Raw genomic sequence first — 288,358 nt, forward strand, 5'->3', positions numbered from 1 at the left:
TACAAAAGATTTTTTTTGGTAAATAATACTTTTTAAGAAGAAGCAGGTATAATATATTATAAAAATAAATGACATGATGTTTCAACTTTCACAGATTTAAGTCAATTAAATGTTATTATAAACTCTAAAGTCAGTATACTGTAAATCCCCAAAGAACTTAAGGTTCTTTGAAGTTTACTTATTTTTTTCTTTTTTATTTAGATTTTTATTTATTTATTAATTTTTAGAGACAGAAGGGAGAGAGAGAGAGAGAGAGAGAGAAGGGGGGGGAGAAGCAAAAAACATAAACTCCCATATGTGCCTTGACCAGGCAAGCCCAGGGTGTTGAACCAGCAACCTCAGTGTTCTAGTTGATGCTTTGTTCACTGCGCCACCACATGTCAGGCCAAGGTCCTTTCAAGTTTAAATAGTAATAACTAAAATTTCATGTTAATGAAGAACAATATAAGAAAACACATGTGTGCTTATTATTTTATATTTATATAAAGGAAATTCTCTTTGAGAACATACTTTATGTCTTTGTGAATAAGTTATAAAATTAATCAGACAACAGAATTCATCTTTTCTACATGTATAATCTTGTATCTCTGACTATGTCACTTATTCTTTCTGAGTTTCATTGTCTTCATTAGCAGTTACAGCAGATAGATACTATTATTTTATAAATTATGTTGCAAGCCTGACCTGTGGTGGCGCAGTGGATAAAGCATCAACCTGGAAACACTGAGCTTTCCGGTTCAAAACCCTGGGCTTGCCCGGTCAAGGCACATATGGGAGTTGATGCTTCCTGCTCCTCCCCCCTTCTCTCTCTCTCTCTCTCTCTGTCTCTCTGTCTCTCTCTCTCTCACACCTCTCTGTAATGAATAAATAAAATCTAAAAAAAATTATGTTGCAAACTATGAAATTTAAGTGTAGAAAAATTACCATATTTCCCAATGTATAAGACACACCTTAAAGTGTATTATATAATGTTATTTAACTCAAGTTTTATTTATCATAAACAATGAGTGCAAAGACAACAAACATGAAAAGAAGAAAATGCAAGTAAAAAAATCTACAGCCACTGTATAAGACACACTCAGTTTTTAGACCCCAGATTTTTTGAAATAGTTGTGTCTTATACATGGAGAAATATGGTAAGTGACTCATCAAGGAAAAAAACAACAACAACAAAAACTACCAACAAAACCTTAGACTTAGATTATAGCCAATGACCTGATTTACTATGACACACTGTCTTTTATAAAAATTAAGATTTATCTTCCTTTTGTAATTGAAGTAAATTGAGACAGAGTGGTTAGGGTACTTAAGCAGGATTACAAAGTTGATAAATGTTAAAGCTGAGACTTGAATATAGAGCTCCAGTTCTGATTCTAGTTTATACTTCTGTACTAAACAGTCTACCAAAGTGAATGCCTCATGGAGTTCAGCAGTGCTAAGAAAAAGAGTTTACAGAAAATGCTTGGTGTGTACATGTGTTTGGGTGTGTGTTGCATATATGCACACAATGCATATATACATAGCAATATATGTGATATTTATATATCTATGTTTATATATGGTTTTCAGTGGGAACATCCCCCCTAAATTTGTGATACACGTACATGCTGCGTGTTACACACACTATTGAGCTCCTCGCTCTTTCCCTTTGGAGGAACTGCCAGTTGAGGCACTGCATATCTGTTTTCTTAATAGTTGAAATTATTCTGTTCTTTCTTGTGTGCCATAAGTTATTTAACTAGCTATAAATAAAACTTATAGATTCAAATTTTAGCTATTATAAATAAAACTTAATTGAATATACATTTTTGAGTGTATATATACAATTATACATGTATAAAATACAGATCTATAGGTATAATTGCAGAGTCAAAAAACATGTACATTTTAAATTTTAATAGATATTCTTAAAATTGCTGTTTACCAAGTTGGCACTAATTTTCTGTTCATGTGAGAAAGACTATTTATTTTCTATACTGTACACTCTTACAGTGGTATCCAATTATTTTATTGCTCAAGAGCAAAACATGGTCTGACAGTTTTAATTTTTATCCATTTATGAGTGATTTTAAGCATGATAATTTTCTAAGGGCCATATGTTTTTCTGGGTATTGTCAGTTCATCCCTCTAGTCATTTTTTTTAATTGGGCCATAAGTTTATTTCTTATTGACTTAAAAGAACTTTTTTAATTTCTGAAAGTAAACTGTGGCCTTTAATAAGAATTACCAAAATTTTCTCAATTTGTCTTTTCATCTTTTTGTTTAGAGTGTTTTGGGCAAAGAAGATTATTTAGCCTGATCGGTGGTGGCACATTAGATAAAGCATGGACTTGAAACACTGAGGTCTTTGGTTCAAAATCCCAGGCTTGCTAGGTCAGGGCACAATTCTGTTTCTCCTTCCCCTTCTCTCTCTCTCTCTCTAAAATAAATAAATAAAATCTTTCTTAGAAAAGATTATATTTTATATATTTGATTTATCATTTTTAAAGGCTTTTGAGCTTTAAAATATACTTAGATACATTTTTAATGTTTTATTTTTTTTAAGTAGAAGAGAATGAATAAGAGAACTTTTAGTTTTCTTCTAATACTTTTATTTTTTAATGTTAAAACTTTTAAATTTTTCTGGAACTTATTTTGGAGTACATGTAAGGTAAAAATTCAACACAATATTTTTCCAGATGATTACCCCTTTTTTTCTTTTTTTAATGTTATTGATTTTTAGAGAGAGATAGAGATTAATCTCCTGTTTTATTCATTCATGCCATTATTGCCTAACTGTATGTGCCCTAATGTGGGATTGAATTCACAACTTCAGTATGTCCGGTGATGCTCCAACCAACTGAGATACCCTTCCAGGGTACATTACTTTTTCTAACACTATGGAATAACCTTTAATAATTTCCCACAGATTTGAAACAGGGACTTTGAAATCCAGAGTTTTTTGGCCCTGGCCAGGTAGTTCAGTGGATAGAGCTTTGTCTTGGCACACAAGTTACATGTTCAATCCCAGGTAAAGGCACATAGAGAAGCAATCAATGAGTGCACAACTAAATGAAATAACTCACTGGAACAATCAGTTGAGGCTTTGCTCTCACTCTTTCTCTGTTCCCTCTCATTCCCTCCCTCTCTCTCTCTCTCAAATCAATGGGAAAATTTAAAAAAAATCCAGTTTTTGTTTTTACTGTTTTACAGTAGTTGATAAGGTACTTAATAGTTGTCTTCCCTTTGTTATCCAAGTGTAACACCTATCAGGGAGACTCTGTAATACTTCATAAGCACTGAGTTACCTTGGAAGTGGTAGCACTGGTTTGACCATATATAATTGTTTAGTTAAATGCTTATTTTAGTGCAACTCCCATGAGTAATAGTAAGTTAATGATTAGTGGTAAAAAGATAGGCTATAAAAGAAATCAAATCAGCAGGAGGGAACACCTGTCCATAAAAAAATTATAAGAAAAAATCGACAGTAGCACGCTTAGGAAGACACAATCAACATATTAGCTGATATTTGAAAATCCATATGTTTATTTAAATATAGACTATCTTAGAATTGTTGGAGGTGAGTTGAGCATCTTAGGTATACTGTATAACCGCACTGGATATGCAATGATATTTATTTTTCACACTTATTTTTAATTATTCATTTAATTAAAAAACTGTCACATTCTTTTCACATCTCGAGTCTCTGTAGTTGAAAGAGAAATGAAATATGCATTTTCTGGCCAAAAGCCTCATCAGAAACTAGTTAATATTATAATACGTGATTTCTGCCTGTACACTTTCATCAACAAGCTAATCTTCTTATAAATAAAAATGATCAGATGAACTTTAGGACTTTACCCAGGTAATTCAGATAGTGCTAAAGAAAGTATTCATTCATGGGCAAATTATCAGCTGCCCAAAATATATGATAGTGTAAACCTCAAAGTTATTCCTCTTTTAAGGCAAAAAGCATGGCCTTTGAAGATAGAAATATCTGGCTCTTTCACTCATTGTGTACATTGAATCTTATTTTCTTCACCTACCTCTAGAATAACCATTCATTTTATGTGTTTTTTTAAGGTAAAATAAAATAATTAGAAAAATTAATGCTTTATATAAAGGTTTAGTAAATGTGAACTTTTTTTCATTTTCTCTCTTTCACTGGAAACTATTTTCATGTTATAATACTAGATGTTTTAATTTACTTCAACACTTTGTTGCAATAGTTCTCTCACTGCATTATTATTTTAAAGTATTTTTATTCTTTGAAGACATCTCTTGTGGAAACTAGTTTTTAAATGTAGATCTCTTTTTCTTTAAGAGCAAGGTAATTTTATAATGTGACCTGAAATAACCAAAATATTTAAAGTAATTGATTGTATTTCTATCAAGGTTAATTTTTATGATAAAAAGCAACATAGAGTCAAATAACATTCTATATTTTCAATGTTTAAATAACTTGATTTCTGATCATTTTTCTTTATGTTTGAATACCATTATGTTTATGTCACATGACTTTCAGTCATTTGCCTTAACAGATTTATCTTCTTATGGCAGTTTTTCTTAAAATTACATTGTTATTAGTGGTCTTGAAAGAAAAAATGCGGGCTTATAACATTTCAAAAACAATTCTCTTGAGTTTGTCAGAACTGACTTAAGTGTTGCTGTTGTTGCAATAATAAAACAGATTTTCTCCTACAAAGTAGTATGTACTCTCCACATTTATTACTCAAAGTGATGAACAAATACTAAAAATGAATTTAATCTGATTTAATCACAAATTCTTATTTCTTAGTCAATGTAGAAAATACATTTATATGTTATTTAACGTAACATGTGTAGAAAGATAATATAATTTAAATTTATACCTCCCTATATCCACTTTATTTATGGCTTCTTTTCTTGAATGATTTTGTGTTCTGAGAACTAACTTTTAAAGCAAGAAAATAATATTTAAATAAATGAATATAATATTTATTTTGCATAATGGAGTTACACTTTAAGGACAAAAGGTAGTTGTGGCTTGACGTATGATGGTCCCGTGGATAAAGTATAAACCTGGAATGCTGAGGTTGCCGGTTCAAAACCTCAGGCTTGCCTGGTCAAAGCACATACTGAAAGCAGGTATGAGTTGATGCTTCCTGCTCCTCCCCCCCCCTCTCTCTTTTCACTTAAAATCAATAAACAAAATATTTAAATTAAAAAGGTAGTTCTGTATAGTTAGAATTCCTTCATTATTTGGTTTTCATCAACAGACTGATCTGATTATAAATCTACTAGTCATAATCTGCATATTTCATCCTTAATCCTGATCACACTTTACCCACACCAGTGGCCTCTATTATTGTTAACATTCCTTACCAGAGTGGTATATTTGTTACAATCAATGAATATACATTAACATATAATTATCACTCAAAGTTCATAGTTTACATTAGTGTTTACTCTTGGTGTTACAAACTCAGTGGGTTTGGACAAATGTTTAATGAAATATGTTCACCATTATAGTATCATACAAAGTAGTTTAACTGTCCTACAAATATTCTGTGCTTTGCCTATTCTGGATATAAGTTTTAAAAATTATTAATAAATACCAAAGATCATGATTGCTGGATCTGATGAAAAAAGCTTGTTTAATTTTAAATTTATTTTTGTTTTTTTGTTTTTTTTCATTTTTCCGAAGCTGGAAATGGGGAGGCAGTCAGACAGACTTCTGCATGCGCCCGAACGGGATCCACCCGGCATGCCCACCAGGGGGCGATGTTCTGCCCCTCTGGGTGTCACTCTGTTGCATCCAGAGCCATTCTAGCACCTGAGGCAGAGGCCACAGAGCCATCCCCAGCACCCGGGCAATCTTTGCTCCAGTGGAGCCTCGGCTGCAGGAGGGGAAGAGAGAGACAGAGAGGAAGGAGAGGGGGAGGGGTGAAGAAGCAGATGGGCGCTTCTCCTGTGTGCCCTGGCCGGGAATCGAACTAGGGACTCCTGCACGCCAGGCCGATGCTCTACCACTGAGCCAACTGGCCAGGACCTGCTTGTTTAATTTTAGAACTTCCAAACTTTTTTTCAAAACACCTATTCCATGTACATTCCCTATGGCAATGAATGACAGCTCCTGGTGCTGCTACACATCCTCACCAGCAGTTGATGGCAGTGTTTTGGATTTTGGCTATTTTAAGTAAGTGTGTAGTGCTGACTTATTGTTGTGTGTTTTTCTGTTTAGGTTGTTTTGGCTTTGGGAAAAAAAACCTCAATACTCTATGTGCTTTATAAAACTTTAGTTCTTATGAGAACTGTACTTTTATTTATTTTATCACTTTATTCTTAATTATTTGATTTCTGTGTTAAAATTATGTCTATGATATATTCCCAGAAATAATTATCTTCTTTAGAGCATGCTGAATGAAATCAACAAGTTAATGGCATAAAAATTATACAGCCATTCATTAGTTCTCAATTTTCTAAGTGAGGTGAAACAATAGGCATTTAATCAAAATCAGATGCTTACTTTTTATGCATATAATAGTATTTTTAGAAGAAAGTTACTGTAGGTATTTAAACACAATTTCAGTTAATTGTCTTGCAATTTGAATATAATAAAGAACTTTAAGCTTCAAATGTATAGAGTATTACTCCTTAATGCTTTTGAAGGAAGTTTGAGTTAGTTGTTTGAAGATTTCTCTAGTTTAAATAATCTTTTGGGGAGATCATCTCATTAGGTAAGAAAGACCCATTTAAGGCCTTGGCCAGTTAGCTCAGAGGTAGAGCGTTGCCCTGGCGTGCGGGAGTCCTGGGTTCGATTCCTGGCCAGGGCACACAGGAGAAGCACCCATCTGCTTCTCCACCCCTCCCCCTCTCCTTCCTCTCTGTCTCTCTCTTCCCCTCCCGCAGCCAAGGCTCCATCAGAGCAGTTTGCCCGGGCGCTGGGGGTGGCTCTGTGGCCTCTGCCTCAGGCGCTAGAATGGCTCTGATTGCGGCAGAGCAATGCCTCAGATGGGCAGAGCATTGCCCCCTGGTGGGCATGCTGGGTGGATCCCGGTCAGGCGCATACGGGAGTCTGTCTGACTGCCTCCCCATTTCCAACTTCAGAAAAATACAAAAAAAAAAAAAAAAAAAAAAGAAAGAAAGACCCATTTAGATATGATATGGGTCTCTTCCTTTCTTTGCCTTTTCTCACCATTTTATTTTTTCTTATTTAGCAATACTGAAACAAAAGTATTTTAATGTTTAGAATGTAACAGAAAATGTATAAGAAATAATTGTTTCTTTCATTATATACCTTGATTTTCCAATCGCCTTAAGACAGTGGTTCTCAAACCTTTTGAAGTTGGGGTGCATTTAAAATCCTACAAATAACTGTAGGTGCATTATATACATATATCTGAGAAATATGTTATAATAATGAAGTCAAATATTAAAGAAAAAATATAAAGTCCAAGCATGTTTTTGTGGTAATTAAACAAAATAACTATGACAAAATTAAATTTATTCTGACATTAAAAAACATTTTTATGTTACATTTTTTGAGTTATGCTTTTTATTTTATTTTTTTATTTTTTTACAGAGACAGAGAGTGAGAGTCAGAGAGAGGGATAGAGACAGACAGACTGGAAGGGAGAGAGATGAGGAACATCAATCATTAGTTTTTTGTTGTGACACCTTAGTTGTTCATTGATTGCTTCTCATATGTGCCTCGATCGTGGGTCTTCAGCAGACCAAGTAACCCCTTGCTTGAGCCAGCAACCTTGGGTTTAAGCTGGTGAGCTTTGCTCAAACCAGATGAGCCCATGCTCTAGCTGGCAACCTCTGGGTCTTGAACCTGGGTCTTCTGCATCCCAGTTGGACACTCTATCGACTGTGCCACTGCCTGGTCAGGCAAATTATGTTTTTTAGAATTCATAAAAATGAAAGGTTAAAAATTTAAAAAATGACAGCCTGACCTGTGGTGGCACAGTGGATTAGGCGTCAACCTGGAAACACTGAGGTTGCCGGTTCAAAACCCTGGCTTGCCTGGTCAAGGCACATATGGGAGTTGATGCTTCCTGCTCCTCCCCCTTCTCTCTCTCTCTCTCTCTCTTTCCCCCCTCTAAAATAAATAAATAAATAAATAAAAATTAAAAAAAAAATTAAAAATGACAAAAAGTTATCTTTTTATATAGAGAGATACATTTGTAGTAAGATTTAGTAAATTCGGCAGGTCCTGGTGCAAATGTGTTAAGTTTTCTCATTCATACATATCATCTTAATTTTATACCAAACAGAGGATAGAAGAAACTTGCCTCCAGTCTTTCTGGGGAACATGCGGTTAGTGTAAACAATCCAGCACCACAGCTTAACAGCCTTTTGCAACCTAATCAGGCAAGTGAGATGAGTGTTGGGCAGACTGTCAGCTTACAGCCAATTCCCCACACGTCTGTGCTCCCAAAATCTAAATTCCAAAAACCTGTTGGTTTTTTGGTCCCCAACAGGCACATATTTCTCTGGAATACCATAGGGCGCACCTGGAAATCTTCAAGGGTACACCAGTGCTCTCTGGAACACACTTTGAGCACCACTGCCTTAAAATAACATTTGTATATCAAGAAAGTAGGATGAGTGATTGTGTTAATAAACTATCTGATAATACTAACTAAAAAGCATTAAAAAAGTTTTGATTTTATACTTTATTTTTTTATATATCTAAAGAATAGATTTAATTAAAATTTTACATTAATGTATTAAAAATTGCACTTCATTGATATTATGCTTGACCTGTTGAATGAGTAATTTAATCATTCGTTTAAAAATGTTCATGCAATTTGTTCTGTTATTGAGGAGAACCTTGAGGAATAGGCAGATACAATGGCTTGTGCTAACATAGAGATTTTAATTTATTAAAATTAGAATACAAAGTAGTCATTACAGAGAAGTGTCACTAGTGCTATGATGAAGTCTCTTTATATTTTAGTTAATATATTTCTCAATTTAAAATTAATTTAGTATTTTAATAAATATAATTTTTATCAATATATTTATTTTTAAAGATGTGTGACTTCAGCATACTTTCTTTGAGTGTTTATAATGTACAAAATACTATAGAAACAAACATTAGATTAAATTAGACCAGTGTTTTTCAACCAGTGTGCTGCAGCACACTAGTGTGCCATGAGACATGGTCAGGTGTGCTGTGGGGAAATTAAACATGTGTCCCCAAACTATGGCCCGCGTGCTGGATATGGCCAGTGGAGGCTATTTATCCGCCCCGCTGCCAGCCGCCTCTATCCGAACATAAACATTCCCCTCACAATCCCTCCAGCTATCAGCAACAGGAAGAGTGGAGGCACAGGGAACGCTCACTGAACAATCACCTTCTAGGATTCATCCCGATCACTAGCAATGAACCAATAGTAGGTCGCCTCTCATCCACACCCAGGAAGATCCCTGCTCAGGCTGCCACACACTTGTCATTGTGTGGCCACGGTGAGTAGTTGAAGCTGCTACTCCTCCCCATGGTCCTGATTTCTAATCCTGGTCAGGACTGGAGGTAAATGTTGCCACCACTAGAAGAAGCCTCAGCCTCAGCTGGTTATGTCTATCCTGATGGTGTATATAGATATTTGACCTTTGTCTTTTTAAAAGAGGCCCCCATAGAGGGTGATATACAATGCATCACAATGAATCACAATGTTATCTAACTTTATTTATTTGTTTATTTATTTATTTATTTTGATTTTTCTGAAGCTGGAAACGGGGAGGCAGTCAGACTCCCACATGCGCCTGACCGGGATCCACCCCACACACCCACCAGGGGGCGATGCTCTGCCCATCCAGGGCGTTGCTCTGTCATGACCAGAGCCACTCTAGCACCTGGGGCAGAGGCCAAGGAGCCATCCCCAGTGCCCAGGCCATCTTTTGCTCCAATGGAGCCTTGGAAGCGGGAGGGGAAGAGAGAGACAGAGAGGAAGGAGAGGGGCATGGGTGGAGAAGCAGATGGTTGCTTCTCCTGTGTGCCCTGGCCGGGAATCAATCCCAGGACTTCCGCACTCCAGGCCGATGCTCTACCACTGAGCCAACCAACCAGGGCCTTGTTATCTAACTTTAAAGCTAAAGTTTGCTGATCTTCCTTTGGACAGTTTTTGGTTATCTGTTGCAAGGAATTCCCCATTCTGGCCAACAAAGCAATTTTGATATTGCTCCCATTTTCAACCACATATCTATGTGAGCTGAGCTTCTCAAGCTTGACTGTGATAAAAACTAAAAACAGAGAGAGACTGAGAACTGTTGAGGAAGAGTGTGTGTCTTTATACCATTCCTGCCAGGATATCCCTTTTGTGTTCATCGAAACAGGCCCAGATTTCACACTAAGTGAGTATAAATACATTTAGAAACTATATTATTAACTATATGTATAATATGTACTGTGTTAGAGTGTCATTTTGGTAGGTGGTGTGCCCCAGGATTTTGTAAATGTAAAAAATGTGCTGCAGCTCAAGAAAGGTTGAAAATCACTGGATTAGACCACATAAAGATTAGATTAGATTAGACTACATTAGTATATAGTTCTTATTCTCAAATTAATTTGTAGTTTAGCTTGAGAGACAAACTTGTAAATTACTAAATATATTCTAAAATATTTTTAAGTTTAAAGAAATAAAATAAGTTGTTTTTTTAGAGATTAAAGAAAATATCACTGGATATGGTGGGTGACACTTTTAGGGGAAAAGAATGAAAGCAGATGAGATGGAGAAGCTGATTTAAGAAACATATCAATGGTGTGCAGTAAACGGTATATGGAACTGTTAATCCCTCCAAATTTCTGAAACCTTGTTACTGAATGTAGTACTTACTATGTGTAAGCCTACTCAGAAACACATGGATATTTGTGTTCACTGATTCTGCTCCAGCTTCTGATGACCTTGATTAAAAGTCAAAGCCATTCAAGGTAACTTATTTCCACTGTGGTTAATTGTCTCTGACTTTATAGTAATTAAAGCAACTGAGACAAATAGAAATGGTCACTGGAAATGCTCTGAAAACAGCCTATCTTGTTTAATTAATAATGATTTTATTGGTGCCTTATATAGATTACCAAATTAAAATATTATCAATATAAATTAATGTAAAATAAATATTGATCATCATGTAACATTTCTATTGGTGTTTCTGAAGACCCTGTGAATTTGGAATAAATCTTGGTTATCATAAAGATTCAATCATTTTGCATGGCTAATATTTTGAGGAGATTCTAGTAACATCTTATCTTCTTAATTGTAATCATGTAAACAAGCCTCTTGTGGTTTTAATGACCTTACTATTTTTTGGCAGTTAGAATTAAATAATTAATTCTTAATTAGGCCTTTGTTTACATGTTAGCTGCTCCTTCCGCCCGCCCAAGCCCTTTTGTTTTCATGAATGTAGTAAGAAGTTGCTGATGTGGTTGGTATCTCTTTGTCAAGCAGGAGGAGATAACTTCATGTTTCAGAGGAGAACTTGTAAGGTTGTTTTTGAAGTAGCACTCAAGAGTCTGAAGCAAAATAACATTATCTGTGACAAAAGAATCACAAACTTTTTTCGTAGTTCCCTGGAAACACACGTCCTCCATCTTCCCCTTTAAAACTCTTCCACTTGGTCAGAAACTTTGACTTGAGTCTGCTGTCTCCCTAGGCTGCTGCTTTGTGAGTAAAATGACACTTTTCATCCAACACATGTGTCTTCGTATTGGCTTTCTGGCAGTGAACAACTGAACTCGGGTTTTTTGGTAACAATCAACATATATGGATATTTTCTAAGATTATTAACAGAATTCTTGTATGACTCTTTAATCAAGTGCAAGACTTTGAATCTTAGTATCAATGGAAAGTTCAGAAAATGTGTGGAAAACAAAAGGTTGCTAAGCATTGCTGGGACACAACCATAATAACATCTAGAAATGCTGTGCTTAGGGATGCTGTCAGCACTGTTAGAACCATGTCTCTGCTGCTGCCCAGGGAATCATCTCTGGAAGTTTATGTAGCTGCTAAAAGTAAGGAAGGAGACTTTTCCCATTCATCCTGAGGAATAGTCCTGATTTCCCATGTATTTCAATAGGAAGGGTTTTGAAAAATAATTACTATTATTTTCTTTTAACCAATCTCTATTTAAGGGGAAAAAAGAGACTATATTGAATGATTTTCAGTATTTCCTGATGCTGATGCTTTGCTAAAATGGTAACATTAGTAGTAATATTATATAAGAGGCATTTTGCACAACTTAAAATTAATCAATATTGTCATTTTTAAACATCTTCTTCAATATTTGGTTTTATATACTTTTTATACATTGACATTTGGCAACCTGTTTTTTTTTTTATTTCAGTGTTGATTACTTTGTGCATATAAACTCTGATTCAGTGGGTTTTAATTGTGACTTTAAATAATCCAGAATAAATTCATATATTCACAACTATTTTATTATTCCTTCAAGCTGGTGTTTACTTATCATAAAATAGAGTAACTTCATTTTTTGCTATTCTGGCTCATATTCAATAACTTACCAGATAGCCAACAGTTATTTATTCAGAATCTTCTGTTTTCAGAGTGGAGTTTTTAAAAAGCAAATTGTTCCGTGGTATATGGGGAAAAACATGATGTAGAAAGCTTTTAAAATTATAATCAGAGTAGAATTAAACACAAATTTTGCTGTGTAATTTTGGTGTGAGTATTACTCTCAGTCTTAATGATACCATCTTTAATATCAGAATTATAAATTCTACTTAGCAGGATTTGGTGAAGATTGAAGATTACAGATACATTTAGCACGTAATATTAATGGCTAAGTCCTACACACTTGAAACCACTAGGGAACAAAATAATATTTAATTATTTTAAATGTTTTTTTTTAATGGTTATAGAAATTCTAATAAGAGCCAAACTCTTAAGAGGTTAGATAATCAAAATACTCCATTCAAAAACTGAAACATTAAACATGGTGGGTAGATTCTTTTGGATGGCAACTGTAGAAATAATGTCACTAAATGATCTCAAATCATTTTAGGAGAAAAGGACTCTTCATATTTTTCATGATAGTTAAGAATATTGAGCTTGATTTTAAAAGGTATAAGAGCAAAAAGTATGTCTTACTGACTTTTATTTTTTAAGTGAGCTGTGAGGAGGCAGAGACAGACTCCTGCATGCTCCCCAACAGAGATCCACCCAGCAAGCCCCCTACAGGACCATGTTCTGCCTGGCTGGGCTGCAGCTCCATTTCTCAGGAACCAAGCTATTTTAGTGCTTGAGGCCGAGGCTATGGAGCCATTGTCAGCACCCAGGGCCACCTTTGCTTGAAGCATTTGAGCCATGGCTGCAGGAGGGAGAGAGAAACAGAAAGGGGGAAAAGGGTGGAGAAGCAGATGGCCGCTTCTTCTGTGTGCCTTGACTGGGAATTGAACCACAGACTTCCACGCACCAGACCGACTCTCTACCACTGAGCCAACTGAACAAGCCTGTCTTATTGGCTTTCAAAATTACTTTGGAGATCTATTCTTTCTCAACATACTGTCCCTCAGAGAATTCATCCTTCAATTGTCTTTATACTAAAACCTACAAAATTTATTGTTTTAGTTTATCTCCTTAAAATCTTATCTAGAATATAGAGGTGTTATTCAAAATATGTATTTTAAAATATTTTGATACAAAGAAATATTTAATTTATAGATTAGTTAAGTATTTTTTTTTCCTAAGGGAAGTTTTCCCCCCCAAAATATTCTATACCTTTTGTATAGAAAATCATTGAGAAAGAGAAAAGTATTTTTACATTTTGGTAATGTGCAATTTCTAAAAGAAGTCTAAGATAAATTTTAAGTTAAAGAGAATGCATTATCTTTTATGACCCTTAATTATAACTGAAAATAAACTTACTGTTTTTAATGCCAACTTTTTAATACAAATGATATATTAAGTGTGAATGATTCCATCTTCTTAAGGGTTTTTATTTAGCATTAAGTTTCGGTTAGGAACAGCCATATTTATGTTCAATGCATGCTCACTATGACAAGTTGTATCTTTGAGATGTGAATATTATGAAGATTAATATTATCAAATGCTTCTTTTATGATTTAATTATTGTTCTAAGTTAAACAAATAATTTCAAAATAAGAGAGCTAATATTTCCCCCAATTTCTCCTGGCTACTAATATCCTTGACTATTTTATAAATTAACCCAAATGCTCAATATTAGCTTTTCTCATATTCAAGATACATGACTTCTATGTAATATTTTAGGAGTCTTTCTCATCTCATAAACTCAACATATACATTCTAATGAATTTGTTTTCCAGCATCATTTTCCCATATTCTCCCAAAATACCTGTTTTAAAAGGAATGAATAAAGGTACATAAGAAGATAAGGATAATGGATAACATTTAGAGCCTTTTCATTCATTTTGAACACACATGTACACACATAGAGAAATCTGGGGTTATGTAAAGAAATTACTGCCGTTCAACCTTGTCTATCCTTCACTTTTGAGATCAAATAGCAAGAAATGCACTGGGAGGTAAAACTCAGGTATGTTCTTGTCAGGCTTTACTCTTGCAGGAAGTTGTTAAATATAATATCTTTTCAGCTGACTCTTTAGGACATGCAACAGAGAATGGCATATTAGGTACCAGAGGGGAATGTAACCAAAGTCCTCTACAATTAATTTTCTTCAAGTGGTCAATTTAGAGAGATGGTAGCACTCTAGTGAATGTATATGATGCCTCCATTCTGATATAGAGAACAATCTGTTTTAATAATAATAATATATTCCTGTTGATGTGTATTAATGTCAGCTTTCTGATTTTGATGTTTTCTGTTTCCAGTGAACTAAAACATTAATCCCAAGTTAAAGTTTGAATTTTTATATAGAATAAAATTTATTTCTGAGATTTTGTACATCTGCACATTAGAAAACACAATTCTTTTACTAAAATTCAATGAGCATCAGATTAAAGAAAATTTTACAACTTTAATCACACCTAAGAATATTATTATTATTTTTGTGATAGAGAGAGAGACAGAGAGAGTGACAAATAGGAACAGACAGACAGAAAGGAAGAGAGATGAGAAGCATCAATTTTCCATTGTGTCATCTTACTCATTCATTGATTGCTTTCTCATATGTGCCTTAACTGGGGGGCTACAACAGAGCGAGTGACCCCTTGCTCAAGTAAACGACTTTGGGTTTCAAGCCAGCTACCATTGGACTCAAGCCAAAGACCCTGGGGTCATGACTATGACCCCAAGCTCAGGCGAGAAACTCTGCTCTCAAGCTGATGAGCCCATGCTCAAGCCAGCAACCTTGGGGTTTTGAATCTAGGTCATCTGTGTCCCTGTCCAATGCTCTACCCACTGCACCACCACACGGTCAGGCAGGATATTATTTTTTCCACTATTTTATTTGAAAGTATGGGCAAAATTCAAGAAAACACCCAAGTGCAGTGGTTGCAGTAACATGGCTCTACAGACAAAGATAAAAATGCCACTCAAACCACCAAACTTAATTATAAGTTACTGACAGGTAACCTTGAGTATTTTAGATTATGATTGCTCAGAATATATTTTTATCTGGTTATGCCCAGAAGTGGAGCTAGGAATACAAAGGTAGTTGAAGGTTTCATTATATGTAAAAAGGTATAAGTGAATCAAATACAAAAACAGAAACATTTGGCGATCTAAAATCTATATTTGGATTAACCCATATAAACAAAAATTTAGTTTTAAAATGCTATGTTTTTTATTAATTATGGATTAAGATTATGTACATTAAAATTCCCTTTGGCATTTTTTTTTGGTGGAGGGCTTATACTAAGGGGCAGTAGGTAGGACAAATCATTGAAACTCATTACCATAGATTCTATGAAAACATAATGTGATGTTGATTACTATCCTGAGTTCTATACACAAAGGCACATTAAATACATATATAATTACTTCAATGCAATAAATTCGAGTAAATTTTTGAACAACTGATTTGATTTTAACCTATGCACACTAATAATAGCATAAATTACTGTGACATTCATTTGGCAGAAGCTACTAGAGATTGTCGAACAATATTTCTGGTCACTCTTAAATATTCAGGGAATTTTGTCATTAATTTTTGTATTATGATCACTCTTGGTTTCTTTAAAATTTATTTCACTGTCCTCTCATTAATTTTAAATGTAACATTTTATGATGTATAGATTTATATATGCTCTCTTAATTTCTTGTAATCACTGCGGAAATTATGTATACAAATTAATAGGCTATTGGCTAATGCATTCAGTGATACTGTTTTCACTGTTTACAGACCACTAACTAGAATGATATCATATTTTAATGTAGTTTGAAACATTAAAATATTTTAAGTAAGAAAATTGAGAATCCAACAAATATTTATAAGACTAATTAGAGAAAGAAAACATAAGAAAATATTTAATGTACTACAGCTAGTGTTCGACTTACGACCAGGATTGGTTCCGACAGACTGGTTGTAACACAATTTGGTCATAAAGTGAATAGGCTATATGTACAGTACTGTGAAGTGATGTTATAAAAATCTTTAAGTCATATTTTATCATAATTTTCTTTCGTTATATATCATAATTTTCTTTGTTCATTTTATGCCATTTATCATCTCTACACCATTTCGTTTCTATTTTTACATTCGTCAAGTTTAAGTAAAACACTGCATAACCAGTACAACTGGTTTAATATTTGCAAAACATGCAAAATTATAAAATACAGATGCATACAAAAATACAAAATAGAGATCTGAAAAATACCATTGGAAACACTTTCCCAATTGCAAAACATATCAAAATATATAAACATTTACTAAATATTTTATTGGACACTGGTGCTTGGCTGCAAATTGTTGATATTGTCATTTGAGGCAGCAGTTGGGATTACTAGAGTAGGTTTTTTCATAAACATGTGCGATCACTTTCACTTTCTTTCTTCTTTTGTACTTGTTCATTGATTGCTTTCTCATATGTGCCTTGACCAGGGGGTTACAGCAGAGCGAGTAGCCCCTTGCTCAAGCCAGTGACCTTGGGCTCAAACCAGCCACCATGGGGTCATGTCTATGATCCCATGCTCAAGCCAGCGCCCTTGCACTCAAGCTGGTGAACCCATGCTCAAGTTGGATGAGCCCGCGCTCATTTTTGTGTTGAGATCGATGGCCTTTCTTTTCTTCTTGGCAGGCTGAGACGTAGACAAAGACAATTTACTCTTGGTAGACATTTTGAGAGGGGTTTGATGAAAAATATCCAAGACACAAAACACAAATTGCTGTACCGAGTCTGGGATAACAGTTGAAATGGTGCATGTGGAGATGGTAGTGCTGCTAGAAGCTGTTCTGCACTGTCGTACACCCAGCTGGGCAACGCTTGTGCTGCCAGACGCGGAGCAGTCGTGGCTAGTGATTGTAGTCATAAAGTTGAATGGTCATAAGTTGCATAGGTCGTAAGTCGATCAATATCTGTATCTGGAATTTTATAGATAACAGAAACTTATAACAGGCATGATAAAACAAAAGATGTGGGAAAGTTCAAAAAAGTATTAATAGTGATGAGAAATAGAACATCAAACCTGAGCTCTGAATGGTATGAGTTAAATATAAACACTATGTTGTATGAATATAACTTTTGTAAATATAGTGAAGTGTGTTAATCTCCAAAAAACTTTTCTAATGCAGAATATTTTTTGTTACATGTATTGGGGTGACATTGGTTAATAAAATTATGCAGGTTTCAAGTATACAATTCTATGTTACATTTTCTATGTATTGTGTGGTATGTTTATTACCCAAAATCAAATATTTATTACGTAAAGTAAAATCTTTTGCCACCATATATTTGGCTCCTCTTACCTTTTACTGTGTCCTCACCTGCTTCTCAATGGTAGTCACCATACTGTTGTCTTTGTCTACTAGGTTTTGTTTGTCATGTTTGTTCATTTGCTGCTTTCAGTTTCATATCACACATATGAGTGTAATCATGTGGTTCTTAAAGTTTTGTATGTGCCTTATTTAGTTTAGCATTATGTTCTCTAGATCTATCTATGTTGTCGCTCCCTCTTGGCTGAGGTTAATGAGTGGAACCAGAACTAAGGTGGGAGGATGCATGGCATGAAGGGAACCAGAGTCTGCAAAACAAAAGCTCACAGCACCAGATGTGTATATAAAATGGAAAAGATGAAAATTTCAAATCATGTTAATATGTAAAAGATGACTAAAACTTGACAGTGGTTTACAGTTCCAGTTCAGTGAAATGAGAAACTGGAAATAGTGTTTGCTTTTAAGCATAAAAAATGGAAAAAAACTGGGCAAACTGGTAATTTATTGCTTTATTTTGAACCAATCAGAAAAAATAAAATTGCATAGATTACAACTAATCTGAATTTTAAGTTTTTTTAATTTTTATTAATTTTAATTTATATTATTAACATGGATTCAAGTGTCCCATTCAATATAACACCCTCACCCCCCACCCCTGTGTCCCCCATTACACCACCTTTGTTCCCCACCTTCTAATTCCCTTTCCCCTTCCTTGTGGGATTTCCTGTCCTGTTATCTGTATCTACATGTTATGTATATATAGTTTCACTAATGCCTTCACCTTCTCTGGTCCCATCCTCTCATCCCCCTTTCCTTTGACAGATGTCCCTATGCTCCCTGTGACCCTGACTCTGCCTCTATTCCATTCCTCAGTTCACTTTGTTCATTAGATTCTACATATATGTGAGATCATATGATATTTTTCTTTCTCTGCCTAATGTCACTTAGCATAATAGTCTCCAGGTCCATCCATGCCATCACAAAAGGTAAGATTTCCTTCTTTTTGATGGCCGTTTAGTATTCCATTGTGTATATGTACCACTTCTTTTTAATCCATTTGTCCACTAACAGACACTTGGGCTGTTTCCAGATCTTGGCTATTGTGAACAATGCTGCAATAAACATGGGGGTGAATATCTTTTTTTGAATCAATGATTTGGTATTCTGAGGACATATTCCTAAAAGTGGAATAACTGGGTCAAAAGGCAGTTCCACTTTTAATTTTTTGAGGAAATGCCCTATTTTCCACAATGGCTGTACAAGTCTGCATTTGCACCAGCAGTGCAGGAGGGTCCCTTTAATCCGCACTCTCTCCAGCACTTATTATGTGTTCATTTGTTAATGAGTGTCATTCTGACAAGAATGAAGTGATATCTCATTGTGGTTTTAAGTTGCATTTCTCTGATGATTAGTGAAGTTGAACATTTTTTCATATGCCTATTGTCATCTGTGTGTCCTCTTTATAGAAGTGTCTATTCAGTTGTTTTGCTCATTTTTTAATTAGATCGTATACCTTCCTGGTGTTTTTTTTATAAGTTCTTTATAAATTTTGATGAATAAGCCCTTATCGGAAGTATTGGCGAATATGTTCTCCCATTGTGTGGGTTGTCTTTTTATTTTTTTTATGATGTCCTTTGCTGTGCAAAAGCTTTTTAGTTTGATATAGTCCCATTTGTTTATTTTTTCTTTATTTCACATGTCCATGGAGAGAAATCAGCAAAAATATGGCTACGAGAAATATTGGAGTTTATTGCTGACATTTTCTTCCAAGATGTTTCTGGTTTCATGACTTACACATAAGTCTTTTATCCATTTTGACTTTATTTTCATGGATGGTGTAAGATGGTGGACTAGTTTTATTTTTTTGCATGTTCCTGTCCAATTATCTCAACACCATTTATTAAAGTCACTCTTTACTCCAATGTATGTTCTTACCTCCTTTGTCAAATATCAGTTGTCCATAAAAGTGTGGGTTGATTTCTGGGTTCTCTGTTCTGTTCCATTGAGCTATATGTCTGTTCTTATGCCAGTACCAGGCTGTTTTGAGTACAATGGCCTTGTAGTATAACTTGATATCAGGAAGTGTGATACCTCCCACTTTATTCTTCATTATCAAGATTGCTGAGGCTATTTGTGTGTTTTTTTTTTGGTCCCATATATATATTTTTGAAATATTTGTTCTATATCTTTTAATTATGCTGTTGGTATTTTAATTGAAATTGCATTGAAGTTATAGATTGTTTGTGTAGTATAGATATTTAATGATGTTTATTCTTCCTATATGCTTCCACTTTTTGTATCTTTCTTGATTTCTTTTTTCTATGTCTTATAATTTTCTGAGTACAAGTCTTTTACCTTCTTGGTTAAATTTCTCTAGGTACCTTAATTTTAAGGTTGCTCTATGTTTTTGACTTAATATACATAAATTTTTATAAATAGTCATCATTTTATATATTCAATTTTTTTTTTGAGAGAGAGAGAGGCCAGGAAAGAGACAGGAACATCAAGCTGCTCCTATATGTACCCTAACCAGGTTATCAAATGGGCAACTTCGGCATGAAGGAACAGAACCCCTAAGCTACCTGGCCATGGCTTAACTTTATTGATTTTGAGAGAAAGTGAGGAGGGGAGAAATAGGGGAGGGGAAAGGGGAACATTTGTTGTTACACTTAGTTGTACATTTTTTTGTTGCTTCCCGTGGGATCAAACCTGTAACATTTTTGTTTTGGGAAGATGTGCTTAAATGACTGAGTTAAGTGGCCAGGACCTGTTTATATCTTATCATTGCTGAATAAGATGCCATTTTGAATATATGTATGATGTTAATTGGCACCTGAGTTGTTTCTAGTTTGGGAAAATTATAAATAAAGTTGCTATAAACACTGAAATAGAAAATTTATAATCATGCTGTCTGTACTTGCCAGGATTTTTATTGGAACAATATTGAATATATAGGTCTAATTGTAAATAATTGATGTGTATAGTATTAAATTACTTGATCTATGAATATGATTTATCTCCATTTATTTAGATCTTTAATTTATTTTTATTGTTTTGTAGCATTCCAGACATTTTACTAAATATATCCCACTGCTCCACACACATACCTATTTACAAATACACATTTCCTAGCTTATAAAGTATATAGAGTATACATAATAGGAATATATGTATTTCTATTATGTCTAAACATATGGCTATATATTATACATGTATTCAAAGAATATCACTTTTATTTATTTAAAATAATCATTATCTAATAATTTGCATTTTCACTTTTATGTACATTTCCATGTTAATACATATATTTCCAAAGGGCTCACGTTTTAAATATCTCCTTTTTTTTAAATACATTTTTATTAATGTTAATGGGATGTCATTAATAAATCAGGGTACATATATTAAAAAAAAAAACATGTCTAGGTTATCTTGTCATTAAATTATGTTGCATATCCCTCGCCCAGAATCAGATTGTCCTCCGTCACCCTCTATCTAGTTTTCTTTGTGCCCCCTAACCCTCTCCCTCCTTCTCTCCCGCGTCCTCCCTCCCCCCACCCCTGGTAAACACCACACTCTTGTCCATGTCTCTTAGTCTTGTTTTTATGTTCCAACAATGTATGGAATCATGTAGTTCTTCTTTTTTTCTGATTTACTTATTTCACTCCATATAATGTTATCAAGTTCCCACCATTTTGCTATAAATGATCTGATGTCATCATTTCTTATGGCTGAGTAATATTCCATGGTGTATATGTGCCACATATTCTTTATCCAGTCTGCTATTGAAGGGCTTTTTGGTTGTTTCCATGTCTTGGCTACTGTGAACAGTGCTGCAATGAATATGGGGCTACATGTGTCTTTCATATCAATGTTTCTGAGGTTTTGGGGTATATACCCAGTAGAGGGATTGCTGGGTCATAAGGTAGTTCTATTTTCAGTTTTTTGAGGACCACCATACTTTCCTCCATAATGGTTGTACTACTTTACAGTCCCACCCTCAATGGATGAGAGTTCCCTTTTCTCCGCAGCCTCTCCAACATTTGCTATTACCCGTCTTGTTGATAATAGCTAATCTAACAGGGGTGAGGTGGTATCTCATTGTAGTTTTGATTTGCATTTCTCTAATAACTAATGAAGATGAGCATCTTTTCATATATCTGTTGGCCATTTGTATTTCTTCCTGGGAGAAGTGTCTGTTCATGTCCTCTTCCCATTTTTTTATTGGATTGTTTGTTTGTTGTTGAGTTTTATGAGTTCTTTGTAAATTTTGGATATTAGGCCCTTATCTGAGCTGTTGTTTGAAAATAACATTTCCTATTTAGTTGGCTGTCTGTTTATTTTGTCAGTTTCTCTTGCTGAGCAAAACCTTTTTATTCTGATGTAGTCCCATTCATTTATCTTTGCCTTCACTTCTCTTGCCATTGGAGTCAAGTTCATAAAATGTTCTTTAAAACCCAGGTCCATGAGTTTAGTACCTATGTCTTCTTCTATGTACTTTATTGTTTCAGGTCTTATATTTAGGTCTTTGATCCATTTTGAATTAATTTTAGTACACGGGGACAAGCTGTAGTCAAGTTTCATTCTTTTGCATGTGGCTTTCCAGTTTTCCCAACACCATTTGTTGAAGAGGCTTTCTTTTCTCCATTGTGTGTTGTTGGCCCCTTTATCAAAGATTATTTGACCATATATATGTGGTTTTGTTTCTGGGCTTTCTATTCTGTTCCATTGGTCTGAGTGTCTATTTTTCTGCCTATACCATGCTGTTTTGATTATCGTGGCCCTATAATATAGTTTAAAGTCAGGTATTGTAATGCCCCAGCTTCTTTCTTTTTCCTTAGGATTGCTTTGGCTATTCGGGGTTTTTTATAGTTCCATATAAATCTGATGATTTTTTGTTCCATTTCTTTAAAAAATGTCATAGGAATTTTGATGGGAATTGCATTAAATTTATATATTTCTTTAGGTAATATGGCCATTTTAATTATATTTATTCTTCCTATCCAAGAACAAGGAATACTTTTGCATCTCATTATGTCTTTTTCTATTTCTCTTAACAATGCCTTGTAGTTTTCATTATGTAGGTCCTTTACATTCTTTGTTATGTTTATTCCTAGGTATTTTATTTTTTTTGCTGCAATCGTGAAGGGGATTATTTTTTTGAGTTCGTTTTCTAATATTTCATTGTTGGCATATAGAAAAGCTATTGACTTCTGTATGTTAATTTTGTATCCTGCGACCTTACTGTATTGGTTTACTGTTTCTAGTAATCTTTTTGTGGAGTCCTTTGGGTTTTCGATGTACAGGATCATATCATCAGCAAAAAGTGATACCTTTACTTCTTCATTTCCGATATAAATGCCTTTTATTTCTTTGTCTTGTCTGATTGCTCTGGCCAGAACATCTAGCACCACGTTAAATAAGAGTGGAGAGAGTGGACAACACTGTCTTGTTCCTGATTTAAGGGGGAAAGCCTTCAGTTTAGTGCCATTTAATATACTGTTATCTGATGGTTTATCATATTTGGCCTTTATCATGTTGAGATATTTTCCTTCTATACCCATTTTGTTGAGAGTCTTAAACATAAAACTGTGTTGTATTTTATCAAAAGCTTTTTCTGCATCTATTGATAAGATCATGTGGTTTTTGTTCTTTGTTTTGTTGATATGGTGTATTACGTTAACCGTTTTACGTATGTTGAACCATCCTTGAGATTCTGGGATGAATCCCACTTGATCATGATGTATTATTTTTTTAATATGTTGTTGTATTCGATTTGCCAGTATTTTGTTTAGTATTTTAGCATCTGTATTCATTAGAGATATTCGTCTCTAATTTAGTTTTTTTGTGCTGTCCTTGCCTGGTTTCGGTATGAGGGTTATGTTGGCCCCATAAAATGTGTTTGGAAGTATTGCTTCTTCTTCAATTTTTTGGAAGACTTTGAGTAGAATAGGAACCAAGTCTTCTTTGAATGTTTGATAGAATTCACTAGTATAACCATCTGGGCCTGAACTTTTATTTTTGGGGAGGTTTTTAATAGTTTTTTCTATTTCCTCCCTGCTAATTGGTCTGTTTCAGCTTTCTGCTTCTTCATGACTCAGTCTAGGAAGGTTGTATTGTTCTCGGAATTTATCCATTTCTTCTAGATTGCTGAATTTGGTGGCATATAGTTTTTCATAGTATTCTACAATAATTCTTTGTATATCTATGATGTCTGTGGTGATCTCTCCTCTTTCATTTTGGATTTTATTTATTTGAGTCCTGTGCCTTTTTTCCTTGGTGAGTCTTGCCAAGGGTTTGTCAATTTTGTTGATCTTTTCAAAGAACCAGCTCCTTGTTTTATTGATTTTTTCTATAGTTTTTCTGTTCTCTCTTTTGTTTATTTCTGCTCTGATTTTTATTATCTCCTTTCTTCTGCTGGTTTTGGGTTTTCTTTGTTCTTCTTTTTCTAGTTCCTTAAGGTGTGAAGTTAAGTGGTTTACTTGGGTTCTCTCTTGTTTGTTCTTATAGGCTTGAAGTGATATGAACTTTCCTCTTATTTCTGCTTTTGCTGCATCCCAGAGATTCTGATATGTCGTATTGTCATTTTCATTTGTCTGTATATATCTTTTGATCTCTGTGCTTATTTCTTCTTTGACCCATTCATTTTTTAGAAGTATGTTGTTTAGTTTCCACATTTTTGTGGGTTTTTCCCCCTTTTTTTTGCAGTTGAATTCTAGTTTCAAGGCTTTATGATCATAGAATATGCTTGGTACAATTTCAATTTTTCTAAATTTGCTGATATTGTCTTTGTGGCCCAACATATGGTCAATTCTTGAGAATGTTCCATGTACACTAGAGAAAAATGTATACTCTGTCGCTTTGGGATGAAGTGTCCTGTAGATGTCTATGATATCCAGGTGTTCTAGTGTTTTGTTTAAGGCCACTATATCTTTATTGATTCTCTGTTTGGATGACCGATCTAGAGCCGTCAGCGGTGTATTGAGGTCTCCAAGTATGATTGTATTTTTGTCAGTTTTTGTTTTAAGGTCAGTAAGTAGCTCTCTTATATATTTTGGTGCTCCTTGGTTTGGTGCATATATATTAAGGATTGTTATGTCTTCTTGATTCAGTGTCCCTTTAATCATTATGAAATGACCATTTTTGTCTCTGAGTACTTTTTCTGTCTTGTAGTCAGCATTATTAGATATGAGTATTGCTACACCTGCTTTTTTTGGGTGTTGTTTGCTTGGAGTAATTTTTTCCAGCCTTTCACTTTGAATTTGTTTTTATTCTTGTTGCTTAGATGTGTTTCCTGTAGGCAGCATACAGTTAGATTTTCTTTTTTAATCTATTCTGCTACTCTATATCTTTTTATTGGTAAGTTTATAGATCTTTAATTTAAAAAATATATATTTAGTAAATTTAGACAGAGAATGAAAGGAAAGGAGAGACACAGGTCTTTGATTTCTTTTACCAACATTTTATTTTTTTCAGATGTTCTGCATATACTTTTTAGATTTATACCCAAGTACTCATTTTTAATGCTACTATAGAGTATCTATATTTGTATCTATAAATATATATGTTAGATAAATATATTTATATATTTTAGTTTCAATTTTTTAATATTTATATCGGAACATGACTGACTTTGCATGTTGACCTTATATCCTGTGACTTTGTTACATTCACATCTTGGTTTTAAGGGATTTGGATAGGTTTAATGACATTTTTTACATATATAATTTTGTACTCTCAGTATCAAGAGTAAATCACTCATATTCTCTTAATTTTTATGACATTGGACTTAGTTCTGCTCACTGAGACCATTCTACAATGATTCTAATCATATTTCCAGGCCCTGGCCAGTGGCTCAGCGGTAGAGCGTCGGCCTGGCGTGCGGGGGACCCAGGTTCGATTCCTGGCCAGGGCACATAGAAGAAGCGCCCATTTGCTTCTCCACCCCCCTCCTTCCTCTCTGTCTCTCTCTTCTCCTCCCTCAGCCAAGGTTCCATTGGAGCAAAGATGGCCCGGGTACTGGGGATGGCTCCCTGGCCTCTGCCCCAGGCGCTAGAGTGGCTCTGGTTGCAGCAGAGTGATGCCCCAGAGGGGCAGAGCATCGCCCCCTGTTGGGCAGAGTGTTGCCCCTGGTGGGCGTGCTGGGTGGATCCCGGTCGGGCGCATGCGAGAGTCTGTCTGACTGTCTCTTCCCATTTCCAGCTTCAGAAAAAAAAAATAAAATAAAATAAAAAGAAATTATTCATATTTCCATATCATTGCTCTTTATCCACTGCATGTTCTTCTTTGTATCTTCCCAGAGTCATTCAGTAATCCAAGCACATACTTCTTTTATTGTTTCTCTTTAATCTCAAAAACACTAGCTACTTTTTGTGGACAATTTTTAATATATATATATTTCTTTAAAAAGAGTGTTGCCAGATTTTGTGCAAAACTCAGATACTAACCTTTTTTGTGTCAAATTGTACTTTCTTCATGATAGAAGAGCTGCAATAACGATAATAGATTATTTATCTAATATAATTCTCACAATCACTTTTTGGATAAGTATTTTAATTTTTACAGTTTAGATAAAGAGTCATAAACTTAAAGAAATTAACAAACTTGTCTTCAGTTTCTCAGGAATATATAATACAAGTGGAAATTTTCTGAGGTCTTTTATATTGAAAAATTCGCATGTAAATTTTCTAGTTTAAACCCATAATATGTTTCATACTCTAATTTTTTCTGTATAAAATTGTAAATATTTATAATAATATTAATACTTTTAATAAAAATAGATTAAAACGTTTTCATTTTCATTTTGGATTACTTACTTATATATCTCTACTTTTACATTATATTTTTATAAACTTTATAGATTCTTCAACCTTTTAAACAATTTTTATTGAATTTATTGCCGTGACTTCACATAATAAAACTATACAAGCTTCACTGCACAATTCTAAAATACTTTATCTGTATATTGGACTGTGTGTTATTCAACCTCAAGTCCAGTTTCCCTCCATCACTATCTATCCCACTTCTATCCTCCCCTTTTCTTTTCCCTCCTGCAATCCCCATATTGTTGTTTGTGTTTATAAGTTTTTTTCATTGCTTAAACCCTTTGCCTTTTCACCCAGCCCCCATATCCTTGGCTCCTCTGACAATTTTCAGACTGTTCTCCATATCAGTGATTCTGTTTCTATTTTGCCAACTTATTTTGGTAATTGAATTCCAAATTTAAATGAAAATATATGGTGCTTGTCTTTCTCTGACTGGCTTATTTCACTGAACATAATAATCTCCAGGTCTATCCATGCTGTTGCAAAAGGTAATATTTTATTTTTTATAGCTGAGTAGTATTTCATGGTGTAAATGTATCACAGCTTTTAATTCCACTCATCTTCTAATAGGAAGTTGGTGTGTTTCATTACTTGGCTATTGTAAATAATGTTGTAATGAATTTAGGGGAAAACAATATGGAATTATCTCAAAAATTCAAAAATGGAACTACTTAAGACCCAGCAATTCCACTTCTGGGAAAATATCCAAAGAAACCTGAAACTCTAGTTCTTCAACTATAAGATTAATGATGAGATTCAGAAGATAACTTTTAGTTAATCATTATTCTTTATGATTGATTATCTTTTAAGTATTAGTTTCTGTACATCTTTTCCAAATTACAGCTAACAGACATGTTGCTACTTTCCAGTGAGAATTTAAATGTCACACAATGAGATAAAACAGTTATTTTTAAAAATCTAAATAATGAACAAAATTAAAGTTTCAAAAGGGAAAAGAACAATAAAAGTACATACTCTTATGTTCTTATACTAAATCATAGCTTACAGATATTAATGACTGTGTGAGAATACAATTATTAATTAACTTAGATTGCCAGAGAGCAATATTTACCCAAACTATTTTCAGGGTGAAAGCTTTTTACAATAGCATGTTGAACATGTTTATTAAGACTGATAAGCTATTTGAGAGTACAATAAAACTTTATGAGTGGGTCAATATATACCTGGACAACTTTCTTTGATCATTACTTTTTTGGCCTTACCCAGCTCTGGTAGAAAACAGCAAGCAGAACAGGCTATGAAATAAGGTAAGTTTATGGATAATATTTCTTTGTTACTTTCATGTTTCCAAGTAATTAACATATTCCCTTAAATTTATGTTAGTACTATTTCTGTCTGTCTACACTTGTTTAGAGTATCAAAATAACAAAATTTAAATAACCCCTTCTGTTCAAAGAGAAGAAAACATTTCCATTTTTTAAGATCCAAGAATATTTTCTTTGCCCAGATTTTCATTCTAGCTTTTTTAAGACTTAATTGGCATCATAACAGGTTTGGTTTAATTACTTTATATAAAAAAGCATAAAGATCAAAATATTTTGTAATATAGAAACATACTCTAATTAGGTATGATTAAATATATTTCATCTAAGAAAATATATATAGGCAGAGTAGACTGTTACATTCATAAAACATTTAATCTTTCTTAGCAGATATTTTAAAGATCATTCATCAAACTACTATTTAATAATGTATTGCTGATTTTGAAAATAATATACAAAGAACATCATTATATAATTTCCCTAAAAATATGTTGCTCAAAATTACTGGATTCAAAATATTGTCACTGTAATCACAATCTAGAACATATGAACTGATTATTTATGACTAGTCACATGAGTATTTTAATTTTAATACATTAATTTTGTTCTCATTTTCTAGATACAAGAGCATTGTTTCATGACAATATGTACTTTTTAGACTTCTCTTAACAACAACAACAACAACAAAAACAGTCATTTTTATAGGCTTCTTGATACCAAAGTAAGATATTACTTTGAGTGAGACTTAAATTTAATTAAAGTTTAATATTAAATGCAACTGTCATCTCTTATATAACATTGAGTAACTAAGCTTCATTTTCTAAACAGCTTTATATATCACCTTGTAAGTTTAGGTTACATTTAGGTTGTCTGAATGTTACCAATGCAATAGGCAGCTTACATATCTCTTAATTACAATATGTTAATCATTAAGCATTCATAATAAGATATATTTTAAAAATGGAGATTGTACTTAGCGTCAGGCTTTGATCTGCTTTCATGATTCTTGCTTTCTAAATATAACAGTTTGGCTCTGGCCAGTGATTCAGTGGCTAGACTGTTGACCTAGCATATGGAAACCCTGGGTTCGATTACCAGTCAAGTCACACAGGAGAAATGACCATTTACTTCTCCTCTCCTTCTTCTTCCCTTTCTCTCTCTCTTTCCCTCCCACAGTCAGTGGCTCCATTTGCTTGAGCATGGCCCTGGGCACTGAGGATAGCTCTGTTGGAGTGCATCAGCTAAAAATAGCTCAGTACTTGAGCTTAGGCTCCAGATGGGGTTGCCAGGTGAATTCCAGTCCTGGTGGATGCGGGAGTCTTCCTCACTATCTTCGGTCCTCTCACATAAAAAAAATACAACAGCCAATAGAGGAAATTAACATATGCATAAATAATTAAAATAGAGTTTCTATGTGATATGGTAAATTGGAAAAGATATACATTTACTCTGCCTACAAGAATAGAAAAAATTGAACACAAGAAAATCACAATTGAACTCGGCAGAAATTGGAACTAACCTCAAAGAGCAGATATAGAAAGACTGATGAAAGATTAAATAGCATGAACTTAGAAGACATGGTATCTAAAAATGATGTTGCACTTGTGCTGGTAGGATGAGGGTGTAATTCTGAAATTAATTTGGTTATAGAATCAATAAGACTTGTGGAATGATTGAATGTGCTAGAATGATATGGAAGAGGGAAAAGAAGTTTTTAGGTGAGACAATTTGGTATATGAATTAACATAGTTTGTACAGGAAGAAGGACTAATGTGAGAGTTCCTCCAAGAAATAACTGATGATAAAACCAGCAATTTATTAAAGTGTTTTCCATAGATATTATAAATTATCATCTGAGTATATGCCATTGAATTAAGATTTATATTAAGATTATAGAACACAGAAAAGCCTTAAAAACTTGAGACTAGAAAAGATGAGAGATGTATGGTCAAACTAAATTAAACAAATAAGCTTTAAGATAATTACTAGAGGCCTGGCTAGATAGCTCAATTGGTTATTAGAGCATTGTCCTGACACACAAAGTTCCCAGGTCAGAGTACATAGAAAAACAGATCTCTCTCTCTGCCTCTCCTTTCCTCTCTCAAAAAAAGAAAAGAAAAGAAAAAATGTTGTGGTGCAGTGGATAAAGCGTCGACCTGGAAACGCTGAGGTAGCCAGTTCAAAACCCTGGGCTTGCCTGGTCAAAGCACATATGGGAGTTGATGCTTCTAGCTCCTCCCCCTTCTCTCTGCCTTACTTGTGGTGGTGCAGTGGATAAAGCATCGACCTGGATGCTGAGGTCACTGGTTCAATACCCTGCACTTGCCTGGTCTAAGGCACATATAGGAGTTGAAGCTTCCTGCTCCTTCCCCCTTTCTCTCTCTCTCTCTCTCTCTCTCTCTCTCTTTCTCCTCTCTAAGATGAATAAATAAAAAAAATTAAAAAAAAAAAAAGAAAGGGCCCTGGCTGGTTGGATGTATGGTAGAACATCAGCCTGATATGTGGAAGTCCTGGGTTTGATTCCTGGTCAGGTACACAGGAGAAACACCCATCTGCTTCTCCACCCTTTTCCTTTTTTCTCTCTATCTCTCTCTTTCCCTTCCACAGCAAAGGCTCCATTGGAGCAAAGTTGGCCCGGGCACTGAGGATGGTTCCATGACCTCCACTTCAGGTGCTAGAATGGCTCTGGTTGCAACAGAACAACGCCCCACATAGGCAGAGCATTGCCCCCCTGGTGGGCATGCCAGGTGGATCACGGTCAGGCACATGCGGGAATCTGTCTTTCTGCCTGCCTCTCTACTTTTCACTTCAGAAAAATAAAATAAAGAAAATGGTAATTACTAGAGAAGAGTACTCTCTGCATACTAACTCAAATGCATAATGATATCTTAAAGTAAATATATATTTTGTATAATATATTTTATTTGTTATTTGAGAAAATAACTTGAAGGTCATATAGTTTGAATCCTTTTGTAAAAACAGCAACCCTCAAATATATACTGCATATATAAAATATGTATATTTTTCTATTTCTTATTTATATATATATTTTATATTTATACTTTTATTTATGTTTTATATATTTTTCTCATATATTTATACTTATGATCATTCTTTGATATGTTTAAGAGAAAACTGAATTTGAAAGACAATAGCTAAAGCAGGAAAAACTAGAATTTTTACTTTGAAGTTCTTAAGAAAAAGGTGACTAACACTGTTTCCTTTATAGACTGTACCTTTGTGAGAATTAAAAAACATAGTGCAAATGTGAGGTTTCTTGACTTGAAAAATGCTTTAAAATGAGAAAGCAAGATATACTTACTTGGAGATTTTTTTTCTTTTGTTTTCATTTTAGTGTATTACTATAATGCTCATTTTGAATTCACTCTTTTTACTTCAAGCTGAATGTCTCATTTACATATTTTCTGATGTATATTATTTTAGATTATAAATTTATGGAGCTGTTTCCAGTTCTGCATATGCTGTGCTTAGCTCAAAAAAGTTTATATAATTTTAAGATAACAATGGTTGTTTTTTTGTAGTTATATATTTTACATTTTAAACATGTTATCTCTTCCTTTTTTTAGATGGCAAGGAAGAAGTTTAGTGGATTAGAAATCTCTCTGATTGTGCTCTTTGTTATAGTTACAATAATAGCTATTGCTGTAGTTGCTGTTTTAGCAACCAACACATCTGCTGTTGAAGGTAAGTATTGTTAAAAACATTTGCGCAATACGAAGTTAAGATAAAGTTTACTGCCTAATAGTCATAGATTTGGAAAAATAATTCATGTGAGATAAACATTGTAAAAAAAAGATCTTCTGTAAGTTGCTTATTTACTATAACATTTTTATCCACTATATTCCAGTTATTTCAATGAAAATCCACTTTAAGTAAGGAATTTTTGTGCCTTCACATTAATGGCTTTCCCCACATTGAGTTGCTTTAGAAATAGCAATGAGACAAAGGAATCAAGGTGTTAATGGAAGGTGACATAACAGCGAGGCTCTTCCAAACAGTGGGAAGACCTGGGTTTATACTCTGGCTTTCATACACTTCAAAGGAATAGAGGTGGAATACTTTGGGAAACAACCTCTTTGTCTTAAGTTCCATTTTGGAAAGAATGGGGTGAGAGTGGTTGTATAAAAAAAGGAGGAAAGGGGAAGCAAAGCTTGAAGTGTATATCTTCTTTGTAAATTATCTAAGAGTTGCATAGTACTCTAGTCCACCTAACCTACTTTCTCTTTTCAGCATTCTATCTTGACCAAATTAAAACTAGAAAGGATGTTAACAAATTATCTTCAAGATAACCATAGTTATCATTTTCTACTGCAGCTATTTTGTTTTACCTTCTTTCAGTAAACCAAAAATTTACTACATTGTGAAGCAATCTGGGGTTTTGTTTTGTTTTGTTTTAGTGAGAGAGTGAGACATAGACAGAGACAGACAGGAAGAGAGAGATATGAGAATCATTAATTTATAGTTATGGCACTCTTAATTGTTCAATGATTGTTTCTCACATGTGCTTTGTCCAGTGGGCTCCAGCCAAACCAATGACTCCATGTTCAAACCATTGACTTTGGGCTCAAGTCAGCAACAATGGGGTCATGTGCATAATCCCATGCTTTATAGCCAGTGACCCCGCACCCAAGTCAGCAGGCTCAGAGTTTAAATCTGGGTCCTCAGCATCCCAGGTTGATGGTCTATCCACTGCGCCACCACCTGGTCAGTTGTGAAGCAATCAATTTTATCTTACCCATAGCTGATGGCTAGAAAGTTCCTATTTTTAAACAGAGTTGGAATTTATTCTTTTTGAAATTTCCTCCTTTTTTTCTATTTACTTCAATGTATCTTTATTCTTCTATTTTCCCTTTTCTTTTTTAATTCTTGTCTCCTTCTATACATTCTTTTCTCATCCATGTTGTTTCATTCTTTCATCTATACAATCCAAATTGTAAACGTGGTGAGAATGTACATTTTGTTTCCTTTTGAATCTATTTCAAGACCCTCTGTGAATACATTTTGTTTTTCTGAAAAACCAGCCAAACAGGGATCCACATAGTCAATTTTTAAATGGCCTTTGGATCTTTTTATTTAGAGAATGAGGACCTGACTTGTGGGTTCTATTTTAATGAAAAGTTTATTTTTGTTATGTATGAATTTATGTATTCTTTCAATGTAAAGCATGCATTACATAAAATATATGAAAAAATAACTTTAGTACTACATTTTATTTTATTGACCTTTGTCTTTCCCAGAAAGTAGTGATTCTACTTCAACTCCAACAACCACTCATGCAACGACTCTGAATCCTAGTTCAGGAAAATGTCCCAGTGAGCTTAATGAGCCCATCAATGAGAGAATAAACTGCATTCCAGATCAATATCCAACACAGGTTTGCAACAAGACTTAACTCTTTTTTTATGAATAGATATATAACAATGATAATATTAAGATTATTACTCAATGTTGGATCAATTTCATATTTTAAAGATGTAGCTATCTATTAGGTTGCATTTATGTTTTTATTATAATTCTGTATAAATAGATGAGAGATTACAACTGATTGAACTTGCTTTTCTGTATATTTATTTCAAATGAAAAGTTAACGTTTCCTGTGCTTAAGCTATTGTTAATTTTATAAACCTTTCTAAAATTCTAATTTCTTTAATCAACTTATTAAAAATATACTTTGACAATATACATTTGAGAGAATATCTACTCTCTATTAGTATATTTTCAACAATGGCATTAAGAAATGTCAGTAGAAAATAAAGTAACACTGATTTTTTGAATATTATTAAATTTTATCATTTGGTAATTTGGAAGAAGAAGCTGAAATGGAGAATATTAAAAGTAACTGAATGGATTCATATAAATTTAAATAGATTCTTCTTTGATATTGATAACTTTCATGGGAATAAAGAAAAATAAGTGTGTGTATGTATTCACATTTTTCAATATATATATGTTATATTAAAATATCTATTTAATGTAAATATTATATACCTTATAACATATAACATTATACATTATATATTAAAATTTTAGCATATTTGTAAAATACTGTATATCTTATTCTATAATAGCAAATATATTACATATAATATGCATGTATATAATCTGTTATGAAAAACATATATTTATAACATGCATATATGAATCTTATATAATTTTCTGATTGATTTGCCATGTAAACTTCAAAATAGATAAAAAAAAAATTTAAGACAACATTAGGTATAGTGAATTTTATTGCTTATGACCTGATAAAAAAGCTAAATAATAGTGTTTACTGTGACACACTGAGCAAATTGGGCAGATATTCCCTTAAGCTAATATTCTCCTTAAGAAATGACTGAAGCTTAGCATAATATTTTGTTAAGAAAAATATGGGTTGCTAGAATCTTAAAGAGAAGCAACAACATAAAATGCCAATTGTTTAAGGTTTTGGTGCCTATTATTTAGCCTTAATTTTTTTTTTAATTTACTGATTTTAGTGAGAAAGAAAAGGAAAGAGAGACAGGAATTTTGATCTGTTCCTGTATGTTCCCTGACCACAGATTAAACTCGCAACCTCTGTGCTTTGGGATGATTGTCTAAATCACTGAGCTATATGGCCAGGGCTATTTAGCCTTTGATGTCAGCCTGTTAACAAGTGTTTTCAGTGTGAAACAAATTAAACTTAGTAATTTAACAAATTTTAACTACTATATTTTGTATTTGTCATTTATGAAAAGAGGGTGAGCTTAAAACAACATTTAAAGAAACAGCCATAATTCTACCCAGATTGTACTAGTTAATTTAAGCAGTTTGGTAAACTTAAGCATGAGACATTTAGGTTCCTACAATTCTGGATACTAAAAGTCAAGGTGCCATCATGATTGATTTCTGGTGAGATGTTTCTTCCTGGCTTTTAGACAGCTGTCATCTTTTTTTTTTTTTTTTAATGGGGCAACATCAATAAATCAGGATACATATATTCAAAGATAACAAGTCCAGGTTATCTTGTCTTTCAATTTGTTGCATAGCCATCACCCAAAGTCATATTGTCCTCTGTCACCTTCTATCTAGTTTTCTCTGTGCCCCTCCTCCTCCCCCTTTCCCTCTCCCTTTCCCCCCTCCCCCCCGTAACCACCACACTCTTATCACTGTCTCCTAGTTTCACTTTTATGTCCCACCTACGTATGGAATAATGCAGTTCCTGTTTTTTTCTGATTTACTTATTTCACTTCGTATAATGTTATCAAGATCCCACCATTTTGCTGTAAATGATCCTATGTCATCATTTCTTATGGCTGAGTGGTATTCCATAGTGTATATGTGCCACATCTTCTTTATCCAGTCATCTATTGACGGGCTTTTTGGTTGTTTCCATGTCCTGGCCACTGTGAACAATGCTGCAATGAACATGGGGCTGCATGTGTCTTTATGTATCAATGTTTCTGAGTTTTTGGGGTATATACCCAGTAGAGGGATTGCTGGGTCATAAGGTAGTTCTATTTTGAGTTTTTTGAGGAAACACCATACTTTCTTCCATAATGGTTGTACTACTTTACATTCCCACCAACAGTGGATGAGGGTTTCTTTTTCTCCACAGCTTCTCCAATATTTGCTATTAGCTGTCTTGTTAATAATAGCTAATCTAACAGGTGTGAGGTGGTATCTCATTGCAGTTTTGATTTGCATTTCTCTAATAGCTAAAGAAGATGAGCATCTTTTCATATATCTGTTGGCCTTTTGTACTTCCTCCTGTGAGAAGTGTTTGTTCATGTCCTCTTCCCATTTTTTTATTGGATTGTTTGTTTGTTTGTTGTTGAGTTTTATGAGTTCTTTGTATATTTTGGATATTAGGCCCTTATCTGAGCTGTTGTTTGAAAATATCATTTCCCATTTAGTTGGCTTTCTGTTTATTTTGTTATCAGTTTCTCTTGCTGAGCAAAAACTTCTTAGTCTGATGTAGTCCCATTCATTAATTTTTGCCTTCACTTCTCTTGCCTGTGGAGTCAAATTCATAAAATGCTCTTTAAAACCCAGGTCCATGAGTTTAGTACCTATGTCTTCTTGTATGTACTTTATTGTTTCAGGTCTTATGTTTAGATCTTTGATCCATTGTGAGTTAATTTTAGTACAGGGGGACAAACTGTAGTCGAGTTTCATTCTTTTGCATGTGGCTTTCCAGTTTTCCCAGCACCATTTATTGAAGAGGCTTTCTTTTCTCCATTGCATGTTCTTGGCCCCTTTCTCAAAAATTATTTTACTATATATATGTGGTTTTATTTCTGGACTTTCTATTCTGTTCCATTGGTCTGAGTGTCTACTTTTCTGCCAATACCATGCTGTTTTGATTGTCGTGGCCCTATAATAGAATTTGAAGTCAGGTATTGTAATGCCCCCAGCTTTATTCTTTTTCTTTAGGATTGCTTTGGCTATTCGGGGTTTTTTATAGTTCCATATAAATCTGATGATTTTTTGCTCTATTTCTTTAAAAATGTCATTGGAATTTTGATGGGAATTGCATTAAATTTGTATATTGCTTTGGGTAATATGGACATCTTGATTATATTTATTCTTCCTAACAAAGAACAAGGAATATTCTTCCATCTCATTTTATCTTTTTTGATTTCTCTTAACAATGGTTTATAGTTTTCATTATATAAGTCCTTTACATTCTTTTTTATGTTTATTCCTAAGTATTTTTTTGTTGTTGTTGCAATTGTGAAGGGGATTATTCTTTTGAGTTCGTTCTCAGTTGTTTCATTGTTGGCATATAGAAAGGCTATTAACTTCTGTATGTTAATTTTGTATCCTGCGACCTTACTGTATTAGCTTATTGTTCCTAGTAGTCTTTTTGTGGATTCTTTGGGGTTTTCAATGTATAGGATCATATCATCAGCAAAAAGTGATACCTTTACTTCTTCTTTTCCGATAAGGATGCCTTTTATTTCTTTGTCTTGTCTGATTGCCCTGGCTAGAACCTCTAGTACCACATTAAATAAGAGTGGAGAGAGTAGACAACCCTGTCTTGTTCCTGATTTAAGGGGGAAAGCCTTCAGTTTAGTGCCATTTAATATGATGTTAGCTGATGGTTTATCATATATGGCCTTTATCATGTTGAGATATTTTCCTTCTATACCCATTTTGTTGAGAGTCTTAAACATAAAATTGTGTTGTATTTTATCGAAAGGCTTTTCTGCGTCTATTGATAAGATCATGTGGTTTTTGTTCTTTGTTTTGTTGATATGGTGTATTACGTTAACCGTTTTACGTATGTTGAACCATCCTTGAGATTCTGGGATGAATCCCACTTGATCGTGATGTATTATTTTTTTAATATGTTGTTGTATTCTATTTGCTAGTATTTTGTTTAGTATTTTAGGATCTGTATTCATTAGAGATATTGGTCTGTAGTTTTCTTTTTTTGTGCCATCCTTGCCTGGTTTTGGTATGAGGGTTATGTTGGCCTCATAAAATGTGTTTGGAAGTATTGCTTCTTCTTCAATTTTTTGGAAGACTTTGAGTAGAATAGGAACCAAATCTTCTTTGGATGTTTGATAAAATTCACTGCTATAGCCGTCAGGGCCTGGACTTTTATTTTTGGGGAAGTTTTTAATGGTTTTTTCTATTTTTTCTCTACTAATAGGTCTGTTTAGGCTTTCTGCTTCTTCTTGACTCAGTCTAGGAAGGTTGTATTGTTCTAGGAATTAATCCATTTCTTCTAGATTGTTGAATTTAGTAGCATATAGTTTTTCATAGTATTCTACAATAATTCTTTGTATATCTATGGTGTCTGTGGTGATTTCTCCTCTTTCATTTTGGATTTTGTTTATATGAGTTCTTTCTCTTTTTTCCTTGGTAAGTCTTGCCAAGGGTTTGTCAATTTTGTTGATCTTTTCAAAGAACCAGCTCTTTGTTCTATTAATTTTTTCTATAGTTTTACTGTTCTCTATTTAATTTATTTCTGCTCTGATTTTTATTATCTCCTTTTTTTCGGCTGGTTTTGGGTTGTCTTTGTTCTTCTTTTTCTAGTTCCTTAAGGTGTGAAGTTAAGTGGTTTACTTCGGCTCTCTCTTGTTTGTTCATATATGCCTGAAGTGATATGAACTTCCCTCTTATCACTGCTTTTGCTGCATCCCATAGATTCTGATATATCATATTGTCATTTTTATTAGTCTGTATATATCTTTTGATCTCTGCACTTATTTCTTCTTTGACCCATTCATTTTTTAGAAGTATGTTGTTTAGTTTCCACATTTTTGTGGGATTTTTTTCCTCTTTTTTGCAGTTGAATTCTAGTTTCAAGGCTTTATGATCAGAAAATATGCTTGGTACAACTTCGATTTTTCTGAATTTGCTGATGTTGTTTTTGTGGCCCAACATATGGTCAATTCTTGAGAATGATCCATGTACACTGGAGAAAAATGTATACCCAGTCACTTTGGGATAAAATGTCCTGTAGATGTCTGTCATATCCAGGTGCTCTAGTGTTTTGTTTAAGACCACTATATCTTTGTTGATTCTCTGTTTGGATGACTGATCTAGAGCCGTCAGCGGTGTATTGAGGTCTCCAAGTATGATTGTATTTTTGTCAGTTTTTGTTTTAAGGTCAATAAGTAGCTGTCTTATATATTTTGGTGCTCCTTGATTTGGTGCATATATATTAAGGATTGTTATGTCTTCTTGATTCAGTGTCCCCTTAATCATTATGAAATGGCCATTTTGTGTCTGAGTACTTTTGTTGTCTTGTAGTCAGCATTATCAGATATGAGTATTGCTACATCTGCTTTTTTTTTGGTTGTTATTTGCTTGGAGTATTGTTTTCCAGCCTTTCACTTTGAATTTGTTTTTATCCTTGTTACTTAGATGAGTTTCTTGTAGGCAGCATACAGTTGGATTTTTTTTTAATTCATTCTGCTACTCTGTGCCTTTTTATTGGTGAGTTTAATTCGTTTACATTTAGTGTAATTATTGACACTTATGAGTTCCCTATTGCCATTTTATACATTGCTTTCTGTTAGTTTTGTGTCTTGTTTGATCCTTCTCTTTCGTTTTTCTATCTTTTGTTTTTATTTGGTTGTATTCCATACATCTTTCCTCTGTTGCTATCTTTTTTATCTCATGTGCTTCTGTGGTGGTTTTTTCAATGGTGGTTACCTTTAAGTAATGAAAAGAGTTCCTACCCTGTTCATTGTAGCACACTATTTTGTGAGTACTTTTGCACTCCATCGTCCTTTGCTACTGTTAATCTCCAACCTCTCCCCCCTTTCTTTTTGTTGTTGTTACAGTTTAATTTGGTTTTATTGTTTTCTTCTTGGAGCTTTTACTTGTGGCCTTGTTTTTTTTTTTTTTTTTTGTTCTTTGTATCTGATTGGAGAACCCCCTTTAGTAATTCCTGGAGTGGGGGTTTTCTGATGATAAATTCCCTCATCTTTTCTGTATCTGTGAATGTTTTTATTTCTCCTTCATATTTGAAGGATAACTTTAGATGGGTATAGTATTCGTGGCTGAAAGTTCCTCTCTTTCAGGACTTTAAATATTGGGGTCCACTCTCTTCTAGCTTGTAGAGTTTCTGCTGAGAAATCTGATGATAATCTAATGGGCCTTCCTTTATATGTTGTATTCTTCTTTTCCCTGGCTGCCTTGAGAATTTTTTCTTTGCCATTGGTTTGTGCCAATTTCATTATGCCTTGGAGTAGGTTTGTTGAGGTTAAGAAAACTCGGAGTTCTGTTTGCTTCTCGAATTTGAGGCTTAGTTCTTTCCACAGGCTTGGGAAGTTCCAATCTATTATTTGTTTGAGTATGTTCTCCATTCCATTTTCTCTCTCTTCTCCCTCTGATATACCTATTATTCTTCTGTTATTCTTTATAATGGAGTTGGATAATTCTTGTAGGACTATCTCATTTTTTTTAAATTTTTGAGTCTCTTTCTTCTCTCTGTTGTACCTCAAGTTGCTTGTCTTTTATTTCACTAATCCTCTCTATTATCTGGCCTGTCCTATTAGCTAAGCTTGTTACCTCGTTTTTCAGCTCGTGAATTGAGTTTTTCATCTCTGTTTGATTTGTTTTTAGTTTCAATTTCCTTGGACATATATTCTTTGTGTTCATTGAGTTGTTTTCTGAGCTCTGTGCATTGCCTTTCTGTGTTTTCTTGTATATCTCTGAGTATTTTTAGGATTTCTGTCTTAAATTCTCTGTCGTTTAACTCCAAGTTTTCCAATATATTAAATTTTTTCTCCATAGATTTTTCCTCATCTATCTGTGTTACCTCTCTTTCTTTTGTATCCATGATATTCAATTTTATCTTCCTTAATGGCATCTTAGGGTGGTTTTGTTGATAGTATTAATGATATTTAATAAAGAATAAAAAGTTAAAAAAATAAAAAATCAAAAAAAGGTTTTTTTTTTTTTTTGTATTTTTCTGAAGCTGGAAATGGGGAGACAGTCAGACAGACTCCCGCATGCGCCTGACCGGGATTCACCCAGCACACCCACCAAGGGCGATGCTCTGCCCACCAGGGGGTGATGCTCTGCCCCTCTGAGGCATCGCTCTCCTGCGAGCAGAGCCACTCTAGCGCCTGGGGCAGAGGCCAAGGAGCCATCCCCAGCGCCTGGGCCATCTTTGCTGCAATGGAGCCTTGGCTGTGGGAGGGGAAGAGAGAGACAGAGAGGAAGGAGGGGGGCGGGGTGGAGAAGCAAATGGGCACTTCTCATATGTGCCCTGGCCAGGAATCGAACCCAGGTCCCGTGCACGCCAGGCCGATGCTTTACCACTGAGCCAACCGGCCAGGGCCAAAAGTTTTTTTTTTTTAATTAATAATGAAATAAAGAAAAATAAAATAGTAAAAAATTTTTTTTTAAAAAAAGGAAATTATTCCTCCCCTCCTTTTTTCCTCTCCTCTCCTCTCCCCTCTTTCTTGAGAAAATCTTGTGGTGAACTGTGAATTATATTGTATTTAATAGAACAAACAATGCGTGTAATGGAGGGCCTGAATTGGGGAAAAGTAATAAAGGGGCAAAATAATAATAAAAAAATAAAATTAAATTAAATTAAAAAAGGGGGGTATATACCCATAAAAAGCAAGTATTGAAAAAATTTGGATCAAGAATAAAATGATTTGCATTTAGGTGTTGGTTGACTAAGAGTTATGATGAGAGGAATAAGAGGGAAACAGGAAAATGGGGGGACAAATTAAAAACTTACTATTGTATTTAGTGGAACAAGAGCTTGATAAAATGGAGAGCCAGGGATGGGAGCACTGCTAGTGAGTTAAAAAGGTGAAGTAAAAAACCCCCAAAATGCCACAAACATAAGTTTGAGTCCCAGATAAGATAATTTGTTTGTTATTGAGGTTTGAATGAGAGGAGACGTAAAGGAGAAAGGAAGAAACTAATATAGAGGGAGAAAAGAAAGAGAGAGAAAGAAAAAGAAGAGGGAACCACAGAAAGATGAAAAAAGAAAAAAGAGGAGAGAGAGATAGAGAGAGTTAAGGGTTTTGGAGTGCAACCCTCATAGAGAAAAAGGAAGAGGAAAGAAAAGATAATGGGAGATGTAACACTTATGGGTAGTGTAGTTCAAGGAGAGGAGAGAGTAAAACCGGTTAGAGAGTTAAACGACCAAATTGGAGGAGGAAAAAAAAAATCAAGGATGAATTAAGAGAAACAAACGAACAAATATAATAAAATGGGATAGGTTATAAAGTCTGCAGATTATTCTTGATTTTGAGAGGTTATCTTCTTGCTTTTCCTTTTCTCTCCCTCTTCCTGGTTGGTGACTCTGTACCCCGGGTTCTGCCCCTTTGGCATGCTCAGGTAGAGGTTTGCAGTTGATAAGTCTCTATGGCAATGTTATGTATTGTGCTTTAATCACGTTGGCAGTTGAGGCTCATTAGCATCTATAGGCTCCAACAGTGAGAGAGTCCGTGTTCCTGGAGCCTCTGTCCTAGTCTTTCCTTCCTCAATTAGTAGCCTGATAATCCAGCTATGGGGTTGCTGCTGCCTCTGCCTGGATAGTAAGAGGCTCAAAGAGCTGGCCACTCCCCGCTCTATTCACACTCAGCACAGGGCTCTGGGTAAGGCTCAGTCAATCAGAGCTGCTAGCATAATCAGCCGGGGCTTCCGCCCACTCAAAGACCTCTGGCTCTGCCACTCTGTCCGGTAACACGGGCGGACACCCACTCCCGGGGTGCTTGGAGGAAACTATCATTCACTATCTGCACGTGCAGATCAGGATGTCAGGCCAGAAGTCTCGCCCTCTGAGTGAAACCCCCCGCCCGTACTGAAAAGTTTCAGCATTGGAATTGGCTCTTGCTCCGTCCCTGTGTGCAGCTTTTTCAAGGCACTGGGGTGGCCTGAGATTCCGCTTTAGGCCCACACAAAGGCCCCTGACTCAGCCCCTCTGTAGGATAACACGGGCAGGCACTGCCGAGCCACTTGGAGGAATCTCTCGCTCACTATCTGCGTGCGCAGGCCAGGATGTCAGACCTGAAGTCTCGCCCTCTGAGTGAAACCCCCTGCCCGCACTGAAAAGTTCCAGCATTGGAATTGGCTCTTGCTCCGTCTCTGCGTGCGGCTTTTTCAAGGCGCTGGGGCGGCCTGAGATTCTGCTTTAGGCCCACACAAAGGCCTCTGACTCTGCCTCTCTGTGGTACAACACGGGTACACACTCCCGGGGCTTTGGAAGGAATCTCTCGCCCACTATCTGTGCGCGCCCACCAGGAGATTGGGTAAAATGGCTGTCCCGCTTATCTTTCTTTGTCTGGGTTTGGCGCGAGTGTTAGCTGTATTGCCCGGGTTGTCATAGGAACAGTTTTCCTTGCTTGGATCTCCGTTCCACAGCCTGGTTCGGCCGTTTGTGCCACGGCCTGGATCTATTCACCCCCTTTGCCTGCCTTAGTTTCTATATTCTCAGTTTCCAGTGAAAGCCGCCCTGTTTAGGTTAGTGAGGAAGGCGGAGCATTTCCTACTCCCTATTTCCTTCAGGGTTTGGTTATATATTTAGCCAATTTTTCGCTGGACCATACCTTTGGGTGTATTGCGAAATATCTGGAGGCTCCAAGGATAGGTTTTTCTGTTTCTGGTTGAAGATCTTGTTGAGTTTTGGGGGGAGATTTATCGGTATCGCTTCCTACCCCGCCATTACTCTGACATCATCTCTGACAGCTGTCATCCTTTGTCTTCACGTGGATCTGTCTTCTATTATTGGAGACAGAAAAAGATGAAAAGAGAGCTTGAGTGTCTCTTCCTTTTCTCCAGGCTTATCAGATGAAAGCTTCATGTTAATGATCTCATTTAGCATTAATTACCTCCTTGAAGATTTATCTCCAAACACAGTCATTTGGAATGTTAGGACTCCTTACAGAGGAAGTATGGGAGGGTTTTATTTAGTTCATAACACAGAGTCAACTCACCATATACGATTACATATAATTCTATATATGTACCTATCTACACATAAAATAAAAATAACAACATAAATTTATTTTATTTTTCCTTACTAAATTTTATACCTATTTGTAAATATTTATTTATTTATTTATTTATTTATTTTTATTTTTATTTTTTGGTAGAAACAGAGAGTGTCAGAGAGAGGGACAGATAGGGACAGGCAGACAGGAAAGGAGAAAGATGAGAAATATCAATTCTTCGTTGCGGGTCTTAGTTGTTCATTGATTGATTTCTCATATGTGCCTGGACTAGGGCAGTCTACAGCAGACTGAGTGACCCCTTCCTCAAGCCAGTGACCTTGGGCTCAAGCTGGTGAGTTTTGCTCAAACCAGATGAGCCTGCACTCAAGCTGGTACCCTCGGGATCTTGAACCTGGGTCCTCCACATCCCAGCCCGATGCTCTATCCACTGCACCACCACCCAGTCAGGCATATTGGTGAATATTTAATGTGTTAATATTTTGATTTTTCAAATTAAGCAAAAAGGAAAGAGAAGTTAGACTAAGAATTAAAAGTAATTGGAGAAAATGCCTGAAATTCTTAGAAATAGAATGATTAAAAATAAATAACAAGTATCAAAATCTATACAAAAATCCTCAAAATTATTTATATATTAAAAGCAATGAAGAGGACATGCATTTTAAAATTAGTACATAATATATATGTGTGTTGAGTGATGTCTTGCAAATTTTTACATTTATTTGAAGCCTCATATATGACCTTATTTGGAAATTGGGTCTTTGCATATTGAGGTAGTTAAATAAGGTCATAGTGGATAAGGGTGGGCCTTAAATCTAATGACTAGTGTCCTTATAAGAGAGACGTGACACAAAGAGAATCACAAGGATGAAGGCCACATGAAGATGGAAGTACAGATTGGAATAATGTATCTTTAAAACAAAGAATGCCAGTGGTTGCCAGGAGCCTCCAGAAGCTAGGAATACACAAATATTCATTTTGGCCTCTGAGGAAGCCTGGTTCTTTCTGCTAACACCAGCATTGGCATTTCTAGACTCCAGAACTCTGAGAGAATAAATTTCTGTTAACTCAAACCACTTTTTTTATGGATGTCACAACAGTTGAAAGAAACTCACATAGTACAATGGGAGGAACTTCATGTAACTTCATTTGACAAGATACACATATTTTTTTATTTTAGAAAAATATTACTATAATTTGCTTATTTATTTTCTCTCCTGTTCAAAATTTAGCACCTTCCCAAATCAATGTATATATGTACTATTTGTACCATTTAAAAATATTTTTTATAAAAACTACTTTATGTGACAATTTTTATATAATTATCTCTTTGTATTGCTATGAGTGTTTCTGCATTAGATAACACTTGGGAACAGTTTTTTTTTTCATTTTCTGTTGCATGAGGTTTTAGAACTGATTTTATATATGTCTGCATCACTGATTCAAAATCTGAAATAGATTTTTCAGTGTATGCTCTACTATTTATGCAATTTTAATTTTTTTTGTTACAGTTAATGGCATGTATTGCTTTTTAAATTCGAGTTAAAGGTCAATGACTCTTGGATTGAACATAACCACAAGGCAATTGATGTTTTACAAACATCACTTTTACATAATTGTAGTTTTTTTTAAATGTAAAAAATTATTATCTGACAAAAAAACCCCCTTATTTTGTTATAAGATTGAATTATGGCTTCTTTGAGTAGGCATAAATGTAAGAATAATCATGACACCTTCTGTTATATATGTGGCTGTTACACACTTCAGCATCAATGGCACAATATTTCATCATTTGTGACACGTGCATATATTGCCTATTTTCAAGTTCCACTTAGTGGTCAAAACAATAATTGGGCTCCTCATATGGTGTGTCATAATTGTGAGCAAAGGCTTCATGACTGGACAAAAGGAAAACTCAAAAAATTCCATTTTGGTATTCTCATGGTTTAGCATGAACCTAAGGACCACAGCAGTGACTGTTATTTCTGTCTGATCCATACAAAGGGCATCTGCAAGAAAAAATGGCATATGATCGCATATCCTAACATTCCTTCAGCAATATGACCTATCTCACACTCTGAGACATTCCTGGTTCCAGTTTTCAATGGTTTTATTTCTTCCAAGGATGAAGAAAGTGAACATGGTGATCATGTGTATTTTGATAAGATGCATGAGGAAATGGTTGTGGAATCTGAAGGGTCTTCTTCTGATGCCAAGTAGTCATAACCCCTCAGCAGTTTAGCCAACTCTAATTAAATGACTTAGTAAAAAATTTGGGCCTATCAAAGAAAGCAGCTGATTTATTAGTCTCAAGTTTTCAAGAAAAGAATGTACTTCACCGGTCAGCTAAAGTATCCCATTTCAGGAAGCATGAACAAATTTTTGTGGACTTTTCTTCTGAAGACAAACACTTTGTTTACTGTTATGATATCAGTAGTCTTCTCAGCCAGCTAGGTGTTACCACTTATATTCCAACAGAATGGCAGCTATTTCTTGACAGCTCTAAACGGAGTCTAAAATGTGTTCTCCTACACAACAGTAATGTTTATGCAGCAGTTCCAATTGGTTATCAACTCATCTGTGAAAAGATTATGATATAAAAATTGTCCTCGACTTTCTGAAGTATGAGGAGGCTAACTGGATCATTTGTGTGGATCCTAAAATAGTAAATTTCCTGCTAGGACAACAGAGAGTTTTCACAAAGTATCCTTGCTTTCTGTGTTTGTGGGACAGCTGAGCTCAGGAGAAACACTGGACACAGAAGGAGTGGCTGAAACATGAAGCTCTGGAAGTAGGGATGCAAAATATTGTGAATGAACCTGTAGTTAATCGAGACAGGATCATTTTTCCCCCACTTCACATCAAACTTGGCTTAATGAAGCAGTTTGTTCAGGCTTTGAATAGAGAAAGGGAATGCTTTCAACATATTATTTCTGCTTTTCCTGCCTTGTCTTTTGAGAAGATAAAAGCAGGTGTATTTGATGGACCTCAAATTCGAAATCCCATATGTGACAAAGAATTTACCAGGAAGATGAATAAGGAGGAGAAAGCAACATGGCAGTCTTTTGTGGCAGTTACAAAGAACTTCCTTGGCAACAAAAAAACAGAAAACTATGAACTTCTGGTTCAAAGGATGCTGTTGGTTTTCTGTGACATTGAATATAACATGAGAATTAAGATTCACTTCCTAAACAGTCACCTTGATAAGTTTCCCGAAAATCTTGGAGCTGTTAGTGATGAGCAGACTACTGCTAGAGCATCTAATGAGATTTTCCTCAACAAGTACACAAACGCAAGAGCTACAAACGCAAATTTTTGCCTGAATAGAATTTAAATAAGTTTTGCACAAATTATAAGATTAAAACAAGTGTTTTATGTATTCTATTTTAAAATTGAAGACAAATTCTGATGCAATCATATCTTTTAGTGTATTAACCGCATTATATAAATTACTATATTTTCACAAAGATAATGCCCAAGAAGACATTCTACTTCATTATGTTAAACTAAACATTGAAAATTTTACAATAAGATGAAAACCTAAAATCTTGAATTGCAAAAAAAACTGTAGCTTACAGAGAAAAACTAATGTGCAATTTGAGATCAGCACACTTGAATTAGGTAAGAATAAGTGTTTTTTTTTTTTTTTTTGGATGCAACAAAAATTTTGTTCCACAGTGATAGAGATAAAATCGCTTCATCCAAAGTCATACATACTTTAGTTTCACAAGTAACTCTTAGAAATTGTCAGGTTTTGTTATATTCCCACTTGCAATGTAAATGTTTGTGTTTGTGGTGTGTGCACCTGTATGTGCACATGGTGCCAGTTTAACTTGACAGCAAATGATAAAGATAATGTTTACATGTATGGCCTCAGATACTAAGTGTGGAGGATTTTTTAAGACAAATAGCCAAGAAAATAGAAACTATAGACGTTCATAGGTTGAAACATGTCACACTACTAAGTAGATTTTAATTAAATTAATGCTAACCCATCACAAGTGGCTTAACTTTTTTGTAACCATTGTATAATTTTTCTTCCACTCCACACATTTTTCAGTGTAGATCATAAAATTACTGACGATACACTATTTTCCTTTATACATAAACTATAATGGCTGCAATCTGGTGCTTAAACTAGTTTAAATAGTTTATGTAAATATTGAACTACCAATTCACTGGAAGTAAATACCTTACACATATTATGTAGGGTTGAGGTCAGGCCATATCTTTGTCTTCATAATCTCACTTTCACCTTGATACATAATTGGTATACAGTGAATATTTTAACTCTTTTCATTAACTGAATGAAAACTAACTAGATTATATTATAATTACCTAGGGGGCAGGTACCTTGAAAATACACAAGTTTACAATGAATGTGCACTGGTATGTAAATTTGAACAACTTGAAGCATTGATTTCTGAAACAATGTAATTAATTTGATACACAAAAAAAATTTCAAGTGAAAAGAACGAAAGAATAAGTGATATCCTAATGTACATACATGAATCAAAAAACTTCTTTTTAAAACATTCATTCAAGCATTTAATTGTATGGATATTTAAAAAATAAGACTGACACAAATGATAATAGTACTAATCATATGATTCCTCTTTTGAATGTTTTATCAGGCCATTTGTGCATTGCGAGGTTGCTGCTGGAAACCATGGAATAACTCTGTTATTCCTTGGTGTTTCTTCGCAAATAACCATGGCTATACTGCTGAGGAAATTAAAACAACAAATACTGGTGAGAATTGTTCTGTCATGGTAACCTAATGTAATCTATTTGCAGTGGAATAAATAATATGTTTAAATTTTTTCTTTAGAAAATATCTTTTTTTTTTTTAATTTTTTTTTAAATTTTATTTATTCATTTTAGAGAGGAGAGAGATAGGGAGAGAGAGAGACAGAGAGGCGGGGGGAGAGAGACAGGGGGGAGGAGCTGGAAGCATCAACTCCCATATGTGCCTTGACCAGGCAAGCCCAGGGTTTCGAACCGGCGACCTCAGCATTTCCAGGTCGACGCTTTATCCACTGTGCCACCACAGGTCAGGCTAGAAAATATCTTAAATAGAATAAAATGGAAAGTATGAATACAGGAACGTTTAAACTGATTGGATATAGGATTTTCCTCATGATTGTACCTTCCATATTGAAAAAGATCAATATTTGTGTTTTTTAAAAATTAATTTTACTAGGGTGACATCAATAAATCAGGGTACATATGTTCAAAGAAAACATGTCCAGGTTATCTTGTCAATCAATTATGTTGCATATCCATCACCCAAAGTCAGATTGTCCTCTGTCACCTTCTATCTAGTTTTCTTTGTGCCCCTCCACCTCCCCCTTTTCCTCTCCCTCCTCCCCCTCCCATAACCACCACACTCTATATCAATGTCTCTTAGTCTCATTTTTATGTCCCACCTACGTATGGAATAATACAGTTCTTGATTTTTTCTGATTTACTTATTTTACCAGGTATACTGTTTGTTAGCAAGATCCCACCATTTTGTTGTAAATGATCCGATGTCATCATTTCTTATGGCTGAGTAGTATTCCATAGTGTATATGTGCCACATATTCTTTATCCAGTCTTCTATTGAAGGGCTTTTTGGTTGTTTCCATGTCTTGGCCACTGTGAACAATGCTGCAATGAACATGGGGCTGTATGTGTTTTTACGTATCAATGTTTCTGAGTTTTTGGGGTATATACCCAGTAGAGGGATTGCTGGGTCATACGGTAGTTCTATTTTCAGTTTTTTGAGGAACCACCATACTTTTTTCCAAAATGGTTGTACTACTTTACATTCCCACCAACAGTGAATGAGGGTTCCTTTTTCTCCACAGCCTCTCCAACATTTGCTATTACCTGTCTTGTTGAAAATAGCTACTCTAACAGATGTGAGGTGGTATCTCATTGCAGTTTTGATTTACATTTCTCTAATAACTAATGAAAATGAACATCTTTTCATATATATGTAGACCATTTGTATTTCTTCCTGGAGAAGTGTCTGTTCATGTCCTCTTCCCATATTTTTATTGGATTGTTTGTTTGTTTGTTGTTGAGTTTTATGAGTTCTTTGTATATTTTGGATATTAGGCCCTTATCTGACCTATGTTTGAAAATATCATTTTCCATTTAGTTGGCTGTCTGTTTATTTTGTTGTCAGTTTCTCTTGCTGAGCAAAAACTTCTTAGTCTGATGTAGTCCCATTCATTAATTTTTGCCTTCACTTCCCTTGCCTTTGGAGTCAAATTCATAAAATGCTCTTTAAAACCAAGGTCCATGAGTTTAGAACCTATGCCTTCTTCTATGTACTTTATTGTTTCAGGTCTTATATTTAGGTGTTTGATCCATTTTGGACTAATTTTAGTACAAGGGGGACAAACTGTATTCATTCTTTTGCATGTGGTTTTCCAGTTTTCCCAGCACCATTTATTGAAGAGGCTTTCTTTTCTCCATTGTGTGTTTTTGGCCCTTTTATCAAAAATTATTTGACTATATATATGTGGTTTTATTTCTGGACTTTCTATTCTGTTCCATTGGCCTGAGTGTCTATTTTTCTGCCAATACCATGCTGTTTTGATTGTCGTGGCTCTATAATATAGTTTGAAGTCAGGTATTGTAATGCCCCCAGTTCGTTTTTTTTCTTTAGGATTGCTTTGGCTATTCGGGGTTTTTTATAGTTCCATATAAATCTGATGATTTTTTTCTCCATTTCTTTAAAAAAATGCATTGGAATTTTGATGGGAATTGCATTAAATTTGTATATTGCTTTGGGTAATATGGACATCTTGAATATATTTATTCTTCGTAGCCAAGAACAAGGAATATTCTTCCATCTCATTGTATCTTTTTTGATTTCCCTTAACAATGGTTTGTAGTTTTCATTATATAAGTCCTTTACATTCTTTTTTATGTTTATTGCTAGGTATTTTATTTTTTTTGTTGTAATCGTGAAGGGGATTATTTTTTTGAGTTCGTTCTCAAATGTTTCATTGTTGGCATATAGAAAAGCTATTGACTTTTGTATGCTAATTTTGTATACTGTGACCTTACTGTATTGGCTTATTTTTTTTAGTAGTCTTTTTGTAGATTCTTTGGTGTTTTCGATGTATAGAATAATATTATGTGCAAAAAGTGATACCTTTAGTTTTTTTCCAATATGGATGCCTTTTATTTCTTTGCCTTGTTTGATTGCTCTAGCTAGAACCTCTAGTACTACATTAAATAAGAGTGGAGAGAGTGGACAACCCTGTCTTGGTCCTGATTTAAGGGGGAAAGCCTTCAGTTTTGTGCCATTTAATATACTGTTAACTAATGGTTTATCATATATGGCCTTTATCATGTTGAGATAATTTCCTTCTATACCCATTTTGTTGAGAGTCTTAAACATAAAATTGTGTTGTATTTTATCAAAAGCCTTTTCTGCATCTATTGATAAGATCATGTGGTTTTTGTTCTTTGTTTTGTTGATATGGTGTATTATGTTATCCGTTTTACGTATGTTGAACCATCCTTGAGATTCTGGGATGAATCGCACTTGATCATGATGTATTATTTTTTTAAAATGTTGTTGTATTCTATTTGCTAGTATTTTGTTTAGTATTTTAGCATCTGTATTCATTAGAGATATTGGTCTCTAGTTTAGTTTTTTTGTGCTGTCTTTGCCCAGTTTCGGTATGAGGGTTATGTTGGCCTCATAAAATGTGTTTGAAAGTATTGCTTCTTCTTCAATTTTTTGGAGGACTTTGAGTAGAATAGGAACGAAGTCTTCTTTGAATGTTTGATAGAGTTCACTAGTATAACCATCTGGGCCTGGACTTTTATTTTTGGGGAGGTTTTTAATAGTTTTTTCTATTTCCTCCCTGCTGATTGTCTGTTTCAGCTTCCTGCTTCTTCATGACTCTGTCTAGGAAGGTTGTATTGTTCTAGGAATTTATCCATTTCTTCTAGATTGTTGAATTTAATGGCCTACAGTTTTTCATAGTATTCTACAATAATTCTTTGTATATCTATGATGTCCTTGGTGATTTCTCCTCTTTCATTTTGGATTTTGTTTATATGAGTTCTTTCTCTTTTTTCCTTGGTAAGTCTTGCCAAGGGTTTGTCAATTTTCTTGATCTTTTCAAATAACCAGCTCCTTGTTCTATTAATTTTTTCTATAGTTTTTCTGTTCTCTATTTTGTTTATTTCTGCTCTGATTTTTATTATCTCCTTTTTTTGGCTGGTTTTGGGTTGTCTTTGTTCTTCTCTTTCCAGTTCCTTAAAGTGTGAAGTTAAGTGGTTCAATTGGGCTGTCTCTTGTTTGTTCATATAGGCTTGAAGTGATATAAACTTCCCTCTTATTACTGCTTTTGCTGCATCCCAGAGATTCTGATATGTTGTATTGTCATTTTCATTTGTCTATATATATCTTTTGATCTCTGTGCTCATTTCTTCTTTGACCCATTCATTTTTTAAAAGTATGTTGTTTAATTTCCACATTTTTGTGGGGTTTTTTTTCCTCTTTTTTGCAGTTAATTCTAGTTTCAAGGCTTTATGATCAGAGAATATGCTTGGCACAATTTCAATTTTTCTGAATTTGCTGATGTTGTTTTTGTGGCTCAACAAATGGTCAATTCTTAAGAATGATCGATGTACACTGGAGAAAAATGTATACTCTGTCACTTTGGGATGAAATGTCCTGTAGATGTCTATCATATCCAGGTGCTTTAGTGTTTTTTTTTAACGCCAATATATCTTTATTGAATCTCTGTTTGGATTACTGATCTAGAGCCGTCAGCAGTGTATTGAGATCTCCAAGTATCATTGTATTTTTGTCAGTTTTTGTTTTAAGGTCACTAAGTAGCTGTTTTATATATTTTGATGCACCTTGGTTTGGGGCATATATATTAAGAATTGTTATGTCTTCTTGATTCAACGTACCCTTAGCCATTATGAAATGACCACTTTTGTCTCTGAATAGTTTTGCTGTCTTGTAGTCAGCATTATCAAATATGAGTATTGCTACTCCTGTTTTTTTTGGATGTTATTTGCTTGGAGTATTATTTTCCAGCCTTTCACTTTGAATTTGTTTTTATCCTTTTTCCTTAGATGAGTTTCTTGTAGGCAGCATACAGTTGGATTTTCTTTTTTAATCCATTCTGCTACTCTGTGTCTTTTTATTGGTGAGTTTAATCCATTTACATTTAATGTAATTATTGACACTTGTGAGTTCTCTATTGCCATTTTATACATTGCTTTCTGTTAGTTTTGTGTCTTGTTTGATTCTTCTCTTTTGTTTTTCTATCTTTTCTTTTTTTTTTTTTTTGATTGTATTCCGTACATCTTTCCTCTGTTGCTACATTTTTTAAAATCATGTTCTTCTGTGGTGGTTTTCTCAATGGTGGTTACCATTAAGTAATAAAAAGGTTCCTACCCTGTTCATTGTAGTGCACTATCTTGTGAGTACTTTTGCACTCACTTGTCCTTTGCTACTGTTAGTCTCTGTTCTCTTGCCTACCATTTTTTTTGTTGTTGTCACAGTGTAAATTTGGTTTTATTGTGTTCTTGGTGGAGCTTTTACTTGTGGTTTTGTTTTGTTTGGTTCTTTGTATATGGTTGGAAAACCCACTTTAGTAATTCCTGGAGTGGGGTTTTTCTGATGATAAATTCCCTCTTCTTTTCTATATCTGTGCATGTTTTTATTTCTCCTTCATATTTGAAGTATAGCTTTGATGTGTATGGCATTCATGGCTGAAAGTTCCTCTCTTTCAGGACTTTAATTATTGGGATTGACTTTCTTCTAGCTTGTACAGTTTCTGTTGAGAAATCCGATAATAAGTTAATGGGCCTTCCTTTATATGTTGTATTCTTCTTTTCCCTGGCTGCCTTGAGAATTTTTTCTTTGCCGTTGGTTTGTGCCAATTTCATTATGATGTGCCTTGGAGTAGGTTTGTTGGGGTTAAGAAAAATTGGAGTTCTGTTTGCTTCTTGAATTTGAGGCTTTAGTTCTTTTCACAGGCTTGGGAAATTCTCATCTATTATTTTTTTGAATATGTTCTCCATTCCTTTTTCTCTCTCTTCTCCCTCTAATATACCTATTATTCTTATGTTATTCTTTTTGATGGAGTCAAACAATTCCTGTAGGGCTTTCTCATTTTTTTAAAAAAATTTTTGAGTCTCTTTCTTCTCTCTGTTGCGCCTCAAGTTGCTTGTCTTCTATTTCACTAATCCTACCTTTTATCTGGCCTGTTCTATTAGCTAAGCTTGTTACCTCATTTTTCAGCTCGTGAATTGAATTTCTCATCTCTGTTTGATTTGTTTTTAAAGTTTCAATTTCCTTGGGAATATATTCTTTGTGTTCATTGAGTTGTTTTCTGAGCTCTGTGCATTGCCTTTCTGTGTTTTCTTGTATATCTCTGAGTATTTTTAGGATTTCTATTTTAAATTTTCTGTCATTTAGCTCCAAGATTTCCAATATATTAATTTTTTTCTCCATAGATTTTTTTCTCATCTATCTGTGCTACCTCTCTGTCTTTTGTATCTATGATATTTGATTTCTTTTTTCTTAATGGCATCTGAGGGTGGTTTTGTTGATAGTATTTATGAGAATTAATAAAGAATAAAAAATTAAAAAATAAAAAAGAGTAAATGAAAGAAAATTAATATCCCCCCCTTTTTTTTCCACTCCTCTCTTCTTCCTTCCTTCTTGAGAATATCTTCAGGTGAACTTTGAATTATATTGTGCTAAATAGAACAAAAACTACCTATAGTGGAAGGCCTGAGTTGGGGAGAAGTGATAAAGGGGCATAAAAGGGGGTATGGACCCACAAAATGCAAAAAAGGAAAAAAAATGGTCAAGAATAAAATGATTTGCTTTTAAGTGATGGTTGACTAAGAGATACGATGAGAGAAATAAGAGGGAAACAGGAAAAAGGGGAAAAAATTTAAAAATACTATTGTATTTAGTGGAGAAAGAACTAGATAAAATGGAGAGCCATGGTTGGGAACACTGCTAGTAAGTTAAAAAAGCGAAGTAAAAAAACCCCAAATAGTCAAAAAGAAAAATTTGTGTCCCAGATAAAGTAATTTGTTCATGATTAAGGATTGAGGAGAGGAAACATAAAGGAGAAAAGAAGAAACTAATATAGAGGGAAAAAAAAGAAAGAGGAAAACACAAAAAGAATAAAAGATAATAAAAGCAGAGAGAAAGAGAGAGAGTTAAGGGTTTTGGAGTGCAACCCTCATAGAGAGAAAGGATGAAGAAAGAAAAGGTAATGGGAGATGTAGCACTTATGGGTAGTGTAGTTCAAGGAGAGGAGAGAGGAAGACCAGCAGAGAATTAAATGACTAAATTGGAAAAGGAAGAAAATAATCAAGACAAGAAGATAAGAAAAATAAATGAATAAATATAATAAAATGGGATAGGTTATAATGTCTGTGGATTATTTTTGATTTTGAGAGGTTATCTTCTTGCTTTTTCTTTTCTCTTCCTCTTCCTGTTCAGTGTCTCTATACCCCGGTTCTGCCCCTGTGGCATGCTTAGGTAGAGGTTTGCAGTTGATAAGTCTCTATGGTGATGTCATATATTGGGCTTCAGTCTCATTGGCAGTCGAGGCTCATTAGCATTTGCAGGCTCCACCAGTGAGAGTCCATGTTCCCGGAGCCTCTCTCCTAGTCTTTCCTTCCTGAATTAGTAGCCTGATGATCCAGCTATGGGGTTGCTGCTGCCTCTGCCTGGAGAGTAAGAAGCTCAAAGAGCTGGCAAATCCCCACTCTATTCCCACTCAGCACAGGGCTCTGCATAAGGCTCAATCAGTCAGAGATCCTAGCATAATCAGGCGGGGCTTAGGCCCACACAAAGACCTCTGACTCTGCCCCTTGTCTGGGAACTCGGGCACCCATTCCTGGGGAATCTCTTGCCCACTATCTGCGCTAGCCAACCACGATATCCAGCCAGCCGCCTCTCATTCCTGATGAGGTGCCCAGTCCGCACGGAAAAGTTAAAGCATAGGGTATTTTGCTCCCACTCACTCCCTGTGTGCTGCTTTTTGGGCCGCAGGAGAGACCTCAAGACTCTGGTTTCGGCCCACAGAAAGGCCTCTGACTCTGCCCCTCTGTCCGGGAACATAGGCGCCCACTCCCAGGGGAATCTCTCGCCCACTATCTGCGCTTGCCGACCAGGATATCAGGCCAGCTGCCTCTCACTCCGAATGCGGTGCCCCGCCCACACGGAAAAGTTTGAGCGTAGGGAATTTCACTCCCACTCACTTCCCATGCGCTGCTTTTCGAGGCGCACGGGCGACCCGGAGACTCTGGTTTTGGCTCACAGAAAGGCCTCTGACCCTGCCCCTCTGTCCGGTAACACAGGCGCCCACTCCTAGGGCTCTAGGAGAAATCTTTTGCCCACTATCTGTGCACACCAACCAGGAGATCAGGCGGATGGCTGCCCCAAGTGCCTTTCTTTGTCCGGCTTTGGCACGATCATTAGCTTGTGTTGACTGGGTTGCCACAAGCACAGTTTTTCCTCGGCTAGGATGTCCGTGCCACAGCCTGGTTCGGACATTTGTGCCACAGTCTGGTTCTATTCACACCCTATGTCCGCCTTAGTTTCTATACTCTCAGTTCCCAGTGAAAGCAGTCCTTATTTAGGTTAGTGAGGAAGGCGGAGTGTTTCTTCCTCCTTATTTCCTTCAGGGTTGATTATATATTTAGTCAATTTTTCACTCAATCATACCTTTTCATTTAGTGTGGAACTTCTGGAGGCTCCAAGGATAGATTTTTCTGTCTCTGGTTGAAGATCTTGTTGAATTTTTGGGGAGATTTATCGGTATCACTCCTTACAGCACCATTTCTCTGACATCATCTCCAATATTTGTGTTAAAATCAATAATATTATAAATTAAAAACAAATTAATAATTATTCATTTTTATAAATATAAGCATAACTCATGCTAACTTTTTTTCTTTAAGGATTTGAAACCAAGTTAAAGAGAATTGCATCACCTACATTATTTGGAAAGGACATTAACAGTGTTCTTCTCACAGCTCAAAGTCAGACACCCAATCGTTTCCGGTTCAAGGTTTGTTTTTTGAGATTTCTAGAAGAAAGTTGATAATAAAAGGCAGGTTATCAGAATACCCTTCACCCTACCAAGACATTTGCTTCCCTAAAAAATGTTTATACCAAAACAAAGGACTAATCGGATTTCTCTGAGTTTGTTTGCTAAAATGTAACATAAACTGTTCCTCAGACACTCATTTTGGGAGAATATGTAGTCAATGTTAAATATTTCATGAAGTATCTTAAAAATAAATCTCAATAAATTTTAGTAGTTTTTGTTATTTCAACTACAAACTGTGACTCAGGATTAGTTTAAAATACAGTTTGGGAAAGGAGTTAATTGGGCTGTATAGATGTGATGTACACTCACTAGTTCTTCATGCTGGTATTACTGTATTTTTTATTTTAAAGAAACTAATGTTTGTGATTTCATTTAGCAAGTAGTTTACAAGTACACAATTTTTTTTAATTTGGAAATGAAAAAGCACCATGTCCTTTGTATATTATTTGTTTAGCAACAATTTCAGAGAAATTAATATATTTAAAAACAAAATTTAAAATCCTTATGGAATTCTTAATGAGTGAACACTGACAAGCAACAAGAATTTTTTTTTTATAAATAAATTTTTATTTTAATGGGGTGACATCAATAAACCAGGGTACATACATTCAAAGAAAACATTTCCAGGTTTTCTTGTCATTTAGTTCTGTTGCATACCCATCACCTGAAGAGAGATCGTCCTCCGCCACCCTCCATCCAGTTCTCTCTGTAATTCACAAAACTCTAGTATTCAGAAATCAATGTTTTGTAATACTATCATTAATTTTTTTATACAGTCAATAAAAATCTGTTGGTCAAATAAGTTTGTAAATATGATATATATGTTTGCTCGCTTATAGTTTGCATTGGGATTGAGGAACAGGCTGTAAGCAGGCCAAGTTGTTGTAGTCTAAGGCTTAGTTTTAAGACTAAGCTTTTCCCCACACCCTTGTCTGTTGCATGATGTGGGGTGGTGCACTCTCATGAGGAATCCCATTATGCCTCAGATAAGTGACTTTGTATCAGAGACTTCCTTGTTTGTATATTGGATTAAAGGTTTTGATTTCTATACTAAAAAGTGGGGCAGACCAGGAACTTGCTCTCTCTTGGTTCCTGCTATCACTATTGCACCATCCTCCCGCTCTGCCATTTCTTTACCATCTGCCCGAATCTAATGGGAACCTGCATATGAATGGCCATGATGGTGGCTCCTGGCCTTACAAAATCTTTATTTTATATACAGAACTTTTAAACCAAATAATTCTATTTATTTCTTAACAATTTATACAATTTTGTTTACAGCTCTTCAGCAATATTAAAATTAAGTTTATGACTAATTTAGTAGCTATCTATGAAATTGTTAAATTTATTACTTTCAATTTTGAACTTGAATTTAATAATAATTCAGAATTAGAAAATAATTAAATAACAGTTTTGAATCAAATAATGTTAATTTGTTTAAATCCTTGTAGATTACTGATCCAAATAATATAAGATATGAAGTTCCTCACCAGATTGTGAAAGAATTTAATGGACCTACAGCTTCTGATACATTGTATGATGTGCAGGTTTCAGAAAATCCATTTAGCATCAAAGTTAGAAGAAAAAGCAATAATAATGTTTTGTAAGTAGTTACTTTATTTGACATTTATGTTTAAATAATTGTTTAATTTGTTCTATTTTAGAATAAGAAAAATCTTAAATTTAAGTCATTTTCAGAAAGAATAGCTATACTTTCAAAAGAAGGTGGGTGTATATCTTTGAAAAAATGTAATGCACAGGGGTTTTATTTCCTGTGATGAAAGGTGCAAGAATGAGTCAACCAGAGCAGAAGTTGGAGAACATTGATGGTACAATGTTAGCCTCCTAGCCTATATTCCCATATCTAGAACCTTATTGTGTCTTTTCACTATTATTTATCATATTCTGTTGCCAGTATGTACGATCAAGTAGTTACTGCTCAGAAAAACTAATTTTCATAGTAATGTTAAAGGATTTTTCTTAATAATCTATATTAAATAAAACATAGCACTGAATGCCTTAATTATGACTGTATTGTGAAAAATCAAGTAACAGGAATTTAATAATTTTCAAGATAAATACTTCTGCATGACCAAGAAAGGTTAAAAAAGAGTCAAGATTAAATCTCTGCAATTATTTTTCTTAAATATATTTTAGTAATTTGTAATTATGTTAAATTGTAAAAATATTAAGTGTTTGCTTAATATATCACATGTCTCATAGTATGTATATATATATATATATATATATATATATATTTGATAGGCATAAAACATGCAATTTTTTTTCTTTTTGAAAGAATAATTTGAACTTAATTTTATATATGTTAGAGGTGGGAAGTCAGTACAGTCTTATATTTTAATTGCTTTCTCTGGAAAAATCCAGAACAGAGTGTGAAACCTGTCTCTGCTGCCTACCAGTTTGTCACTTTAGAAAACATGAATTCATTTACCCAATTTATGTCATTTTTAAAATGGGATTGATAAAAGTATTTATATTTTAGGATTGTGATGAAGATTAAAGAAGACAATGCATGTGAAGGAATATATTGGTGACAAAGAAGCAAATTTTGTTGATAAGATTAACAAGTTCTGTTTATGATGTAATACATGTATTTTTAAGAAGTGGCTAAAGAACGACATTTAAAATGAAGTACAATATTATAGAAAATAATATAGACCCATATCTAGTAGAATATTTTTTATATTTCTAAATCACTTATTTTTTTCTTTAATTATACAGGTTTGACACCAGCATTGGTCCCTTGGTATACTCTGACCAGTATTTACAGATCTCAACTAGACTTCCCAGTGAATATATTTATGGTTTTGGAGAACATATTCATAAGAGATTTCGTCATGATTTATATTGGAAAACATGGCCAATTTTTACCCGGGATCAACTTCCTGGTGATGTAAGGAACTATCTTTCTTGCTATAAACAACATTATATTGGAACAGATAATTTTCTTAACCTATTTCAAATCCTCCAGTATTACCTAATCCAGAACCTTATTTATTGTGAGGGTAAAGATTGATAGCAAAGCTCTAAATTATTTCAATAAATGATCATCAGATTATATGCATATTTAAATAGATATTTCCAGTATATTAATATTTTATTTTGAATTTATTTTTAACTGAATTTATTAAGGTGGCATTGGTTAACATAATAATATAGGTTTCAGGTGCCTAATTTTACAATACCATATTGTGTGCTTATCACCACCCCCACCAAGTCTAGACTTCATCCATCACCATTTATCCTATCTATTCCCTCTTCCACCTTCCCACCCCATCACTCTTGTACTTAAAGTTATCTATGGCTAATCATTGCACTAGAATAATTCCAGAGTCTCACCACGTTATACATGGGTTTGTTTGATGTAATGTTTGCTTATTTTTTGGACATCATATTGAGCATCTATGCCTATTTCTTCCTCTCAGGAACATAAGAAAATCTTCTAAAAAATTCATATGTTTGCACAGGGGTTTGGTTCTCTTTGTAAATACTGAAACCTGATGTTCTTTATCATATACATAATGTCATTGAGATCTCATTTGAAGTTTCACTATGTAAGAATTTCTCCCAAACAGTTTTATGCAGAATTAATGATTACTTCATAACCCTTTATTAATATTTTAGTATGATAGCAATTACAGTATATTATTTATGTTTATCTTTGTATATAATTCTAAGATATGAAATTCTTCAGGACAAAGACCATATCACTTAATTTTTAAAAAATTTATTATTGTTTTGAGTCAAATTTTAGCACCTTTTTAAATGCCAATGCTAATAACTTACTTCTAAAAATGAATAAGTAAATTATTTTAAATATTCTCATTTGGTACAGAATCACTAATACATTTTACCAATTTTTGTTTATAGTATCTCCATCTGTAATAAACACCCAATAAGCACCAGGTTGATGACCTCATAGCTATTTTAAATACATTCTTCCCTTTCTTTTGAACTTTTATAACTAATCAGTCAAGAAGTCTTATTTCTTTCACCTTATAATTGTTTTCCCAATTTGACTCATGCATTTTACCTACTCATAGGCTCTCAATAAACATACTTCAACAGTTCTGTGAGGGTGAACATAATCTGAGCATTTGCTGCAATGCCTTGGGTATAAAAAGACATAATGGATAAAAATGTCAGTACTCTATTATGAATAGTTTCTCAAACCTAACTTAATCGTTATAAAACACAAAAAGGTTAAATAATCTATTAGTAGTACAGTGTCTATATTATGCTATATATTTTTTATTTGTTGATTATTTTTTTAGAATGATAGAGGAAGGGAGAGAGAAACATTAATTTGTTGTTTTATTTGTTAATGCATTCCTTGGTTGATTGTTGTATGTGCACTAAATGGGAATCAAATTTGCAACTATGGTATATCAGAATGACACTAACTAACTAATCACTTGGGCAGGGCATTAGGTTATATATTTGATATCATAATATATTAATAATTAAAATCAGTCAGATGTTTTTGTGTTTCATATGGTGCATACACTGTAGCAGAAGAAATTAGCATAGAGATATGAAGAATAAATTACAAAAACAAATAGAATTTGTATTTGCCATTTTAAATATATAATCTTATTATATTAAATATCTATATGTAAATTCTTAATTTTTCAATTTTTGTCTTATAGAATAATAATAATTTATATGGTCATCAAACATTCTTTATGTCCATTGAAAATACTACTGGAATGTCATTTGGAGTTTTCTTAATGAACAGCAATGCAATGGGTAAGAGTAATTTACCTGAATATATATATATATATATATATATATATATATATATATATGTGTATATATATATATACATATATATATATATATATGTACTTTTTTTTTGTACTTTTGTATTTTTTCCGAATTTAGAAGCAGGGAGGCAGTCAGACAGACTCTTGCATGCACTGGACCGGGATCCACCTGGCATGACCACCACTAGGGGCAATGCTCTGTCCCACCTGGGGCATTGTCCCTTGTGGCTGGAGCCATTCTAGTGCCTGAGGTAGAGGCCACAAAATCGTCCTCAGTGCCTGGGCCAACTTTGCTCCAATGGAACCTTGGCTGCAGGAGGAGAAGAGAGAGATAGAAAGAAAGGAGAGGAAGAAGGGTAGAGAAGTAGATGATGAATTGGTGATAACAAAAAGCCACACAAATTAATATCTGAGTAAGAACAGTAATATATAGTTATCCAGACAAATGTTCTGTTTTACATATAGAAAAATCAAATTTTACAAGTTTTTTTAGAAATTAATGTGATAATATGATTTTTCAGAGAATCTTTAATTGATATAACTACTTGAAATGCAATTTCAGAAAGAATTTTGTTGTTGTTGTTGTAAAAGGACTGGCCATCTTTTCTTTGCTATACAATTTCTAGGGGACTTTGGCCAGAATCTTTACAAGAGACTATCTCAGATAGCTTATCATAAACCTTCCAACATGGTGGCGTTCTAATTTTTCCCTCTATTCATCCTATTCTTCATATTTTATTTCTTAATAATTATTTTAAAATGGTATAAAATTTGTGGTTAACAAAAAATGACTTGAACTAGATACTATAATTATTTTATCACTATTTACCGTTTTACTATTTAGATATATTTTCTCAATTTTTATTTTGTAGAGGTTTTCATCCAGCCTACTCCTATTGTAACTTACAGAATTACTGGTGGCATTTTGGACTTTTACGTCTTTCTAGGTGATACACCAGAACAAGTAGTTCAACAGTATTTAGAGGTATGTTTTAGGTCTGTATTATAAAATTCTTTTTTACAATGTATATATTTTTTCATACATGTCCACATATTTAAATGACTTTAGGTATCTAGAAACTGATAGTTAAATATATTTTTAAGTCTTACCATTTTACAGATATGAATAAGTGGTTTTTTGTTGTTGTTTTCTATAGGGTGAAGCCTATGTATCCTTAAATACCTATATTTCTCATATTAAATTCTTACTTCTAGGCAGTTAAGTTTAGGAATTGAATTTCTTTGTGAGGAAGTATTTTCAGTCCTCAAGTTCATGGTGGCTGTGCAGCTTGTGCACACTTGTGATGAAACCCTAGAGACAGCCAGGTCAGGAGGAAGGCTAATGCAGCTTGCTGTTAATTCATAGCACACAGACTCGAGGAAAATGACTCTCACGTTCACGTTTAGAAGGAAAGATTTTGAAATACTGTCTTAAGTCTTATGTCTTAAGGTTACTCTCTCAGCAACTCTCACTTAAACCTAGTAAACAGTATCCTAGTGTACCTGAACCTAAGAGAGACGTCAGGGAGGTGAGAAATTAGGGCTTACTTCAAGCTTAATTTTGAAAGTTTTTTCTTTGTAACTTTTCTCCTGTGGCATATAGAATTCTTAGTGTTTACATAGAAAAAATAAATCATTTTTATTAGTACATGATTTAAGAATCATGCCTATCTTGAAAGTCTTGTCCTATTGATTAGGTTTTAAATAGAATTCTCATTTCCTAAGATAACTTTAATGAGAAAGTAATTATTATAAAAAAATTTAGTAAGAATCCAAAAACCTAAATTAAGAGTAGCTAAGATTATGAACAATTGAATAATTTATAATGCTTAACAGTTCCCAAATTTTTGTTTATAAATGTGAATTTTAGAAAACAACAAAAAGGTTACAGTCTCTGTTATATGAAATCATAATTGTAGTGCTAGGCTGGCCTATATATAGACATTGTATATGGTTAGCACACTATCAAAAAAGAAGAAAAAGAAAGCATATTTTTAAAGGAATTTGACATTTTATTTTTGAAATATTGGTTGGGATAGCTGTTTATTACATGTTGAGTAAAGCAGTAGTTGAGTCTGAGTCATGTTTGACATGTGAATGAAGCATGCAATTAGTAGTTCACTTGCTTACATCATTTTATAGGTAGAGTTGCAGAGAATTGAATTTAAGTGGTAATATAAAAGACTGGTATAGAATGTAGCATTGTTAATCACTGCTGCATTTAAATAAGACTCAAATTATGTGGAGAGCAGACAAAAGAAATTTTGTGTTTTTTTTGAGGAAAAACAGTTCTCTTTGTATAAACTAACTTATTAGTGGGTTCAATATCTTTAAGTTTAAAACAATTCATTTAAATATCAAGATAGTTTTATATTTTTAAAAATATATATACATATAACACAAAAAATGAATAATATTCAAATAACATATAATAAATATTTCATAAGTTATGTCATATATGTAATACACAAACTGAGGAAAAAATTCAATCACATGTGAACATCTTAAATAAATTTTGTGAAACATTAAGATGTTCATTAATATACTAATTTTTCCAGTTTTATTTAATAAATTATTTTAAAAATAAATTTAAGTCTTAAATGAAATAGAATACAATTACCCAATATGAATAAAAAAAATCCATAGTAGTAATTAGACATACATGATGATGTTATAGAATACACACACAGACACACATATAAACAACCTAAAACAAAGAACATCTATCACATAAAATAAAATTATTTGTCTTAATGAAACCTAATACTCAATTTTTAGTAAAAGAAATAATATCAGTTACACCTATATTTCCATGTGCAGTCATGTCCTCTGTTGTCATGAGCACGGATACTCTGTTGTGAACATATGCTGATCCTGCTTGGGCCACTGAGGCATTGGGAGAAGAGGCTTCATTTAGCTCCAGGGGGAGAAAGAAGCTAAGACCTAAATGTAAATGAGACAAATACCTTATAAAATAATTGAGGACCTTTTATAACATATGTTTTATTACCATTTTTGAAAACTAAGAGAAAAATAGGTGTCAAAATGTAAGGTAATAGCAAGAGTATACATTTAAACATTTTTTTTCTTAAACAACCATTCATTCATTCATTCATTCATTTTGTTACTAAAGAAAGAAGTGTGGTCAATTTTTTTTCTTATTTTTTGATGTTATTCATTTAATTTTTTTTAATTTTCCATGCTTAGCAAAATATATCTTTACAAATGCTACTTTCTTAAGTTGTAACTTTCTAATTTTTCAACACAAAATAAATAAAAAAGTTATGAAACCAATTTTTAAGTGTTTTAGAACAAAATTCTAACAGAACATCTAGGGCTCATTTAAAAATGCAAGTCATTGAATATTTGTTTTAAATATGTAGTTAAACTTAAATAAATCCTAGAGACATAATAAAGTAAGAAGTATGTTAATATTAGGTTCTAAAGCTCTTATTAAAACTAATTAAGTGTTCATTTACTTTAAGCTTATTGGAAGACCAGCAATGCCAGTATATTGGAGTCTTGGATTCCAACTAAGTCGCTGGAATTATAAATCGCTTGATGTAGTGAAAGAAGTGGTAAAAAGAAATCGGGAAGCTGGCATACCATTCGTAAGTGGGATAAATGTTGGGACTGTATACCAAGTTAAATACTGTCACATAATAATAAATGTAGAAAATTTTCAGCATTATTATATATTATGCTGCTTTTTAATGATTATATACATTTTATGACCATACATAATGCCCAAATCTATGTGAAATTTTGAGAACTTATTATGAGTTATACTATTAGAGAACACTTGTTTAACTGTGAACAAAATCATATTTTGTTTTTGAAGCTTAAATATTTTAAATTTCAAAGTAGTCTTTATTTTTTATAACATATATTTTAATATATTAAAAACAATGCATTTTATGTATAGTGTAAGTTTTTGTATTTTATACAGTTAATCACATTATATCATAATACAAGGGGTCTTTGGGATATGACACAGTTCCATTCCTACAACAGTGTTGTAACCCAAATTTTGGCATAAGTTGAAACACACCCTAAGGCCCCAGTCTATCAGCTCAGCAAAAGAGCATTGGCCCAGCATGTGGAAGTCCTGGGTTCGATTCCTGGCCAGGGCACATAGGAGAAGTGCCCATCTGCTTCTCCACCTTTCCCCCTCTCCTTTCTCTCTATCTCTCTCTTCTCCTCCTGCAGCCAAGGCTCCATTGGAGCAAAGTTGGCCCAGGCACTGAGGATGGCTCCTGGGCCTCAACCTCAGGTGCTAGAATGGCTCTAGCCACAGCCAAGCAAAGCCCCAGATGGGCAGTGCATAGCCCCCTTGTGGGCATGCTGGGTGGATCTTGGTCCAGCCCATGAAGTCTGTCTGTCTGCCTCCCCATTTCTCACTTCAGAAAAACACACACAAAAACCCCCAAAACCCTAGAGTAAGTCAATTACTGATCCTAACACAGTCATAAAACCATAATCTAGAATATAAATATACAACTAAGCCACATAAAAAGAAAATTACATAAATATAATGTACTGTACACTCTACTGTAGTAACAGAAAAAATGACCAAAAAGTAAGTATAAAAAAATTCCTTACCTTTATTCCTGTGGTTGGCTTGCATACTGGAAAGGACATTGTAAGATGGGAGAGAGTGACCTATTGGGAGGAGGAAGCTGGAGAGGCAGGAGAACCTACAGAAGGTGCTGGAGATACTGTATTATAGGGGCTGATTCTTTTAAATGCTAAGCATTACTGTGTACTTTTCTCCAAGCACAACCAAACTAGTACACCCACATAGTCTGTAAGTATGATGCTAATGGTGTAAACCAAAACACTCATGTCTCAATTTTTTAAAATTTTTGTGGGAGTGAGCATCAAAAACTTGAAACATTATATGTTGAGACTGTCAAGCCAAGGACCCCCTGTACATCACCAATTATCATCACTAAGTCAAATGTAAATAATCATAAAGCTTTAGTACTTTAGAATTAGAAAAGTTAGTTTTATAAAATATATCATTTCCTCTTTCGTGAAATAAAAGGAAATCTAAGTTTATTTATTTTTCAGTAATTATATTTATACTACAAATTTATTGGATTTAAAGGTTGAAATGATTACAGAGTTATTTCAGTACTACTTATTGATACATACTTTGTTACTTTTTAGGATACACAGGTCAATGACATTGACTACATGGAGAACAAGAAAGACTTTACTTATGATAAAGTTGCATTCAGAGGGCTCCCAGAATTTGTTAAAGATTTACATGATCATGGACAGAAATATGTCATCATCTTGGTAATGACTAATTATATATTATCACAATTTTACTATTTATACTTTTGTCAGTTATAGATTTTCTATAGTTTATTTTCTCTATTATTGTGTTTGTGCCACTGAGTCAGCTCTGACTACCAACAACCCTATGAATGAGTGATGTCTGCAAGTCTTTTCTTCAACAGTCTTGCTCAGCTCATGTAGACTCAAGCTTACAGCTTCTTTCATGAAGTCAATTCATCTCATATTTGGTCTTCCTCTTTTACTTCTGCTTTCTATATCCCCGGCATTATTGTCTTTCCCAAAGATCCCTGACTGGCAGTAGGACAGCATCAATTTTGTCATTTTTGCCAACAACAATGTTTTAAGCTAAATTAGCTCTAAGATCCTCTTGTTTGTATGTCTGGTGATTCAGGGGATGCACTGAGCAACCCTTCAATACCTTATTTCAAATGAATCATTTTTTTCTATTAGTCTTTTTTCACTGTCCAACTTTTACATACATACATAGTGTTTAGGAAAATGAAGGTATAGATTTGATTAGCCTTGGTCTATAATGACATGTGTTTGCTCTTAGTGATCTTTCCTAATTCTTCTGCTATTAGGATCCTGGAATTGCCATAAGTAAACGTGCCAATGGAGCACCATATGAGACCTATGAGAGGGGGAATGCCCAGCATGTGTGGGTAAATGAGTCAGATGGGATTACAACAATTATTGGAGAGGTAAACTATAATAATTATTAAAACTGTGTTGCTCAGATTTTCTATTGTGTATTGTCAAAAATTTTGTATTGTCTATTGTGTATTGTCAAAATTTTGTGTGTGTGCATGTGTGTATATTCATTTTCAAATCTGGACTTGATATTTTAACTTTAGAAAAATTTTCGACAGAAGAAATATCTCACTACTTTTTAAAAAAAAATTTGTTAGGAGACAGATCATGTTTAGTGCTATAAATAATGGAAACTAAAGATAGCATAATATGATAAAAAATTAGATTAGTACAAAATCTTGATAATTTTATGTAAAATATGCATATATAAATTGAGTATTTATATGTTGTGTATTAAATCTTATAGTTCATATTTAATCCTCACAATAAAATAAAATAGTTTTGATTAAAATAGAAAATTTGAATTAATGAAAACATGTTTATCATAGCATTATTTAAAATACTGAAGAATATACTGGTCATCACTTTTTATGCCAAGGAGTATCTTAACCATCACTTTTTATCTCATTTATCACAGTTAAAATTTTTGTTAAAAATCTTTTTTAATTAATTATGAGTTCCACCAGAAAACAAAATTGAATTTCTTCCCTATAAATTAGTGCATATATAAATTGAGTACTTATATGCTATGTGTTTTATGTTTTACATTTAATCCTTACAATGAAATAATGAGGTAGCCATGATTAAACATATTAATTTATAGGTAAAAAAGTGAATATGAGAAAGGTAAATTTCCTACTTATAATGTTTACTAACAAGTCACAGACTATATTTTGTAAGATCTGCTTTGTTGGAAATGGGCAGATCAGAAATGGGCATATATGTTCTATATCATAATTTGGATGTAGAACAATATTATCTAACTCAATTTATTTGGAGTTGAATTCATCTTGCCTAATGTCACTATTTTAAGTAATATGTAAAATAATTTAAATAAACATTGATCATAAAGAGGCAGCATAATGTGTATGTTGTTTAATAGAATGGACTGTGATAAGAGAGTGTCTGTTTTGAATTTTTTCTGGGCCACTTCTTAGTGGAATGACCTCGATCAACTTATTTAACTTCTCTGTTCATCACTTCTTTCATCTATAAAATGGTACTATTAATTATAGTACCTACCTCATCTGTAAAATGATGATAGAAATAGTAGTTATCTCTTAAAGTTCTAGTGAAGAATAAAAAGGTTAACAGTAATAAAAAATGGTTGAAACATTGTCTAGCACATAAATGCCATGTAGGCATTTGTTAAATTAAACACACATATTATGAGTTTTTCACTTGAATTTTTTGAATGTGGTTGTCTCTGATAGTGAACTAATAATACACTTTCTTTTATCAGACAATAAATATAGCATATGTTTTCTTGTTTTATAACCTAACATACTAGGATAATAAGAATTAAATTAAGTTGTGGGAAAAATAACAGCCTCATTACATGTCTTCTATTTTTCCTACTAAAATACTTCATATTCTCACTCTTTAACTAGTCTCTCTTAAATGTATTTTAAAGTAGGCATGAGATTCTTGTAAATATAGATAATGCTTAGATCACATATACCTAAAAAGTACATTATAAATTTAAAGTTCTTTTTTACTTAATTAGAGTTCATATATATATGAATGATCTATTCTTCTAGGTATGGCCAGGGTTATCAGTGTACCCTGATTTCACTAATCCAAACTGCATAGAGTGGTGGGCAAATGAATGCAAAATTTTTCATCAAGAAGTGGAATATGATGGACTTTGGATTGTAAGTAACTATTGTAAACTAGCAATTTTGGAAAATAAAAGTAGAATTATTTTTTTCCATTCAATAGTTATTAAATTGACAAGATATGTTTTGTATTGTGCAAAATTAAAAGCTCTTATAATATTTTTCTTAATGTGTTCATTATTCACTTAATCATTATTTTAGTTATTCCCTTATTTATTTATTTAAACAATTGTTTAGTTAACAAGTCTTTATTTTTCACCATCAATATACCAGGAAGGTTGTGAGGAATACAAAAATTGCAAAATTATGCTTTCTGCTGACAACATGGAATTGAGTAAAAGGTTAAGCCTAATCTTTAGAATTTCAATAAAGGAAATAGAATGAAATGAAAAAACTTTAGTTAAGTGACAAAAAAATCAGTGAACTCATGATGATAATACTTAGTTGCTGGTAGTGTAACTGAAAAATGAAATGCAGATTCAGTTTTGAGCTGCAACGAAAGTCAAAATCATGACAAGTTATGGTGCAAAAGGAAAGAGGTTTATGCAGGTGTTGAGATCTGGGAGAATGGTGGACTTTTATCTCAAAGACTATATATCTTCTTTTTGCTCAAGCCCATGGTTCTTATAGAGATAGGGAGGAGAGGGCTTTTATCCCTATCCAATAATCTTGTTAACTTTTGGAGTGCTGGGGCCCAATTCATTTATATTTCTAGCTTTTGGTGGTACTTGGTGTAAGAACCCCTTCAAAATCTTAGTCGATGGCGGAGCCTCGACCTGTTCTCCTTTATTGTCTATGATAACCATAGAAATAGTAAAAAGTACACTCTGTTCTTGAGTTTTGTGTTCAATTCTAACTCTAATTTTGATTGTATTAATTAATTTAAATAAAATATTTTGTTATTCCTTTTTTATTCTCTTGCTTAAGAAACAATTTAAGTTTATTAGACTGGAGTTAGGAGTACAAATTTCACTTTACAAATAGTGAAAGAAGCTGGTTGTACTGTAGAAAGAGAGTATACTCTATTTTCTACATTATCTCAAGAGAGAAATAAATAACCCATCTTAAAAAAGATGCAGGGGATGGGAAGAGGAAAAGCATGTGAGAAAGGAAGAGTTATTCTGATGTTAGTATAGAAGCATTTTGATTAATGTTTAAAAAACACGCACACACACAATACAGCATGATAATGATTTTTCAAATGTCACTGAATTCACTGACTTAATTATACTTTGATTTAACAGTGCAAAGCTCTTACTGTAATAATTGCTACATGTTACTGCTAAGTTCTTTCTTTAATCTTTTCATTTTCTTTAGATAACTTTTTTTCTGATAAAATGAATATACAGTAAAAATAATGTCATTTAAATAAATTTTAATTTTTTGTCAAATGTAAGAACAGTTTGATAATTTAGTAGATATCTATTTTAGAGCCCATGTTAATAATTTTTTAATTTTAAGTTTAAATATTACAATTATTTTGAAAAATTATGAGAAATAGATTGTCATAAAAAAATTAAATGTAATTTTAGTAAAATAACCCTAATATGTACATTATAATAACCACATAACTCTCTTTATTTTTGCCTATTAAATATATTTTGGAAATAAAAACAATTACTTTTAAAATCTATATAACAATAATAATTTATTATTTGAGCATCCTTAATTTCTCATATTATTTCCATCTGACAATGATGTGAACATGAGAAGAAAAGAGTAATAAAGAGAACAAACTTCTGAGAAAAACAAAATTAATAAAAGACTTGACTGAGTATAATGCCTTTATAAGAGCCAAGACAACATAAATGTGAGAGATATGGCTCAAAAATGAACAAGGTGGGGCAAAAATAGGTTACAGTTGTGTGTATGTGAAACACAGAGTTTATTCTTGTATTACTGTTATTAATTATTGTATTATTTTCAATACAAACAACTGTAAACCTACTTTTGCCCAACTCTGTTTGAAAGTCCTTCACAATTAACAGAGAAGGAAAAATTAGTATGTGTTTCTTGTGCATGTGTGGTGTGGTGTATGACTTTATATCTCTTGTATTTTTTAGTCCAAAGACTTGACTTCACTGGTGTGGTTATAAATCTAGTAAGTGTCAGGATAAGTTTGGAGCCTAGTTTACATAGCACTAGTGTCACTAAACATAACACCTCACACCTCTGTCTTCAAGAGATGTTTAGGTCACTGCTTCTCTTAATGTGGTCTCCAAGACCTACGGTTCCCAGATACTCTTCTGGGGATTCAGTAAAGTCATAACTATTTTTATTGTGATACTAAAATATTATTTGTCTTATTTCAATTTTCTCTTATGGGAATGTCTGAGTTGTGAGCTAGACAAAGAGGGTCATGCCTGGTTAATACTAATGTACATGTTTGAAACTAGATAAATGGCAGGTGAAATGAATAAACTATGATGAATAAATGAATATGCTAAAAATATGTATAATGATAAACTCAGTGTGAAAAGAATGATACAACTATTTAGAAAAGACAGCGGCTTAGTATTTGTAATTAATGTTTTAAATGTATAGTTAAAAATAAGTAAATGAAATACATTTTGCCTATATATAATATCTCAATCTGAGATACCTCTGATATCTGTTAACTATATGCATGTAAAAGCAAGTAATATCATTTTCTCAGTATAATGACTTGTTCATACACAGAATAGAATCATGTAGCAAGTTTATTTTTAGATTGGTATCTCATATTTGTCTTCTAAGAGTAATTCAATATCATGTTCGCTATAGATATGAAAAATTGCAAAAAACTAGAAAATTTATGTTTATACTATATGATTTATAATTAATCAATTCTGTTCTTCATTTTATACTTATTCAGGACATGAATGAAGTTTCCAGTTTTGTTCAAGGTTCAACAAAAGGATGCCATAACAACAAACTGAATTATCCACCTTTTACACCAGGTAAATTTTATTTGGTTACCTACTTACCATTAACTATTGAATGGTAAATTTTAGCCTATATTTCAAAATTTCAAGGGTTGATATTGTGTTGAATCCTGAAATCAATAGTTTTGTTTGTTTTATTTTTGGCCAAAATATTTATGATTGAGAAATAAAGAATGATTTTAAAATTTGCAATAGCACATTGATTTATTTTTATTTACCAGTGGTTAAATAGATAAAAAGAAACAATTTTGCTTGACATCATAATTTAGGTACCACACTTTTTTTTATAAGTGCTTTACTGTAAGTCTGTGCAGTTATTATTATGTTCCTTATGTGAGTAATTACATCTCACATATATTAAAAACATGTTTTATTCTGTTTGTTTGTTTTTTTGTGACAGAGACAGAGAGACAGATAGGAACAGAAAGACAGGAAGGGAGAGAGATAAGAAGCATCAATTCTTTGTTGTGGCACCTTAGTTGTTCATTGATTGCTTTCTCATATGTGCCTTGACCAGGGGGCTACAGCAGTGTGAGTGACCCCTTGCTCAAGCCAGCGACTTTGGGTTCAAGCTGGTGAGCTCTGCTCAAACCAGATAAGTCCACACTCAAGCAGGCTACCACAGATTTTGAACCTGGGTCCTCTGTGTCCCAGTCTGACACTCTATCCATTGTGCCACTGACTGATCAGGCTAAAAAAACATGTGTTTATTTATTTTTTACAGAGATAGAGAGAGAGTCAGAGAGAGGGATAGATAGGGACAGACAGACAGGAATGAAGAGAGATGAGAAGCATCAATCATCAGTTTTTCGTTGTGGCACTTTTTTAGTTGTTCATTGATTGCTTTCTCATATGTGCCTTGACTGTGAAGCTACAGCAGAGCTAGTGACACCTTGCTCAAGCCAGCGACCTTGGGTCCAAGCTGGTGAGCTATGCTCAAACCAGATGAGCCTGTGCTCAAGTTGGCGACCTCAGGGTCTCGAACCTGAGTCCTTCTACATCCCAGTCCGATGCTTTATCCACTGTGCCACTGCCTGGTCAGGCAAAAAACATATATTTTAAATCATTAAATGTGGGTAAAATAAATAATCAAAGAAAAAGATATGCTCTTAGAGGAATGAATTGCTACATAGCCATCTGAAGAAATATAACAATAATTATTGCAACATCATAAATGCCTAAAAAATAAACAGTATAAAATTGAAAAACAAAGACTTAAATTGTTTGTAATTGTGAACAGACTTACATGTATAGAATTAAATCATATTTAAGTAAATTATTTTACTATAAAGTTTAAAAATGAATCTATAGTTATTTGATATATAATAGATGTGTTAATTTTCATATATGTTAAATATTATTTTTTCTTTTGATTTATTTAGTAATGAAATTAATAAATAAAAAAAGCAGAGTATTCAATACTGAAAGTGCAAGTCTAATGGTTAATCACCAGGAGTGGCATGTGCAGACTTAGTTGGAACTTAGCTTAAATTCTCATCTTTTTTTAAAAACTGAGAATGGTATTACATAACATTATTTAAGGATTATAAAATTCAAAATAGAAAAAATATGTTATTATTAAGATTAAAATGGCAAAGAATTAAAAAAATGCTTCTTACATCTTTTCCCCAAGATATACTTGACAAACTCATGTATTCCAAAACAATTTGCATGGATGCTGTGCAGAGCTGGGGGAAACAGTATGATGTTCACAGTCTCTATGGGTACAGCATGGCTATAGCTACAGAGAAGTAAGTGCATTTTCATTCAGAAAGTTTGTTCATATTTACTGTTTGGAATATTGATAATTACTAACAGAGGAAAAAATAGCAAGACTAAGGAAGATAATATTTCTTGACCAGGCTGTGCCACAGTGGTTAGAGCATCAGACTGGAACGCGGAGGACCCAGGTGCGAAACCCCAAGGTCCCTGGCTTGAGAGGGGGGTCATTCGGCTTCAGCACAGGCTCACCAGCTTGATGAAGGGGTTGCTGGCTTTAGCATGGGATCATAAACATGACCCCATGGTTGCTGGCTTGAGCTCAAGGTTGCTGGTTTGATCAAGGAGTCACATGCTCTGCTGTAGCCTCCCCACCCCACCCCATCAACGTACATGTGAGAAAGCAGTCAAGTGTCAAGCACTAAGGTGCTGCAACAAAGAATTGATGCCTCTCATCGCTCTCCCTTCCTGTCTGTCTGTCTCTATCTGTCCTTCTCTCTGACTATCTCTTTCTCTTTCAAAAAAATAAAAGATAATAATTTCATGATTAAAATTAGTATATTAAAAGCATAATTTATTGTATTATTATTCATGAATTTGGAACTTATTATCAAGAATAACATGGTGTGTGTATTTAACTAAACTTTTTTTTAATATATAGGTTTAAATTATCTTTCAAATTTTTTATTGAGTTTGCTATCTCTGAATATATTTATGTTCTAAACATAAACTTCACAACTGACCTGGAAGAATGGTCTTTGTAGATCAAATTTTTAACTATTTTATAAAAACAGAGTATCAATTAAACTGTAATGTTTGGTGTAATATCTCCTAAAGCTACTTTGTAATGCAATGTGTTACTTGTGTATAAAAAATAACATGATATAAAATAAAGGAAGGGGACAATCTTTAGTATATTGCCTACTATTTTCAAATCATTATATAAAGACATATAATATGTCAATAAAATTCAGATCCAATAATCAATAAATTTTTAATTTTTATATTATAAACAACTACAGTTTAGTTTTAATTTATACTCTATCTGGTCCAAAATCATTCCATGATATCAACATTTTTATATACTGTCTTCACAGTGTTTTATTACTTCATTTTTTAAACTCAGGAGAACACTATATATCACATTATATAAACAAGTAATTTGTAGAAAAACAACAACACTAAACTTCAATATTATAGAGTAATAATACAAATGAATCACCTGAGAAAACTATTATGTTTTTACTAAGATAGTCTGGCTAGTTTTATACACTGAATTAAAATTTTATATCTATCTTTTATCAATTTCCATTTATGAAAAAAATTATCAATAATACTTAGGTACCAATTGAGATAAGATGAATAATCCCAGCAGTTATGGATGCTGAACTTTTAGAAACAAACGAAATAAAACACTTCTATATGAGTACATTTTATCCCAATGCTTTTGCTGATATTTCAAAATGCAAACACTAATATGTAATTAGAATCATTGAACTTTAACCCAATACAAAAATGTGTATTGAGTTAAAGTCCATACTTCTACATTTTATTTTATTTATTTTTAAATTATTGCCTGGTTAATTCCTTTATTTTTAATTCTTATTTATTTTTGAAGCTATTTTAATTGAATTTATACAAGGCACCAATTACACATTGTATAGATTTCAGGCATACAATTCTCTAATACATCATCTGTATATTTTCTGTGTGTTTACCATCACACATCAAGTCTACCTTCCATCACTATTTATCTCCTTTTTACTCTTTTTCTTCACTCTTTTTTCCTCTTGTAATCATCGTACTGTGTCTATAAATTTTTGTGTCTCTGTCTCTGAGCTTTTGATGTCTACATTTTTTATTAAAATTTTTCAATAATTTTAAGCCATGTATTTCAAAAAACAACTGTTGAGTACATACAAGACGCACATGTTTATTCAATTTGGTAAAGGAAGTTATTCAAAATTTGAATCATTTCTAACAGATTTACTTTTTCAGTTTTTGATCAGAATGTATTTAAATATGATAGCTAAATATAAAATTGGTATAATACATTGATAAAATAGTTGCAAATATTATAGCTTAGCTAGCTCCAGGAATGCATTTGAAATTAAAATTTTAGAATTTCTAAATATCAGTAATATTTTAAAGTATATCTTATATATTAATTTGACTATTTTTAGAGCTGTACAAAAAGTTTTTCCCGATAAGAGAAGCTTTATTCTTACTCGATCAACTTTTGCTGGATCTGGACACTATGCAGCACATTGGTTAGGAGACAATACTGCTTCATGGGAACAAATGGAATGGTCTATCACAGGAATGCTGGAGTTCAGTTTGTTTGGAATGCCTTTGGTAAGCAGTTTCATATAATGTTATTCATAAAAGTTGTAAATTACACTTAATTTTGTAATATAGTTATCTTAATGATTTTAGTAAAATGATTAAAAGTATGTCACAGAAAATTCAAACTTGCCCCGTCCAGCTGGTTCAATAGAAAGAGCATCTGCCTAGCATATGAATGTCCCAGTTTCAATTTACAGTCAGGGCACACAAGAGAAGTTACCATCTGCTTTTCTCCCCCACCCTCTTCTTCTTTTCTCCTCCTTCCTCTCCCACAGCCAGTAGCTTGACTGGTTGGAGTGCAGACCAGGCACTGAGGATGACCTGATTGGTCCAAGAGCATCAGCCTCAGATGCTAAAAGTAGCTCGTTTAATTTGAGAATTGGTCCCAGATGAGGTTTGCTTGGTAAATCCCAGTTGAAGTGCATGTGGGAGTCTATTTTACTATCTTCTATTCTGTCACTTAAAAAAATGTTTATTCTTAGAGAATTTATGAGAAAAATAAGAATATGATCAATATCTTTACTATACAAGAAAATGGAATTAATAAAATTATTTTACTTTTTGTGAGAGAGAGACAGAGACAGAGAGGGGACAGATAGGAAAGACAGACAGGGAGAGAGATGAGAAGCATCAATTCAGCATTTTAATTTTTCATTCATTGCTTTGTCATATGTGCCTTGTCCGAGGGGGGCTACAACAGAGTGATTGCCCCCTTGCTCAAGCCAGCGACCTTGGGCTTCAAGCCAGAAACCTTAGGGCTCAAGCCAGCAACCATATGGACATGTTTATGATCCCACGCTCAAGCCAGCAATCCTGCACTCAAGCCAGATGAGCCTGCAGTCAAGCCGGATGAGCCTGTGCTCAAGCCCACAACCTTGGGATTTTAAACCTGGATCATCTGCATCCTAGTTCAACACTCTACCACTGCACTAATCAAATCAAAATAGTTCATTAAACAAATAGTAATAAAAATATAGCACAAAAATAGATTATATAATAAATATAAAGTACCAGATAAGATGGTTGAAAAAAATTGATTTTGATAATAAAAGTAAATGCAAAAGGCTAAATATTTTAGAACACTTGATTTTTAGTTTAGATTTAAAAAGAAAGCATTTTTCTCTATTAAAAAATAAGTTTTAAAAACTATTTAAAACTTTTATGTTAACTATTTAACTATTTTATGTTAAAAACAGAGAAAAATGTGCAATAAGCAATTTTAAACATAAGACATTGTATAAATCTCTTATATTAAGTAAAAAGGAGTGTGCAAAATTTATATTAAACACTAAAAAAATCCACTACACAAAGAAAAAAAATAGTAAATTATATGACTCATTTTTTTCTTTATACACACTGAACCAAATAAAAATCTAAAACTAACGAAACAATAAAATGCTAACACAGACAGATTCTAGAATCTGAAAATTTAAATAACATTATCAAATGATTCTTGAGTCAAAAAATAAACTGAAGAAAAATGGAAGGAATCCTTAAAAATTGAATGCTATCAATGTTTCATATCATAATGGTAGAAATTCTGCTAAGTTCATATTTAGAGTAAAAACTTAGATAATTAAATGTTTAGATTCAAAACAAGAAAATAATGAATATTAGTGAATGAAGTATATGAGTTAAAATAATAAAAAGGCACAACAAACTAAGCCTAAAGAAAGATGTAGGTAAGTAAAAATACAAAAAGTAATTATTGTAATGAAAGTAAAATTTGTAAAGAAAAAAATAACACATAAAATTACAAAGATAATTCAGAAAATTTAAATAAAATATAACAATTTATAGTAAGTCTTGTCCAAAACAAAAGAAAATATTAACCAGTGTTATAATGTATTTTAAGATAAGATGTTATGATAACCAGGAATGATAAATGATAACCAGAAATAAATGTAAAAACTGAATGTAGAACATTTTAAAGAAAATTTTAAGTAAATAAGATATACCATTTTTATGGAAAATAAGGTTCAATATCTTTGAAATATGTATTCTCCCCAAACTATTCTCCAAATTCAGTGATATTCCAGTTTAAATCATAAAGAAAATTCTGGGAATGTGAATGATTATTCTAAACAGTATGTGGAAGATAATCAATTTAAAGAAGGAAGAAAGAGCATAAAGATTTGCCTTATAAAATAAACAATATAAAGTAATTATACTTGACACTGGATATACAAATAGATTAATATGAAAAGAATACACAGGCCTATGCATTAATAAAAATGTGTTAAATGATAACATTATCACTGTAGATCAGTGAGTAAAATACCAACTATTTATGAATACTAATTATTTAAGAAATATTAATTACCTGCTGGGTACTCATATACAAGTGCATACCTCTTTTTCAAGGACCCTCCAGAAAAAACTATTAACTTTAATTTAGTATTTATCTTTTGTAAATACTTCTTTATATTTTTTAACTAGTAGATATGTGTCTATAAATATATATAGTATTGTTTTTTCATGTTTATTAACTTTATGCAAAGGGTATGTTGTATGCATTTTATTTTTCCTAAAGCTTTATGTTATGTGGCTCTCTACTAGTTCTCTATTGTATGTTTCATGACTATAAAATACAAATCTATGAAATTTATATATAGATTTCTTTGAGAATATGTAAAAAAACTTATTCTTTTATCATTATGTGCCTCAATATATGATTATTTTCTTGTTTATTGAAATGTATATTGTTGAATCAAAACCAGTTATAACCACTTGTATAGAGAGTGACAACACATGACATTTTCATTGGTAAGAATTGGCAAGCTTTGGGATAAAAAATGAAATGCAATTGTATATGAATACACATCAGGTAATATTTTTACTATTTCAGTCCTATAGTAATATTTTGTAAATGGACTCAAACAAGTAATTGGGGCATTTTGAAAGAGCAACATATTTTAATGTCATTTCCCTTCATGCACTGAATTAACAATGATTAGGTCAAAGAAGAAAATAAATAGAAAAGGCTAATAAAATGTATAAAGAGACAATGAAGTAAATAAAATTTAAACTAAAGAAGCCAAAATTAAAATGAAAAAGAGAGACAATAGGAAAAAAAGGAGTAAAATAATGCAATTAGAAGCAAGAATGTAACAAGAATGCAAAATAAAAAAGGTAGATTAAGGAAGAGTATTTGAACACAGTAAAACAAAAAAAATATATGTTATGGAAATTAATACATTGAAATAAAAAATGGAATGTTCTGGGAAAATTTGAGAATTATTAAATTGTAAATAATAGGTATATTTGTTATTTAGGTTGGAGCAGATATTTGTGGATTTGTGGTTGATACCACAGAAGAACTTTGCAGAAGATGGATGCAACTTGGGGCATTCTATCCATTTTCCAGAAACCATAATGCTGAGGGATATATGGTAAATATCTATTATTTTTCTTGTTTTGAATTAAAACATAATGCTGTATTTTAGCCAAGTGCTTAAATTTATATTGTAAAAGATATGGTCTGAAAGTTTGTAGCATAATCAGTGAACAAGAGTGGGAAGTCTTCTTCCCAATGCTTATAAACATTTTATATATGAAAAGTAGTCAGGTAGGCCTGGATGGTTGGCTCAGTGGTAGAGCACCAGCCTGGCATGAGAAAGTGCTAGGTTCGATTTTCCATCAGGGCACAAAGGAGAAACAATTATCTGCTTCTCCACCCCTTCCCCTCCCTCCTCTTTCTCTCTTACTTTCCTGCAGCCATGGCTCAAATTATTTGGGCAAGTTGGCCCCAGGTGCTGAGAATGGCTCCATACCCTCACATCAGGCACTAAAATAGTTCAGTTTTTGAGCAAAGGAGCAGCAGCCCCAGATTGGCAGAGCATCACACAGTAGGGAGCTTGCTGGGTAGATCCTCATCAGGGCATATGTGGGAGTCTATCTCTCTGCCTCCCTGCCTCTCTTAATTATAAAAAATAGTCAAATAAGGAAATCATGAAGCATAATGTAGTCACTGCATAAATATTTTATTTAAACATAAAACATAAATAAGTGTGTTAAATCACAATATTTTAAATTAAAGCTAAAGATATTTCAGTCTGGATTCTTGGATCCTAACAAGTTTCAGGTAACTTTTCTTTCATAATATATAATATACTATTAAGGATATCCAATTTTGCTTCATTGAAGAAACAAACAAAAATAAAGCTATTTGCAAAGAAATTTGAGTCCTGAGTCTTTCTATAATAAGCAAAACTGGAATGATATGTTGGGAATAAGTAAAACTAACACTTTTAAAAAACATGCTCTTGAACTGCTGGAACCAGAAGCAGAGGACATAGTGAACTCTTGCCAGCCCTGAGAATTCACTGTGGGCTCCTATGAATTTATTTTTCAGAGAGAATGGGGAAATTAGAGTAAACTATGAAGTCAATTAAGTGTACAATGATTAAGAAATTATTCACTGTTCACATACTGGTTACAAATAGACCTTTAATTCTATTTGAGAAGAGGGACAACCATTTAGAATTTAGCCTGGAAGGAGGCATAGGAAAATGGAAGTAAAATGTATAAATTAGAGATTAGCCACTTTCTAATCTATCTAAATTGTGCTTTCAAGAAATTTGAATTTATGGGAGATCCTGATATAAATTATAAATTGTACAGATTTTGTTTATTTATGTTCTCCAAAAAGCAGATGACAAAGCAGAATTAGACATGTTAGAGATATATTGGTGAAATACTTGTTTAGAATAAAGGGAAGAGGTTAGGAGAAAGCAGAGAGAGCCATCACTTCACAATTACGTCTGAGCCTAATGAGAGGAAGGCAAGAAAGTAAGTTTGATAGGAAGAATCACATGTTGGATCATAGAGTCCCTAATTCGAAGGACATTTCATTTAGCCCAGTGTTGAGTGCTCAAAGCAAAGTTGAACATTGGAAGTCATGTGTCTCCCAGAAATGCGCCTGAACAGCAGGAGATATAAGCATATTTACTGCCCTCATCGTATCTTAGGTGAGAGTCAGCTGATCTAGTTTAGGCTCAGCATAGAGTCTGACCTTCAAGTTGCAAGTCTGCAAGCTGGCCAGTCATCTCTGTTTCTTGAATTCCTTGGCCAGCAAACTACTGGGCTTATTTTCCTAATGGCAATGGTAAGGCACAAAGCAGAAAGTCCTCAGACAAGCACATTTTAAGCCCTATCTTGAATGTATCACATGGGCCAGAGTTTCACAGGGCTGAGCATGAAGTTAAGCAGTGGAGAAGTGTATATTCCATCTTTAGTGGTAAAACTACAGTTACATAGTAAAACTGTGGGTAAAAGAAGCATAGAAATTTGAGCCAACAAGTTAATCTACCAGAAGTAATATCAGTGAAAAATTTCTTGTATAATATTTTTCAATCTTCTCTGTATTTAAATGAGAAAATGTACTTTAAAATAAAGTTTCATTTAAAAATATCCAAAAGAAAACTAGAATTGTTTATATACTCTAATGATGATGCTCATGTATAATTTCAGTGTTTCATAAACAAGCTAAAATATATACAATTTGCTTTTAAAAATAGATTAAATGTTTCTATTTTAATTTTATGTGTATTTTAGCTTTCTTCCTCTTATTATTTTTGACAGAGACAGAGAGTCAGAGAGAGAGAGAGAGAGAGAGAGAGATAGGGATAGACAGAAAGGGAGAGAGATGAGAAGCATCAATTTTTCATTGTGGCACCTTAATTGTACATTGATTACTTTCTCACATGTGCCTTGACCGGGGGGCTACAGCAAAAGGAGTAACCCCTTGCTCAAGCCAATGACCTTGGGCTTTAAGCCAGCGACCTTTGGGCTCAAGTCAGCGACCATGAGATCATGTCTATAATCCTATGCTCAAACCAGCAACCCCATGCTCAAGTTGGAGAGCCTACACTAAAGCCAGGTGAGCCCACGCTCAAGCCGGCAACCTTGGGATTTTGAACCTGGGTCCTCTACGTCCGATGCAATATTCACTGCACCACTGCCAACTTTCTTATTTCAATACCTCTTTTTTATCTTATAGGATCAAGATCCAGCATTTTTTGGACAAAATTCTCTTTTGGTTAATTCATCAAGGCACTATTTAAACATTCGCTATACTTTATTACCCTTCCTCTATACTCTGTTTTATAAAGCCCACAAGTATGGAGAAACAGTGGCAAGACCATTTCTTCATGAGTGAGTACTATGTTCAAGAACTCTAATATCTTTAAAATTACATTTGCAAATATATTAAAAGGTGAATGAAGATAAATCAAGATGTGAAGTAGATATATGCTCCTTGTTTTTACATTCATAAAAAATGATATGATGAACTGTGGAATGACAGTAATAAATATAATTAATTCAGTGATTTGGATAAGACTAATTGAGAAATGTGAGTCTTGAATAGAACTTAAAAGGTGAAAGGTATAAAGAATGTATTAGGGAAATTATATCAGTAAACTAGAATAAATGTACAATTATTAAACACATAATCATGTATAGATTGTGAAATTAATCTAAATATAGATCAAATGTGATATAGTGAAAAAAAAAACAATTAACTGTGTTATCTTAGTATTTCTTTACCAAGGCAGGACCTTTCATCAAAAAATGACTAAAAACCTTTTTAAATCCAAGTCAAAATGAGAATTTATAATGAGGAAACTTTCAAGAGAAGAAAGTAGAACTGGAAAGACTTTTGGTACTTTATGAACCCATCTTACCAAAGAAAATGAACTAAACAGAATAGTTGTTCATTACATATAAAATGTAACCTTATCCTATATGATAAGTTTTTTGAATCCCAGATGAACTATTTTCCTTTTCTTCCCTTCCCAGCATCAGATGGACTATATATAAAGACCTAAGAAATACAGATTTAAAATGACATATCAAATCAGTAAAATTAAAGCTAATAATCATTCCCAAAGAAAAACTAAAAAGATAAACCAAACAAAGAATTTGGATAAACTTATTTTTATCATTATATTTTAAACATTGTCCTTGTTCTTAGGTTTTATGAGGATACAAACAGCTGGTTTGAGGATACTCAGTTCTTATGGGGCCCCTCATTACTTATTACCCCAGTCTTGAAACAGGTAGGTTTGAAAACTTCATAAATTTATTGCTTAAAAGAAAGTTTGTACAACCAAATCTACACTAAATTAAAAAAAAATCTTTATAATAGACGTTAAGAAACAATTTCAATCTGATAAATGTCAAATTGAATTCTAAAATGTGGAAGAGGTTGTGAAAAACTATAAAATATTAAGTAGATTTATGCTTTTGGAATATAAAATGTGTAACAGAAATAGAAAATAGCAAAAAAAAGTTGTTCTGAAAAAAGAAAGTTTTATTTATGGAATCGAAATAGAATTTTATAGTACTAATAGTAAACTCTTGTTTAAGTAAACATAGACTTTGAAATTTCTCTAAGTTGGAGATTAAAGGGAACATGAATACCAGCTGATTATATGAAAATGTTGCAAGAATAGTGAAGTGAGTTTTTTGTTTTTCACCTATTATGTGAATGCCATTATGTCCATGGAAATATATGGAAAAGAATTTGTTCACAATCAAAATTACCAGTATATTGTAATGATACAAGTTTATATATACATTATTTTAGTTGTCACATAAATTACTTCTACCTTTGCTTTTAACATATTTTATATTATAATATTTTCTAAAACTAGTCATACAGATTTTTGATTATTATTTATAAAAAATATTAGTATAACAATACAGAGGAAGCTTTTTACTTTTACTATGAATAGCCAACTTAATATTGGATAGAATTCATTTCTGGGAATTTTTAAGTAAAAAAATAGTTACAAATATAGATAAAAATTATTTTGAATTATTATAGGGCACAGATACAGTGAGTGCATACATTCCTGATGCTACTTGGTATGATTATGAAACGGTAAGTAACCTTATTATTATAATAGGCTAATAAATATTGTATTGTAAAGCATCGTTAAATAAAAACTTAACTCCAAACACATACCATTTCTATGTATATAGTATTTCTGTTATTATGAAAAATTAATGATTTCAAATTTGAATAATGTAAAATAATTGTGCATCTTCTTTCACGTAAGAAAGTATATGCTTTGTTGTACATGATTAATGTGAAATTATATTTTCTTACAAAAATAGTAATATTCATTGGTGATTTTTTAAAACTTTTCTTATTTTATATATTTATTATATTGCCAGAAAAATAAGTGTTGAGCTAACCTTAAACACTTATTTTTATGCAGTACCTTTTAGTATCTGGAAAATATTTTTATTTTAACTTTAAAAAGGTAGCTTTACAGTATTCATATATATATATATATATTACACTGGGGAACAAAATTTTTGTTGCATCCGCAAAAACACCTGTTCTTACGTAATTCGAGTGTGCTGATCTCAAATCTGACATTAGTTTTTCTCTGTAAGCTACAGTTTTTTTTGCAATTCAAGATTTTAGGTTTTCATCTAATTGTAAAATTTTCAACATTTAGTTTAACATAATGAAGTAGAATGTCTTCATGGGCATCATCTTTGTAAAAATATAATAATTTATATACTGCAGTAAATACACTAATACACTAAAAGATATGATTGCATCAGAATGTGTCTACAATTTCAAAATACAGTGTGTCCGTAAAGTCATGGTTCACTTTTGACCGATCGCAGGAAAGCAACAAAAGACGATAGAAATGTGAAATCTGCACCAAATAAAGGGAAAACTCTCCCAGTTTCATACCTATTCAGTGCAGTTTGATGTGGGCTCATGCACAGATTTTTTTAGGACTCCTCAGGTAGCTATCTCGTATAGCCTCTACAGATTCGTCACTGACTGACGGCCTACCAGAATGGGGTTTCTCCACCAAACTGCCGGTTTCCCACCAAGTAATTGTTATTCCTATGTGGTGGCACTTTGTTATAAATGCGCCAATATTCACGTTGCATTTTGATCATGGATTCGAATTTAGTGAGCCACAGAACACACTGAACTTTCCTCTGTACCGTCCACATCTCTACTGGCATGGTTGTGGGCTGCTCTGCTGTATACACGGTGTTACATCATCATCTGTGCATGCACACATGCTGCCACATCATCCTACAGAAACTGAGAGGGTTTTCCTTTTATTTGGTGCAGATTTCACATTTCTATCGTCTTTTGTTGCTTTCCTGTGACTGGTCAAAAGTGCACCATGACTTTACGGACACACTGTAGATCACATAAAACACTTATTTTAATCATAACATTTCTGTAAAACATTTAAATTCTATTCAGGCAAAAATTTGCGTTTGTAGCTCTTGCGTTTGTGTACTTGTTGAGGACAATCTAGTTTGATGCTCAAGCAATAGTCTGCTCATCACTAACAGCTCCAAGATTTTTGGGAAACCTATCAAGGTGACTGTTCAGGAAGTAAATCTTAATGCTCATGTTACATCCAATGTTGCAGAAAGCCAACAGCATCCTTTGAACCAGAAGTTTATAGTTTTCTGCTTTTTTGTTGCCAAGGAAGTTCTTTGTAACTGCCACAAAGGACTGCCATGCTGCTTCCTCCTCCTTATTCATCTTCCTGTCAAATTCTTCATCACATATGAGGGTTCGAATTTGAAGTCCATTGACTACACCTGCTTTTATCTTCACACACACAAGGCAGGAAAAGCAGAAATAATATGTTGAAAGCATTCACATTCTCTACTCAAAGCCTGAACAAACTGCTTCATTAAACCAAGTTTGATGTGAAGTGGGGGAAAAAATGATCCTGTCTTGATTAACTACAGGTTCATTCACAATATTTTGCATCCCTACTTCCAGAGCTTCATGTTTCAGCCACTCCTTCTGTGTCAAGTGTTTCTCCTGAGCTCAGCTGTCTCACAAGCACAGAAAGCAAGGATACTTTGTGAAAACTCTCTGTTGTCCTAGCAGAAAATTTACCATTTTAAGATCCACACAAATGATCCAGTTATGCTCGTCATACTTCAGAAGGCCGAGGACAAATTTTATGTCATACTTACTAACTCATTCAGTTCTGGTTGGCTAAACGGCTGAGGGGTTAATGACTGCTTGGCATCAGAAGAAGACCCTTCAGATTCTACAACCATTTCCTCATGCATCTTATCAAAATGCACTTGATCACCATGTTCACTTTCTTCATCCTTAGAAGAAATAAAACCAGTGAAAACTGGAACCAGGAGTGTCTCAGAGTGTGGGATAGGTCGTATTGCTGAAGGAATATTAGGATATGCGATCATATGCCATTTTTTCTTGCCAATGCCCTTTGTATGGATCAGACAGAAATAACAGTCACTGCTGTGGTTCTTAGGTTCATGCCAAACCATGGGAATACCAAAAGGCATTTCTTTGCATTTTCCTTTTGTCCAGTCACAAAGCATTTCCTCACAATTATGACACAAAATATGAGGAGCCCAATTCTTGTCTTGATCACCAAGGGGAACTTGAAAATAGGCACTATATTCATGTGTCACAAATAATGAAATATTGCGCCTTTGATGTTGAAGTGTGTAACAGCCACATATATAAAAGAAGGTGTCAGGACTGTTCTTTCATTTACACTTACTCATAGAAGCCATGATTCAATCTTAAAACAAAATAAGAGGGTGTTTTTATCAGAGAATAATTTTTACATTTAAAAACAACTACAATTATGTAAAAGTGATGTTTGTAAAACATTAATTGCCTTGTGGTTATATTCAATCCAAGAGTCGTTGCCCTTTAACTCCTATTTAAAAACCAATGCATGCCATTAACTGTAACAAAAAGAAATTAAAATTGCATGAAAACTAGAGCATGCACCAAAAAATGGATTTCAGATTTAAAATAAGTGATGCATAAGTATATAGAAACAGTTCTAAAACCTCATGCAACAGAAAATGAAAAAAAAATTGTTCCCCAGTGTTATTTTTAATCAATCAAGACATTTTGAAAATATTTCTTTTAAAGGCATTACTTTGCATAATTCTTATATTTGCTAAGCAGACCCCTTTTTATAAAAACAATAATTTAAAAATAATTATTTTTAGAAAGTTGACTTTGAAACAAAGAATAAAAATAGAACAAATTAAGAATATTGTTAATTATTGTAGAAGGAAAATGGATTTACTTATGTTGATTTTCTTTGAGAAAATGAACTAATTTTTCCCTAGTTGTTTAGTAAATTGAAAAAAATTGAGTGTTTTAGTTAAAAAACAGTATTTATTTGTATGATATGAATTACTCATAATAAAAATGATTTCTATATGTCAATTTTGATGCTTGTATAATGAGGTATAAAGTCTTTAGTCATAATAAAAAATCTATTTAACTTTCAAATATTAGGGTGCAAAAAAACCATGGAGAAAACAACGTGTTAATATGTACCTTCCAGGAGACAGAATAGGATTGCATCTTAGAGGAGGTTATATTTTCCCCATTCAACAACCTGCTGTAACTACAACTGCAAGGTAAAATTAAGAATTATAAACTAAAATCTGAAATATTATTTGGTTTAATAGTTCACATTTTTTAAGAATCAAAAATTAATGTTTAGTTATTCTCCAGAACATATTTGACATATGGAGGGATTACTTAAACATAACTATTATGGTTACAAAAAGAAGAATCAAATATATATATATATATATATATATATATATATATATATATATATTAGTGCAAATATCTTGACAAAAATATACATAATTATATTTTATTTTATTTTAAAAAAGTACTGACATTTTTATAAGATATGAATAATTAAAATTAATATTTGATTCAGAATAAATATGTAAAGTATTAAAGTAAATTCTATACTTGAGAAAATTGTCAGTTATTAAATATTTGGATATTCAATACCTGAATGTCACCATGTTTTTCTTTCTGCTAAAAGTGTTTTAAGTTGATAAATTAAGTAGATAGTTCTGTTTAGGTAAAAAAAAAAAAAGATAGAAACGAAAATACTTAGTGAGAATTAATTTCATAAATAATTAGAAAAATGGAAGAAACTTGAACATTCTGGTGCTTAATTTTGTAGCATTCATTCTGGGTACAAAGGCACAAAAGACATCATATTGAATTTACATATTTCCTATGTGAAACCTCAACACATAATCACTAGCTCTTCCTTACCCTTATGTATTTTCTTCATAATGTTAGAATACTTAAAATGATATTACTTTTTTAATATGTTGTGTGTTTACTCTTCTAGACTATAAACTTCATAAACACAAGAACTTGACTTTTGACTGCTTTAATACGCAGACCAATAACAGTGCCTGGTCAATAATAAGCTATTTTCTCTAATTAATTTGTTAAGGAACAAATTAAACGTGAATGAATGTGTGTCAGTAATTTAAATATTTTGCCATTCTAGAATTGATTACTTTAATACTGTGTTTCATGACTGTTCTCATAAAAATTGTTTATACTTTAGAGCTGTCTTAAACAAGAGAAGCATACACTTTGGTGAGTGCATACTAGAAGGAATACTGGTATATTCTGGCATAGAGCAGTTGCCTAGACTGTAAGCCTCACAGTTACTCTTTTAGGTTTAAAAACCTAAAGTAGCCTGACCAGGTGGAGCCACAGTGGATAGAGCGTTGGACTAGGATGCAGAGGACCCAGCTTTGAAACCCCAAGGTCACCATCTTGAGCACAGGCTCATCTGGTTTGAGCAAGGCTCACCAGTTTGAACCCAAGGTCGCTGGCTTGAGCAAGGGGTTACTCACTCTGTTGTAGCCCCCTGGTCAAGGCACATACTAGAAAGCAATCAATGAACAACTGAGGTGCCCCAATCAAGAATTGATGCTTCTCATCTCTCTCCCTTCCTGTCTGTCTGTCCTTATCTATCTGTCTGTCCTATCTATCCCTCTCTCTGTCTCTGTAAAAAACAAACAAAAAAACAAACAAACAAAACTCTAAAGTAAGCCTGGCCAGGTGGTGGTGTAGTGGATAGAGTGTTGGCTGGGACTCAGAAGACCCAGGTTTGCAACCCTGAGGTCGCAGGCTTGAGTGTGAGCTTATTCAGCTTGAGCACAGGCTCACCAACTTGAGCTAAGGGTAACTGGCTTGAGTGTAGGATCATAAACATCACCCCGTGTTTGCTGGTTTGAGCCCTAGGATGCTGGTTTGAGCAAGGGGTCACTGGCTCAGCTAGAGCCCCCCCATCAAGATACATATGAGAAAGCAATCAATGAACAACTAAGATGCCTCAGTAAAGAATTGATGCCTCTCATCTCTCTCAGATCCTATCTGTCTCTGTCTTTCTAGCTTAAAAAACCCTAAAAACCATAAAGTAATATATAACTACAAAAAAGATTTGTCATCACATGTCTCATTTCTTATAATTAGCTTCATTTCTAAGATTATTAAAAATCTCATTAAGCATTTTAAAATGTTATATAAGACTATCATTTTATATGTAAGATGTACCCTTGATACATTGCAATTTAACATTAATTGAAATGTGAGAAATACACAATGTATTGTGCATTCGTAAAATTTTACCATTTTAATTGAAATATGCTGTTTAAAACCTTCTGGTGTCTTAGTCTCGAAGAACTCCATTTTATTTATTTATTTATTATTTACAGAGACAGAGAGAGGGATAGACAGGGTCAGACAGACAGGAACGGAGAGATTAAGAAGCATCAATTATTAGTTTTTCATTGTGCATCATGACACCTTAGTTGTTCACTGATTGCTTTATCATATGTGCCTTGACCGTGGGCCTTCAGCAGACCGAGTAACCCCTTGCTTGAACCAGTGACCTTGGGTCCAAGTTGTTGAATTTTGCTCAAGCCAAATGAGTCTGCGCTCAAGCTGGCGACCTCAGGGTCTCGATCCTGAGTCCTCAGCATTCCAGTCTGACACTCTATCCACTGTGCCACTGCCTGGTCAGACAAGAAATTCATTTATTATATTTATTCCTTTCATTTGCTTTCTAAGCATATAAATCATTTTTATCATTGAAAAATTAATGTTTTACTACTATGTTTTTATATGAATGCAAACTTCTTACAAAACCATGTTTGAAATGAACTTCTTTATACGAACTTTTACTATTATAAATTTATTTTTAATCATATATGCACACAAACTTACTTAACAGCCGAAAGAACCCTTTAGGACTTATAGTTGCATTAAATGAAGATAATACAGCAAAAGGAGACTTTTTCTGGGATGATGGAGAAACTAAAGGTAAGTCTCAGAAGGATATGCTTTTAGATATTTATTCTGATGATGAAAAATTATGACTTTATTGATGGAAATTTGCAGCTTTTAAAAAGTGTCACAAGTTTTAATTTTTATTTCTTGTTTTTTAAATCTATTATAAGGTCTTATATTACTTTATGAGGTTTAATAGTGTTCTTTAAATTATATTTTTAATTAAAAATCTATTTTTTATTGATTCATTATAAAAGTCTTTGAAAACAGTAGATAGATCATTAGGTTGTTATTTATAATTAAAAGTTAAATTCACACATGTACAAATTGCATTATCTTTTAAAATTTCTTACATGATTGTTGTGGTTAAAATAACATTTTTTACTGTAAAAATAAAAGAAAACTAACATCTAAACCTTTAGTTAATGTCAATTATTTGATAAGAATGTTACCATATAAATGGTTTACTATTCATTTCAATTATTGTCTTATTTTTATTTCATAAAGTAAAACTTGAGAATACAGTAAACCAAGAGAACACTGAAAGCCAATATTGCAAATATTTTTTTATGCTGATAGTAAATTTATCTGTTTGGATATAATTTATTACAACTATCATCATATGTGTTAAGTATGTGTATCCAATTTCTCTCTCTTTTTTTTTTTTTCTTTTCCAAGTGAGAGGAGGAGATAGAGAGACAGATTCCTGCATAGGCCCCAACCTGAATCCACCTGAAAACCCCTGTCTGAAGCCTGTGCTCTGCCCATCTGGGGCCATGCTTGCAACCAAACTATTTTCAGTGCCTGAGCCAGAGGCTCCACAGAGCCATCTTAGGTGTCTGGGCTAATGAGCTTGAATTGATTGAGCCATGACTGTGGGAGGAGAAAAGAGAGATAAAGAGGGGAAGGGAAGGAGAGAAGTAGATTATTGATTTTTTTGTGTTCCTTGACTAGGAATTGAACTGAGGACATCCCAAAGGTCAAGGCTCTACCACTGACCCAAATGGCCAAAGTTCCAATTTCTTTTATTAGATGATTCTTAAATTCTTTAAATTTAATTAATTGGGGTATCATTGCAGGTTTCAAATATACAACTCAAAAAAAGACAGCATCTGCACACTGCATCACTCACCCACTGTCCCAAAAAGTCATTTTCTCTTCCCATTTAACCCTCCTTTGCTCACCTCCTCATAACACCCACCCTCTTTTCTCTCTGGCTATCGTCACACTGTTGTATGTGTCTGTGTGTTACATATAACACCCACACCCACACACACATATCTTCATTTTTGCTTAATCCTTTCACATTCTTTTATCCAATTCCCCAAACTCCTTCTCCTCCAACTGTCAGCCTGTTCCATGTATCCATGTCTTTGTTTCTATTTTGTCACTTTATTTTGACCATTATATTACACATACAAGTAAGATCATATGACATTCTATTTCTCTCACTGGCTTATTTTACTAAGTAGGTGTTTAAAAGCATAATATTATCTATTACATATATATCTAATATTAATATATATTATTACTATATCTAATTATTACTATATCTAAATATTAATATATATAATTATTAATATGTATCCATATTAAAGACTATTTTATGCCTTAAAACATTCAAATATTTCTAAATTAATTCCAAGAAGTAGTCTATTTATTGGTGTGCTCTCTTTAAATTTGAAAATATAGAATCTATTTTGTTTTATCAAATTTCACCAATATAGATTAATATATATTACCACCATATATCTGCTCCACCTACAGCTTGCTCTTGTCAGTTAATGGTAATTTCATCAGTACAAAATGCTGAAAACCTTAGAATGACTTCTCTTTTAAAACATAAGAATTTTTCTTGCTGCTATTTTTTTAATTTATGATTTTAACTTATTGCGTTTACATAGATTCAAGTGTCCCACCGAATATATCTACTCCCACCCCCAATTTCCCTTTGCTCCCCCTTTGCCCCCTCCCAAAGCCTTTCCACCTTCCCTCCAGGATTTGCTGTCCTGTTCTCTATAATGCTGTGTTATGTATATATAATTTCACCAATCTCTTTCCCTTTTCTGATCCCATGTTCGCTTCCACTTTCCCTCTGAATTCTTTCCCTCTGGTCCCTTTGATCCTGCCTCTGCCTCTGTTCCATTCCTCAGTTCACACTGTTCATTGGATTCCTCAAATGAGTAAGGTCATATGAAAACTTTCTCTGCCTGGCTTATTTCACTTAGAATGTTAGTTTCCAGTTCTATTCATGTTGTCACAAAAGGTAAGATTTCCTTCTTCCTCACAGCCATGTAGTATTTCATTGTGTATATGTACAACAGCTTTTTAATCCACTCATCCACTGATGAATACTTGGGCTGTTTCCAGATCTTGGCTATTGTGAACAATGCTGTAATAAACATGGGGGAATATTTCTTCTTCTGAATCAGTGATTTGGTATTCTTAAGATATATTCCTAAAAGTGGGATAGCTGGGTCAAAAGGCAGTTCCATTTTTTATTTTTTGAGGAATTTCCAAACTGTTTTCTACAGTGGCTGCACCAGTCTGCATTCCCACCAGCAGTGCAGAAGGGTTCCCTTTTCTCCACATTCTCGCCAGCACTTATTCTGTGTTGTTTTGTTGATGAGCGCCATTCTGATGGCTGTGAGGTGATATCTCATTGTGGTTTTAATTTGCATTTCTCTAATGACTAGTGATGTTGAGCATTTTTTCATATACCTATTGGCCGTCTGTATGTCCTCTTTGGAGAAGTGTGTATTTAGTTCTTTTGCCCATTTTTTGCTTGGATTGCTTGTCTTCCTGGTGTTGAGTTTTACAAGTTCTTTATAAATTTTGGTTATTAACCCCTAATCAGATGTATTGTTGAATATGTTCTCCCATTGTGTGAGTTGTCTTTTTATTTTGTTAATGGTGTGTTTTGCTATGAAAAGGCTTTTTAGTTTTATATAGTCCCACTTGTTCATCTTTTCCTTTACTTCACTTGCCCATGGAGATAAATCAGCAAAAATATTGCAGTGAGAGATACCGAAGAGTTTATTGCCTATGTTTTCTTTCAAGATGTTTATGGTTTCAGAACACATTTAAATCTTTTATCCATTTTGAGTTTACTTTTGTGAATGGTGTAAGTTGGTGATCTGGTTTCCTTTTTTTGCAATTATCTGTTTAATTTTCCTAACACCATTTTTAAAAGAGACTGTCTTTACTCCATTGTATGCTCCTACCTTCTTTGTTAAATATCAATTGTCCATATAAGTGTAGGTTTATTTCTAGGTTCTCTGTTCTGTTCCATTGATCTGTATGCCTGTTTTTATGCCAGGACCAGGTTTTTTTTAGTACGATAGCCTTGTAGTATAACTTGATATAAGGAAGTGTGATACCCCCCACTTTATTCTTCTTTTTCAGTATTGCTGAGGTTATTCGTGTTCTTTTTTGATTCCATGTAAATTTTTGGAACATTTGTTCTGTATCTTTAAAGTATGTCATTGGTATTTTAATAGGAATTGCATTGAATTTATATATTGTTTTGGGTAATATAGACATTTTAATGATGTTTATTCTTTTAAAGATTTAAAGATTTATTTATTCATTTGAGAAGAAGAGGAGAGAGAGATAGAGAGAGAGAGAGAGAGAGAGAGAGAGAGAGAAAGGAGGTGGAGCAGGAAGCATCAACTCCCATATGTGCCTAGACCGGGCTAGCCCAGGGCTTCAAACCACTGACCTCAGCATTCCAGGTTGACACTTTATGCACTGCACCACCACTGGTCAGGCTACCCTATGTCTTTTGATAGGAGAATTTAATCCAATTACATTTAAGGTTATTATTTTAAGGTTATTATTGATATGTAGTTATTTATTGCCATTTTATTCTTTAAATCTACATTTCTCTTTTACTAGATTTTTTTCCTGCTTTGTTCTGTTTACAGCAGGCCCCTTAACTTTCTTGTTTGGTTGTAGTGAATTCCTTGAGGGTTTTTTTTTTTTTTTTTGGTCTGGAAAACTTTTTATTTCTTCTTCTATTTTAAATGATAGCCTTGCTGGATAGAGAAGTCTTGGTTGTAGACTGGTTTTTTTGGTATTACTTTGAATATTTCTTTCCTCTAATGTTTCTGTTGAGAAGTCAGATGTCATCCTTATGGGGGCTCCTCTGTAGGTAATTGACTGCTTTTCTCTTACAGCTTTTAGTATTCTTTCTTTAACTCTTAATTTTTGTATTTTAATTATGATGTGTCTCGGAGTAGGCCTCTTAGGTTCATCTTTAATGAGATTCTCTGTGCTTCTGGAACCTGTGTGACTTTTTCCTTCAGCAATTTAGGGAAGTTTTCAGCTATGATTTCTTCACTCAGATTCTCTATCCCTTGATTTTTCTCTTCCCCTTCAGGAATCCCTATGATGCAGATGTTGCTTCTCTTCATGTTGTCACAGAGCTCTCTTAGAGTTTCCTCAGACTTTTTAAGCCTCTTCTTGCTGCAGTGCTTCTGTGCTTTCATTTATGTTGTCCTCTAATTCACTGATTTGGTCCTTGGCTTCATCTATCCTGCTTTAAATTCCTTCTAGTGTGGTCTTCATTTCTAATATTGTATTTGTCATTTCTGACTGGTTTCTTTTTATTATTTAAATGTCCTGTTTGATATTTGCTATCTCTTTATTTAGATGCTTGTTATATCCATCCATTGTTGCTCTAAGATCTTTAAGCATCCTAACAATCATTATTTGAAACTCTGCATCCAGTAGTTTGGTTATTTCCATCTCATTCAGATCTTTTTCTGGGGATTTTTCTTGTTGATTTATTTGGATTTCATTCCTCTGTCTTCCCATTTTGTCTGTGAATAAGAAGGGTGTGGCCAAAAAAGACCAATAGGTGTGGCCTCCGTGTTTCCTAGGTGTGGTCTGTCTGCGGGACTGCCATCCCCTCTGCCACTGCCACTGGTGTTCATGCATGGGTGTTGCAGGTGCTGGCCTGCTGCTGTGGTGGCTGTAGCTTCCTCCTCGCTACCACAAGCAGGACTGCATTCACGTGCCCAGGCTGCTAGCCCTGGCTGGCCCTCATCCTTTGCATCACCCCTACTGGCAGGACTGTGCTGCCGCCTCTGGGCTGCAAGCCTTGACCAGCTCCCTGTCTCTGCCCCACTCCCATGGGTGGGGCTGCGCTCGCAAGCACAGCCACAAGCTGCAAGCCTCAGCTGGTTCCCTGGCTTGTGCTTTGCCCCCATGGCCGAGACTACAGGCAGTACTGCTCTCGCTAGTCAGACCTCTTTCATGCACTCTGTCTGCAGTCGCAACAGCTCCTGGCTTCTGTCTCTATGGGTGGAAATGCGCTCACCCCCAGGCTGCAGCTGCCACTGGTCCCTGGCTTCCCTGGCTTCCACCTCAGCTTACGGAATCATGTTCCACTTCCCACTGCTGCCCACCCTCTGAGGAGCACTCAGCAGTGTGTGGGTGGCAATGTAGCTCAGACCTCAGCACTCAATACTGTATCCTTGATGGTTCCCTGCTTCTAAGTGATTCTTTGCTCTGAATGTAGCAGGGGAGCTTCTGTTTGGCTGGTGTCCTGTTTCCCTTTGCTGGTATTGCTGGTTTCAGAAAAATTATTCACTTTAGCTTTGGGGAGTGACTCAACCCAGGGGTTAGGGTGGCTGTCCCTCAAAATGTTTCTCACTGTGCCTCCTAGATTACACTCTTTTCTTGCTACTTTGGTCCTCTCAGCTCTCTCTGTCCCCCAGTGCCCTGGGTGAGTAGCTGTGAAAGAGGTTTTCTGCATGATCCCTTTGAGAAGAATCCTGGGTCTGAGAAATCTCTCTCTTACTCACAAACAGTATCCTGGCTTGTTTTGCAGCTAAATACTGTTAGTACGTCTCTTCTAGGCTCTGGGGCTGCAGCCTGGGGCTTTGGTCCTGGGTCCCAGGACCCTCCACTCTTGGGAAGCTTCCCTCCTACCATGTGCTGCCGCTTGCTCCCAGGAGCTGGACAGCACTCTGCATTTTCACATTTTCTACCAGTCTCAGGGTGGCTTCTTCAATGATCTGTGGTTATAGATTTATCTTAATTTAGCCCAAACTTGGTTTTTCCAGATGATGGTTCTTAAAATTAAGTTGTAATCCACTTTGGTTCTGGGAGGTGAAAGTTAGAATGTCTGCCTACTCCATTGTTATCTTGCCACCCTCCCTCTTGCTGCTATCTTTTCTGGATCCTTTCATCAGCTCCACCACTAACATCACTATCTTTCATTTTAATTACTATATTAGCTATTTAAATGTCCTATAGGTCTATAGTTCATGTCAAACCATTTTACATTTTGTTTACAATACAGCAGCTAGAGTCAATCTTTCAAAAGGTGATTCAAATGATCCTACCTCTACTAAAAACAATCTAATGATTCTCTATTGTACTGTCAGGAGCCACAATTTTTTTTTTGTATTTTTCTGAAGCTGGAAACAAGGAGAGACAGTCAGACAGACTCCCACATGTGCCCGACTGGGATCCACCTGGCACGCCCACCATGGGGCGATGCTCTGCCCACCAGGGAGCGATGAGGAGCCACAATTTTTATCAAGACCTAAAGCACTCACCATTACCTGTAATTTTGTGTGAACTCACACACACACACATACACAAAGAGTTTCCCCCTACAGATCTGCATTTCTCATTCTTGTCCAACACAGCAGGCTTCTTACTCTCTCTCAAATACCTTAGAGCTTAAGAATATTAGAGTGAGATCTCCCATGAGAATACATTCTAAACATTTACTAAATAGAAATGTCATAGAATTCGACTCCAATGAACTAAATTATTTATAATTATCAATAACAAAAATGTTGAGATAATACCTCTGTTGGTAGCATGTGATACTTGATTTTAAGACCATTTTTATTTCTTTAATGATAGCAATTTCTCAAATATGTTTCCTTTTTCTACTGGTAAAACTTGATATTGATAATTTACTTTTAAGTAAGAAGATGTTTAAAAATAAGAAGCTATGATTTAACCAGTCAAATACTATGGTATTTATATAGTTCTGTGTTTTGAAAAGATAAAATTACAAGTTTATGAATAATTAACATGTAAGTTAACATGTAAGCAAAAAAAAATGACCTTCAATTCAGGCTCTGATTCGAATTTTATTTCTTAGGATTAAAATTATAAGTAAGTCAATGTTATTGAAAGTATCATATATAATCCTAGGATTATGTTATATTTTTATTCTATTTCTGATATTATTTTGGTCATAATTTTAAGTTTTTCTGTTAAATATGTTGATAAAATTTTTGTTGAAAATATGGTACACAAAATTATTGCCTTATTTTTTTCTTAATAAAGATTATCTCAATCTTTATCATGTCCTTCGATACCCTCTTTCATACTTAGTCTTTCTCCAAAAGATGAAAAATAACTAAAAGATACAAAATTGTGTCATATTTTTCTACAAAAAAGTAAATGTTGCATAATTTACTAGAAAGAGATAAAATATTGGTTAAAATAATTAGTGTACAGTGATGTTTATTTTACTATAAGTTTTGGTTTTTTTGAATTTTAATTTTTTAGCAATCTTTGAAAAATTAAACTAAACAAATATGCATTTATTACCTTTGCTCAATGGGAAAATATACTACCAATATTATTTAGAGATAATTAATATAACTTAATTTAAAAGGATAATGTTTAATTTGCTTTATTAATAATGTTTTTTACATTTCTTTAGTGTTTATAACTGTAAATATAGAGCAGACAGTTTAATAATACATTTTTATCTGCTAATTTTATTTTTTTACATTACAGACACTATCCAAAATGGCAACTACATTTTATACACATTTTCTGTTTTTGAGGTAAGCATTATTCTTGGATACATAGTTAAATATATACCTTGTTAAGATGCCTGAGTTATGTCTTTATTATGAATTTTTTTTGAAATGTTTACATTTACTTCCAGATTTCATTAGGATAAAATTAAATAAAATATTAAATTGTTAAATTCTAAATAAACTGTTAGCTTAAATTTTTATATTTAAATGTAATAAATGAGTTAATGATGAAAAATTGATGCATAGAAGTTTTCAGACTTCTTAAAGTATTATATCTGGTTCAAATAACATGCCTGAAGAAGCTAATGAACAAAATAAACTAACACAAAATAGAGATAATTTCATAGATAGGAAGCAGGCTGACAGCTATCAGGGCTGGGATGCTGAGTGAAAGGGGTGGGGGAATTGAACAAAACAAAAAGAGAGGAAAAAAAGAAAAATAATTTTAACTTATCTGCATAAGTTTTAATATATTAGTCACAGCAGTAATTGTCATGAGTTTGAGATGAGGATGAAAAATCTATGGACAAGGTTAAATTTTGAATAACTAATAACAATGTTTTTTATAGATATTAAGCTCTTTATATGTTAATTTTTATGAAGCCAAGTTAGTCTACATTAAGAGTATTTTAGGTAATTTTTGATAATAAATGTTATGGCATGTGTACAAAAAATTGAAAAGAGTTGCTAATTTATAAATGTTACATGGATGTGAAGAGCTAGTGGGAATAAAAGGATAAATGGTTTGCTCTTTTCCTATTTTAAAGCTGCATTTTTCTTTCATTTTGGTGTCCAAAGATCTTCTATTTAATATATAACATTGTGTATTTTTTTCAGAACCAATTAGATATCATATGCACACATTCATCATACCAAGAAGGAACTGCTTTAGCATTTGAGACTATTAAAATCTTTGGGCTCACAGACACTGTTACAGAAGTTAGAGTGATGGAAAATAATCAGCCAGTGCAAACTCACTACAATTTTACTTATAATGCTTCCGTCAAGGTAAATTTAATCATTTTAAATATTTTATACTCTCACATTTAATATTATATAACCATCCAGTTCTTGATTTTGTGGTTATTTTTCTTCATGATAAAACTTCTCTTTCTTTTTCCTCTTTTTGTGTTGCTGGTATTCCATTTTGTCATTCCAATTTATATTCAGATATTAATATTAAGGATGCTCCTTACTACTTCTATTTAATTTTATCTTGATAGCACTTGTATATACCTTCCTAGTGTTTTCTTATACCATTATCCTATTCTGAATTCTAACTTACAACATTCTAAATAAGTTAGCTTCTCATTTAAGACTCTTTAAGATATTGATTTAGGCCATATCTTTAGTTATTCTACCCGCTCCTTCTTTTATGAACTTCCATTATCCTCAATATACCATGTACATTTTTCTTCAAAGTTTTGTTTACACCTCCCTTTCTACTACAAGACCTGTCTTATAATTTTGTTTCTTTGAATAGGTATATGAAAGAGAATAAAGGAGTTGCAAATGGGGCTTGAATTCCAGGGCTGTGGCCTCTTCATTTAAACATATTAAATAAATCTTACATTATCTTAGTCTCCTCACTTTTAAAATATAATATTTAAATCAGAATTTTGCTTAGGTAATAAATCCATGTACTTAAAATGTTAAACATAATAATTTAAAACACAAAAGTGATGTTTACTGGTTTTTAATTTTTGACCATTTATATATTACTAAATTATCAGTATTATAAGCATAAATAAATTCTAAATTATTTTAGAAATAGAATTATTTAGAGTATTTTTAGTCTAACTCCTAAGATTTCTGGCCAAGATTTTTTCATTTAGAAATTTTTATAAGAATATGTATTAGTTATTTATTCTTTATTTAGTAAGTATACTATAATTTTTATAGTACTAGGACTACAGAAATTAATCAATATAAAAATAATGAAGATTTTCTGAGAACTTTATGGCTCTAACCATATGTATACAGAACATATAATGCAAAAATAATTTTATTTGGTTTTTGTGATTTCAGTTTATATCAGTGTCTATTTTTATGTTTATGTAAAGGTTCAAACAGACAATAATAGATATAACTTTTTAATAATTTGCTCTTTCTGCTACACTTAGATTGATTTTTACAAGAATTTTCATTCCTGAATGTAGAGTTATGAAAATAATTTGATATAAGAAACTAAGCTATACAGGCCTGACCTGTGGTGGTGCAGTGGATAAAGCATCGACCTGGAACGCTGAGGTCACCAGTTTGAAACCCCCAAGCTTGCCTGGTCAAGGCACATATGGGAGTTGATGCTTCCTCCCCCACATTCTTTCTCTCTCTCTCTCTCTCTCTCTGAAATGAATAAAATAAATTTTAAAAAACCACACACAAAAAACATATCTAAGCCATGCAGATGAAACTCTGGGATAAACATTGCTCAAATTATTCTCAAGTTATATAACCAATAACAAGCATAACTGTAATATTCTAATGTAAATAATTGTATATTAGAATATATATTTCAAATGTATATCCATATACACATGTATATACAACTATTCCTTTTTTTTGTTAATGCCATATTATCAACCATATAACTTATTTCTGAAACATTTTAAACAACGGTTACAATTAGAGACAGACTTAAAAATATAAGTATTTTTTTTCCTCTGACACTGTGAACCTCCCTAACAACCCAAGTGATCAACTTTTTCTTCCCTTTTCTTTCCTTGAGGGATCTAACATTTATTTCATTCCTAGTATGTCTTTGACATTATGCTGGGTGCTTTAAATTTTACATAGTCATTCTGTATAGCAATCCCTTTTAGTAGGGGTAGAGATGCCAATTTGAAGGGAGAAGAAGTTGAGGATAGACAATTTACCCTAAGATACATGAACATTAAATAACAGAATTGAGAATTCAACTCATGCCCAGATTTAAAGGTAATGCTTTACTACAGTTCTCATAGATTTCCTGTTTTGAGGTTCTAGTCATTCCAGTGGCATGAGATATTTTCTCCTTTCAATTTTATTAGTTAAGTATCATATTAAAAAATTTATAATTTATGAAGAATTGCTGTGATTGTTGCATTTTATAAAAAAAAGTTAAGTATTTTAAATTGTCCAATGGTCAGAAATATTCTTTAATGTTTCTTTGTCTTCAAAGAGTCTCCTAATTTACAATCTCAAGTGTAACCTTGGCAAAAACTTTACCATTCAGTGGAATCAAGTTTTTTCAGAAAATGAAAGGTTTAACTGTTATCCAGATGCAGAATCTGCAACCAAGAAAAGCTGTGAAGAACGAGGCTGTTCATGGCAACCGGTAATAAGAATTTTAATTACGATTTATGGTCTGATTTTCATAAGCATTTCACTATAATGTTTACATATTCTAATTTTAATTCTATAGCATATAAAATAAATATACCTATATAAGCATTTGGAATTTGAAATTAGGACTTCTAATAAAAAAATTATCTTCATTTTAATTGATTCTCCAGCCCTAGTTTAGTAAATGCCAGATTAAATGGAAGTGTAAATTGCTTTTAGAGACTTTGGATAATATAACTTTATTTAATAAAATAGTAGTGTACTTGTAGGCTATACCTGACTAACTTAACTAAGCAAGATATTATGCTAGTAGAGGACAGTCTTTCACAAGTATTGTCTCAAGTTACTAAACCATTTAAAATTGATGGGGGGCTATGTCTATCTCACTACATGATAATTTATGTGCAATAATTTTGGTCATACTTTCAACAGGACGATGATAGCTATTGATAGCAGAAGTTTTTACACAAAACAATATAGGCATAGTCAGTCCCCTCTTGTTATGTCTATGTTTCAAATTCTATGCTTTTGGTACATCATTTGGTTTTCTCAGCAGGAACATTTATTTAGTGTAGTGGGCTTGTTTATAAGAACCAGTCATGAAATAAGGAACAATATAGTTTCTTTATAAGTGGTAGAAAAGCATTTTAAGTATATGTCCATCATGGGGTTGTTGTAGAGCCATTTTATCTACAAAAAGCAATGTGGTCAATTTGAAGAATAAATACATGGATGGGATAAAAAGTTATGAGTAATTTACTTAACTTTTGCAAAGACTACACAATTATTTTATTTTCTGTGTTGAAAATAGACATTACAATGTTTATAATTTCTGTCAATAAACATATGCTCCATTTTTAGATTCTAGGATCCAAAGCACCTGAGTGTTTCTTTCCTAGAAATGACAATTCTTATTTAGTCAAGTCAACTGAGTATTCATCAATGGGTATAACAGCTGACCTCCAGCTGAATACTACAAATGTTCGAATAAAACAACCTTCTCAACCCATCTTAACTCTTCGTGTGGAGGTGAAATACCACAAAAATGACATGCTGCAGTTTAAGGTATGTTTAATATACATAATACCAATGCACAAGTCGTCTCTCAAGATGAGAAATTTTGAATACAGTAGATACTTGAGTTTTTAATGTAATATTAAGAACTACTAGTTGGATTGATGACATTTTTTCCCAAAAAGCTCATAGCTAAGAGCACAATAAATGAAATTTCTTCTTTTTCCTGACTTTGTGAATAAAACATATAGTAGAAATTCTGAAAAAAAATTATTGTTAAATGGATAAATTTGTTAAAATACACAAATATTTAAATTGTTAAATAAATTAGTTAGAATTCACAATGTTGGTAATACATTAAAATAAACAAAAAAAGAAATAAAATAGGATGTTTATTATTTTCATGATTTTTGCATAATGATATCAAGGTATATGAGACATAATTTTATTCAATAGTTATTACACTCACTAATGTTTTTTCTTAAGATCTCCACCAAATTCTATTAAAAATTATTACAAATGATAGCTTCAACAAAAGACTGGACATAAAATGTTTTACTCTATAATATCATTCACTATTTGAATAATATCTTTCATCATCTAGAAGCTGAAATAGTGGCAAATCCCATAGTGAAATCAAATGAGAACAATCAAGTAAACAATAAAAAAATTTAATAATTATAGAAGTGAGTTGATTGCTTATAAAGAATTAACTATTTAAAAGTATTGATGAATATTAAATAAGTAATAAGATATCTTAAATAAGACAAAATGTTTTGAAAGTTAACTTATTTTAGAGCTTTTACTGTTTTTAAATAATATGTATAGACATCTCAGTGGACTATTTTTTGAGACTAAATGAAAAAACCTTTATATTTATCTAAAAAAATAAACCATATAAAACAATAGTTAAGAATTATCTAAAAATAGATTAACTATATACGGCTAAAACACTACAATTGTAGTTTGAATTGCCTAACAGTTCTCATAAAAGAAATAGTATAAAAATATGTATGCATATATAACATTAAATGATATACATGTATATATAAATAAATATACATAATTTAATATAATATATAATGAAATCAAATTTAAGCCCCCCAAACTAGCTGCATATTTTTTTTGTAGCTGGCTAGTGAAGGTCTTTCAAACTGATAAAAGAGATAAATCCCATAAATAAAAATATATTTATTTTATATGTAAAAATTACACATTTCAACATTAAATAGTATAAACAATTAGAAGACAAACAAAAAATTGATAAATATCTGACACCTCTATAATAAAAGGCGAGCTCTTTCAACACATACAAACAAGAAAAATATTAAGATTTTAACAACAAATAGCAGAAGAAATAATTGGAAATAAAAATGCTAAAATGAACTGATTTTAAAAAGTTTTTTATTTACTGATTTATCAAGATAGAAAGGGAGAGAGAGAGAGAGAGACAGACAGACAGAAACATCAATTTGTTCCTGAATGTGTCCTGACCACGGATGGAACCGGTAACCTCTGTGTTCCTGTGCATTGCTCTAATCTACCAAACTAATGGTCCAGGGCTAAAATACACTTATTAAAATAAAAAGGACAAAAGATTAATTCAAAGAATGAGAAAATTAACTATTAAATAATAATATAGGAAACAGTTGATCTTAATCATTAAGAGTTACAGAACAATTTCTCTTCATTAAAATAAAACAGTATTAGAGCACATATTTTGGTGAGAATCTTTATTAGTACACTAATTCTAAAAAAAAGTTTATAAGTACATATCAAAGACTCTACAAATGTTAGTATACTTGGACCTAATATTTCACTTCTAAGAAATGTAGTGAGAAATAAAGAAATGAATAAACAGAAGTTAACATTAATATGTAGGACCATACATATGACAAAAATATTGAAACAGCTGTGTCTAGAGGGAAGTGGTAAATAATTTTGTATCTCCATATAAGAAACCATTTAGCTCAAAAGTGGATTTTAAAGGTTTCTCATATAAAAAAGTGAATCACAAAATATTTTAAAACGTAAACTGCTATAGGTAATAATCTTATCTCATTACCTATGTATGTATGTATATATATATATGTATATATGTATGTATATGTACCATGGATACAGAATTAAATATTATATAAACAAGAATTCTAAATATTCTTGTTTGAATTGTTATTTAATATGTACAATATTTCACCAAACTAGAGCAAACCATTTCAATTTTTATTATGTTTTTACCATAGATTTATGATCCACAAAATAAGAGATATGAAGTTCCAGTACCATTAAACATTCCAAGTACACCGACAAGTACTTATGAAAATAGACTTTATGATGTTGAAATTAAAGAAAACCCTTTTGGCATCCAAGTTCGCCGGAGAAGTACAAGAAGAGTTATGTAAGTGGGTGAATCATTTTATATGAACCATATTTTGATTTTAGCCCAGGAAGGAAAAAGTAAGATAATTATTTTCACACCCTTCACTGTGCTAGAGTATCATTACACTATTTATATGTAGTTGATGTTGTCATATATAACTTGACCTATTTTAACGTTTTAACTTAAACAATTAGCACATCATAAGACTATTGTTAAGAATTATATAATATTTTACTTAAACTTTAGATGGGATTGATTTTATATTAAATATAAAATATACTCTTTTTTGTGGCAGAGACAGAGAGAGGGACAGATAGGGATAGACAGATAAGAAAAATCAATTCTTCATTGTGACTCCTTAGTTGCTCATTGATTGATCTCTCATATGTGCCCTGACCAGGGTGCTACAGCAGACCCAGTGACCCCTTGCTCGAGTCAGCGACCTCGGACTCAAGCTGGTGAGCCTTGCTCAAACCAGATGAGCCCACGCTCAAGCTGATGAGCTTGGGGTCTCGAACCTGGTTCCTTCACATCCCAGCCCAATGCTATATCCACTGCGCCACCGCCTGGTCAGGCAAAATTTATTTTTCTAATCAAGTTGAGAAACCAAACTGAGACTTCTCTTGAAAGCATGATAACTGTTCACAAAATAAGTAATTGGAAATATGTTACGTAATTACTTTATTAGAACTGTTGAAATCAGAGTTTATTGGCCCTGGAATCTGAGCGAATACTATTTCTGCCAGGCATTGATTAAAGGAAATTAAGATACATGCATCTAGATATTTTTATGTCACAATAAATAAATTTAAGGAAAAAGTTATCTTTATTTTTGTGAAATTCTTTATAAACTATAATATATTAAAAGATAATTTTATGTAATTTAAAATTGCTATGTTATCCTTTAGAAGATGTTGTTCAGATGTTTTCAGGTATTATCAGAATGGATATAAATAATGAAGAAAAGTATATTAGGATATTTTTGTTACAAAGGATAACTAGCCAAGTCACTTTGTAAAAAATTCTTGGTGCAAAGGTATATGTACTGTTATTTGAGAATCATTATTCTTTAGTAAATACTTTTTTCAAAATATTATAAAAATGTAAATATGTCCCAAATTCTTTGTAATACTTGTGTTTTCTTATATTGCCAACTCTAGTTTTCTTCCTCCATCTTGTTCTTGCAAATGATTCAAAAAACAATATATTCTTTGCAACATATTTATTCTGGAATCTTTAGTAAATATTTATTTTTATAAATTCAAAAAAGAAAAATTTTGTGAATATTAATAGGAATGACTTTAAATTAAAATATCTATTATGCCTTATAATTTATTTTAATATTGATTTATTTGTATTCTCTATTTTAAAAAAAACACACTTACTACGATTATAACACTTCCTGGGAACAGGAAGATGGATGACTATCAATATTACTTCCAGATTATATATTATTTATAACTTCATATTAATTTTATTTTATTTTATTTTATTTTTAATTTTATTTTTAAAAGCAATATAATCTAAAGATAAACATATATAGCCATATTAATCTTATGATTCACTCTATTCATAATTATATTAGAATAATTATCTCTTTCTATTTGGTATCTGATTACAATAAGTTAGATAGAGAAAATATTATTAATTTTCAGCTCACACAAGTAAAAATCTTTATTGTTATTTGTGGCAGTATTTTGTAAATGTTTACAGAAATAGAAATATTTTTTTGTTTTGTTTTGTTTTGCTTTCAGTTGGGATTCTCAGTTACCTGGATTTGCTTTTAATGACCAGTTCATTCAAATATCTACTCGTCTGCCATCACACTATGTATATGGTTTTGGGGAAGTGGAACACAAAGCTTTTAAGCATGATCTAAACTGGCACACCTGGGGAATGTTCACAAGAGACCAACCCCCAGGTGTAAGTACCAATTTTTAGCTATCTCATGACACAGCTAAGACCTTGATTAGGATACCAGTCACTTCTATGTAAACTTGTACTTCAGTATTGAAACAATGAAGAAAGGGGCTGGAGTGATTTTTTGAAAAATAAACAGAAAGTCACCATTCATTTTACTGACAAAAATAGAGGGTTGAATGGATGATATTGAGTACAGTGGGAAGTGAGGCAGTGACCCAATTCCTGACTCTCTCACCTGCACTGAAAGAGCATTTCAGAGTCAGTATTGCCTACCAAACCCATGTTTACTCTAACTTTTTAAAAAATAACTGACTAGGTTTTTCTGTAATTGTTTTTTAATTCTTCTGTAATGATTTGATGCAATTTTTTTTATTATGACACCTAGCTGTAGTTGTGTATTTTTATTAGGCTGTAATGCTAGTTATATCATTAGACATGTTTTTATAAGCTCATGTCACTTTCTCCAATGTTTTAACTTATTAATTAAATATACTTTATATATATTTAATGTGCTACAAAACTAAAATTAAGTATAATTATTCTAGATAAATATTAAAAATACATTTTTATAAATATACCAACTTATTTTCATTTGTTACATGTAATGCATACTTAAAGGATATATCAAAAGTGAAATTATAAAATGTGTATACTATTGCAACCATATTTTATTAAGAGCTCAGTTTTGTTTTATTTTTTGAATCACGATAGTACAAACTTATGTTATTAAGATAGCTTTTCATTTATACCAAGTTAAAAAATATATAGTTTACCAAAATTTACTTCTTTAAAAACTTTCAGCATTAACATTGAAATTATTAGGACTATGTAACTTTTATTCTCAATATAAAAAGTTTTTCTTTCCCATGCAAATCAATTCCTGGGATTCCATGTGGGCCAAACATGTCAAGTTCTTTGGGGGTCATCTTACAAATTTTGGCAGGTCATTTCATGAACCAGAGTATAGGTTTTTCATATTCTAAAAAAAAAAAAATCTAGCTAAAAAATAAATGCTTTATAAATACAAAATATTACATACATTATTTTAAATATAAAATGTGTAAATTTAGATATTTATAATATTAATTACTTAAGATGTTGAATACTTTAATCACTTGACTCATTTTTAGGAAATTAAATGACAGAAACAAGTACAAATTTATAAAATAAATTAACAGATATAATCTGTAGAAAGAAACCAATTACTTTAATAACAATGGTTTTCTCATCAGTTATGGGGCAGCATTTGTGGATGTTACATATTTGTACATTTATATACATACTCTAAAGCCATAACAGTTCTAATAATGAAAAAATTTTAATTTCTAAGAGAAATGCATTAAATTTAATTTATGTGTGCAAGGAAAGAAAATTACATTCTTAGGCTCGATTTTATGATGAATTTAAATATTATATTAATAACATTCACGTGGTAATATTTTCTAAATATATGTTATATTTAATTTTTTATTTTAGTATAAACTTAATTCCTATGGCTTTCATCCCTATTACATGGCCCTGGAAGATGAGGACAATGCTCATGGAGTTCTCTTACTTACCAGCAATGCAATGGGTAAAACAATTCTATTTTAATTTCTCATTATTTTATGTGACTTTTTAATAAAAATGTTATACTTAGAAAAATATGTAATTATATTTTGAATTTCCAGATGTTACATTTCAGCCAACTCCTGCTCTAACTTACCGCATAATTGGAGGAATCTTAGACTTTTATATGTTTTTGGGCCCAACTCCAGAATTTGCGACACAGCAATACCATGAAGTATGATTGAATTTGTTTTTTAGAAAAAACATAAAGTTCTCTTCATAATACAAGTAATTCTCTGAGTTCACTAATAATTTTTGTTTTCAAAGGTTATTGGCCGACCTGTCATGCCTCCTTACTGGGCTTTGGGATTCCAGTTATGTCGTTATGGGTACAGAAATACTTCAGAAGTTCAGCAAGTGTATGATGATATGGTGGCTGCTCAGATCCCCTATGTATGTATATAAACTTTTAAGACAGTATTAAATATGTCATCTATAAAATCAGAATAAAATATATACTTAAACACATATACTTTTAAATTATTTTAAGTATTTGGCAATAATCAAGGCTTAGTTTTTATTAATACCTAATGGATTAGATATGAAAATTTTTAAGTGACTTATTAGATTAATAAAGGACAAATAATAATAATATTATTATTTTTTAAAATTTCTCTCTAATTCCATGCCCTGGAGTTGTACTAACAAGTCAATGTGAAGTTGCATTTCTCACATAAACTTTGGATTGCATAGTCAGACGCATTCCCCATATTTTGAATATGGGCTTAAGTGTCCACAGAATTATTGCATCAACTAATGTGACAAATTACAAGGAAGAAATTGCAAGTGAAACAGAGTGATTTTTTCCCTTGGAATGGATGATACTTGTAATACTAGAATACCAAAAGAAAGGGCTGACAGAATATCATCTTCCTTTAATGTTTTGGAAAAATAAATATTCCTAAGTATCCAGAAATAATCAGTTCTTGTGATTTTTATTTTTTGTTGATATTAAGGAATCCCAGGGAGCCACCCAATAACACATAAGCATGTAAATTGAGGGTGGTTGGGTGTATAAAAACTCATTCTAAGAAAAATGAGAAGGAACTACTTATAAGATATCGGTATATATGTAGAATTCAACATATGGTCCTGAATATAATATTATGGGTGTATGAACTATATAGTGGATGATATAGAAATATGCAAGTGGAAAAGAGAACCTTTCCAATTTTTGATAAAAATTGAAGACCATTATATTATCCACATATTTTATAACACCTAGAAAAATATTGAGCTAATTTGAATTAACATAAAATTATTAACAAATTTGTTATTTAGGCTTAAATTTCTTATGATAACACTCAAACATTAATTAGTTTAAATATATTTGTAAATAACTATTAGTAAACAATGTTTCACTTACTTTTGCTTGGACTGCTATTTCAAAAGTGACCTTGATGATAAAAGATGAAAAATATTATAATAATTAATGAATTTACTAATACTTCTTTTTCCTTCTGACAGTATTAGTATTTGAAATTATTCTATATTTGCTTTAAGTTTCCAGAAATAGAGCAACATGCTTTTAGAGCCTCATAACCCTTATACTCTTGTGTCTTTTTTCTGAGAAATACATAGTGAGATACTGATTTTAAATAATTTTAACTAAATTATTAAATGAACTATAAACAAAACAATATTTTTACCAACTTATTCTTAGAATATTTTGAATCTTCATATACTACTTTTTATTAATTCTCTTCAGGATCAAGTAAAGAGGCATTGAAACGTTCATAATACTAATACTCTCATAAGTATTATGATAAAATATGATACACTCACTCCTGTGATTCTTACCCCACTGTCATAATTCTCATATATTTTAGGATGTTCAATACACAGATATTGATTACATGGAAAGGCAACTAGACTTCACAATTGGGGAAAGATTCCAGGACCTTCCTCAGTTTGTTGACAAAATAAGAAATGAAGGAATGAGATACATTATTATTCTGGTCAGTATTTATATTTTACATTTTATTTGAGTATTATTGTCTTGGTTTTATTAAGATTTCTCTCCCAGATTGAGAAATACAAGGGGGTGTTTCAAAATTAAAATATATAACTTTGGGTTCTACTCTTAAATCTAAAACATTCTTGCATTACTACTTTGTTTTATTTACATGGGCTGTCACCAGGGTACTTTTACACTGTATATATCTTTAAAGATCTAAGACTAAAGCTAGAGTCAAAAACACATTGGTTTTCAGTAATTACGCATGCTGTAAAGTGACCTCATTTATAGAAGCTATCTCAAGGTGATGATATATATTCTATTTCTATACAATTTCCAAATCATTCTCTAGGACTGTTGCTTATATTTCCCATGTTTAAAAATTTGCCCTCAACTTACTGATTTAGTGAGTAGAATGTTTTATCAATATCTCATAAGAAGCAAGCTACACAACCAGAAATCACACTAGAAATATAAAAGCAAAATAAAAAAAACTGTTGTATTCTTGCTTGAAACCAAAGCTAGTATATTTTCAATGTTCTAATTTTTTTTATTCTAAAAAATTTAGAAGAAAATGTAGCTAGAACAGTAAAGTTTATACCATCAGTCCATTTCTCAGTCCATGTGTCCGAGAGCACAATGTACTGACAAAGCAGTAATGGAAAATTACAGTGTTTCATAACTACTCCATAGGCTATAGTTTTATTCCATAGTAACCTGGTTTGTGTTTCATTTCATTTTAGGATCCAGCAATTTCAGGAAATGAAACTAAGCCTTATCCTGCATTTGACAGAGGACAGGAGAAAGATGTTTTTGTCAAATGGCCTAATACTAATGATATTTGTTGGGCAAAGGTACTGACTTGACCTTAAAATGAGATATGTATAAAATGCTATTTCATTCAAAGTTTTTATTGAATTAAAAAACTGTTAAAATATATTAAGAGAAAGATATATAAGGGATGTAATGATTTAATAAGTAATAAAAATAATAATTAGTGACAGAAAAAGAATTGATATAAGTTGTATGTCTAAATACTATTTGTTTCTTCTTTAATTTGTCTTTTGTTGTGTTTGTTGGTACCTTGTGTTTTATTGTAAAACTACCATTGATAACATGGTGACTCATTATTCTATATTGAAAGAGTCATTTAAATGGATGTGCTCCTCTTAAAAACCTATTAACAAAATAAAAAATGTTTTTAAGAGTTACACTTAGACTGATGTGGAGCAGTGGATAGAGCATTGGACTGGGACGCAGAGGACCCAGGTTTGAAACCTGTAGGTCTCCGGCTTGAGTGCTGGCTCATCCGCTCATCCGGTTTGAGCACAGCTCACCAGCTTGAGCCCAAGGTCGCTGGCTTGAGCAAGGGGTCACTCAGTCTGCTGTAGCCCCCGGTCAAGGAACATACGAGAAAGCAATCAATGAGCAACTAACTTGCCACTACAAAGAATTGATATTTTTCATCTCTTTCTTTTTGTCTGTCCCTCTCTCTGTCTCTCTATCATAAAAAAGGACTATACTTATATTCTTGACTTGAGTATGGTATATAACTCATTGTGTTACTTCATTAACACATTTTGGAAAATATTCTGATTTGGTTTATATATAAAAGAGAAAAAAAATTCACTAGTCTGTATTGAATGACAGAAAAATAATTTAATGCACTGTGGGATTTGTATTGGCTATTGGATCAGAAATAGGTCATTAGTGATAAAAGTGGTAAATTCAAAATGACCCATAGATTAGTTTATAGTATTGTATTAATATTAACTTTTTGGTTTTGATAATTATACAGGAATTATAAATTTTGTTTGTTAACATTAGGAAAGCAAGGTGAAAGGAATAGAAAAAAGTCTAGATATATTTTTTGCAGCATTTTTTAAGTCTGAAATAATTTTTAGAAATAAAACAAAAAAAACCTCATGATAAACTTAGTGGAAAAACTTATTTTAAGAAACATGTATAATTCCATTCCTCAGTTCACATTGAAGGAGCTATTGGGAAGGGGGCCAAGGGAGATGTTGAGGGGAATACGGGGGAGGGGGAATGCAATCGGGGCAACACTAGAATCGGTGTAAACACAATAAATTAAATAAAATAATAAAAGAAACATGTAAGTATAGAGTATGACATATCGACCATATAAAGGAATTTTTTTTCCTATTTTCCTATACATTTTCTTAGATTTCTAACCTTGGAACCTTTCCCACAGTACTCACTGTCAAAAATAAATATTTTGTAGGTAACTGGTCTTTGGGGAATTAGTTACATTTTTTATATTAGAATTCCTAATTTCTAAAACATAGAAGTAAATTTACAGATTTCAGTTTGATTGAATTTGGGCCAGATTTTATATGTTTTTGTTTGAGGTGGAGAAAAACATTGGTAAAGGGATCAGGGATCGAAGTGGTTGTTTAAGAGGAGAGAAGAAGAGAAAAGGATTTTACTACCTGCGAAAACAAGAAGATACTTGCCTCAGCAAGGCATCATCCACTGAGATCTTCAATTTATTTCAAATGAACATATATTTATGGTTTTTATATTTTAATCCTGAAATAATTCTAGAAACAGTCTTAATATACTACATTAAATTAAAGGGTTTTTTTGTTTTATTTTTTTAATTAATTTTTATTAATGGTAATGGGATGACATTAATATATCAGGGTACATATATTTAAAGAAAACATGTGTAGGTTATTTTGTCATTAAATTATGTTGCATAACCCTCGCCCAAAGTCAGATTGTCCTCCGCCACCCTCCATCTAGTTCTCTGTGCCCCTCCCCCTCCCCCTAACTCTCTTCCTCCCTCCCTCCCATGTCTTCCCTCCCCTCACCCCTGGTAACCACCACACTCTTGTCCATGTCTCTTAGTCTCATTTTTATATTCCACCAATGTATGGAATCATGTAGTTCTTCTTTTTTTCTGATTTACTTATTTCACTCCGTATAATGTTATCAAGATCCCACCATTTTGCTGTAAATGATCTGATGTCATCATTTCTTATGGCTGAGTAGTATTCCATAGTGTATATGTGCCACATCTTCTTTATCCAGTCTTCTATTGAAGGGCTTTTTGGTTGTTTCCATGTCTTGGCCACTGTGAACAGTGCTGCAATGAACATGGGGCTACATGTGTCTTTACGTATCAATGTTTCTGAGGTTTTGGGGTATATACCCAGTAGAGGGATTGCTGGGTCATAAGGTAGTTCTATTTGCAGTTTTTTGAGGAACCACCATACTTTCCTCCATAATGGTTGTACTACTTTACAGTCCCACCAACAGTGGATGAAAGTTCCCTTTTCTCCGCAGCCTCTCCAACATTTGCTATTACCCGTCTTGTTGATAATAGCTAATCTAACAGGGGTGAGGTGGTATCTCATTGTAGTTTTGATTTGCATTTCTCTAATAACTAATGAAGCTGAGCATCTTTTCATATATCTGTTCGCCATTTGTATTTCTTCCTGGGAGAAGTGTCTGTTCATGTCCTTTTCCCATTTTTTTATTGGATTGTTTGTTTGTTTGTTGTTGAGTTTTATGAGTTCTTTGTAAATTTTGGATATTAGGCCCTTATCTGAGCTGTTGTTTGAAAATATCATTTCCCATTTAGTTGGCTGTCTGTTTATTTTTATATCAGTTTCTCTTGCTGAGCAAAAACTTTTAATTCTGATGTAGTCCCATTCATTTATCTTTGCCTTCACTTCTCTTGCCATTGGAGTCAAGTTCATAAAATGTTCTTTAAAACCCAGGTCCATGAGTTTAGTACCTATGTCTTCTTCTATGTACCTTATTGTTTCAGGTCTTATATTTAGGTCTTTGATCCATTTTGAATTAATTTTAGTACACGAGGACAGGCTGTAGTCGAGTTTCATTCTTTTGCATGTGGCTTTCCAGTTTTCCCAACACCATTTGTTGAAGAGGCTTTCTTTTCTCCATTGTGTGTTGTTGGCCCCTTTATCAAAGATTATTTGACCATATATATGTGGTTTTATTTCTGGGCTTTCTATTCTGTTCCATTGGTCTGAGTGTCTATTTTTCTGCCAATACCATGCTGTTTTGATTATCGTGGCCCTATAATATAGTTTAAAGTCAGGTATTGTAATGCCCCCAGCTTCATTCTTTTTCCTTAGGATTGTTTTGGCTATTCGGGGTTTCTTATAGTTCCATATAAATCTGATGATTTTTTGTTCCATTTCTTTAAAAATTCTCATAGGAATTTTGATGGGAATTGCATTAAATTTATATATTGCTTTGGGTAATATGGCCATTTTGATTATATTTATTCTTCCTATCCAAGAACAAGGAATATTTTTCCATCTCATTGTGTCTTTTTCTATTTCTCTTAATAATGCCTTGTAGTTTTTGTTATATAGGTCATTTACATTCTTTGTTATCTTTATTCCTAGGTATTTTATTTTTTTGTTGCAATCGTGAAGGGGATTATTTTTTTGAGTTCGTTTTCTAATATTTCATTGTTGGCATATAGAAAGGCTATGGACTTTTGTATGTTAATTTTGTATCCTGCGACCTTACTGTATTGGTTTATTGTTTCTAATAATCTTTTTGTGGAGTCCTTCAGGTTTTCGATGTATAGGATCATATCATCAGCAAAAAGTGATACCTTTACTTCTTCTTTTCCGATATAAATGCCTTTTATTTCTTTGTCTTGTCTGATTGCTCTGGCCAGAACTTCTACCACCACGTTAAATAAGAGTGGAGAGAGTGGACAACCCTGTCTTCTTCCTGATTTAAGGTAGAAAGTCCTCAGTTTTATGCCGTTTAATATGATGTTGGCTGATGGTTTATCATATGTGGCCTTTATCATGTTGAGATATTTTCCTTCTATACCCATTTTGTTGAGAGTCTTAAACATAAAATTGTGTTGTATTTTATCAAAAGCCTTTTCTGCATCTATTGATAAGATCATGTGGTTTTTGTTCTTTGTTTTGTTGATATGGTGTATTACGTTAACCGTTTTACGTATGTTGAACCATCCTTGAGATTCTGGGATGAATCCCACTTGATCATGATGTATTATTTTTTTAATATGTTGTTGTATTCGGTTTGCCAGTATTTTGTTTAGTATTTTAGCATCTGTATTCATTAGAGATATTGGTCTGTAGTTTTCTTTCATTGTGCCATCCTTGCCAGGTTTTGGTATGAGGGTTATGTTGGCCTCATAAAATGTGTTTGGAAGTATTGCTTCTTCTTCAATTTTTTGGAAGACTTTGAGTAGAATACGAACCAAGTCTTCTTTGAATGTTTGATAAAATTCACTAGTATAACTGTCTGGGCCTGGACTTTTATTTTTGTGGAGGTTTTTAATAGTTTTTTCTATTTCCTCCCTGCTGATTGGTCTGTTTAGGCTTTCTGCTTCTTCATGACTCAGTCTAGGAAGTTTGTATTGTTCTAGGAATTTATCCATTTCTTCTAGATTGTTGTATTTGGTGGCATATAATTTTTCATAGTATTCTACAATAATTCTTTGTATATCTATGATGTCTGTGGTGATCTCTCCTCTTTCATTTTGGATTTTATTTATTTGAGTCCTGTGCCTTTTTCCTTGGTGAGTCTTGCCAAGGGTTTGTCAATTTTGTTGATCTTTTCAAAGAACCAGCTCCTTGTTTTATTGATTTTTTCTATAGTTTTTCTGTTCTCTATTTCATTTATTTCTGCTCTGATTTTTATTATCTCCTTTCTTCGGCTTGTTTTGGGTTGTCTTTGTTCTTCTTTTTCTAGTTCCTTAAGGTGGGAAGTTAAGTGGTTCACTTGGGCTCTCTCTTGTTTGTTCATATAGGCCTGAAGTGATATGAACTTTCCTCTTATTACTGCTTTTGCTGCATCCCAGAGATTCTGATATGTCGTATTTTCATTTTCATTTGTCTGTATATATCTTTTGATCTCTGCGCTTATTTCTTCTTTGACCCATTCATTTTTTTAGAAGTATGTTGTTTAGTTTCCACATTTTTGTAGGTTTTTCCCCCTCTTTTTTGCAGTTGAATTCTAGTTTCAAGGCTTTATGATCATAGAATATGCTTGGTACAATTTCAATTTTTCTAAATTTGCTGATATTGTCTTTGTGGCCCAACATATGGTCAATTCTTGAGAATGTTCCATGTACACTGGAGAAAAATGTATACTCTGTTGCTTTGTGATGAAGTGTCCTGTAGATGTCTATCATATCCAGGTGTTCTAGTATTTTGTTTAAGGCCACTATATCTTTATTGATTCTCTGTTTGGATGACCGATCTAGAGCCGTCAGCGGTGTATTGAGGTCTCCAAGTATGATTGTATTTTTGTTAGTTTTTGTTTTAAGGTCAATAAGTAGCTGTCTTATATATTTTGGTGCTCCTTGGTTTGGTACATATATATTAAGGATTGTTATGTCTTCTTAATTCAACTTCCCCTTAATCATTATGAAATGACCATTTTTGTCTCTGAGTACTTTTTCTGCCTTGTAGTCAGCATTATTAGATATGAATATTGCTACACCTGCTTTTTTTGGGGGTGTTGTTTGCTTGGAGTATTGTTTTCCAGCCTTTCACTTTGAATTTGTTTTTATCCTTGTTGCTTAGATGTGTTTCTTGTAGGCAGCATATAGTTGGATTTTCTTTTTTAATCCATTCTGCTACTCTGTGTCTTTTTATTGGTAAGTTTAATCCATTTACATTTAGTGTAATTATTGACACTTGTGGGTTCCCTACTGCCATTTTATAAATTGCTTTCTGTTAGTTTTGTATCTTGTTTGATTCTTCTCTTTTGTTTTTGTATCATTTGTTTTTGTTTGTTTGTGTTCCATACTTCTTTCCTCTGTTGCTACCTTTTTTAAGTCAAGTGTTTTTGTGGTGTTTTTTTCAAGGGTGGTTACCATTAAGTAATGAAAAGGGTACCTACCATATTCATTGTAGTACCCTATCTTATGAGTATTTCTGCACTTCATCGTCCTTTGCTACTATTAATCTCCATCCTCTCCCCCCTTTTTTCCTTTGTTGTCACAGTTTAAGTTTGGTTTTATTGTGTTCTTGGTGGAGCTCTTACTTGTGGTGTTGTTTTCTTTTGTTCTTTGAATCTGGTTGGAAAACCCCCTTTAGTATTTCCTGGAGTGGGGGCTTTCTGCTGATAAATTCTCTCATCTTTTCTGTATTTGTGAATGTTTTTATATCTCCTTCGTACTTGAAGGATAGCTTTGATGGGTATAGTATTCTTGGCTGAAAGTTCCTCTCTTTCAGGGCTTTAAATATTGGGGTCCACTCTCTTCTAGCTTGTAGAGTTTCTGCTGAGAAATCTGATGATAATCTAATAGGCCTTCCTTTATATGTTGTACTCTTCTTTTCCCTGGCTGCCTTGAGAATTTTTTCTTTGTCATTGGTTTGTGTCATCTTCATTATGATGTGCCTTGGAGTGGGTTTGTTGGGGTTAAGAAAACTTGGTGTTTTGTTTGCTTCTTGAATTTGAGGCTTTAGTTCTTTCCACAGGCTTTGGAAGTTCTCGTCTATTATTTGTTTGAGTATATTGTCCATTCCATTTTCTTTCTCTTCTCCCTCTGATAAACCTATTATTCTTATGTTATTCTTTCTGATGGAGTCAGACAATTCCTGTAGGGCTTTCTCGTTTTTTATTATTTTTGAGTCTCTTTCTTCTTCTCTCTGTTGTGCCTCAAGTTGTTTGTCTTCTATTTCACTAATCCTATCTTCTATCTGGGCTGTTCTGTTAGCTAAGCTTGTTACCTCGTTTTTCAGCTCGTGAATTGAGTTTTCCATTTCTGTTTGATTTTTTTTTTATAGTTTCAATTTCCCTGGTAATATATTCTTTGTGTTCGTTGAGTTGTTTTCTGATCTCCCTAAATTGCCTTTCTGTGTTTTCTTGTATATCTCTGAGTATTTTTAAGATTTCTATTTTAAATTCTCTGTCATTTAGCTCCAAGGCTTCCAATATGTTAAGTCTTTTCTCCATAGATTTTTCCACATCTATTTGTGTTACCTCTCTTTCTTTTGTATCCATAATATTCGATTTCCTCTTTCTTATTGGCATCTGAGGGTGGTCTTGTTGATAGCACTAATTAGAATTAATAAAGAGTAAAAAGTAAAAAAAAAAAAAAAAAAAAAAGCTAAAACACCCCACAAAAAAAAAGTAATAATTTATTATTTCCCCCTTTTTTCTTTCTTCTCTTTCCCTCCTCTCCCCTCCTCAGGGAAATATCGTGATGACCTGTGAATTATATTATGCTAAATGGAACAAAAACTGCCTATAATGGAGGGCCTGATTTTGGGTGAAGAGTTCAAGGGGCAAAAAAAGGGAGTAGGGACCTACTAAATGCAAAAAAAAAGGAAGAAAATCTTAGACAAGCATAAGATGATTTGCTTGTAAGTGATGGTCGACTAAGAGATATAATGAGAGGGATAAGAGGGAACCAGAAAAAAGGAGAAAAAAAATAATAAAGAAGAAAAAAAATAATAAGTAAAAATCTGTTTTATTAAGTGGAGCGAAGACTAAATACAATGGAGACCTTGGGTTGGGAGGAATGCTAGTGAGTTAAAAAGCAACGTAAAAAGTACCCAAAATGCCACAAAAATAAACAAACAAACAAAAAAACAAAAACAAAAGTGAAAAAGAAAAATAAAACCAAAAAAAACCCTTGAGTCCCAAATTAACTAATTTGTTCGTGATTGAGGATTAAATGGGAGGAAAAGTAAAATGAGAAAAGAAAAAACGAATAGAAAGGAAAAAATAAGAAAAAGAGAAAAACAAAGGAAGGAAAGAAAAGGAAGAGAAAAAAACAAAATAAAGCAAAACAAAAAAAAACAAAAGAGGAGAGAGTGAGAGTTAAGTGTTTTGGAGTATAACCTTAAAGGATGGTGAGGATGAAGATAAGAAATAAAATGTAACACTCATGGGTAGTGTAGTTCAAGAAAAGGGAAGCATAAGATGGGCAGATAATAAAAGGACCGAGGTGGAGGAAATAGAAATAATAATAATAAAGGCAATAAGATAGAAGAAACAAACAACAACAACAAAAAATTAGTGGAACAAGTTGTAAAGTCTGTGGATTTTTCTTGATTTTGAGAGGTTAACGTCTTCCTTTTTCTTTTCTCTCCCTCTTCCTGGTTGGTGACTCTGTACCCCAGGCTCTGCCCCTGTGTCACACTTAGGTAGGGATTTGCAGTTGATGGGATTCTATGGCAATGTCATATAATTGACTTTAGTCTTGCTGGTAGTCAAGGCTTGTTGGCGTTTGCAGGGTCCAATGATGAGAGAGTTTGCTTTCCTGGAATCTCTCTCCTAGTCCCCCCTTCCTGAGTTAGCAGCCTGGTGATCCATCTATAAGGCTGCTACTGCTTCTGCCTGGGGAGTAAGAGGCTCAAAGAGCTAGGAAATCCCCACTTTATCCCCTCTCAGTGCAAGGCTTTGGGAAAGGCTCTGGCAATCAGAGCCTCCAGTGTAATCAGGCGGGGGTGGGAGTCAATTGTTGTCAAGGTGACTGTTCAGCGCCTAGCATTCAGTTGGACCACTCAACCCAGGCTTTCCACACTTTGTAGCCTGTTTTGGCTGGGAAGAAGAGGCACTAGTCTCTGCTTGCAACTAGTGTAGTATAGGTCTTATTATTTGCCAAGTCCCTCTTGTTAGTGTTTATCCCTGAATATGGAGGCTCTATCAATCAGAAGTTGCCCCCGCCCCTTTAGCAAGAGGCACTAAAAATATCACGCCTCTTGTCTTGGATCGCTGAACTGAGAGAGATCTTATCAATTAGAGCCTGTGGGTGCGCAGATTTCATGGGTTAAGCTAATTTCAGTGATTGGGTCCGCAGCTGTGCTCCTGAAGGTATTTCAGGCTGCCTGCGTGCCCCTCCCCCAACGCTTGATTGTTAGCTTGAATGGCTGGGTGAGGTGCCCTGCCCACGGAGAGAATCTCCCAAGTATGGAAGACCGCCCTGGCGCCTCTCCCGCTTGCCCCGCGGCTGGGGCGCACTGGGCGCAGGATAATGGGGCACCCTGGGTGTGCGGGCCAGTAGGGCACGCGCGCGAATGGGGTGCTCCAGGGACCGGTGGCTGGGGACTCTCACTCCCAGTGCGCAGGCCGCTGGGAACATTAGCGGTGCTCGCTCTGCAACCGGACCGGGCATGCGCCAGCAGCTGCTCGCCGCTCCCGAGTGTGGGCCGACTCACCACAGGCACACTCCCTCCGTGGCTTGAATGAACATCCCTGCGGTAGTTAGCTTCCTCCACATCCTTGTCTCTCAGGTTCAAGTGATAACAGTCCTTTCGCTTTCAGTTTTTGTGGAACTCCGGAATGGTCCGAGGATAAATTTTTCTGTTTCTAGTTGATAAATTTGTTGTGATTTTGGGGAGATCTGTCGGACGCACTGCTCACGGCGCCATTTCCGTGACGTCACTCCAATTAAAGTTAATATATAGTTTTCTTATAATTTATTGACCAAACCTTTGGTTACATGAATTGTTTTTAAATTATTTTTATTTTTTAATTTTAGCAAGAGAGGAAGGGAGAGAGAGAGACAGGAACATCAATCCATTCCTGTATGTGCCCTGACCAGCGATCGAACTGGCTACCTTTGCACTTCTGGTCAATGCTCCAACCAACGGAGTTATCTGGTCAGCGTACATCAATTGTTTTTAAAATCATTACTTACTACAAAGGCTGGTTTACTTTTTATTTGCCATGTTAAAGAGAAGATTAATATAAAAAATGGGAATAGTTTGTATAAAGCACATACACCAAAACAAAAACTGAAAAAAATAACCCAAGGAATTACTGATCTGAGATTTTGGGACTATAATATGACTCTAAACTTGTATTACAATTTATTTACAGCTCAATCATATCATACTTAAGTTATTTTAAACTTTTCTCATTTTTTTTCTTTGTAGGTTTGGCCAGATTTACCTAATATAATAATAGATGAAAATCTGACTGAAGATGAAGCTGTTAATGTTAGTTTTATATTCATTAACTTTTATTCAAAAAATTCAGCACATGAATTTAATAATCACTTTGGTCAATCATCCAATTTGAATACTTTTCTTAAACAAGTAGTGGGCTTATTTTCTAATTCTATATCAGATTATATTTAAATCAAATTTATTTCCTTTTTTTTCAATACCAACATGTGTAAGTCACTCTATTAAGCAGTTTTACATATCTTGTTTAATGCAAGCAATAATTCTTTTTTTTTAATTTTTTTAGGTGAGATTAGGAGAGATAGTGAGGCAGATATCTGCATGTGCTCCAACCAGGAACCACCCATAAATCCCATCTGAGGCTTATGCTTGAGTACAGAGCTATTTTTAGCACCTGAGGCAGATGCGCTCCAACAGAGCTATTCAAAAAACCCTGAGCCATGCTTGAACCAATCATGTCACTGTCCGTGGTAGAAGAAGAGAAAAATAAGGAGGAGAGATAAGGAGGGAGAAACAGACAATTGCTTCTGTGTGCCCTGACTGGGAATTGAACCCAGGATGTCCCTATGCCGGACCAATGCTCTATCTTCTGAACCACTGGCCAGAGCTGTAATAACTCTTAATTTTTTTTTGTTGTAGTAACACATAACATGACATCTACCCTCTGAAATTTCTAAGTTTACAATACAGCATATTTGACCCTAGGGACACTGTTATATAGCAGATCACCAGAATTCATCTTGCATACTTGAGACTTTATGCCTATTTAATAACAACTCCTAATTATCCCTAGTCCCCAGGTTCTGGCAACCACTATTCCACTCTCTCATTTTGTGGGTTTGACTGTTTTAGATACCTCATAAAAGTGGAGTTATGAAATACTTAGTGTTTTGTGACTGCTTTATTTTACTTAACATAATATCCTCAAGGTGCTTCCATTTAGCCCCGTAACACAGAATTTCCTTTTGTAAGACTAAATAGTATTCCATTGTATACTATACCACGTTTTCTTTATCAATTCATCTATTGATGGACTTTTGGGCTATTTTAAAAACTTCTCTATTGTAAACAGTGCAGCAATAAATATGGGAATTCAGATATCTCTCTGAAATTCTGATTTTCAGGGTTTTGTGGGTATTTTTTTAGGATAAATGCCCCAAAATGGGATTGCTGTATCATATGCTAGTTCTATTTTTTAATTTTGAGAAATCTTCATACACTGTGATTTTGACTTGTAAAGGAGTTGACAAGAAAAGAAATTAATTACCTACCAAGGAACTCCTATAAGACTGTCAGTTGATTTCTCAACAGAAACTTTGCAAGCAAGAGGGATTGGCATAAAATATTCAAAGTGATGAAAAGCAAGGATCTACAACCAAGATTATTCTACCCAGAAAAATTATCATTTAAAATTGAAAGACAGATAAAAAGCTTCCCAGACAATAAAAAAAAACAAAACTAAGTGGATAAGAAAACAAAGTCCTTATATATGCTGTCTACCAGGGACTCATTTCAGAATGAAAGGCTAAAAATAAAGAGAATGGAAAAAGGTATTTCATGAAAAAGGAAACAAACAAAGAAAAAGTTGAGGTAATAGTACTTATACCAGTTAAAATAGACTTTAAAACAAAAGCTAAAAAAGGCCCTGGCCGGTTGGCTCAGTGGTAGAGCATCGGCCTGGCGTGCAGAAGTCCTGGGTTCGATTCCCGGCCAGGGTACACAGGAGAGGCGCCCATCTGCTTCTCCACCCCTCCCCCTCTCCTTCCTCTCTGTCTCTCTCTTCCCCTCCCACAGCGAGGCTCCATTGGAACAAAGATGGCCCGGGCGCTGGGGATGGCTCCTTGGCCTCTGCCCCAGGCGCTAGCGTGGCTCTGGTTGCAACAGAGCAACGCCCTGGAGGGGCAGAGCATTGCCTCCTGGTGGGCAGAGCATCGCCCCCTGGTGGGCGTGCCAGGTAGATCCCGGTAGGGCGCATGCGGGAGTCTGTCTGACTGTCTTTCCCGTTTCCAGATTCAGAAAAAAAAAAAAAAAGCTAAAAAATGATGCAAAGAAGAACTCAGCAATTCCACTTCTGGATATTTATCCAAAGAAATCCAAAAGAGTAGTTTGAAAAGCCATAGCATTGATATGTTCACTGCAGCATTATTTGCAATAGCCTAGATATGGAAGCAAACTATGTGTTCATCAATGGATAAATGGACACAGAAGGAAGAGTTTAGATATACACTGGAATTAGCTCAGCTATAAGAAAGAATAAAACATCATCTAGAACATGGGTGGACCTCAAGGGTACTGTGCTGAGTGAAATAAGTTTGACAGAAAAAAACAAGTACCATATGATTTCACATACATGTGGAATCTAAATAAATAAACAAACAAAACAAAACAAAACTAATGTTGAATCACTTGTATCTCGCGAAAATACTGGATCTAACTAATGATTTGTATTAAATAAATAAAACAGCCAATTAAAAAAATAAAATTAACAGGAAAGTAAATAGATTATGAAAAGGCCTGAACAATGGAAGTTATAAAACAAAATAATGGTGTTACAGTTCTTACTATTTTTCATTGTAATCTATAAGAGATCCTTAGTATAAAAAATATTCATTGAATATAACACCCCTGTGGCTTTTTTATTAGTATAATTTTGTGCAAAATTATTGTCTCTTTTAAATTTAACAACACCCACGGTATATCTATTTTGTGAATACCTGTATTTTTACTCTTCATTTTTCCTAAGCACAGTGCCCTCCTATATACAGTCATGGTGAAGACTGTTCTCGCAGTTACTACAGTAACTGTGACAAGTCTGTGTGATGATAAAGCATTCAGGTGAAGTTATGTTTTTCAGGTAATTCTCTGCTAACACAGACTTTGATCTTGGAATTTACATGGATAGGCTAGTAAGTAGGAAATTTTCTTAGTAGAAAAAGGAGAAAGTCACCTATTTTCTGCTGAGTGGGAGGGGAAGGAAGAAGAAGGAAGAGGGAGGAGGGTGGAAAGAAGGGGAGGGTCTTAAAGAGAAACAAAATACAGGGTGACAGAAGATGATTTGACTTTGGGTGATGGATATACAGCATAATCGACTGTCCAAATGATGTGGAGATCTTTTCTCTAAATCTATGTGACCCTGTTAAATTTAATTGTCTAAATAAATTAATTAACTAAAAAATGTGAAAGAGAAAAACAGTTGAGGTGGTGGAATAAAGATATATGTTCTGGAAGAAAAATAAGCTAAGTTAAAAACAATTATTAGAGAATCAGGTTTAACCAAGGATTTTTCCTCACCATGGTCCACAATGGTAAAGTTACACTATAGGGCTATAAAGATAAAGTATAAAAACTTCACTATCCCTCTAAGAAGCACTGAAAATTTATATTTGTGTGTTTTGAACTGTTTCTTTACAATCTATATAGGAACTCAAGGCTCTTCTCATCTGTCTTTATGTATGTCTCTCTTCCTACTCCCCATTGTGGCTCTGGTGCTGGGAGGGAAATCATACGCATTTGTGTAATTCAAGTTGATAGCAGGTTACCTTTATTATCACTTGTCCACAAATTCTGGATATGACATAAAAGTCTGACTTAGACACACATTATTTTATAATTGTGGGTCTGAATTCCATTTTTACAGGTTTCCAGAGCACATGTAGCCTTTCCAGATTTTTTCAGGAATTCTACAGCAGAGTGGTGGGAAAGAGAAATTATAGATTTCTACAACAACCAGATGAAGTTTGATGGCTTGTGGATTGTACGTAAATGTTGAGTAATTTATATTATAAATTCTCAATTATGTATTGATTATGCGTTTATAATAGATTTTAATAATGTCAATAAAGTATTCTTTGTAAAAATTAGTTCATTTACTTTATGCATAAACCTTTCTCATGCAAGGGACTGCTAAGATACAGTTTTATCAATTCAATTTATGGACATGAATGATATTTTATGAATGTTCAAGTTAAATAGTTTTAACTGAAAAACGAATATAGCTTCTTTCTCTAATTATTTATAAGTATTTGTAAATATTCATTTTATTTTTATCCAGTGTAGGTATAAATCTCACACTCAACTGCCTATGGTTTAAGAAATCATGATCTCTTAAAAATTAGACAGAATTATCTTTCAATCACTTAATTTTAGGTGAAACTTTAAAATGTTGTTAGTAAGATTTTTAATAATATAATTTTAAGATCTCACTAGAGATTACCACAAGAAAATATTTAATACAGGAAATTTTATATAATACTTCTTAAGATTTTTGAAAGTGATATTTCTTTGTTAATTTTTAATAAGTATTCATTAATTTGCTATTTTTTATTGAAGAAACCTTTAAAATGGTGCTGTTATATTTCATGTATAATGATACGCAATATAAGTGATTCTATTAAAATATCTCCAAGAATTTTACTTTAATCTAGAAAATGAAACCTTTCTTTCAGGTAGAGTAATCACTTTTAAATGGTATCTAATTTATATATTTAGATGATGGTTCCTTTATATGTGGGCTTAGAATCATAAAATGTGTGCTCAAATACTCTTTAAAGTTTTTTGTATTTGTAAACTATGTCTTATGATTTTACATACAAGGAATAGTTTTTTTATTTTTTTAAACAATTACAAAAATCTTAAGAAAAATAATTGATACAAGCCTGGCTCAGAGACATGTGTGTTCAAGATGAGACATAGGAGACTATACATTATTATAATTTAATTTTAGTCTAGAAAACAGAAACTACTTTTATGTGTATATCATATCTTCAGATAAAAATTAGACATTTTATGTTTGTCAAAAGTAAGTAATGAATTGTACAAAAGTTAAGACACACTGAGCTAAACTCTTTAGTGCATTGTGAAGTCATATATCTTTGCTTTTTAAAATAGTGAGTAAATGTTATTATTCAAATATGCTGCTTTAATTTATTAGCTCTCTGAATAAGTAATTTTGAGAATGCATGTTCTAAATTTCTTTTCTGTTTACATTTCTTCTTCTTTTTGTATAAGGATATGAATGAGCCATCAAATTTTGTAAATGGAACAACTACAAATCAATGCAGAAATAAAGAGCTAAATTATCCACCTTATTTGCCAGGTACAATATAAATATAGTTGCTTTCTGTTTATAATGTTATCATATTTCCTTACTTAGTTTATATATCTTATGATCTAGAGAACAAGATTCACATTTTGAGTTCTAACTACTGATCTACACACTGTACCACATGCTTCAAGTATTTGTCAATATTATTTAACATTATTTTGAGAAGAAAAATCAAGAAACATGTTTTACCTATATAAACACATTTCTAATTTTTTTTAAATGGGTACTTTGATTTTCTTAAGAATTTCAGAGATTTGAAAATTCTCAACACTTTTTACAATAAAAAAGTAGAAAGGCTTTATAGAGATTAAAAATAAAATTACTTAGAAAAATAAGATAGAATACTAACACTTTTTTGGTTGTCCCTGATCTGACAGGGAAATGTTAAATCCTTTATTCACTCTTATATAGGCAATAAACTTCATAAACTGTTAACATAAAATGATGGTAAATCTTGGAAAAAATGCATCTTAAACTGAGAAAGAGTGGATCAAAAGATAGTGTTGGTATAGTATTTTCTGACTTCTAATACCAGGGATTTATTTTAACAAATTAATTTTTTTCATACAGTTAGTATTTCTCATCTAAATAAAGGAAATATAATAGACATTAAACAGTACATTTATTTTACTGTTTTTTTATTTATGTTAATTACTAGTAACTTTTTTAACTCACTGTAGCAAAAATGTTTATATATTATTCAATCACAATGGTAACTACAATAAATTACAATTATACACTGTTATTTATATTTGTGATACATTGGCAAAGTATAAAAATGGCAAAAAAATTTTAAAACACCTGATGTGGCAGTGACACAGTAGATAGAGCGTTGGTCTGGGATGCTGAAGACACATGTTCGATACCTCAAGGATGCTGGCTTGCGTGAGGGCTCATCTGCTTTGAGAACAGGTTCACCAGCTTGAGCACAGGGTGGTTGCCAGCTTGAGCGTGGGATCATAGACATAACCCCATGGTTGCTAACTTGAGCCCAAAGGTCACTGGCTTGAGCCCTAGGTCGCTGGCTTGAGCAAGGGGTCACTAGCTTAGCTGTCTCCTGCTCTTTCAAGGCAATATGAGAGAGCAATCAATGAAGAACTAAGGTGTTGCAACTATGAGTTTATGATTCTCATCTCTCTCCTTTCCTTTCTGTCTGTCCCTGTCTATCCCCCCTTCTCATGTGTGTGCACCAAAATAAATAAGTAAATAAATAAATAATAAATAAAATTTTAAAGTAAAAATTAATGTTTTTACCAAAAGAATATATAGTTGCATTTTACACATTTGAATACAGTGCACTTCATAATCTATTAACTTTTTTTTTATTCTCCCTAGATCTCACCAAAAGAACTGATGGATTACACTTCAGAACTATGTGTATGGAAACCCAGCAGATCCTTAGTGATGGATCATCAGTTTTACATTACAATGTTCACAATCTATATGGATGGTCACAAATGAAACCCACTTATGAGTAAGCAGTGTTCATAATTATCTTTTTTTTACTCTTTACTATATAGTAGATATTAGATTTAATGCTACCTACCTACCTTGAGAGTCCTTTGCTGACCTTATTTGGGTATATTTCTTCTCAATGTTCTCTTTAACTTACTTGATCCTTCATGACACAACAATTGTTTTTTCTTTCTCTCTCACTCATCTGTATCATCACTTTAAATTTTTATTGCATTTTCAAAAGAATTTTAAAACTATTTTATTTTGTTTCCCCACCATTTTTATAGTAGTACAATGCCTAACAAATAGTAGGTAATCGTTAAATAGTTTTTGAATGAATAAATGAGTAATAATATATAATATCACTAATTATATCACTATTTATATAGTATCACTAATATTATCACTATTAATATCACTAATTAAGGCATTAAAGATTGGAAAAATTTATTTAAATGCATTATTAGCAAACTAAAGTGTGTATGATCTTGAGCGTCTCAAAATTTCATGTCCATATTAAATAAATTTTATGTGAGACCAAAAATAATGGAACACAAGCCATTCTTTAAGTATTCAGTTTTTGATTTTTTTTAGCACTGTCCATGAAACTTTCTACAATGATAAAAATTTTCTCTTATTTTGGGTTGCCTAATATGGTTGTTACTAACTATATATGGTTCTTCATTGAGTGAAATGCTTATCCTATTTCTAACATCAAATTATTTTTCAATCAAGAATAGGTTAATTATTTAAGATCTATTACCTGAATAAAGGACCACATATTTGTTAATCAAACCCAAAAGTAAAGACACTAAGATGTACAAAGGTAATGTCATTCATTTTAAAAAATTTTTTATTTAGAAATTAAATTGTACGAGGCAACATTGGTCCATAAGTTTCAGGTGTACATCTTCATAGCATATGAACTATTCCTTGCATTGTGTGCTCATCACCCAAAGTCAAAGCATTTTCCATCACTGCATATTTAGCCTTCTTTAATTCCTTCCCCCTTACTCCCACCCTCTGGAAACCATTTCACTTTTGTCTTTGTCTATGAGTCTCAATTTTATATTTCACCTATATGTGAAATCATATAGTGTTTAGCTTTTTATGATTAACTTATTTCACTTAGCATAAAATGGAATACTACTCAGCCATAAAAAGTCATGAAATATTGCCATTTACAACATGAGTAAACCTTGGGAAATGTCATTCTTCAGAGTAAACAAACTGGTCTTCAACAATACCTTTCATTAGGAAAAATATTTATTTCAAGTAACCTTACTGTAATATAAAAATGCACAATTATCCTCAGCTAACCTTACTTTACTATAAAATTATGCATGTTAAAAAGAATAAGAATATTGAGAATTGATTCATCATTTTGCTGGCAAAACATCTATTTTAAGATGAAAAAATATAGTTTAAAAGAAATTGAAAGAAAATGTTTTTCTTCAGATAGCAGGAAACAGAATTTACATAGCACATTACAGAATCTATCATGGTTCCTGACACACTGTGGAGGGCTTAGCAAATTTAAATTAATTATTATCTCATTACAACTACCAAAATTATGTTGATAATTTCAAGAAAAATGTAGAAATATTTAAAAGATTGTGTGTTTAAAATTCAGTTATTTAAAAATTATATAATTAGCCTATATTTTTATCATCAACTATAACTTGAGTGACTTTAGAGATTACTACATATTATTTATTAGAGAAGACATAGAAAAATCAATATCTTTGACTCCCTTTGGAAATTAATGTGTTAAAATATATAATTCTTTAAATAAATGCCCAACATTTTGATTGGTACTTAAAAAGTTAATAGCTATAAATTATTTTCTCAGATATTCTTATCTTTTGTGACTTGAAAAATTATATTGCTTTTCTATGTTTAATGTATCTACTTGGGAAATAAAAGAATGTCTTTTTGAAATGGGAGTATTGTGCACTGTTGGAAGTGACTTCTTGCAATTTTTTTTTTAATGAAAAATAAGACTGGTATAGATAACACATAATGATACAGCTCACCCTTCCTTTAATTTGGAAATTTTCTTGGTTATAACTGTAACTTTTAAAATGCTAAGCTTTTACTTAAAGAAGCAGAGAATACATAAATTTAGGACATTACTTCTGATGAATATGGCTGAGTTCAACAATGATATAGCAGGTACATATGTTTAAAAAGATTTTTAAGGTTTAATCCAGAAAACTATTTTCATGAGTTAATTTTTCACATTATCTTTTCACTAAAGAAAAAATTATAAATTGAATTTATAGTGGTGGTATTGGTTAATAAGATCACATAGGTGATCAAGTGTACATTTCTTTAACACATAATCTTTATATTGCATTGTGTACCCACCATCCAAAGACAAATCATCTTACATCACCATATATATGACCCCTTTTATCTTTTAGTACCTTCCCATCCTTTCCCTCTGGTAAACAACACACTATTGTTTGTGTTTATAATTTGTTTTATATCTCACATATGAGTAAAATCATATGGTTTTTAAACTTTTCTGACTTATTTTGCTTAGTTTAATATTCTCAAGGTGTATCCATGTTGTCACAAATGGAAATATTATATATTTTCTTATGGTTGAATAGTATTTCATTGTACATATATACTACAACTTCTTTATGTGATCATCTACTGAAGAACATTGGTTATTTCTATGTCTTGGCCACTGTGAATAATGCTGTAAGAAACATAGGAGAGTATACATCTTTGAAGATAAATGTTTTCAAGTTTTTTGAGTAGTTACCCAAAAGAGGGATTGCAGGGTCATATGGTAACTCTATTCTTAATTTTTTGAGGAAATGCCATACTGTTTTCCATAGTGGTTATACCAATTTATATTGCCACCAGCAGCTTATTTCACAACTTCTCCAATACTTGTAATTACCTGTCATGTTGATTACAGCCAATCAAACAGGTATGAATTGTTATCTCATCATAGTTTTGATTTGCATTTTCTTAATAGCTAGTGAAGTTGAGCATCTTTCATAAATATGTTGGCCATTGGTATGTTTTCTTAGAAGAAATGTTTGTTCAGGTCTTCTGCCCATTTTTTTTAATAGAAATGTTTGTTTGTTTGATATTGTGTTGTATAAGTTCTTTATATTGTATTGTTATTAACCTCTCGTCAGAGTATTGTTGGCAAATATAATCTCCTGATTGATTGTCTTTTGGTTTTGTTGTTGGCTTTCTTTGCTGTGCAGCAGCTTTTTATTTTGATATTATCTCATTCATTTATTTTTCCCTTCACTTCCCTTGCCTTTGGGGTCAAATTTATAATATGTTTTCTATGGCCAAGGACCATAAATTTATACCTATGTTTTCTACTATGTAATTTATTCTTTCAGATTTTGTATTTAGATCTTTGATCCTTTTTTTTTTTTTTTTTTTGCATTTTTCTGAAGCTGGAAACAGGGAGAGACAGTCAGACAGACTCCCACATGTGCCCGACCGGGATCCACCCAGCACGCCCACCATGGGGCGACGCTCTGCCCACCAGGGGGCGATGCTCTGCCCATCCTGGGCGTCGCCATGTTGCGACCAGAGCTACTCTAGCACCTGAGGCAGAGGCCACAGAGCCATCCCCAGTGCGCGGGCCATCTTTGCTCCAATGGAGCCTTGGCTGTGGGAGGGGAAGAGAGAGACAGAGAGAAAGGAGGGGTGGGGGTGGAGAAGCAAATGGGCGCTTCTCTTGTGTGCCCTGGCTGGGAATAGAACCCGGGTCCTCCGCACGCTAGGCCGACGCTCTACCGCTGAGCCAACAGGCCAGGGCCTGATCCATTTTTTTTTTAATTTATTTTTATTTTTATTTTTTTGTATTTTTTTCTGAAGCTGGAAACGGGGAGAGACAGACAGACTCCCACATGCGCCCGGCACGCCCACCAGGGGCGAAGCTCTGCCCACCAGGGTGTGATGCTCTGCCCCTCCGGGGCGTTGCTCTGCCACCCAGAGCCACTCTAGCGCCTGGGGCAGAGGCCAAGGAGCCATCCCCAGCGCCCGGGCCATCTTTGCTCCAATGGAGCCTTGGCTGCGGGAGGGGAAGAGAGAGACAGAGAGAAAGGAGGGGTGGGGGTGGAGAAGCAAATGGGTGCTTCTCCTATGTGCCCTGGCCGGGAATCGAACCGGGGTCCCCCGCACGCCAGGCCGACGCTCTACCACTGAGCCAACCAGCCAGGGCTAGATCTTTGATCCATTTTGAAATAATTTTTGTATATGGCAAAAACAGCACTCTGTTTTCCTTTTTTGCATGTGGCTTTTCAACTTTCCCAACACCATTTACTGAGGAAGCTCTCTTTTCTCCATTGGTTCCTTTGCCAAAAGTTAATTGCCCATATACATGTAATTTTATTTCTTTAATTATTTATTATACTATATACTCAGAAACAGTAGAAATATTTAAAATAGAAGAACTTTTCACACAAAGCAAAAACTGAAACCAATATTACATTTTGTCATCTAATGTTAGTTTATTTTAGCTGTTAATTGTGTAAGTTATTATTATTATTTGTATTTGTTTTGAAGTGGGAAGCAAGGAGGCAGAGAGACAGACTCCCACAGGTGCCTGACCAGGATCTACCTGGCATGCCCACTAGGGGGTGATGCTCTGCCATTGCAACGGGAGCTATTCTAGTGCCTGAGGCAGAGACCATGGAGTCATTCTCAGCGCCTAGGTCAACTTTGCTCCAATGGAGCCTTGGCTGCAGGAGGGGAAGTGAGAGAGAGAGAGAAATAAAGGAGAGGGTGAGGGGTGGAGAAGCAGATGGGTACTTTTCCTGTGTGCCCTGACAGGGAATCAAACCCGGGACTTCCACACTCTGGGCCAATTCTCTACCACTGAGCCAGCCGGCCAGGGACATAAATGATTACTATTAAAGCATATTAATATATAATACAGAAGGTTTGTATTTCTAAAAATAATTCAATACACTATCTTTATAAAGAGATTTTAAAAATAAATTTTGAGAAAAATATTTTTATAATAACATTTTCTTTCTCTATAAATACTGACCAATAGTTTAAATAACTTAACATCATCTAATAAGAGATATAAGGACATGAAGAGGTTGAGCAAAAAAAGAGAGGGGGAAAAAAACCCAGAAAAAATATGCATGGGTACAGAAACAGTGTGGCACTTGCCTGAGTGGGGGTGGGAGGGAGCAGTGGAAGAGTTTATAAGCAGTACAAATGGTGTTGAGTGGAGACTTAAGTAGGGCAAGGGGTGTGAAAATACAGTGTATAGAAAATGTGTTGTAAAATGATGCTTCTGAAACTGTATAATTATATTAACCAGTTCACTCCAATAAATTCAATTGAAAAACATGTATTATAGGAAAAGTTTTAAATAATTATATAAAGTAAAATAAAAATAAAAAATAGACATAAATCATATCACATTATTGATTAGAATATTCTATGAAAATGGAAAGGGACCATCCATGAATTGTAATTGAAGAATTTTCAAAGGGTAAAAGACAAAATAAACAAATAATAAACAAAACCAAAAAAAAATGATAAGTATCTGGCATATAGTTATCAGTTGATGTCATCAGTCATTAAAAAGAATAAATTGATTTAATTTGAGATTATCTTTAGTAAACATTACTGAAATAAAGATATTGTTAAAAACTTTTAATGTTTTAATAATATTAATATTTAATAACTTTTTATAACATGCATTTATAGTTTTAAAACCTACTGTTTTTTCTTAAAAGAACTTTATTCCAAGAATTTAAGATATTTTTATATTGTTCTAATATTTTTTAAAAAGAGCTCATGTAAATTATTGTCAGCACCCCATAAACATACTTCTTCCACAGAATATTAAAATCCTCTATATAAGTTAAATTTCCCAGTCAACTTGCAACAGAGGAAAAATGGTCTTATAGTTAAATGTGTTTCTTAAAATTCAACTTAGTTCATTGTGTCTTAACTATTGGTGATGTTGGATGTGTTAAAAACATTTAGAAAATATGTATATTAATGGAATTTTAAATTATATTTTTAGTGGCAACAAATTATTTCTCAAATAAGAAATATTCTCTGAAGGATTACAGAAGATATTCTTTAATTATTTGGAAAATAATTTACACATAATTCTTCTCAATCAGAAATCTGACAAGGCATTAGTTCAGTTATACATTTAAACCCTCAGCAAAGATTTTTGCAAAAGACATATAAAAGAAATATCTTTTAATAATATATATTTCTTGCATGTGAACACAAGAACTTGTGACAACCTTATTCTGTTAAATATTTTTAAAATAGTTAAATATAGTTCTTTTTGCAAATTATTTAACCTTAGGATATACATTTTAATGTACATTTTAAATGTTATCAATTATTTTATTCTTTATTTATATATATTTATTTTTTGGTAAATATCAGTAAATATGTGTGATGTATATCAAATATATTAATTTTCTTAAATAGGCTAGTTATATTTGTTATAGAAAATAAAGCAATGAAGATGTTTTTCTTATGTGACTTTTCTAAAAAGAGACATAGACAAGTAGAAAATTTTAAATTAGTTTATGCAATATTGTTTAAATATTGTTTCTGTTATCAACAGGTGGTTCAATATATTATTTTATGTCTGTATAAAATATTTTAGTTTTCTATAACTTTGATTTAAGCTATTCTTTAATTTAAAAAAAATTGAGTTACTATTATGTGCTCAGTACTGTATTAGGTCTAAGGGGTTCAGAAAAGATTAACAAAAATATCTTGACTTCCAGAATCTCAAGAATTCATTGAAGAACCTTTATATATAAACAAATCAGTGGTCCATGTACAACAAAGAAATATTTCGATATTGTTGATAGCATGTTAGTGAGTTGTAAAGTTTGTGTATTTAAGTATTTAAAATATATTTCTTGAGAAACTTCTGTAGTACTTATGCATATGTATTCAATAATTTAAGTATTAGAAAAATAAACATTTTATTTCCAATTAATATAATAGTAAAATATTTTTTCTATTTTACTCTTATAATGTAATATCAAGGAGGAAGAGTTGCTGAAAATAAAAAATAATGCATTATTCTTGACACCAGAATGTACAATATTAAAAGTAAAGTCATTCTCCAAAAGAGTGAAGAAGGAAGAACACACAAAAAAATAATGTCTTAATTTGTCAAATCTATTCTGTCAATCTGGCTTTGAAAATATATCATTCTTGAAATAAAACAATTACTTTTATTTTTAAGGCCAAATAAAGTTTTGTTGTCTTAAAACTAACCTCTAAAACAAGGAGTATAATAAAATGAGTTCATTCCAAACACTTGTGAAATAATTAGTTGATTTGATACTACCAATACTTGACTTAACTTGTATTCCTTGAACAAATAAATGTAAGTCAATTTTGTATGTCAGTCAGGTAAATGCTGGAAGGGAAGAAAGGTATCCTCCACACCTGTGAGGATTTTATATGACAATGAGAGAAGACTCACAAAGAAAGAGCTAGCTGTAATAAGAGATGACATAGATAGCATAAATTGACTCTTTTTTAAAAAAAATAAGTAATTATCAGTAGAAATATATAAAGAAAATATCTAATGTAAAGACTTACAGATCCTTCTTCACTTATATTAGTGCATTGCAGAAGGCAACTGGCAAGAGAGGAATTGTTATTTCCCGTTCCACATATCCTACTGCCGGACGGTGGGGGGGACACTGGCTTGGAGATAACTATGCACAATGGGACAATTTGGACAAATCGATCATTGGTATGTAAGAAGCACCATCTTTACTTTATCGTTACTCTTTTCAGTTTTATATTAGGTATTCACTTTTTTATGTTTGTTCATATACTTTATAAGTCCCTCTTGGACAAGTTATTGGCATTATATTTTATAACTGATACCACCATGGTAAGGCAGGGGTTAAAAATCAGGATCTGGAATGCTATATAGAAACTAATGATTTCCAACTAGTTTATTTTGAGAAAATAATTTCATCAGTTTTTGGTTTCAGTTCTGTTTGGAAAGGACAAGAACTGGGAAAGACAAGTTAAGGAGAAATGAGTAGAAATTTTAGATTACAGGGGATAAGAATCACTCATAGGTGCTAAGGAATGAAACATTTCAAAGCAAATGTAGAAAGAGTTTTCTGTCAATGGTTGGATAAATAGTAAATAAGACATTATCATTTTAAAGGAGAAATCGATATTTTTCTGTTTGAGATCTATCTAGTCTTATAAATGCTTTACTATTCATATTAGGACTCAAAGAAAACAGTTCTTTGAATGAAGAGCTGGGAAATCACATGCATTCTGTTTTATTGAAGTGATCATTCCTCAGAGGATTTATTTTAATAAAAATAATTCAATTTGTTTTAAATGATGAGACCTATCATGAAATAATTACAAAAAAAAGCCTTTTATTATACAACATGAAACTACTACTACTTTCTTCTCATACTATCATTTGTTTGGAAAACTTTGTGTTCTAAATATGTTATCTTGGAAATGTCAGGGAAGGATATTATATCTTATTTTATATATTTCTTACTTTTATATAAAGTTGAAAAGTATGAAAATTAAAAAATAAATGCTAACGCTTGTTAAAAATCTGAAAGAAAGTTTCACTGAGTTTAAGGTTGATATTAGAAATGAAACATCTTTATAAATAAGAAACATCAAAATACTATGTGAAATAGCTTTCTAAGGTCTTTTTTTTCCCTAATTGTTTTTAGGTATGATGGAATTTAGTCTCTTTGGAATATCATATGTAAGTCACACTATTTCTGTTTCCTGTTATATTTATAACATCAATATTAAGAAACAAAATGTATTAAATATAAAATGTATTTTAGACTGGAGCAGATATCTGTGGCTTCTTCAATGATTCAGAATATCAGCTCTGTGCCCGCTGGATGCAGGTTGGAGCATTTTATCCATACTCAAGAAATCACAATATTAAAGGTACAAGGGTATGTAAATATTGTATTTACTCTCTTTCCCTTCTCCCCACTAAACATATGAGGTTTTTTTCTTGTTTTTTTTATTGATTATAATTTATTATGTTTACATAGTTACATGTGTTCCTCCGAATATATCTCCCTCACTCCCCCTCCGTGTTCTCCTTGATACCCCCTTTGCCACCTCCCCCTCCACCTTCCCCCTTCCCTCCATGATTTAGTGTCCTGCCCTCTATCTCTCTGTTATATGTATATACTTTCACTAATGTCTTTCCTTTCTTTGATCTCCTCTTCTTATGCCCTTTCCCTCTGACCTATTTCCCTCTGGACTCTTTGATCTCTTCTCTGCCGCTCTTCCGTTCCTCAGTTCACACTGTTCATTGGATTCCTCATATGACTGAGATCATATGATATTTTTCTTTCTCTGCCTGGCTTATTTCACTTAGCATAGTAAATTCCAGGTACACCCATGTTGTTGCAAAGGGTAAGATTTTCTTCTTTTTTTATGATCGCATAGTATTCCACTGTGTATATGTACCATGGCTTTTTATTTTATTTTATTTTATTTTTTTGTACCATGGCTTTTTAATCCACTAGTCTATTGATGGACACTTGAGCTGTTTCCAGATCTTAGCTATAGTGAACAATGCTGGGGGTGCATTTCTCTTTTGAATCAGTGATTTGTTATTCTTAGGATATATTCCTAAAAGTGGGATAGCTGGGTCAAAAGGCAGTTCCATTTTTAATATTTTGAAGAATCTCCACACTGTTTTCCACAGTGGCTGCACCAGTCTGCATTCCCACCAGCAGTGCAAGAGGGTTCCCTTTTCTCCACATCCTGGCCAGCACTTATTCTGTGTTGTTTTGTTAATGAGCACCATTCTGAGAGTTGTGAGGTGGTATCATCTCATTGTGGTTTTAATTTGCATATCTCTAATGATTAGTGATGTTAATTTTTTCTTTATATGCCTATTGGCCATCTGTATGTCCTCTTTGAAAAAGTGTTTATTCAGTTCTTTTGTCCAATTTTTGATTGGATTGCTTACTTTCCTGGTGTTGAGTTTTAGAGTTCTTTATACATTTTAGTTATTCATCAGTCATCACACATGTTGGCAAATATGTTCTCTCATTATGTGGGTGTCTTTTTATTTTGTTCATTGTGTCTTTTGCTGTGCAAAAGCTTTTTAGATTGATGTAGTCCATTTGTTAAACCTGTCCTTTATTTCACTTGCCCATGGAGATAAATCAGCAAATATATTGCTGTGAGAGATGTCAGAGAGTTTACTGCTTATGTTTTCTTCCAAGATAAGCTTGAATTACATTCAAGTCTTTTTATCTATATTTTTTGAATGGTTTAAGTTGGTGATCTAGTTCCATTTTTTTGCATGTACTTGTCCAATTTTTCCAGCATCATTTGTTAAAGAGACTGTCTTTACTCCATTGTATGCTCTTATCTCCTTTGTCAAATATCAATTGGAGATAATGATGTGGGTGTATTTCTGGGTTCCCTGTTCTGTTCCATTGAACTCTATTCCTGTTCTTATGGCAGTTTTGAGTACAATGGCCTTGTAGTATAACATGATATCAGGAAGTGTGATACTCCCAGCTTTACTTTTCTTTTTCCAAATTGCAAAGGCTATTCATTTTCTTTTTTGGTTCTATATAAATTTTTGGAATATGTATTAAATGTCTAAAGTATGCCATTGGTGTTTTAATAGGAATAGCATTCATTTTATAGATTGCATTGGGTAGTATAGACATTTTTATGATGTTTATTCTTCCTATCCATGAACATGGTATATACTTCCACTTATTTGTATCTTTCTTGATTTATTTATCAATGTTTTATAATTTTAGAGTACCAGTCTTTAACCTTCTTGATTAAATTTACTCCTAGGTACTTTATTTTTTATGTTGCGATATTGAATGGGATTGTTTCCTTTATTACTCTTTCAGACAGTTCATTGTTGGTGATATAAATGCCACTAATTTCTGAATATTGATTTTATATCCTGCCACCTTGCTGAATTTATTTATCATTTCCAGTAGTTTTTTAACTGAGACTTTAAGGTTCTCTATGTACAGTATCAAGTCATCAGAAAATAATGATAGTATTATTTCTTGTTTTCCAAATTGGATGCCTTTTATTTCTTCTTCTTGCGTGATTGCTATAGCTAGGACTTCCAGAGCTACATTGAATAAGAGTGGTGAAAGGGGGCACTCCTGTCTTGTTCCTGATCTTAAAGGAATTGCTTTTCATTTTTGCCCATTGAGTATGTTGTTGGCTATGGGTTGGTCATAGATGGCCTTTATCATGTTGAGGTATGTTCCTTGTAGAGTTTTGATCATAAATGAGTGCTGGATTTTATCAAATGCTTTTTCTGCATCTGTTGATATAATCATGTGATTTTTATCCTTCCTTTTGTTTATGTGTTGAATCATGTTGACTGATTTGCAAATATTGTACCAGTCTTGCCTCACCAGAATAAATCCCACTTGATTATGATGTATGATTTATTTTTTCATGTATTGCTGGATCCAGTTTGCTAGTATTTTGTTGAGAATTTTAGCATGTAAGTTCATCAGGGATATTGGCCTATAGTTTTTTCTTTGTAGTGTCTGGTGTAGTTTTGGAATTAATATTATGCTTGTCTCATAAAAGGAGTTTGGAAGTTTTTTCTCCTCTTGTAATTTTTGAAATAGCTTGAGACGGATAGGAGTTGGTTCATCTTTGAATACTTGGTAAAATTCTTTTGTGAAACCATTAGACCCAGGAATTTTGTTTCTTGGGAGATATTTGATAACTGTTTCAATTTCATTTGTTGTAATTGGTCTGTTTATGTTTTCTGATTTTTTCAGATTGATTTCAGAATGATTATATGTTACAACAAATTTATTCCTTTTATTTAGTTTGTCTAACTTTTTGGCATACAGATCTTCATAATATTTTCTTACAATTCTTTGAATTTCTATTGTGTCAGTTGTTACTTTTCCACTCTCATTTCTAATTTTATTTATTTGAGACCTCTCTCTGTCTTTGTGTGTGTGTGCGTGTAAGAGAGAGAGAGAGAGAGAGAGAGAGAGAGAGTCTGGTTAAAGGTTCATCGATCTTGTTTACCTTTTCAAAGAACCAGCTCTTGGTTTCATTGATCTTCTGTATTCTTTTTTTAGCCTCTATGTCATTTATTTCTGTTCTGATCTTTATTATTTCCTTCCTTCTACTAGCTTTGGGCTTTACTTGCTGTTCTATTTCTAGTTCTTTTGGATGCAGGGTTATGTTGTTAATTTGAACTTTTTCTTGCTTCTTAAGGTATGCCTGTAATGCTATGAACTTCCTTCTCATGACTGCTTTTGCTGTGTCCCACAAATTTTGAGTTGTTTTATGTTTATTTTCACTTGTTACAAGAAAGTTTTTGATTTCTTTCTTGATCTCATTGTTAACCTATTCATTATTTAAGAGCATGCTGTTTAGTTTCCAAGTGTTTGAACGATTTTCAGTTTTTCTATTGTCATTGATTTCAGTTTCTTCTTGTTGTGATCAGAGAAGATGCTTGATATGATTTCCATTTTTTAAATTTATTGAGGCTTGTTTTGTGTCCTAACATGTGGTCTATCCTAGATAATGTACCATGAACACTTTAAAATATTTTATATTCTGCAGCTTTGGGGTGAAAGGTTCTGAAGATACCTAATAAATCCAGTTGATCTATTGTGTCATTTAAGGCCATTATTTCTTTGTTAATTTTCTGTCTGGAGGACCTATTCCTTGATGTTAGTGGGGTATTAAAATCTTCTTGTATTATAGTATTGCTTTTGATCTCGCCTTTATGTCCATTGAAATCTGCTTTATATATTTAGGTGATCCTATATTATGCACATAGACATTTAAAATGGTTATAAATTTCTGTTGTAAGGCTCATTTTATCATTATGTAGTGACCATTTTTATCTCTTACTATATAGTCTTTGTTTAAAAGTTTGTTTGGTCTGATATTAGTATTGCTACCCTGGCTTTTTTTCCTTTCCATTTGCATAAAATATATTTTCCATCCCTTTACTCTCAGTCTATGTGTATCTTTTGTCCTGAGGTATGTCTCTTGTAGACAGTATGTGTACGGGTCCTGCTTTCTTATCCATGCAGCCACCCTATGTCTTTTGATTGGAGCATTTAATCCATTTATATTTAAGATTATTATTGATACATAGTTGTTTATTGCCACTTTATTTCTTAAATCTATAATTCTCATTTTCTTGATTTCTTTTTTCCTTTGCTGTTTTTACAGCAAGCCCCTTAACATTTCTTGCAGCACTGGTTTGGTTTTAATGAATACCTTAAGTGGTTTTGTTGTTATTGTTTGATCTGGAAAGCATTTTATTTCTCTTTCAATTTTAAACAATAATCTTGCTGGATAAGTAAGTCTTCATTGTAGGCTCTTGTTTTGCTTTACTTTGAATATTTCTTTCCATTCCCTTCTGGCCTCAAGTGTTTCTGTTGAAAATTTGGATGTGATTCTTATTGGGGCTCCTCTATAAGTAATTGACTTCTTTTCTCTTGCAGCTTTTAGTATTTTTTCTTTATTTCTTAACTTTGGTATTTTAATTATGATGTGTCTTGCTGTAGGCCTCATTGGGTTCTTTTTTACCAGGATTCTCTGTGCTACTTGAACTTGTGTGACTTTTTCCTTCGTCAATTTAAGAAATTTTTCAGCTATGATTTTTTCAAATATGTTCCCTATCCTTTTATCTTTCTCTTCTCCTTCAGGAATTCTTATGATGTGGATGTTATTTCTCTTCATATTGTCACAGAGTACTCTTATAGTTTCCTCACTTTTTGAGCCTCTTTTATTTTTGCTGCTCTCTTTCTGTGTTTTCATTTATCTTGTCCCAAAAGTCTCTGATTTAATTCTCTGCTTCATCCAGCCTGCTGTTGATTTCTTCTAGTGAAGTGTTCATTTTTGTAATTATAATTGTCATTTCTGATTGATTGTTATGATTTTAATATCCTTTTTCATGCTTGCTATTTCTTTATTTAGGTGCTCATTATGTCCATCTATTGTAGTACTAAAATCCTTAAGCATCTTAACAATCATTATTTTAAACTCTGCATCTGGTAATTTGGTTGCTTCCATCTCAATCAGTTTTTTTAGGGGGTATTTCTCATGTTGATTCATTTATATTGCATTCTCTGTATTCCTACTTTTTCTGTATGTGGTTTGTAAGCTTGTTATGTTAGGGCAGTTGAGGTTGTTAGAGGAAGTCAACCCCTCCTTCAGGGCTTAGTTTCTCAACATCTGCTGGTTGCTCAGATTTAATTCTCCCTAACATGGTAAGCCACATAAAAGTTTTCATTTTTCTACTTTTTTTTTTGAACCCAGCAAGGAACTATGGGGATGGTGGGCATATCTTGCTCTTTGGCCCCAGTTAAAACTCTATCCAGGACTTTTTTTTCTGTATAGTAAGTCCACAGGAATGTAGTGAGTGTGAATTCTTAGAATAAGAATGTATGGTCTGCCCACGTATTCCCTGGGGGCGGAATGTGTTCTACATATCAGAAAGGGGAGGTTTAGCTCAGGTCTCCCAGGAAACCCTAGTCACTGCGCCTCCCCTTTATTTCTTCCTTCCCAAATGGCTTTTTTGCAATGATTGGAGCTCCAAGAGCTTTCTGGATGTGGGTCAATTGGCCCTAACACTAGGCTTGTGCTGGTTGGGGGGGAGTGCCCTCCTGCCTATGGCCACCTCAATATTGGAGAAGGACTCAGTACAGGTATTTTCTCACTGTCACCATTTATGTACCTGTGCCTCGATCCCCCCACTCTTCTCACTCAAGATTAGTCCTCTCAGCTGTCTTTATCCCCAGAGCTCCGGGTAAGTGGCTGTGAGCAAAATTTTCTGTGTTGGCCTTCTAAGGCAGCTGCAATTCCTTTGCAAGCTGTTCTCCAAAAACAAGAATTCTGCTCTTTTCCCCATCCAATGCTGTCGAGTTATCTCTTTTAGTTTCTGGGTCTCTAAGCTAGGTCTCTGGTCCAGGGACTTAGGCACCCCCACCTCTCAGGTTCTCTCTTCACACAGTGAGAGTCCCTTTGGACCCTCAGCCATGCCTCACTCCTGGGAGTGGGGAAGCCCCCACCATGTCCCTACACTTCCTACCAGTCTCAGTGTGGTTTCTTCTGTGCTCCTTGGTTTTCAAGTTCTGTTCTTTTAGTCTAAAGTTGGGTTTTCACAGTGATTGCTCTTAAGTTAATTTTTATTACAGTTTGGTTGTGGGAGGTGGCAGTTTGTATGTCTGCCTACTCTGCTGCCATATTAGAATCTAAACATACAATTTGTTTAGTAAAATTTACTCTACCTTGATGATTTTCAGATGAATGGCTGAACATCTGTAATTTACTGAAGACCTTTAAGCCCATCATTCTGAGAATTGTCTGACTTGGGATACTTTTTATACTTTTGGGTTCAAGACTTGGTTAACTGGCATACTTTCTTCTTTTCTATATAATTTTGGAGTAGCCAGGGGAAAAAATTGCCTGTGGATTTTTTCCAATTCTAAATAAAACAATAAGGAAATCAGCTTCAAACTAAATAATTAGAAGAGAAGGCCATCTGAAATACTAATATGATACATGAAATGGGAAAATTTAAAAGGCATATGCTAAAACAATGAGTGGAGAAACTGAAAAAGAAAAAGGAAAAGGAAATAATGAGAACCTGTTTCATCATAAATTTGTTAGGAGGAACTTTTAGAAGAGAGGGGAGACAATACTTAAGTATGAATAATTACAGGCAATGTTTAACTAAGAATTACATTTTGTTATATTAACTTTCAGTGAAGAATTACATAGCAAAGGTAAATTATCAAAAGCACCTTCTGGAAGGGTTGTAAACACAGCTGGTCTTTAAAGGATAAATTCTAACCATAGTAACTGAATGGTAGAGTTCAATAGGTGATTGAAATCTTTATATTACTCTTGGGATATTATAGTCATAATAGAAGGGAGAATTTCTTTTTAGAAAATGAAAATAAAAGTATGTGTAAGGTAGAAAGGTGGTATAGGACCATATTTTGGAAAAATCTGAAAGTTGAACAATAAAGATGTAACTTGATGGAATAGGCATATTTAACTGAAAAACTTGTTATCAATAATGCAATTGATAAAGATGCACTATTAATAGAGTGGTATATGAATCAATAAAAATATAAACATGGATTAATTCAACTAGTATTCATTGAGAATCTACTTATCAGTTAATATTTATAAAACCCTTGCCTTATATATTCACATAATGTAGGAAGAATAGCAATAATAATTGATTATTTACATATTTACATTTACACTTATTTTTATATGTTACATATTTATATATTTATATAAAATGTAGAGTACAGACAAATAATTATAAAGAAAAAATGAAATAAGCTAAAGTGGTAGAGATTTATGGCAATTTTGTTTTAGAAGGAATAACCAGGGAAGTCCTTTTGGATAAAGTGATATTAGCATTAAAGCAGAGACTTAAATGGGGAAGAGCAATCAACATAAATATATCAGGGAAGAAAATTTTACTTCAGTTAAAATAAATAAAAAAAACCCAAGATGAGAATGTGGCTGAAGATTTTGAGAAGATGATATAGAGGTGGGATATAAGACTAAAGAAGTATGTTTCAGTAAACATCTAAAAAACAGAAGCCTCAAATTAAGTTTAATCATGAGGTAATATAATTGAATTTAGGAATGTATGTTTTACAATTATATGTTTATGAATCACTATGTTAAAAATGAAATTATAGGAGGGACCTGAAGATGGCAGTGGAGTAGGCAGATGCACAGACACCCAGCTCACACCACTGAACTGGATTACAAACTAATTTAGGAACAATCAGTGTGAAAAACCAAATCTGGACTATAAGAACAGCTCTCAAAAACCAAGGAGCAAAGAAGAAGCCACAACAAACCTGGTAGGGAGCGCCTGAATCTCCCCTGCTTATAGAAACAGGAGGGGGTGAGGCTAAGAGCCCAGACAGGATCACACTCCAAGAAAAAGAGCAGAAAATACTGTTCACAGCCACTTGCCTGGTGACCAGGGAATGAGGGGTGTTGAAAGGGCAGGCTTTTCTTCCAAAAAGAAAGGGGAGAGAGAGAGAGACAGACAGACTGTGAGGGGCAGAGGAATGCAGGGGATGACCTGAGAAGCTGACTCATCCAGTGCTAGAAGTGGCCATAGCTGGGGGAGGGGTTGATCCTTCCACAAAACAAAAGACTGAAGTGCTTCTGGGTCACAGATCTCCAGACATCTCTCCAGCTCCAATCAGCACAAGACAAAGCTGAAAACAAAAAGTGGGGAGGAGGGGCAGTAACTCAGGTCTCCATGGAGATCTGAAATACACCTCCCCTACTGAATCTGAGAAAACATGCTGCCCCCAGAAAGAGTAACTGGCAGAAGAAGCCTTCAGTGTCTCAGAATACAGTCACCGCATCCCTGAATACAGGTTCAAAAAAAAAAAAAAAACCTGCTGAGATGAGTAAACAAGACTATCACCTGTTAAGAAAACAAACAAATCAAGCTTCAAAGCAGCCCAAATCCGAAAGTGGATTACAAATAATAGCTGATGCCAACCCAAGAAGACCTAGAAATAACACAATTGAAAACTGGAGGCAGACAACACCAAGCCTAGACTCATCCAGCCCTACAAACAAAACACCCAAACACACAGACATAATGTGAAGACAGAGAAGTGCAATCGAAATGAAACCACAAGAGAAACATCCAGAAAATGAACTGAGTGATATGAAAATAACCCAACTTCCAGATGCGGAGATAAAAATAATGATTGTAAGGATGCTTAGGGATCTTACAACAACAATGGATGGTCATTACAAACACCTAAATAAAGAAATAGCAAGTATAAAAAAGGATATTGAAATATTAAAAAATAATCAGTCAGATGTGACAAATACAATATCAGAAATGAAGACAATAATGGAAGGAATTAAAAACAGGATGGATGAGCTGAGGATCAAATAAGGGAGTTGGAGGACAAGTGGAATGAAGGCATGAAAGCAGAGAAGAAAAAAGAAAAGAGACTCATAAAGTCTGAGGAAAAGCTTAGAGAGCTCTGTGACAACATGAAGAGAAATAACATTTGCATCATAGGGGTTCCTGAAGAAGAGAAAGAACAAGGAATAGAGACTTTGTTCAATCATATCATAGCTGACAACTTCCCTAAATTAATGGGAAAAACTCTCAAAAGTTCAAGAAGCACAGAGAACTCCATTAAAGACAAACTCAAAGAAACATACACCAAGACACATTAAAATATCAAAGCTAAGTGATAAAGAGAAAATATTGAAAGCTTCTAGAGAAAAAAAAGGCTATCACTTACAAAGGAGCCCCCATAATGATGGCATCAGACTTCTCAACAGAAACACTTGAGGCCAGAAGGGAATGGCAAGAAATATTCAAAGTAATGAAGAACAAGAACCTACAATCAAGACTACTTTATTCAGCAAAGCTATCATTTGAAACTGAAGTAAAAATAAAAAGCTTCTCAGACAAAAAAAAACAAAAAAAAAACAAAACAAAACAACAACAAAAAAAAAACTCAAGGAATTTATTACAACCAAACCAATGCTGCAGGAAATGTTAAGGGGCCTGTTGTAAACAGATCAAAGTAGGAAAAGAATATAGCAAAAGAGAAATACAGCTTTAAAAAATAAAATGGCAATAAACAGCTATATATCAATAATAACCTTAAAAGTAAATGGATTAAATCATCCAATCAAAAGACATAGGGTAGCTTCATGGATGAGAAAACAGGACCTGTACATATGCTGTCTATAAGAGACTCACCTTAAAACAAAAGATTAACATAGATAGACGTAAAAGGATGGAAAAAAAAATTTTATGCTAATGAAAATGAAAAGAAAGCTGGGGTAGCAATACTTATATCAGACAAAAATGGACTTTATAACAAAAGATATAGTAAGAGATAAAGAAGGCCACTATATAATGATAAAGGGAGCAATCCAACAGGAAGATATAACTATTTTAAATATCTATGCACCTAATATAGGAGCACCTAAATATATAAAGCAGGTTTTGATGGATATAAAGGGCAAGATCAACAGCAATACTATAATATTAGGGGATTTCAATACCCCACTAACATCAATGATAGATCCCTAAGAAAGAAAAGTAACAAAGAAGCAGCAGACTTAAAGGACATACTAGATCAACTGGATTGAATAGATATCTTCAGAACCTTTCACCCTAAGCAGCAGAATATACATTCTTTTCAAGTGCTGATGGTACATTCTCTAGGATAAACCATATGTTAGGGCATAAAAGTGGTCTCAACAAATTTAAGAAGATTGAAATTGTATCAAGCACTCTCTCTGATCACAATGGCATAACACTAGAAATCAACCTTAACAGAAAAACTCATGAATTCTCAAACACATGGAAACTAAATAGCAGGTTGTTAAATAACAAATGGATTAAGAATAATATCAAAGAAGATATAAAAGATTCATAGAAACGAATGATAATGAGCATACAACAACTCAAAATTTATGGGACACAGCTAAAGCAGTACTGAGAGGGAAGTTCATGGCATTACAGGCATACTTTAAGAAGCTAGAAAAAGCTCAAATAAACAACTTAACCCTGTGTCTAAAAGAACTAGAAAAAGAACAGCAAGTAAAGCCCAAATGTTGTACAAGGAAGGAACTAATAAAAATCAGAGCTGAAATAAATGACATAGAAGCTAAACAAACAAAAAAAAAACAATACAGAAGTTCAAAAAAACTAGGAGCAAATTCTTTGAACAGGTAAACAACATTGCTGTACCTTTAACTAGACTCAGCAAGAAAAAGAGAGAGGACTCAAATAAATAAAATTAGAAATGAGAGTGGAGAAATAACAACTGACACAACAAAAATACAAAATATTGTAAGAAAATAATGTGAAAAACTGTATTTCAAAAAACTAGGCAACCTAGATGAAATGGACAAATTCCTTGAAACATGCAATCTTCCAAAAATCAATCTATAAGAATCAGAAAACCTAAACAGACTAATTACTACAAATGAGATCGAAAAAGTTATCAAAAACCTCCCAACAAAGAAAAGTCCGGGGCCTGATGGCTTCACAAGTGAATTCTACCAAATATTCAAAGAAGAACTAACTCCTATTCTTCTCAAACTATTTCAAAAAATTCAAGAGGAAGAAAGACTTCCAAGCTCCTTTTATGAGATGAGCATTATACTGGTTTCAAAACCAGGCAAAGCCAATACAAAGAAGAAATATTATAGGCCAATATCCCTGATGAATATAGATGCTAAAATTCTCAACAAAATATTAGCAAACCGGATCCAGCAATATATGAAAAAAAATCATACACCATGATCACGTGGGATTTATTCTAGGAGGCAAGGCTGGTACAATATTTGCCAATCAATCAATGTGATTCATCACATAAACAAAAGGAAGGAGAAAACCACATGATTATTTCAATAGAGGCAGAAAAAGCATTTGATAAATCCAGCACCCATTCATGATCAAAACTCTCAACAATGTGGGAACACAGGGAACATACCTCAACATGATAAAAGTCATCTATGACAAACCTACAGCCAACATAATACTCAATGGGCAAAAATTAAAAGCAATACCCTTAAGATCAGGAACAAGACAGGAGTGCCCCCTTTCACCACTCTTATTCAACATAGTCCTGGAAGTCCTAGCCACAGCAATCAGACAAGAAGAGGAAATAAAAGGCATTCAAGTTGGAAAATAAGAAATAAAGCTATCATTATTTGCAAATGATATGATATTGTATATAGAAAACCCTAAAGTCTCAGTCAAAAAGCTACTGGACCTGATAAATGAATTCAGAAATGTGGCAGGATATAAAATTAATACTCAGAAATCAGAGGCATTTTTATACATCAACAATGAACAGTCAGAAAGAGAAATTATGGAAAAAATCCCCTTCACTATTACAACCAAAAAAATAAAGTACCTAGGAGTAAATTTAACCAAGGAGACTAAAGACTTGTACTCGGAAAATTATAAAACATTAATAAAAGAAATCAAGGAAGATACAACATGGGAAGTATATACCATGCTTATGGTTAGGAAGAATAAACATCATTAAAATGTCTATATTACCCAAAACAATTTATAAATTCAATGCAATACCAATTAAAATACCAATGACATACTTTAAAGATATAAATCACATATTCCAAAAATTTATGTGGGACCAAAAAAGAATAGCCTCAGGAATCTTAATAAAGAAGAATAAAGTGGGAGGTGTCACTTATTCTTGATATCACTTCCTGATATCAAGTTATACTACAAGGCCATTGTACTCAAAACAGCCTGGTACTGTCATAAGAACAGGCATATAGATCAATGGAACAGAACAGAGAACCCAGAAATAATCGCACAGCTCTATAAACAACTGATATTTGACAAAGGAGGTAAGAAAATACAATGGAGTAAAGACAGCCACTTTAATAAATGGTGTTGGGAAAATTGGGCAGCTACCTGCAAAAAAATGAAACTAGACCACCAACTTACACCATTCACAAAAAGAAACTCAAAATGGATAAAAGACTTAAATGTAACCATGAAACTATATGCATCTTAGAAGAAAACATAGGCAGTAAGCTCTTCGACATCTCTTGCAGCAATATATTTGCTGATTTATCTCCACAGGCAAGTGAAATAAATGACAGGATAAACAAATGGGACTATATCAAACTAAAAAGCTTTTGCACAGCAAAAGACAACAAGAACAGAATAAAAAGACAAACTACACAATGGGAGAATATATATGACAATACGTCTGATAAGGGGTTAAAAACCAAAATTTTTAAAGAATTTGTAAATCTCAACACCAGAAAGACAAACAATCCAATCAAAAATCGGTGAAAGAAATGAATAGACACTTCTCCAAAGAGGACACACAGGTGGCCAATAGGCATATGAAAAAATGCTCAACATCACTCATCATTAGAGAAATGTAAATTAAAACCATAGTGAGATATCGCCTCACACCAGTCAGAATGGTGCTCATCAACAAAACAACACAGAATAAGTGCTGGCGAGGATGTGGAGAAAAGGGAACCCTCCTGCACTGCTGGTGGGAATACAGATGGGTGTAACCTCTGGGGAAAACAGTATGGCGATTTCTCAAAAAATTAAAAATCAAACTGCCTTTTGACCCAGCTAACCCACTTTTAGGAATATACCCTGAGAATATTATAGAACTGTTCCAAAAGGAGAAATGCACCCCCATGTTTATGGCAGCATTATTCACAATAGCAAAGTTCTGGAAACAGCCCAAGTGTCCATCAGAGGATGAGTGGATTAAAAAGCTTTGGTATATATATATATATATATATATATATATATATATATATATATATATATACACACTATGGAATACTACTCAGCCATAAGAAATGATGACATTGGATCATTTACAATAACATGGATGGAACTTGATAACATTATATGGAATGAAATAAGTAAATTTGAAAAAACTAAGAACTATATGAATCCATACATAGATCGGACATAAAAATGAGACTCAGAGACATGGACAAGAATGTGATAGTAATGGGGGTGGTGTGGGGAAGTGGAGAGGGGGTTGAAGGAGAGAGAAGGGGTGGGGAGGGGCACAAAGAAAACCTGATAGAATGCGACAGAAGACAACTTTGGGTGAGGGGTATGCAACATAATCAAATGTCAAAATAATCTGGAGATGTTTTCTCTGAACACATGTACCTTGATTTATTAATGTCACTGCAATAAAATTAATAAATACAAGATTAAAAGAAGTGTATTATATTGATAAAGTCAATAAACAAATACAATCTCTATCTCTTCTTACTTGATTTGGAAACTACTTCCAATAGGATCAGATAAAGCTTAGTAGTTCTTGAAATGTTTATTTTTTAAGTATGTGCTAATTCCAAAACCACTTATAACAGTAATAATACTCAGTCATCATTCAAGCATTGTTACTTCTGAAATCAAGAAAAGTTCAATCTTCATAGATATGATGCAACTATTAAGGATTACATTCCTGTTAGTAACAACCAAACACATTGAAAATGTTGCCTTTGGAGTTATGTGGCAGTCTTGTTTTTTTCCATGGAAAAGATAAAATATAAAATACTATTAACTTTAACTGTGTATTATTTGTAACCAGTTAGTGCAATACATTTTTTACAGACTTTAAATCCTTTCAGTCTCAATGTTAGTTTTTTTCACCTGGAATGTGTATTCTAGAAAAGACTTAAGCATTTTTTTCTCTTGTCCAACATTAATTAGGTCTTCTCTTCCTCATACATAGTTTTTTAGTATCATTATTTATATCTCAGAACACACAATGTTCATGCCTCTATTTCAAACCATTTTTTTCTAACATTTCACTTCTTTCTTAAACGTTTTACTCAGACACTATGTATTATCATAGATGACAATGAATTTGTCATCTATTCAAATGTTAATTGTTCTTTACATATGGTAACTTAAACTAAGTCAAGCCAGGGACTTAATCTACATTTTTATCATTTAAATATTAATATTGTGTTCCATGTATGAGACAGAAACATTATTGCATGAGTTTCTGTGACGATAGTATATAGCACATGATAATGAATTAATACTATTCTCTAATTATTCTCTAAAGTATTTGAGAATTATGATCTAAACAAAGACAACAGTTTATGACTATTTCAATTTGGTTTATTTCAGAGACAAGATCCTGCTTCCTGGAATCAAACATTTTCTGAAATGTCAAAAAACATTCTAAATATAAGATATACTTTATTGCCCTACTTCTATACACAGATGCATGAAATTCATGCTCATGGTGGCACTGTTATCCGACCTCTGTTGCATGAGTAAGTGTGAAATTTCCTACTACAGGGAGATGACTTTCATTTAATTTACTTGATGATAAGTTTTAGTACAATATTATTTAAATTGGAAATTTTTTCATTGTTATTTGAACATGCATTTTGGGTTAACAAACATTTTCATAAAGAAATATTCTATTAGATGGACAAGTCTATACTGTTAAAGTAAAACAAAGTAATTAGTTACTAAAAAGTAATTATTTTTCTTAGGAATCACTTACTGTATGCCAGCTATTATTTTAGGTTATTAGCATACCTTATTACAGGGGTCCCCAAACTTTTTACACAGGGGGCCAGTTCACTGTCCTTCAGACCATTGGAGGGCTGGACTATAAAAAAAAAAACTATTAACAAATCCCTGTGCACACTGCACATATCTTATTTTAAAGTAAAAAACAAAACAAAACGGGAACAAATACAATATTTAAAATAAAGAACAAGTAAATTTAAATCAACAAACTGACCAGTATTTCAATGGGAACTATGCTCCTCTCACTGACCACCAATGAAAGAGGTGCCCCTTCCGGAAGTGTGGTGGAGGCCGGATAAATGGTCCCCGGGGGCCGCATTCGGCCCGTGGGCCGTAGTTTGGGGACCCCTGCCTTATTACATTGAGTATTTTAAAAAAGCTTTTTACATAAGTTAAATTGTTTTTATATTATGATTAAATTCATTGAAGTTGACAGTAACTAAACGCATCTAACATATATAAATTCTTTATTTTTTGTGACAGAGACAAAGAGAGACAGAGAGAGGGACAGATAGGGACAGACAGATAGGAAGGAAGAGAGATGAGTAGCATTGATTCTTTGTTGTGGCTCCTTACTTGTTCATTGATTGCTTTCTCATATGTGCCATGACTGGGGGGCTACAGCAGAACAAGTAACCCCAGCGACTTTGGGCTCAAACCGTTGAGCATTGCTCAAACCAAATGAGCCAACACTCAAGCTGGCAACCTTGAGGTTTTGAACCTGGGTCCTCCATGTCCCAGTCTGATGCTCTATCTACTGTGCCACCGCGTGGTCAAGTCATATATAAATTCTTAACTAAAGAAGATGATATCTCTTTTTTCTGTAGGTATGCAAATAGGCTATCTTAGAATAGTTCTAATACTCTCATTAAAGAATTTATTTTTATTCTCTTTGAAGGCTAAAAGTCATATATCATGAAAACTTGAAATTTTATTCTATGAAGCACAGTTGTAAAATTGTACCTTGTTCTAATTTTAAGACAAATGCTAGCTGATTCTTATTAAAGATGTAAAATAAATAAATAAATAAAACACACATTCAAACAAAAACACAAAGAACTCTTGAAATAATCATAGCGTATGCAGCTTCTTGTGTATCCTATATTACCAGAGTATTTAAAAAATATGACTTGTTTGTTGTAGTATTGATAAACCAATAAAAATTATACAGCATATATTTTTACTCAAATTAAAGAATAGTAACCAAAGTAAAATTACCAAAATAATAAGTTGATCAACATGCCTTAAGTTCTAATAATAAGATGAAAAATCATTTGCTCAAATCTCTTCTTTTTAGATTTAAACTATCATCTCTAGTTGCTTTATTAAACTTAATCTTTTCTTTATTTCTGTTAATACTTTATTAATCTCTTGCCTCTGCATTTCTGTTTTCCCTCCCTTTGTCATCTCCCTATTAACTTCCCAGAATAGTTATAGTATTAGCTCTAGACTTACTCCTTAACCAGAAACATTATTTATTTTTCAGTTTTATTTTTGTTTTTTTAGTGAAAGAGAGACAGAGAGGACAGACAGGGACAGACAGACAGAAAAGGAGAGAGATGAAAAGCATCAACTCATAGTTGATGAGATAATGTTATTTTATTAAACTATTTATAAATATTTTGTCAAGGTTCTATAATGAGAAGCCAACCTGGGACATATTCAAGCAGTTCTTGTGGGGCCCAGCATTTATGGTTACCCCTGTATTGGATCCTGTAAGTCCTACCACATATTTTTGTTCACAAAATAATTTTTACTAATTTATAAATTTTTAATTACTATATTTTTAAATTTCAGTATACTGATGTTGTACAAGGCTATGTCCCTAATGCTCGGTGGTTTGATTATCATACGGTAAGTAATTAAGGAATTCTGGAAATTAACTAAACAGAAATGGGTTTAAGTTTGATACTAACATTTTCTTAATGACATCTTTGGTTCATTTTCACTTAAGTAAGTTAAAGCCCTGGCAGGTTGGCTCAGTGGTAGAGCATCAGCCAGGTGTGTGATAGTCCTGGCTTTGATTCCCAGTCAGGGCACAAAGAAGAAGTAGCCATCTACTTCTCCACCCTTCCCACTCTCTCTTCCTCTTCCCCTCCCACCATTGGAGCAGAGTTGGCCCGGGCACTGAGGCCTCAGGTGCTAGAATGGCTCTGGTGGCAAGAGAGCGATGCCCCAGATGGGCAAGGCATCGCCCCCTAGTGGACATGCCGGGTGGATTCTGGTTGGGCATATGCAGCAGTCTGTCTCTCTGTCTCCCCACTTCTCACTTCAGAAAAATACAAAATAATAATAATATTAAGAAGAAGTAAGTTATTTTTTGCAAATTATATTTGAATCAAAATAACATAGTGAAAGAATTCATTTATTCTGCCATAGTTGTTTTTGTAGTCATTGATTTATTTTACCAAGAATGGGAAATACACGTTGTACACCAAAAGATTATGACCCTTAAATGTCTATGCATAATGATCATTAAAAGAAAAATAGTATTCCCTAAAATAATGTATGTGGCAGTCAAACTTTTGCAACCTTTCAAAAACCTGTACGTTTTCTGCATGTCAACACCACCAAAACTATCAGTTGTAAATTATTTTAATAGCTACTAATAAACCAAGGACTGAGTCTGTGCTTTAAATAATATGATTTTCTGAATAAATGTCTGTGTCTTTATTTTAAAATGGAAAGTGTGTCATTTGATTTTATAAATGTGCCTCCTCAAGTTCCAATATCACCAATAATTTTACTTCTTGCTGCTTTTGTTCTTCCTTTCAACCCTGTTATTTCCAGGGCCAAGATATCGGTATCAGAGGAACATTTAATGAATTTGAAGCTCCTTTATATAAAATAAACCTTCATGTTCGTGGTGGTTACATCCTACCATGTCAAGAGCCTGCTCAAAACACATTTCACAGGTAATCAAAATGTTTACAGAGTTCAGATTAAATTTTAAGATACATTGTCTAGAATTGTGAAGGATTGAGGAGGGTCTGAGAGTACAACATTTCCAAGTACATAGGTTAGCCTGCAAATTTTATTGAGCTGGGTCAGAAGCCTCTTACTCATGACATACCAAGACATATGACCTTTATGTTTGCTTCAGTTTTCCCAGTTTCCGAAGTCTCATGGGAACACCAAGCTCAAGGAAACTCAGTTTTCCTTATATTGGCAAACCTTTACATTTTTTGCTTTGAATTATTATACTAGAAAGATTAAAAAAATAATTAAATAAAAAACACTGCCTTATATTCCAATGCTGTTTGTTTTAAAACACGCTTTAGCCACTGCACTTTAATCTATGTCCATGAGTCTCAGTTTTGTGGATACTAGGGGGAAGGGAAGGGAGGGAGGGAGGGAGTGGGAGTAAAGGGAGGGGCATAGACAAATCAAAACATATGGTGACGGAGGATGATCTGCCTTTGGGTGATGGGTATACAGCATAATCAACTGTCCAAATGATGCAGAGATGTTTTCTCTAAATCTATTTACTCTGATTGACCAATGTCACTCTGTTAAATTTAATTGTCTAAATAAAATTTAAAATAATAAATTAAAAACTAAAATACCCTTTAAAGTTTACTTCAGAGAACAACAGTGTCTCTGTGTGCAAAATATGAAGAAACTTGAGAGATTTATAGAAAATTTTCTGCAAACATATTCCCTTTAATACTAAGAAAGTTTTTTAAACTAAGATATAACCTAAAACTTAATGTTATGTATAAATATGCAAAGGTGTTGACAAATGAATTCTTGTACTTTGAATAGCTGCCTTACCTAAGTACTCATTTTTTTTCTACCTGTAACATGTAGAAATAAATATTATTTAATTTATGAAAACATTATATTTAAACACATATTTTTAAAACTTTAAGCAATTATTGCCACATTTCTTCCTCTTTCCATCTTTCTTGTTTCCTTTTTTCTGCCACCCTCTCTTAGTCCTGTAAACTATTCTTTGATTCACTTTAGTCATTTAAAATGTGGATATTTATTGATGATTTCACTCTTCTCTCAAAAACTATGGAATCCACTATTGCCCATGGAAGAACCAGACATGTTTCTTAGTAGCCTTGCCCCATATGAAGATAAAAGATAACTCAAATCTCTTTGTCCATTACCATTCATAGCTGATTATCTGACAAAAACCTTCATTAGCTCTAAGCCACAGAACTGTGTACCTGGTATTTTTGTGCTCTCATTTAGCAATATGTTCAGAGTGTGTCTCCTATGAGTGATGTAAGAGTGAATCTTTCATACCAGCCAAAGAGTTTCTGTTTCCATTGCCTAAATTCCTGGGTTAGACATTCGGATTCTAGAGGATTTAGTCCCCCTGTCTCTCCTCATATGGTATGCACTCCTTTGGTCATCTACATGTTTTCAGCCCCAGTTTGTGTGAACAATCTCTGTTTTCTGGAATGATTTCAATCCATTTCTATCAATACTCTACCATGATATCAAGGAAAAATGTGAAAAATTATTTTATGTGAAAAATGAGGGCTTCATGGAAGAGACCATTCTAGTTTTTCTTGAAGAATCCTTTTGTTATGAGAGAGCAGGAGAGAGACTTTACTCTGTGCATGTGCATGTGTGTTGGGGGTAAAGTAAATAGGATATTGGGTTAGGTATATACAGGGTGGGGGAAATAGGTTTACAATCGTGAGTAAACAAACAGGTAATTCCTGTATTATTTATTAATCATTGTGTTACTCTCCACATAAACAACTACAAACTCACTTTGCCCCAACCTGTATATAGGTTATGCAATAAAGTTGTAAAATTATTTTTAATTTCTTTTTAAATATATTTTAAAACTGTGGGTTAAACCAGAGCTTTAATGTTACAAATAAGATATACTTTTATTCCTGTAAACTGAACTGCCATAAGCACATAATTCACGTGAAGACATTTTTACATGGAAAATTAATGAGTTTCTATTAAAATTTAAATTTTAGATATTCTGACATTTTAAGAGACTTCCATAGCAGTATAACCTTTAACATTTTAATTGTGAGCTGCAGATAGCTAAGCATAATTTGTCTGAGAAATTCTTCCACAGCAGCATGAGTCTGTCAAACCAACTCTCTTGTACAGTGAGCATGGGAGCAGATATTTTGGTCCTAGACAGACCTATGTAGCACAAGCTTGAACAATATTGTCCATTACAATGATAACACTTACAACTTGTTTGGCACTCTCCACATTCTTATTAACAATTGCCAATGATAATTCAGTGATTTATATATGGAAATATGAGGAAGACATGTGAAATAATAAAAAAAGTATTAAAATAATTTTATATTTAATGATAAAAACAAGATTACCAGTAAGAACAAATATGTCAATAAACTGAATATGGTTTTAATTATTATAAATGAGGCCACTTTTTATTATACTACATGAATGTTTGAGATCAAAAGACATGCATTTTTTCATTAAATATAAATAATTTTGTGGTCTATGTCATTTTCATGAACTCATAAGAAAAAGGAAAGTGCTTTATTTTTTTTTTGTCTAAGTCAGTTACATTCCCCTTAATTGATATTCTTAGCTGTGTTTCCTTGGATACTTATATGGATGTCATGTCATAGCAAAGCATATTCTACTCTATAAATATTTCCAAAATTATATTTCTTTTTTATAGTCGACAAAATTACATGAAGCTAATTGTTGCTGCAGATGACAGTCAGATGGCTAAAGGATCTCTGTTTTGGGATGATGGAGAGACTATAGGTGAGTGCTCTATTTAGTAAATAAATGTAATTGCTGGCATACAGATTATTGTATTACTTTTTTTCTTAAGTAAGAAATGGGGAGGTAGAGAGACAGACTCCTGCATGCGTCCTGACCTGCCTCTACCGGGTGATACTCTGCCCACATGGGGCATTATTTTTTTGCTTGACAATTGAGCTATTTTAATGCCTGAGGTGAGGCCATGGAGCTATACTCAGCACCTGGGGCCAACTTGCTACAACTGAGCCATGGCTGCTGGGAGGGAAAAGAGAAACAAAGAGGGAGCAAGCAGAAGGGAAGGGGTGCAGAAGCAGATTGTCACTTCTCTTGTGTGCCTAACCAGGAATTAAACCCAGAAAATCCACACATCAGGGTGACACTTTACCACTGAGCCAACCAACCAGGGCCTTATATTACTTTTATGATACCTATTATTGTACTTTGGAAACAACATGAAAACATAATATTGTTCAAAGCTAAAATAGTTTAATAGCTGTGTAAGTTTTTTAAATAGTGTTATAAATATTTAAAGAATTTCTTATTATTCTAAATATAACTATAATTAACCTCTGTGGTAAATGGCTGGATAACTAGAAGATTGTGTGTGGTGTGTGAAGGAATTGTATATTAATTATTTTTGTTTTCCGAAAAGCTAGTCCAGTGCTGTTCACATAATAAACATTCACTATGTATGAGGTCAGGTGGGCTAAAAAGTTGCATTTCATTTGTACATAATAGTGATGTAAAGGGTGCCTCAAAAAATGAGAAAGTCCAGAAAGAAAACTCAAGCTTGGTCTCTATATTTTATAGCTATTTGTTTTTTTGTTAATGCTCAGCACTTTTGTCATGAAAGATTTAAGGATTTATAGAACTGAACTGGTAAACTTTTTGCAATGTGTTCTCTACCAGCCATTGTGAGCAGATTCACCTTGGATAGTGTGTAAAGAATGCAGATTCTGAGATGCATTCAAATTTAATTAATTTGGGGAGAGGCCCAAGAATCTATCTTCTAGTAAATGCCTGTAGGTGATTATCATACAGGTGGAGGATTAGGTTTATAATACTAGCTCTACTAGATGGGTATCTGAACATTATCTTTATATAAACCTTACTTATAAAACTAATATCTATATGATGCTGAAATTATCATGGGAAGTCCACTGCAATTTAAATAAATTATGCATAGATGAGGTATTAATGGCAAAACCATATTTTTCATTGTTTCAGATAAATCATACTTAATATACTGAAACTGTAAGAAAGAATCTAAAAGTAAATAAAGTATATAAGTAAGTAGATATAAGTATCATATGGTAGTAAGCAATATTCTTCAAATAAAAAGAATAATCTTTGTATATTGTGGTTTAGAAGTGAAGTGTTAATTAGGTAAAACACTATGCTTATAGAGCTTGGACATTCATTAACACATTAGCTAAGACTCTATTGACCTTTATCCTATTGAAGTTTAGTTGCAGATATTTTTTTAGTCACTGGAAATCACTGAGCATAATTTTGATATTTCTTTGTGTTTTTATGCAGGCACACTAAACGGTTATGGCCAATCATATCCACATTTTTGGTTATATTTGTAATATCATTATATTTGTTATAATTAAATGTAAAGATTTTTTTTGGGGGGGAGTATTTTTCTGAAATGAGAAATGGGGAGGCAGAGAGATAGACTCCCGCATGTGCCCCACCAGGATCCACCTGGCAAGCCCACCAGGCAGTGGTGCTCTGCCCATCTGGGGCATTGCTTCATTGCAACCAGAGCCATCCTCAGCACCTGGGCCCACTTTTCTCCAATGGAGCCTTGCTACAGGAGGGGAAGAGCGAGACAGAGAGGAAGGAGAGGGGGAAGGGTGGAGAAGCAGATGGGTGCTTCTCCTGTGTGCCTTGACTGGGAATGAAACCCAGGACTTCCACACACCACACTGAGCCAACTGTCCAGGTCTTAACTATAAAGATTTTTTAAATCTCCCATAATTTTTTGAGTAAATAGCAATAATGTAGAAAATGTTTAGAATCTCTGAATTTATTAGATCAGAATCTTCAAAGCAGTTTTCTGTCCCAGTAAGTTTTCAATCTAATTACTATGTACCCGTCTAAATAATTTCCTCCTTTAAGTACATTCAGATTTTTATGAAATATGATTATGTGCTGACATATTCTTTTCTCAAAGATAAATCAAAACAAATTTATTTTAAAACTTGTGTACATTAAGTAGATTTTGATAATAGTTCAATAAAATATTAATTTGTGCTACTTATCTGAATGAAATAAATATATGTGTACCTTTGAATAAGATTACCTTTGGCCCCTGGTCAGTTGATTCAGTGGTAGAGTGTTAGCCTGGCATGTGGATGTCTCAGGCCCAATTCCCAGTAAAGGCACACAGGAGAAGTGACCATCTGCTTCTCTACCACTCCACCTTTGCCTTCTCTCTCTCTCTCTTCTCTTCTCAAAGCCATGGCTTGATTGGTCCAAGTATATCACCTAGGGCATTGGGGATGGCATCGTGGAGCCCCAGACTCAGATACTAAAAATACCTCAGTTGAGAGCATGGCTCCAGAAAGAGGTTGTTGAGTGGATCCTGGTTGGCACACATGTGGGAGTTTGTCTCTCTTTCTCTCATGCTATCACTTGGAAAATAAGAAAATAAAAAAGATCATATGTGGTATCTTTCTTTTATTCATTGAAAATAACATCAAAACTCTTCATAACTTCTTAATAGTTGTCACTTCTGTTTTCTGTCTCATACTTCTATTCTTTATAAGTTGCACCTAAAAACTGAAGCTATAATACTTTATTTAAAATTTAAGACTAAAATATTTTACCTCAAAATGCATATTAAATAAATTATGTACATCCAGCCTCAGTTGACAGAATAGCTTTCTTCAGGCAACTCCAAGTCCAGCTCAGGCAGCTACCAACCATAAAACACTTGTAGTTCCTACCAGGTGGTCCAGGATAGAGCATAAGAAGCAGCTGACCTGGATTTACACCAAAATTTCAGGAAAAACTAAACAAAATGATGGCAAATATTTACCAGATATAGACTTCACAACTCTGATTATAAAGATGTTCAATGCACTCAATGAGAACTTCAACAAAGAGATAAAAAATATAGAAATGGAACTAGAATAAAAAAAATAATAGTGTTAGATAAAGCGGAAAATAAAATCAGAGATTTGGAAGACAAGTTAATGGAAAACACACAGACAAAACAGCAAAAGGTATAAAGAATTTAAAAAATGAGGATAGTTTAAGTAACCACTGACCAACATCAAGCAAAACAACATTCACTTCATAGGATTAACAAAAGGAGAAAAAAGAGAGATATAGATTGAGAAACTATTTGAAGAAATGATTACTGAAAACTACCCTAACCTGGCAAAAGAAATAGACATACAAGACTAGGAAGCACAGAAAGTTCCAAACAAGATGAACCCAAAGAAGCCTACATGAAGACACATCATAATTAAAATGGCAAGGCTTAAAAACAAAGAGATAATCTTAAAAGTAGCAAGAGGAAAGCAGTTATTAACATACAAGGAATTCTCAATGACTGTCAGCTCATTCTTCAACAGAAACTTTCAGGCCAGAAATATTTGCACAAAATATTCAAAGTGATGAAAGCAAGGATCTGCAACCAAGATGACACTAACCAACAACACTATCATTAGAATCGAAGGACAGCTACAGAGCATTCCAGAAAAAGAAAAGCTGAAAGAATTCATTATGACCAAACTAGAACTACAATAAATATTACAGAGACTTCTTTAAGAAGAAAAAAAGATAAAAATATGAATAATAAAATGGTCATAACTATATATCTATCAATAATTACTTTAAATATAAATAGATTAAATACTCCTATCAAAAAACATAGGGTGGCTGAATGGGAAAAAAAAGACCCATACCTATGCTGCCTCTAAGAGACTCATTTCAGATCAACAGACAAACATAGAGACTAAAATTAAAGAGATGGAAAAGATTTTTTTATGCAAACACACATGCAAATGAAAAAGAAGCTGACTAGAAATACTTAGTAGGACAAAATAGACTTTAAAACAAAAGCTATAACATGAAACAAAGAAGAACATTTTATATACAATAGCCAAGATATAGAAGCAACCTAAATTCCCATAAATAGAAATTGTATAAAAAATATTAGAGATAAACAATAGAATGTCACCTGGTCATAAAAAAGAATGAAATCTTACTATTTGCATCAACATGAGTGGACCTAAAGGGGTTTTATGGTAAGTAAAATATGTCAGACAGAAAGACAAATGCCATATGATTTCACTAATATATGAAATCTAAAAACCAAATAAGTGAGCAATCAAAAGAGAAACAAACTCATAATACAGAAAACAAATTCAAATACAGATCGTTGCCCAGGGGGTTAGGAAGTTAATGAAAAACATGAAAGGATTTAGTACAGATTGGCAATTAAAAATAGTCATGAGGATGTAAAATAAAATTATAAGAAATAGAGTCAATAATATTGTAATAATTACATATGGTGCCAGGATATTAGCCTGACTGAGGTGATCACTTTATAAGTTATATAAATGTCTAACCAATATGCATATTCTTGAAATAGTATAATATTGAATATCAACTTTAAATGTAATATAATATTTTAAATTAAAAAGTAAGTCATACATACATTAGTATAGAGAAAAAATATTTTAGACAGAATATCACTTAATTTTAGTATAGGCACAATTCATTTCAAATTAAGCAATTTTTTTGAGAATTAAAGAATACAGTGCTGGTGTGTATAAGTGGATAAGGAAATCAAAATGTGTTGCTCTTTCAATGTTATCCTAACAGTTATTTCAATCAAGTATTTGACTCTATTTTTGAATTTCTGTCTTATGTTTGCTTGGTTTTATAAAGGAACATAATCTTTTTTTTTTTCAGTGACAGAGAGAAAATCAGAGTGAGGGATAGTCAGGGACAGACCGACAGGAATGGAGAGATGAGAAGCATCAATCATTAGTTTTTTGTTGTGCATTGCGACACCTTAGTTGTTCATTGATTGCTTTCTCATATGTGCCTTGACCATAGGCCTTCAGCAGACCGAGTAACCCCTTGCTTGAGCCAGTCACCAAGCTGGTGAATTTTTGCTCAAACCAGATGAGCCCATGCTCAAGCTGGCGACCTCAGGGTCTCAAACCTGGGTCTTCTGCATCCCAGTCTGATGCTCTATCCACTGCGCTACTGCCTGGTCAGGCAAGGAACATAATCTTAATAGTCAGGAAAAACTGGACTTGTTTCCAGACCTTGATGACAAAGATGGTCCCTGACTTAATGTTGGGTCAATTTAGGATTTTTTAGCTTTATAATGGTGCAAAAGGGATGCACATTCAATAGAAACTACACTTCAAAGTTTGAATTTTGATCTCTACCTGAACTAGTTGTTGTTGAGTCAGGGGCGCAGAGAGAGAGATCAGCAGATGAAATCATTGTGGACTAGCAAAGGACCACAGCTTGTTCAGGCAAATGGTGCCGAGTTTGCGCTGTGTCCTATTTTTATTCACAAGATTTCAAAAAGCTTGTTTACTTAAAAATTGGCATAGCATCAAGCATAACCTTTACTAAAGATACATGGAGTACACTTGCATGATAGCTTAATAACAATACAATCTCAAAAGGCATTAATTACTATTGCTTCTATGGTCTCCACAACATTTCTCTCTTTATCTCAAGGGATAACCTTGAAAGAAACAGAAATCTTATGAGATTTTTTTACTGAGAAAAAAGCCCAGCAACTGCCTTTAGTCACATAGACCTGCTTCAGTGACCCGCCTTCAAGTCACAAAACAATTCTCTTGGCAAAACATGCTTTTCTTGCTGGCTATGTTCTCCTCCAAGGCCATGCAGTGGATTATTCCACTACAACTTGTGATGGGCTGTGTGATAATCTTTGGGAGGCTGAGCAACAGCAGTCCACAGCTCTCAGATCATGCGGCTAAACAACTGCTACTCTGCAATGTTGCCAGTTTTTTTTTTTAATATTGTGTTTTCTGAATTCAATAAATTTCAGTATTCAATACTTTTTTATAAAATAAGTTCTGTGTTTGATGATTTTGCCTAACTGTATGCCGATGTAAGTGTTCTGAGCATGTTTATGGTAAGATAGACTAAGTGAAGATATTTTCACAGTTCAGGTGTATTAAGTGCATTTTCAACTTATGATATTTTCAATTTCTGATGGTTCAATTGGGATGTAAATAAAAGAGCATCTGCAATTAGTGGTTTCTCTTTTGGCTATTTATATGACTTTACTGGGACTCACATTAATCCTCTATATAGTGGGAATACTAATAACACATATTTCAGAGTAGTGTCATGAAGTATTTAGAAGTTTGACAAATAGCAAGCACTTAATGCATTATAGGTGTGAGATTATTTTTCAAATTAATTTTAAATACAGCAAGATTATATTTTATATAATAAAACACTATGTTTACAATCCTTTCTGGAGAATCACCCTTCATATCTTTTAGTATTCCTGGAATGCATTTGAAAAAGTTAAATATGATGTAATAAATGGTTTTGGTACCCTTTATACAGGGAAAGTGAAGCAAAATGTACTAGTATATATTGTTCTTTAGAAATATAAATGTGTCATTTCTTTCTTTACAGACACTTATGAAAAAGACCTATATTTCTTGGTACAATTTAATTTAAATAAGGTATGTATAAATTTCAGATCATTTATATATAATTTTGTTAAATAAATAATATTAAAATTGTATTTGTATACTCTAGTAATTAACATACCTTATTTCAAACATATAAATAAACAATTTGTTTTACTGTGAAATATATTTTGGTTAACAGATATATATTTTTTAAAGTTTAAATTGCTGTTTTATATGATGGATTTAAATTATTTCTTGCCCTTATAGACCACCTTGACAAGCACTATATTGAAAAATGGTTATATAAACATAAATGAAATGAGGCTTGGATTCATCCATTTATGGGGGATAGGAAAGACTTCTGTTATTGAAGTTAATCTCCTATATAAAGGAAATAAAGAGTCAGTTAAATTTACTCAAGAATCAAATAAGGAGGTAAGTGCATAAGAAAATATTTTTTAATGGAGCAATTCAAAATATCTATATAGATGTCTTTAATTTGTCAGCCTAAAAGAAACATAACTATGTGTCAAATTTAACCTTTCTTGTTTATTTTTATTGAACTTCCATATTTATTTTTATATTATCATTCTTGGCAACTTGGCTTACAAATATAATTTACTGGCATTTATTTTAAAATTCTCCTAACATAATTAAGCAAGATTAAGCTTACTTTAAACCTCTAAATTATTTTCATTCATGAATGGTAATGTGCATATATATATATATATATATATATATATATATATATATATATATATATATTTGTATTTTTCTGAAGCTGGAAACGGGGAGAGACAGACAGACTCCCGTATGCGCCCGACCGGGATCCACCTGGCACACCCACCAGGGGCGACGCTCTGCCCACCAGGGGGCGATGCTCTGCCCCTCCCTGGCGTCGCAACCAGAGCCACTCTAGCACCTGGGGCAGAGGCCAAGGAGCTATCCCCAGCGCCTGGGCCATCTTTGCTCCAATGGAGCCTTGGCTGCGAGAGGGGAAGAGAGAGACAGAGAGGAAGGAGAGGGGGGGTGGAGAAGCAAATGGGCGCTTCTCCTGTGTGCCCTGGCTGGGAATTGAACCCGGGTCCCCCGCATGCCAGGCCAACGTTCTACCACTGAGCCAACCGGCCAGGGCCAAATTTATATTTTTTTCAAAAATAAAATATCTGTATTTCAACTTTTAATATGTCTTAGATAAAATACATGTGAAGATACTTGCAAATTTTATAGTATTGTTTTTTAGCACTCAGGAATATTTGCAATACAAGTGTATGAAGCTATAATTCATAGATTGAACCAGAAATCAGAATTATGTTAAAGTTCCATTGTTGCCAGTAATTAGTCTTTAACTTTGAACAGTTAATATTTGGCCTTCTTTTTCTTTGCAATCAAATAAGAATATGCAAGTAAACTACCTCTTTAGCACTTTCTAATTTCAAATTTTGTGAATCTATGTCCTGTAAAAGTAGATTTCAAAAAATATATCTTCTAGAAACCAACTAATGTTTAAATATGTTTGATCTAAGTTTAAGGTTATATCTGCATTGCTAAAAATGTGTATTTGTAGGCCCTGTCAGATTTGCTTAGTGGACAGAGAGTAGGCCTGGCATGTGAATGTCCTGGGTTTGATTCCTGGTCAGGGCACACAAGAGAAGCAACCATCTGTTTCTCTTCCCCTCTCTCTCTCTCACTTCTCTCCCTCTTCCCCTCCCGCATTGGGTCGAGTGTCGACCAGGTGCTGAGGATAGCTTGGTAGGTCTGACTGGGACAACCTCAGGTACTAAAAATAGCTTGGTTGATTAGAACATCAGCTCCAGATGAGAGTTGCTGGCATCATTCAGTGGAAGCACATACAGAAGTAAGTCTGTCTCACTATCTCCACTCCTCTCACTTAAAAAAACAAAACAAAACAATAAAACCAAAAAACTATATGTGAGCACATACCTGTTTGTGTTTCAAGTTAAATGAAAACAACTAGTTATTAATCAGTCATTCCCCATAATATTACCTTAAACAGTAGCTAGTTAGCTAATTGTAATTATGTTTTAGACACAATCTTAAATACTCATCATCACCTGTAAGGCCATTTTATCCACTTGAAACTGTCCTATTATTACTGTTGTTTTGTAGTCAAATGGGATTTCCCTTTTAACATGAAACTAATTATTGCTTTTTTATTAAAATACTTTTATTTTTTAAAATTATATAAAGTTTGAGAAATTATAATTTTGTACATCTAACATCTTTTCTTGGTAAAATAAAAGTTGACAACCCAGAGCCTCACCCTCATTTTTCTTCTTTCTAAGATTTTACTGTTTTTTTTTAAATTTTTGTGTTAGAGAATCATTGCTTTACTTCATGCTCTTATATGTCAGATCTCAGTCCCTGAGAAGACAAATGTCCCAATAATAAATAGTCAATGGTTAACCATATTAGAAATCAGTTTTGTTGAACATACTAATATTTAACAGATCAAAAAAGAATGGTTTGCCTTGTATATTTTCTTGCTCTTTATAAACCACTACAATGGCAAAAAATAAAGCTCACAATTTTCACTATAAAAATAAACTAAATACTGTCAACTAAAGTGTTAAATAATTTAAGATACCAAGAGTATTCTTTTAAGTTTTTTTGGTCAAATACTTGGCATAAAAACACACCATTCATAAAGAAAAGTTCATTCTATGGTTTTTAAATACATTCACAAAAAATTTTAAATATTAAGGCAAAACTTTTTGCAATATTTTATTACCTCAGTGATTCCAGAAGAAGATATTAACTTTACTAATAGTGGATTGTTCCTTAAAGTACATTGAAACAAAACAAAGTTAATTATGAGTACCTACCTTTTCCCAAGCCTTTATAGATATATGAGAAAAAGAAAGAGTGGTCAATTTCTCCCTCTGCCTTGTTTCTTTTCTCCATGTGTGTGGAAATTACTATATTCAAAGCATGACCTGTATTAATACAATCTTTAAACCATTTTATTAGCAACAGTGGTGACTAGTTGCCTTTTGTACAGGTTTTAAAAAGCTATGTGATTATTTATTGCTTTTCATTTTGATATTAAATAATCTAAGTTTTGGTATAAGATAAATCAGCTTCAAACATAGGTAATGAATATTAAGAAAACTATTTAACTTTCCAAACTCTTCTACCATAAAATGTGAGAAATAAATCTTGTGATGCTATGTTTTAGTGAAGAACTAATTCTATAAAACCCCTAAGAGAGTGTATGGTATTCAATAAGTACTAAAGAAATGTTGCTTCTCTTCATCTCCTCTTCCATAATTGATGACTAATTCCGAATTTACTGAGCAATAATAAGGTTTACTGACATCATCAAATAAAATAGCTACAGATGATTGTTTGTCCTTAGCTGCTTAATTGGCCTCCTCCAAAATTAGTACTTATATGCTCTAATTGAAATTCTCTCCCGTGAAAGAAGTAACACACAAAATTGAAATCATTGTCAATAAATTGAGCATTCTAAAGCCCTTCAAGTTTGATGTAAAAGAATTATGTTTCTAATCTAAATTTTGCATGTAGGTGACTACATAATATTTCAGGGTAGGAAGAATAGAGATATATGTAGTGCAGGTATAAAAACCTTCTTATGTAGGACTCATGGAGAAAAAGTAAGGTAACAGAAATTAATATTACTGGTTAATAATCTTAGTTATTCACTGTCTTTGAGAATCATTCCCCCTCTCTGGGATTTATTTTCATCATCTGAATAATGGGTGAGTTGGGCGAGATAATTTTTTAAATGGTTGTGAAATCTCTGAAATAATTCATCAAAATAAAAAATAAAAATGTCATATTTACTTATAGAACATTTATTTAATTATGAATATAATCTTTGTTAAAAATTATTCTTATTAAACAATTAGGTGCCATTTTACTTTTTTTTAGATATTAAATATTAATCTGACAACGAATGATGTTACTTTGGATGAACCAATAGAAATCGTCTGGTCATGAAGAGTATCATCAATCCCAGTGCCAAAAGGACCTTAACACCTGGACTCCATTTCACTATACTTATAAGCTTCCCCTTATTGGTATCTGTGTAAAATATGATATTTATAAGATAAATCTAAAGTTACTGCACAGTATACAACAAAATGGATACTAATTCTGTTATATTAATGTGGCTAGAATCAATTTTTAAAACATATTTAGTAAGATTTATATCGCTCTATCAACTTTGCTAAGTATCAGATACAACTGTAAATTAGTACTAAATATATGTGTATAACTAAGCTAGAATTAAAACAGGTTTTTTAAATAAATGATTTTTTGTATAATTTAAATAACATTTTCTTCATTGTTTTGTAGATTTACATTATGTACCAATAGTTGTCATTAGATTTAATTTCTTAGTGTGTATGTTTAATTGGAAAATAAAAACTAAGACACAAAAAAGCATACAAGATATACAATTTTTTTTTTGTTTTCTAAAAGAAAATTATGTTCTTCTAGGTAACTTTAACAAATTCGCATCGACTGAATGACTAATCCAATAGACATTTAATTTTCACAGTTCTGGAGGCTGGAAAATCTGAGACCAAAGTGCTAATAGATTAGTGTCTAGTGTGGGCCCTCTTCCTGGTTTGCAGCAGTATTCTCATTGTTTCCTCATGGGGTAAAGATCAGAGGGAAAGGCACAAGCTCTCCGGTGTCTCTTATAAGGCACTGATCCCATTTATGAGGACTCCACTCTCAAGACCTGGTTACTTCTAAAAGGTGCCATTTCTGATATAAATACTATGACACTGGGGATTAGAATTCCTATATACGATTCTAGAAGGGACACAAACATTCATTCAATAGCAGATATCAAAGTTCCTTTTTATAGCTTTGCTATATATATAGGAGGAAAAACATTCTTGTCTAGCTAGTTGAATAAATCATGTTAGCATATTCATTCAGATTGAAATGTTCTCTAAATTAGGGCCTAAAATTGTATTCAGTGGTATTTTTTTTAATACTTAGGTTGCTTTGAATCTACTTAATCAACTAATATCTGTGATTCCATGTACTTAATTTCTAACTAAATAATTAGAATATTGTTATAATGAAATTTGTAAGACAAATCATACCTCAAAATACAAAGCCAGTTAAATTAATAATGATATAGTAATGATAACAAAACAATAATAATAAATTAAGTTTACTACAAGAAACATTACAGCAATTGCGGACAACTGACAAACTGATTGTAAATTACAAAACCAGGTACAGGCAAGGAATCCGCAGTCACTAGTTAGAATTATGAACGCAACCATTTCTGGAGGCAATTATGCAGTAGTCAGTGAAATTAAGTTTGTATATTCTCTTTGAGCAAGAGTTCCATCCTTAAAATGTTCTTACAGATAAACAATGAGTATATACAAATATATTTAGTACTTGTTAAGAAAAAAAATAAACACTGACTGCTGTCAGCTTGGAGTTTGCTTGGCTGTAAAAGTTAGGCCATGATGTTTTTCTGTTGAAAATAACTATTTTCATAGAACATCAAAATCAGATAAATTTATTGTGTAACTATAATGAAGCAAGACAAAAGCCAAGACAATTCCATAATCATTTTGAGTAAAGGAAACAATGAAAACATTCACCAGATCACAAAGATATCAAACATCTATTTATCTGGGCTAATATGAGTGACTTGTTTTTTTGTTTTTCTTTAATCAATTGCAGTTTTAGTCCTATTAAATTCCTGCCACCTCTTAAAAAAAAAAGCTATTAATGTAATGAATCATAAAATATTCTTGTTTTCTGAGAGCACCCAGTGTGCAGGAAGCTTGTGTTTCCTTGAAACTTTATCTAAATGACATGAACAAGACCAAAACTTATAAGACCTTTTAAACTTTCTGTCACTGAGAAAATTGATTCTCTCTCTTTCTGCAATGAGTCAATATATCCAACTTTGTTTGACTAAAAGTATATTTATGATTGTTTTGTGTAATAGGAATCAATTTTGACTAAAATAGTAAAGGAGTAGTGATAGTATCTCACCTTGTAGAGCTCCTAATAACACAACCATTTATGGGGCCTAAATTACATTGGAACAGTTTTGGTTCCTATGATTACATTACTCAAACATGTTAGCTTTAAATATAAAGTTACCTGGTGCAATTGTGATTATTATTACAACTGTATTTAGTTTTCAATGTCACATTTCATATACAAGAGAGTACAGGCTTCCAGGTGTGTATCTTAAGAGGGATTGGTTATTTGCAGCTGTTCACATAAAAATGAGATTCCTATATCTGTATCTCCTAAAATAAACTGAGGCAAATATATGCTTCCATTTTCTGCTACTGCTATTTCACCCTATAATATCTCTAATAGACATATCAACTTTCCCTTTTGGGGGGCAAGGAAGAACTGACTCACTTTGTGAACTTTCAGGCTATGAAAACAACTTACTCCATATTCGTTTTCTATTGCTATATAACAAATTATTAAAAAGTTAGCAACTTAAAACAACTCAGACTCCTTGTTTCATAGATTTTAAGTGTTTGGAGACAGGCTTAGCTGGCTCTTCTGTTCAGGAGACTTCCAAGGATGCAATCTAGGGGTTGACGGGCTTATGTTCTCATCTTGTGACTAGAATGGGAGAGAGTTTACTTCTAGGATCACTTTGATTGTTGGCAGAATTAATTTTTTTTTTACATCAGTAGGAATGAGGATCTTTTTTTCTGATGATTTTTAGCTATAGGCTGCCCTTAGTTTCTTAATATTGCCTTCACCTCCTAGAAGCCACTGATAATTTCTTGCTATATGTTCTTTCTTAACATGGCCACTTAAGGCAGCAAAGAGAATCTCTGGAGTAAGTCTTCTAGTTGGGTGGAAACATATATAAATAAATAATAACAGGTGTGACATCCAGTCAACTTTGCCAAATTATACTGGTTAGAATAATAGACAAATCTCGTCTACACTGAAGAGGACAAAATTGCACAAAGGTGCAAGTACGAGGTGGTGATACTTATGGGAACAACCTTAAATTTTGTCTGCTACATGCCCCTGCCCAATATCATGTGCCAAATCTCCCTTGAAGTTTGAAAAAATTTTCCTTTTGGTATTAGAATCTCCACTTTTTTCTTTCTTGCATCACAGATATGGTAGGCAGTTCTAGGACATACTAAATTTTACTTCCATCGGTGATATCTGTGTAATAGCTACCATATTTGGCAAAGAAAAATGATTCTTTTTCTTGGCACATGTGTCTCAAAAGAGTTAGACTCTTATTATACTATAACAATGTTCATTATTCATGGATAGATGCTTCATGACGGGATAAATTTAATGTATACCTGCAGCAGAATACTATACATCAGATTAAAAGAAAAAATAAGATCCCGCATACTTCAACAAGAATAGAACTTACAGTTATCATGTTAAATAAAATGAAATAAACAGAATGATATGTATTACTCAAAAATTGTAAGTAAATATTTTTAAAACACATCATGCAATATAAAAATATATTTTTTCACAGCACCACATATATTTGGAAATATAAGAAAGCTGAATTGGAAGGATTTATATGAATGAAGGTAGGTGACTTCAGAAAAAATGAGAATGGGGATGAGAAATAAAACAAAGAGCATAGATAAATAAAATATGAAAGAAGTATGTGCTATATACAAACAAAATTAGAAACTATAGCTTATAATATACTCATTTCTGGTTATAAGTTTAAGGGGGAAGAAGAGTGCATTATGTAACAGATGAAGAAGTAGTAACTAGTTAAAAATACTACATAATGAAAAGAACTAATAACTAAAATATTAATTATTACTTGGGTCTGAAAATTTAGTTATTATCATGGTCTGAAAATATTTGACCCTCATAGTTGAAGCTATCTATTTTACTGCTTCAGTATAAATTCTTATTTATAATAATATTTATAATAATTTATATAATATTAAATCATATTATTCTCCAAATATAAAATGTGACTATGTTCTTTCATTGCAATTATAAAAATTTAAATAATTAATTTTACCTATACATTTTTTTGTCTGTTTTCTAATTACCTGATTTATTAAGAATATTTTCATATGGTCCTTAACTTTTTCTGTCCAATTTACTTGGCTTAGTATGATAACCTTGAGGTCCACCCATGTTGTTGCAAATGGAAGTGGTTTATCTTTTCTTATGTTTGAGTGGTATTCCATTGTATACATGTTCCACACCTTCTGCATTTAATCCACTATAGAAGGACACTTAGGTTTTCTTTATGTCTTGGCCACCTTGAATAATGCTGCCATGAACATAGTGGTGCACATATCTTTACAAATAAATGTTTTCAAGTTTTTAGGGTGGATACCAAGAAGAGGGTTTTCTTAATTATATGGTTAATCTATTCTTAATTTTTCTTCCATGGGAATATACTTTATTATCATAAGCATATTCAAATCATACATCACAATAAAAAACAAAGATCTTTTCCTAAAAATCTGAGTAAGTTGCTTAGTTTCAAAACTCACTCACTTCGACAATGACCCTCATAATGTACCCACAAACAATGAAGAACACAGATGCAATAAATCTCTGTTGGACTCTATTATTGAAAAACAAAGCCAAGAAAAAGTGACCTACCTATTGTCACTTCCTTTTACAAATGAGCCAGTGTCACTCTAACTTCTTCACTGCTGCTTGCATCTCCTGGTTCCTCAGATCATGGAGTTGAGCATGGAGGCCATGACCATGTGGTCAATAGACACAGTCTTGTCCATGGAAAAGGTGGTGAAGAGCTGGACGTAGAGGTAAATGCTTGGAATAAAGAACATGGACACCACAATGATGTGGATAGTGTAGGTAGAAGCAGCCTTCCTCCTCGCCTCCCTTGAGTAGGACCTCAGCCTCAACAGGACCACCAAGTAGGAGGTGAAGAGGAGAGAGAACCAGATGACATCCAGCAACCCACTGTTGCAGATGATGAGGAACTCTAAGATGGAAGTGTTGGTGCAGGCAAGTCTCAGCACCTACAGTCAAATTTCAAGGCTTCCATTTCCTCAAGATTTGACCTTCAGTAAATTACTTAATCTCTCAGGGTCTCAGTTTCTACATCTTTCTCATCAGCTTTTTTCCTCAAGAAATACGTATGTGTGGTTATTTCCATAGTTTTGGTAATTAACTTTGTTTCCTGAAATACCTGCTATGGTCTCTACAACCTGAGTATGCAGAGATCACCTTCCCTGTGCTCCTCCTCTGTCTTCCAATCGGAAGTAATTTCTCATTTCTCTGGGTTCCAATACGTTTTATCCAATACCTGGGTCATAACATTTATCTTTTTTCCCCCCTGTGGTCTCCCTTAACTAGCATGTAAATTCAATAACTTAGTAACACCTATAAAAGCAACTTGAATTTATCAGTTGCTCCAAAAAAATGTTTTCCAACTTAAGGTATTAGTAGATAATTACGTGACCTTGTTTTAAGTGACTGGGTGGAGAACGTTGTGGTGTAGTATTCCTCACCTTTGTTCTCGGCATCCTCCCTTCTAGTCACAGGGCCAATTCTTCACTTGGTCTATGAACACCTGAGTTTTCACAAACAACCCAGGGTGCCTGTTTGCAAGATCACATCTCCCTGCTGTGGGTGGAGCGCAGAGCACATTCCTAGCACCTGTGGCTGATGCAATGCTGTGAGAATATTCCAGCTCCCAGAACCCTCCTGGGCATACCCAGGAAGGAAGCTCGCCCACTATAAGGAAGTGACTTAGTGCCAACCACACAGCTCCCTGATCTTTTCACCCATTGGCTATGAAGGACACGCTGTAACATCTTATTGGCTGAACCCACATATATAAGCTAGTTTACTTTCTGAATAAAGTGGATCTGTGTCACTGAACCTGGTCCCCAGAGTCGGGTCTTTGCATCTCCGTCATCCTCATCCCCAGGAGGACTTGTCCACAACTGGTGCCCAATGTTAGGCAGGGACCTAACCAGCATCTAAGGGACAGGTGAGTGACCCTCTGCAATGGGAAACCTTCTCCCCCACTCTCGAGCCCCGCAGGCTTGAGCCCTGCATGCCCTATTGCAGAGTAGGTGAGTTGAAGTTTGTGAAAAGGATCTCTGTACTTACTGGGAGATTCTCTCTGGTCTCAATCCCTGGATTGAGGATGCACCGCTCTGGGACCTGGATACTTGGGCCCGAGCTCTCCAACGTGTTTGTTCGGCCAAGGTGCATGAGGGACAGGCCTTCCCTCTCGGCCTCACTCCTGCCTTATTGGCAATACACGCCTGCTTGACTGGTGCTTCTGCTGGGGACCCTCCACTGGTCCCTAAGGTCCTACAGGCTGCTCCTCTTTCAGAGGAGCCCCTACCTCCCTATTCATCCCCTCCACTGAAGGTAGTTTAGCCTCCGAGTTTGCTGCTGAGCGCGCAAAAATAAACTAACTGAATTGCTAACTGCGCCATCAGCTCCGCCATGGGAAAAGCAGAAGTCACTACTTCCGCATTTCCTGCCAGGGCTTAATGTCCCACCCCAGCCTCTTGGATGCCATCTTCTCCAACACGTGTTCCTGCTGCAGACCCATGGGCCAGCCTATATGCCCCCATGTGTCTTTTTTCTTTCTGTCTGTCTTGTCTATTTTTCTGTATCTCTCGCTCTCTCTCTCTCCCTGACCCCTTGTTTGTATCCAGCACCTACACCTTTTCCGCACAGCATGTTTGCATTTACAGATGCCAGCCGGTCCTGTTGTGGAATAGTGTTCAAAGCACAAACAGAAGGTACTAAATTCCACAAATTTAGTTATGAGGGGTCAGTACAAGTAGGTGAACTACTAGCCATTTACTATGTGCTACGCCTTTGGAAACATGGCCCCCATAACATTTTTTCAGATAGTGCTTATGCAGTACAAACAGAGTGCTTATGCAGTACAAACAGTCAAAGGCCTTGCCCATTCCACCTTCTGGCCCAAACAGACATTACTAGATAGGGCTCTCAGCCAGCTTGAAGAACTGTTAGAGGGCGTCAATACCCGTGGTACATTCAGCATCTTTGCTCCCATTCTGGCTTGCCTGGCCCCCTAGTGGCAGGCAACACACAAGTTGATAGTCAAGTTTTAACAGTTTCCCCTATTGAGCAAGCCAGACAACTTCATGCCTGGTTTCATATGTCTGCCCATTCTCTCAAATCTCACTCACGCAACCTGCAAACACCTTGTTTGCATATGTAAACAGTGCAGGCTTTTACTACCCGTAGGCCCCCTACAACCACAGGATGTCAATCCTCGAGGCTTGCAGCCTAATGTTGTGTGGCAAATAGACATCACTCATGTCCCCCAATTTGGTAAACTCTGCTATGTACACGTAGCAGTAGACACCTTCTTTGGAGCCATCTTGGCCATGGCCCTAACAGGAGAAAAAACTACACATGCAATTTGTGCCTTTTGATAGGCCATGCTTTGCCTTGGTGTACCTTGGGAAATTAAAACTGACAATGAGCCCTGTTATACCAGCAACCAATTTAAAGCCTTTTGTTCCCAATGCAAATCACACACCACCTTGGCATTCCTTATAATCCCCAAGGACAAGCCGTTGTAGAATCGCGACACAGAGACATTAAGATTCAAATTCAAAAAAAAAAAAAGGGGAGGTATGCCCCAGTCCTCACCCAGAGAAGTTCTCCTCAGTGCTATATTCACTCTCAATTATTTAACTTTTGATTCTGAAGGAGTAACTCCCACTTATAAACATTGCGGAGGCCTTCATAGCCAACCAACCCCGTTGCTGTTAGTATGGTGGAAGGACCCAGCCACAGCTCAATGGCAGGGACCGCACCCCCTTCTAATGCAAGGGAGAGGTTATGCTTGTGTTTTTCCAGAAAATAGCCCACATCCAATTTGGATCTCAGGAAGGAATATACAGCCACTCCTGGTGTCCCAAGATGACCCCACCAGCAATGCCTCCAACACCTGCAAACCCTTCGGTTTTGGAGGCTGAGAGATAAAATACAACCATATGCAGTATGCAGCCCATGACAAGCCATCCGTTCCATGTTAGGATGCTGGGACTTTTGTGGGAAGGGGGTGTGCATGGACCTATGTCCATTTTTTATAATCAAAATGGAACTGTGTTTAACAGCACCTAGAAGTTCTCTGTAACATAATGGGAGGGAAATGACATCCTGACCCCTAGGAGGAATCCCCTGTTTAAGACCCCCGTTCTATTTCCTAACTAGTCAAACATTATAGAAGCTTGCCTCATTGTTTAATTCAGCTAATATATTAGCATATAGTATAATAGGTATAGTTGTTTTAGTTCTACCAGGGTTCTGTTACATCATTCCTAGCATTCAGAAGCTACAACAGCAAGCTGTCATTCAAGTCCATTTGGCCTTAATTAAAAGAGAAGGGGGAAGTGTGGGTGGAGCACAGAGAGCATTCCTAGCAGCTGTGGCTGATGCAATGCTGTGAGAATACTCCAGCTCCCAGATGCTGTATATAAGCTAGTTTACTTCCTGAATAAAGTGGACCTGCGTCACTGAACCTGGTCCCCGGATTCAGGTCTTTACATCTCCGTTGTCCTCACCCTCAGCAGGACTTGTCCACATCCTGCCTTGCTTTCTGGGGCTCTGCTCACATGTTAGACTCACTAGAGTCAAGTCAGTGTCACTTGTTTATTCTCCTCACCCTCCAGCAAGTGTTTCTAGATCTTTCTTACAGCTGATCTATTTAAAGCCCAGAAGGAGAGAGAACCTTCAGGTCTTCCATTTTCATTGAGATCTCTTTCTGCAGCTTTGGTTTCCATCCGCTATCCACACATCCTGTACACAGTGATGGGTATGGCCCTAGGGGAAGAGGCAGGATCTTTAGGGAAAGACTATTGGACTGGGCTCAGGAAGCAAAACTGGGCTGAGTACCACTTGGGCCAAAGGAGCAATGAGAGTTGTTAAAAAACTTGCTAAGGTCTCAAAACACATACTCTCTGAGAGGTCTTCCTTGGGGGCCAATTTAGCAATAGTAATGAACATTCTAGGGATTTGTAGAACGTAGGGTTCTCAGACTAAGATCCAAAAGATCAAAAGTCTTCAAAAAGAGTTCAATCAATGGTTATGCAGTGGATAGAGTGTTGACCTGGGGTGTTGTGGACCCAGGTTCGAAATTCAAGGTCACCAGCTTGAGCACCAACTCATCCAGCTTGAGCATGGGGTCACCAGCTTGAGTGTAGGATCACAGATCCATGGTCATTGGCTTGAGCCCGAGGTCACTAGCTTGAGCAAGGGGTCACTGGCTTGGCTTGACCCCTTCTTAACCCCTCCCTGGGTCACCCATATTTCCTCTGTCTAGCTCAAGGCACACATGAGAAGCAATCAATGAACAACTAAAGTGACACAACTACAAGTTGATGCTTTTCATCTTTCTCCCTTTCTGCCTCACTCTCTAAAAAAACAAAACAAAACAAAAGTCTTCAAATAGAAAGAGACTGGGAATTTTAAAAGACCCCTTTTTATTTTTTTAAATTTATTATTGATATTAATTTATTGTGCTTACACAGATTCAAGTGACCCACCAAATATATCTTCCTCCCCCCCACTCCTTGATACCACCTTTGACTCTTCCTCCCCAATGGCCTCCCTCTTCCCTTCAGGATTTGCTGCCTGCTCTCTATAACCCTGTGTTACATATATGTAATTTCAGCAACCTCTTTCCTTTCTCTGATTCCATCCTCTCCTCTGCTTTCTCAATGACCGCTATCCCTCTGTCCCTTTGTTCCTCCTTCTATCTCTATTCCATTCCTCAGTTCACATTGTTCATTAAATTTCTCATATGAATGAAGTTATATGATATTTTTCTTCCTCAGCCTGGCTTATTTCACTTAGCATAATAGTCTCCAGGTCCATCCATGCTGTAGCAAAAGGTAAGATTTCCTTCTTTTTCATGGCCTCATAGTATTCCATTCTGTATATGTAACCTAGCTTTTTAATCCACTCGTCCACTGATGAACACTTGAGCTGTTTCCAGATCTTGGTTATTATAAACAATGCTGCAGTAAACATGGGGGATGTATTTCTTCTTTTGAATAAATGCTTTCATATTTTTAGGATATATTCCTAAAAGTGTGCTAGCTATGTCAACAGGGAGTTCCATTTTTAATTTTTTGAGGACTCTCCATACTGTTTCCCACAAGGGCTGTAACAGTGTGCATTCCCACCAGCAGTGCAGGAGGGTTCCCTTTTCTCCACACCCTTGCTACCACTTATTACGTGTTGTTTTGTTATTGAACACCATTCTGACAGGTGTGAGGTGGTATCTCATTGTGGTTTTAATTTGCATTTCTATAATAATTAGTGGTGCCGAATGTTTTTTCATATGCTTATGGGCCGTCTGAATGTCCTCTTTAGAGAAGTGTCTATTCAGTTCTTTTGCCCATATTTTGATTGGGTTTTTTTACTTTACTAATGTTGAGTTTTACAAGTTCTTTATAAATTTTAGTTATTACTCTTTTTCAGACTTACTGTCAAATATGTTCTCCTATTGTATTTTTAAGTTTTTCATGTTGTCTTTAGCTGTGAAAAACTTTTTAGCATGATATAGTCCCATTAGTTTATCCTTTATATCACTTGCGTGTAGAGATAAATCAGCAAATATATTGCTGCAAGAAATGCTGGAGAACTTACTGCCTATGTTTTCTTCCAAGATGATTATAATTTCACGACTTACATTTAAATCTTTTTATTTATTTTAAGTTTATTTTTGTATATGGTGTAAGTTGGTAGTCTAGTTTCATTTTCTTGCAAGTATCTGTCCAATTTTTCCAACACGATTTGTTAAAGAGACTGTATTTTTTCCATTGTATGTTTTTACCTCCTTTGTCAAATATCAATTGTCCATATAGGTGTGGGTTTATTTCTGGGTTCTCTGTTCTGTTTCATTGATCTGTATGCCTGTTCTTATGCCAGTACCAAGCTGTTTTGAGTACAATTGTCTTGTAGTATAACTTGATATCAGGAAGTGTGATACCACCCACTTTATTCTTCTTTTTTAAGATTGCTGAGGCTATTTATGTTCTTTTTTGGTTCCATATAATTTTTTGGAACGTTTGTTCTATATCTTTGAAGTGTGCCATTGGTGTTTTAATAGGAATTGCATTGAATTTATAGATTGCTTTGGGTAGTATAGACATTTTTAATGATGTTTATTTTTTCTATTCATGAACACGGTATATGCTTCCACTTATTTGTATCTTCCTTGATTTCTTTTATCAATGTTTTATAATTTTCTGAGTATAAATCTTTAACTTCTTTGGTTAAATTTACTCTTAGATACTTTATTATTTTGTTGCAATAGTGAAGGAGATTGGCTTTTTAAATTTCTATTTCAAACAGTTCATTGTTTGTGTATAAATATGCCACTGTTTTCTGAATATTAATTTTATATTCTGACACCTTGCTGAATTTATTTATCAGGTCCAGTAGTTTTTTGAATGAGACTTTAGGGTTTTCTATGTACAGTATTATGTCATCAGAAAATAATGATAGTTTTACTTCTTCTTTGCCTATTTGAATGATTTTTATTTTTTCATCTTGTCTCATTGCTGTGGCTAGAACTTCCAGGACTATGTTGAATAAGACTGGTGAAAGAGGGCACCTCTACCTTTTTCCTGATCTTAAGGGGATTGCTTTTAGTTTTTGCCCATTTAGTATGATGTTGGCCATTGGTTTGTCATAAATGTTATTTATCATTTTGAGTTATGTTCCCTGTTTTGTCACTTTGCTGAGAGTTTTGATCATGAATGGACACTGGATTTTATCAAATGATTTCTGCATCTATTGATATTATCATGTAATTTTTTTCTTATTTTATGTAATGAATCCCATTGGTTGTTTTGAAAATATTGTACCAACCTGGTCTCCCCAGGATAAATCCCACCTGATCATGATGTATGATTTTTTTTTATGCATTGCTGGATCTGGTTCACTAATATTTTGTTGAGAATTTTAGCATCAAAGTTTATCAGGGATATTGGCCTATAGTTTTTTTTCTTTGTAGTATTTTTGCCTGGTTTTGGAATGAGTATTATGTTCACCTCATAAAAGGAGCTTGGAAGGTTTCCCTTTTCTTGAATATTTTGAAATAGCCTAAAAAACATAGAAGTTAATTCTTCTGTAAATATTTGGTAAAATTTGCCTGTGAAGTTATCTAGCATAGCACTCTTGTTTGTTGGGAGTTTTTTGATAGCTCTCTCAATCTCTCTTTTTTAATTTATTCAATTTTGAGAGAGAGATTGGAAGAGAGGGGGGAGAGATGAGGGGGAGGGAGAAACAGGAAACATCAACTCCCACATGTACCTTGATGAGGCAAACCCAGGGTTTTGAACCAGTGACCTCAGCTTTCCAGGTTGACACTTTATCCACTGCATCACCACAGGTCAGGCTCTTTCATTCTTTTTTGATGCCAGTGGTCAGCAAACTTATTAGTCAACAGAGCCAAATATCAACAGTACAACAATTGAAATTTCATTTGGGAGCAAAATTTTTTAAACTTAAACTATATAGGTAGGTACATTATTATTAACTTAATTAAGGCACTCCTAAGCTGGTCTTTGCTAAAAATGTCACATGCTGTTAGGACGCATGTGGCTCATAAGCTGCGGTTTGCTGACCACAGATGTAATCAGTTTATGTAAGTTTTATGTTTCTTCCAGAATGATTTTTGAACAATTATATGTTTTGAGGAATTTGTCCATTTTGCCTAGGTTGTCTAATTTTTTGGCATAGAGATCTTTATTGTATTTGCTTACAATCCTTTGTATTTCTGCAATGTCAGTTGTTACTTCTGCACTCTCATTTCTAATTTTATTTATTTGAGCCCTCTCTCTTTTTTTCTTGGTGAGTCTGGTTAAAAGTTCATCAATCTTGTTTACCTTTTCAGAGAACCGGCTCTTGGCTTCATTGATCTTCTGTATTATTTTTTTTTAATCCTCTATGTCTTCCATTTCCACTCTGATCTTTATTATTTGCTTCTATCTACTTCTTCTGGGCTTTGTTTGTTGTTCTTTTTTCTAGTTATTTAAGATGTAGGGTTAGGTTGTTTATTTGGGCTTTTTCTTGCTTTTTAAGATATGCTTGTAATGCTATAAACTTCCCTCTCAGGACTGCTTTTGCTGTATCCTATAAATTTTGAGTTGTACATTCATTTTTGTTTGTTTCAAGAAAATTTTTATTTCTTCTTTGATCTCATTGTTAATCCATTTGTTATTCAATAACATGCTGTTTAGTCTTCCAGTGCTTTTTTAAATGCTTTTCAGATTTTCTATTGCAGTTGATTTCTAGTTTCATGGCATTGTGATCAGAGAAGATGATTGATATAATTTCAATCTTATTAAATTTATTGAGACTTGTTTTGTATCCTAGTATGCCATCTTTTCTAGAGACTGTACCAAGAGCACTTGAAAAGAATGTATATTCTGCTGCTTTAGGGTGAAAGGTTCTGAAAATATCTATTGAATCAGTTGATCTAGTGTGTTCTTTAAGCATGCTGTTTCTTTGTTGATTTTCTTTCTTGAGGATCTATCCATTGATGTTAGTGGGGTATTAAAATTCCCTACTATTATAGTATTGTGTTGCTCTTGCCCCTTTTGTTTATCAAAATCTGCTATAAAAATTAGGTGCTCCTATATTATGCACATAGATATTTGTAATAGTTATATTTTCCTGTTGGATTGCCAGTGGCATAGCGAGGGGGGAACAAGGGTCTATCATGCCCCAGGCGCCTCTCACAGAGGGATGCCAAATGGTCTTCATGACAAACAAAAAAAGCACAGTAGAAGCGTAGTTAAGGGGGAGGGGGCATCAATAAAGTGTTGTGCTCCAGGTGCCAGTTATGTTCACTATGCCACTGTGGATTACTCCCTTTATCATTATGTAGTGACATTCTTTACCCCTTACTATAGCCTTTGTTTTAAAGTCTATTTTGTCATATAACTATTGCTACCACAGTTTTTCTTTCATTACCATTTACATGAAGTATTTTTTTCCATCCTTTTACTTTCAGTCTATGTTAATCTTTTGTTTTGAGGTGTGTCTCCTGTAGACAGCATATGTATGGGTCCTCTTTTCTTATCCACACAGCTACCCTATGTCTTTTGATTGAAGCATTTAATACATATTTACATTTAGGGTTATTATTGATATATCATTGTTTATTGCCATTTTGTTCTTTAAATCTATGCTGTTCTGTTTCTAGATTTTTTTCCCTTCTGTTTAAAACATGCACCTTAACATTTCTCACAGTATTTGTTTTATTGTAATAAATTCCTTGAGGTCGTTTTTTTGTTTGTTTTTGTTTTTTTTTTGTCTGGGATGCTTTTTATTTCTCCTTTAATTTTAATGATAGCCTTACTTGATAAAAAGTCTTCATTGTAGGCTCTTGTTTTGCTTTAGTTTAAATATTTCTTGCCATTCCCTTCTTGCCTCTAGTGTTTCCTTTTTTTTTTTTTTTTTTTTGCATTTTTCTGAAGCTGGAAACAGGGAGAGACAGTCAGACAGACTCCCGCATGCACCCGACCGGGATCCACCCGGCACGCCCACCAGGGGCGAAGCTCTGCCCACCAGGGGGCGATGCTCTGCCCATCCTGGGCGTCGCCATGTTGCGACCAGAGCCACTCTAGCACCTGAGGCAGAGGCCACAGAGCCATCCCCAGCGCCCGGGCCATCTTTGCTCCAATGGAGCCTTGGCTGCGGGAGGGGAAGAGAGAGACAGAGAGGAAGGCGCGGTGGAGGGGTGGAGAAGCAAATGGGAGCTTCTCCTGTGTGCCCTGGCCGGGAATCGAACCCGGGTCCTCCGCACGCTAGGCCGACGCTCTACCGCTGAGCCAACCGGCCAGGGCCACCTCTAGTGTTTCTGACGAGACTTTGGATGTCATCCTTATGTGTGCTCCTCTGTAGGTAATTGACTGCTTTTCTCTTACAGTTTTTAGTTTTTTCTTTATTCTCTAATTTTGGCATTTTAATTATGATGTTTCTTGGTGTAGGTCTCTTTGGGTTCTTCTTTAAAGGGACTCTCTGTACTTCTTGAACTTGTGTGACTTTTTCTTTCATCAGCTTAGGAAAGTTTTTATCTATGATTTCTTCAGGTTCTCTATACCTTGTTCTTTTTCTTCCTCTTCAGGAACCCCTATGATGCAAATGTTGTTTCTCTTCATGTTGTCACAGAGCTCTCTTAGAATTTTCTCAGACTTTTTGATCCTCTTTTCTTTTTGCTCCTCCATTTCTGTACTTTGTTTATCTTGCACTCTAAATCACTGATTTGATCCTCTGATTCATGCAGCCTACTTTTAATTCCTTCTAGTGTGTCTTCATTTCTGATATTATATTTGTCATTTCTGACTGGTATTTTTTTATAATTTCAATATCCTCTTTGATGCTTGCTATGTCTTTATTTAGGTGCTCATTATGTTCTTCCAATGTTGCTCTAAGGTCTTTGAGCAACCAAACAATCATTATTTTAAACTCTGCATCCAATAATTTGGTTATTTCCATCTCATTAAATTTTTTTTTCTGGGGATTTCTCTTATTGATTTATTTGGATTGCATTTCTCTGTCTTCCCATTTTGTCTGTGTGTACACTCTTCTTTTAGGTATGTTGTTTGTGTAGCTAGCTGAGTCTAGGGTTGGTATTGTCTGCCTTTAATTTCCAGTTGTGTTGTTTCTAGATATTCTTGGGTTGGCATCAGGTGTTGTTTGTAATCTGCTGTGGGCTGTTTGCTGTTACTATTCTTTTTGCTATTTGTGTCAGTATTTTCTATTTCTTAACTGGGTCAGGTGTGTAGAGCCCTTCCTTAAGATACCAGTTCAATCAGAGTTGTTAGGTCCTGAACTGATGGTCTCTGTATCTGGCTGCTGGATGTGCCCTCCCTAGACCTCCTTGGGCAGAGCTTGATGCAGATCAGAGGGATTCACTGCCTATGACTCCCCTTATCAACTTTTTAAGTGCTACTGGCGATCCAGGTCTTGTGGCATCTTCTGGGCCCAGGTGCCTTTGTTAATATCAGCTGCACTCCTAGGCTTGCTTTTATTTACACTTGCCTGGGGGAAGTTCATTTAAAAGTTCAAGTTCCTCTGAGATTTACTTTCTACTGCCTCTTATTGCTGGCTACTTGTTGGGCTCAGTACTATAATTTAGGGATTAGGCACAATATTGTATGTAGCTTTCCCCTAATCCTCAGGTGTCATTCTATCAAGCCCTTCTTTAAATTTAATTTTACTTTTTTCTTCTTTTTTGGTCCTCAGAAGTGTGTGGCCACAGGAATCCAGTGGTTGCAGCTTTTTTGTTCCCAATGTTTGCTCTGTCCAAGGGCCTGCCACCACTAATGCCGCTACCTTGGCTGTTTGGGCTTGGTTGTTGCCTGCGCCGGCCCACCACGTGTCCGCTGCTGCTGGGCTTGTGCTTTCTCACTTGGGCTTCCTTCAAGGCCGCCCCTGCTTCCACTGCCATAGATGGGCTTGCTACATGTGCTTGGGCCACTGCCCCTGCATCCTCCCCTGTTTACACTGGCATGGGTGGCTTGCATGCCCACATTTGGGCCATAGTCGTGGTCACACCAGCCTCCATCTTGCTTGCACTTGGACCACCCTGGCCCCTGCTGCCAAGCCCACCACTGCCGGTCCGCTTGCCTTCTGGCATGTACTCAGCAGTGTGGGGTTCGTTGTACCTCAGACCTCAGCACTCAATACCTGTGTCCCTGACATGCTCCCTTTTCTTAGCACCCCTTTGCTCTCACTGGAGCAGGATAGCAATAGCCTGTGGTGGGTGGAGCAATTTCTTCCCTTTGCTGGTGTTGCTTCCCCAGGAAAAACTGTCACTTTAGATTTGGGGAGTGACTCAGCCCAGGGGTTAGGTTGGCTGTCCCTCAAAGTGTCTCTCCCTGTGCCTCCAAGATAATACTCTCTTCTGGCAACTCCAGTCCTCTCAGCACTCCCTGCTCTCATAGCCCCAGGTAATTAGCTGTGAACAAGGTTTTCTGCAGGGTCCCTTTAAGTTGGAACCTGGGTCTGAGAATTCTGTCTCTTCTTCACAAACAGTATTCTGGCTCTTTTCTCAGCTAAATACTGTCTATAAGCCTCTTTTAGGCTCTGAGGCTCTAGGGTGGGCCTCCAGTCCTGAGGCTGAGGAACCACAACTCTCTGGGCAACCTGCCATGCCATGAGTGTCCCTCTGGTCTGCTGCTATCTCCTAGGGGCAGGTCAGATGTTTCCACATCTCTGCCTTTCCTACCAGTCTCAGTATGATTTCTTCACTGGTCCTTGGTTATAGAATCCTCTTAGTTTAGTCCAAAATTGGCTTTTTATGTTGGTGTTTCTTAAAATTGGGTTGTAATCTACTTTGGTTCTGGGAGGTGGGAGTTAGAACATCTGCCTATTCTGTCACCATCTTGCTGCTCCTATTCTTAATATTTTAAAGAACCCTCATACTGTTTTCTATAGTGGCTTTATCAGTTTCCATTCCCATCAGCAGTGAATGAGAGTGTCTTTTTCTGCAACACTTGTTTTGTTGATAATAGCTATTTTAGCAGTTGTGAAGTGGTATCTCATTATTATTTTGATTTGCAATTTCCTAATAGCTAGGGAAGTTGAGCATCTTCTTATATATAATATCACAGTGGTCTTTCATATGTCCTCAAAGAGAAGTGTCTGTTCAGGTTCTCTACCCATTTTTTAATTGTATTGCTTAATTTTTTGTTGTGTTGTTGTATGAGCTCTTTATATATTTTGGCTATTAACCTCCTCTTCCTTTTTTTTTTTTTCTGAAGCTGGAAATGGGGAGAGACAGTCAGACAGACTCCCGCATGCACCTGGCCGGGATCCACCTGGCACGCCCACCAGGGGCGATGCTCTGCCCACCAGAGGGCGATGCTCTGCCCCTCTGGGGCATCGCTCTGCCGCGACCAGAGCCACTCTAGCGCCTGGGGCAGAGGCCAAGGAGCCATCCCCAGCACCCGGGGCATCTTTGCTCCAATGGAGCCTTGGCTGCAGGAGGGGAAGAGAGAGACAGAGAGGAAGGAGGGGGAGGGTGGAGAAGCAAATGGGCGCTTCTCCTATGTGCCCTGGCTAGGAATCGAACCTGGGTCCCCCGCATGCCAGGCCGACACTCTACCGCTGAGCCAACCTGCCAGGGCCTCCTCTTGCTTTTCATAGCAGTTATACAGAAGCTTTTTAGATTGCTTTAGTCTTATTGGTTTATTTTTGCCTTTTAAAATATTCTCTAAGACCAAGGTTTATAAATTTAGTACCTATGTTTTCTATATAATTAATTATTTCAGATATTACATTTAGGTCTTTGATTCATTTTTTTTTTACAGAGACATATAGAGTCAGAGAGAGGGATAGATAGGGACAGACAGACAGAAACAGAAAGAGATGAGAAGCATCAATCATCAGTCCTTCGTTATGACACCTTAGTTATTCATTGATTGCTTTCTCATATGTACCTTGACCAGGGAGCTACAGCAGACTGAGTAACCCCTTGCTCGAGCCAGCGACCTCGGGTCCAAGCTGGTGAGCTTTGCTCAAACCAGATGAGCCCACGCTCAAGCTGGTGACCTCAGGGTCTCGAACCTGAGCCCTTCACATCCCAGTCCAACGCTCTATTCACTGTGCCACCACCCAGTCAGGCTCTTTAATTCATTTTTAGTTTTTGTACTTGGGTACAAACTATAGTCTAGTTTCTTTCTTTTGCTTGAAGTTTTCCAATTTTCTCCTCACAGTTTATTGAAGAAATGTTCTCCATGGCATGTTTTTGTTTCCTTTGTCAAAAGTTATTTGCTCATATATATGTGGTTTTAGTTCTTTAAATTAATTATTTATTGTGGTATACATTCAGAAACAATAGAACTTATTTCAATATACAAAAATTTTTTGCACAATGCTAATATTAAAACTGATAATGCATTTTTTAATCTACAAGGGAGTCAATTTGAAATTTTAGATGGGGAAGTTATTATTTCTAAAGTATATTAATACATAATATAATAGACACATTTTTATTTCTAAATTAATTCTGTGCAATACCTTTAGTTTTCAAAGAACTTTTTAAAATAAATATTGAGAAAAACAATTATACAATAACTTTTATTCTATAAGCAATATTGACCAATATTCTAAATAATTTAACACTTATCCTGTGAGACATACAAGTATCTGAATATATTTATCAATTAATTTCATTAGTAATTTAAAAAATATAGAATTGAATTAATCTGAGGGTGTTTTTAGTAAATATGACTAAAATAAAGATATTACTAGAAATTTCAAAATATGTTTTAAAATTTTCAATTGGATATTCTCCTTTCACATAGTCCACTTTTATACATATATAGGGTTTTTTAAATCATTGTATTTATTTTAAAAGGACTTTTCTTATATAATTAAAAGATATTTTAATTATTTTTTATAATATTTTTCAAAAAGTTTTCATACAAACTATTATAAACAGATAATCAATATACTTTTGTAAGAGAAAATTTATATCCTTTTTATAGCCTAAATGATCCAGAGTTACCTGGCAATGGAAAACAAACTATTTTACTATTTATATGTTTCTTAAGATTCAACTAAGTTCATTGTGACTAAACCATTTGAACTGTTAGACACATCAGAAATATTTAGAAAATATATAGTTATGGAATTTTAAATTATATTTTTAGCAGTGACAAGTGATTTCCCAAATAAAAAATATTCTATGAATTCTTACAGAAGATGCTCTTCTAATGCAAGAAGTTAGATTTCCCTTCAGAAAAAATTATTAAAAAAAATTATGCAGAGTTTTTCTCAATCAGAAATCTACCAAAGCATATGTTCAGTTATTAAATTAAACTCAGTAAGCAACATAAAGAAAATAAAACTTTTACTAATGTGTATTTCTTGCATGTGAATGCAATGAAAACTTTATTCTTGTGAATAATTTTTATAATAAATAAATGTAGTGCTTTTGCAAATCAACTAAACTTAGAATATACATTTTATATTTTTCTCATATGACCTTTCTAAAGAGAGACATACGTACAAGTATGGGTTTCTTTGGCTCTTTTGTCAAAAATATTTGCCCATATTACATGCGTTTTTATTTCTAAGCTCTCAATTCTGTTCTGTTGGTCTGTATGTTAGTTTTTCTGCTAATACTCATGCTGTTTTAATTACTGTTACCTTGTAGTATGATTTGAAATTAGGGACGGAGTGTGGTACTGTCAGCTTCATTCCTTATACAGAAGCTACCAATAGTTTTACTCTTCCAAGTTTTTCTTCTGAGTACTTATGACTTCTATGTTCTACTTTCTCTTTAGATTTCTTGTTTTCAATCCCCCCCAAAATGGTGTAACCTATTTGTTCATCTATTGTTATATAAAATACAATCCCAAAATTTTATGATTTGAAACAATTTTATTATTATTCACAAGATTATGAGCCTCCTTTTCTTGTGTTATGTGGTGAGTCAGATGTAGATTGGGACTAGAGTCATTTTAAAATTTGTTTGGCTAGAAATCCAAGATTACATCTTCATTTATATTTTGTTTCTCGCTGTTCATTCTCATAGCTTCTCTCAACTGTTGTGAAAGCTGAGATCTCCAAGGGGCAAAAATTGATATAATTAGTAAAAACAGTCAGAGACCTGCCTTGATTCAAGAAGATGAATTGGTAGATTTTCTTCCGGGGCATGGCAAATTGATGTCAGCATCTTTGTAAGCAAGCTACCAGATCTTTGAGTATTATATTATTTTCTCTAGCTTCTTTCTTCTGCTTTTTGCCTCATTGTTGGTACAAAAAATTTTCATTTCCTTTCTATTGTTAAGATCAGTGAGATTTATAGTCACAGAAATTGTATTTTATATACATTAACAAGATTTCACTTTTAGAAAATTAACTTGTACTTTATATGTAACTCTCAATCATCCCACTGAATAGTTGAGGTTAAAAAGATTATAAAAAAACAAGAGGCCCTGGCCAGTTGGCTCAGTGGTAGAGCATCAGCCTGGTGTGCAGGAGTCCTGGGTTCGATTCCCAGCCAGGGCACACAGGAGAAGCACCCATTTGCTTCTCCACCCCTCCCCCTCTCCTTCCTCTCTGTCTCTCTCTTCCCTTCCTGCAGCCAAGGCTCCATTGGAGCAAAGTTGGACCCAGGCGCTGAGGATGGCTCTGTGGCCTCTGCCTCAGGTGCTAGAATGGCTCTGGTTGCAACAGAGCAACGCCCTTGATGGGCAGAGCATTGCCCCATGGTGGGAATGCCATGTGAATCCCGGTTGGGTGCATGCGGGAGTATGTCTGACTGCCTCCCCATTTCCAACTTCAGAAAAATACAAAACAAACAAACAAACAAACAAAAAAACAAGAATATAAAATCAAGGAGACAATTATGTGAAAATTAAATCTGAGCTATATACACACTTTACACATTCCTGTATTCATTTAAATTTGCCCACCAAATAGAACATAAAATTAAGTCACAGACAATAATTTTCCTCTGATGGTTAGGTTTTTCACAATGGCAATTTTTTACACATAAATTGAAATAGTGGTCAGCTGTTTGAAATATTAGAAAGAATAAGATTATTAATAAGTAGAAAGAATTAATATTTTGATAAAACCATGCTAAGTGAGGAAAAATCTCAAAATAAGGAGGTGCGTACTCATTTGTATTATAGTCTCTGTAGAAAAGAAATTTATTTAATCTCGTTAACCTGGTTATTTTTATTATATCAATGTTGTAATAGCAGTTGCACACAGAGGACTCTTCTTGGGGGAACTTTTGTTTAGTTAGGTAGGTAATGTGAGATTCATCTTTGAGCAGTTAAATTATTGCAGAGGGGATTGAGATGGTTTTATGTCTTGTCATTACTATTTTATGTATGCATGTCTCAAAGGTGATATGGGTGCACAACATTAAAGGAAATAAAATATTTTTATTAGCCCATAATATTCTATTTTTAAGCTATAACTCCTAGAGTCTTTAGTTTGAATGAAGTTGACAAGCTAATCAAGAAACAAATCATCTCAAAACCTCTCTTGAGAGCATTGGATTATTTTATAATAACAGAATACTATAGTTTGCAATTGCTCTTTCATATGTTTTTCCTGACTTTCATATCCTACAAAATATATCTTTTGTCTTTCTCAAAATTTAAGTATTTTTATTCTTATATATATTTTAAATTAAGTTGTACGTTCAAGTCCAAGTCCAAGGAATTCATTATTTGATTGAAATCTGAAAATTCCAAATCTTACATTATATGTCAAGTTTAAAATCAATCCAGATGATTTTCAGAATTACTGAAAGAACTAAAAGTATGACAAGTTAGTTATACAAATAAGAAGCAGAGAATAAACATTTTATAAAAGAACACACTTCAATTTTTTGAAATTGTGGAGATTTTCCTCCTATGACATTATTCATGTCTTTTAATGTCACCTTAGTAAATATGTAAATATTCTTAGCCCTTGTATTCAACTCCATCTGTTTCAGCAGTTCCATAGACACCTCACAAGCACTTCAAATATGCATTTTTCAAAACTGATTTTTCAACCAGGCCCGTTTCCACAACTCTACTTTAATTGCCAAACTAGCTCTCTTCTTCCTTCCTGCCTTCTTTTCTTTCTTTCTTTCTTTCTTTCTTTCTTTCTTTCTTTCTTTCTTTCTTTCTTTCTTTCTTCTTGCTTTTTCTCTTTCTTTTTTTTCCTTCTTTTTTCTTTATTTTTTATTTTTTTGCAAGAGGGAGAGAGAGGGAAAGACAGACAAGAAGGGAAGGAGATGAGAAGCATCAATTCATATTGCACCACTTTAGTTTTTAATTGATTTGCTTCTCATATGTGCCTTGACTGGGGAGCTCCAACTGAACCAATAACCCCTTGCTCAATTCAGGAACCTTAAGCTTCAAGCCAGTGACCTTGGGATCAAGCCAGCAGCCATGGGGTTATGTCTCTGATCCCATGTTCATGCCAGCAGCACTGAGCTCAAGCTGGTGAGTCCATGCTCAAGCCAGTAATCTTGGGGTTTCAAACCTGGGTCCACAGCATCCCTAGTCTATGCTCATGCACTGAGCCAGTGCCTGGTCAAGCCCATCCACTCTTTTTTTATTTCAGAATATAACCCCATAATTCATTCTTTACTTGGTGCCAAAATTTGGAAGCTCATCTTTGACAGTGGATTTCCTTTATACCTTAGATCTAATGTGTCACCAAACCTAGTTAATTCTATGTCATAAATCTTTCTGGTTTTTTATCTGTCTTGCTACCATCATACTACTTGCCATTGTTGTGGCTTGTAGAGAATACCATCTTAACCTGTTTCTTACTCAGTCTTTTTCAATTACTTTAATTCTCAGTTATTCTATTCTATTTACAAAAGTAAAATGTTTTTGGTTTTTTTTTAGTGAAAACCCAAATTTATTTGTACTACCACCATGCTCACTCATCAATGGCTTCCCTTTACTCTTTTTTTTTTTTTTTTTTTTTTGTATTTTTCTGAAGCTGGAAACAGGGAGGCAGTCAGACAGACTCCTGCATGCGCCCGACCAGGATCCACCTGGCACGCCCACCAGGGGGCGATGCTCTGCCCATCCCGGGCGTCGCTCTATTGCAACCAGAGCCACTCTAGTGCCTGAGGCAGAGGCCAAGGAGCCATCCCTAGTGCCCGGGCCCAGGCCATCTTTGCTCCAATGGAGCCTTGGCTTCAGGAGGGGAAGAGAGAGACAGAGAGGAAGGAGAGGGAGAGGGGTGGAGAAGCAGATGGATGCTTCTCCTGTGTGCCCTGGCCGGGAATTGAACCCGGAACTTCTGCACGCCAGGCCGACCGGCCAGGACCTCCCTTTATTCTTAAGGTATTAATAAAACCTTAACATGAGCCCAAGGTCTGTCTGCTCTGTTATAGATCTAGTTTTCCACACTTACCTTTGTCATACTTTCCTTCACTCTCTCTGCTTCAACTATACTCACTTTATTTGTATTTCAAAAAATGCCATGATTCCTCTTCAGTTGAAACACTTAAACATAATTGCCTTTTTGGACACTTCTTGTTTTCTAGGTAAGAGCACATCTATCTTCCTTACCTCCTCTAGGTCTTTGCCAATAGTCACCTTCTCAATGAGGTTGTCTCTGACCAAATGCTGCATTTCCTATCACCCTTCAGTGGTTCATCTTTAGCACTTATTACCCTCAGGCACCTATATATGTTAATTACATATTGGTGTATGACCTGTCTCCCCACCCCAAAATATGAGCTCTTAGAGAAAAAGGCTTTCTGATCATTGCTTTATTCTTAAAACCTAGGAGAATGACTGTCAGTGTATCAGGCTCAACAAATATTTTTGGAAGATTAATTTGTCTCATTTAATTCCCCTGACAGTACTTGAAATTTGTATTTTTTACCACTACTTTTGAAATGAGAAATTTTACTGTTAAGATCAGGTAGCGATAAAGTAGCAGAACAAGGGGTAGAATCTCAGCTGTTTGGCTACAAATTATTTTGATTTGATGTCCTAACAATCACTTACATAAATCTGGAGAGGCAAAAATGAAAGTGTTTCCTCTGGCAGAATGATTTTTATTGTCATGAACATTCCTGGGGAACTCCACTTCCCTGTTCCTATCTATTTAAATGATGTATGTCATAGGGAAACATAAAAGAGTATTATTCACCCTGGCACTGATAAATTTCTGTATTTAATTAAGCAGGTACGTGGTAAAATATAGCTGACCCAAGGGGCATTCTCATCCCTGAAATATCAAAATACAAAAACTTTTTCATTAGACACACTGAAAATATGGATGCTTCCTTTTCAGTTCAATACATCTTAATAGGTGTGAATTGGTTTAAATGGGATTTAGAAATGCGTTTATCTCTTTAGAAATTGTTAACTTTTAAAATAGAATTTTCCTTAAAAGGAAGAAAATTTTCCTTGCTAGGAGCAATGTTATAAAATAAAAACTTTGTAGACTGCATGCTTCATTCTATATTTATAATAGTAAAATACCCACAAATACCCAACACAACTACTTTCACAAAAACTACCATAGCAAATACATATTTTTCTTTGAATAAACTTTTTATATTTGCTCAAACTCAAGGCCACAAGACTATATCAAACTAAAAAGCTTCTGCACAACAAAGGAAACTATCAACAAAAAAATAGGCAGCCAACTAAGTGGGAGATGACATTTGCAAACAACAGCTCTGATAAGGGATTAATATCTAAAATATTTAAAGAACTCACAAAGCTAGCAACAAACAAACAAAAAATCCAATTTAAAAACGGGGAAAGGACCTGAACAGACACTTCTCCCAAGAGGATATACAAATGGCCAACAAGTATATGAAAAGATGCTCATCTGCACTAGCTACGTGAGGAATGTAAATCAAAACTACAATGAGATACCACCTCACACCTGTTAGGTTGGCTATTATCAACAAGACAGGGAATAACAAATGTTAGAGAGGCTGTCGAGAAAAAAGCACTATCATTCACTGTTGGTGGGATGCAAATTAGTACAACTATTATGGAAGAAAATATGGTGGTTCCTCAAAAAATTAAGAATAGAATTACCATATGACCCAGCAATCCCTCTACTGAGAGTCTACCCCCAAAACTAGAAAACATTGGTACGTAAAGACATATGCACCCTCATGTTCATCACAGCATTGTTCACAGTGGCTCAGACATGGAAACAACTAACATGTTCCTCGATAAAGGATTGGATAAAAAAATGTGGTACATATATGCAATGGAATACTATTCAGCCATAATAAATGATGACATAGTATCATTTATGACAACATGGATGGACCTTGAGAGTGTTATACTGAGTAAAATAAGTAACTCAGAAAAAGCTAAGAACTGTGTGATTTCATACACAGGTGGGATATAAAACTGAGACTCATGGATATAGATGAAAGTGAAGTAGTTACCAAGGGGAGAGGGTGTGGGGTAATGGGATGAGGGAGAGGGTGGAGGGAAGGGACAAATATAAGGTGACAAAAAATGATTTGAGCCTGACCTGCAGTGGTGCAGTGGATAAAGCATCGACCTGCAATGCTGAGGTTGCCGGTTAAAAACCCCAGGCTTACCTAGTCAAGGCACATATGGAAGTTGATGCTTCCTGCTCCTCCCCACCTTCTCTCTCTCTCTCTCTCTCTCTCTCTCTCTCTCTCTCTCTCTCTCTCTCTCTCTCTCTCCTCTCTCTAAAAATGAATAAATAAAATTAAAAATATATATTCTTAAAAAAAATGATTTGACTTTGGGTCATTACATACAACAGAATCAACAGTGCAAATGCTATAGAAATGTTTACCTGAAACCTATGTACTCTTGTTAATCAATGTCACTATTTTAAAGTTAATTTTCTGAAAAAAAAGAGGCCACATAAATTAGAAAATCATCCAATTAAATGTTGTTGATCTGAAAGCTTAACCTTTGGTGTAGACTCTACAGTAATATTTAATTGTGGTAGGTAGAATAATAGCCCACTTCCAAGATTTTCATGTTGTAATACCCTGGAACCTATAAATATGTCAAGTTTTATGATGAAATAAAATTAAGGTTGTAGAAAAAAATTAAAGTTTATAATCCACTGACACTGAGGAGGGAAGATTATTCTAGATTATCTAAGTAGTCTCACTCTAATGATAAGGATAATTAATGAGCAGAAAAGGGATGCAGAACAGAGCCAATGTGATAGATGATTGCTGGCTTTGAAGATAGAAGCTGAAGACAAGAAATGCATGCAACACATAGAAACTGAAAAAAAAAAAAGCAGGAAAAAAAAAGCAGAAAAATAATTCTCTTAAGAAGTTTCCAGAAAGAATGCAGCTCTGTTAACACTGGCATTTAAACTGGTGGGGCTCATTTCAGATTTCCAACATCCAGAACTGCAAAATAACAAATTTGTGTCATCTTAAGCTACTAAATTTGTGATATTTTGTTACAGCAGTAGAAGACTAATACTTGATATTAATGTATAACCTCTAATGAAATTTAGAACTGCTGTTTAATATATTGAACTTTTGAATTTGTAAACTGTAAATTAAGTCTATAACACTGTCTTAGCAAGATGCTTAATCACCACAGGCTAAATGCTCTCATTTCCTTCCTGAAGATGTTCATATACCAGCACATAGCAGACACTGTGGGATAGTATAGTAATAAGGTCTCTTCTGGATTGTTTCAGCTCAAGCTTCCCTAAGAAGTAGAAAATCTTTTGCAAGAATCTCTGGGAAAATTGACTAGCCTAACACCCCTATGGTGAGAATTTAGAAAGACAAGTATGGTACTAAGTATCAACAAACATTATTGGAAATACTAGCTATATAACTTTGAGCAAATTATATAGCTATTTTCATCTATAAAAAGGTATAATAATGGTACTTACAATGTATATTGTATGAATTAAAGAAAATAATTTTTAGAAATTATTTTTAAAAAGTTTGATACACAGAAAGAGCCCAATATAGCTTAGATAGTCTTAGATTCAGAAGAAAATATTACAAATAGCTTAGATATTCTTAGTTTCAGAAGAAAATATTGATACATTAAAATGAAGAGTCATGTGGGGATGGCTTTAAATCTTATTGTATTATTTACAAAATTATTTGATTTTCTAACTCTTTCATTCTTCACTTATAAAATGTGTACATATTTACTTATGCCATCACACGTGGCTTGCACATTAAGTGCTCATTAAATTACTAATATTATTAATAATCCTTATAAATAATAAATTTAAATTGAATAACTTTCTGGTTAGAATCATTATTTTGTCTATTAAAAAATGAGACTGAATATAAAATATGTAAAATGTGAAGCATGGTTTGTGATTGCATCATATATCCAGCTTTACCTTGAATAAGGATATTAAGAAACACAATTTATGGAGAACATTTTGTTTCTACACCCATCCTAGTAAAAAAACTTTGTGAAAAAAAAAGTTCAGTTGATATGGAATCTAGCTCTTCTATTATATTTAGAGCATGATAAAACATACAATCAAACAAAGCATCGTTTGATAATTATTTATTTTTAAATTATTAGAAATGTTTTTATTTTTAATTATCTATTATGTAAATACAGTTAATTGGTATTTTTAAGTTAATCAGAGAGGAAAATTACAAAATTATTTAAGTCACCCTAAATTATACCACCCAGAAATGACTTATTTATATTTGATGACCACCATTCAAAAGATCTCAATATTTATATATATACAAAGATACATCAAAAACTTTATTTTTGACAGAATATTTACTTTTTGGTGTTAATGTTGAAGCATAAAAATTCCAGTAGCTTGAATACTCTTGTTCCTGTTTTTAAAATATATTTTATAACTAATATTAGTTGAAAAAATATATTGACTTAGTTATCAGGGTTACTACAGTTTCAGTAGAAATTGTCATTTAATAATAATCTGCTTAGATTGCCTGTAGGAAAGTGTTATATTTTATTTTGGGGCCCTGGTTGAGTAACTCAGTTGGTTAGAGTGACATCTGAACATGCTAAGGTTGCAGGTTCTATCCTCAATCAAGTCACATACAAACATTAACCATGGAATACATGGATGAGTGGAATAACCAATTGTTCTCTCTCTCTCTCTGTCTCTCTCTCTCTGTTTATCTCTCTGTCTCTCTTCTTATTTCTGAAAATCAATGAATTTTTTAAGAAAATATTTTACTATTTTTTACTTTTATGACAAGAAAATAATACCACTTTTTCTTTACCTTTGGTTTTTTCTTCTAATGACCAAAAACCATAGTTTTCTTAGCACTATATAGTAGTGTTTTGGTTTAGTTTCATTATTTTCAAAGGAGGAATGATTTAATTCTTATCTAAAATAGGATCCAAAACTTGATGAGCCAGTTCCTAAGATCCATATTTCCAAATTTTATACAATCAAAAAATTTAGGTTAAATCCCTCCTCCCAATATTAAGATGATTGTGGTAGCTGACTAAAGTGAAAAGCAGGGATACTGCATGAAATTTTTGATGCTGTGTAGTAAGTTAGGCACAATTTCTGGGTAAACACCTCTTTTCTATATAAAAAACCTTCCAGCATGTGTATGATTGAAATTTCTTCACCTAATGTTGCACATTACCATGTCACAGACTCCCCTAATATTTCATGAATTATCCAAACCAAGAATGCAAATGAGTGTTTTAAGGCATTTCAGTTTATACATTTTTAAAAAAAATTTAGTGAAAGGAGGGAAGGCAGAGAGACAGACTCCAGCATGCACCCCAAATGGGATCCACAGGGCAAATCTTCTGTGGGGTCACACTCTGCCCATCTGGAGCTGTTGTTCCATTGCTCAGCAACTGAGCCATTTTTTAGTGCCCGAAGAAGAGGTCATGGAACGATACTCAGTGTCTGAGGCCAACTTTGCTCCAACCAATCGAGATATTGCTGCAGGAAGGGAAGAAAGAGAAAGAAAGAGAATGAGGAGGGGTGGAGAAGCAGATGGTCATTTCTCATGTGTGCCCTGACCAGAAATTGAACCAGGGACATCCACATTCTGGGCTGATGCTCTACCGCTGAACAAACCAGCCTTTGGAATGGGCATTTCAGTTTAGTTATTTATATTTGCACATCTCGTTTGAGTTTTAAGAAGTTGTTCTGAATTATTTAAAGACAGCTATAACTCTTACATTTTTTATTGCTTAATATAAATATATCACTCTTAGTGATCTGATAAAAATCATTCTCCTGAGTTTGCAAGACTGCTAGACAGGTTTTGATACTTGACTGGTTTAACAAAGTAGTACTAACTTTTGTTTATACCAATTGATTTTCTGAGTCACCACTGACAGAGTGGATAACTTTCTTTTTAAAGAGATCACAAAATGTATATTTAAATTTCAGCTATGTAAACTTGCAGATAAATTTATTAACGTGCTTGAAAATAGAGCCTAGTAGTGTAAAGATTCATAATATCTGGAGGTTTTGAATTTTATAGATCATATCAATATAGTTGCACTATATTTAACTTTGCTAGAATGAAAATTTCAGGGCTGTATAGAATTGCAGCACAAAGATGGTCAATTGCTGAGAACCAAACATCAAAAGAAAGAACAGCAATGGAGAAAAGCTAGCTCATGCATGTGACTATGTGAGATTTTTTTTTTTTTTAATGGAGAGGTGGAGGAGCAGAGAGACAGGCTCCAACATGTGCTCTGACCAGAATCCATCCAGCAACCCCTATCTGGGGTTCATCCTCTGCCCATCTGGGGCCATTGTTCTGTTGCTTGGCAACTCAGCTATTTTAGCACCTGAGGTAAAGACATGGAGCTATCTTCCATGCCCAGGGCCAACTTGCTCTAACCATTCAAACCATGACTGTGGGAGGAGAAGAAAGAGAGAGAGAAGGGTAGGGGAAAGGTGGAAAAGCAGATGTTTGCTCCTGTGTGCCCTGACTGGGAATCAAACCTGGGACTTCCATACCTGGCCAACAATCTACTGCTGAGCCAATTGGTAAGGACCAAGATTTTCTTCTGTGGCTTTATAATTGGGAAGATGGTGGTAACATCAATTGAGATACTGAACTGATAAAGTAAGAAATTGGAAGAAAATTCTAGAATATAGAAAAGGAGCTGCTGGATAGATGAGTCAACATGTATTTACTGAAATTAGCAAACATTTTTTTTAAATGCAAGGAAAAAGAGGATCAGGTAGAAAATGAACAAGCATCTTGTTCAGCATTTAGAAATAGTGAAGTTAAATATTTAAACAGCTTTTTCTGGCTCAGAAGTTAGTCTCTTATCCAGTGTACCAGTTTAATCCATGTGTGTAAATATCTCCCAAGAGACATATAACAAAAGAAAAACAATAGGCTAAGGATAACACTTTGGGAAAGATTAACATTTAGTACTTGGGAAAGGAAAAGAAACTTTTGAAGATCATTTAGGATTGGCACAATGATATTAGACAGAGAAGGTGAACTCCTCAAGGCAAAGGGAGTAAACAATGCCAAATTGAAATGATTTTTTAAAAAATCAGAAAAGTGAAGAGAATAAGAAAATGAAGCATCTAGTATGAAAAAAAAAAGTGAACTGAAAACCAAAGATACAGTCTAATCCAAGTTGTATCACTAATTTCTCACAGCTTCAGCATTTTCTAGCTCCAAATAAGCAGTTTACAGAGAGGGTCATTCTGGTCATCTTACCAAATTAATAATAAGACAGAAAGAATTCAACACATGTATTTAGGGAAGAGAGCTATTTACATTTAATTTAATTTATTTACATTAAGGAATAAGAGGATTGTTAAAATGCATAAGTAACTACCTTAACTTTAAATTAGAGCTATATTATAACCAATCTCAGATTGTTAATTCTTTCTTTTACATTGCATGGTTATTTTGATATGAACATTTGCACTGTAATGCTCATTTATATCAATAAAAATAAGAAATAAGAAAATTTTAATAAAGGAAAAGGAAAAAATAACAGATTTTCAGAGATAGACTAAATTTTTCTTTTGCGGTTGTTTAGGCTCTTTATTATAACAGCTATGTTGATTCTGTGAGATTAGATTTTGTACTTAATAAATAGCAAATGCTTACTAGAAATAAATATTAAGTTAGAGATGCTTATTATAATATTTCAATAGTTTTGACTAAACTGCCATGTTAATAAACACTGTGGTATTTTAATGTCTCCCTTTGTGTAAGTGAAATTAAGTTTTACAATAAAAGTAACATGTAATTATTGATTATATTATTTAATTCTTATGTGCAATAAATATTATATATTATACAATGCTGAATTAGATATAGAGGGTCCATATCTTAAAATGCTTAAAACAAAAAAGATTATTTCCCTATCTTTTTCATGTTATAAAAAAATGTGACTCTTCCAATTTTATGTCTAAAACATATGAACCATTGTATAACCTAATATAGCTGTAACATTTATAAGCAATGGTTAATCAGAACACCTATTTCAAGAGATTGTCTCTGAAAAAATTTAAAAATTCTATCTATAAATTTCTTTATGGAGGTTAAAATTTTCATTAGCATATGAAATATTGAAACCAGCCCCCTGGCTGGTTAGTTCAGTCATTTAGGAGCACCCTCCCAAAACAAGATTGTGCTTTTGATCCTGGTCAGGGCACACATGAGAAGCAACAAATGAATGCATGACTGAGTGGGACAAGTGCACGCTTCCCTTCCTCCTCCCCTCTCTCTTTTTTCCTCTGTTCTCTCCCTTTCTCTGTTTCTTTAAAAAAAAAGGTAATTAATTAATCCCTGGCTGGGTAGCCTAGTTGGTTGGATTGTCATGCAGGCGTCCTCAAACTACATCCCACAGGACGCATGCGGCCCCCTGAGGCCATTTATCCGCCCCCACCGCACTTCCGAAAGGGGCACCTCTTTCATTGGTGGTCAGTGATAGGAGCACTGTATGTGGCGGCCCTCCAACAGTCTGGGGGACAGTGAACTGGCCCCTTGTGTAAAAAGTTTGGGGACCCCTGTCCCTGGTTAAGACACATACAGGAGCAGCTCAGTGTAACTGTTTCACTCTCCATCAAAAAAATTAAAATAGAAAAGCAACCAGCAATGTTCAAATTTATGTGTCCATCAAATCCATTTTCACAATAACACCTTTTAACATACTGTGCAATTATTGTAACAAAGAATAAAATTATTAGAGTATTGGCATAGTCCACTTCTTAAAATTTATTTATTTTACCTGGATTTGGGTTGTACCAATTCTGGGAAGGCAAGGTAACTAACTCATTTAGTAAAATTTTTGTTTTTATTTCTTAAATGACACAGATTATTTATAGTCAAATTGATAAGTCTTATAATTATGATATCCTATAAACTGCAATTCCATTGTGATTCAAAATATCAGTTTGCAAATTTTCATTAGAATATTTTAGTAAAAATACTATTTTCTATTTTATAGATAGGAGGCTAAAGCTTCTCATCTCTGAGTAACATAGACAACTATTAAAATATTGTGAATTAAAATCTACTTCCCTTTATCATTGAATATTATAGAATGCATCCCGGTTTCCCATCAGTTCCTTAAATGATTCTCTAAGACCTTAAAATAATACATTTCTTCTGATTCTTTGAAAATTGTTATGGACATTCATTACAATATGATCCATATTTAGAGGCATATGCTCTGGTTAGATGTGTAAATTCCTTAATATTGCTTCCTTTTTCTTTTTTTTTTCTTTTTTTTTAAATTTTTCTGAAGTTGGAAACTGGGATGCAGTCAGACAGACTCCTGCATGTGCCCAACTGGGATCCACCCGGCATGCCCACCAGGGGGCGATGCTCCACCCGTCTGGGGCGTTGCTCTGTTGCAACCAGAGCCATTCCAGCTCCTGAGGCAGAGGCCATAGAGCCACCCCAGCATCCGGGCCAACTTTGCTCCAATGGAGCCTTGGCTGCGGGAGGGGAAGAGAGAGACAGAGAGGAGGAGAGGGGGAGGGTTGAGAAGCAGATGGGCGCTTCTCTTGTGTGCCCTGGCCAGGAATCAAACCCGGGACTCCTGCACGCCAGGCTGACACTCTATAAGTATTGCCTCTTTTTTCAATAAAGAAAAAAATATATTTTATATTATTGAGGTGTTTTCAAACTTTAGGATTTCTGAAAAATTTGAATATGTTATCTTATACATGTTATGTATGTTTGCTTCAAGGATAATTTCACTGTGGACTTTTTTATTTTTTCTTTCTCCCTCTCCCTATTTCTTCTAGAAGCATATCTCCACACCATTCTCTCTCAGAAATATCTTAGAAAAGGTATTATTTTCCATTATATAATCATTAGTTTTCTTGAAATTTAGAAATTAACATGTAAATAAATAAATATAGATAATTTGTTTTTAGAATGGTATCAATATATTATAAAATTATGCATTAACTTTGTTAACTAATAAAATATCCTAAATATTTTTCTCAATTTAATTTAACTTTTAATATGTAATAGCATTGTTTTAAAACAATCTACCTCAGCCGTTTTGTTTCATAGCCATGCAAATTGGTGTATTTTATATTCAGAAAGTTTTTGTATCTGTGTACACAAGCACACGTGAGCGTGTGTGCTATTGAAATTACTTACAAATGAACTACGCAGAAAGTTTCACCTTGCAGACTTCCATGCACAAGTGTAGAAAATTAGTTTACTTCTGCACTGTATATATATTGAAACTTGGAGCAGAAAACTAATAAACAGTTTAGAAATTGGTTATAAATATGTAAAATTTGGCTTTATTCTTGTTTATATTTTTAATTACTCAAATAATAAATTATAGAATGCTGTTACTCAAAGCACCCTAAAAAGAAATGTGTTGATTAGACATGGTACAGTCTAAATTATGATAATAAAGAACTATGTCTTTGGGTAAGCTTACCAATGAAATGCACTTTATATTTATCTTGGAAATTTTCATTCACTATCTCATCTATTAATATTTACAAATTTAATTCTTTCTTACATTTTACAAAACTGAAAATTATTTTCAGGAAAATGTCCATTTTGTTAATGGTGGTCCTAAAATATTCATATTTGTAAATGTTTATAAATAGAGTGAAAGAATAAGAAGTATAATTCTCTCAGATATATTGATTATAGATTATATACACCTAATATAGAAGAAAACTAAAGAAAGATTAACATGAAGTCTGGTAATGATTTGTTAAATTAGGGTGAGATAAAACAATATTTTGAAAGATAGTGAACCTTATAAAGTAAATCTTAAAGTTCAGATACATATGTATAAAAATTGAAGTAAAAAGTATTGAACATATGTTAGAGTGAAATTAAGCAAGACTCATAAGACAAAATACCTCAGCAAGGCCACTTTAATAACTGCTGCAGACGGGCATGCTGCCGCTAGTGAAAGCCAGCCAGCAAGCGCGGACAGAGGGCAAATTCTGTTTTTATCCCTAACGCAGGCCCTAGGATGCTGGGTCTTGCTGCATTGGCTAGTGTTGATCGTACAATCTTATTTTTTTCTAATTGGCTAGTTTAAATGGCTGCACCAATGTGGAAGGGAGAGATGGGGATATCATTAACTAGGTAAGGGGGTTGAGAAAGGGTCGTAAACAACCAGCTGACTAGTCAAAGGGAGCTGGAGGCTTGGTAAACAAGTTAGTTATTTCTCATTCTATTCCTGGTTAGAGGAATCCAAATAAGGCTGTTGGGAATTTGTTGAAAAAAGAATATTAGTTAAACATTTCCTTCACATAGAATACAATGAGGTCAAAACTAATAAAAAAATGGCACATAAGGATTCAATAAACATCAAATAAATGACTTAACATTTAATAATTTAAGAAGTATATTAACTTCTGGTAATTTTAGCAAAAAAAAAAAAAAGATTAAAAATACACACAAGGAAAGAACCAAGTACAGACCTCTCCAATCTAAGTTTCTGAGTTTTATGAAAAGAAAGAAAAGAAAAATACAAAGCAGAAAAAAACATATAGAATTATTAACACTCATTAGAAAGCAATATAAAAATGTTTCAATGTCAATTTATAAATAAAGATGAATTGAAGACAGTGGCTAAATGGGGAATAAAATTGAAGACAAAATATTTTCTTGGCCCTGGCCGGTTGGCTCAGCGGTAGAGCGTCGGCCTAGCGTGCGGAGGACCCAGGTTCGATTCCCGGCCAGGGCACATAGGAGAAGCGCCCATTTGCTTCTCCACCTCTCTGCCGTGCCTTCCTCTCTGTCTCTCTCTTCCCCTCCCGCAGCCAAGGCTCCATTGGAGCAAAGATGGCCCGGGCGCTGGGGATGGCTCTGTGGCCTCTGCCCCAGGCGCTAGAGTGGCTCTGGTCGCAACATGGCGATGCCCAGGATGGGCAGAGCATCGCCCCCTGGTGGGCAGAGTGTCGCCCCCTGGTGGGCGTGCCGGGTGGATCCCGGTCGGGCGCATGCGGGAGTCTGTCTGACTGTCTCTTCCCTATTTCCAGCTTCAGAAAAATGCAAAAAAAAAAAATATATATTTTCTTGCAGGTATTTTTACTAGGGAATGCTATATATGCTGATAAAATATAATTTAAAGTTTGCAAAAAATAGGATATTAAAGACAATTCCACGTCTCAAATAAGAAGTGACACTTTTAGAATTTTTTCACACAGAAAAGAGCTCTAACTCAGGCAATGTTAGGGTATAGTAGAAATTGTGAGGATGCCAATCAACATGATAACTAATCAATGTTGGGTAGAAACTGATATTGGAGGAGGCACAAAGTCATGTGGTAAAGAGATTGCCCTTTTGAGCCCTTTTTATTAGAAACTATATATTTACTTGATCTTTGACCTGGAAATACCACTCCTGAGATTACTTATTTATTGTGACAGAGCCAGAGAGAGAGAGAGACAGAGAGAGGAAGAGATAAAGACAGGCAGAAAGGGAGAGAGATGAGAAGCATCAATTCTTCATTCTGGCACCTTAGTTCTTTATAGATTGTTTTCTCATATGTGTCTTAACCAGGGGGCTAGAGCAGAATGAGTGACCCCTTGCTCAAGCCAGTGACCTTGGGCTTGAGCCAGCAACCTTGGGGCTCAAGGCAGTGACCATGAGCTCAAGCTGGTGAGTCTGCGCTCAAGTCACGAAGAACAGTGTTTTGAACCTGGGTCCTCTGAGTCCCAGTTCGATACTCTATCCACTATGCCACCACCTGGTCAGACTACTCCTGAGGTATTATCATGAGGATATGAAGCAAAGAAAGGAAATATTGTTATCCATTTAAAAAAAAAAAACAATTTTTCAGAGTTTAAGTGGGGAAAAATCTTAACTATTATATATACAACAATTAAACATTACACATTTGAAAAAACTCTGAAATGAAAAATGAGACACTTATGTAAGCATACATATACAGGCAGATTTATTACATAGATTGACACATTATAACTATTTTGAGTTGAAATATACCTTGGGAGTCTAAATATTTTTATATTAAATGTAGCACATAGTCATAATAAAAATTAAGTAAAAGGGTAATAAAAAGTAATAACATCCACAATTCTTTTATCTAGAGGCAATTGTGTATTTTTCTTTTAATCATATTGTAGCTAGATGATGTGTAGTTGTTGGGTTTTTTTAATCCTATATGGAGGCAAAAACAATCTTACTGTGTTCTGTTTTATTTACAATATGATGATTTTCTTGTCATTAAAATCTTGGTATTTATTGACTGCATAATACTTTTAAATTATTGTTTCCTTAATCAAAACTTAAGTTGTGTTTATTATTTGCACTTTTTTATATTCTACATCCTCTCAGTTTAGCCTGAAATGGAAAGCTGGTGGCCCAGGAATCTTGATGGTAGTATGTTTTGTTCTGTAACTTTTGTGTAAAAGGAACAGATAAGCAATGAAGGGATTTAAAACATAGAAGATGTTGTGTTATCTATTTATCATTATGCTTCAAAATCTAGATCTGACTTATAGAAAAACCATGAGGAGAATGGGACATTTGAACTAGAAATGAATGATACTAAATAGGTGAAAAATAAAGTTAAGATGTTGAGGAGACAAAAAGTACTAGATATTTAATATAATATATTAATGAGGATGTCTAGAATCTTTCCTTGATAGAATGGAAAAGTATATTTGTGATAATTGAAAAATGAACATTAAGATATGATGGGGGAAAATGTAAGGATAGTCTTGAAATCTTAGCAGTTTTAGATTTTTTTAGAAAGGAAATGTTAGCATTACAAATACAAGAAAAAATCTTTCTATTCTGTTATTCTGAAAAACATTTTTACAAATTGTATTTTTTTCTGTACCAAAAGTAACAGTATTGCTGTATCATTTAAATTATACTTTGCATAAGTTATGTTGTCCTACATTAGCTTATAAATTGAGGCAAAAGTGTGCAAGATAAAAAGTTTCACTAATTTTCTTAATTCTCTCTTTCATATTGATAGTGGAGTATTTGCTTATGTCTGTACATTTTTGTATTGTTAGAATTTAGTGGATTATACAGTGTAAAATTAAGAAAGTAGTCATATACATTTCTCAATATAAATGTGAAATGAAAACCATTGAGATACATAGTATGTATAGCCTAAAATTAGATTTGTCTACTTTTTAATTGAAAAATTTTAAGAGAAAAGGATTTTTTATATATACTTTTATTTCAATAATTTATATTGTCTGCTCATTTACTATTAAAGATATTCAGAAATTATTTGACAGTAGAAAGAAATTACAAAGACAGAAACATATTTAGTGAGAAAGGGTATAAAGCCATCTATGACATATAAAAAAGGATATAAAAACACCTATGATATATTTGTGGCAAAAAGTACAAGGTCACAACAGTAAAATAAAATATAATCACAAATGGAATTCTCTTAAAAACTAGTAAAACATTGCCTTTACAGTTAATAGTAATTATGAGTAGCTTTAATGATAGGTAATTGATAATGTTTTGGGAAGATTAGTGGTAAAATGCTCTGACAAAGAATGAAACATTAAAAAAATTAACTTATTATGTTGTTTAAAAGGTTATATAAAATGAATCAGAAATGTGAGTCACAGATTTAGGCCTGGTTCACTGATTTACTCTGTGACTCGGGTCAAGAATATTGCTGATCATTGGAGTATATTTTTTTGTAAAAAGACCTGAAGCTCTATTAAGAATTAAAGATTTATGATTATGTCATAAGAATAATTTATAAAAAGTAGAGCAAATATTCAAGAGTAATTCTTTCTAGAACCATTTAGAATAATGTTAACATTTTCTCAAGTCTTGGGATTAATTTAATATTCATAAAGTAGACATAAGTATCTTTGGACTTTATATATGTGAATTATTTATGGCTTCTTTCTACCTATACCCAGCCAATTTTCCCCCAATAACTTCCTGGCAGCAAAGTATAAGTATCTTTACCTTTTTTTTTTATCATGATATGATCACCTTAAAAGCCTTCACAAAACAAATTAATTGTAATTTCTGGAATAGCACCAAGCTATATATATAATATTCTTGAATTGCTTAATACTTTCACTTAAGTGAATCATAGTATTATTTCATTTAAAATGTATAATTTAGAATGGATTATCTGGAAGAATTATTTAAATTTCAGAACACTCAAAAAACAAAACTGAAAACAAACAAAAAAATAAAAAAGCCACTTGTTCTCTCTCTCTCTCTCTCTCTCTCTCTCTCTCTCTTTTCTTACCAGAATGTGCAATTGTAGAATCTTTTTCTGTTGATACCCTTGAATTACACAGAAATTCAGAAGTAAACCTATAACTACCATCCATCATGAAACCTGGAATGCCCACTAGTGGGTGGGAGGGACCAGGTTGACCAGCACTGCAAAAGTGGGCAGTTTTTATAAAAAGGTTTGCCATCATGGTCCTAAGCTGTAAGGACTTTGTCAACTTATAGCCTTTCTCCCACAGTTCCCCCTTTTTTATTTTTTAATTTTAACTCGTGCTGAAATTTGCACTTGTCTGATGTCCCACGTTCAAATTCAAAAGCAGATTGGAAAAATACAGAATAAACACAAAATTAGTGTAGCCAATGTTAACAAATACCAAAACAAGTGTCTTAATATATTAAAGGGATTAAAGCCTTTTAGATCATTAAGCAAGTTCTTAGCCAATATGGCAGGATCTACAATAGAATCTTACTATTTTGAATGCCCTTAATGTATTCACCAAGTCTATGCTGACATATCACCACTTCAGTCCCATTAAAAACTGTCACAGGGAGCAGAAGTCACACACATCCAGGAAAAGTCCACAGGACACTGAAACTGTTGTCACATTTCCACACTCTGCAGCTTGTCTCCAAGTCCCATGACCACTGCTTCTAGCACATTAAGCTTTTGTCTCAAGCTTACTGTCGATTCTGGGTTTCTGGCGATGATTCAGGTAGACTGGGAGGGCCATCTGTAGGCATGTGTGGAGATGGAGCTTTTGTTTTCTTTAATCTAGAGAGATGAAATCAGGGAGCCTTTCCCTGGAGTTTTTCAGCCTTGGGGATGGTAAGGAGAACCTTGGGATTCACTATGCTGGGTGGTAGAGGTAAATTTGTAACAGAAGTGAAAAATCTTGCTGGCCAAGAGTAGTAACAAGGCTGATTCTGAAGACAGGGCGTGAAACGAGAGAAAGGCTCTAAATTTGGAGAGTAGGTCTTGGCTTAAAATAGGGTTGGGGCACCAAGGAAGGACAAGAAAGGAGTGTGTAAAGGAGACACCATGTATTAGACAAGGCAGTGAATCTGTGGCAAATGATGAAGAGGAAAATAAGATCATCAACACTCACAACAGAGATCTTCCAGGAATGAGCAGATCCTGAATATTCAGGCAAGATGGAGTAGGTGGCCCCCATGTCTATAAGAAATGAGATCAGCCTACCTCTTACTTGTATGGTTACCTTAGACTCATTGATGATGATGTGAGATGGGGCTGATGGCCTTCGGCACCTTCAGTCTTCAGTGGCAAGTTCCAGCAGGCTGAGCAAGGTTAGGTCACAGGTGGCTGGAGCAGGGCAGGAAGAAACTGAACCCTCCCTTGGAGGAGTGAGGGGGCAGCTTACCTTCCAGTGTCCCCTTTTCCCACAGTGAGGGCATGGCTCTGGTGGGGGCTGAGGAGCCGGACAGGCTTTTGCCCAATGACCGTCCTTTTCACACTTGAAGCAGAGCCCTGATGGAGTCTTATGAGGCCCCTTGGGAACATTGGAGCTTTTAAGCCATTTAGCCTGATCTCTTTGGGCTCTGTCTGCCTTTTCCTGTTCCTCTTGGTCATTATAGACCTTAAAAGCCATGCTCAGGAGATTTTTTTGAGGGGTTTGAAGGCCTTCCTCTGCCTATTTAAGCTTTTTTCATATATTGGGGGCTGATTGGAAGAAGACGGAGGGGCAGTGTAATTTGCAGGAAGAGGAGGTTTAGAGTGTGCTAAGAAGATTTAATAGGTGGAACAGGTTTGACAAAGAAATGAGAGTGGAGTAAAACAAGTCCTATACAATTGCTCTTGTGGAGTAAGTCTCTCCTCTTGGTCACAGTGTCTCAACAAACATTCAGGAACCCACTGAGGAGCCTCAGCAGACCTAGAAAAAACACACATATCCTCAGTCCTATGGGAGAACAGGGTCTGGCCCTTGCCAGATTCCTGTGAGTGGGTTCTTCCATTGCACTTCTGAGAAGGCTTTCCTTGTTGGATTCCAGAGTCTCTAAGCCACTGAATGGCCCTGTACATCAGCATTCAAAAAATTTTAGAGGCCCTGGCCGGTTGGCTCAGCGGTAGAGCGTCAGCCTGGCATGCAGGGGACCCGGGTTTGATTCCCGGCCAGGGCACATAGAAGAAGCGCCCATTTGCTTCTCCACCCCCGCCTCCTTCCTCTCTGTCTCTCTCTTTCCCTCCCGCAGCCAAGGCTCCATTGGAGCAAAGATGGCCCGGGCGCTGGGGATGGCTCCTTGGCCTCTGCCCCAGGTGCTAGAGTGGCTCTGGTCCCGGCAGAGTGATGCCCCGGAAGGGCAGAGCATCGCCCCCTGGTGGGCAGAGCTTCGCCCCTGGTGGGCGTGCCGGGTGGATCCCGGTCGGGCGCATGCGGGAGTCTGTCTGACTGTCTCTCCCCGTTACCAGCTTCAGAAAAATACAAAAAAAAAAAATTTAGAGTAAAATGAGTGTGATAAAGATTTGCAGGAGTTCCAGGGTATGAATCCCCCTTTTTTCTTTTTTCTTTTTTTTTTTTTACAGTAATCTTTCTTTTTCCTTTTTTTTTTTTATAATTTTATTTTTTTAATGGGGTGACATCAATAAATCAGGATACATATATTCAAAGATAACAAGTCCAGGTTATCTTGTCGTTCAATTATGTTGCATACCCACCACCCAAAGTCAGATTGTCCTCTGTCACCTTCTATCTTGTTTTCTTTGTGCCCCTCCCCACCCCCTATCCCTCTCCCATTCCCCCCTTCCCCCCATAACCACCACACTCTTGTCAATGTCTCTTAGTTTCAGTATTATGTCCCACCTACGTATGGAATAATACAGTTCCTGTTTTTTTCTGATTTACTTATTTCGCTTCGTATCATGTTATCAAGATCCCACCATTTTGCTGTAAATGTTCCGATGTCATCATTTCTTATGGCTGAGTAGTATTCCATAGTGTATATGTGCCACATCTTCTTTATCCAGTCATCTATTGATGGGCTTTTTGGTTGTTTCCATGTCCTGGCCACTGTGAACAATGCTGCAATAAACATGGGGCTGCATGTGTCTTTATGTATCAATGTTTCTGAGTTTTTGGGATATATACCCAGTAGAGGGATTGCTGGGTCATAAGGTAGTTCTATTTTCAGTTTTTTGAGGAACCACCATACTTTCTTCCATAATGGTTGTACTACTTTACATTCCCACCAACAGTGTATGAGGGTTCCTTTTTCTCCACAGCCTCTCCAACATTTGCTATTACCTGACTTGCTAATAACAGCTAATCGAACAGGTGTGAGGTGGTATCTCATTGCCGTTTTGATTTGCATTTCTCTAATAGCTAAAGAAGATGAGCATCTTTTCATATATCTGTTGGCCATTTGTATTTCTTCCTGGGAGAAGTGTCTAATCATATCCTCTTCCCATTTTTTTATTGGATTGTTTGTTTGTTTGTTGTTGAGTTTTATGAGTTCTTTGTATATTTTGGATATTAGGCCCTTATCTGAGCTGTTGTTTGAAAATATCATTTCCCATTTAGTTGGCTTTCTGTTTATTTTGTTATCAGTTTCTCTTGCTGAGCAAAAACTTCTTAGTCTGATGTAGTCCCATTCATTAATTTTTGCCTTCACTTCTCTTGCCATTGGAGTCAAATTCATAAAATGCTCTTTAAAACCCAGGTCCATGAGTTGAGTACCTATGTCTTCTTCTATGTACTTAATTGTTTCAGGTCTTATGTTTAGATCTTTGATCCATTTTGAGTTAATTTTTGTACAGGGGGAGAGACTGTAGTCCAGTTTCATTCTTTTGCATGTGGCTTTCCAGTTTTCCCAGCACCATTTATTGAAGAGGCTTTCTTTTCTCCATTGTGTGTTGTTGGCCACTTTATCAAAAATTATTTGACTATATATATGTGGTTTTATTTCTGGACTTTCTATTCTGTTCCATTGGTCTGAGTGTCTATTTTTCTGCCAATACCATGCTGTTTTGATTGTCGTGACCCTATAATAGAGTTTGAAGTCAGGTATTGTTATGCCCCCAGCTTCATTCTTTTTCTTTAGGATTGCTTTGGCTATTCGGGGTTTTTTATAGTTCCATATAAATCTGATGATTTTTTGCTCTATTTCTTTAAAAAACATCATTGGAAGTTTGATGGGAATTGCATTAAATTTGTATATTGCTTTGGGTAATATAGCCATCTTGATTATATTTATTCTTCCTAGCAAAGAACAAGGTATATTCTTTCATCTCATTATATCTTTTTCGATTTCCCTTAACAATGGTTTATAGTTTTCATTATATAAGTCCTTTACATTCTTTGTTATGTTTATTCCTAAGTATTTTATTTTTTTTGTTGCAATCGTGAAGGGGATTATTCTTTTGAGTTCCTTCTCAGTTGTTTCATTGTTGGCATATAGAAAGGCTATTGACTTCTGTATGTTAATTTTGTATCCTGCGACCTTACTGTATTGGCTTATTGTTTCTAGTAGTCTTTTTGTGGATTCTTTGGGGTTTTCGATGTATAGGATCATATCATCTGCAAAAAGTGATACCTTTACTTCTTCTTTTCCGATATGGATGCCTTTTATTTCTTTGTCTTGTCTGATTGCTCTGGCTAGAACCTCTAGTACCACATTAAATAAGAGTGGAGAGAGTGGACAACCCTGTCTTGTTCCTGATTTAAGGGGGAAAGCCTTCAGTTTAGTGCCATTTAATATGATGTTAGCTGATGGTTTATCATATATGGCCTTTATCATGTTGAGATATTTTCCTTCTATACCCATTTTGTTGAGAGTCTTAAACATAAAATTGTGTTGTATTTTATCGAAAGGCTTTTCTGCGTCTATTGATAAGATCATGTGGTTTTTGTTCTTTGTTTTGTTGATATGGTGTATTACATTAACCGTTTTACGTATGTTGAACCATCCTTGAGATTCTGGGATGAATCCCACTTGATCATGATGTATTATTTTTTTAATATGTTGTTGTATTCGATTTGCTAGTATTTTGTTTAGTATTTTAGCATCTGTATTCATTAGAGATATTGGTCTGTAGTTTTCTTTTTTTGTGCCATCCTTGCCTGGTTTTGGGATGAGGGTTATGTTGGCCTCATAAAATGTGTTTGGAAGTATTGCTTCTTCTTCAATTTTTTGGAAGACTTTCAGTAGAATAGGAACCAAGTCTTCTTTGAATGTTTGATAAAATTCGCTGGTATAACCGTCAGGGCCTGGACTTTTATTTTTGGGGAGGTTTTTAATGGTTTTTTCTATTTCTTCTCTACTGATAGGTCTGTTTAGGCTTTCTGCTTCTTCTTGACTCAGTCTAGGAAGGTTGTATTTTTCTAGGAATTTATCCATTTCTTCTAGGTTGTTGAATTTAGTGGCATAAAGTTTTTCATAGTATTCTACAATAATTCTTTGTATATCTACAGTGTCCGTGGTGATTTCTCCTCTTTCATTTTGGATTTTGTTTATATGAGTTCTTTCTCTTTTTTCCTTGGTAAGTCTTGCCAAGGGTTTGTCAATTTTGTTGATCTTTTCAAAGAACCAGCTCCTTGTTCTATTAATTTTTTCTATAGTTTTTCTGTTCTCTAATTCATTTATTTCTGCTCTGATTTTTATTATCTCCTTTCTTCGGCTGGTTTTGGGTTGTCTTTGTTCTTCTTTTTCTAGTTCCTTAAGGTGGGAAGTTAAGTGGTTCACTTGGGCTCTCTCTTGTTTGTTCATATATGCCTGAAGTGATATGAACTTCCCTCTTATCACTGCTTTTGCTGCATCCCATAGATTCTGATATGTCGTATTGTCATTTTCATGTATCTGTATATATCTTTTGATCTCTGCACTTATTTCTTCTTTGACCCATTCATTTTTTAAAAGTATGTTGTTTAGTTTCCACATTTTTGTGGGATTTTTTTCCTCTTTTTTGCAGTTGAATTCTAGTTTCAAGGCTTTATGATCAGAAAATATGCTTGGTACAACTTCAATTTTTCTGAATTTCCTGATGTTGTTTTTGTGCCCCAACATATGGTCAATTCTTGAGAATGATCCATGTACACTGGAGAAAAATGTATACTCAGTCACTTTGGAATGAAATGTCCTGTAGATGTCTATCATATCCAGGTGCTCTAGTGTTTTGTTTAAGGCCACTATGTCTTTGTTGATTCTCTGTTTGGATGACCGATCTAGAGCCGTCAGCGGTGTATTGAGGTCTCCAAGTATGATTGTATTTTTGTCAGTTTTTGTTTTAAGATCAATAAGTAGCTGTCTTATATATTTTGGTGCTCCTTGGTTTGGTGCATATATATTAAGAATTGTTATGTCTTCTTGATTCAGTGTCCCCTTAGCCATTATGAAATGGCCATTTTTGTCTCTGAGTACTTTTCCTGTCTTGTAGTCAGCATTATCCGATATGAGTATTGCTACACCTGCTTTTTTTTGGATGTTATTTGCTTGGAGTATTGTTTTCCAGCCTTTCACTTTGAATTTGTTTTTATCCTTGTTACTTAGATGAGTTTCCTGTAGGCAGCATACAGTTGGATTTTCTTTTTTAATCCATTCTGCTACTCTGTGCCTTTTTATTGGTGAGTTTAATCCGTTTACATTTAGTGTAATTATTGATACTTGTGAGTTCCCTATTGCCATTTTATATCTTGCTTTCTGTTAGTTTTGTGTCTTGTTTGATCCTTCTCTTTCGTTTTTCTATCTTTTGTTTTTATTTGGTTGTATTCCATACATCTTTCCTCTGTTGCTATCTTTTTTATCTCATGTGCTTCTGTGGTGGTTTTTTCAATGGTGGTTACCTTTGAGTAATGAAAAGGGTCCTTACCCTGTTCATTGTAGTGAACTATTTTGTGAGTACTTTTGCACTCCATCGTCCTTTGCTACTGTTAATCTCCATCTTCTCCCCCTCTTTCTTTTTGTTGTTGTCACAGTTTAAATTTGGTTTTATTGTGTTCTTCTTGGAGCTTTTACTTGTGGCTCTGTTTTTTTTTTGTTCTTTGTATCTGATTGGAGAACCCCCTTTAGTAATTCCTGGAGTGGGGGTTTTCTGATGATAAATTCCCTCATCTTTTCTGTATCTGTGAATGTTTTTATTTCTCCTTCGTATTTGAAGGATAGCTTTGATGGGTATAGTATTCGTGGCTGAAAGTTCCTGTCTTTCAGGACTTTAAATATTGGGGTCCACTCTCTTCTAGCTTGTAGAGTTTCTGCTGAGAAATCTGATGATAATCTAATGGGCCTTCCTTTATATGTTGTAGTCTTCTTTTCCCTGGCTGCCTTGAGAATTTTTTCTTTGCTGTTGGTTTGTGTCAATTTCATTATGATATGCCTTGGAGTAGATATTTTGGGGTTAAGAAAACTTGGAGTTCTGTTTGCTTCTTGAACTTGAGGCTTTAGTTCTTTCCACAGGCTTGGGAAGTTCTCATCTATTATTTGTTTGAGTATGTTCTCCATTCCATTTTCTCTCTCTTCTCCCTCTGATATACCTATTATTCTTATGTTATTCTTTTTGATGGAGTCAGATAATTCTTGTAGGGCTATCTCATTTTTTTTAATTTTTGAGTCTCTTTCTTCTTCTCTCTGTTGTGCCTCAAGTTGCTTGTCTTCTATTTCACTAATCCTCTCTTCTATCTGACCTGTTCTATTAGCTAAGCTTGTTACTTCGTTTTTCAGCTCGTGAATTGAGTTTTTCATCTCTGTTTGATTTTTTTTTATAGTTTCAATTTCCTTGGACATATATTCTTTGTGTTCATTGAGTTGTTTTCTGAGCTCCCTATATTGCCTTTCTGTGTTTTCTTGTATATCTCGGAGGATTTTTAGTATTTCTATCTTGAATTCTCTGTCATTTAGATTTAAGGTTTCCAATATATTAAATTTTTTCTCCATAGATTTTTCCTCTTCTAGCTGTGTTACCTCTCTTTCTTTTGTATCCATGATATTCGATTTTCTCTTCCTTAATGGCATCTGAGGGTGGTTTTGTTGATAGTATTAATGAGATTTAATAAAGAATAAAATTTAAAAAAAATAAAAAAAATAAAAAATCGAAAAGAGTTGTTTTTTTTAAAAAAAATTAATAATGAAATAAAGAAAAATAAAATAAAATAAAAATTTTTTAAAAAAGGAAATTATTCCCCCCCTCCTTTTTTCCTCTCCTCTCCTCTCCCCTCTTTCTTGAGAAAATCTTGTGGTGGACTGTGAGTTATAACAAACAATGCCTGTGATGGAGGGCCTGAATTGGGGAAAGGTAATAAAGGGGCAAAAAAGAAAAAAGAAAAAAAAAGAAAAAAAAAAAAGGAAAAAAAAAAAAAGAAAAAAGAAAAAAAAAAGATCGTATGGACCCACAAAAAGCAAATAAGGAAAAAATTTGGGTCTATAATAAAATGATTTGCTTTTAGGTGTTGGTTTTCTAAGAGTTATGATGAGAGGAATAAGAGGAAAATGGAAAAATGGGGGGACAAATTAAAAACTTACTATTGTATTTAGTGGAACAAGAACTAGATAATATGGAGAGCCAGGGATGGGAGCACTGCTAGTGAGTTAAAAAGGTGAAGTAAAAACCCCCCAAAATGCCACAAACATAGGTTTGAGTCCCAGATAAGATAATTTGTTTGTTATTGAGGTTTGAATGAGAGGAGATGCAAAGGAGAAAGGAAGAAACTAATATAGAGGGAGAAAAGAAAGAGAGAGAGAGAAAAAAAAGAGGGAACCACTAAAAGAAGAAAAAAGAAAGGAGAGAGAGAGAGAGTTAAGGGTTTTGGAGTGCAACCCTCATAGAGAGAAAGGAAGAGAAGAGAAAAGATAATGGGAGATTTAACACTTATGGGTAGTGTAGTTCAAGGAGAGGAGAGAGTAGACCAGTAGAGAGTTAATCGGCCAAATTAGAGGAGGAAAAAAAAGTATCAAGAATGAAGATAAGAGAAACAAACGAACAAATATAATAAAATGTGATAGGTTATAAGTCTGCAGATTATTCTTGATTTTGAGAGGTTATCTTCTTGCTTTTTCTTTTCTCTCCCTCTTCCTGGTCGGTGACTCTGTACCCCGGGTTCTGCCCCTTTGGCACGCTCAGGTAGAGGCTTGCAGTTGATAAGTCTCTATGGCAATGTCATGTATTGTGCTTTAGTCTCGTGGGAGTCGAGGCTCATTAGCATTTATAGGCTCCGACAGTGAGAGAGTCCGCGTTCCTGGAGCCTTTCTCCTAGTCTTTCCTTCCTCAATTAGTAGCCTGATAATCCAGCTATGGGGTTGCTGCTGCCTCTGCCTGGATAGTAAGAGGCTCAAAGAGCTGGCAACTCCCCACTCTATTTCCACTCAGCACAGGGCTCTGGGTAAGGCTCAGTCATACAGAGCTGCTAGCATAATCAGGCAGGCTTTCCGCCCACTCAAAGACCACTGGCTCTGCCACTCTGTCCGGTAACACAAGCGGGCACCCACATCTGGGGGGCGCTTGGAGGAAACTCTCACTCACTGTCTGCGACCAGGATATCCAGCCAGCAGTCTCACGCTCTGAGTGAAACCCCCAACCGCAGGGAAAAGTTGCAGCGTTGGAATTGAGTCTCGCTCCGTCCCCGTGCGCAGCTTTTGCAAGGCGCTGGGGCGGCTCGAGATTCCGCTTTGGCCCACACAAAGGCCCCTAACTCTGCCCCTCTCTGCGATAACACGGGCGCGCCCTGCGGAGGCACTTGGAGGAATCGCTCACTCCTTATCTGCGCGCGCACACCAGGATATGAGGCCGGCCGTGGTTCCCTCTGAGTGAAACCCTCACCAGCACGGAAAATCTCCACCGTTGGAACTAGTTCTCACTCTCTCCCGCGCGTGGCCCTCCCAGGGCGCCGGGGCTGCCCAAAGACTCTGCCCCCGGCCCACAGAAAGGCCCCCGACCCTGCCTCTCCGCGGGGCAACATGGACACCCACTCTCGGGGCCTAGGAAGAAATTCTCGCCCACCAACCGCGCACCGACCAGGAGACCGGGTAAAATGGCCGCTCCGCTTGTCTTTCTTTGTTTGGGTTTGGCGCGAGTGTTAGCTTGTATTGCCCGGGTTGCCACAGGATCAGATTTTCCTCGGCTTGGATCTGTGTGCCACAGCCTGGTTCGGCCGTTTGTGCCGCGGCAGCCTGAATCTATTCACCCCCTTTGCCCGCCTCAGTTTCTATATTCACAGTTACCAGAGAAAGCCGCTCTCTTTAGGTTAGTGAGGAAGGCGGAGCATTTCTTACTCCCTATTTCCTTCGGGGTTTGGTTATATATTTAGCCAATTTTTCACTCAATCATACCTTTGGGTGTATTGCGAAGCATCTGGAAGCTCCAAGTATAGGTTTTTCTGTTTCTGGTTGAAGATCTTGTTGAGTTTTGGGGGAGATTTTTCGGTATCGCTTCCTACCCCGCCATTACTCTGACGTCATCCTCCTTTTTTATTTTTTCTAATTTACTTTTAAGTGTTTTATGGGCACACTCTACAATGCCTTGACCCTGCAGATTATAGGAAATACTTGCCCTCAGGTCAATTTCAAAAGTCTGACAAAATGTAGTAAATGCTTTTACAAGTAATGCTCCCATACCTTTATAAATATTTTTACCCCATAGATTAACAGCCAATCTAGGGAGCATATAAGGCTAAAAAAGTCTAGTATGACCTTCTTTTTCTTCCCATTGTGAAAAATTTAGAGCTTTGTTAAAGAAATTACTTTACCCTAAGCCTCGCAGCTCAGTGACTGCTTCATGAGTGAGCCAAGAATAAAGCCAATGTTGCAGCTCCTGTATCTAAGAGTCCTCTGAATTTATGCCTTTGTATTCTTAACTCTATTTCAGGGGATCAGAGGAGCCAAATTCCCAATTTCCTCAGGGCCCCTTTTGCAGGATGTGGCCTCACAAGCATAATTAGTATCCTCTTCTAACTGCCTAAAGCAGCTGTGAGACAGATTCCTGAAATGAGTTATCAAGGTCCTGCTTAATTTTTCTCAATTCCTTTGTTTCACAAACCTGGGTACAGTTTTACACACAAACAAGACAATTTAGAGTACAGAAACAGAAGTATAACACCTGAGTTGCTATTTTGCTCTCAACTCAGAATACAAAAAATGCACTTTATTTACAAAACATCAGCTAAATTAGCGAGTCTTTAGGATTTACATTCCATTCTTTTAAATTTTAATGAGAGCTCCTCACAAGTTTCAATTTTAATGCAAAAATGTAGGAAAGAAACTATTTCATTTTTTCAATAAGAGCTGGCATTTTCAATTTTTTGCATGCAAGAACTTACCAAGTGTCCGTCAGTTGAAAAGTGGATTAAAAAGCTTTGGTACATATATACCAAGGGTCCCCAAACTTTTTACACAGGGGGCCAATTCACTCTCCCTCAGACCATTGGAGGGCCGGACTATAAAAAAAACTATGAACAAATCCCTATGCACACTGCACATATCTTATTTTAAAGTAAAAAACAAAATGGGAACAAATACAATATTTAAAATAAAGAACAAGTAAATTTAAATAAACAAACTGACTAGTATTTCAATGGGAACTATGCTCCTCTCACTGACCACCAATGAAAGAGGTGTCCCTTCCAGAAGTGCGGCAGGGGCTGAATAAATGGCCTCAGGGGGCTGCATGCAGCCTGCAGGCTGTAGTTTGGGGACCCCTGGTATATACTATGGAATACTACTCAGCCATAAAAAATGATGACATCGGATCATTTACAACAACATGGATGGAACTTGATAACATTATACTGAGTGAAATAAGTAAATCAGAAAAAACTAAGAACTATATGAGTCCATACATAGAGGGTACTTAAAAATGAAACTCAGAGACATGGACGGGAATGTAATGGTAATGGGGGGAGGGAAGGAGAAAGGAAAGGGAGGGGGTGGGGGAGGGTAGGGGCACGAAGAAAACCAAATAGAAGGTGATGGAAGACAATTTGACTTTGGGTGAGGGGTATGCAACATAGTTGAATATCAAAATGATCTGGAGATGTTTTCTCTGAACATATGTACCCTGATTTATCAATGTCACCTCATTAAAATTAATAAAAAAGTAAATAAAAAGAACTTAATTTAGACCTTAAAGAATCATATTTTAGACAATATCAGACAAAAACTAAACAGAAGCTAGAAACAGACAAAGCACAGAGAAAACGGGGATATCTGAGCACAACCAGACCAGAAAGATGCCTGCCTGATCTCAGTCAGGGCATTTTCTGACAGAGGGACTGAAGAATGGGACTAACAAAATCTTCCCCAAAATATGTCCTCTCGGCAGTTGCATGGTAAATTTTGTAGTCAGATCCACTAGAGGTTCCCTACCTAAATTTCCAGGCAAAGAATAAGAAAGAAAAAAAATAATAGGTCAGAGGATTGTTGCTAAAACATTAAAGAAAATCAAACAATAACAGGAAAAGCTGTAACTTCAATAGCTGAGTCTCCTAACCATTCTCAAATTTCATAGTTGTTGTAACTGGTGGCTCAGGTTGACCATGACAAGACTCCCCTACCTCAATTTTAGCTGAGCGGCTAACTAAGCAGCCAGAGAGAACTAGGAGCAGCCACACTGTCCCACATTTTTTGGCCTCCAAGCAGCTAAGTACAGCAACACCTGCCATAGCTGCCCCACACCACTGCCTTCTCAGAACTTTGCCTACTTGCTCACGTGTAGCAGAACTAACCATTGCCACCTCTGGGAACCGGGAGCAAACATCCTGAATATATCATGAAAAGTATTCTTACAAAAAGGTCTCTTATTTTGATCCTAATTGTCCCATAATTTATTACTCCTGACTATACTTTCCCTGAAAACTTTATTCACTTTGCACACTTGGGAAGTTCCATCACCTTCCTTTAGTTTAGTTTTCTCTTCCTCAGGATCCTGTTCAGGCACCACTTGCCGTGAACCAGCTCAGCTTGTAATTGTCCAAGTCCTGAGAGAGAATGGTGCAAAATGAAGATATAGACTAAAAGAGAAAAAGGATGGGTTCAGGAGGTCTCTCTGCACAGCCCATAGCTTGCAAAAGAAAAAACAAAAAACCCGGTCTGCTTTATCATATAGTGGAGAGCCATATGCAAATAAGAAAGTCTGTGATACAAAGTCACACATCTGAGGCATAAACAGGAATCCTCATAAGAGTGCATCACTTCCTACCATGCAACAGTCAAGGATGTGGGGAAGATCTTAGTCTTAAAAGGTGTGGGAAAGAGCTTTGTCTTAAATTAGGCCCTGGGCTATAAGAATTTTTTCAGCTTATAACCTGCCTGCCACACATGCAGAGATCCAGTTTCAGCAGTGAGCTGTATTTATTTCTTTAACAAAACATTGTTGAATATTATATTCCAAGTATTGCTTACTGCCAGGAATTAAGTAGAGAAGAAGAAAAATACCTGATCTCATATAACTTACATTGTAAGAAGAAAAGACAGAAAATAAATAATTATAGAAATTAATATAAATACAATATGAAGTAGTGACCAATTTTAACAAAAAACTTAAAGCAGGGAGCTAAAGAATGATTAAACATAGAGTGTTAAGAACAAGTATTGAGATCACCAACAGTTTACAATTAAGCAGGTGACAAAAAGGCAAATGATGTATTGCAATAATTTATAAAATTGATAGAAATACTTTAAAAAATAAACCTAGTATTAAGACATATTTTATTATTCTATTTTTGCCATTTTCAGGTACTTTAGTCATAACATCTTTGCCATGGACATGTTACCTGCCAAGCATTTTTGCCACATAATTAATTGGTCATAAGACAATATTGTCATAAAAAAGATAAAAAAATAAAATAACTAATTGACAGGTTTAATTTTTGTTGTTAATTGGTTTCCTCTTTTTTTCCAATCGATTAAATACTTGCATTTACTTTTATTTTTACAATAGATATAAATTATAACTAACCCTCATAATGGTCCATACATTGACTAGTAGATGCAGTAGTAGTGGTCATAAAATTGTTAGTATTTTTTCCAGGTAATGATGATTTGTCCCAATAGTGGGTTTCTTATTTTGAAATATACTACATTGAGAAGAGAAAGTGAGGCCAAGGGTCCTCTTTGAGGGCATAGAGTTGAACCCACATTTCCCATAGAACAAAGCGCTTGCATACAATCCACAAAATAAAATCAGTTATTTGAGCACCATTGCCGTGGGTCTACAGACATTTTAAACAGTCTTTTTAACTTATTTTTTTTTTCATGTTTCAGGCTGTTTTTAATATGCTTTTTTAATTTGTTGTGACTTTATTTATTTTTACAATGAAATTGCTGTCAATTAGGTGGTGAAAATATTTGCAGCAACAATGCTTAAGACAATGATGTCTATGGAAAAAATGCTACAGCAGAAATACTAGACACAAGTCTACCAACTTTAGCTAAGCATACTGTCTCATGTGAATCTGAAGAAAGCATAATAGCAGCTTGTTAGTAGTATTCATCCCTTCCTAGGTTGACAGGCATAAAATATGAATAAATATGTGAGTTCAAAGAGTAATTCTTATGTTTGTTGCTTTCAACATTTGTCACACTCCCTTACAAATTCACTGGAAAAAAATTTGTAAAAATAAAACTTGAGGTGAATTAAAGATAAAAGCAGAATACAAAGATTTATATGTATTATTGGAAACTCTGTTTATAATGTCCTGAAGCTCATGGGTGTAACATATTATCAATGCTCTGACTTGTGCTAATTTATAGTTTGCCTTAATGCTTCAGCATTAATAGGAGCCAATATAAAACCTTTAATCTGAAACTAAATTATCCTCAGCATTTAGCAGACTGGAGAGGGAAAGTATTATAAACAAAGAGAAATATTTCATTGATCAAATGACTAAAAAGATTATACTGTTTCTTTTGATAATAAAGACCAATTGCTGGCTGTTAAAAGTAGTAAGAGCAAACCCAACTTTTTGAATAAGTCACAATAAAAGGATTGGTAGGATTTTGATAGAGAGGAGGTATCTTTTATTTTTCTAGAAAATAGGATTTTCCTTGGATTGATGTTTAAATTCAAGGGATAGGAAGTAATTTCCCATTATTAAAGTGACCTAAAAACAAGTTATTAACTAATAAAACTTTAACTGATAGTATGTTGTAATTATAAAATTGACATATTAAGAAATTAAATATCAAGCTGTTGGTATCTTCTCAAAACATAATTAACATTGTCTCAGCTGTGTAGAAATCACTGTGGTACCAACTATAATAAGATATCATGAATTCTTGCAAGGATCTTTAGTCTAGTGAATTAGCAAGGGTGACAATAACTATAATATATAATATTGCAGATTTGGAAAGATATATGAACAAGATGTTATGGAAACCAAGTAAGTAGAATAGGGAATTGCTATACATCTCTGAAGAGCTCTTCTGAAATATTCCTTTATGACTATCATTAGCCAATGCAGAATTCAATTATAAAAATAATAATAAAAATATACAATGAAAGTAGTGGTGTTTAATTCAAGGAAGCTGAGAATGTTTTTCAAAATTATGTTTTCTATGTGGAGCACTGAGAAAGTATCTTCTTTGTTTCTCTCTATATATTTATTCTGAAAAGTTAATTTATTTTTATCTCAGTGAAAGCAGTCTTGTTACAAATTTGTTCTTTTTCAAGTTGGTTGGTAAAAGAAAAGGTTACGCAAGATCTACACCTAATGAAAAGTAAAGGCATTGAACACTAAATTTAATACTTATATTTAACTCTGCCTTGTCTTCACCTTTGTTTTATTTTTTTTAATTACAATTTCATTTATGTTATTTTGTGTATGTTTCAGTTTATCTACATTGTATTGTATATATCTATATTGAAATCATATATGAAATAAAGCTACAAAGTGATAAATGTACTAATTAACAAAACAACACATATGTGTCCATAAATGGAATGAAGAAGGCCAGTGGGTGAACAGCTGAAGGCATACCCAGAAAGTTAGATCATTAAGCATCTTGCACATGGAGCTGTGAACTTGTGCTTTATCCTAAAAATCTCAGAGTGCTTCTAATTATTTTTAACTGAAAGAGTTAGTCAAATTTGTGTTTTAGAAAATAGGCCCTGTATAATATGAGATTTTGCATTGGCTTTTGAAAGAAAAAGTTAATTTCCTAACATTAAACAAGATATCTTAAGACCCGAAATCATCTGTAACTTATTTAGTGCTGGGCACATGGTGAGGACACACTTCATATTAATTAAGTTAACTGATTACTTATTTAATGCAAGAGACCCATCAGAATGTAATCATGCTTTTGTGTCAAATATGTAGTCACTGGCAGAGATAATATGTTTCTACATATGTAGAAATTTAGGGATCGGGATCATATGCTGCATGTAAATACTTAAGAGAACCCAGGCATTAACAATTCTTGAACTGTGATTATGAAAATATCTATGCTTTTTTTTAAGATCTTGAAAGAGAGCTTTTGAAAATAAAAATGGATCAATTTTTCTTCATTTAGCAAACACTAATTCACATTCTGTGAGAAAGTTAGTTCTATCTAGCTTGCTTGAGATGATATGGCAAAAAATATGTATCTGTTCAAATTACTTCAGTGATGAGATTCCAAAAAAAAGAGAGTACTCTTTTATCTCCCAGATCACTCTAAAGTTAAATTGACTACTTAATTTTGTCATACAATGTTTTCTTTAAAAAAAATTGGCTCTGGCTGGTTGACTCAGTGGTAGAGTATAGATCCAGCTTGTGAAAATCCTGGGTTCAACTCCTGATCAGGGCACACAGGAAAGGTGACTATCTATTCTCTCCTCTTTCTCTCTCTCTTCTCTCTCTTTTTCTTTCTTCCCTTCTGTAGCCATGACTCGATTGATTTGAGCACATTGGTCCAAGGTGCTGAGGATGGCTCTGTGGATCTTCAACCTCAGGTGCTAAAAATAGCTTGATTGCAAGCATGGGCTCCAGATGGGTAGAGCATTGGCCCCAGATGGAAGTTGCTTGGTGGATCAGGTCAGGGTGCATGTGGGAGTCTGTCTCTTTATCTCCCTTATTCTAATTTAAATTAAAAAAAAAATGATTGATTTTATATATAGAGAGGAAACAGGAAGAGAGTGCAGAGAAAGAAACACCAATTTATTGTTCTGTTTACTGAATGATTCTTGCATGTGCTCTGACCAGGAATTGAACCCAGGATTTCCAACTTTGGTGTATCAGGCCAATGCTCTAACAACCTGAGCTACTCAGCCAAGGCTAATTTGCCCTATCCAAGATATAAAAATTGTTTTAAAAATAATTTTCAAACAAGATATATCTTCTGAAATAATTAAGACATATATTAAGGATTAAGCTTTTTATTAAATCACAGTGCATTTATTAACTGCACACATTCATTCTGTCTATACTATGAGTAATAAATACACAAAATTAAGTTGTTAATTAAAATTATAGTTACATTATAACATTTTATTGCAAAAAACAGTAGTGGTATAACACAGTAGTCCTCAATAGGTGGTTATTTTGTTCTCAGGGGACAATTTAGTGGTCAGATTGAGAAACCCTGGTATAGTAGAATATAATTTTTCTTGAAATTTTATAAAGGGCTAACTAATAAACAAGATAATGCCATCTTATTAATGCCATAAAGATTATTTTCAGTCCAACTATTTTTAGGAAGGTGACTTAAATATATTTTAAGATTATCAGAAGAATTTACAAGAAATAACATGTTGCTTTTGTTTATATTCATGAAAAACTAGATGCAGTTTAGCTTATATGGCTTAAATAGTTCTGTATGCTCAGGAAATTCTAAGTTCAGTGTCAATTTTGTATTAAATTGTAAGAACATGATTCAGATGTATTGTCATAAAAATTTGGAAGCTAAAGATTTAACTCATTTGACTTAATAGAAAAAGTTGACAATCAGATTAAATTTGCAGAACCATCTTTGTGATATAAAACACTGAGAAATAAATATGGAACATACCTTGCAGAACAAATTACTAGAAGTAAAAGTTAAGAAGCTATCAAGGCCCTGGCCATTTGGCTCAGCAGTAGAGGTAGAGTGTCAGCCCGGCGTGTGAAAGTTCTGGGTTTGATTCCCAGCCAGGGCACACAGGAGAAGCACCATCTGCTTCTCCATCCTTCCCCCTTTCCTTCCTCTCTGTCTCTCTCTTCTCCTCCTGCAGCCAATGTTCCATTGGAGCAAAGTTGGCCCAGGTGCTGAGGATGGCTCCATGGCCTCCACCTCAGGCACTAGAATGGCTCCAGCAGCAGTAGAGCAAAACTCCAGATGGGTAGAACATCTACCCTTGGTGGGCATACTGGGTGGATCCCAGTTGAATGCTTCCCCACTTCTAACTTTGGAAAAATCCAAAAATAAAGTTATCAAGATTTATATAATAAAATTCAATAACCATTTATTATTTTTAAAATAAGAGATCAAAATGTTATTTATTATAATTTTTTTTCTTTTTTCTTTTCTTTTTTTTTTTTTTTTTGTATTTTTCTGAAGCTGGAAACGGGGAGAGACCATCAGACAGACTCCCGCATACACCCGCCCAGGATCCACCTGGCACGCCCGCCAGGGGGCGACGCTCTGCCCACCAGGGGACGATGCTCTGCCCCTACGGGGCGTCACTCTGCCATGACCAGAGCCACTCCAGCGCCTGGGGCAGAGGCCAAGGAGCCATCCCCAGCACCCGGGCCATCTCTGCTCCAATGGAGCCCCGCTGCGGGAGGGGAAGAGAGAGACAGAGAGGATGGAGGGGGAGGGGTGGAGAGGCAGATGGGTGCCCCTCCTGTGTGCCCTGGCCGGGAATCGAACCCGGGACTTCTGCACGCCAGGCCAACGCTCCACCACTGAGCCAACCGGCCAGGGCCTTATCATTTATTTTTAAATAATGCAATATAATATGTCCCCAAAATTTTAAACTATCTTGAAGAGAAATATGAAACATAGAGGATAAAAAGAAATACTTTCCAGGTATTTAAAATGATAACCTGCTGGCTCTGATATATTATTCCTCTTTTTCATCCATAGAAAACTTTCAAAGTGGTAAAAATATTTTTTAATCATTGTGATTGATGTTTATTTCAATTTAGATTTAGTATCAATGCAAATTTATATAAATATCTCTTTTATAAAATTATTTTACTGTACTTGATAAAGGTCATTACTTTGACAAAGGTCTTATTGCTCATTATATTATGGTCTGTAAATGTGTGTATGTATCATAGGTATGTGTGTGTAAGACTTTTACTCTGAATGTATTTCAAGTGATGATTTCCAAAGATTAATCAGTAGCAATTTAATTGATTATTTCTTTATGTATCTAAGGGTAATAAACACTTTAATTCAGAGTTTTATAATAAATTACAGAGAAGTTTCAATTTTCAACTTTATATGTAGTGTATTGTAATTCCTAATCATTTGTTAGTCATTTATTACATACCATGCACCATGTCAACATTTATATCTATCATCACAATTTATACTTAACACTAACCATTTATGGCAGGTAACATAATAACCCTTTTTCGGATGTGGTAATATAGACTTGGGCATTTTAACTATGTTACTTTTTTGCCAGTGTGAAAGTCTTGCATTTCTAGTCCTTAGCTCTCTCAAAAAATGATATTTTTTATCCCTTAATACCTACCAAGTTCATGTTAAAGTACATTTTGAGAAAAAGAGCAATGAGATTTTTCACTGTATTGGACCAAAGGAAGCATCATGTGAAAATTAAAGATCAATATAATGGAAAATGGCAAATAATGCAATTCCTTGTGATGCTTTAACAGGCAGCATGTGAACAACATGGCTGTGTTGGCCTCCACTGAATGAGTCTTTCCTTCCTTGGGGCTTCTTTGCAGAAAATTATGGCTATAAAGTTGACAAAAGGATAAATGCTGTTGAGGCAGATTTTTCTGTACAAACAACATGTTCTTTAATTATATAGTTCTATAATGGTGCTCACATACTCGTGGCTCTCTTTCCATCTTTATTCTCAGTTTTTCTAAGTGCTAGAAGCCAAAGTTAGCAGGACAGATGCACCTACTCTGGAAATGATATTATCAGTGTGCTTCTCACAACAGAAACACTGCCGACAATTTCCAGTTCAAGGCTTGATTTTAAAGTATTCAAATGACATTTGTCTTACACATTTAAATTATTTATAGCAGGCTAATTTATTATTATTATTATTATTATTATTTTTGCATTTTTCTAAAGCTGGAAACAGGGAGAGACAGTCAGACAGACTCCCGCATGCGCCCGACCGGGATCCACCCGGCACGCCCACCAGGGGCGACACTCTGCCCACCAGGGGGCGATGCTCTGCCCATCCTGGGCGTCGCCATGTTGCGACCCTCCTGGGTGTCGCCATGTTGCGACCAGAGCCACTCTAGCGCCTGGGGCAGAGGCCACAGAGCCATCCCCAGCGCCCAGGCCATCTTTGCTCCAATGGAGCCTTGGCTGCGGGAGGGGAAGAGAGAGACAGAGAGGAAGGCGCGGCAGAGGGGTGGAGAAGCAAATGGGCGCTTCTCCCATGTGCCCTGGCCGGGAATCGAACCCGGGTCCTCCGCACGCTAGGCCGACGCTCTACCGCTGAGCCAACCGGCCAGGGCTAATTTATTATTTTTGATAATAATGGTTATTTCAAAATGGAGTTTATGGTCTCCATTTACTTTTGAATCATATAAATTTGGAAATGAAAAGAACCATGTGGGTAATCAATTTTAGGCTGTTAATTTTATGTTTTTGTACAGTCCCTTACAATTTGAGAATATAATAATAGATACGGAGTTCTCGCCAAACAAATGCACATATAACCTGGATTTTGTAGGTATTTTTTGGACATTACTGAAATGTATCTTTGAAATATCCACTGATTGAGAAACATTAATCTAGTCAAATCAAACTAAATTTAAACTAAAAATTACAGTTTCAGCCTGGCCTGTGGTGGCACAGTGAATAAAGCGTCGACCTGGAAACACTGAGGTTGCCGGTTTGAAGCCCTGGGCTTGCCTGGTCAAGGCACATATGGGAGTTGATGCTTCCTGCTCCTCCCCCCTTCTCTCTCTTACTTTCTCTCTCCTCTCTCTCTCTCTCTGTCTCTCTCCCTCTCTCTCTCCTCTCTAAAATGAATAAATAAAAAAATATAAAAATATATAGTTTCAGAAGATGTATATATTATATAAAATTAGCATTAAGTTTTAAAATGAACATGTATATTTTATTCCTATATTTTTCCTATTCTATTACAAATAATTGTACTATTATAAGCAATTATGACTTAAGAGGTAGAATCTTATTATATTTGCATAAACTTCACAAAACTTTCATATGGATTATAACCCTTTTTACTGGTCATTTTATTCTCAGACATTTATACTAACCTCCATTCATATCCACCGTCTGCTTTCTAAAAAGTGATAATGAAAAATAAAATAAAATAACATACATTTTTACATTTAGCATACATTTTAAATCTAGAAGAACATTTATTATATTCTGAGATTGAAATTATTTAAGTAAAGTGATCTTTTTATCATCTATAATATGTCAAACTGTTACATCAATTTTTTTGTTCCTTAAGTTTCGCAAGTGAAAATGATCAAGTAATACTTTTTAATATTAAACTATCTGTATGCCTTCAATGCTGTTTTAAGTTTATTATTTGCAAAAAAAGAAATTAAACTTTAAAAATATGATTAGTGAAATTAGAAAAGCAGAATAGGCTGTTATATAGAAAAATTTAAAAATATTTTTTATCCAGCTCAGGCATTGATAATATCAACAGCCACAATATCCCATCAATTTGTAAAGTAAATGTGTTTGGAAGAGAGAGAATTCTAATTTGCAAAACCATGTAAAACAACATAAATTTAAATTAATTTATTCTTTTGCTAAAATATATGAACATTATTTTAAAATATCTATATTCTAATCACATAGGCTTATAGTAAATATAGGTTTATAAAAATATAGGTTGCCAGTTTGAAATGCTGAGCTTGCCTCATCAAGGCACATACAAGAAGCAATCACTACAAGTGATGCTTCCTGCTTGTCCCACTTCTCTCTCTCTCTCTCTCTCCTCTCTCTCTCCTCTCTCTAAAATCAATAAGTTTAATCTTTTTTTTTTTTTTTTTATGGACAGTCTTTTTTTTTTTTTTAATTTATTCATTTTAGAGAGAAGAGGGAGAGACAGAGAGAGAGAGAGAGAGAGAGACAGAGAGAGAGAGAGAGGAGAGAAAGAGAGAGGGAAGGGAGGAAGGAGCTGGAAGATTCAACTCCCATATGTGCCTTGACCAGGCAAGCCTAGGGTTTCGAACCGGCGACCTCAGCATTTCCAGGTCGACGCTTTATCCATTGCGCCACCACAGGTCAGGCAATAAGTTTAATCTTAAATAAAAATAGGTTCCTTTTAAATATATGCTTTATTTTACTTTATTTTAACTTTTAAATATATATTATATGTGTTGAATGCACAAATACTGTGTTCAGGTTGATTGGTTTTGCATATGGTTATACTGTATTCATATAACTCTAAAAGTGTAATTTTTAAATAATAAAAGCTATTTAAGCCAATATTTTCTTTAAGAAATAGATTTCAGAAGAATTATATTACAAGTAAAAATGCCTGGTTTATATAATGAAAGGAGATCAGTTTTATTTCACAGGTAAGACAAACTTCATGTCCTTCTTCATTTGAAGGATAAAACCTGAATTAACTTCTAGTAAAATATCATTATTTAGTAACTAATATTGATAAAAGTTAAGCAGTTAAACTGGAAATTCTTTCATAAAATAATGTATACTTGCCAGAAATTTACCTTGAATGAGGATATTTTAGTAATAGAATATTTTCTAATAATTCTATATGAATAAAAGATTATCTCCAGCTTCAGATTCTTAACTCTAAGACCTCTTTTGGATTTAAATATTTTGAGGTAAACTCTGATTTTACATCTATAGCTTTTATGAGCAGATCCTAAGGAAAAAATTAATGGCTAATATTAATTGAGAGCTTTCCTGCTGTATTAAGGACCCGTAGCAGATTATCTTGTTTCATGTCATAGTCCTGAAAGATTGTAAGGCTGTAACGTTTTTGTTTCTTTATGTATTAGGAAACAGAAAAGGTTAGTGAAGCCATTCTTTACAAGTAACAGAAATGTATTTGAGTCAGAGAATTAATTTACTATGCACAAATAAGAGCAAGAATCTATCTGGATATCAGAAAGGGTCTGGAAAGCCATCAGAATAATCTCTTCATCCATTTGTGTGTGTGTGTGTGTGTGTGTGTGTGTGTGTGTGTGTGTGTGTACACAGAATTCACCTGCTATGCTCACCTATGGTAAAAAATAAAAAAATAGGTTACAACTGGAAGTTTTATTTTGTATTGTTTACTAAAACTCTATGTATCTCAATCTACATACAAGGACAGTACAAAGAATCACTTGTGGCTCAAGCAATTGTAGTCAGTTTATCAGTTTCAGGGAATACATACATGACTGGTGCATATCTTTGTGAAAGTATTACTTCCCAGTGTGGGAGTAGTGGCTTTAAAGATAACCAATAGGTTACCTTTTACACTGAACCTCTGGAGTCACATATAACAAGATGTCCAGGTCTGTCAAAAAACAGTGCCTTTATTTTTCTGGTTATGCATTAATACTCCTCATGGATAAAGTAGCATATATAAGTAGAAATCATTTTTGTACTAATTTGTTGTGACTTTTATGCTAAACTTTCAGTTAAAAAGTTGTATTTTGTTCTCTGTGCATGCTATTCTCTTTGGAGTTGAACACTGAACAAAATACAAAATTTTCTTTTCTCTTTGACTTTACTGAAAAAATATGTAAAGCAATACACAAACAAATCAAACTTAACTAGGACATTTCATTTGAAAAAACAAATAACTTCTTAAGACAACACAAAATAAAATAATGTAATATCTTGCTTTAACCTATTCTTTTAGAAGTCTTACAAAATGTTAATACACTACAAATTCAAATTGCATTGTAAACTGTCATATCTTGATCATGGCAGTAGTATTGCCTTTAAATATTATACAGGAAAACTGAAATTACCTAAAATAGTATCCAACAGTGCCTTCCATACTCCATTTTTTTCTTTGTATTTCTGTTTTTGGGGATTTTTTTTTATTGTGAGAAAAATGAGATATGCCCTCCTAAATATGTAACATTATACTGGACAGTACAACATTGCTAAGTATGCATATTGTTGTACAGTATCCCTCTGGAACTTATTCTTTTGCATGACTGAAACTTTGTATCTATTGAACAGCAACTCATTTCTAAATTCCCTCAGCCCATAGCAACCACCATGTCACTTCCTGCTTCTATGAGTTTAACTGCTTTAGAAACTTCATATGTCTGCGGCCGTACTACCTGAATGCGCCCAATCTCACTTGATCTCATGGAACCTCACATATGTGGAATCACATAGTATTTGTCCTTCTGTGACTTGCTTTTTTCACTTGCTATATATTGTAGTTCACCCATGTAGTAGGAGACAGAATTTCTTTCTTGTTAAGGATGAATATATTTTATTTTATGTATATATTACATTCCCTTTATCCATTCAACCATCAATAGAAGTTTAGAGTGTTTTTAATTCTTGGTTATTGTAAAAAATGTTGCAATGAAGATAAGAATGCAAATATCTCTTAAAATTCTGTTTTTGATTTTTTTGATAAAAACATTAAATGAATTGTTGGGGGTGATGTCAGAAAACTGGCGCCATGAGGAGCACTCCTGATACCTCTCCCCCAAATTTCAACAAGTTCTACAACCAGTGACAGAAAAATCTATCCTTGGAGCATCTGGAAGTCCCACACACTGAACACAAAGGCAGAGGCAGTGGCAACCTCATAGCTGGATTATCAGGTTGGTAATTCAGGAAGGAGATACTAGGAGAGAGGCTCCGGGAAAACGAACTCTTTCATTGTTAGAACCTGCAAACCCTAACAAGCCCCGAATACCAATGAGACTGAAGCCTAGTATATGACATCACCATAGAGACTCATCAACTGCAAATCTCTACCTAAGCATGCCTGGGGTACGGGGGCATAGCCTGGGGTACAGAGCCACTAACCAGGAAGAGGGAGATGAAAGAAAAAGGAAGAAGATAACCTCTCAAAATCAAGAAAAATCCACAGACTTTATCACTTTTTTTTGTTTCTTTCACCTTCTTGTCTTTATTATTTTTTTCTTCCACCTTAGTCTTTTCATTCTCTGTTCATCTTATTCTTTTCTCTCCATCTTGAACTACACTACCCATAAGTGTTATATTTCCCTTTTTTTCTTTTCTTCTTCCTTTCTCTCTATGAGGGTTACACTCCAAAATCCTTAACTCTCCTTTCTTCTTCTTTTTTGCCTTTTTCTTTTTCTCCCCCTCTCTTAATTTCTTCTTTTCTCCTTTACTTTTCCTCTCATTTGATCCTCACTCATGAACAAATTGTTTTATTTGGGACTCAAATTTTTTCTTTGTGGCATTTTGGGTGCTTTTTACTTTGCTTTTTAACTCATTAGCATTCCCCCCAACCCCAGCACTCCATTCTATCTAGGTTTTGTTCCACTTAATACAATAGTATTTTTCTCCTTCTTCTGTTTTCCTCTTATCTCTTTCATTATATCTCTCAGGTGACCATCATTTACAAGCAAATAATTTTATTTTTGATCCAAATTTTTTCCTTTTTTGCATTTTGTGGGTCCCTGCCTCCTTTTTGGCCCATTTAACACGTCTTCCCAACTCAGGCCCTCCATTATAGGTAGTTTTTTTTTTTCCATTTAGCACAATACAATTCAGTTTTTTATGGTATTTTCTCAAGGAGAAAGGGAAAAAAGGAAAAAAAGAAATAATAATTTATTTTTACTTTTTTTAACTTGTTATTTTTTATTAATTCTCATTAGTGTTATTAACAAAACCACCCTCAGATGCCATTAAGGAAAAGAAAATAGAATATCATGGATAAAAAAGACAGAGATGTAACACAGATAGATAAGAAAAAATCTATGGAGAAAAAATTTAATAGATTGAAAACCTTGGCATTAAATGACAGAGAATTTAAAATAGAATTTCTAAAAATACTCAGAGATATACAAGGAAACACAGAAAGGCAATTTAGGGAGCTAAAAAAGCAACTCAATGAACACAAAGAATATATTCCCAAGGAAATTGAAACTATGAAAACAAATCAAACAGAGATGGAAAACTCAATTCATGAACTGAAAAACAAGGTAAAAAGCTTCGCCAGTTAGGAGATAGGATTAGTGACATGGAAGACTAGCAACTTGAGGCACAACAGAGAGAAGAGAGAGACTCAAAAATTAAAAAAAAAAAATGAGAAAGCCCTACAGGAATTGTCTGAGTCCATCAAAAAGAATAACATAAGTATAATAGGTATATCAGAAGGAGTAGAGACAGAAAATGGAATGGAGAATATATTCAAACAAATAATAGACAAGAACTTCCCAAACCTGTGGAAAGAACTAAAGCCTCAAATTCAAGAAGCAAACAGAACACCGAGTTTTCTTAACCCCAACAAACCTACTCCAAGGCACATCATAATGAAATTGACACAAACCAACGACAAAGAAAAAATTCTCAAGGCAGCCAGGGAAAAGAAGAATACAACATATAAAGGAAGGCCTATTAAATTATCATTGGATATCTCTGTAGAAACTCTATAAGCTAGAAGACAGTGGACCCAAATATTTAAAGTCTGAAAGAGAGGAACTTTCAGCCAAGAATACTATACCCATCAAAGCTATGCTTCAAATACAAAAAGCAATAAAAACATTCACAGATACAGAAAATATGAGGAAATTTATCATCAGAAAACCCCCATTTCAGGAAATACTAAAGGGGGTTTTCCAACCAGATACAAAGAACAAAACAAAACCACAAGTAAAAACTCCACCAAGAACACAATAAAACCAAATTTAAACTGTGACAACAAAAACAAAAAAAAAAAAGGGAGGGAGAGGACAGAGATTAACAGTACCAAAGGACGATGGATTGTAGAAGCACTCATAAGATAGTGTACTACAATGAACATGGTAGGTACCCCTTTCATTACTTAATGGTAACTACCCATGAAAAAACCACCACAGAAGCATATGACTTAAAAAATATAGCAACAGAGGAAAAAAGTATGGATTACAACCAAACAAAAACAAATGATAGAAAAACAAAAGAGAAGACTCAAACAAGATACAAAACTAACAGAAAGCAATTTATAAAATGGCAATACAAAATGCTCTAGTGTCAATAATTACACTAAATGTAAATGGTTTAAACTCACAAATAGACACAGAGTAGCAGAATGGATTAAAAAAATCCAGCTATATGCTGCCTACAAGAAACACATCTAAGCAACAAGGATAAAAACAAATTCAAAGTGAAAGGCTGGAAAACAATACTCTAAGAAAGTAACATCCAAAAAAAAGCAGGTGTAGCAATACTCATATCTAATAATGCTGACTACAAGATAGCAAAAGTAATCAGAGACAAATATGGTCATTTCATAATGATTAAGGGGACACTAAATCAAGAAGACATAACAATTCTTAATATATATGCACCAAACCAAGGAGCACCAAAATATATAAGACAGCTACTGATTGACAAAAAAAAAACAAAACAAAAAAAAAACAAACTGACAAAAATACAATCATACTTGGAGACCTCAATACTCTGCTGAGATCTCTAGATCATTCATCCAAACAGAAAATCAATAAAGATATATTGGCCTTAAAAGAAACACTAAAGCAATTGGATATGATAGACATCTACAGGACATTTTATCCCAAAGTGACAGAGTATACATTTTTCTCTAGTCTACATGTAACATTCTCAAGAATTGACCATATGTTGGGCCACAAAAATAACATCAGCAAATTCAGAAAAATTGAAATTGTACCAAGCACATTTTCTGATCATAAAGGCTCAAAACTAGAATTAACTGCAAAAAAGAGGAAAAAACCCCACAAAAATGTGGAAACTAAACAACATACTTTTAAAAAAATGAATGTGTCAAAAGAGAAATAAGCACAGAGATCAAAAGATACATACAGGCAAACAAAAATAACAGTACAACATATCAGAATCTCTGGGATGCAGCAAACGTAGTAATAAGTGAAAAGTTCATATCACTACAAGCCTATATGAACAAGCAAGAGAGAGCACAAGTAAATCATTTACCTTCACATCTTAAAGAACTAGAAGAAGAAGAACAAAGACAACCGAAAACCAGCAAAAAAAAGGAAATAATAAAAATCAGAGCAGAAATGAACAAAATAGAGAACAGAAAAACTATAGAAAAAAATTAATAAAACAAGGAGTTGGTTCTTTGAAAAGATCAACAAGATTGACAAACCCTTGGCAAGACTCACTAAAGAAAGAAGTGAAAGGACTCATATAAACAAAATCCAAAATGAAAGAGAAATCACCACAGATTATCATAGATATACAAAGAATTATAGTAGAATACTATGAAAAACTATATGCCACCAAATTTAACAACATAGAAGAAATGGATAAATTCCTAGAACAATACAATCTTCCTAGACTGAGTTATGAAAAGCCGAAAGCCTAAACAGACCCATAAGCAGAGAGGAAATAGAAACAACTATGATAAACCTCCTCCAAAATAAAAGTCCAGGTCCAGATGGCTATACTAGTGAATTCTATCAAACATTCAAGGAAAATTTGATTTCTATTCTACTCAAAGTCTTCGAAAAAATTGAAGAAGAAGCAATACTGCCAAACACATTTTATGAGGCCAATATAACCCTCATACCAAAACCTGGCAAGGACAACACAAAAAAGGAAAACTACTGACCAATATCTCTAATGAATACAAATGCTAAAATACTAAACAAAATGCTAGCAAATCAAATACAACAACACATTAAAAAGTAATTCATCATGATCAAGTGGGATTCATTCCAGAATTACAAGGATGGTTCAACATTCATAAAATGGTTAACGTAATACACCATATCAACAAAACAAAGAACAAGAACTATATGATCTTATCAATAGATGTAAAAATGGCATTCAATAAAATACATCATTTTGTGTTTAAAACACTTAACAAAATGGGTATAGAAAGAAAATATTTCAACATAATAAAGGCCATCTATGATAAACCATCAGCTAACATCTTATTAAATGGCATAAAACTGAGGATTTTTTTCCTAAAATCAGAAACAAGACAAGGTTGTCCATTCTCTCCACTCTTATTCAACATAGTGCTGGAAGTTCTAGCCAGAGCAATCAGACAAGAGAAAAAAATAAAAGGCATTTATATTGGGAAAGAAGAAGTAACGGTTTTACTTTTTGAAGATGGTATGATTCTGTACTTAGAAAACCCCAAAGACTCCACAAAAAAGACTAACTGATAGAAACAATAAACCAATACAGTAAGGTCACAGGATACAAAATTAACATAAAAAGTCTATTGCCTTCCTATATGAAGCAATGAAACATCATAGAATGAGCTCAAAAAAAAAAATAACAACAACAACAACAAATCTCCTTCATGGTTGCAACAAAAAAAATAAAATATCTAGGAATAAACATAACAAAGAATGTAAAGGACCTATATAATAAAAACTATATAATAAAAAGCATTGTTAAGGGAAATAAAAAAAGATATAATGAAATGGAAAAATATTCCTTGTTCTTGGATAGGAATAATAAATATAGTCAAAATGACTATATTACCCAAAGCAATATACAAATTTAATGCAATTCCCAGCAAAATTCCAATGTCATTTTTTAAAGAAATGGAACAAAAAATCATCAGGTTTATATGGAACTATAAAAAACCCCAAATAGCCAGAGCAATTCTAAGGAAAAAGAACAAAGCTGTGGGTATTACAATACCTGACATCAAATTATATTATAGAGCCATGATAATCAAAAGAGCATGGTATTGGCAGAAAAATAGACACCAATGGAACAGAATAGAAAAACCTAGAAATAAAACCATACGCATATGGTCAAATAATTTTTGATAAAGGAGCCAACACACACAATGGAGAAAAAATCTCTTCAACAAATGGTGCTGGGAAAACTGGAAAAGCCACATGCAAAAGAATAAAACTCAACTAGTTCATCCCCTTGTACTAAAATTAATTCAAAAATGTATCACAGACCTAAATATAAGACCTGAACCAATAAATTACATAGAAGAAAACATAGGTACTAAGCTCATGGACCTTGGTTACAAAGAGCATTTTATAAATTTGACTCCAAAGGCAAGGGAGGTGAAGGCAAAGATAAATGAATGGGACTACATCAGACTAAGAAGCTTTTGCACAGAGAAACTGACAAAAAAACAAACACACAACTAACTAAATGAGGATATTTTCAAACAAGAGCAAAGATAAAGGCCTAATATCCAAAATATACAAAGAACTCATAAAACTCAACAACAGACAAGGAAACAATTCAATAAAAAAATTGGAAGAGAACATGAACAGAGACTTCTCCCAGGAAGAAATACAAATGGCCAACAGATATATGAAAAGACTAGAAAGCCCAGCGGTCATACGAAATGACTGCTGTTCTAGATATTATAAATTGTAATTAAAATGATTTGTGCAAAGGTGTCTGCTAATTCAAACTGAATTACCCAGGGCGGGCGGCGAGGATGCCCTTTTGCTTAGTGCCCCACGGGGTTTCCCCCTTCTACTTGCTTAATTGGTAGATAATTCTCAATTAGTGGAACTACAATGTTTCCGTACTTGCAACATTGAGAAAATCCTTTCTTGCCACAGTCAAGTCAATTAGTTTCTAACTTGAAGTTTAAGGACTGATAGTGTTCACATTTAATATTCATGTCACCAGAGGAATGCTCAAAAATTAAAGTTTCTCCATTTGAAACTGTTTTAATCCTTTTTGCATTTCGGTCAGCATTACTCTGTCGTTTTTTTGCATTTCTCTCCTGCCTTTGTTCAAGGGACTCATTTTGTCGAGACAGGCTTTTTTGTCTTGTATCTGATGCAAGCCTTTTTTCTCTATGCTCATCATTCTCATTTTGCCGAGAAAGACACATTTGCTCTGCAACTGAAGCAAGCCTTGTCTTTCTCTACTCAGTGGTTTCTTTTTGTCGAGAAAGCCGTTTTTGTGCAGCTTTAGCTCCTTTTCTCTCCTCTTCAGTGCTGTATTTTCTAGGAGGTATTCTTAAAAGAAATTACATTAAGACATAGTTTTTATGTAAAATAGATGATTGCCAATGCAAACAAATATTCACCTTCCCCCTGACCTGCTCAATTTGCATTCAGCCGTGGCAACTTCACCCCATTGGCTAGTACAGTTATGCAAGCAACCAATAAGCTATTGGCAACAAACAGACACTTAAGCCACATATAATAAAGATGTTCATCTTTTTTAGCTATTAGAGAAATGCAAATCAAAACTACAAGAAGATACCACCTCACACCTCTTAGGTTAGCTATTATCAACAAGAGAGGTAATAGTAAGTGTTTGAGAGGCTGTGGAGAAAAAGGAAACCTCATCCACTGTTGGTAGGAATATAAAGTAGTACAACCATTATGGAAGAAAGTATGGTGGTTCCTCAAAAAATTAAGAATAGAACTACCATACGACCCAACAGTCTGTCTACTGGGTATATACCCCTAAAACTCAAAAACATTGGTATGTAAAGACACATGTAGTCCCATGTTCATTGCAGCATTGTTCACAGTGGCCAAAACATAGAAACAACAAAAAAGTCCTTCAATGGATGATTGGATAAAGAAAAAAATGGTATATATATACTATGGAATACTACTCAGCTATAAGAAATGATGACATCGGGTGATTTACGACAACATGGATGGACCTTGATAACATTTTACTGAGTGAAATAAGTAAGTCAGAAAAGAACTAAGAACTATATGATTCCATACATAGGTGAGACATAAAAATGATACTCAGGGACATGTGGGGAGGGGAAGAAAGGGGGTGGTGGTAGAGGAAGGGCAGAAAGAAAACCAGGTAAAAGGTGATGGAAGACTATATGACTTTGGGTGATGGGTATGCAACATAATCAAATGTCAAAATAACCTGAAGATGTTTTCTCTGAACCTATATATTCTGATTGATTAATGTCATCCCATTAAAATTAATAAAAAAGAAAAACAAATAAAGAAACACCTCATTTCTTTTAATAATAGTGCAAAAAAAGGACACAGATGGAAATTTCTAGAGTGCTGCTTTAGTGCCGCTCTGGTATTTATGGCCATGACTTATTAAGTTGTATGTATGGTCTATGGATAAAAAAGTATTTTTATTCTTCATCTCAGTGCTTTCATTCTGATGTTAGATAGATAGCAACCTAACAGGTTCTATTTTGGTACTGTTTTATCCTTACTCTTTCTCTGCTCCTGTGGCAGCTTAAAACTGGTGGAACCTAATACCTCGTTCATTTTAAGATGCTTTTCTTTATTATCCCAAGTTAAATTTAATTAAAATAAATTTTAAAATAAAAATGAGAAAATTTATAACAACACCACAAAGAAAAGCTACTTATTATCAATATTATTTTATTGAATCTAACAGTACTTATATTTAATTATCCCTGAGGTTATTATTACTGTCTATAACACTGTCTGAAAATTAGTGATGCATCATTAAGGAATTTTAAAACTATATTCTGTATTCTTAGAGAAATATTTGATATAGTCTTTACCACAAATATTTAAAATAATAAAAAGTTTTAGGTTTAAATATATTAAAAATAAATAGCACAACTGATGCTGCAAGAATGGTGGTTCAATGACTATTCCTCTCTCCTGTCACTAGGTATGGTATGAGGTATAAAGTTTTTGTTTTTGTTTTTCAAAAGGCAATTTTCTTCAGAAGAAGTAAAATGTATGAATTCAAATAAAGGTTTCTTAGAAAAAATTGTGATTTTTGGGAGATTAGATATCCTGGACACACCATCTAGAGAGAGAATAATAATGAACTGGATAAACATCTGGTAATCAAAGTAATATAAATTCTTAAAATGTCAGCGAGTTACTATCTCAGCATGCATTATTTACCTATGGTTATGCATTACTGTGATATCACCTATAGACCAAAAGTCATTTCAGTGTTTCCCAAAATATATGTTTGAGAATAATAGAACAAATATCCAGACAAGTCAAACATACAAACAAATCAACACATCTAATACATACACACATGTATGTATTGGGCAAGTCCAGGATTTGAAACCGGTGATCCCAGATTTCCAGGTCCACGTTTTATCCACTGTGCTTCCACAGGTCAGGTTATAGGGAAAATTCTTAGCTGACTCATTTCACTTAGCACAGTGGTTCTCAACCTGTGGGTCGCGATCCCGGCAGGGGTCGAACGACCAAATCACAGGGGTCGCCTAAAGCCCATCGGAAATACATATTTTATTTTCCCATGGCTTTAGGCGACCCCTGTATTTTGACCCCACCTGGGTCGCGACCCACAACTTGAGAACCGCTGACTTAGCATGATATTCTCAACATCCATCCATGTTGTTGCAAATAATATTTTCATCTTTCCTATGACTGAGTAGTATTCCATGGTATACATGTGCTGAAATTTTAAGAACTAAAATAATACTGAAAAAAGTATGTTTAGCCCTGACTGGTTGGCTCAGCAGTAGAGTGTGACTTGGCATGTGGAAGTCCCAGGTTTGATTTCCAATCAGGGTACACAGGAGAAGCACCTATCTGCTTCTCCACCCCTCCCCCTCTCCTTCCTCTCTGTCTTTCTCTTCCCCTCCCGCAGCCAAGGCTCCACTGGAGCAAAGTTGGCCCAGGCGCTGAGGATGGCTCTGTGGCCTCTGCCTCAGGCACTAGAATGGCTTCAGAAGCAACAGAGTGATGCCCCAGATGGGCAGAACATTGCCTTCTGGTGGGCATGTTGGGTGACCCCAGTTGAGCACATGCGGGAGTTTGTCTCTCTGCCTCCCTGCTTCAACCTTTGAAAAAATACAAAAAAATTAAAAATTAAATTAAATGTGTTGTAATACATTTCTGGTTAAAAACTACACATCACATTGATTTGTTAAAGAAAATTGTGAAACTAGAATTCTTCTTGACTCATTCATATTTTTAATAAAAATATAGAATCCTTAACACTAAATTTAAGTTACTAAAATACATTCTAAATTATCTCATTTAGAAACAGCATATATTATCATTCTAATATCATTTTTCTCATATAAATATATACTTAGCCATTAGATCCAGTATATTTTAAAGGAAACTTTCTTTTGATTAACATAGCATGACACCATTTGCACTTTTGCTATACAACTTTGCATTATCAGTATAACACTATAAATTTCACGTATTTATGGCACAATATCAAGGTCATTTCTACATATGTAAGTCAAGTAGTCAAAAATTTGTTTCATTTTCCAAGCATATTGATTTAGGTTTTAAAATATTACTGGTTATATATAAATATGAAAAATTTAAAATAAAATAATTAAACAGGAGGACTTTCTCTAGAGGTTATTAGTGTTGTTCAACAAATTGAAAATAATTCACATTGTCTAAAAACATGAAAACAACTGAAGGATAGGGTAAAGAAGATATGGTACATATATACTACAGAATACTACTCAGTCATAAGAATAGATGGAATACTGCTCTTTGTGACAACAGGGGTGAACCTTGAGAATATTATGTTAAGTGAAATAAGTCAAGCCAAAAAAGTTAAGAACCATGTGATTTTACTTATATGTGGGATATAAAACTGAAGTACATAGACTGGTGGTTACTAGAAGAAAAGGGGTCTAGTGGGTAGGTAGTAAAGGGTGGAGGATTCCAAATATATAGTGACAGAAAATTAATTGACTATGGGTGGTGGGCATACAATGTAATATATTGATATGATCATATATCAGAGAAATGTACACCTGAAACTTATAAAATATTATTAACCAATTTCACCCTAATAAATATAATAAAAATTAATAAGAATAACTATCCATACTATATTGCAGAAATTATTAATAAATTTGTAAATATTTTTATGTTGAAATGTTGGCCACTGTACTTTGTACAGCACTGCTTCTTTGACATTGGAGAGGTAGGATTTGTAACTAACTAAGCAAACAATAATGAATATTGCCAAAAGAAGAAATGAAAGGTGAAACATAATGTGATTTGGAAATTTTTCTAGAAAACAAGGATTAAATTCATGGTGAATTGAACAAAATATATTTTATGTTCAAACACTAGAAAAATGAGATTAGAAGCTAGAATTTAAGAATAAAAGAAATTAGGTGTTGAAGTTGTAATGGTCTGGTATATTGTCCCCTACTGAAAAGAAATATATATTATATAAATAATCTTATCTTATTGATTTCTCTTGAATGATCACTTTTAAATGAACTATGTAGTCAGTAGAAATTACAAAATTATGACCTGTAAATAAAAATACAAAATAGATATGGTATGAAATCATTTTAAAATCCCTAGGAGACACATAAAGGCTCATAAAACAAGAAAATATAATGATAATAATTTTTACTAAGTATATCAGTATTTTTATTTATCTTAATTTTTTTGATACAAATACTTGAGCTGAGAACATAGAATCCTTAATATTTTAGTCCTGCAACAAGTTTTGTAATATTAATGTATTTTCCCACCATATATGTATATATTATATATATGTGAAATTTTCAATAATAATTCTTACCAAATAGTTTTAATTTCTTCAGTATCAGTGTACTGTGGATCATACAATATTACAGACCAATGATTAAGATCATAGCTAAATTATAGAACCATTCCAAAGAAAATGTATATGCTATCAAAATATTTTTTAAATATCATATTAAGAATACCTGTCTTCTTGCTACATTGAGGTACCTAGTTTTCACATATCACTGAATATTCTGCCAGACATTTTAATTATAAATACATATTTGCAATTTCTAATTCATTTAGTTCTTGTTTTTTTATTTTACCTTGTTTTTTTTTTTCTTTTTGCAATTACAGGATTCTGTTACAAACACCATTTTATCTTATTTTTTTCTCTCTTAAAATACTGATGAGGCCTGACTTGTGGTGGCATAGTGGATAAAATGTGGATCTGGAACATGGAGGTCACCAGTTCGAAATCCTAGGCTTGCCTGGTTAAGGCACATATGAAAGTTGATGCTTCCTGCCTTTCTCCCCTTCTCTCTCTCCCTCTTTTTCTCTTTGTCCTCTCTTAAAATGGATAAATAAAATCTAAGAGAAAAATGTTAAATAAAAATTTAAAATTTTTTTTAAATACTGATAAATTTTTCTAGATCAATAACATAGTAGTTCAGTTAAAGAAGACCTTCAATAGCCCATTTGCTATTGATATTTTATTTTTTAATTTATTGAATTTATTAGAATAAAATTGGTTCACAGAATCATATAGGTTTCAAATATATAACTCAACAAACCACCATCTATCTGCTCAGCACATCATGTGACCTCTCCCCCAACAATGTCTCTTTCTGTTCTCATTTTCCCCAACTCCGCCAGCCTCCACCTAACCACCAACCTCCTTTGTCTCTGGCCATCACCACACTGTTGACTGTGTCTATGGGTTATGTATATATGTTTTTTTGGTCAACCTCTTCACCTTACATCCAGTCTCCCCAACTCTCTGACAGCTGTCAGTCTGATATTTTAATACCTAGCCTGAGCATTCATAAAAAACAAACAAAAAAAACCCCAGCATAATCTATTGTTATAAACATAAACTGGAATTTCTGATGACTGAATCCTTAGCAAAAGCTGTTATGAAAACAATACTATTTCTGAATGAAAACCTGAAGAAAATGAAGCTGTTTCTTCTGAGATTAGTGAAACACAATCCTTGAATTCAGCCAGATAAGCAGAAGGTGTTCATGCGTGATTCAAATTTTCTGAACTCTGTCTCAGAATAATGTTAAAAAAAAAATCCTTTGATACTCTCTGTTGTATTTTCTGCAAACCTATCATTAAAAACATTTTTTGTAACATCATAAAAACCATTTTGTAAAGATTTTTTGGAGGGAATGTGTATCTTCTGATTAGCTAGTTGGTTTATATCTTCTGGGCTAAAATGATTTATCTATCGGTATATCCTACTTTATGGTGACTACTTGCAAATCCCAAATATTTGTTATCATTTTTGAGAAACTTTTTAACTTGCTTATAAATTATAATGCAATTAAAATTTTAATAAAACCCACTCTTATTTTCTTTTTGGCCTAATTTTTTTGTTACTTTTTAACCCTCTTTTATAAATTTTGTAAGTTATGTTAATTTTTTTATATTGAAGCAAGTTAAAAATAATATTTAAAAAAGGCAGAGGTTGTTTAATAAAGGCAGTTACTTTGTTTATAAGAGAGTAATTAAAAAGGTGGGGAGTTGACATTTTGGTATTAAATACCACATTTGGTAATTCCACATTTGGTATTACAACCATTGGTGAATTATTTGTTTTCTGAATGTGGCTTATGAGAACAGATGTTTGTGTATGAGGTATAGAGCTATGAGGTTTATAATGCATGAAGCTTGCCACAAGGAAAGCCTACGGTCAAGTTCTCCTGTCTCTTTTCTCAGTTTGACCCATATCTCTATTTAATATGATGCCAGTAACCATGATAACATTCCTTGGTTTTAAGTATAAGAAAATACCAGCTAGGGCTCACTCTACATAATCTGCTCTGGACTTTGAGTTTTGTGTTTTTCCAAGTAGTCACATTCAGGGACAAATGATATTGAGTGCATGACATCTGGATGATAAAGTGCTTGTAGCTCATGGAATTGGTCACAGTTCTCAAACCTTTTGCAAAGAACAGAGCCAGAGATATGTAGGACTTAAAGAGAAAGTATAGTAGGAATTATACTGATATTTCCAGTTTAATTTAGAACTGTGGGCTTTTCTATTTTATATATATATCCTATAATTTTTCTCATACAATAAAAATCTTAGTTACTAAACAGTAATGCAATTATTTCTTTGATATGCTTATTTTAGAATTAAGATATCATTAATTCCAACAATTTTACTGAAAGTTTTTTAAGGTTTTTATTGAATCAGTTATTTTTATCCAAAAATTACTATGCTTTCAGGTCATCACTGAAAAATTCTCTTCATGATGAAGCAACAAATTCAGATTTATCTGTTTAATTTTGCTCATGGTTTATAGGGAGGGCTTTTTTTCTACCTGGATTTAATTTTATTTTATAATCATAAAACTTTTTTACATGCTTCTAATGCCAAATCTATGAATAGAATATATTCAGAAAAATATAGTTTCTGTTTTCTAATTTTCATTTCTCTCCTCCACAAAACCATTTTATTCACTTCAAGGCTTATTTCTCTATCTTAAAAATAAGCAAATTGAAACAAGATTTTATATCTCAAAATAATTTTTTCATAAATATTTTTTAATAACTAAAATACTTAAATTTCTTTTATTATAACATCAGAATGCCATGAAATTTTATACTTTCTTTATATGACAATAATTCAGAAAAAGGAGATGTGAGATTATGAGGATTATAAAGGTAGATATGTTATACAGAATACATCCAATAAATTAAGAAAATAAGTAATTAAATGCCAAAAATAAGTCCAATAAAACTAATAAATAACCACAATTACATTGTTTTGATGTAAAATTAAGGATTGCAAAACTTTAAGATTTTTTTCATATGTAGTTCATGAAAGTCTAGATAGAATATCTTAATAATCAAATGTTAATGAGATAATTTGCCATGTTTTCACACATATATATGCTCATAAATAAAGAAAATAAAAATAATAAATGGAAGTAGAAACTAAAAAAATAATTTACTGTGTGTACATACATACAATAGAAAGAAAGGAAGAAAGAAAGAAGAAAGAAAGAAAGAAAGAAAGAAAGAAAGAAAGAAAGAAAGAAAGAAAAAAAGAAAGAAAGAATTATTGAAAACCAAAGAAAATTTTCTGTAAATAATATGCTTTATATATAAGTTTCTGCAATATTTATTAAATATAGACTGAATATATGGCTCTGATATTCTTAGCATCGAAAGGAAAGGGAAACACCTGATTATATGTAAAATTTAGTATCATTATCTTAAAAATTAATATCACTTGCTCAGAAGCAGACTTTTGCTGGGCTTGAGTACATGGTATCTCACTAAAAAATGTGAAAGGTAGTACATCTGGTACCATTACCGTCATCACAATAAACAGTCAGTACCTCGTGAGCAGCATTTGGAGTGTTAAAGGTGAGGGCATTAGGCTATTATGATAGCAATTACTGAAATTTGTAGAAAGAGTGTAGACTTAAAAGTTCTCATACACACAAAAATAATGGTAACTATGTGTGGTGATGGATGGTAACTAGACTTATTGTGGTGATCATTCCATATATATATGAAGATTCAACCTATCGCTAATGGAAAGCAGTATTTTTGACCTACGGCTGAGAATCTTTGGTTGGGAGACTGCAGTTGGGAATATGAAAATACCGTCTTCTATCTCAGTTTGTTGAATCACATACAAAACCCATGGATACAAAGAGCTGACTGCACTTACTGAAGAAAATCCACAAGTAAAGGAAATGCATAGTTCAAATATGTTGTTCAAGGTTCCTCTGAATATTTAACCTTTATGTTGCACAGCAGAAACTAATATGTTATATGTCAAGTATATCTCAATTAATTTAAAAAGGGGCAAACAAAGAGACACCAAAATGAATGAATACAGAGAAAAATACCACGTGAAGGACACAGCTGGAAAGTGTCCCTCTTCTAAAAGCTGAGGGGAGAGGCCTCAGGAGAAACTAAATCTGCTGATAAATTTATCTTGAAACTTTATTCTCCACGAAAAAAATTGATTAAGATAAAACAGGGATGTTTGTGTCAAATAGAAATATTTTGAGGAAGAAAAATAATCTAGATTTATATTTTAACATTACTATGCTTAACAATATTACTCTACCAACTAAAAAATCCTTAAGAGCCTTAAAGAATTGAGAAAATATAGAAGTATTCTACTATTACATTCTTATTTAATGAAGACTCTAAGTTTCAGAGAAATTGTTACTACACATTAAATTTGTAATCATAAAATCAGTTTAAAGTATAAATTTTTTAATTATAATTTTTATCAGACCATGCATGTACCAGAAGAATCTGATTCTTATTAAGAGGGTAATATGTAATCTAATAGCTTGCATTATTTCTGTGAAATATCAAAATAAATCAGAACCTAAATATTCATAATCATAATTTCAAAGTTAGTAAAATAACTTTGCATGTAAATGAATCTTATTTTGATGCTCACAACAACCTTGAAATGTAGCATAGTTGATCCTATTTTTTAGATTAGTATCAGAGAATCAGAGTTTCTGTGGCTTATCCTAACTCTCTTAACTATAACAGCGATAGAAAGAAATTCATAAATTTTTATGAATTATGATCTGAGGGGTAGAAAAACATATAATTATAATATAAATATTTTTTGCTCAATACAAATTCACCATATATACAGGGAATTATAAAGGAAACTAATCATTTCTATGACTGGTTAATTATCCAAATATTCTAGTCATTTATTTATTGTTATAAACATTTTACATAATGAATAATATCATATGATAACTCACTGAAATTTGCCTGAATTAGCACTACTTTAGAAGGACATATACTTTATGTTTAATTTGTTTTATTTGAGATATTTGCTTATTTGGTTGGCTCTGTGAGAACTATTAATAGTTTTAATGACATGAGAATTGTTAACAGTTATAATAATAGTAAGCTCTATTAGTAATTATTATATATACCTGTTATAAAGAAAAATCATCTTAAACAATGTATGCTGAATGGAAATTTTTACAATGTTATTTTCTATTTGTCTCTATTAGAAATTCTTATTGGCAATTTAAGAGGTCAAATAAGAACCACTGTGAAAATGCTTTAAAAAATTACTGGTACATTTCATTATATACATATCGTATTAATAAAGTGCAAGGATTTTTTGAACTTTAATAAATGCTACACTTGTTTTTAAAATTTACAATGTCCCAATCATGATGTATACAGTCTGATTAAGAATTTCTTTATTGAACTCAGAATAAATATTGTTTCAAGAGGAGAGGCTAGCAAGTGCAAAATCCCTGAGGCAGAAACAAGGCTGGAACTTTCTAGGTGCATATGTTAACCTAAAGTGACCTTGGAATAAGAAGTGAAGAGAGGAGGTATATGCGGTATGATTAAGTGGTGAATTTAGTGTGTGATTAAATTAAATAATTTAATACCTGATTAAATGAGGATGTCATGTAAAATGTTTTGAAAAGTGTCTAATATAGTAAATGTTGGATAAAAAAAAAGAATTTCTTTATTAGTAGAATATAAAATGCATTTAAATGAATGCTTTTAAAAGTAGTCTTCTGCCTAAAATATGGATAATTTTCTTCCAGCTTAAATTATTCCCAGCTTTTTTATTCCATGTATTCTCATCTTTTCCTACAATTAAATCCTCATTAACATAGTTCTTGGTTCCACGTATCAACTTTGGAATCAAACAGATGTAGTTATAATTATGGGATCTGATTCAACCTAATTATGTGAGTATGGTAAGTCATATCTTTTTTATGATTCACTTTCTTCTTCTGTAAAATTATTACTTTTAAAATGTCCCACATATTTACTGTAAAAACTCATTTAGTGTATGTAATAAATATATTCCAAGTTATAACTATAACCATTATCATCATATTCATTATAGTAAGAGTAAAACATATTAATGTGAAATTACATTGAGTAAGATTAAACAATAAAACTACTGTGTCTTTAATAGTTATTGCTGTGGAGAGCAAGAAACTGTTTTACCTCCTCATATACAATAGAGTTATGTCTTGAGAAAAGAAAATCATGACAGAGAAAGAACCAACTTCCAAGTTAACTGGAGTTTTGAAAGAATTTTTTCACTTACAGTTATATGATTGAAGATTTCTGCTCCTACCTGCTTGTCAACTAGAGTTAGCCTTTAGGTTCTATAGACATCCCATAGTTCCTTGACACATGGACATCTTCAACTTGGCTGCTTATTTCAACTAAGCAGCTATCATCAATCTGCTGTGATGGAGTCTTATAGCACATAACCTAATACTAAGGGAGAAACATTCTTCCCCTTGCCACATCGTATTGCTTAGCAGATGATCACAATGCCCCTGCACACTCAACAAAAGGTAACATAAAATTGTGAATACAGACATAAAAATCATTCAGATCACCTTGGGGTCTTCAAAAGATCCAAATGAGCATAAGTGTGATTATAAATGTAGGCAGTGATGCTCCTCCTAGCATTAAAAAAAAAGGATACTAGAAAATGTTCTTTTCTTTTCTTTCTTTCTTTCTTTCTTTCTTTCTTTCTTTCTTTCTTTCTTTCTTTCTTTCTTTTTTTTTGTTTACAGAGACACAGAGAGAGGGACAGATAGGAAGAAAGAGAGATGAGAAGCATCAATTTTTTTGTTGCAGCTCCTTAGTTGTTCATTGATTGCTTTCTCATATGTGCCTAGACTGTGGGGCTACAGCAGACGTAGTGACCCCTTGCTTGAGCCAGCAACCTTGGGCTCAAGCTGGTGAGACTTGCTCAAACCAGATGAGCCTGCGCTCAAGCTGGAGACCTTGGGGTTTCAAACCTGGGTCCTCAGCATCCCAGTCCAACGCTCTATCCACTGTGCCACCGCCTGGTCAGGTTAGAAAAAGTTCTTAAGAGATAGAATCAGTAAACTGCCAATCCTCCGGGGCATTGATCTGTTGCGACCAGAGCCACTCTAGCACCTGCAGCAGAGGCCAAGGAGCCATCCCCAGCGCCCGGGCTACCTTTGCTCCAATGGAGCCTCGGCTGCCGGAGGGGAAGAGAGAGACAGAGAGGAAGGAGAGAGGGAGGGGTGGAGAAGCAGATGGGCGCTTCTCCTGTGTGCCCTGGCCGGGAATTGAACCCGGGACTTCTGCACGCCAGGCCGACGCTCTACCACTGAGCCAACCAGCCAGGGCTGATAAGTGCTTTTTAAAAAGATTTTTTATGCTCACTTTGGCAGTACATATACTAAAATTGGAACAATTACAGAGTGAGAACAAGAGCTATAAAATATTGACATGCACATTCATGACCTATCATATACTTTTTTTTTAAGTGAGAGGAGGGAAGGTAGTGAGATAGACTCCTACATGCACCCCAACAGGGTCCGCCGGGAAACTCCCATCTGGGGCCAATGCTCAAAACAACTGAGTGACTCTCAGTGCCTGAAGCTGATGCACTTGAACCAACGGAGCTTTCCTCAGAGTCTGGGATTAATAATCGAATCAATCAAGTCACTGGTTGCAAGACAGGAAAAGGGAGAAAAGGGGGAGAGGGAGAAGAGAAGCAGGTGATTGCTTCTCCTGTCTGCTCTGACCAGGAATCAAACCCAGGACATTAATATGCCAAAATAATGCTCTATCTACTGGGTTAACCAGCCAGAGCCATACTTTTCTGATGATAGTTAACAATACTGTAATGTATCTTTATAATTTGCAGAGGACTGAGCTTAAATTAATCTTCATATGCTCTCACACACAATGGTAAATATGTAGAGGTGATAGTTACATTAATTTGTTTGATTGTTATGATTTTTATGATGTACACATATATTCATAACATCATGTTGTACACATTAAATATATATTTACATATTTTTTTTTAAATTTACTTGTTCTTTATTTTAAATATTGTATTTGTTCCTGTTTTGTTTTTTTAATTTTTTTTTTTTTTTATAATTTTATTTTTTTAATGGGGTGACATCAATAAATCAGGATACATATATTCAAAGATAACAAGTCCAGGTTATCTTGTCATTCAATTATGTTGCATACCCACCACCCAAAGTCAGATTGTCCTCTGTCACCTTCTATCTTGTTTTCTTTGTGCCCCTCCCACCCCCTATCCCTCTCCCATTCCCCCCTCCCCCCCGTAACCACCACACTCTTATCAATGTCTCTTAGTTTCACTATTATGTCCCACCTACGTATGGAATAATACAGTTCCTGTTCTTTTCTGATTTACTTATTTCGCTTCGTATCATGTTATCAAGATCCCACCATTTTGCTGTAAATGTTCCGATGTCATCATTTCTTATGGCTGAGTAGTATTCCATAGTGTATATGTGCCACATCTTCTTTATCCAGTCATCTATTGATGGGCTTTTTGGTTGTTTCCATGTCCTGGCCACTGTGAACAATGCTGCAATAAACATGGGGCTGCATGTGTCTTTACGTATCAATGTTTCTGAGTTTTGGGGATATATACCCAGTAGAGGGATTGCTGGGTCATAAGGTAGTTCTATTTTCAGTTTTTTGAGGAACCACCATACTTTCTTCCATAATGGTTGTACTACTTTACATTCCCACCAACAGTGTATGAGGGTTCCTTTTTCTCCACAGCCTCTCCAACATTTGCTATTACCTGACTTGCTAATAACAGCTAATCGAACAGGTGTGAGGTGGTATCTCATTGCCGTTTTGATTTGCATTTCTCTAATAGCTAAAGAAGATGAGCATCTTTTCATATATCTGTTGGCCATTTGTATTTCTTCCTGGGAGAAGTGTCTATTCATATCCTCTTCCCATTTTTTTATTGGATTGTTTGTTTGTTTGTTGTTGAGTTTTATGAGTTCTTTGTATATTTTGGATATTAGGCCCTTATCTGAGCTGTTGTTTGAAAATATCATTTCCCATTTAGTTGGCTTTCTGTTTATTTTGTTATCAGTTTCCCTTGCTGAGCAAAAACTTCTTAGTCTGATGTAGTCCCATTCATTAATTTTTGCCTTCACTTCTCTTGCCATTGGAGTCAAATTCATAAAATGCTCTTTAAAACCCAGGTCCATGAGTTGAGTACCTATGTCTTCTTCTATGTACTTAATTGTTTCAGGTCTTATGTTTAGATCTTTGATCCATTTTGAGTTAATTTTTGTACAGGGGGAGAGACTGTAGTCCAGTTTCATTCTTTTGCATGTGGCTTTCCAGTTTTCCCAGCACCATTTATTGAAGAGGCTTTCTTTTCTCCATTGTGTGTTGTTGGCCACTTTATCAAAAATTATTTGACTATATATATGTGGTTTTATTTCTGGACTTTCTATTCTGTTCCATTGGTCTGAGTGTCTATTTTTCTGCCAATACCATGCTGTTTTGATTGTCGTGACCCTATAATAGAGTTTGAAGTCAGGTATTGTTATGCCCCCAGCTTCATTCTTTTTCTTTAGGATTGCTTTGGCTATTCGGGGTTTTTTATAGTTCCATATAAATCTGATGATTTTTTGCTCTATTTCTTTAAAAAACATCATTGGAAGTTTGATGGGAATTGCATTAAATTTGTATATTGCTTTGGGTAATATAGCCATCTTGATTATATTTATTCTTCCTAGCCAAGAACAAGGTATATTCTTTCATCTCATTATATCTTTTTCGATTTCCCTTAACAATGGTTTATAGTTTTCATTATATAAGTCCTTTACATTCTTTGTTATGTTTATTCCTAAGTATTTTATTTTTTTTGTTGCAATCGTGAAGGGGATTATTCTTTTGAGTTCCTTCTCAGTTGTTTCATTGTTGGCATATAGAAAGGCTATTGACTTCTGTATGTTAATTTTGTATCCTGCGACCTTACTGTATTGGCTTATTGTTTCTAGTAGTCTTTTTGTGGATTCTTTGGGGTTTTCGATGTATAGGATCATATCATCTGCAAAAAGTGATACCTTTACTTCTTCTTTTCCGATATGGATGCCTTTTATTTCTTTGTCTTGTCTGATTGCTCTGGCTAGAACCTCTAGTACCACATTAAATAAGAGTGGAGAGAGTGGACAACCCTGTCTTGTTCCTGATTTAAGGGGGAAAGCCTTCAGTTTAGTGCCATTTAATATGATGTTAGCTGATGGTTTATCATATATGGCCTTTATCATGTTGAGATATTTTCCTTCTATACCCATTTTGTTGAGAGTCTTAAACATAAAATTGTGTTGTATTTTATCGAAAGGCTTTTCTGCGTCTATTGATAAGATCATGTGGTTTTTGTTCTTTGTTTTGTTGATATGGTGTATTACATTAACCGTTTTACGTATGTTGAACCATCCTTGAGATTCTGGGATGAATCCCACTTGATCATGATGTATTATTTTTTTAATATGTTGTTGTATTCGATTTGCTAGTATTTTGTTTAGTATTTTAGCATCTGTATTCATTAGAGATATTGGTCTGTAGTTTTCTTTTTTTGTGCCATCCTTGCCTGGTTTTGGGATGAGGGTTATGTTGGCCTCATAAAATGTGTTTGGAAGTATTGCTTCTTCTTCAATTTTTTGGAAGACTTTCAGTAGAATAGGAACCAAGTCTTCTTTGAATGTTTGATAAAATTCGCTGGTATAACCGTCAGGGCCTGGACTTTTATTTTTGGGGAGGTTTTTAATGGTTTTTTCTATTTCTTCTCTACTGATAGGTCTGTTTAGGCTTTCTGCTTCTTCTTGACTCAGTCTAGGAAGGTTGTATTTTTCTAGGAATTTATCCATTTCTTCTAGGTTGTTGAATTTAGTGGCATAAAGTTTTTCATAGTATTCTACAATAATTCTTTGTATATCTACAGTGTCCGTGGTGATTTCTCCTCTTTCATTTTGGATTTTGTTTATATGAGTTCTTTCTCTTTTTTCCTTGGTAAGTCTTGCCAAGGGTTTGTCAATTTTGTTGATCTTTTCAAAGAACCAGCTCCTTGTTCTATTAATTTTTTCTATAGTTTTTCTGTTCTCTAATTCATTTATTTCTGCTCTGATTTTTATTATTTCCTTTCTTCGGCTGGTTTTGGGTTGTCTTTGTTCTTCTTTTTCTAGTTCCTTAAGGTGGGAAGTTAAGTGGTTCACTTGGGCTCTCTCTTGTTTGTTCATATATGCCTGAAGTGATATGAACTTCCCTCTTATCACTGCTTTTGCTGCATCCCATAGATTCTGATATGTCGTATTGTCATTTTCATGTATCTGTATATATCTTTTGATCTCTGCACTTATTTCTTCTTTGACCCATTCATTTTTTAAAAGTATGTTGTTTAGTTTCCACATTTTTGTGGGATTTTTTTCCTCTTTTTTGCAGTTGAATTCTAGTTTCAAGGCTTTATGATCAGAAAATATGCTTGGTACAACTTCAATTTTTCTGAATTTCCTGATGTTGTTTTTGTGCCCCAACATATGGTCAATTCTTGAGAATGATCCATGTACACTGGAGAAAAATGTATACTCAGTCACTTTGGAATGAAATGTCCTGTAGATGTCTATCATATCCAGGTGCTCTAGTGTTTTGTTTAAGGCCACTATGTCTTTGTTGATTCTCTGTTTGGATGACCGATCTAGAGCCGTCAGCGGTGTATTGAGGTCTCCAAGTATGATTGTATTTTTGTCAGTTTTTGTTTTAAGATCAATAAGTAGCTGTCTTATATATTTTGGTGCTCCTTGGTTTGGTGCATATATATTAAGAATTGTTATGTCTTCTTGATTCAGTGTCCCCTTAGCCATTATGAAATGGCCATTTTTGTCTCTAAGTACTTTTCCTGTCTTGTAGTCAGCATTATCCGATATGAGTATTGCTACACCTGCTTTTTTTTGGATGTTATTTGCTTGGAGTATTGTTTTCCAGCCTTTCACTTTGAATTTGTTTTTATCCTTGTTACTTAGATGAGTTTCCTGTAGGCAGCATACAGTTGGATTTTCTTTTTTAATCCATTCTGCTACTCTGTGCCTTTTTATTGGTGAGTTTAATCCATTTACATTTAGTGTAATTATTGATACTTGTGAGTTCCCTATTGCCATTTTATATCTTGCTTTCTGTTAGTTTTGTGTCTTGTTTGATCCTTCTCTTTCGTTTTTCTATCTTTTGTTTTTATTTGGTTGTATTCCATACATCTTTCCTCTGTTGCTATCTTTTTTATCTCATGTGCTTCTGTGGTGGTTTTTTCAATGGTGGTTACCTTTGAGTAATGAAAAGGGTCCCTACCCTGTTCATTGTAGCGAACTATTTTGTGAGTACTTTTGCACTCCATCGTCCTTTGCTACTGTTAATGTCCGTCTTCTCCCCCTCTTTCTTTTTGTTGTTGTCACAGTTTAAATTTGGTTTTATTGTGTTCTTCTTGGAGCTTTTACTTGTGGCTCTGTTTTTTTTTGTTCTTTGTATCTGATTGGAGAACCCCTTTTAGTAATTCCTGGAGTGGGGGTTTTCTGATGATAAATTCCCTCATCTTTTCTGTATCTGTGAATGTTTTTATTTCTCCTTCGTATTTGAAGGATAGCTTTGATGGGTATAGTATTCGTGGCTGAAAGTTCCTCTCTTTCAGGACTTTAAATATTGGGGTCCACTCTCTTCTAGCTTGTAGAGTTTCTGCTGAGAAATCTGATGATAATCTAATGGGCCTTCCTTTATATGTTGTATTCTTCTTTTCCCTGGTTGCCTTGAGAATTTTTTCTTTGCTGTTGGTTTGTGTCAATTTCATTATGATATGCCTTGGAGTAGGTTTGTTGGGGTTAAGAAAACTTGGAGTTCTGTTTGCTTCTTGAACTTGAGGCTTTAGTTCTTTCCACAGGCTTGGGAAGTTCTCATCAATTATTTGTTTAAGTATGTTCTCCATTCCATTTTCTCTCTCTTCTCCCTCTGATATACCTATTATTCTTATGTTATTCTTTTTGATGGAGTCAGATAATTCTTGTAGGGCTATCTCATTTTTTTTAATTTTTGAGTCTCTTTCTTCTTCTCTCTTTTGTGCCTCAAGTTGCTTGTCTTCTATTTCACTAATCCTCTCTTCTATCTGACCTGTTCTATTAGCTAAGCTTGTTACTTCGTTTTTCAGCTCGTGAATTGAGTTTTTCATCTCTGTTTGATTTGTTTTTATAGTTTCAATTTCCTTGGACATATATTCTTTGTGTTCATGGAGTTGTTTTCCTATTTCCCTATATTGCCTTTCTGTGTTTTCTTGTATATCTCGGAGGATTTTTAGGATTTCTATCTTGAATTCTCTGTCATTTAGCTCCAAGGTTTCCAATATATTAATTTTTTTCTCCATAGATTTTTCCTCATCTAGCTGTGTTACCTCTCTTTCTTTTGTATCCATGATATTCGATTTTCTCTTCCTTAATGGCATCTGAGGGTGGTTTTGTTGATAGTATTAATGAGATTTAATAAAGAATAAAAAGTTAAAAAAAAAATAAAAAAATAACAAATCGAAAAGAGTTGTTTTTTTTAAAAAAAATTAATAATGAAATAAAGAAAAATAAAATAAAATAAAAATTTTTAAAAAAGGAAATTATTCCCCCCCTCTTTTTTTCCTCTCCTTTCCTCTCCCCTCTTTCTTGAGAAAATCTTGTGGTGGACTGTGAGTTATAACAAACAATGCCTGTGATGGAGGGCCTGAATTGGGGAAAAGTAATAAAGGGGCAAAAAAGAGAGAAAGAAAAAAGAAAAAAAAAAAAGAAAAAGGAAAAAAAATAAAAGAAAAAAGAAAAAAAAAAGAGCGTATGGACCCACAAAAAGCAAATAAGGAAAAAATTTGGGTCAAGAATAAAATGATTAGCTTTTAGGTGTTGGTTTTCTAAGAGTTATGATGAGAGGAATAAGAGGAAAATCGAAAAATGGGGGGACAAATTAAAAACTTACTATTGTATTTAGTGGAACAAGAACTAGATAATATGGAGAGCCAGGAATGGGAGCACTGCTAGTGAGTTAAAAAGGTGAAGTAAAAACCCCCCAAAATGCCACAAACATAGGTTTGAGTCCCAGATAAGATAATTTGTTTGTTATTGAGGTTTGAATGAGAGGAGATGTAAAGGAGAAAGGAAGAAACTACTATAGAGGGAGAAAAGAAAGAGAGAGAGAGAAAAAAAGAGGGAACCACTAAAAGAAGAAAAAAGAAAGGAGAGAGAGAGAGAGAGTTAAGGGTTTTGGAGTGCAACCCTCATAGAGAGAAAGGAAGAGAAGAGAAATGATAATGGGAGATGTAACACTTATGGGTAGTGTAGTTCAAGGAGAGGAGAGAGTAAGACCGGTAGAGAGTTAATCGGCCAAATTGGAGGAGGAAAAAAAAGTCTCAAGAATGAAGATAAGAGAAACAAACGAACAAATATAATAAAATGGGATAGGTTATAAAGTCTGCAGATTATTCTTGATTTTGAGAGGTTATCTTCTTGCTTTTTCTTTTCTCTCCCTCTTCCTGGTCGGTGACTCTGTACCCCGGGTTCTGCTCCTTTGGCACGCTCAGGTAGAGGTTTGCAGTTGATAAGTCTCTATGGCAATGTCATGTATTGTGCTTTATTCTCGTTGGGAGTCGAGGCTCATTAGCATTTATAGGCTCCGACAGTGAGAGAGTCCGTGTTCCTGGAGCCTTTCTCTTAGTCTTTCCTTCCTCAATTAGTAGCCTGATAGTCCAGGTATGGGGTTGCTGCTGCCTCTGCCTGGATAGTAAGAGGCTCAAATTGCTGGCAACTCCCCACTCTATTTCCACTCAGCACAGGGCTCTGGGTAAGGCTCAGTCAGTCAGAGCTGCTAGCATAATCAGGCGGGCTTTCCGCCCACTCGAAGACCTCTGGCTCTGCCACTCTATCCGGTAACACAAGCGGGTGCCCACTTCCGGGGCGCTTGGAGGAAACTCTCACTCACTGTCTGCAACCAGGATATCCGGCCAGCAGTCTCACGCTCTGAGTGAAACCCCCAACCGCAGGGAAAAGTTGCAGCGTTGGAATTGAGTTTCGCTCCGTCCCCGTGCGCGGCTTTTGCAAGGCGCTGGGGCGGCCCGAGATTCCGCTTTGGCCCACACAAAGGCCCCTGACTCTGCCCCTCTCTGCGATAACACGGGCGCGCACTGCTGAGGCACTCGGAGGAATCGCTCACTCCTTAACTGCGCGCGCAAACCAGGATATGAGGCCGGCCGTGGTTCCCTCTGAGTGAAACAGCCTCCAGCACGGAAAATCTCCACCGTTGGGATTAGTTCTCACTCCCTCCCGTGTGTGGCTTTCCCAGGGCGCTGGGGCTGCCCAGAGACTCTGTCCTCAGCCCACAGAAAGGCCTCTGACCCTGCCTCTCCGTGGGGCAACACGGGCACCCACTTCCGCGGCTTAGGAAGAAATCTCTCTTCCACTAACTGCGCACCGACCAGGAGACCGGGTAAAATGGCCGCTCCGCTTGTCTTTCTTTGTTTGGGTTTGGCGCGAGTGTTAGCTTGTATTGCCCGGGTTGCCACAGGATCAGATTTTCCTCGGCTTGGATCTCTGAGCCACAGCCTGGTTCGGCTGCTTTTGCTGCGGGGGCCTGGATCTATTCACCCCCTTTGCCCGCCTCAGTTTCTATATTCACAATTACCAGAGAAAGCCGCCCTGTTTAGGTTAGTGAGGAAGGCGGAGCATTTCTTACTCCCTATTTCCTTCGGGGTTTGGTTATATATTTAGCCAATTTTTCACTCAATCATACCTTTGGGTGTATTGCGAAGAATCTGGAAGCTCCAAGTATAGGTTTTTCTGTTTCTGGTTGAAGATCTTGTTGAGTTTTGGGGGAGATTTATCGGTATCGTTTCCTACTCCGCCATTACTCTGACCTATTTACATATTTTTTATATGTGAAAGTATCTCAGTATAACTGCTAAAAATGGGTTGGTTGCTACTTGGGGTTTTTATATAGTCTTCAAAATATCACAGATTATTTATTCTAAAAATTAAACTCCAAAAACTGAAGACATAATTAATATTCACTCTATATAAGACATTTGATGTACTATTCTTTTTTAAATTTATTTATTGATATTATAGAGTATGGGAGGGAGATAGAGAAAAAAAAGAGAGAGAGAAAGAAACATCAATTTATTTTTTCATTTTTTCATGCATTCTTTGGTTGTTCTTTTATGTGACTTGATTGGGGATTGAACCAACAAATTTGTCACATTGGGATGATAATCAAACCAACTGAGCTACCTAATTAGTCAGGGCTTTGATATGCTTTTCTGAATCTGTTTACTGAAAAAAAATTTAGTTATAATCAATAATTTTGATTACTTAAAAATACATATCTAGTTTTTATTTTTCTTTGTATGTGATATCATTTTCACTGAAGTAATGATAAAATGCTTACCTACTTAATATTAATGTTAATAGGAAAAATACAGGTACTATTCAATTTTCTATGAATGGACAATTTTATGTATTTTTATGTATTCTGAGATTATACTATAATTTGTAATGGGAAGATTCTTGTTTCATTTTGATGAGCTCCAGTAAGTAAGCTACAACTCAGAATTCTAGGTATACATGATGATAAATTTTTGTTTTACAGAATATTTTTGAAAACTTAAAACATTAAACAACAGTCGAGAATTCCTGCTAATATTGCATTATCAAGTGCATATCTGTTTTACAAGCATAATTATGAAGCTTGTTTTTAAATCTTTAGTGCTCTAAAGTAAAGAATCTAAATTAGAATGAAGATAAAGTAAAATAAACTAATATTCTTTCTTGTTGTTGTTTTTTTCAAAAGTGCTACATGTAGCTAAGTGGTTCTTAACCAATGATTTTTTCCCCAGAGAACATTTTAATTTCTCTGGAGATACTTTGATTGTCTCGACTGTGGAATAAGGATGCTATTGGTATCTAGTGGTTGGAGGTCAGGAGTGATGCTAAACATCTTATAGTGCACAGTGCAGACCTTCTGCTCAAAGAATTATCTGCCTTAAAATGTGAGTAGAATGATAAACCTTGCCTGAAGATTTAAGTGATTAAGGAAGATACAGTTTTACTCTACACTTTTTATGAACAACTTAAACAAAATGTCCAAATTAGTCAAACAATTTCTGTAAAATAGTACTATTTTGTAAACATGTCACAGTTAATTTTGCTTTTTTCCCTAACTTATGCTACAAATTCCCAAAGATTATACAGAAATTTTAGATTTCTTAACATAAATAGCTGAAAGAAAGTGATGAAAAAATGCATATGTGCAATGTGAAGTTTGATGGTTTATAGAGTCTAAGAGTATATAATATATGTATATATTATATATAAATTATCTTTTTTCTCTTTTATATATACATTAGAATTATATGAAAGTGATAAAGTAAAATCTTTAGCATCAGATAATAGTGCTAGCAATTTGATTTCTGTAAAAATAAGATCACTCAATTTTCCAATATTATTTTTCTTATAAAAATGTTGTTAAACTGTTGCTCTAACACTTTAATTTGATGATATTTATTGTGTTGCATGCAGATAATATTATGGAGGTTGGATAGAAAAATATATGATTCCAACCTGGATAATTTAAACTTCCAAACATGGTTGGTCATTTGAAATTATGACTAACCTAATTTTTCAAATAAACAAAAGAAATTATAAGCTACTTACAGAAAAACAAAAAGGAGTTATTACTTTTTAAATTCAAGCCACTAGCATTATAGGATGAGCTTTAGAAGAGTCAATTTAGGCATAGATGTATTTTCTTTTTGTTTATAAAATACTACTTGCAGAAGATCAACTAATGAACTAGCTAATTAGATCATTTTGTTTTGTATGTGTATGTGTGTAGCTAGAAAAATGGCCAAAATTGTATTTTTAAAAATTTGCAATAGTCAGTCTATGTAATAAGTTAAATAGTAAGACTTAAAATTGTTTGTCTAATTATATTACAGAGATTGAAAGCAAATACCCATTCTCAAATTTAAGGAGATGATTGATTCTCTCCCAGGAAACAGACTCATCTCAGCCAATTTCACTGCAAGTCATTAGACTATGATCTAGAAAAAAGCTCTCTGTAACTGTTATAGACATTTGAAATTGAAATTCAACCCTATGAAATTTTCATTGTCCACACAAGATAAGGAATATATATATATATATATATATATATATATATATATATATATATATATATATATATATATTCTTTTCTTTTTTTTTCCAAGTTGAGAGGAAGGGGTATAGAGAGACAGACACTTGCATGCACCCCAACTTGAATTCAGCTTGCAATCTCACCCTGGGGCCAATTTTCTGCCCATTTGGGGCCATGCTTGCAACCCAGCTATATTTAGTGCTTGAGGTTGGAAGCTCCATGAGGCCATATTTAGTGCTTAAGACCGATGTGCTCAAACCAATCGAGCCATGGTTACAAGAATGGAAGACAGAGAGAGAGAAAGAGAAAGGGGAGAGGAGGAGTGAAGAAGCAGATAGTCACTTCTCCTGTGTGCCCTGACTGGGAATACACCCCAGGACACCCTCAGGCAGGGCCAACACTCTACCACCGAGCCAACTGGCCATGGCCAGGATTATATAATTTTAATTTTTCGCCTGATTTGAAAGAGAGAAACAGACAGAGAGAAAGAGATCAATAGAAAGGGAGAAACAGAAGTACCAATATGTTGTTTCATTTTGTACAAATACACTCATTGTACAGCTCATTGATTCTTGTTTATGCTTTGACCGGGGATCAAATCTGTGACCTCAGCCTGCTGGGACAGTGCTCTATCCACTGAGTCCCTTGGCCAAAGCCAATAAGGATACTTTTTAAAACAAAAATTTTAATTCGAGATCTCAAAAATAGTTCAGTGACCACCTGAACAATAGTAATGTCACCCTCTATTTTTTTCAACAGTTTGGAAGGTCTTAATTTTAACATATATATTTTTTTAAGTTGTTTATCCACTTTATTAAACACAAGCCATTATTCAGGTTGAGGAAAAGTAGCAAGAACAAAAAATACAGCCTGACCTGTGGTGGCGCAGTGGATAATGCATCGACCTGGAAATGCTGAGGTCGCCGGTTCAAAACCCTGGGCTTGCCTGGTCAAGGCACATATGGGAGTTGATGCTTCCAGCTCCTCCCACCTTCTCTCTCTCTCTCTCCCTCTCTCTCTCCTCTTTAAAAATGAATAAAGAAAAAAAGAAAAAAAATACATTTGTGAACAGTCAGGCATAGGTGTCAAGTCTTCAGAGAATGGCAATAAAAGAAAGCTCAAGCTGCAAGAAATCCATAGAAAACACATCAGAGTCTTGTTGCCTGCCAGGTAAAGAATCTTTCAGTTAAATTCTAGTAGATGCCAGCCTGTAGATACATACTTACTACAAGTGCTAGTAGGAAAACACTTGAGAGTTATCTTCATTCTGGTGAAAGTCGGTATTCATCTTAGTGATAAAAGATAGTGATCAGAATATCCAGACTGATTATTTTCAAATAGCTCTCCCACTTGCTAATTATATAGAGAAATAAATATTTTAACCTCACTATATTTCAGTTTTTTATGTAAAAACAGAATATAACTGTGTATCTGTGGTTTTGTGAAGAATTAATATGTGTAGCAATAACATTCTCTATGTTATCTATGATATTATTATTATGTTATATATTTTAGCATCTGATGTTAATCTCTAAAATTAGAGAAATCAAATATATTTTCATTTTTTTCCAAATATGTTCAAATATGTGTTAGTATAGGCAATGAAATGATTCTTTGGTAATAAAAAATAAAATGTATATAAATGATGCAGAAACCAAGACATGGAAATGTATGTAAGAATTCCGACTGTGAAATAGAATTCTAAATTCAAAGTCTAACAATTGTTTAAATTGAATTCCAGTTTTCTTCAGTGTAAAATGACTGTATATAAAACCAAACCTCTAAGTCATTATTATAGAACATTTGTTTCAATTAGTTTTAGCAACTCTAATTATTGAAATAGTTTAATTTTAATGAGTATTTAGAAAATGTGGTTATCTGCATTTTTGTTTACTTGTTTGCATTTAATATGAAGTTTCATTTTTGAACTGTGAGGTAGACATGGTGGATTGTCTTTCTCAATTTCCATTCTTCCCTCCCTTCTTAGAGAAGTTGAAAAGCTACAAATTCCTTTCTCATATTCTTTCGCAACTTTGTTTCTGGGTGAAGAAATAAATTGCACAAATTAGGAATGTGTGCATGATGCTTGGAGAATAAAAATGAAGCAGAGGCAAAAAAAAAAAAAAGAAATGATTCTTTACTCAAGAAAGGTTTTAGGAGTTGCTAATCTCAATAATTGAATAAGCCTAAATTAAATAAAACCTAATTATTATTTCCAAAAATAAATAAAAATTTTAAAACAATAACATTGGCTGTGACAATAATCTATAAATTATAGGATTCTAGTGTAAAGACTCTGGTCTTGGAATTAAATAGAATATAAATGGATTACAGTGTTCTGTGCTTTCATAGGTGTCAGTAAGAAAGAGTTCAGGCTTGACGAGGCAGTGGCACAGTGGAAAGAGCGTTGGACTGGGATGTAGAGGAACCAGGTTCAAGACCCCGAGGTTGCCAGCTTGAGCGTGGGCTTATCTGGTTTGAGCAAACCTCACCAGCTTGGACTCAAGGTCACGGGCTCAAGCAAGGTGTTACTTGCTCTGCTGTAGCCCCACGGTCAAGACACATATGAGAGAGCAATCAATGAACAACTAAGGAACTGCAACGAAAAATTGATACTTCTCATCTCTCTCCTTTCCTGTCTGTCTGTCCCTATCTCTGACTCCCTCTGTCTCTACCACAAAAAAAAGAGTTCAATATGAAATTCTAAATAAGTTCAAGAAGAATTTACATAAATTATAAATGAAGCATTAAAGGAATTATGAATAATTTGGTTACATACTTATATTTTCAAAAATTTTTAAAGAAAAATTGCTTGAATAAAAATTCTCTTCTGAAAGCAATCTCTATTGCCTCTGTTAGAGATAAAATATCAGGTCTACCAGAAAGTTCTGTCCGTTTCTATCACAACAAGTTTCGACATGTAAGCACGTTTATTTGGCGCATGTGTGCCTCTCTATTTTTATCACTTAATGTATACATACTGACGTAGCAAATTAACTAAAACAAAGTTGATTCATGTTAGTCTTATGTGTGAAGCGATAGTGTACCCATGACTACTAATAAAGTTCATTTACGCCAGTGTAATTTTTACGAATTTCAACAAGGAAGAAATGCTACAGAAGCATGTAGAAATTTATTGAGTGTTTGGTGAAGGTACGGTTTCTGATAAGACATGCAGAAGATGGTTCAAAAAGTCTGAAACAGGTGATTTTGACCTTTCTGATAAGCCACGTTCTGGGCAATCATCTTTGATCGATGACAAGGTTGTTAAGACCATGATGGGGCCCTGGACGGTTGGCTCAGCGGTAGAGCATCAGCCTAGTGTGCGGGGGACCCGGGTTCAATTCCTGGCCAGGGCACATAGGAGAGGTGCCCATTTGCTTCTCCACCCCCCACCCCCTCCTTCCTCTCTGTCTCTCTCTTCCCCTCCTGCAGCCAAGGCTCCATTGGAGCAAAGATGGCCCCGGGTGCTGGGGATGGCTTCTTGGCCTCTTTCCCAGGTGCTAGAGTGGCTCTGGTCGTGGCAGAGTGACCCCCCTGGAGGGGCAGAGCATTGCCCTCTGGTGGGCAGAGCGTCGCCCCTGGTGGGCGTGCTGGGTGGATCCCAGTCGGGCGCATGCGGGAGTCTGTCTGACTGTCTCACCGTTTCCAGCTTAAGAAAGAAAGAAAAAAAAAAGACCATGTTGGAGCAAGATCCTTTTCTGACAACATCAGAGATTGTAGAAAGGCTTAATTCAGCTCAGCAAACCATTTTGGGCCATATTTGAAAGATAGGATTGGTGTGGAAATATTCAAGATGAGTGCCACATGAATTAAGTTAGAAGAATTTGGATGATCGAGTCATCATATGCACATCTCTGCTTGCTCAGAACAAAATTGAGCCCTTCTTGAACCAGATGAGAACTGGGGATGAAAAGTGGTTTACCTACAAAAACATAGTAAGGAAAAGGGCATATTGTGAACCTGGAAAACCTAGCCCTTTCACCTCTAAACCAAATTTGACTCTGAATATGAGAATGTTGTGTATATGGTGGGACATTTGAGGACCAATACATTATGAGCTTTTAAAACTGAACAAAAAGCTCAATTCAGAGTACTGTCAGCAACTGGATAATTTAAAGACAGCAGTCCAAGAAAAGAGGCTGGCGATGTTCAATAGGAAGAACATCATACTGCATCATGATAATGCTAGGCCACATGCTGCTTTGGGGACTCGTTAAAAAATTGCAGAACCAGGCTGGGAAATTCTGTCGCATCCACCATATTCCCCGGACTTAGCATCCTCCGACTATCACTTGTTTTTGTCCTTACAAATTTTTTTTTTTTTTGCATTTTTCAGAAGCTGGAAATGAGGAGGCAGTCAGACAGACTCCCGCATGCACCCAACCGGGATCCATCTGGCATGCCCACCAGGGGCAATGCTCTGCCCCTCTGGGGCATCACTCTGTTGCATCCAGAGCCATGAGGCAGTGCCTGAGGCAGAGGCCACAGAGCCATCCATAGTGTCCAGGCCATCTTTGCTTCAGTGGAGCCTTGGCTGTGGGAGGGGAAGAGAGAGACAGAGAGAAAGGAGAGGGGGAGGGGTGGAGAAGTAGATGGGCACTTCTCCTGTGTGCCCTGGCCGGAAATCTAACCCAGGACTCCTGCACACCAGGCCAATGCTCTACCACTGAGCCAACCAGCCAGGGCCCCTTACAAAATTTTTTGAAGGGCAAAAAATTCAAAAGTGAAGAAGATATCAAACAAGAACTAGTTCAATTTTTCACATCAAAAGATAAAACATTTTCCAAAAATGGGATATACAAATTGTCCTCACACTGGCAAGAAATCATTAACAATAATGGCAATTATATTATTTAATAAAGTTTATTGACAGTAAGAAAAATTTGTATTTTGTTTTATTCAAAAAACGGACAGAACTTTCTGGTAGACCGTATATTATCCCAGTGGGATTATTTTAAATGAGCAGAATAATTATTGTGTATATAGAAATTATTAGTGGATACTAGACCCTGCAGTTCAGTAGAAAGAATGGTGAATTTCAATCAGAGTCAGGGTACATATCTGTGTGTTTTTCTGTATAGCAGTATGTGTTTAGAAAAGACAATTTATTTCTGTAAATTTTGTTCATGTTTTACTTAATACCTGATGAAAACAAGCTTCCAGGTATTTGTAAACATTAAAACAATGTCAAATATAAGCAATAATAATAATTTTTATTATCATTTTGCCATAAATAACCAGGAAAACCATACCACTGGCCCACTACCAAGATTATTTTTTAAATGTTCATCTTCAAATATTAAATGATAGTTATTAATTATTTGCAGATGAAAAAGATTGATGCAAATAACCTGATATAATTCATATTTTAGATAAATTTCACTTAAATGAGGAAGCAATATTTTTGAAATTTTAAAAGTGTTGAATATTTTATTTTTTTATTTAAGTTAATTCAAAAACTAAAAATACCTAATTCAAATTTAGACATTTTTGTATAACATCAAGTAGTAAGAAATAAAAAGACTTAAGGAAAAAGTGAAGTGGTCCCTGGGAATGAATAAACCATATCCTAAGAATATTGACCATTTTTGGAAATGATAATCTCAGTTAACTGAGCTTGACATAAATTGAATTTAGAGCACAGCATAGAAAAATAATACAGTAACTCTAGAAAAGCTATTATTCTAATAGATTCCTGTAAGTATGGCTCACCTATACTTTCTACTCTTGTTTTAATTAAAGTTCATCCTTTTCTCTTACACTAAATTCCCCTTTTCAGCTTAAGCAAGTAGGAATAAATTTTAGTTGTCAACAAATTAACTTGCCTCTGAGATAAAAAGACACTGACTTGTACAGTCTAAACATTTACAATTGAAGAAACTGAACCTAAATTATAGATTTACAGGTCACACTATTTGTCAGTGACAAAGGTGGTTTTGAACTCTGTTATGTCATTGCTGCTTCTTTGTCAACTGTCCTTTTTGTATGGTCTACAGTATTCTATTTTCCTTAATATTATTTTTCTGTTTAGACTCCTCATTTAGCTTTGTCTCCCCACCCTGAATAGATCTCATATAGCTTAAATATAACTGTACATTTTAGCAAACATAAATTCCTACAATTTGGTGAAGAGAAAATAAACCCAAAGCAAAACACTGCAAATATTTTATGCCTTCAATTAGAGGAATACAGTTTTAACTTTTTTTTTTTAAGTTAAAAGTGAGGAGGCAGACAGACATGCCCACCAGGCGGCGATGCTCTGTCCATTGAGGCATTGCTCCACTGTGGCTGGAGCCATTCTAGCACCTGAGGTGGAGGCCATGGAGCCATCCTCAGTGCCCAGGGCCAACTTTTCTCCAATGAAGCTTTGGCTGCAAGAGAAAGGAGAGGGAAAGAAGCAGATGGGCACTTTTTCTGTGTGCCCTGATGGGGGATTAAACCCGAGACTTCCACACACCAGGCCAACGCTCTACTGCTGAGCCAATTGGCCAGGGCCAAGAACAATACAGTTTGAAAAAAATATTTTTGAAATGTAGATTTTTTTTATTGACAATAGCAATAAATTCTACTTGGATAATGTAGTATTACATATTTACCATTACTCTTAGGTAGGAGATCTCTTTGAAATGTAAAAAAGAATTTGTATGATGTATAGTTTATTAAGTTCTAACAGAAAAAAAGTAGATAAAAAGATTCACTCATTCATTCATGTACAGTTTTTATCAATTTTCTTACAAGGAAAGACTACAGATTTAGGGTATAAAGAAAAATCCCCAAAACAAGCATTTTTAACACCTATTAAGATCAATACCTTCTAAAATCCAGCTGTGAATTTCTTTTAATTAGCTCACCACTCCGCAGAACATTATTTGCAATATTGCTTCTTGAAAATATTCTTGAATAATGTGGCTATGAGTATAATCAGTTGAGCATTGATTGATCTAAGTAGCTGAAAATTAAACGTGAATTCTGATGAAGTCATTTTATTTTGAGCTTTTCATACATCTTCCCTTAAATTAAAATATATATATATATATATATATATATATATATATATATATATATATATAAAACTCAAGTTCAGGTGGTTCACTGTCTACTTCATGACAATTCACATTTTTATATAATAAAAGTATTTTTTTCAAAATGAATACAAAACACAAAATTTTATTTTCTCACCTAGTGGTGAGAGAATTTTTTTTTTTATGTATGGAGCCTTTAGTAATTTTTTCTGATAATAGCTGAGCTGCTTTGTGAAGGAAAGTGAATAGGTTACTAGTGCTAATATAGTATGATGTTGCTGTAATTACTCATTATGAGATGTTATCTTCTCCACAAAAAAAATCACTTAGAGTATGTTCAGTTTTGGTAATAATTCTATTGTGGAATAACCAGAATGATGATCCAGAGATAATCTTTTCATTGTGAAATAGTATCAGTACATTATCAGAAATAATTTTTCACCATATTTTTATAATGTAATGAACATCTTCAGAAATTTAGTCATTGATAACATCATAATTTCAAATAATATTTCCATAAAATTTAATTAATATAATGGAACTATCTTTTTGCTTAGTTAAATGTATGGCAACCCATTTTAGTCACAGTATAGATTTCAGTTTTAGCTCTCATTTATTTTGTGTTAAAATAATATTTACATATTTAACTTTTTAAATATTTTGTAACATTTATTTTAGAGAGAGAAAGGAAAAAAAAGAGAGAAACAATGACTCTCTATTTTATCCATTTATACATTCACTGGTTGACTCTTGTATGTGTTCTTACAGGAGGTCAAACATGCAACTTTGGAAAATTGAGAGGACACTCCTACAAACTGAACTATTCAGCCAGGCCTACATATATTTGACTTTAAAATGTTAGAACATAAAAAGCTTTTTTATTTATTATTTTAATAGTTTATTTCTCCAACAAACATTTATTGAGGACAATATTATGTGTCAGGTAGTATGTTAGGCTCTGGAAATCAATAATTAATAATATAGTCTAGCTTTTAGATCCACAATTTTTTAGAGAAATAGAGACCATCTCATATAAATAAATAAAGTCTATATACCTATCAGGTGGGGTAAAAAAAACTGACTATAAAATCCCAGGCAAGAATGTAAAGAAAAGGGATCATTCATAAGTTGCTGGCAAGAAAACACACTGGTACAACCACTGTAGACATTTGCTTGGTTGTTTCTTATAAAATTAAACATGCAAGTACATTATAACCTAGCACATATATTACTGGAAATTTATCTCAGAAAAATGAAAACTTGTGTTCACTCAAGATTCTGTACACAAATGTTTGTGTAATTTTATTTCAGAATAGTAAAAAACTAAAAAACAATCTATATGTTCTTCAAAAAGTGAATAGTTGGACAAGCTGTAGTTCATACACAGTATGGTACACTATTCACCAACAAAAAAGGACTTACCATGTTTTTTGCTCCATAATATGCACCTGACCATAAGATGCTCCTAGGGTTTTAAGGAGAAAAAAAAATATTCTGAACCAAATTGTGTGTTAAAATAATAAAATATACCACAATAATATTTCAACAATGAAAACTCAACAGCAGTATTAACAAACATTAGCAGTGTTATTAACAAATGAGAAGAGACTTTAATGTTTAAATGCTCTTCTAGTTGTCTGGGAACCCCAGGAACTCATCATTGCTAAGTGTCAGAATTTAAGAAGCACAGTTGCTCACAATCACTGGTATCACTTTCTTTACCATTTTCATGTATGATACCATCTTTAGTTCCATCTAAGGCATTGCTAATGCCACATTTTTTGAATGATTGTACCACGGTTTCAGTCTTCATTGAGTGCCATGATGTTTTCACCCATTCACAAACTTGAGTGACAGTGGGTCTCTTCCTTCATCCAGTTGGTGTCAGATCATGATTACCAGCAGCCATTCATTTTTTCCTCTCTTCTCGCATAAAGACTTTAAACGGTTTGTTGATGGAAACATCAAGAGGTTGCAACTGGCTGGTAAGACCCCCAGGAATTACAGCTAGATGAGTCTTTACTTCTTTAAAGTTTTTTGTTTTTGTTTTGTGTGTGTGTGTGTGTGTGTGCGCGCGCGCACGCACGCAGAGCTTCAGCAGCTGCAGCACAGCCCTCCATTGCTGCAGCTCAGCCCTCCATTGCTGCAGCACACCTCTCACATCTGTCCTGGATGAGGCCAGATGAATGCACCCACACAACATAGCTCACCTTCCCTCCTGCACTGCATGTAACTGTGGAACCGGAACCAGGAGAGAACTCTGGAGATGCCAGGGTTCCGCACACCATGAATGCATGGGCATTTTCCCCTCTACTTTTGGGGGGAAAAGTGCATCTTAGAGCAAAAAATATGGTAACTATTGATTCATGCAAGAAATTGAATAAAATTTCAGGGAATTATGTTAAATAAAAAATTGATTCATTGCATTTATATAATATTTTTGAAATGAGAACAGATTTTGGTTGCAAGTGGGATGGAGAGATAGACATATTTATAAAAGAGCAATATGAGAAATCTTTGTGGCGATAGATTGCTGTCTTACTGAGGTAGTGGATATATGAATGTAGAGATATGATAAAATTGTATGAAACCAAATGCATACATACACTCGAGTATATAGAGAAGTGATAAAATATAAATAGGATCAGTGGATTATAATAATTTTGATATTTTGGTTGTGATATCTTTTTATAGTTTTAAAAAATATTCCTATTAGAAAAAACTGAGTACTATGTCTATGGGACCTTTCTCTATTATTTTTTACAACTACATTGTGTCCAGAATTAACTCAATAAAAATGTAATATTAATTGTACAATGAAATGTGAGAGTTGCTTTTACAGAAGTCTGCATAAGGTAGACTGGGGTTACAAGGATAATATAGTGCATGAGTGCAATGCTATAATGTGCAATTTTTCCATTGTTCATTAATTGATTAATTTATCCTCAGCATGTATTTATTGAGTACCTAGTAGCATACATTATATAACAGTGAATAGAACACCTAAGCATTCCTGGCCTCATGTTGTTTTTATTCTAATGAGGAGATTTAAACACTTAAAAAATAAAGTAAAATGTATATTAGATTATGAAAGTAATGTAATAAAATAAATCAGGTAATGAAATAAAAAATAAAGTAAGAAGGATGAGGTGGGGCAAGTAGCTAAATGATGTAGGGCCTTGTCAGTCATGGTTAATGCTTTAATATTTATTCTGAATGTAAAGGGCAATCTGGGAGAAAAATAGCATTTTAGTTTTATTTTTTTAGAAGACTAATCTAATTACATTAAATGTGCAAATCATTGGTTTAAAGTTGGATATTTTTTTATTAAATTTTATAATTAACATTCATATAAGACACAAAACCTCATGGATTCCACCTGGTGTTACCTTCTTTTCACAGCAAACTTAGCAAAAAAAATACAGGAGTAGGTAAAAATAAAATGAATTATATCAATTCGGAGGCTAGTTTGTGGATTTGGAGGCCAAAAAAATCTGTTTTTTAACACTAGTTTTACCTTTTCCTAATTACATGATCTTCAGTTTTCTCATTTATTAAGTGATAATAAATTTAGTTTATAGGATGTTATGACTATCAAAGGAGACAATGAAAGTGTTTTAAATTATTAAGGTATATATACATTAAAGTTCTTATTAGAACAAATAGGAAATTTGATGTACTTAACGCTACCTGTCAAATTCTTTGTAATGAGTTTTTTCATTTGAAAGTTATATTGAGGTATTCTAACTTTCTTCCTTACTTCTTCCACCATCTTGGTAATGCATGTAAGGTTGGTGGGCAATCGGGAAAGGTCACATGAGGAACCAGACCTGGGAACTTTGGCTAGAACCACCCACACCCATGAGTGCCAAAAGAAACTTTCCAGGAGTCCTTTGGAAAAGAGCAACTGTCCATCAGCCAGTGAGATTTTGCCACATCATATCAACTCGCTTTCACCCTGCCAACCTTATAAATTACCCCCAAATGAGAAAATTCATGAAACTTCTCTGGCCCCTGTCTCCCAGACCAGAGAACCTTATTGGGAGGGATGGGCTGTACTAAATAAAGCTTTTGCTATTTCATACATCATGGTTATACCCTTTCTTCTTCCTCAGTGGGGAAAAATACTTTACATTTGGTGTCAATATCCAGGAGGAGTTGAAGCCCACTGGGGCTGCTCCTCTCCCTTTTCCTTCCAAGGAAGAAACAGGACTTACAACCTTCCACTCACTTCAGCACACAGCACACGGTGCAGTAAATCCCCTGCCTCCAGCCTCCAGCTTCCCCTCAATTCTTTCTGCAGAGACTCCCTGTCTGCAATCGCAGCTGTGGTAGGGACCTCTTATCCGTTCTGAGTATAAGTGTGCCTGAGGAGACATCCTGATCACTTCCACTTTACTTAACCACCTGATGGCCAGAGCTTGAGTTGTGGGATGCCAATTTTCATCTCTGACCACTCTGAGGACTGAGGGTGGCCATAGAGGCACAGGAATCTAAACCTGATCCAAAAACACTCCTGGGGTTGCCTTATCTGAAATATCTCCCTCCCTAAAGAAGAAGAAACTGTTCTGTGGCCAGGCCACAGAACCCACTGAATAATCAAACCAGGTGGTCTCTTGAAGGGACTTTCAACTTTAACATCCTCACCAATTTAACTATTGCCAAAAGAACTGGGAACTGGTTGGAGATCCCTTACATTCAGGGCTTCTAGTACTTGTGCTCCTGTCCTAATCTCTGTGCCACCTGTTCTACAGCTCAGGCCCGTTCAGGCCAGAGAAACCTCAGCTAAACCCTCCACTTTTGATCTTTCCTTCTCTACCAACCCCCAACTCTCTTTCCTTCCTGCATAGCTCCCTCTGTCTTATTAAGCTCCTCCCCTGTTGGCCAGGGGCCCCTCCTTTCTCCACTGTGTTCTTAAGCCCCTCCTCCATCAGGCCACCCTCCACCAGGCATTGGTCCTCATGCTGGTTTGCAGGGCTCCTGACCCCATGGCCCAACACCAGTCTTCTTGCAGAAAGGAGTGGCCCTGTCCTGCCTCTGGCTCCAGTGTTTCTGGCTGGATCTGGGTGCCAGGCTCCCCAGAAGCCCCCTTCTTCTTATTCTCACCCCCAAACCCCTATCTGAGACCTGTAAACATGATATTGAAAGTTTTTAATGGTTACAGCTAGAAAAAGTTTGAGGCTACTCACCAGGCCTGCATGCAGCAGAAGGTAACACTCCAAACACAGACTCTTGTGGCAGCCCTGAGGCCAGCAGAGCAACAGGGGCAAGGCACAGGAGTTGCTCAAATAATTGATACTTTGCAAATAAATTTAAATATAATGTTTCAGTATTCCTAGAATTTATGTAAATATGAACCATTCAAGATAGTGGGTAAATATTAAGTTTGCTGGAGAACTTCTCAGATTAGACTTGGTTTATTTATTTATTTTTCTGTGTAAAGTTGAAATGGCAGAATGGGTAGTGTTAAAAACAATTTAAAACGGACATCAGTGACATTGATTAATACAATTGTATAGATTGCAAGTGTATATTTCCATTATACATTATCTGTATATTGCATTGTGTGCCCACCACATAAAGTTAAATATTTTTGTGTCGCCATATACTTAACTCCTTTTATTCCACCTGTATCCCTTTCCCTCTGGTAACCACCAAACTATTGCTGTGTCTATGAACCTTTTTTTGTTTCTCTTGCTTATTCATTTGTTGCTTTCAGTTTTGTATTCCACATATGAGTGAAATAATATAATTCTTGATTATTTGTAATTTATGTCACCTTAATAAATTGAATAAAAATTCTAATCCCACCGTGTAGTCAAACTATTGCTAACGACTTATTGTATGTTGCTCCAATGCAACAGAAAATATAGTTTATTTTCTTTTAATGGGATTATAATATAAAATAATTTTGCAACCAGAGAAAAAAGATACTAGTAATAATGTCTATTAGTGGAAAAGAGTATGTGGATTCAGATCTTTCAGGGAACAATTTTCAAGTGATTATTATGTATTGGTCCTAGTGCATAATAAGACAATGAATAAGTTGTTCCATGAGTAAGCCAAACCTTAGTGAAAATTGAGCCTATTTAATTTCATAGGCTCTGAAATAAGACATTTTATAATTTTATAATATATATTAAATCAAATTAACCAAATACTTTGTATCAGCCTGTTACCCAAGAATTATTAAAGAGATTAGGTATACAGTTTTAAGAATATTTATATTTTCCTTATATAATTTATTAATTTTTCTCCTAATAATTCTGTGCATAAGGCAAAGGAAAATGAACAGTTCATTTTCTATTGTTTTTATTTATTTCTTTTAGAGAGGAGAGAGAGAAAGAGAAAAGAAGAAAGAGAAGTGGGGAGAAGCAGGAAGCACCAACTCCCATATGTGCCTTGACCAGGCAAGTCCAGGGTTTCGAACTAGCAATTTCAGTGTTTCAGGTCAATGTTTTATCTTCTGTGCCAACACAAGTCCGGCTGGTCATTTTCTATTTAAAACAGGAATCATTTTATTTTCAACAGTGTAGGCCCAGTAGTTGTGGCCACCATAGCTGCCAGGTACATTCAGGTTTTCATTAGTTTCAGGCAGATGGTAAGGAACCTGTGGAACCAAAAACTGGTGGGAAATTTCTTTATTTTAGCCTTGTACCCAGCAGAGAAGTAAAAACACAGGGCTCCAAAACCCACTCATTCAGAACTCACAAAGCTACTGACACACCCAGGTTTTCCTAGAATCAAAGGCCTCCATCAGGTCAGTCACCTCTGGTCCCCCCTATGTACACTGCCTTTCTCCTCTCTGCACACACTGGCTTCTCTCTCAATGCCCTGCCATTTTGACTTATTCTTATTCTTCCTTTTCTCCCTCCTTCTAAAAAACTACCTGGGCCCACAAAGACCCCTCCTCTAGCACACATTATCATAACAATGGCCATTTCTTTTTTTAAAATTTTTTTATTTATTTATTCATTTTAGAGAGGAAAGGGAGAGACAGAGAGAGAGGAGAGACAGAGAGAGAGAAGGAGGGAGGAGCTGGAAGCATCAACTCCCATATGTGCCTTGACCAGGCAAGCCCAGGGTTTCAAACTGGCGACCTCAGCATTTCCAGGTCGACGCTTTATCCACTGCACCACCACAGGTCACAATGGCCATTTCCAAGCAAGAAGGTAATTAGCAAAATCATAGATCACATACTACCTGGGCCCACTAAGACCCCTCCTCTAGCACACATTATCATAACAATGGCCTTTCCTAAGCAGGAAGGTAATTAGCAAAATCACATCACATAAGTTGGCAGAGGCCATTTTTAACAATAAAAGTGAGCAAACTCAGAAAATACAGATTTACAAACTCATTTGCCCAATAAACAGTTATATCATTTTAAGAGATGTTTATACCTTATAAACACATGTAATTAGAACCTAAGAAATAAAAAATAATTTCAAAATTAGATTCATTACAAACAGGGTTGGGGGTGGGGGTGTGCAAAAACTAACATTGAAAATTTGAAACAACAGCAGAGTGAGTGAATTTTTATTTTTGTTTATTGTTGGTGGTTTAAAAAGAAAATTTTCCCTATGTAATTATTGTGAACACTTTGCTTTGTGGTCACTATAACATTTAGGGAGGGGATGGAACAGGGAGGAAAAGTAACAATAGTCCATATGTCCCTGGCATCTACTCAGAGCAGTGTGCAGAATGTAATGTTCTTTTGTAAGAAACATTTTATGTTTTTAAAATAATTTAGTGAACCTAAAAAAATTAGATTCATTCTATTTCAATATGACATTTTTTAAACAATTATTCTTGATAAAGATGTATTCAACAGTTTCAAACAATGCTAAGCATAATATGTAGATTCATGCTTAGTGACCAAATTTCTTTTCAAGATGAGTAATTTTTAGAATACTAAAAAAAATGTTTTATATTCATCATGTTGAGATAACAGGATTATGTATACCAGGAGACACCACTCTTATCTCTAAATATAAATTTAAATCAAGATATATAGATTACATATGCAAATAAAGGCATTTCTCCAAATATTGGAGTAAACCCACAAAGAAAGTTATTGTCTTACTATTTCATCTTTTTCTGGATAGTCAGAATCACAACTGATTGTAATTCAACAAAGCCTTTCCAAATCTTAGTTTCTGAAGCTCAACAAGAATTAACAATTTTAGGGCTGTTTACATTTAAGTCATGCTGTTTGTATTATGACTAAATTACCTTATTCACAGGGATAATCTCCTTACTAAAAGGCACCTAAGCCATGGCCGATTGGCTCAGTGGTAGAGCATCGGCCTGGTGTGCAGGAGTCCTGGGTTCGATTCCTGGCCAGGACACACAGGAGAAGCGCCCATCTGCTTCTCCACCCCTCCCCCTCTCCTTCATCTCTGTCTCTCTCTTCCCCTCCTGCAGCCAAGGCTCCATTGGAGCAAAGATGGCCTGGGCGCTGGGGATGGCTCTGTGGCCTCTGCCTCAGGTGCTAGAATGGCTCTGGATGCAACAGAGCGATGCTCCAGAGGGGCAGAACATCGCCCCCTGGTGGGCATGCCGGGTGGATCCTGGTCGGGCACATGCAGGAGTCTGTCTGACTGCCTCCCTGTTTCCAGCTTTGGAATAATGAAAAAAAAAAAAAAGGCACCTAATATATACACTAGAGTTTACAGTCTAAACAGTAATCTATGAGGTGTTTGATAGAAGATTTCACTCAACAGGATTTCCCAGTTGAAGTTGCAAACTCAAATACCTATAATAACCAAATAACATTTGCAATGGTGTTTGTGATTTATTGAAAAATGTTTCAGCATAGACAAGGCTATATTGTGTAAGAGTATGTGTGTGTGTGTTTGTGTGTGTGTGCTTGTATGTGTGTTCTGATAAGTTATATTTCTGGTGAATTCATTTGCTCAGGTCAGTTACTTATTGTAGAGTTGTCAGTTAGCATTTAATTTAAATAACCTCATGAGCTAGCTACTTAAAAAAAGACCTTTTTGAGAGTTGGCTACTCTAAGCACTTAAACTATGTATCCACATTGATAGTTTTGCTAATTAGCAAAATAAATATCAACATTTTCTTAAGAAAATACTGAAATCAATATTTTTCAGATTGGCTACAATATTTTTAGGAACATTACTTGTAACAGATGCTTCTTATGACACACCTCCACATCCTCTTAGCCTCCCCTCTAATTCTAGGAGATACTGCATTTAACATTCCATGCAGACTTCCAATGCAGTTTGTAATGGCCAACAACCTACTAAAGTTGGTCTGTATCTTATCCAGGTGACAAAGAAATATGAGTAAAGCAGATTATACATCAAGAATTTAGACACATTTAGCTGACTGGTGATCTGTGAAACACTGTTTATGTGTTCCAATATATTAAGAACACACCAGTTTAAACAAAATTAAATAGGTTAATTTGTTATAGGACAATCCAGCACCATTAATATGCTAAAGGATACTATGGTCTAAAGCAGGGGTCCCCAAACTTTTTACACAGGGGGCAAGTTCACTGTCCCTCAGACTGTTGGAGGGCCGGACTATAAAAAAAAAACTATGAACAAATCCCTATGCACACTGCACATATCTTATTTTAAAGTAAAAAAACAAAACGGAACAAATACAATATTTAAAATGAAGAACAAGTAAATTTAAATCAACAAACTGACCAATATTTCAATGGGAACTATGGGCCTGCTTTTGGCTAATGAGATGATCAATGTGCTCCTCTCACTGACCACCAATGAAAGAGATGCCCCTTCCGGAAGTGCGGTGGGGGCTGGATAAATGGCCTCAGGGGGCCGCATGTGGCCTGTGGGCCGTAGTTTGGGGACCCCTGGTCTAAAGTATCAAAGAGAAGACCCTACAAAATGTGTATGTTTATACTACTAATGCTCAGAAAACACAAACACACATAGAGGAAAAGAAGTTATAGAAAAGTAGTAATAGTACTTACAACTGGCATTCTACATCTTGTTTCTAATTTATATATTACAAACAAGGACATATGTAACATACATAAACAAAAAAAGAAAATTACTGTTATAATTTTTATCTGCCTATATTCATAGCTTTATACTTTTTATCTTTTTTTGTGTGTGTATTTTTCCGAAGCTGGAAATGGGGAGGCAGTCAGACAGACTCCCGCATGCACCCGACTGGGATCCACCTGGCATGCCCACCAGGGGGTGATGCTCTGCCCATCTTGGGGTGTCGTTCTGCCGCAATCAGAGCCATTCTAATTCCTGTGGCAGCGGCCACAGAGCCGTCCTCAGCGCCCAGGCAAACTTTGCTCCAGTGGAGCCTTGGCTGTGGGAGGGGAAGAGAGAGACAGAGAGGAAGGAGAGGGGGAGGGGTAGAGAAGCAAATGGGTGCTTCTCCTGTGTGCCCTGGCTGGGAATCTAACCCGGGACTCCTGCACGCCAGGCCAATGCTCTACCACTGAGCCAACAGGCCAGGGCCTTACTTTTTATCTTTTTTTAAGGGAAACAAAATGGTTTCCTTAGGTAAGAGTAACTGACAACTGTTACCTTTTTCAGTTGCAGAAGAATTTTGTAAAAACTCCTTAAGAAATAAAGTAGGATGATTCCAAGATGACAATTCCAACTGACACCTCCCAGGATCAAATTTGATTACAACTTAATATAAGAACAATCTTCTTGAAAAACTAACTTTGGACTGAACAAAGAGGAGTCTATAACCAAGGATCAAAGTTAAGAGACAAAGAAAGTATACTAAAAGCTGCAAGAGGAAAGCAGTTAATTACCTACAGAGGAGCTCTCCTAAGGATCTGACTTTTCAGCAGAAACACCTTAGGCCAGAATAGACTGGCCAGAAATATTTAGTGATACAAAACAAGAGCCTACAACCAAGAGTACATTATTCAGAAAAACTGTCATTTGAAGTTGAAAAATAAAAATAAAAAGCTTTCCAGACAAAAAAGACTCAAAGAATTCATTACAACCAAACCAGTACTGCAAGAAATGTTAAGGGGCCAGCCATTAAAAGAGCAAAGAAAAAAATAAATCAAGAGAAAGGAGATCATAGATTTAAAAAAATAGCAATAAATAAGTACATATCAATAAAAACCTTAAGTTACATTAAATGCTCTGATCAAAAGACATAGGGTAAATCCAGAAGATGGAGTAGACAAATGTTGCAACTCCCACAACCAGAACCAAATTGGAATACAACTTAATTTAAAAACAATCATCTTGAAAAACCAACATTGGACTAAACTAAGGAATATGTAACCAAGAATCAACAAAGAAGCCACACTGAGACTGGTAGGACAGGCAGAGATGCAGAAAGAGTGAAGGGAGACCTGGAGGGACTCTCACAGCAGGGTGAATTGCCCTGAGAGGTGTGGATCTTTAGCCCCAGCCTAGAGCCCCAGAAACTAGAAGAGGTATACAGAAAGTATTTGAGAAAAGAGCTGGGTTACTGTGTGTGAGAAAGAGACAGGACCCTCAGACCCAGGTTTTGTCTTAAATGGACTGTGCATAAAACTTCAATCACTACCACTTACCCAGGGCTCTGGTGGTGGGGAGAGCTGAGAGGACTGAGTAGCAAAATAAAAGTATAAACTCAGAGGCTCAGGGAAAGACACTGTGGGAGAAGGTCACCCAGTGATGAGTCATTCCCAAAAATTAAACTGGCCATTTTTCTTGGGAGAAGCACCACCAACAATGGGAAGCAATTACCTCACCCACCAGACACTCTCCCACTCCAATTAAAGCAAAAAGTCACTCAGAAGCAGGGGGCACATCAGGGACACAGATTTTGAGTGCTGAGGTCTGAGCTACACTGCGCCCCCCCAACACTGCTGAGTACTTGTCGGAGGCAAGTGGACCCACATGGCAGTAGAGCTCACAAGCCCACATGCCTTATCTGCAGTGGAGGCATGCCCACATCATTGGAGGCATGCCCACAGTGGCAGCAAGGGTGGGGGGCAACAGGTAGACCACACCTCTTGATCTTAGAGGCCACACCCACTGGACTCTGGTGGTCACACCCTTCTGAGGGTTGAAAAAGAAAGTCTGGATAGAATGATGGTTGAAGCTAAAGGGCAAGTCACACCCATTACCCTTCCTAATCCCTGAATTACCTGCTGAGCCCAACAAGCAGCCAGCAGTAAGAGGTGTCAGAAAGTGGACACAGGGGAATTTGAACTTTTAAGCAGACCTTCCCAAGCCCAAGAGTAGATAAAAGCCAGCCTAGGAGTGCAACTGATATTTACAATGGCACCTGGGCCCAGCAGAGGTAGCCACAAATTCTGGATCACTTGTAGTTTCAAGAAGGTTGGTAAGAACCAGTCATAGGCAGTGACTCTAACTGGTCAGTGCAAGGTTCCTTCCAGGGAGATCCAGCAGCCAGATGTAAAAAGTATCAATTCAGGACCTAAAATCCCATGTTAGAGTGGTATCTTAAAGAAGGGATCCTCACACTTGACCCATCTAAGACACAAAACACTGACACAAATAGCAAAAAGAACAGTAGAAGCAGAAAAGTGGCCCATAGCAGATCACAAACAACAGCTGATGACAACTCAAAGAAATCTAAAAACAACACAATTGAAAGGTAGAAGCAGACAACACCAATCCTAGACTCAGCTAGCTACACAAACAACACACCCAAAGGTGTCAATACACAGACAAAATAGAAAGACAGAAAAATGCAACCCAAATGATTCAAGAAGTGAAATCCCCAGAAAAAGAACTGAATGCGATGGAAGTAACCAAACTACAAGAGCAGAGTTTAAAAGAATGATTTTCAGGATGTTCAAGGATCTTAAAGAAACAATGAATGGACATAATGAGCAACTAAAAGAGATAGCAAGCATCAAAAAAGACATTGAGATTATAAAAAAGAATCAGTCAGTAATGACAAATACAGTACCAGAAACTAAGACTGCACTAGAAAGAATTAACATCAGGCAGGATGAAGCAGATGGCCAAATCAGCAATATCTGACCAAGATAAACAAAAGCACAGAAGCAGAGCAGCAAAAAATCTGAGAAAACTCTAAGAGAGCTCTGTGACAACATGAAGAGAAACAACGTCCACATCATAGGGATTCCTGAAGGAAAAAAAAAGAGAACAAGGGATAAAAAACTTATTGAATAAATCACACCTGAAAACTTCCCTAAATCGATGAAGAAAAAAGTCACAAAATTTCAAGAAGCACAGAGAGTCCTATTAAAGAGGAACCCAAGGAGGCCTCCACCAAGAAAAATTATAAGTAAAATACCAAAGTTAAGAGACAAAGAAAGAATAATAAAAGCTGCAACAGAAAAACAGTTAATTACCTTAAGAGGAGCCCCTCCAAGAGTGAAATGTGACTTCTCAACAGAACACTTGAGGCCAGAAGAGATTGGCATGAAATATTCAGAGAGATGCAAAACAAGAACCTACAACCAAGACTTCTTTAACCAGCAAGGCTATTGTTTAAAATTAAAGAAAAAATAAAAAGCTCCCCCCCAAAAAAAATAAACAAACAAACTCAAGGAATTCATTACAAGCAAAGTAATACTGCAAGAAATGTTAAGGAGCCTGTAATAATCAGAACAAAGAAAAAATAAAATCTAGAAAAATAGGAATGTAGATTTAAAGAATAAAATGAAAATAAACAACTACATATCAATAATAACCTTAAATGTAAATGAATTAATTGATTCATTCAAAAGACATAGGGTAGCTGCATTGATAAGAAAACAAGACCCTTACATGTGCTGTCTACAAAAGACCCACCTCAGAACAAAAGATATACATAGACTGAGAATAAAGGGATGGAAAAGATATTTCATGGAAATGGAAAGAAGAAAAAAAGTTGGGGTAGCAATACTAATATCTGACCAAACTTTAAAACAAAGACTATAGTAAGAGATAAAGAAGGTTACTATATAATGACAAAAGGAGCATTACAACAGGAAGTTATAACTATCTATATAAATAAAAACGTAAATATTTGTTTGTTCAAAATCTTAAATATCTGAAAGTTCTTCATTGATTGCTTTGAAATTGTGATAAAATATTGCATTTAAATATGCACATGTTTTTATATTTTTATATACCTACTATTATATAGCTGTCACACCTGTGACAGGTAAAAACATTCTTTTTTTGGAAAACAGCACCATTGGTTGGATGTAAAACCAACATATGCTATACTAAATATTTTATAATTCCATTTCAATGTTATGGGAGAAATAGAAATCACACATGGCTGAAGATATTTTTTGTCAAATACGCAAGAAAAGTTCAAATATAAACATGAATTTCACAGCAGAAATCTACAACAAAGCGTTGATAATGACTGAAGATTTGTGTTTAGAAATCGCGAACAAAGTTCTCAATCAATTGGGAATGCCATCACCAAATCAATCTGCTGCTGCTTCGTTTGATGTAGAATTTTGTCATGAACAACATGGGTGATCTTTTGTCATATGTGTAATCAAATATTTCTAAACTAACATTTGAGCAAAAAGGCATTTAAAATCAAATAATGCAAACTGTCAATAATGGGTTTGGAGAAATTTTCTTCGTAGATGTTCCAGGAGGAACTGGTAAAACATTCCTAATTAGATTGATTCTGGCAGCAATTCAATCCCAAAATGACTTAGCCTTAGCTCTTCCATCATCCGGAATAGCTGCGACATTGCTACCAGGTGGAAGAACTGCTCATGCCACTTTCAAATTGCCATTGAACATGCAATTTATTGAAACTCCCACGTGCAACATTTCCAAAGCATCTAGCATGGGAAAATTATTTCAGAAATGCAAATTTATTGTTTGAGATGAATGCACAATGATGCACAAAAAATCGCTCAAAGCTCTGGATCAATCATTGCAAGATTTACGTGGAAACATCAGACCATTTGTAAATGGATTACTATTGCTTCCAAGAGATTTCAGGCAAACATTACCTGTAATTCCTTGATCGACACCAGCGTATGAAATAAATGCTTGCCTGAAATACTCTACTTTGTGGCAACACGTAAAGACATTAAAATTAACTACAAATATGCATGTCCAGATGCAAAGCGATCGATCAGCAGAGATATTCTCACATCAGTTGCTGAAAATTGGGAACAAAAATGTGCTTATTGATCTGACTTCAGGACAAATTTCATTGCCTCATAACTTCTGCAATTTAATAATGTCAAAAGAAGAATTGGTTGAAAAAATATTTCCCAATATTCAAGCCAATTATAAGAATCATGATTGTCTGAGTGAACGAGCTATTCTTGCTGCCAAGAACAAAGACATTGACAATCTTAACAATATTATTCAGTCTAATATTCAAAGCAAGGCAGTCACATACAAATCTGTCAACACTGTTGTGGAAGCGATAAAATGGTTAATTATTCAACATAATTTTTAAATTCACTCAATCTGCCAGAAATGCCACCGCATGTATTGCAATTGAAAATCAGCATGCCAATTATCATGTTACGAAATATCAACCAGCCAAAGCTTTGCAATGGCACACAGCTTGCAGTAAAAAATTAATGAGCAACATTGTAGAAGCAACAATCTTGACAGGACTTTCAAAGGTGAAAATGTCCTCATTCCTTGCATTCTTAGGATTCCAATGAATATACCATTTCAATTTAAGAGATTGCAGTTCCCAGTTTGATTGGCATTTGCAATCACCATCAACAAGGCTCAGGGCAAATCTTTAGAATTGTGCAGTTTAGATCTAGACATGAATTGCTTCTCACATGGACAATTATATGTTGCATGTTCTAGAGTCAGCAAACAAGACAATTTCTATATCTGCACAGACAATGGAACAAGAAATATTGTACATCCACAAGCACTGTGAAATTAAACATATTAGAAACATGTGCTTTCTCTTTTCTTTCTTTTCCATTTAAATAGATTGAGCCACAGCAACGCATCACTGGATACAGCTAGTTATAAATATATATGTGCCTAATATAGGAGCACCTAAATATATAAAACAGATTTTGATGAACAAAAGGGCAAGATCAACAGCAATACTATAATAGTAGGAAATTTTAAAACTCCACTAATATCAATGGGTAAAACCTCCAGAAAAAAAATGAAAAAAGAAACAGAAGCCTTAAAGGACATACTAGATCAACTGGATTTAATAGATATCTTCAGAACCTTTCACCACAAAGCAGCACAATATACATTTTTTTTCAAGTGCTGATGGTGTATTCTCTAGGAGAGACCACATGTTAAGACACAAAATGCATCTCAATAAATTAAAAAAGTTTGAAATCACATCACGAATCTTCTCTGATCACAATGACAGGAAACTAGAAATCAACTACTAGAAAAACTGGAAAACACTTAAACACTTGGAGACTCAATCCAATCTATTAAATAATAAATGGGTTAACAATGAGATCAAGAAAGAAATAAAAAACTTCCTTGTAACAAGTAAAAATAAACATAACTCAAAATTTATGAAAGAGCAAAAGCAGTCATGAGAGGGAAGTTCATAGCATTACATTTATACCATAAGAAGCAAAAAAAATTTCAAATTAACAACTTCATCCTGCACCTAAAAGAACTAGAAAAGAACAGCAAGTAAAACCCAGAGGAAGTAGAAGAAAGGAAATAATAAAGATCAGAGCAGAAATAAATAACATAGAAGCTAAAAAAGCAATATAGAAGTTTAATGAAACCAAGAGCTGGTTCTGTAGAGAAGTAACAACTGACACAGCAGAAATACAAAGCACTGTAAGGAACTACAATGAAGATCTGTATGTCAAAATAATAAAAACCTAGGTAAATGGATATAATCTTCCAAATATCAATCTGGAAGAATCAGAAAATCTAAACAAGCCAATAACAACAAATGAAATTGAAATAACTATCAAAAACCTTCCAACAAACACAAGTCCTGGACCAGATGGATTTACAGGTGAATTTTACCAAATCTTCAAAGAACTTACACCTATTCTTGACAAGCTATTTAAAAAATTTAAGAGGAGAGAAAAGTTCAAAGCTCTTTTTATGAGGCAAGCATAATCCTCATTCTACAACTAGATAAAGACATTACAAAGAAAGAAAAGTATTGAACAATATCTCTAATGAACCTAGATTCTAAAATTCTCAACAAAACATTAGCAATCCAAACTTAGCATACATAAAAAAAAATCATACACCATGATCAAGTGGGTTTTATTCTGGGGAAATAAGGTTTTTACAATATCCACAAATCAATCAATGTGATTTATCACATAAAGAAAAGATAAAAATTACATGATAATACCAATAAATGCAGAAAAAGCATTTTTAAAATCCAGCACCCATTTATAATCACAACTATCAGCAAAGTAGAAATATAGAGCACATAGCTCAACACAATAAAGGCCATCTAAGATAAACTGAGAGCCAACATCATACACAATAGGCAAAAATTAAAAACAATCTTCTTAAGATCAGGAACCAGGCAGGATGCCACCTTTCACCACTATTATTCAACATAGTTCTGGAAGTCCTAACCACAGCAATCAAACAAGAATAAGAAATGAATGACATTCAAATTGGAAAAGAAGAAGGAAAATTATCATTATTTGCTGAAGACATGATACTGTACATAGAAAACTCTAAAGTCTCAGTCAAAAAACTACTTAACCTAATAAAAGAATTTGGCAAGGTGACACAATTTAAAATTAATATTCAAAAATCAGTGGCGTTATTATACACCAACAATAAATTGTCTGAAGAAGAAATTAAGGAAACAATCCCCTTCACTATTGCAAGAACAAAAAAAATAAACTACTTAGGAGTAAATTTAACCAAGGAGGTAAAAGATTTTTACTCGGAAAACTATAAAACATTGAAAGAAGAAATCAAGGAGGATATAAACAAGTGGAAGCATATGCTGTGTTCATGGATAGAAAGAATAAACATCATTAAAATGTCTATATTACCCAAAGCAATCTGCAAATTAAATGCAATTCCTATTAAAATACCAATTGCATACTTCAAAGATATAGAACAAATATTCCAAAAATTTATATGGAACCAAAAAGAACACAAATAACCTCAGCAATATTGAAAAGAAGAATAAAGTGGGAGGTATAATACTTCCTGATATCAAGTTATACTACAAGGCTATTGTAATCAAAACAGTTTTGAACTGACATAAGAACAGGCATATAGATCAATGAAACAGAACTGCAAACTAAAAAATAACCCCACACCCTTATGGCCAATTGATATTTGATAAAGGAAGTAAGATCATACAATGGTCTAAAGACAGTCTTTTAAAAAATGGTGTTGAAAAAATAGGTAGGTATATGAAAACAGTAAAACTAGACCACCAACTAACACCATACACAAAAATAAACTCAAAATAGATAAAAAACAACAACAACAACAACAACTTAAATGTAAGTTGTAAAGCGATATACATCTTAGAAGAAAACATAAGATGTAAACTCTCTGACATCTCTTGTAGCAATATCTTTGCTGATTTATTTTACAGGCAAGTGAATTAAATTTCAGGATGAAGAAATGGGACTATATCAACCTGAAAAGCTTTTGCACAGCTAAAGACAATATAAATAAAATAAAAATACAACCTGCAGAATGAAATAACATATTTGCCAATAAATCTGATAAGAGGTTAATAAAAAAATTTATAAAGGACATCTAAAACTCAACTCCAGGAAGGTAAACAATCCAATTAAAAAATGGGAAAAAATAACTGAACAGATACTTCTCCAAAGAGGACATAAAGATGACCAATAGGCATATGCAAAAAATGCTCAATATCACTAGTCATTAGAGAAATGCAAATTAAACCACAATGAGATATTACTTCACACCTGTCATAATCGTGCTCATCAACAAAACAACATAAGTGCTGGCTAGGGTGTGGAGAAAAGGGAACCCTTCTGCACTGGTGGTGGGAATGCAGACTGGTGCAGCTACTGCACAATAAACTGGAGAAGTTTATTGTGTTTCCTCAAAAAATTAAGAATGGGACTACCTTTTGACTCAACTATCTCACTTTTAGGAATATATCCTAAGAACACCATATCACCAATTCAAAATAAGATATGCACCCTCATGTTTATTGCAGCATTGTTTGCAATAGCCAAGATCTGGAAACAGCCCAAGTGTCCATCAGTGGATGAGTGGATTAAAAAGCAGATGTACATATACACAATGGAATACTATGCAGCAATAAAAAAAAGAAAATCTTACTTTTTGCAACAGCATGGATAAACCTGGAGACTATTATGCTAAGTGAAATAAGCCAGGCAGAGAAAGACAAATATCATATGATCTCACTTAAATGTGGAATCTAATAAATGAAGTGAACTGAGGAACAGAATAGAGGCAGAGGAGGAATCACAGTGAACAGAGGAACAGTGTTCTGAGGGAAGGGAAATGTGGGGATTGAATTAGAGAAAGTAAAAGAATTTGTAAAATTATATTTACATAACAGAGATATAAATAGCAGTACAGCAAATCCTACAGGTAAGAAGAAAGCATGTTCAGGGGAAGGGGGCAAGGGAATATAAGGGGGGGCATGGGGGTGGCAGGTGAGGGAGTTATATTTAGTGGGACACTTGAATACATGTAAACACAATAAATTAAAATTAATAAAATAAAAAAATATACAATAAAATAAAATATTCAGGTTTTGGCCCTGGTCAGATAAAAAAAGATATACCTAATGGTATCTTATTATTTCATATTATTTCATGCATTTAATAATTAAATAAGTACAATAAAAGAGATACGTAAAACTAGATTATGTTATAAAAATAATTTTAAATAGTAATGAAAAATATTAAATAAAACCTGAAAAAAACAATAAAACTGTTATTAAGATAAAGAAAAAAAGACATAGGGTAGCTGCATTGTTATAAAAACAGGATCCACACATATGGCTGTCTACAAGAGACACACCTCAGAACAAAAGATACACATAGACTGAAAGTAAAGGGATCAAAAAAGTATTTTATGCAAATGAAAATGAAAAAGATACTGCATTAGCAATACTTATATTTGACAAAATAACCCTGAAAACAAAGGCTATAGTAACAGATACAAAAGGTCACTACATAATGTTGAAGGGATCAATAAAACACAGGAGGATATAAACATTTTAAATATTTATGCACCTAATACAGGATCACCTAAATATATAAAGAAAATTTTGGTAGACATAAAAGGCAAGATTGAGAGCAGTACAATAATAGTAGGGGATTTTAATACTACACTGACATAAATGGA

General features: G+C 34.2%; 1 protein-coding gene across 3 annotated transcripts; it reads left to right on the forward strand.

Moving 5' to 3' along the window:
- The first annotated feature begins 27,843 nt into the window (after window positions 1-27,843).
- Window positions 27,844-168,506, forward strand: SI (sucrase-isomaltase). Of its 3 annotated transcripts, XM_066241419.1 has the most exons (49): window positions 27,864-27,890; window positions 28,525-28,626; window positions 31,493-31,610; window positions 33,164-33,300; window positions 47,959-48,076; window positions 56,288-56,397; window positions 57,891-58,042; window positions 59,182-59,353; window positions 61,110-61,209; window positions 62,099-62,211; window positions 64,712-64,837; window positions 66,399-66,530; window positions 67,115-67,234; window positions 68,885-68,998; window positions 71,817-71,901; window positions 73,520-73,637; window positions 75,789-75,960; window positions 79,227-79,343; window positions 81,953-82,107; window positions 82,928-83,012; window positions 83,783-83,839; window positions 87,260-87,384; window positions 90,030-90,118; window positions 97,862-97,911; window positions 98,725-98,895; window positions 101,048-101,203; window positions 102,073-102,276; window positions 104,469-104,623; window positions 106,360-106,528; window positions 108,005-108,101; window positions 108,199-108,311; window positions 108,404-108,529; window positions 109,966-110,094; window positions 110,837-110,947; window positions 120,977-121,039; window positions 124,644-124,760; window positions 126,014-126,101; window positions 127,446-127,584; window positions 135,185-135,318; window positions 136,286-136,320; window positions 136,406-136,522; window positions 151,276-151,424; window positions 153,320-153,404; window positions 153,487-153,543; window positions 154,480-154,604; window positions 157,331-157,419; window positions 164,083-164,132; window positions 164,349-164,516; window positions 167,997-168,506. In XM_066241419.1, the coding sequence occupies exons 3-49, from the start codon at window positions 31,493-31,495 to the stop codon at window positions 168,063-168,065; spliced, it is 5,481 nt and encodes a 1,826-aa protein (XP_066097516.1). In that variant the 5' UTR covers window positions 27,864-27,890; window positions 28,525-28,626; the 3' UTR covers window positions 168,066-168,506. The 3 variants fall into 3 exon arrangements, with proteins under 3 accessions (XP_066097514.1, XP_066097517.1, XP_066097516.1); XM_066241417.1 differs by lacking the exon at window positions 28,525-28,626 and having other exon boundaries at window positions 27,844-27,890; XM_066241420.1 differs by lacking the exons at window positions 28,525-28,626; window positions 120,977-121,039 and having other exon boundaries at window positions 27,844-27,890.
- Window positions 168,507-288,358: the final 119,852 nt, after the last annotated feature.

This window comes from Saccopteryx bilineata, chromosome 8, assembly GCF_036850765.1.
Source record: "Saccopteryx bilineata isolate mSacBil1 chromosome 8, mSacBil1_pri_phased_curated, whole genome shotgun sequence".
Lineage (NCBI taxonomy): Eukaryota > Metazoa > Chordata > Mammalia > Chiroptera > Emballonuridae > Saccopteryx > Saccopteryx bilineata.

What these genes read in the sequence shown, in the direction of transcription:
- SI (XM_066241417.1), top strand. Translation starts at nt 31,493, where the DNA reads ATGGCAAGGAAGAAGTTTAGTGGATTAGAAATCTCTCTGATTGTGCTC. An exon ending in GCTGTAACTACAACTGCAAG is followed by an intron (nt 87,385 to 90,029) that starts GTAAAATTAAGA and finishes CTTACTTAACAG; the next exon opens with CCGAAAGAACCCTTTAGGAC. An exon ending in CTCAAGAATCAAATAAGGAG is followed by an intron (nt 164,517 to 167,996) that starts GTAAGTGCATAA and finishes ACTTTTTTTTAG; the next exon opens with ATATTAAATATTAATCTGAC.